Source organism: Pezoporus wallicus, unplaced genomic scaffold, assembly GCF_028554395.1.
Source record: "Pezoporus wallicus isolate ANWC-B61680 ecotype Strahan unplaced genomic scaffold, APGP_CSIRO_Pwel_v1 contig_371, whole genome shotgun sequence".
Lineage (NCBI taxonomy): Eukaryota > Metazoa > Chordata > Aves > Psittaciformes > Psittacidae > Pezoporus > Pezoporus wallicus.
The window spans coordinates 52,886-305,811 of NW_026640468.1; the positions used below are offsets into that span (position 1 = coordinate 52,886).

The following is a 252,926-nucleotide window of genomic DNA, read 5'->3' on the forward strand; positions in this document are numbered from 1 at the left end:
TGAAAAAGTTCTTTGAAGACTTCAGGGCTGTACTTTTATGCAGAAGCAGCCAGTGAGCCCTAAAATCAGCCCTCAAGTAATTGTTCCCTTCCGTCCGATTTCCATGTCAACACACCACGTAATCCTGCATATTGCACTGAACACAGAGAGCTTTTCAAAATTATTCTTCTTCAAGGAGTTGTTTTGAGTAAGAAAACTTGTTTGTTGATGATGCATCTGTTCCAGTCTATGACTGCTAAGTTACAGCTTTTTGACTTCCCCAAACTTTCCAACATGGACCTGGATGGTTTCTGTGTATATTGTTGGGGAAAAAAAGGACACATCTATGGCTTTCACGCAACCAAAATCCTAGCACAGTGCTTATACAAAGCACAGTACATTTTATTTTGTGGAGTACGGTAGGAACAGATCTGTTACCAGGTATTGCAGTTTAGCTGACTAGCACTTAGTCAGTTATTCCTGGGACTTGATCACAAGTTCCATACTCACAGTGTTGTAAGTGCAAAGAGAGGTTAATAGAAAGTCAGACTGAAGATGCAAGTGAGTTAATTTGCTTGATTTTAGTTCTGGGGGGATACAACTAAAAAAAAATGGAAGTATTATACAAGTTTAAGATAAAATGTTGAGCAAAAATTACTTTTAAGTTATTAAATCGAGCACTACTAATACAGGTTTACTCCATTTCTTTGCTGTATTATCCAGTGACAGAATAAAATGCTAATGCTCTGTGTAAGAAGATAATGTCATGGATAAAACGCAGTTTTTCTTGTGATACAAGAAGGGTGAAAGAAGGTGAGATCTGACACTGAAGTGCAGCTTTCTAGTAGTTTGGAAAGTCGCAAGGTGGAATGTTAAGGAGTCCTCCACCAGGGCACCAAGCATGTTTTTGAATCCATTTTAACACTTTCTGGATAGTCTGCAACGGCTTTGTTACACAATCAGGGTGTTTCACAGGGCAACACCAGAAGTTAAATGACTGCAGCAACACCAGAAGTTAAATGACTGCAGCTGAATTAGCTGGTGCTAGAGGCAGTCTTCTAGCACTTAATTAAGAGCAGTATTCATATGTGTGCCTGTTTAAGTCGCCCTACCTCTCTGGCAAGTTTTTCTTACTTGTGGAACAATTTTTCCGTAAGTGCTTGCCTGAATTTAAAAGAAAGGCTCACGGAAGCCATTTCATCTGCTGCCTTAGCGGAGAGTAGCTTATGCTGGGAATTTGCTGTTAGGTGATCTGTTCACTAGTGAATGCCAAAATGGAGTTTCTCTTGCTTGCATTGGCCATCTTCCTTTAACCAGCTGTTTGGTTGCTGGGAAGGAATAAACCGCATGAGCCCCTTCTGTTGGCTTAAGTGTACTCACAGTGACTGGGTCCTCTCAGTGGCCAGGAGCCAGCTAGGGATAGGCACTGGACTGCCATCAGCCACTGAAACTAAGATCTGAAATGTCAGCTAGCTGTAGCATGCTGTAGCAATGTAGTTAGTAGGCATGTATTGTGCCTTAGTTTGTGCTTTATATCCTTACATATATGTGAAGGGAGAGTGAGACAGATGGAAGAAAAAAACACAAGATGTTGGAACTCGGTAGTGGAAATATAGCCGTGATGTTTATATTTGGTTTACTTGTAGAACTGATAGGATTAGGAAATAACAATTCCATGTATAAGACAGTTTATACCAACAAGTAGCAGAAAAACATCCAGCAAGACTATGTCTTTAATAGGTCTGTACACTTTAATAACTTTCCATCTCTTAACATCTCTTGCTACTTTAATAGCGTGTTTCATAACTCTTCTGTAGTATGTCAGATGATAGACTTGTTTCATAAAAAAGCAGACCCTGAGGAACAATGGCCCTCTCTTTTCTACTATTTTGAATAAAAACATCGGTTAGGCCCATGAACTTCTGCAGAGGCATACTGCTATGTTCACACATTTTTACATATTCTTGACCATAACAAACAGTTCCACTTAGCTATCCACATTCTGAATTACACCGTCCTTGAGATTTCCCATATTTATGCACCAAATCAGCCTGTATATGCAGTTTATTCACTTCTTGCTGTTTTTTGTTTCTTAGCTTATGTGTTCATTTTGAGGCTACTGAAATAGGTGTATGCAGTGTGTTGTTTGCATGCTGTTGTTAAGAGTTTCCTTAATATTTTATGTTTGAAAAAGCAGCTTTGTTCCGACTAACGCTGCTGTAACTTCTACTGCATATAAGTTTTCTAAAGATAGGATTTCCATTTTTTTATTCCAAAGAAACTTGGTAGCTGAGGAGATGGCTTTCCCATCTGTGTCATCATTCTCTATAGAGACCACCAGTAAGTGTTTAAGTGCTTTTAATCTCATGATTGTGCTGCACTTCTGTATCAGCTTGAGTTGTCTGTGAACAGAGAGGGAGAAGCAAGCATCAAATTCCACTGAAGAGGAGAGGGACCTTGAAATTTGCTATGGAATTTTTAAGATGGAAATGAATGATGTGTGTGTGAATTCAGGCATTATCTGCAAGTTTCAAGTAGGCAAGATCACTACTGTCTTTTCTGCAGACGCAACAAAAATATAAGTATTGTCTCCATAGACCACTAAATTTCTTATTCAAATTCACTGCAAATGACATTATGTTTCAACTTTCCTTTCTTATGGGTTTGCTTTTTTCTTTATTAAACACAAAAGATCGGTGCCGAGCAATACACAGTACAGCATACTTTTAGGGCCAGACTGAACTGTTAAGAGTTGCTTCCTCTAGCCTGCTTGACATAGGCCATGAAAGGATACTGAGGAAATGTCAAGGCCAAACCTTGCCATTAAGCTATAACATCCATTTTGGAAAGTTAATTCTGTTGATTTAAAGGTTTCAGATCATAGCCGCTGTTTTTCATTGTAGCTTTTCTCGATTTCAGTGGTTCTGGTTCCACTTGCTGTATTGGCAGAGCGAGCTCTTTGACACAGTTACTCTTTAGACAGAAGCATTCCCTTTTCTTTCTCTTCACCCTCTCCCCCTTTCTGCCCAGGATCCAAGATGAATGTGGGTATGATCCCTAATAGGTTTGTAGTAGAAAGTGAAACGAGCAACAGAAACCAATTGTTTTTTGCCTAGCCCGTTAGGTAACAGTGCAAGTCACCCAGTGTACCTGTCAGGGAAAGGGAAGAAATATGTCAGCCCCTGTATGTCCCTATGTATGTAATGCCATCTCTTCACCCAGGCACTACCTGGAATTCTAATCTGTATGTTGATTACTGCTAATTCATACCTATAAATTCAGTTTACTTTCAGTAAGATTCACTTTTTTTGTGACAACCTGTTCTGCCTCTCCAGCTAGAGATGGTATTTCTTCTTTTGCCTATTCTTAATGATGGGCAGGCTGTACAAATGGTAGAGCCAGTCATTTTATTTTTTATTTTAAGATGGAATATCCTAAAGTTTGCAAACATCACAGAATGAAGTTGAAGAATGTGCATATAAAATCACGAGCTGAATATCTGTTCTTTCTACTGAGATCCTTCCCATAGATACTTAGGTCTTAACCATACAGCAGTCTGTAAGTAAGTCAGCTGTTACCTGCCCCAGCTTCTTTAGACTTGGCTAACTTAATTGTCATAGAATATTGAGAGTTTTGTATTATATCCATGCTGTCTCCTCTCTACTTCAAGAATCAGGCATTTGAAAAGCCCAGTAACGGTGTACGCCATTAAACTGTTACTCTGTGACAGTTCTTCAGTACATATTGCAAAGTCTGGCAATCCACATGTATTTAAAGAAAATATGAGAAGGACTGCCACTCCTGTGGTGCCTTTCCCATAATTCTCATGTTTTTCAATATTTTCCATAATTTTTGTATCAATTCAGTTTTGTGAATCTGAAGGACAGTTTAGCTTCAATTATTCAGGTGTTCTGAGAGTAAGCTCCTTCTTCCTGACAGCACTGGGAGCAGTGGGTCCTCACCACCTCTAAAACATACAAGAACCTCCAGTCTTTGCTAGTTGTGTTTCAAGACAGAACAGGGAGTAATTTTGGTGGTTTTGTTTCTCACTTCTTACAAACCTGTGGTTTTGGTGCTGGATGCTCTTGATGGCAAAATGTAATGACAAAAATACACCAACATGTAGCATTGACCTTACCATTCTGTGGTGTAGGGCAAATGCTTTTCTCAGTGTCACATCTCTCCTACAGCTGATGCTAGCATTACTTGACGTTATTAAAAGAGAACTGGCTAGCTTAAGATGTCAGTAAGATGTCAGTAAGACTTAAGCTTAATCTTTTTTGTGTCTGTGAATGCCTTACTGTTTTCATTGTATGAATGTTTCCTAATTCTCACTCTTTGCTCCCAGTTATCAAGTAGAAAAGCTGTGTGTTCCTGTGATTTGACTGACAAAGGGATATGCAGGTGCTAGGGAGTAGTGGAGAAGGTATGTATATAAAATGTCAGCAGATGGGCTTGTTCTTGTGTAACATGGCCAACCTTGTGAATGATTATTCAACTGACCATCCATATAAAAAAACCCAACCAAACAAACAAGGAAATAATTTATGATGTCATGTCATGTAGTTGCATTTTTCTTTATATTCAAGCAAATCCTTGTTGTAGTCAAAAGGAGCAAGACGTGACAATGAGTTTAGGGCATGATGGGCAGTTTCAGCACAAGTGGTGGCAATAACAAAACCTTAGCAGACTTGCAGGGTAATACTGCCATATAACAAAAAAGGAACACGAGTGAGCCCAAAACAGATGATGATGCCATGGCTGTATGGAAGGGGCATGTGAAAGGCAGAATGAGGGAGGAGAGGGGGTTACATTTTGCACTAGAGAACAAGAAATAGTACTTTTCAGGTATAAAGTTCAATAATCTAGAATGACATTTTAAGCGGTTAACTTTGCAGTTAAACAAGTGAGTTTCAGACACACCAAGAGGTAGATGAAGAATGCATCAGCAGATGGCTGCTGGCACAATGCAATTGTTAGTTTTGTTATGTTTGCAGGAGTTGACTGTACGGGGATATAGCTGTAAAGCAGATAGCTGTTACTACTAAATACAAAAACCTGAAGAACAAAGTTAGATGATACTGTGATGTAATAACATGAGGTTAATGTAAGATGAAGTGAAATACATTATGGTGCCAGACACCATCATCTGGAGCTAGTCTGTTTAGATCTGGCAACATTTAGGCACGATGGCCAGGGATGATGCTACTGGCAAAACAGATGTCATTGTCTCAGGAAGGAAATGCTCCAGTTTCAGCAGGGAGTCCCAGTGCTGCCACACTGCTCCCAGCAAGACCAGAGGAAAAGCCTGGAAGTAGTCTCAAAAACGGCATTTTTCAGAGATGAAAACATTAACTACATTAACTGAATGCTACAATGATGTCCAGCTGCTGCTCAGAGGCGTGCAAGAGGACAGCACATTTCTGCAATGGGGCTGACTGATTGATAGGCAAAACCAGGCTTTTCTATGGTAGTACTGTGGACATTACTGCTGGCAACTGTGCCAAATCAAAGCAATGCTCAGCTAGAAAACTAAGATCTGTTTTCTGAGGCATAAAATGACCATGAAAAAGCAAATCTTTACACAACTGCAACTCCTGTATGCCTTTAAATGAGTTATAACAAATGCCTGTTCTTCTGGCAGCTATAAGCAGCAAGAATCCCACCCTTAATTTTGTGCAGGAAATACACACTCAGTTTAACTAGTAGTAAACAAATGAAGTTTATCTCCCAAGCACTGTGCAAGTGTCTCAGTTTCTTTATGAACTGGTACACTTCACTGGCACAAAATACCAGCCTGCCAGCAAGAGAAGCTTTTAAAATGATTTTTCCAACATGTTGTGCTCAAAGAAACAAGGGAATGTATCCATGCTGGTGTATACATTCAGTATTTGTATGTGCCTGAACTCATTATGCTTCTGGTGAAATTCTGGATTAGTCAGGCTCTTCTTTTGGTTGCTTCCTTGTCCTTCCTTGTAATCAATTTTTTGGTGTTGGTGGATTTAACTGCTAGTCGGGGTATCAAAGATTGGGGCAGAGAACAGCAATGTATTTAGATGTCTGTTAAAATCTTTGCCTGTTACAAAAGACATAAAACCAACTCATGAATTCTGGGAATTATAGCACAAAGGTAGGTATTTTATAGTTTTAAAGACCACAAAATACATTGATTTCCTTTTAGATATTAAGAACTAGTGTCCTGGAGTAAGGCTTGCAGTGGATTAAAGTAAGGATCTGTGCTCAGCATGTGGCTTTATGTCAAATGGTAGGCTTACTATGTAAGTACATTATATGAGACTGCTTTGCTCAGAGGAAAATACATGAAGTTACAGATGTAAAATCTGAATGTTCTTAGATAATTCATCTCTAACTACTCCTTACTCTCTTAAATCACGCGTATGGAAGGACAGACATGTGAAGGCATGGAAGCGCCTCCCTGTTCAGGCACAGAAGCTAGGACAGCAGTGCGATGAAGCAGGACAAACATGACTTGCTGCGTTCATGCACCAGACTGCAGCACATGCAGGACCCACCATGTCCATGATACAAAGCCTGGGGGTGACCCAGGGTGACCTGGAAGGTCTGCGTTTTTCAGATACTTCTAGTCCAGTTTCTACATGGAAAAGATCAACACATAACTAGTAAAGCCTTTGGAACACAATGGCACACAGTAACTTAACTGCACGCTCATTCCTACCTATGCAGAGGAGTCTGCACCTGCCAACTAACGAACAGATGAAACTTTCTGTACTAGAAACAGCAGTTTTCAAGACTTTCATCAGCTGTGGAGATAGATAAAATGGGTGGCTGCAGTATTTTACATCAGACATTATTATGGCCTAGCTTTCTAGCACTTTTTTGTTTTCACAATATTCTTTCTCATAGTGATTTCTGTGTTAGAAATCCATATAGGCTCTTTATGCCTTGAGTTCCGTGCGTTTCTTCAAGCAAGCTGCCTGCTTGCTCAGGCTAGATCTTGTTACTGGCTAGATCTGCTGTTTCCAGGCTGTGCCTTTTTACTTCCCTCTGATGTGTGAGGAATGGGCAATAGGGTACAGATAATTCCATTCTAAAGGAGGAAGAAGCACAGAGCCAGCAGCAGCTGCAAGCAGCCCCCAGCAAAGCTGAAGACGGAAAGCAGAGAAACTGCTGCCAGTAAAAGGGTATGTTTTATGTAACTTTCTGTTTGTAGCAGGAAGCACATGACCAGGAATGCAAATCCTCTGAGGCGTCAAGAGACTTGTCCAGCTCATATGCTCAACATGGTCTGCCTTCACTGAGAAGAAGTGACTCCAGTAAGCAGCACAAGGTACTAATGGTGATCCTTGCCTAATCTACAGTTTTAGCTTAAAAATTTACAGCTAAAAGTAAGTCCTGAAGAGAATCAGTGATGTGTGAACCAGCCGCGGGCCTCGTGAAACAATCCGGTGTTCTGCAATGGGCTTTGTAATGCTATCCAAAGTAAAACTGCCACTATGTTTGGAAAGGACTGAATTAGGAATCGGAGAAAAACCAACAAACAAGAAAACAACAACAAAAAAAACCCCACAAAATCCAAAAAGCTTTATTTTATTTAGAGGGGGCTGTCTATGAAACAGAAATAGAATGAAATCCACTTAGGGCAAGGATGCACTTAAATGAGTGCCTATGCTTGTCACAGGCTTGTCATGTCTTTTGAGTCTTCATTTTCAGCTCTGAACAGACATTTAGTGTTACAACATTTCTGCCACTTTTCCCAACTGCCTTACTTACGAACAAACGACGACGAAAGGGCAGTTTCCCTGGATTGTAGCGTGTTGATGGTCAAGTCTGGATCAACGCAACATTCAATAAAACATCTCTTCCAGTAATAATCTGAGTTATAGTAAATTTGGAAACAGATTTTTTTGTTGTTTGCTTTTATTTACCATAATTAGACTCTACTTCCTCCTCTCAGGCAGTTAATATGGAAACCTCCATGTTGGGGGAACCTTGGGTAAAATGAACAGTAACTTTGGTTTGTTTTTTGTTCTGCTAAGCTTTCAATAGGGCCTATTAAAAACTTAAATGGCACTTTGTGTGGATCACTCTGAGTTTTTTACACGATTCAGAAGAATTTTATGATAATGCTTATGTCATATTCAGGAAGCTACAACGTAATACACAAAGGTATCTCCTGTTCTTCTTAGTTCTGATGAATTATGGTGACAGTAACTGAACCCAGCTTTAGCTTCCTTCTGAATGTGGAGCCTCACTCTATTTAGCAGAGCAATGGTCAGATTAGCAACAACAGGCCATACAAGCCCAGATACAGGGCTAGAGCACCCACCTCTTTGCCATGTTTGGGGTTTTATTTTCTGTTCCTTTTATCAGTTGCTACAATGCATGATGGATCACAAAGCTGTGAGGGAAATCAATGTTCAAGTTCATGCTCACATTAATACTGCTGAGACAGACTGGAACAGCTGTACCAAGTGAAATAAACTACTGCTGTGCTCAGTCTTAAAAAAAAAAAAAAAAGAAGAAGAAGAAAAGTGGATAGTTTTTAAAGAACGAAAATTTGGTGCTGTTTGCAAATCTGTGAAAAGTCTTACTTGATATGTAGTTTTTAACAATATTGGCTATAAAGAGACTTACAATGCATTTGATTCCTGAGCATCTTGCGCAAAAGCATTATCCACCTCTGGGTTCTTTCCCTTACACAATGGTAAGGCAAAAAAAAGCAAGCTGGTTTGCTCTGCTGGCCTTTGCAGAAAGACCTGCGAAATGAAGTGTAACTCTTTTATGAATAGGATCCCTTAGTAACTACATCTGTGAATGAAAATACATTAGAAGTCACTGTGGTATCTCAGCGTGTTCTTGGACAACTCCCTAATTCTTGCTGCATTTGAAGAAATTGCCAAGTGACCCATAATTCAGGTATTAACACTGTGCACCTCAAGGCAGAGGTCAGACAGTGTAGCAAGGTAAAGAAGAGCTGTACCATTTGACCAGAGTCGCTGTTGAGGCAGGCTCCAACCACCAGAACTATAAAATGAATTACTGCCTTCCATTTTTCTTGTTACTGTCCATTAACTAATGATTTTCAGCTGCTTCTCTCCTACTGCAAAAGCAGAACTGGGGTCATTCTTTTTCCTAAACTTGTAAATTAATGTTGAACCACTGTGCAACAGAAAGACTCGACATACTTGCAAAAAGTATTTATTTTTACAGGAGTATTTGATGTAAAATGAGAGTGTACGGGTAAGTACATTCAGAAATCTGCAATTTTAAATTCAATTAGGATGTTTTCTAATCAGTGGGGCAGTATGTTCCTAGGAAAGAAGAGCTACACTCGATATAATCACTGTGCAAAAAAGGAGCACCACAGGGGTACAGAAGACATTTCAGAAAGTGGAAGGTCTGGCATTTCTGGTAAAAGTTAACTTAAACAAGACAAGAGAGAGAATGCTGATTTTGTGCTTTCTGTAGTTCAAGGATGATACCTGGTCACTTTTCACAGGTATCTGCCCTTCCAATTAATTTCCTGAGACCCACCCCAAATCCTGCTAATTTTATATTGTTTTTTTTTAATTTGGCATAAAGGTTTTAAACAAAATGTTAAGTACAGAATATAGTTTCATTGAATTTCAGGGATTATTAATGTTAGCCAAATTACTGAAGTGCATGAAATTATTCATATCTAGAGTCCCTGGCATCTACAAATTGGAATGTTTGTTTCACCAAAGAGCAAGGATAAACCCCAATTTTTTTGCACTAAAAAACAACCTAAAGCCACAGTAATGTGTCTGTGTGTAGTTCATTTTGTATGCGTGCTGTCTTGGGTACAGTGAGCCTCTGGAAGGCATAAATACTGAGAAGTAAATGTTTTTGTCAGATGATTGTTTTAGCAGTCACATAATCCCTTCTTTGATGTCTTGGGTCAAAGAAATCCTAGTACCATCAGGGTTTAGTAGGAGGTCTATTAAAAAGAGTTTCTCTGTCATCTTTCCTGCAACAGAAACAGCAGTAAAAGTTATTAGTCTGTCACGATAAAGGACTATCTGTGTATTCTTCATTGCCCCAGCTTTCTAATTGGAGTTACCGGTAGAACGTAACTGTGGTCACAGAGTTATAATGATCTCTTTAGATTTCTAGAGCTGCCACAACAAGGTTTGGAAAAAACAAAGATTCACACTGCAAGCACATTTGCTTGGTTATTAGCAGGTTACTCTGAAAATAATGCTGGTGGTCAGTTACCCGAGCAATACTGTGTGATATGCTACATATCCACATACCTTCTCATCTCAAGCCAACAGTTGTCTATATAGTACTGAGGTAGTTTTTCCACCTTGGGCCATTTAATGTTTAACATCAGGACATCACATAATGTATACTGATTCGTGTTTTGGGAGAAAACAGTAATATTTCTCAAAGGTTCTGACAAAAGGTACATCTTTTTTTTGCTCTAGGGCTCGACTCCTGTTCCTGCTGAACTGAGCCAGTGTGTAAAATCAGAACTGATATCAGCTCAGTAGGCACTGGAGGACGGGTCCATCAACAGCCTGGAACAACAGCAGCAGCTGTATGTTGTTTCCAATTGGAGCTGCCAGAATTTCATGCAAACAACACACGGTGCTAACCTACAACTGCAGAGAGATCAGGACAGCATCCATTAAAGAGAAGACTATGAAACAAAGCTTTATAGACAATTCCAGGTTAAAGTCACATACATTTATTTACTCTGACATTTAGAAAAGCATGGTAACCAAATTATTGTAAGCAGTGCCTTACATCTGCAGTCAGATGGAGAACTGGACGAGTGCTGTTATTCTCTACTGAAGCCAAGAGTCTTTGGTCCTCCCCAGGTCATCTCTGCCTCTTATCCTTGGTATCCTGCATCTCACACACATGCATTCACTGTAAATCTGCCCATTCAGCTCAGCCAGCAAACGCTCTCTGCCCTGCACAAGCTGACATTAAGCGAAGTTTCAACCCTTCTCTTCAGGTGTAGAACTTAGCCACTGTGAACAAAGAGGGAAACAATCACTGTTCACCAATTAGCTAAGCTCTGCACCTCGCCAGAGAGGTTCCTGTCTTGGTGTAGCTAATTATTAGAGCAGGCTCTTCCACAAGGCATCTGCTGCTGTCCTCTGTTGCCTTCCTGTTTTACGGACAGGGCAGATTTCACACTGTGCACAGATCAGGTAGTTATGCTGAGTTTCATACGAGGAGCTGGTTATGGCTGTGTGGTAATCCCTGGCAATGTGATTTTAATCTTAAGTCACAAATCATCATGCCAGGAACCCAAACAACCACAACATTAAAAGAAAGCTGTGCAGTCACACAAAGTGTTGTACTCATAACAGTATCTTTAGATTTTATGTTATAGCTCACCATGGACTTCTAGTCTGTCTGAAAGGCCAAACGGGCAATTCTAAACTACTCCTAACACGTGTATCACCACATAATTTTCCCATGCTAGATACTCACCACCAGAAGCTTGTGCAAATTTTGATTTTTATTTTATTATTGAAGGAAATATCTAAGACAGTTCCTAGTACACAGTGCCAGAACAAACTGCATCTCCATGTTTCTGGCCTTCAGACACTTGAAGGCATCTACTAGACTAAAAACTGTTGAAAATTTTCTTGGCAAGCATAATTCTTGTCTATACAAAAGAACAAAATGGCTGTTCATAAACAAACTTGTTTTCATGGTATATATCATCTGCTATATTTCATATGAATAAAATAAACATCACAAATTCAAGTGTTCACTACAAGTACTGCTACATGTACAGGCTTGAATGGGAGAAAATGAAGATTTCTGCTCAGTACCCATTAGAAATTGATGCTTTTGATAATTCAGATGCCTGAATTTTGATACCATAAATCAACTGTAAAGTTATGTGAACAACCAAGGCAACCAGAGTGTCAGTTGGGTTATATCATTAAGCAAAAATCTGAGGTATGCTGTACTGGAAGAGACCTTCATACCAATCCTAATTGGCTGTGTGTTAAACATGCATGTACAGACACTGTAGGCTTACCTCTAGTTACTCAAATAGACTGAGAAATGGAGAATATGTTTGCAAATTACCAGTTTATAGACTGCAGCAATCTTTACTCCATGAACATTTCTTGCAATTCTGCTTTTTCTCTGGCGATTCCTTCCCCCCCTAATTTCAGATTATGTATGATGGTAAGCAGTTTTTTCATGTTAAGGTTGCTCTTCTTACCTCGTAACCAGTCTTCAAAGGCCTCACTACTCTTAACACAAAGCCATTTGAATTATCAGCTTGTTCTCACATGATTCAGGTTTGCTTCCAAGCGCAAAGCTTCATGTGTCCATTGTAAGACTGCTGCCTATCAAGTCAACACGCAGCTTCATTAAACAGAAATGCTCCTTGCACAACTGCAATTTCTGTGAGAGGAGTTAAAAATACAGAATGGGAAACAACTGCAGGGGAGGCCTGGCCTGCTCTGGCCATTCAGACTTACAGTTGCCTCTTGTACAGTCCATTGCAAAGTTTACAACAAAGCCATGCTCCATGCTCTCCAGCTAGGGTCTACAGGTATCTAACCCGCTGCTACAGCAGATGGAATTAAAAAAATAGGAAGAAGAATTTAAAAAAAAAAAGAAAAAGCAAGACACTTTTAACAAGAGTTACTTCTCGAGCAAAGCAGCCACAAGCTCTATGGTGTGCCAAAATTTATTACATCTGCACCTTATTTCAGCATGAGGCAAAGCCAGGGTGTTTAATCTAAAAAGAAAAATCACCTCTTCAGAACAACATCTCTGCCACCACTTTGGCTGAGGATGCATCCATATGTTCTCGTGCTGCAGCAAAGCATTTATGTGCAAGTTCTTGTTGTTTCACATCTTCATTCACCATTAATTCACCATAGAGATACACACCCATTGCCTGAAAAAGGAACACAATACACAGGCATCCTATCACCAGTAATAACCAGTTTGCTGGTTTTCATTCTAGTGGCCTTCTAGTACTCATTTAATTCAAAACGAAACAAGACAATCCAAAATACATAAAATAGCATTTACTCTAGAGCATTTACCCTTCCCCCCAAACAAGTAGTTTTCTCTGGACCTCTTTAGCCTAAGGATGCTTGTCTGTATGTTGTATTGAGTGTGTAAGAACAGGATACTAATATAAGGGGTATATGTTATGTCGTGACAAGAAAATGCTTTCTCACTCCATTTTTCTTTCTACTTTTCAAGTTGAAATCTGTATTCTTTTATCCACCACCTCAAATATTTCCAAATGCCCCTTAAGAAAACAGCTTTGTCCTTCCATTAAATAGTTTCTGTCCAACTGGGATTTTTACACACACATGAATGAAGAGGACGTCAAGTGAAACAGTCCCCTCTAAAGTTCCCATTTGGCAGTAACTGGATGTGAACTGAACTCAGTCATCTCTGTCTTTCAGACTCTACATCTGAGGTATGGCCTGAACATGCACAAATTCTGGCTTGATAAGGCAGCAGGCTTTTCCTAAGTACTCATTCTGGATATAGCAGCTCTCAAGAAAGACAATGGGGGACCTGGAGGTGAAGTCTGGAGCCCTTCGAAGGCAGGTAGCAAAGCACTGCCTAACTTAACAGGGGATTGCCTTTTGTTCTGATGATACATTTTTTTTTCCTAATTACAGAAATGCAGTAAGTGTTAATCCCCATTTATCAAAATAGGATATACATGTGACAAAATATTAGCAGGTTAGCACGCTGACTTTTACAGTTGTACTTACTGTTTGGACACTTGCCTAAGAGGAAAAAATTGTACAGCACTGAAAAAAACAATTTTTAGTACTATTGCCCACAATTTCTACCTTTGCTGGTAAGCCTTAGAAAACATTAGCTTCAGTAGGAAGGGAAGAAGTTTAGCAAAGACTGACATTAAAGGAAAAAATCCCAGAGTGGTAGAAACCTGCCAGATTCCTTGCCAATCCCCTAAGTGTGTGTTCTGCCTCCCAGAGACCCAAGAGCTCACATTTCCAGCATCCGCAGCTGCACCAGGCACACACACACAGCTTCGGAGCTAGGCTCCAGCTGCTTTCATAGAGAATTTCAAAATGTTAAGAGTTTTGTTACAAACAGGAATTACCTTCTCTACCCAGTGTTAGTAATTTCGCCGCAAGCCTAAACATCAACAAGCAGTAAACACACAGAGTTTCTGCAGACCTGAAAATAGTCATATTTGCATTTTTTCCTAGATTTCCAAAAAAGCTAAATCTTGCACAATCAGCAAGGCCATGCAAGTGCTCTGATTTGAGCTGCAGTCACTCCAGAAGCTGGTTGTGCCATAAACTGCATGCACTGCTGGGGTTAAGTAAATTAAATGAAAGATACTGAAGATTACATTTAAAAAAAAAAGTTGCAAGAATCATGTCCCTGCACTGCAGAAAACATTACTCTTTATTTGGCATAGTATCTGTTCCAAACATAATGCAAGTCAGTATGTTTGGCTTTATGGACTCATGGATTCCCCCTCCGCCACAGCTTCTACTATGGTTATCTCCATCCTTTCATAGGATGGACATACGCACAATCTATACAACTCCTTATTTTCATAAAGGATGTTGGTTTATGCCTTTTTTTTTTAAGAGAGAGAGCTTGCCAGGATGTTTGGCTCTTGTTTATTGGCTAAGATATAAATAGAAGGTATACTACAGAACTGGAAGAAAGACTGCAATAGTTTTATTGTGCTGTTGTGACAAAGCATATTTGCCTGAAATCACAAAAACCTCACTGGCTGTAAACGGCTTGGTTAGTTGTCAACATAAATGGTAAAATCATTAATATCTTGCCTAGACTTTGACCTATCTTGCTATTTTTTACATACATACATTTTAAATATATAACAGTCATTCTAGGCAGTGAATTGTAAGAGTTCATAGTGAATAAAAATAAATAAGGTGAAATAGAAAGAACGAGGCAGACGTGCAATTAGAATTGTAAGTCCATAATGCCATAAATAAAAAGCTGTAGTAAAGATGCCATGTGCAGCCAGCCTTTCAAGACCTTCAAAATCTTCTGGTAACATTTCCCTAACCATGGACAGGCCTGCATTCTCTGGATGTATATCACTGTGCTGTGCTTCTCCTGGACATCATCTTGAAAACCTGAAGTCAGCACAGCACTGACTTCTTTGCACCTAGCTCATATCTGTGCATTAACATTCAGAGCTATACTTGCCTTTGTCATCCTAAAACAGGAACCAATGCTGAGAAGTACCTTCCTAGCATCATTTCTACCCTACATAATATGGAAGGAGAGGAGAAAATATTCCCTATTACACCACTTATTAGAGGATCAGCATGCTTAGGAGGGGTTGAATAAACTTCCTTGAACTACAGTGTTTAAGGGCAAAAGAGGCAAAATCTAAATACATATTTCAGTATTTGACAAATTTAAGCAAGGAAATATGTTTAAATAATCTTCTTAGTTTCACACTAAGAGTGTCAAAAGCGTATTATTTGGAAAGGGCTAATTAAATGTAACTGACCTGATCTTCTCTGAGGAATTTCTCAACATCTTCATACCCAGGCACATACTTGTGTTTAACAATAAGCTCGCACCACCGATGCCGAACCTTTGAGAAGAAAAAAAATATTAGAGAAAATCCCCCAAACTGTATTGTACCTGCGCACATGCTGATAAAGGATACATCTCTAATCAGTTTTGTTTCATCATTGTTGTTGGGTCTGTTTTTTTTTTTTGTGGGTTGTCTCCCCACCCCAGCAGCCAGGCAGGTGCCTCTCAACACCGGTCGGTAAGCCGGTTGGTGCAGCGCTCTGCACATGCAAGCCCAGGCTTTGGAAACCCAGAATGCCTAATGACAAACTCCTGGTTCCAGGCACAGATCTGCAGCATCTTCACCTCCACTGTTTTCAGTCTTGATTTCTTTTCCCTTAAGTTAGGCTAGAGGTGGTTTCTTTTATACTGATGGACGGGGGGGGGAGGGTGAGGAGATTAGCACTGGAAACATCTGGAAGAGACATATGATACAACTGATAACTTCCCCTATGTAAGTGTATAGTCCAAGGGATAAAAAGGCTTAAGTATAATTCTGTACCGATATTAAATCCATGCCAGGGTAAGAGTTAGATATAAAACCATGAAACAGGGAGCTTTCAGTTAAACAAAACACAGTTGCCATCCTATCTTTGACAGTAAGAGATTTTAAGCACCTTGCAAAGCACTTAAAATGCTGGGCTGTTCTACCAAATGCGCATTGACAAAAACAGTTATTAACATACAGTAATGAAAAGCATGGAAATTTACAAGCAAATCACAACTGAAAAACATTTTTAAGTAGGGTGAACATTAATTACACGTGGGTGTTTTTCGTTGTTGTTGTGTTTAGATTTCTGATTTGTTCTTAGCCACTTCTGTGGCGTGTCATCTTACTCTCCAGCAAGGCTTCCTCAGCTGTAAGCAGTGATCAGCCTAGCATTTTATATTCCATTCGTGGCTCAGCACTGATTATAAAGGAAAAGTTACATGCAATAAAACTCCTCCACCCTCGCAATCCTTCTGTTTCAGCCTGTGTTCTTACCATCTTTCAAAAGACAGGGCACCCAGTAACAATAACGTGTCACAGTAAAGTGTTAGCAGTTCTAACAGTTTGCAAAACCAAGTCCAAATTGTGCTCATGTTGAGTAACTGAACATGTACCTTTTTCTGAATGACAGATTTACTGGTAACATTGAGAAGGGAAGCCAGAAAGGGAGGGAAGAATGTCACACTGAAGTATATTGTTCTCGGAGATACAGTACTTAAAAATACTTTCCTTGTCCTAGTCCTTGCCAACTTTTCATCTCAGGAAAAAATTTCAGACTTCATGTAATTAGATGTTAATCCTATTAGCATAATTAACAAGTGATAAATGCTCACAGGTTGTGAAGAGTCCTAGAGTCCTTGTTTGGGTACCTGATGCCTCTTTCCAGCTGACCTCTTCAATGAAAAGTTTGAACACCACTTATGAATGAAATAAAATACTGAGGGGTTTTGTGGCTGTGTGGAGTTTGCACTCACAGCATGTAAGATCCTGAACAGTTACAGTGCAATGGATGGTAGGGAATGAAAGCAGTCTCTTGAAGGTTTCTGCTGACAAAACAAGAGCTGTTAAGACTCCTCCAAATAGGAACCAGCGCTAAATCTACAAAAGTAAATGGCTTTCCAAGATTCATCTCACTTTGCTATAGATGCCCATATCCACAATGTAAACCTTCAAAACCCTGCCCAGTTGCTTCTTCTCCCTGGAGACGTTAAACATTTCACTAGTAAATCTTCCCAGGCAATCCAGCTTTGTTACAGAGCATTTCTCATAATATCGAGCAGCTTCATGCCAGGACCAAACCTTCAAAGCTCAAAAATAAAGCATATGCCTCTCTCATCCACAGAGTGAGTGAACCAAACAGAATACAAGCACATTTAAAAGGCTGTATATCTTCATCTGATACACATTATTCTGCACATATTAAAAAAAAAATCTTTATGTATTCTCATGACATGTATGAAAAACGTAAGGAGAAAGAGACTGGATATTCTCCTGGGATCACTGCTCTTCTACATCTCATGGTCCATCAGTTACAGCACTTATTCAGGAGGTGAACCATCAGGTCCAGTTTCTGTGTCTGAAACTGCACCGTGAGTGAGAATATTCCATCAGCACATTATAAAGCATTCTGGGGTGGCGCTCTCTTCACACCTCCTGATGAAGCTGGTTTTGCCCCTGCAGTTCCTAAAATATTTATTGATACTAAGTTAAGAGGTCACAAGACTTTAGGGCCTAAACTTCTGAGTGCTTTTGACAAGAAGCAGGGACCTGGTGCATAGTGCACAAGCCAGCTCATCCCCATCACTGCAATAGCTGCAGGGAAAGCAGAGGAGAAGTTCTTCCTGCGAAGGCATTTGCGCGGTCCTGCTACCTCACATCTAATGTGGTGTATGTCTGCCTTACATTTGTATCATGGCCTGATGATCTGAATCCTAATGGCTTTGGAGACCACTCAACAATTGAGCTGTGTCTCTTCCCTTAAGTTTCCTGCCTCCACAGGGCTCGTCCTTTCAAATAGTTTAAAGGAAAAGTATTTATTTGCTGAGTGAGGCCTGGGATAGCACACGCTTTTCTTTCGTTCATTTTCCCCCCTTTCTTTCCCAGGGAAAGCACAAATCCTGGCATGTTTACAGACCTGACATGCTGGCGCTTCTCCAGCTGGGGCAGAAGCAGCATTTCTGTTATCCTCAGATTACACGTTTGTCCCGTTTTCCAAAATGCCCAGATGCTGTCGTGGCAAAGCAAGCCACAGGAGAACCAATTGCTGCCGAAGGGCCGCAAAACCAGGAGGAGGGTCGGCCCCACCAGCTCTCCCTTGTCTCATATGGGACCCAGTGGGCAAAGCACAGAAACTGAAGATGGCTCTGAGCGAAACGGGGCAGGGGGTGACCTGCACAGTGCTGGCACTGAAATCTTCACTGCTACTTGGACTGAACATATGTATCGGTTACTTTCCTGTCCCCCACACGCCCCATGCAGTGTGGCACTCAGATGGCCATGTAACACAAACTGCACCTAGACCAAACAAAGTCATTCCTCTGGTACATGCACTATAAATAAGTAATTTTTCTAGTATAATCCATGCCCTAGGCTTACACCACAAACATGGGAATTTTATTCACATAAGGATGGAAAAAGAACCATCAGTTCCCAATGCCTCAGCCAGTGCTTAGATCAAGAAAAGTAAAACAGGCCCCACAGCTTCACAGCCTAATGAATGAGTCATGTGAACAGGCACTTTTAACAAACCAGTCTCAAAAGGAAATTCTGGAAAATAAGTAGCTTGTGGTAGGGCTGAGCTAACCATACCGCATCCTGTATATGCTTCTCTTGGGTTTTCTGTTCCTACCAGGAGCAAACATAGGAATTCATTACTCCTCTCTGGATCTTCTACACATGGCGCTGTGCTCTCCTGCATGGTTCGGAGATGCATACCATATGTAGTTCTGGCTGGGAACGCCACAAACAATACAAACTGAACCTGAAAAGCAATTTACAGCAATCCTTCCTGCTTTCTGCTGGCAGAAAGCACATACAACTTTGTCTGGATGTGAAGCAACACCTGCAACCGTCCTCCTACCCACACACACACTCTTACTGGTTTGGCAGCTGCAGGGACCCACGTGCCAAACTGGGAAATGCAGTTTCTTCTCTCAGCCTCCAGTGCTGACCTTCCAAGACTGTGGCTGACGCCCAGGACTCCCAAGGATGGGGAGAGGTGGACGGGTTGATAGAGGTCTACTGGGAATTCCGGTTTGTTGTGGGTGGGTCCTCATTGCCTAGAAATTGTTCTTCCCTCCTGCCCTGCTTTTACAGCTGGTGTGAACATCTCCACTACCAGCTTTTTAAGCTAAATGAAGACTGTTTTTCAAGACACAGCCCATATTAGTAGTGCACTTCTGAGGCACAGTTCATTGCTAGGAGAACAGTGAGACGCTCATTGTCTTGGGTACAACATTTGAAACCCATCTCTTACATTTTCATAAATATTAACCATATCATAATCTAAGTACTGGCAAGCACTGAGATGAAATGTCTTGAAGGGATGCTGCTGTCAGATAGCAGAGTGTTCCAAATTTAGAAGCAGCAACGTACACAACTCCAATGGTCCTGTATTATCCTTTAGTTTCATTTTAAGAAAAATACACAATATAGAGCAACAGTATTTGCAACTCAAACATTACCTGGATTTTGGCAGTGCATGGAAGATGTTGAGAAACCAAGATTAACTATGCTGACTTAGTCTGTTCTCAGACAACACAAGCTGTTGTGTAAAATTATTTAACTGAAATATAATAGTAACCCACCTCTAAGGCAGACCTTTTGTTTTAGCAACCTGGGTCAAAGCCTTTTGGGAAACAGTGCTTGAAGCTAACTGATTAAATCCATCTAAGGCACCAAATATATGGCTTGACTTTCAAAAGGAAAGTCCTCAGTGACATATCTGAGCAAAAATATTTTAAACTATTTCGAACGCATCTTAAAGTGGTAACTTTTTTCTTGACCCAGGTGATAAATTACTTTGCATACGCCATATTATTCTCCCCTTCCACACATGAACAATCAGACAAGCCTAAAACAAATATCCTCATAGAAAGTTTTATATTTTATACTGTAATGATCCAGCTTACTAATGTTCTCCATCATATATATACCGCAAAAAATTAAATATTTTACTTCTGAGGTCTACAAGTAAGACTTACAAAGCAAGTAATTTAAACCATGCCTTTACTAAAGGGAGAAAAAAGCTAAGCCTTTTTACTATGCCTTTGGTCTGCAGAATGGGAGACTAGCTTCAGGGAACATGAGTACATTTTGCTAATAGCTGGATCCAATTTAAAAGGCGCCACGAGACAACAAATTTAAATCACTGAACAAAAGCAAATACTTCGAGATCTTAGAAAATGGGGTAAATACATTGAAATACAGTAAGAGTTACTGTTCGATAAAATGGAAACTTTATTAAAGGTAGGAGGCATTTTTGATCTTTATAAAACACAGGTTCGGACTCTATTGAAAAAAGATATTTTTTAACACCTTGAATCTTAAATGTTAATTGAAGAATCTGAGAAGCCAGGCTCCAATCTATCTTGTAAAGGAAAAGATACATAGAAACTTTTTTGAATAACGAAGCTATGCTACTACAAATTAGCAAGAAGGAAGCTAGTATCTCCAGAGCACCACAGTGCTGTTCTGTTCCATCTGAAAGCATTTACCTCCAGTCTCTTCCTATCTACACATAAATTTGATTCACATATTACAGCATTTTCCTAGGTAATTAAGAAATAATGCTTGTTGTTAGAGATGAATATTTGGACTAAACCCCAGGTTTTACAATTGCTTAACATGGAAGAACTGCAGTTCAAGAATTGTCAAATTTAAAGTGCATTTAATGGTTTAATTTTTTCCCTCTGTCAAAGCTGAAATGGTTACTCTTCAATACACCTGTCAGTTCCATCACTACTTTCCATTCTATATAGTGTCAATTTCAAATGGGTATTCCTATCTTTTATGCCACAGTATAAGCATGCTTTAGCATGCAAATTTGGCTTCATGAACATCAGGGATGATCAGATGCTAAAGCAGCTAGGAAGGAGCAATGAAACAGCCACGTGTGTTTCAACTGTGCTGACATAGTATCAGTTTGGCACTCACAAAAAATGTATTCAATAGCCAAAAGCCTACTGGATACAAGCAGAATGGATGCATCATTCTGACAAGGATTCCTCAATTGTGATCATTATATATGCCAAGTGTTTGTCAGGAGACTGAGCAAAGAAGCTGTCTAACAGGTTAACTGAGCTTGTACTCTGGACCAAAACTTCACAGAATTTTCATAGCCAAAGTTATCTCCCCGGCCTCACAGCACTCCCTCTGACAACACTGCAAAGAATCACAGAATGGTTAGAGTTGGAAAGGGCCTTAAGATCATCTAGTTCCCCCCCCCCCATCATGCTGCTTTTCATTTTGAGTACCAGAGGAACTGCTGTTCATTGGGTATAGGGGCGGCTGGTCCTGAGGCTGACTGAGTTCATTAAGCCTCATCACGAATAGTACATCATTGATTGTACAGTAAGCCCTGTCCCAGCTTCTGCCACCTTGGACACCCTCCTTTCCTTATGTTCATCCCACAGTGCAAGTATGTCAGCCCACTGACAAGGCAGCAAAATGTAGCACAGTCGTTCAGGAAACTAAGGTAAGAATGATCTGGTCAATTGAAGTAATTTTTCTCAGAACCTGTCATTTTGAGGAGGATTATCTAGAGGTCTAAATACTTTAAAACCTGGAGTATGAACCAGCCCATTAAAAAGCAACTTAAAAGTGTAATTTTAGCAGAATAACAGACTTCAGATTTTGGTAATATTTGTAGCAATACCCTACTTCCTGAATTCATTTTACTCCTTCTGATTCGTATTTCTGCACAGACCAAACAATTGCATACTACAAAAGGTGCTGGCAACAGGGAACTTGCAACAGGGACTTGCAAGCCCTGTCTCTCCTTCTACTCAACATGGAGTGCTGTGTGCTGGTAGAGCTCATGCAGCAACTGCTTCCATTTAGTAACAGAAAACAGTTGTATAGTAAAACTTAAAAAACCAAATCCTGTTGTATGGTCAACGGCAGACTGTGGGACAAAAGGCAGCATCTGAGGCTGTAACTGCACAAGGGTGACAGGAGGTCAGGCAGCATGCTCTCACAGCTGTGCAAGCCTCAAGTAGCAATAGGTGCAGGCTTGAACCTTCTCACCTTCTTAACTGTGATTTATGGGCATGTATTTCTTTCCCATCCTTTACCTCCTCTCCAACTGTATGATCCTTTTTTAGCATTCACCCAGTTCTACACAATGCAGTGTAGTACCACAGCCTTGCTTAATAGCAACCTGATCAGACACCTCTCCTCCAGCTATCGCAGACCATAAACACAACTCTACTTCCACCTCCAAATAAAACACCGGCTTCTCCACAGCTAGCATGGAGGCTCTTTTCTGCATAAGCATACAGAAACACATGCTGCTTAGGAACATCCAAGCAGAGCAGATCCCATCCCTGCTGCTCTCTCTCTGTGTTCAGAAAGGCATAGTGACCAAAGGGCAGCATTTCAGGACAAGATTCATTGCTGGCAGTGAAGCACATGCTGAGGACTTGTTTGGAAAAGACAAATGTTCTTTTTTTCCCATCTCAGGTTCACAAACAGAGAGGTCCCAAATAAAGACCAGACACTTCTGTCCCTGTGTGAGCCCCATCTGTAATCAGGGACATCTGTGTTAGTAGACGGGAATTTTCCGAAAGTCAGAAAAAGCAAGAGACTAAGCAGCCATGTCTAATCCTTCTTCAAAGGCGGCACAGGCAATGCCTCTCTTCTGGTGTCAAAGCTGTCACTGTGAATAAGTGACTCAGTTAGGATGCCCAATTCTGTAATCTCAGTGCTCCTCAGCCTGCCCTTCCTCCTTCTTTCTAACAGGAGACAGGCACACAACAGGATTTGACCTCCCGTTATCATTCTTCTTTTACAGTGTATCAGCAAAGTGACGATAGCACAGTGCCCCACAGCATGTTTAGATGAGAAGGGGGCCACTAGCATCAAGGTACTGTGATAACTTCATAGTGCATGTGAGGTAAGGAAATGTTTAACAAAGCACGTGAACTCACTTAATTTGGAAAACAAAGATTTTTAAAAATAAGCCTTAATTAAAAACATAAATACAGTACTTATACTGGAAAAAAATGCTTCCCCTTCCCTGTTTTTCCAGTATTTCTTTTCAGCAGGCTGGAGCATTACTGTCGTTCACAGCTTGCACCAAGATGGAGATGGTAGAAAAGATGTCATAGGCTATCTTTCAAACCATTTCACTGGATATGTGTGCTGAGCTCTGCTTTCCTGCAGTGCTGCTGGCCCTCAGGAGCAGGGCTGTCTTCTGGCTGCTAGGAGAAAAAAAGGCTTAGGCAGTGCCACAAACCTCCCTGCACTGCTGGCGCTGGGAGAAGCTCTGGTGTCCCAGCTGGACTCTGCGCCAGCGCAGGGTGAGTCCCTGTAGCACTAGCCCTGTGCCTGTACCTTTACCCTGACGTGCCTCGCGCCTTCCTGTCCCTGCTGAGGGCTGCTGGGTGCTCCTAGGGCTTTGTTGCCGCCCGCTCTCCATCCCCACTTGTCCCTTCTCCCTGCTGTGTGCCCTGGTGAGGTAGGCTGCACAGCCCATGTGCGAGCAACGACAGGATACTGTGGGCCTGGAGATCCTGTGCCTCTGAGGCAGGGGAAAGAAGACCAGGTCCTAGCCCCAGGTACAAACAACCTCACACTGCAGCCCATACCAATAAGTACTGCAGGAATAAGCCCCCTAACTTCCACAAGGTAAGGCTGGCTTGAGCAGATGGATACATCCCAGCTGACACCTCATCCAAAAGGCATCACCACAACTGCCTCTCCATCTCAGATATAACCCCATCCACATTCTCTGACACCCTACTGAAATGCCCACCTACATTAATTAGCCAGCTAGAGTATCTGGTATCACCATAGGTTTTTTTTTTCTATCAACATCACAAGTGATTCAAACACTTTCCATCGCCAGTGCTTCTCTTGGCTGTCTCTGGACTAAGTCTGCCTAGCATTTTTATCCATATAGTGTGAGTATATGTATTTCAACACAAGCTATTTATACATGCACATAAAAGTGTGCGGGCTTATAAAACCAAATGTTGTAGTGGGAAAATGCACATAAACACCCATACATCTGAAGCAGAAATCCAACTCTGAAGAGCTTGAGATCAAGCCCACCAACTGTCTGTTACCAATTACTTTTAAATTACAACTTCTGTTCAGCAAAAGGAACGACTGCTGCAAGTATCAAGGCAACAATAAGCTATCCCCTTCACTTATGCCCCACTCTCTATCACTCTATCTTTTCCCTTTCTTAACTAGAGGCAAGAAAAAGCGCCTTCCCTTTATCTTTGGCCTCCCACAGTGCCTGTGGTCCAAACATTTGTGATTTCCAGGCAAGATTACTGTCACAGACAGGATCTGGAGCTCCATATGAAAATGAGACTCAAATTCCAGGCAATGAACAACGTGGCTGCCTGGCTTTTCCACAGTTTAGGTCACAGGCAACCCATCCAGCCTGCGTTCACATCCTTCCAATTTTGCGTAGTTTAACACTTTGCTTCCAGTTTTCAAAACAATTAAACATGAGATTTTGACTCTAAAGGCAAAGCCCTTTCACACCACTTTCACACACCCCCTTTGACTCAACCCCCAGCAAAAATTCTTAAGTGAAATACATATTGATTTTATAAACTCAGAAGAAACCTGCCCATTTCTGAAATTAGAACATCTAGCTTTTAATCCATGTTTCAGATTTTGAGTCATCTTCTCCTCTTTTATCCCCTGCCTTCAAAAACAGTGACCACTGCTGCTTAGGATGATGCATACACCATGTGGAACACAAAGAAATTCCTCTCCAGGACATGGTAACCCCAAAGGTATTTAAATGGCACGGAGTTGAAAGGAGGACAGCAGACTTTTACCCACACAATACTAAGTCAGTGACTGAGTGGTGGGGCTAGATCTGTGTGGCTAAGGTAGTGACGTCAGAACCAGCTACGTTAAGCAGTTTTGAACTGTCCTACTCCTTGCACTATTTACACCTCACAGACTTACGGCATAGCAGATTTTTTCCAACTCTGTGGTCCTGTCCAGGCATAACCTGCATCTACAGTCAGCTTTTATGCAGGACTGAAAAGTACTAAATGAGCTGTTTGGATGTAGCCTCAACATTAATTTATTTTAAATAAAATACACCTTCAATTTTATTTTCGTTTAGAAATAATAATACCACCACCACCACAAACCAACCCCCAAGAAACAAAAAAAAACCCAAAAAGATGCACCACACAAGCACAAAAATGCCTACAGCTTTATAATGAAACAAAAATAACTACAGCTGATAGCTAAGAGCTTTTATTTATATTTTTAAAACTACATTCTCCTGGTCATTCTAGCTCCTATGACAGTGCTTGCATACATATGCAAGCAGAGTAGCCTTTTGAATTTCATGACAAGGCCAGGTGTTTTGTTTTACAGTGCTAGGTTTGTACTGTCCTACACAGAAACACTGTATATAATTTCATATAAAGCTGTTGCATCCAATTCAGACCACCTTTGGGATTGATTTCAGAGGTCTAGAGGACTCCATTCTGCTTTCCAGAGAACAAGACATAGAAGAGCAGGAACCAGCACAAATCCCTTCCTCCATGGATTCTTTGGATAAATAGTGAAAAAAAACCAAACCAACACAATTCCAGATTCAGTTCTCTCTTACCATCAGCTCCCCCACTTTCAAGTTAAGATTTTGGCCTGCCAGATAAGGAGGAAAATAGGCCCAAAACCAGTTAGAAAAATACAGGTTGATAAGTAATGGCACAAGGGGCTTGGAAGCTCATGTTAATGCCACCCAGCAGCGAGCAAGATCACTTGGAACAAACGTACTGCTGTTGGCTCCTGGAGTAGTGTGGGTTCAGGAGTGCTGACTGGTGCAAAGCTATTTCCAGTCCTCCATAAATCTTGTACTCTGATCATGCCCTTCAGAGAGCTAATGCTGATGGAGGGATTTTCTGTTCTGAAGTGGCTGGAAAAGCCCCCATACTTTGCATGTAGCAACAAAACAAACCCAAATTATAGCTACTTGAGATTATCCTTTGATCAGTCTTACAAATTCATCCCAGCACATTCACTCAGTTATGACAGCCACATGAGGCAGAGTCTGTCCCAGTGCACGACTCCCACTGCTTTTACTGGAAATGTTCTTCCCTCATTGTGTTCCACTTTTTTAGCCTCATACTGAAATTTGGGCCTCACCTTTGGGAAGTAAGTACATAGTCCTAAAAGCTATGTTTTTCAAAGCTCCTGCAAATGCAGGATTGTGAAAAACTATCTTTACCAATAGTAATAGCAACACCATCTGTGCCAAGAGCCTGCAAACTGCATTCAGGTGCAACACAGTAAGAGTATTTGAGGGGGAAGACTCAAGATCACAGAGGACCTTCTGTCAAGTGACTGCTGCTCTGGTCAATATATTTCCTTTGTAGGAGATGAGGATAATCTGCTGTATGCTGAAATTAGCCCCTTTACTAGTGACAATGGGAAAGATTTTCTTTGCTAGTATTTCCCAGGAGAAATATCAGGAGAAGGGAAACAAAATCAGTATTTCTGTGAGGAAGAGTGTGAAAAGCATCAGACTGGTAACAGTACAGAGATTTCACTTCACAAACCCTCACATTTCTTCTTTTTTTCTTTCCATATGATGAACATACTGCCTCAGTAATGGTGGGGTATAGAAACCTCAAACCTGATTTATTCCAGAAACAAATCTGGCATGCAGGCTGACTCCTCTACAGAACTTTTTCTAAGTTCCTAATTCCTAAACACTGAATTGCTAATTGCAATTCAATTGTAAGAAAAAATTATTCAGTGAAATATTACCTAACTCTAGTGCTGCAGCAATGCTCTGATTATAACATTAAGAAAGGAAGAAGCAGGTGAAATTTATTTTGCATCCATGACAAATTTTCACAGCAGCTTGCTAAGTTCCGCAAAGCATACTCTCATACAAATTAAAGCATCTCTTGACTTGAGTAGGGATTGGATAATAAGCTGCATGTTTGAATATGGAATAAGTACAGAAACTACTTTTGCAGAAACAAAAAATTGTGTTCACTTATCTTCTGATGGAAGTAATGTCCTGTAGTGTGGTCATCAGCTGTTTAACGTGGTCATCAGCTGTTACGTTTTTCATCTACTGAATTGGTGGTTCATACCAATAATGACATCAGTTAAAGACAAGGATCGTGGATCCTCCTGTTTGGCTGCAATGCCACTATCTGAAACGCACCTATCTGTTGCTCCCTGGTCCAGTAAAGAATGACTGACAAGCCTATGGAGGTATTTACAACACACTACTAATTTCGTTCAAAAGCTGGAGACTGCTCCTGAGCCCCTACCCCAAAGGAGGAATAGCCCAGTGGCCATGTTGAAAGGAAAGCTCACTAAGTGCCTTTTCCTCCTCAAGCGTGGACTGACCTTTCCCTTTTCCCACCCAGTGTTACAGTGCACTTTACAGAGCTCAGTTCCGTAACGGTGCCTTCCAACAATGCCCAGTCACAACCAGCAGGACAGCTGAGTAACACAGTGTGAGAATGCACTCAGCTCAATGCAGTCACCATCAGCTGGGAAGAGGCAAGACAGATACTGCGTTGTAATTCATTTGTACTTCCATGTCTGCCATTTTCACGGGCTACAAAAGATCAGTGAATCAAAGTTATTCTGTCCTAATCACAATTCTCACCACTTTTAGTATGCCAAATACCTTATATGGTTTGTATTAGCATGACTGGATTTCTGTCAGTGAAACAAGATGCCACCACTTTTATAGTCTTGGGCTCATGGGCAGACCTCATACACAATAAAGCAGTTGTGTGAGAATGGCTTTATGCCACCCACATGACTGACGATATTATGATCTTAACTCATTTCACTCAGATATTTCTGCAGAAACAGTTATAGCCTCTCCTCTCTCCCCAAAATACACCACATTGTGATCCAGAATAAGGGAAAGCATTATGTAAGTGAAGAGCACTTAAGCCAACTTGCTGAGACAAGGAAAACGAACAAAGCAACTTTACACATGCTGTTCAGGCAAGATATTTTTAAAAAGTGATGCCTGCAGTTGGAACGAAAGAAAAGCTAACTCTAGGGTGAAAAGTCTGGGGAAATACACCATAAAACTGTCTGCTTCATACACATTATGTACTTTTTATCTTCAGGTCTTAGATAATTCAGCAACAAGTAAAACATACATGCAGAAATGTTTTCAAGTCTTGAATAGGACTGAAAGTGTCACACACATGCACTGCCTTTCTCCTACAGCCTCAGTGATCTTTTTCCCTGTTGCCCTTTTTTATTATTCTGCAGGCTACTCATCTGTCCTGTGGTCTTGTGTACGCACACATTACAGGCCTCTCCATGACCAATTAAGATATTGGAACAGAAATAATGGAAATAATCACAGAGTTCGAGTTAACAGACTACCATAACACTCTAGTTAGCAGTGTTACCCTGAACTCCCAGTGTTGCCTTTTGTCCTGGGTTCAGCAGTAGCAGTCATTTTTCTCCTTCTTGGTAGCTGGTGCACTGCAGTGTTTTGACTTTCAGCTCGGGAACAGAGCTGATAACAATGATGTTTTGGTTTGGCCAAGGACTTTGTGAGCCTCATGCTCTGCCAGGGAGAAAGGGAAGCTGGGACGAAGCAGAGACAGGACACCTGACCCAAACTAGCCAAAGGGGTATTCCATACCACAGCTCATCATGCCCAGGATGTAACTGGGAGTTAGCCGGAAGGGCTGGGAGACTGCAGGGTTGGAGGAGGTATGGGTCGGTGCCTGGTTGGGCTGGGGGGGGGGGGCGAGTTATCGGTTGGCTGGTGGTGAGGTGTTGTATTCTCTTCCCTTGTTATTTCCTTTATCATTATTATCATTGGTGGTAGCAGTAGTGATCTGTGTTATACCTTAGTTACTAAACTGTTCTTATCTCAACCCGTGGGAGTTGCATTCTTTTCGATTCTCCTCTCCGTCCCTCCGAGAGTAGGGGGAGGGAAAGAAGGGGGGGAGTGAGTGAATGAGTTACCTGACTGGGTTTAAACCACGACACCTTTAGATACTTGTAACTAACCCAATTTTTTTACATGAACATCTTCAACAGCCTATCAAACAAGATAATGTTGCACAATCATATCAAAAGAGGTGTGACCAGTTAGGCCAAAAATACCAGCAACTAGAAACTTTCCACACAGACCAACTCTCCATGTTCTGCCAAATCCTAGATACTGAATAAATCAAGTATCTGCACAAAATAGCCACCTGAGAAAGATAGGAAACAAAAACAACCCAGAACACCTTCAATTCTATTATCCTAGTGCACTGTCTGATGGCAACTGTAGCTGCATTATAACATATCCCAGTTCTCCTCAGTCAGCTGGACTTCCAGCTGGACTTTGTCATCTTCAAACTGCAGCCAGCTTGGCTTCTCTTGGACACACGATGCAGTACATCATGGATATGTAGCCTGTCTGTGAGCTATCTTATTATGTAGCAGGAAGCAGCACAGAAAAAAAAAGGGGGGGGGGAACAGGAAGAGAAAACTGAGGACACAATCATTCCTACATGCACTTGTCTGACAAGGTCTCAGCCACAGTGGGTTCAAGGCACCAAGAAGTGATAAAAAAATGGCTTTAAACTTTTGAAACCTGCACTGCTCTCAAAATGTTTTTTAAAGATATTTTGGACATGCTCCTTTCAAATAATTCACATACGTGAATTTCATCTCTGGAAAACAAAGTGGTAACTTTGTACCTTCTCATATGTTCCAAAGAAACAGAAAACGGATAATTAAATCATGATTTTAAGGAGCATGACCAACAGGTTGAAGGAGGTGATCCTGCCCCTCTACTCTGCTCTTGTGAGACCTCACTTGGAGTATTCTGTACAGTTCTGGTGTCCTCAACATAAAAAGGACATGGAACTGTTGGAACAAGTCCAGAGAAGGGCCACGAGGATGATCAGGGGACTGGAGCACCTCCTGTATGAAGACAGGCTGAGAAAGTTGGGGCTGTTCAGCCTGGAGAAGAGAAGGCTGCATGGAGACCTCATAGCAGCCTTCCAGTATCTGAAGGGGGCCTACAGGGATACTGGGGAGGGACTCTTCATTAGGGACTGTAATGATAGGACAAGGGGTAACGGGTTAAAACTTAAACAGGGGAAGTTTAGACTGGATATAAGGAAGAAGTTCTTTACTGTTAGGGTGGTGAGGCACTGGAATGGGTTGCCCAAGGAAGCTGTGAATGCTCCATCCCTGGTGGTGTTCAAGGCAGGGCTGGACAGAGCCTTGGGTGAGATGGTTTAGTGTGAGGTGTTCTTGCCCGTGGCTGGGGTGTTGGAACTAGATGGTCCTTTCCAACCCTAACTGTTCTATGATTCTATGATTTGTTATAGAAGTGGACTGAAAAAAAAAAAAAAGAGGGAGTTACAAATTCTGCAATTAGGCAGTTGTCCTATAAGCCTCTTGTAGCATCCAAGACTGGGGTAGATAAGTTTGAAATGTGATTCAGCTATCTGTATCTCACTTCTGGCTCGCTCGGCTAAAAGGTTGTTGCCAGAGATGTATTATGCATTATGAATCAGAAATATGCTACCTAACCTCTGAGGTTTCTTTTAGCTGAAGCATTCAACATCAGTGTTTGTCTTAGAAGGGAGAGGCTACTATTCCCTTCCTACCTTCCTCAGAAGCTAACTATCTGTGGTGAGACCTCATTGGAGAGGACAGGAACTGACTTGCTGAGGTGATCCCAGAAAGGACACAGCTTGAGCACTCCTTGAAGAGAGACGTCAAGAGTTAAATTCCAGGCAAAGGCTGGCTCACGCCTCTCTCCTCTCCTGGCTGCAACAAAGAAGTCAAAACAAGGCAGTTAACCTGCTGTAAACCTTCACCTCCTTTCTGAAGTACGATGTGCCCTTATGTTTGTAAGACTGGACATGGATGTGATAACCAGTGGTCAGGAGTACCAAACAGTGCTGCTGGCAACCCCTCCTGACTGAAGACAGACCTGCACATTGCCGTGGGCTAGTGCAGGCACTGCCAGGTGCATGACATTTTACAAGTTGAAATAAAGATGCTTCAGAAGTACAGATATAAAAGCTTTATGAAACATGAACCAGGACTACCCATGCTGTACTTGTGTAGGACAAACTTTACAATCAACCAAACTCAAGCAGCCTTGGGCACCTTTTCCCCAGCAGTTTCCATGCTTCAATGTGGTGCTCCAATGGGAGCATGCTACAGAACTCAAGTGCACATACAGAACATTCAGGTCCTTTAAAACTGGCAGAGGCAGGAAGGTGGTTCTGTAGTGCTTTCATCAGTAAAATCCACCAGGCATCTGTCCTTTTTACTCCTCCTAGCACACTGATCTCAGAAGGTGAGACTATCCAATCCTCGTTCCACCACAAAGTGTGGAACATTCTTACTCTTGCAAAAGTGCTCAGCAGCACATACACACACTATTATTCATATTCCCCCTGATACTGTAAGAAGCCTTTTAGCTACCTACAATACATACAGGGAAAGTCTTCCAAACCCTGAGTGAGCAGACAAGATCTAATGTACATTTTTTAAAATCAAATTTTGTTTAAAATACAGAAAAACATACTTCTTCATATACAACTCTCACATACTATTGAGCATATACTACTGGCTAATCCCTAAACCAGAAGATTAACATGAATTTAAATGCTACTAGTCAAAAATAAAAAAAAAAAACAAATCCTAACAATTAAACAATTTCCTAACTTTCCACGCTGGATAGAACACAGCTGACATCCTCACTTAGAAAAATTGCTGAATAAAACCTCTGACATTCACAATTTTCTTTTCTTTCATTGGCACGCCTGCAAATTTTTATGCTTGTATTTTTAACAATCCATTTCTGATGTTTACTGAGAGCATCTGAACTTCAGTAACACAACAGGATCACTGTGATTAATGTCTTCGTAAATTAAACCTAAACAAGAACAGCTCAGCTGTAGGCTTGGACTGTGGTTCTTTGTCCCTGGGTCACAAGAAAAATCCCTTGTCCTTCCCTCAGGTACATGAGGGCTTGTGAACTAATGTTCCCTTTAAAGAACTGTAGGTGTCTGGCATCTGGTGACTGGTCCGGCATCTGGTAAAATGCTAATGGTAATGTTACCTTAGTTGTACTTTTAAATGTCTGCTAAGCCCTTGCTTTCACTTTGTAAAATAAAATGGAGATTATGCTGCTTTCACTGAGGCCGCAATTTTGTGCTTGTTTTTTTTGTTTTTGTTTTTGGTTGGTTGGTTTGGTTTTGTAAAGAAAAAATTCTGACAGATCACGTGTGCACTTTAAAATGACACCACAAGGAAGAAATAAGGCCTGCGAGTGAAGAGAAAGGACATACCTGAGACACCAAAGCTTGTGGACTGGTGCTTACAATTCACAGGCATGAAGCTGTAACACCACAGCTATTGCTTTGATCTATCTCCCTATTAATTTCTCTTCCCATTATAGAACCCCTGACATTTCACTGGTATTCAGATGTGATTAAAATATATTCTAATACCTATAAATAGAAATGTTGGTTCAAGTACCAATTAAGAAGAAATCTGGCATTTGGAAACCTCTATCAACAAAAAAGTAAAAAGGTGCACTAAATGGCAACACCCAAAATATTGTCTATTTTTTTTTCTGAGAAAAAAGCTAGACCTCTGTTCTATTGATCTTTACGTTAATGTCTGGATTCCCAACTTTGTGTAAGTGTCCACCCAGCAACTTCACCATGAGAGTAACGAGAAATTTTCCTCTCTCCTTCGATTTTAGTTATTACCATAAAGTTTCAGTTGTAACAGGGTAAGTCATGCACACTGACTGTCCACAGCCTTCACAGTAGTTTTTAATTAAACTAGAGTTAAATGTCACGTTAACTTTACTATGTTCCCTTGCTGCACATTAGTTTGATCATATGCTACTTCCTAACTAACCCTTGCTTATATATAAATCTACACATCCCTTATTTTCATGACTGATTCCATCTTCTTACCTCCCCTTCTGAATGCTACGTACTCAAAGCAGATTCATTGCAAGCGTGCTTTCAGCCACAACTTCTGCTGTCACAACACCCATCTTGAGAAATTCATGGGACTCTATGAAACAGTCAGCTCTGTGTGCTGTAATATGGCTTTACTGGTTTGCTCCTCAAAGACATTAAGCTCTTTGCAGCAGAGATGCTCATATGTGCCTGTGATAGGGAATTCACATTCACGGTATCATATAAACCACTGTTTTCCTCAGGGACTGTTACCATCCCTTGGCGCTTACTAGGAGCAACTGTAAGGAACTGACTCCCCCTTAAACTCATGTCCAAAACCAGAATATACTGTGATCCCTCTGGAAAGCAAACTTCTAAATCCTGAGACTTTGGAGCAGTCAACAGGAACAATACAGGCTGACCACAGGAAAGAACAATTTTAGACCATAACAGACACAGTTGCATTTGGAGTCAATAAACACAACTAAAATGAAATGTGCTCTAACACACACTCACCATGTCACAAAGAGAAATTTAAGACTTGAGCAAACATGCTGCCCAAGGTACATGTAAATCATTATGGCATCTAGGCTGCACTGTCTCCTTACTACCACAGTATATAAACACACCTGGTCCCATATAAACCACATAGAAACACTGAGTAATTAAGGCATCTGAAGATGCAACAATACTGGAGTTAAGAACATCTGATTTCAGACTCAGACACAGAAAAAAACAGAAACAATCCATCTGAATGAGCCTGGATCCTAATCCTATTGGGACACTATTACTCCTAGTCAACAATGCAATGGTGTATGCTGGGGAGATTTTTTTTTAAGTGATTACCTCAGCATCTTGCTCCCGGAGATGGTACGTTTTCTCTAAGCACTGCAGTATTCTAGGACACAACGTCTTCACCTCCAAGAGAGACTCCAGAAGTAAGACCAGCTGGTCAGGGAGAAGCTAAGAGGAAAATAAATGCCAAAACGTGAATAAAGATCTCTACTGACTGGGTAATTAAATGGAAACAAACCAAGAGGATAAGATTATGATAACCTATGTGCCTGAAATACAGAAGCTTCTAATTGTTTCTGAAAAACCTCAGGGTTTATGTGTCTATGTTCTGAAAGACTCCTGTGCTGGGGCTCAATTAAGATTCATTTTACGTGGTTTTCATTACTACAGTTAGATCAGATCTAAAACATGCTTATCTTATTGAAACATAATCATAGCTTATTAAGTAAGATTTTCATGGAATACATATGCTAAGTAATTCTATGTTGTTTGGGCTTGGAAAGAATAAAATACCAGAATAATTTACAGTGCATAGTTTCAGGAATCAATCAGGCATATGAATGTATATTTTTTAAAGTGTGTCATTTTTATCTGTTATACAAGCACTTACATGATATTCTCACAATGAACAAAGAAACGCAACACAAATAAGTGACACGGAAAATAAGTGTTGTAGCAACACATTTTGAGGCATATTTTAGTGCAGTGAGTCACAAGCCATCCGTCACTGTATGGTAAAGACATGTTAGAATGTTATGTCTGTGGCACACACAGTATATATCTATCTATACATGTATACGTATTTAGTAGTCACCTGACTTCAGAACCTCTAATTCTCAAGTTGAACCTACTGTAACCTAAAAAGCACAAGAAATCTGAAGTGCTTAAGTGCTCTGTTTAATAGGCTTATAGGATGAATAAATAAATAATTCAAACAGAGCTCAGACAGAAACTACACCAGTTGCCAGGAAACATCTATTGGAAATTCAGGGTTCAGGGTGATCAGTCAGAAGTTTCTTATATGCCCCAAAGCTTTCCCCACTATTCACCATTGCAGGGCACCAAAAACAGAAGGGGGAAGGGAGGAAGAATGTGAATGTAAGCTTTTGCATACAAAAAGAAACTAGCACTGCTCACTTCTAATGTTCTCCAGACAGATTAATGGAAAAAGATATCCTGTTACTTCAACACTAATTCTAGCTTTTATCACATTTGGCGATTCTCTGCTCCCGCCTTGCTGTCTACATCCCCCTCTGCTGCGTCAATGCATTAAAATGAATTCAGATACAAAATTAATTCAGCTAAACAAAATGCCTCTTCCAACAAACAGCCCTGGCTGTGAGGTATATACTGAACAAGTCAGGATCCTGATCGCTGACAGCATGTCCACGAAAATATCTAGTATCTTCTGATAAGTCTAAATCTGTAAAATATTGCCATTAACAATTGAGCAACATGACTTTTTTTTTCCCTTTCAGTCTGACATAACTTAGCATTAGTACCTAAACAGAATAAAGAGGGAAAGAAATCTCTAGGATTGTAATGCTTTGGTTTCCTTGCATTTTGATATCCTTCTATTTTTTATCATTAAAGTTGTATTCTTGGAGACTGAGAAAAGTTCACATCTTACTAGGTCTTACTGAAACTTTTTCTAAGTGATACTGAAGCCTGCCAACAAAACTAAGTTGTTAAAAATAGTCATATACTTCAAAATAGTGAGTATTTCAATTTCAGAACAACTGCTAAAATGCAGTCCAACAGCAGTTGCCTGGACATGGTGAGACTCACTAAAACATAAAACAGGGAAGGCTTCTGGGAAGTGGCTCTGTTGAGTAACTGAATTCATTCTGAGCACTAATAAAATCTGAAATGTTGCAGAACAGCATGCACAGAAAGGTAACTTCTCTTTTGGAAAGCTTTCCCTGCCAACAAAGAGAGCAGAGCAATACTTGATTTGTAGAAACTATAGAACAGCTGCTTTAATACATAGGTACAGAACAGCTGAAAGTTATTACTTTATATCTCCAGTATAATTGCTATACATATTCATCCACAGAAAGCTGTTCTTTAAGATAACATTACAGAATCTTACTGAAGCCAACAAAAGCACAGCAGCTGAGCGACAGCTATGTCCTTAATTTACCTCTGCCTCGTGTGCATTATGGGTGAAGAGTTTTCAGAATTACAGGTTAAACTCTCACCAGTTTAGATTTGAGAATACAGATTAAAAAAACATCTGAGACCATGCCTTCTGCTTTTTTCCCACGTTCCAGCTGCCTAAGATGAGATTTTACATACCAGTTTCCAGCTCAGGACTTAATTAAAATGCAAGGTAAGCGCTAGCAAGCGGCGGGGGGGGTGGAAGGAGTACGGGAGATACTAGCAAAAGAAACGCTGACAGACCTGTAACCAAAGTGGCACTAGTGGGCGCAGCTATTACATTTTGTACTCTTGCTACATTCTCTTTCGTATCTTACCCTGTACTAACAAAAGAGACACCGCCTAAGAGAAAAACCTATCCTAAGCAAAGAGACATAAAGCTCGGCTGAAGTTTCATGACAGAGACTGCTACTGAATTCCTGCAGGGGGGTTGCAAGTCTTTTCCCTGAACACAGTCATATGAATAACATTACCAGCAAAGCAGCTTTTTAACTGCTATAAATGAGCTCCACAAAATTGAACTCAAATTCTCTGTCAAAAAACCCACGCTCCATTATTTTTTATTTTCACCACTGCCATTCTTACTTGTCCCATCCACCTGCTACTTCTCATCTTTCACACCATGACGATTGTCTGGGTTGCACGCTGTCAATTTCTCACTTGTTTCCCTTATGCTTAATACAAAGGCACCCTTGCTTTTAAGTGCTACCAATATATAAACGCTATAGAAAACAAAGAGTAAACTTATTTTCAAGTATTGTGAAGCCTGTTTTCTTTACAACAGGTCATATTCTGAATGCATACTGAACATCTAACATACAGTATAAAAAACCCACACAATGCAGCTATAGCAAAATACAGCAGAATAAGTTTCACTGTGTCAATGTGAATCTCTATGTTGAAAATGTTTAGGAAAACAACCATAATACCCCAAACACAAAATTTCAGTGTTCCTGTTTATAAAATAAAATATTTTACAGATACATGTGTGTATATATATATAATCTGAACTGTACTGGAGCATGCTCAAAATGTTCAAATATATGCAATTATTAAAGTAGCTCACTTCAATCAGGAAATGTGGCAAGTATCAAGTAGTTTTCATTACAGCAATGATTGCTGCAACAGCACCTATATATACGGCAAACTAAACAGCTCCTGCCCCAAACTATGCCTGCCCCATGGAAATCATACTCCTTTTCCCAGGGTTCCCCTTCCCCAGTTGCAAGTACTGACAGTACAAATAAATACTGTTGCCATCAAGTACACCAGAGGTTTTCTGTCACCTCCCAAATAATTAAACATCATCCCCACTATAACTATGTACCCCTGCAGTGTATACACATTATCCTGCTCTTAAGAACGTAAAACTTTTGCAACTCTTCAGCCTTTTCTAGGAGTTTGCTTTGTCCTGCCACTAAACAGCCATTTGTCCCCTGCTTCCCCTATGTTACCCGATGTGGTGGTTTAAAAGTTTGAATGATGAAGCTGTTAACACTAAACCAAAGTGCAATTGATTTGCAAGCATCAAAACTAGGTCTGTAATTGAAAAAGCCAAGATGAAAGAATTAAAGAAAATGTAGCAACATCGAAAATATAACTCAGACTACTATCAAAGCAGCTTACTGGTACTGAGATTCAGTGTACACTAATTTGTTACAAGACCTTTTCAAGACATAAGTAGGATTGAAAGGGTTTCTACAAATAATCTTGGAACAAACCCATGAGTTTTCTGACTCCTAACCCTAACCTGTAAAAAGCATAAAGAAAACAAATCTTGCCTCTTCAAAAATCTGGTATGGCAGCTACAGAAGTTATCAACCCCACACCCCAGAAGACCACCCACACGAAGGACCGTATTTATCAATTCCTACATTAACAAATGCAGTAAATGCCAGATTCACCCCTTATACTAGAAAAAAAATGCCACTGAAACATTTGACTACTGACCTTTCACAGCCATGAAATGTGACACAGATATATCTATTTCAGTATCCACAGCACCAGCACTTGCACCGCACCCTTAAGCCAGGACACAAATCACAAAAGTTGTACAGCTGGTATGCTGCATATCCCATTCGCTCCTGCCTGCACTTGAATGAAGTCATTGAAAGCCTCCTCCAAGGGGAAATCTGCCTCAGACTAATGCAGCAACCGATTGACAGTGGCGTGATTTCTATTATTACTCCATTATCACACTGGGATCTCTGCCTAAACGAGCATACTTCCTCCCTGATGCCATTTCCTTTTATCCTGGCTCTAGTCTAAAAGCGGATCAATGGGAGTAACATATATGATGTCACTTCAATTTACAGCTACTGCCTCCCTCTCACGCATGCACAGATAGATCAATTCTTCCCAAAAATGGTTAAGAAATGCTCACGGAGACTCTTCTCCCAGAAAAGGGTTCTCTGCTATATTTGTCTGTGTAACCACAGCAAGGAACTGTTTACACTCAGCAAAAACAGGGGGGAAAGGAAAAAAAATTCACTACTGTGCAACAAAAAATGCTGGCTGAAATACAACACAAACAAGGCCCAAAACAGAATTAAAGCAATTTGACCTTTGAAAATTATACAGAAAAGTTTCAAGTTTCTAAGGAGCAATATATTTCTCCTGTACTACTTTAGAAGGTAGTATCAACCCCCCCATCAAACATGAAACGTTTTTTCATTTACATTTTTACAAGATTTTCCAAAGTCAGATCAAACTTCTCCCCACTCCTGAGGAAAAGAAAGGGAAAAACCCCACCCCAGAGCTCAATAGTGAATGGTTCCCTTCAGACAGAATTTAATCTTAGAATTATAGAGTTGTTTACGTTGGAAAAGACCCTTAAGATCATAAAGTCCAACTGTTAACCAAGCGCTGCCAAGCTCACCACTAAACCATGTCTCTGAAACACCACTTCTACACATCTTTTAAATACCTCCAAGGATGGTGACTCAACCACTTGCCTGGGCAGCCTGTTAAGATTTCCTCATTAACTGCAGATAAGAAAGAACTGCTACTAGTCCATGAGACAGGATTTATAGGGTCAGGCCTATAAACCTGAATACCTACACCAGACCTATACCCTGAACTGATCAAACAAATCCCTGAATGAATCTCATGTTATAAACTCTCCATATAGACAATTTGCCCTTTGAGGGATGTTTTCTGCAGGCCAGAACTAAACAAAGAAAAAAAAAAAAAAGGAACAAACAACAACAACAAAAAAACCTTTGTAAAACAAAACACCTCTTCCTCAAACTGACCAGAAAATTGTTAGCATGAAAATTCAAGAAAACACTATTTATTGAATATTTTTACACAGACGTTGTCATTGTTTACAACAAACAGTCTTATTCATCTGCACAGTGACTTCTTTTAAATGAAAACACCAAGCCTCCCCCTGCCTCCTTCAGGGGCTAAAATGTACTCATATCAAGTAACATATGAATTCAATAAAAATGTCCAGTGCAATACACTGCTGAAGAAAGTCTAACTCTGAAAGAGCCAGTCTGCAGTTTGATTACTACACAGAAAAAGAACCTAATCTGAAGCTGACAAAAAAAAAAAAAAAGCTTTGAACTGGTTCACTAAATAAAACCCATCTATGCCAGAGGCTGCCAGAATTTCAGAAGTCCATAGCGAAGCAGTCTGCTATGTTTAACTTTATTTGGTCAGTTTGTTTATGACTTCCTTCTTGCTGAGAAATCAACTCCCCTTCAAACATTTATGAAGATATCTAGCCTTCACTATATTTAAAAGCAAAATAAACATATTTGTAACATATGCTCATCTACTTATGAACTACACTTCGATGAAATGTCTTCCCACTGTGTGCAGCTCTTCCTCAATCCCTGTTCAGATGGTTCTTTCTGTGCTTGGCAATTCGTTTCTCAACATCTATTTCAAAAAGGAAGAGAGGGAATTGCACTGTGTTTTTATCAAGGAAAAGAAATTCATATGAACTTCGCATCAAAAAAATCTTACTTCAAGAAGTAATGATTGCAACCAGTTCATCAGTATTCGATTTGTGTCACACTTCAAAATGCTGCTCCTGAGACATGTCTGGTATCACTTGTTTCATACTAGAAGACATGAAAATGACACAGAGCAATTTATTTAATAAACAACTGCACTTCCATGTAGTTCCCAGTTACTTTCCTCTTTCTAACATAAAAATTAAGGATTTGGGTTTTTTGGAAGCAAATAATCTATGTCAGAAATCATTCTAAGGTCACTACCCACTCAAATACCGAGGTTTGATTTATTCTAGCCACACATATGAAAACATTGCTGGATAAAGGACACAAATCCCAAAGAACTGCACAAACTTAAGTATGCATGCAAGCCAAATGACCTGACTTCCACTGAGTTTTAACACTCCTTTTTAAACGCAAGGACAGAATAGCAGTAATGAGAGCGCAATTCTCGATATGCAAGCAATAAATGGCATGACCCAGCTACAGTTTCAGGTGGGTTTCTGGAGAGTTCAGAAAGTTTTTCTGAATATTTTTGATTTTAATTATAACTAAACCTGATATGTGCAACACTAATGTGTCCACAAAGCAACAAAACTTGGGAAATGTTTTCTGAGCAATATATTCAGCATTTTTTAAAAAGTTGCTGCCAATGGGCAAGCACTTTAAAAAATGTGGCTGCTTCTTTGAGATGCCCTCCTCAAAACCTGTCCTAAATTAACACTGATTTGTCAAGTAATGTTTGCATGACAAGTGCTTGTATTTCCCTAAATTTCACAGAAACCCAATTCGGGAATGCTCTTGGGACTACCTAACATGTATATTCATACAGGGGTTTTGTCCTGTTACGTTTAAATTCTATCTTGACACTGTTCAAATCATTGTACAAATCACATCATATTACTTGCACCAAACCCTTTGCTACTTATGCATCAAATTTTGCATTTGATTTTCTTATCTGAAAAATATTTGTAGGGTAGCGTGAAAGCAAAAGCAGACAGGGAAACTGTAGGTACATACATCACAACACTGTGAGGTGACTGTAAAAGGAATTAATTTTATCAATATTTTAAGCTGAGTTTCAATGTGGGAATCGACAGCAAAAATGAAATTTTAAAGCTGTTTCACATTCTGTGCCTGATACTCTTATGCGTTACCAGTAACGATTTTAAAAGGCCAGCCATTACTACCAGTCCATAAACTGAAATTCCATTTCTTAAGCTAAAGGAAAAAATATTTTCCCATAATTTACTTAATAGAGAGAAGATACACTTATGAAGAAATTCAACATCTGCAATCTAATATAAATGCACTGAAATGTCACAACCGATTAAACATTTATGCTCTAACATACTGCTGAGCCAGCAAAATTAAAACCAGGTGGCTTCCACTACAAGTCCACTCACGTTATACAGTGCTTTCCCTCAACCTGAGTATTCTCACACAGAACATTTCACCATAATTACCCTTGAGCATAATAATTCCCTTTTAATTATAATAGGCTACACATTGTCTATTCCATGTAGATTATCATCTCTGCCACTTATTATCATGATTCCAGCATGTGCTGCTCTTGTTTTCAGATGAAATGGCCACGGCAGGAGAAAAGTGAACTTAAGAATCGAGATTCCATGCTTGAAACCATAGTCCACAGGACCATTACTTAGACAAACTGGGAAGAGTCAGCATTGCTTTGACAAAAACTGAAGCTGACGCGGGCAACAGCAAGATCTTCGGTTACCCCTTCACTCGATCTCAGAAGCCTCCAGCACTGGAGAGGTAATGAGAACGTCAGCCCATGATCTCCAACCATGTGAAAGCAGCTGACACTAAGACCACCTCCTCACCTAACAGCAGACCCAACACAGGCACTTAAGGTTCAGCAACCTGTTCATCTAACTATAAAAAGCAAAGCCAAGGAGAACTCTGGTTTTATTTTCCAGACTGTTAGACTACTAAAAATTAAAGGAATCATACAGAAGAACAAGTCGTCTTACCAATTGGTGGAAAAAATTCTTACCTACATTGTAGCAGACACTGAAGCAGAAGTATCTGCCTCTTAGTGTCTCTACCCAAACACTATACATCTCAGCTACTCCTAACTACATGCTGATGCTGAGATCAATGGCAGTATAAACCATTTCACCTTGAATGACCATCACCTAGATCCTCTGAAAACAAACAGACCAGTGATGTTCTCTGAGGCATTAAAAGTCGCAGACTACAGCAGACTTTACAAACCACCGTTTCAGTGGCCAGTTTACCAACTGAAATGAAGAGTTGAACCATTATCACTTTATGCTAGCCACAACCATGGCTGAAGGTGAGAGCACCTTCAGACAGATTTCCTTTATTTTCCTAACTGTATATACTAGAAGAAGAAACAACTAAGAGCCAAAAAAAAAAAACCTAAAAAAAAACCCCACAACTATTTTTTCTAAGCTTTGCTGAGTTGCAAGTTACTGACCAAGTAATCACCCGGCACTGAAAGTGTCAAACAGGAGTAACTATCCTGGGCAGTTAAACTACCTCTTCAGTCCAAAGTCCTTGCAACAGGACTGAGCAAGGGCTAGTTTGAAGAAGTGTCTCCTTTTTCCTTGAGAAATTGGCATATTCGTGTAAATTTCTGCAACAGAAATTGTTCTGCCTATGCCTACCAGCATAGGACTCAGTCAATGCCCAGAGTTCATCTAGGATTGTGATTTTCAAGGATCACAGGAAATTCACTGTTTCCCAGCTCTCTCGCAGCGTGGCCAGCTCTTGGGGCATGACTTGTTTACCAGAACACCTTCTTTTCTGGTAAGTCAAGCAAAAAATGTATCTGCTCCAAAGAGCAGATACATTATTCAGAGGAAGAACCTAAAAGACAGACAAGAGCTTTCTCACCCTCTCCTCTCACTTTTTCAGCTGCTGAAGTGAGTTACATCAATTCTATTTAGCTTATGGCTGCAAGATATGACACCACCAAGGAGGACTGGCTGAGGTTCATCAATAAAGCACTAGTGATGTTCACAAGCCTTACTGGAAGAAAGGACTGAAGCACAGATGGGAAATTGCACTCTGTCACTTAACCCTCTACTCCTGGAATCCACAACTCTTTTTTCTACCCTTTTTTACTTCAGAGTAACAGGTGATGGCTGACTTCCAAGTATAATTATGTCAGACGCCTTTTAACATTTGTAGACCAACTGCATTTCCAGACCTCAGCAGCAGTATTTTCTTCTGACCTGAAATCTGTTTCTGATGCATTGTGTGCTCAACACAGCGTATGCATACTCCTAACAATTTTTTCGAACATACCATGTCCATTTTATCCTTTGTTATGGGGGTTTTGTTGTTTGGTTGCTTGTGTCTGGGTTTTTTTGGTTGGTTACCTGGTTTTGGATTTTATTTTTTTCTTGGTTTGGTTTCTTGTTGTTGTTGGGGGGGGTTTATTTGTTACAAATGCAGGCAACCATATTGAGTGGACTCATGTTTCAGAAATAAACACATACCTCCAAGCAAACTTTAATCACAGATGATCTTACAATAGATGTTAATTGTAACAGATGTTACGTAAAAGTAAGACTGCGTAGGTGATGCTGAAAACTTAAAAGAGCAGTAGGCAGTTTTCAGCCTCCATTAACTGAAGATGCAGAGATGCCAATCCACCACCATCAGTTTCTGAATTCTTTTTTTAACTAAGATCTCACAACAGCCATGACTACAAATTTCCACTTGTCTGGGAGAACTCTCCCATTGCAGCTGAAAGTGACGCAGTTCCACAGCGGCTGTCACTTAGCTCAATGACCTCAGTGTCTCAAAATGAAGCCTTTGGCACTAGAGAAGACTAAGCAGTACTGAACACTGCACTGCGACTGTAGCAACACAGCTTACCACACGCCTGTCACATTGGCCTTCTAGTTTTCACACTGATTCCCACCAGAATCCCCTCTAACCCAGCCACTGCAGCCTGTGCAGTAACAGCATGAAGGCGACCTCCGACTGCTGACCAAGGATCACAGGCAACAACCAGCCTCTTCCTCCATTCCAAATTCTCCACTCAACAGCACACAGATTTCTTGAACTTTCTAACACGTTCATCTAAAACTTGTGCTGTGAACTAAGGCCTGGTCAGAAGCACCACTACCTTCCACTCCAGATGCACGGCAAGTTTCCTAATTTTGCCTGCTCTAGTACATATACATAGCAGCATGTATTTAAGGGTGGGAGCAACCCCTTCTCCCTCCCCTTTCTGAAATAAGACAGTCCCCTGCACACAGCTCTCTCCAGGGGAGAGGATGAGACAATAAACAACACATGACAGATGTTAGCTCACTGCTTAATGCACTTGTGGAAGCTACTCAGATCCTATGGCAATGAGTGTGGTATGGAACCGAACAAACATATCCCATTACTTCTCATTCCCAATTTAAAAAATATGGGTAAGATTTTATTTAAAACTGTTGCAGAAAACAATTACCATTGGAAAAAAAACTAAAAAATCTCAAGCCTTTAAAAGATCTGAGGACAAGTGGATGAGTGTTGCATGACACCCTCATTATGCCCAGTGCTATTTAAAAAGATGCTGTAATTACTGGCAAGCATCTAGCTCCCAGATATTTTCTTTCAAAATCCTATATAGGAGCATTAAAACTAACTATAAAAATAAATCCAAGCTGAAACTTGCTGGACATCAACTCTTTCAAACTGCAATTTGACTTACAGATTCTTAGCTTGAAGAAGTGCAAGAAATTGAGGGGCTTGAGACAGGATTTGCACATCACTGGTGTGTGTAAGAGCAGGCCTTCATGAAAAAAAACCCGGAAAGAACTATACAAAAAAACCTCACCTACAAAAAAGACAGCAAACCAAAATCTAAAAGTGATTTAAAATCCCTGTTTGCAGAAGTAATTACCAGATAAGATGTGATTAAAAGTGCTACATTCTGCTCATGTTTCTCAGAACAGATTTTCTGTAACACCAAGGAAGATATGTGAATTATTAAAAGGGAGCAGGAGCGTACTGACCAGTACTTCCACATATAGACATGGCATTAATAATTACTTTTAGATTCAAATAATGGATTTGTTCCTTGACTCACAACTACAACTTCATGTGGGAACAACTCTATTCAGTTTAATAGAATTACATCAAAGTTCTAGCCTCTGAAGAGCTCTCTTGAAAAAACAAAAAATTGTACTTTTTTTGTGACAAGAGAAAGTTGTGCTGGTTTTATGACAATGCAAGTGACAGAACCAGAGAAAAAATATTATAGATATATTAAGCAACTACTAAGTTGATGAAAAGGTATGAACAAAATACATGACATTTAAGGCACAAGCTCCCTTATAATTTCACTGTCACAGTTCAGGTGAAACTAGAGGCTTTAAATATATTAATTTCCTTAAAAAATAGGGATAAATACAATTTCTAATGCCCACTTGCAACACTGGTGTATGCACATAATCATACAACAGATGCTCACATAATAACTCACTGAAAAGATTTTACCTCTCTCCAAACCTCTCTTTTTTAATAAAAAGTCCCATTTAAAAAATTATTTTTAAAATTACATTATCTGTAAGGAAGATTCAATGAGTTGCTTGAAAGACCTTACCTTGATAACCCCCCTCCATTAGGTTTATGCATCTCATTCCAGAGTACCTGGAATCATTTAACATATTTATATAAAATGCAGGTACTTGCACTTCATTTCCAGAAGCATGCACAAAGACAAATCTTCTTGCTGAAATGGGAGAGGGTTCCAATTTCCTCATTTTCACAGATTTTCTATGACATATTCCATCATTTACTACAACCTTCTTTTTCACATATATTTGAAAATTCCCAGTGCTTTACAAATGACTGAGGAAGAAAACACCAAAGCAGTCATTGCAGAAAAATAAAAATAAACCCCAAAACCCACTGTGAAGTTATTTAATGATATTCTGAAAGTGTGCAAATAAACTATTCCATTTACTGCCCTTCACTTCCATACTGTTTTCCCTTTAGCAAAAGGATTTAACACACATAAAGCAGAGAATACCCTGTATCACACAAACTCCTGACACTTCTGGGTTCCACTCCGTACAATTCATGTCCTGATTAACTCATACCTTTTTATGTGAACCTGGAGGAACCGCTACAGGCCACAGCACGCCTTCCTAGTAAGCAGGCATCAAGCAAATACTGCAGTAAATAGCAGGGGACCTTATCCTCTACAAACCAGCATTTACATACTTGTTTATTTCCAAGGCTGCATGCTACTTAACTTCTCCCTCTTCAGGAAAGGATGGAGAAATAAAAATACTGATCTCTGAACAGGGTACATGGAAAATTTGCTGACCTCATTCCATATGTGGTATGGAATGAGGTAAATAGCAGGGGACCTTATCCTCTACAAACCAGCATTTACATACTTGTTTATTTCCAAGGCTGCATGCTACTTAACTTCTCCCTCTTCAGGAAAGGATGGAGAAATAAAAATACTGATCTCTGAACAGGGTACATGGAAAATTTGCTGACCTCATTCCATATTCCTTATGGAAGGAAAGCTTTTACGCACTTCAAGGGAAAATTTACTTGCATAAGGAAAGCAAGGCCAACACTTAATCACTGAATTTAATACAAATGTTAAAACAATCAAGCAAATAATGCCAGGGAGCAGCGGGCTGACTGTGCAGCAGTAGACTGTTATTTACACGTGAATGGCTGGATAACCACTAAGTACAGCGCTTCAGCAGTAATTCATAATCTTATCTTCTAGTGGAAACAGTTGACCAAAAGCAGGTGTTAGCAAGAACCTACAGTGCTGTGCAATGTAACAGAACCAGGTTATTTACATGAAAAGCTTAAACAGTGTAATCCTACAACTAATTTAGGAAATTACTTGGCAACATGATCTCATTTACGGTAAGAAATAAAAGCTTCTGAACACTGAAATGCAACCCATTCCACAGTAGAATCATAGAATAGTTAGGGTTGGAAACCACCTTTAGATCATCCAGTTCCAACCCCCTCACCACCTCACACTAAACCATACCATCCAAGGCTCTACAAGCAAAATACCTGCTCAGTATGGATCTTGCCCGTAAGAAGCAAAAGCAAGTGCTCACTGTCAGCTCATTCCATCGCATGAAATCAATCTCTAGAAGTTTCACTTCAAATCTATGTATGCTGCTGTGGCTAAAACAGACCTGAAGTTTTCATTATAAATGTAATTCTCAGGTGTTTATAACTTAACTATAAAAATCCCCTCCAGCAAGAAATATGGTATTAAAGTTCTCAGCCCGTAAGAGATTTTAAAAAGATTACTTTCACTATTATTTTTCCAGATAAAATGTCCAAGGCAGTTTACTGATATAAGACAAGTGTCTATCTCCAAACTCCTACTTTTTAGAAATAAAAACTTAACTGATTCAGATGAGTCTAATGACATTTGCAATTCTTTGAAATTACGACAGCTAATCTAATGAACAGTGAATAGCTATGGCTACTTTAAGGAGCAAATATTTTGCACTGGCAAAATTAAACCTTCACAGCTTCATCTTAATTAACCTAACAGAAAATGATAGCACTTCTTTCAAACTAACCAGTAGAGATTTAGCTTGCTATGTGTTTTTCCCCATGATTAAAAGCAACCCCTTCAATATGCATCTCAAAATCCTGACCACATCATTGCCTACCCCAGGAGAACGCCAAGACAACCATGGTTTATGGGCACAACACTGCAAACACTTAGATGTAATTAACTTTGTATTCATGAGTACCTCCACTGAAAGGAAAAGCAGCCTACATGTGCTCACAAGTTTACAGCATCAGGCCTTCTTAAATGTCCCCTTTAAAAGGACATTATAGGGTTTAATAAATGAATAGCAGTCACACTGTAGAATTTTGCAGCAACAGTGCAGCTATTGTTTTTTCAAACTAGAGGATTTTATATTATACAGAGTCACAGCAATTTCTATTATTTGCTGCTTATTCTCTTCAGAATTTAATGAACGCATTAATTTGTACAGAACTTTATACAGCCCAGTCTGAAAATACAACGAAATAACATATTCTTAGAAATTTAACACTTCTTACCACCCTGTTATTTTTAAACACAGAGAGCTACAACAGCATGTCAGGTTTTAAAGCAGTTTCTATGCACCACTGACTTCAGCCTGGGAAACTGTTGTAGCACTGACTTTCAGTGTACATACCCACAAGTCCTATAAAGCTAAGAACCAAATGCACGCAACACCTCTGGAAATTGAAGACCTCACAACCATAGTGCATACCTTATAGTGGCCCAAGCAAAGCAGGCCCTATACACTGAGCAATCCTGTTCCTCTTCACAGTTACTTCACCACAGATTGTTAAAAGGGCAAACTCATGCCCATAATTAGGTTAGCTATGCATGAATGTATCTGTCTTAATTTTGCCAATTACCTTTGTCTAAATTCCAAAGCCAAAAGATCAACTTTAAAGAAGAAAAACACCATGTTAAACAGCCTTAGATTTCATCATTAGAAAAATTTAACCTTGAAGAAACATCCAAACAGACATAAGACGCTGATTACATAGGTATTAGATATATTTTTTCTGTGAACTATTTCACAAGAAGCTGCCTGTGTGTCACATACCTCTAAAGTCACAGAAGAGGTATCAGCTGCGCTGTAAATGCCCAGTCTGGCTCTGGCAGGTAAAACACGCTCAGGCAAGTACTGCTGTTTTAACATTATGGTTAAACTCTGCAACAGACAGCAATTTTCTTTCATAAACAGCCCTGAAACAAGTGATTCATGATAAATCTAAGTTCCTAACCACTACTAATTGCAAGTGGGTGAGAAAGCATGAAGGTGATTTGAAAGGAATTTCACCGATATTCAAAACAAGCGTTATAACTCGTAAAAGCTGACTTACTCCAAGAATTGGTAAAACACATACAAAAGAAATGCAGTGTTATTGTGAAACAGCCATAAGACAAGGCTATACTTACTGAAAATGCAATTTCAGTTCCACTTGGTGAGAGCATGAAGTCCCTTAACCTGATCATGCCTTTACTGCTGTGGCTTTACAGTATTCGTCTCCTCTTCAGACTATGTACGCAAGCACTTCTTCTTAATCTAAATCCAACCACAAACCAGTCTTAAACATGCTCCACCCTTGCAGTTACATATTGCTGTCGGTGATCACATTGCACCTCTTTCCTTCCCTCCTCCTTTTCTGCACAGTAGCCCTTTTTGTTCAGTGCCCTTCTAGAAGCATTATCTAATAACAGCATCAATTAAAAATTTTAATTTTGGCATTTAAGAAACATGAAACTAGTTTTGACTAATCTTTCAATTCCAGGGGCAATAATAACAAAAGTAAAGCCCTTTTTCATCTACCCCCAAACATATATTAATTTCTAAAAGACAAAGAAGAAGAAATGTCATCCTTTTGCTTTTTGAACAAGATCAGTGTCCATTTGCCTAAAAGCTCTGCTGATTTCACTGGATTTGCACTGACTTGAAGAAAATACAACCAATAATCATATCCTTTTGCTTTAATAGCTGAAATACCAAATAAGTGCACTGAGGTTTGCCAAGGGCAGTATGTATTTCTTAATCTTAGGAATAATTGCACCTTATTTTATATGCAACTTTAATGTAAATAAATGCAATTAGAGGCAAAAGTTGCAGTCTACTGAAACTGCAGTTTCTGTTAATTATGGATACTGTATGATTAGCCTGCTTACAATAAATCATAAGTGATAGTCTGCATCATTTCACAATGGCAATCTCAGCTCACAGGGAGTCTGGTTGGAATAAACAAATAAAGCAACGGTATTTCAACAGGTCTGTATCATTAACAAACCCAGTGTGAACTAGCAGCTTTTCCACTACATACTGCCCTTCTATGTTAACTATAATAGCAAAAAAAATAGTTTTTCCAAACAGAAACAAAGTGTTTACAATGCTGATTGGTTCTGAATGCATCTGCATGCAGCAAAATAATAAGGATCTGTACCTTTCTGGGAGGTATCTCAAAGGAAAGAACAGGAAAGTGACAACAAAGACATGCTGTGATACAGCAGCAACACATTTTTTTTTTTTTGTTCACGAAGCTGCCCAGGTCTTATACAGTGCTGAAAACTGTTTCTCTCTGGAAAATATGTTTTCCCTTTTTTCAGTCCCCTTGGGATCCTTGATCATACAGTTTGAACTGACCTGAAAAGTGGGGGTTGTGGGTGGGGGAATGAGGGTGGTGTCAGCTACGAAAACCCAAACTGTCACAACTGGCTTTTTCAGCATTGTACATGGCTACATTTACATCACCAAGGCAATTGGAGCTTGTTGGCATGAATACTGAAAATGATTGATTTAAGCTTAGCAACCTTGCAATTAAATGACAACATTTGCTTCACACGATAAGGAAATCAAATTAAAGGCCTCTCAATGTATACAATACATCCTTCCTTTACTTATTTATTAAAGCTCAAGCTTCCAGTTCCACCAGTAAGTGCTCTCTCTGTGCCCAGTGGTATAGCGGCAATATACATACTGCGCGCTGTATATCATAATGTGGTTCTAAACTGCAGGGGTAGAGAGAAAGAAAGATTAGTTTAATCTAGATTTTGGATTTGGAAAATTGTAAGGGACATAACGGAAGCTGGCAACTCAGGCAGCTAAAACCTCAACATCATGGGAAAACATACTGCTGGCTTTTAGCCAGTTATTTCTTGAATGTCTCTCCCTGTTCCACTTATACGTGCTACTGTTTACAGCAGTAAATCAAATGTTATTATCTGTTTTTTAAAAATGGGCTGCACGTCATCCACATGAGAAAAATGTGAGCTTCATTGCACTAACTTTTTTTTACTTTTTTTTTTTTTTGTTCTCTGTGGTTTGATTTTCCTGTATTTTTGGGATGTTTACTTAATGTTTGACATCTTACTGTTTCCTCTGGACAGTCAGTTTCTCTAGTTTTGTTGTTTGAGGGTTTTGTGTTTTTTTTTTTCCTTCAAATTACACAGCAAGAGGGAACAAGGGGAAAAAAAAAAAATTAAAAACCTCTCCAGGAAACAGGATTGTAAAACCACAAAATGTGGCAGAGTGACAAAGGGGGGGGGGGGGGGGGGGGGGGGGGGGGGTGAGGTGGTGGGGGGGGGGGGGGTTTATATATTTTTAACTAGCATTTTGAAGGTAATTAGATTTCAAGTTGAGCATTTGAAAAAAAAAAAAAAGGAAGACTATCATACTTCGCTGGATCAAAGGAGAGAGCTTTGACAGGGAATAGAGGGGAACAAAAAAGCATGCTTGCATTATGAAATCAACAGAAGGCAAGAAAACACTGCAAAAAAATAAATTCCATTGATATGGTGAGATCTTCTTCCCACTTTACACATTCCACCCTTTCACCACTGTCGTGGTTTAAACCCAGTCAGGTAATTCGTTCGCTCACTTCCCCCCCTTTCTTGCCCTCCCCCTGCTCTCGGAGGGATGGAGAGGAGAATTGAAAGAATGCAACTCCCACGGGTTGAGATAAGAACAGTTTAGTAACTAAGGTATAACACAAATCACTACTGCTACCACCAGTGATAATAATGGTAGAGGAAATAACAAGGGAAGAGAATACAACACCTCAGCACCAGCCAACCGATCACTTGCCCCCCCAAGCCCGACCAAGCTCCGACCGATACCTCCTCCAACCCTGCAGTCTCCCAGCCCTTCCGGCTAACTCCCAGTTACATCCTGGGCATGACGTGCTGTGGTATGGAATACCTCTTTGATCAGTTTGGGTCAGGTGTCCTGTCTCTGCTTCCTCCTGGCTTCCCCTCCTCCCTGGCAGAGCATGAGGCTCACAAAGTCCTTGGCCAAACCAAAACATCTCTATCAGTTCTGTTCCCAGGCCGAAAGTCAAAACACAGCACTGCACCAGCTACCAAGGAGGAGAAACATGACTGCTACTGCTGAACCCAGGACAACCACTTTTCAAAACCCCTGGTTTTTTTTTCCAGAATTTCAATGTAACTGAAGTAACTCTCTGACTTCCTTCTCATTTTCCCACATTTTGTTTATTTGACACTTGATTAGGACTGTGCACTCACCCACGAAGAGACTATCACCAGAACACAGTGCATGGAAGCAATGAAGGGCTGCACTTAAAACATTTCTAATGTGAATGGCAACTACAAAGTGGCTACTCATGCACGCGCAAGGCCACCTTCCCCAGGGGCAAGTGGGAAGCACTGTGCGCCTGCCGTACAAGGGACAGGTGGGACATGCTGCCACTGGGCACTTCAGGCACAGAAAATATTTCTACCTTGCTTTCAAAAGCCTCTTCTAAGCTACCTGTGTACAACTCGCATGAGCTGTGTCTAAAGGCTTTCAGAGGTGTGGTTTATGTGAGAGAGGCAGCCAAACATACCTGGAAATCTGCAAACACTACAGTTAAGAATTTTGCTATTTGTGGCCAAAACTACTAAACTCATTAATACACAATTCAAGGCAGAATAACCACGCACTGCATGATGCTACCTAGCACCTACAGAAGGATTTTGTCAAACTGTATTTTGATGTTACTAATTTTCTCCCACATTTGCATTTCTAAGTTTTAATATCAAGCAACTGTAATAGTAATTAAATAGCTAGAAACAGAAGTAAAACCTGTTGTATTCTGTGCAATTATTGTTTAAAATCCACATCTTTCTATTTCACATACAAAATATCTTCAGTAATCCACAATGAGTTTATATTGGAAACAGTGCTCAAAGCTGTCCTCAAAGTACCTTATTATGAAAGACAGGTGAAAGTAGTCTTTACTGAAGTGAAATTAGTATTCAATGTGAAGTAAGAAGATACTGTAAAGGAAGTCAAGCACGGAAACAGAGGCTCAAATTAAGTATTTGTATTTTTCCACATGAAATCTGACGTTAGTTTTCTAGTTATATTAACTTACTACATACAATTTCATAATTACATTTTATGTAACACTTCAGTAAACATATTAGGTAAATATCACAGGCACTTTAGGACAAGAGACCTTGGCCATGTATTTAAGATTAGTTGCACGTTCCTGATACACTGCGCTACTGTGAAAGAAGTCCTACTGTGAATAACTCGACTTTTCCCAATTATATAAATTAGCAAATATATGGAAAAATTAATCTGCAGCACATTTCTTAATACAGATTTTATCACAACTTGAATGGAGCAGTGCGGGAAGTTATGTTCAAATAGATGTTACATACTTTTTTTTGCACATTTGCACCTTTAATATGAATTGCAAATAGAACTGCGTTGCAGAGCAAATTAGTAGGTCCTGATGTAAAGTACAAACGCAGTTTTGCTGTACTTTCCTGACAGGTGTGCATATAATAATACGCCATTATTGAGAATATCATAAGTTCCATACAAACCCCTTAAGAACAGGCAAGACAACATCTAAAACGTAATACAGTGAATGGATAATTACAACAGTTTATGAATGCTGACAGAACTGGCTAAACCAAAGTCTAAAACTTTTTAAGAGGACCTCACAAAATTGTCTTCTGACAACAGTGCTAGAAAAAAAAAAACAACAAAAAAGAGGACATAAATCTGAAAATATTAAAAATCTAACAAGTCTGTACAGGGGACATTAACACTTTTTCGTTATGTTACATGAGCTGTCAACGACTCAAAAAGACACTTGCACATGGTTTTTAGAAACAAGGAAGTCTGAGTTGCAACTGCTTTGCATCAGATTTACGTTAAGCGTTTAAGACATAAGAAATTTGATTTTGCAGCAGTACTTGTCGAGACAAAATTCCCGTATATTTCAGTGAAACTCATCTGCATAAGGACTGTAGGGTGGGGCACCTCCTGAGTAATCATGTTAACATACACGCGTTATGATAATTTAATTTTATTCTGACGTTATATTCTTTTGGTCAGATTTAAACTTCCAGCCCAAAGCCGAAACATGTAAACATTAAATAGCATGACATAAAGAAAAAAGTTCTGCAGGAAACAGCCTTGCTCAAATGCAGCCGAGGTTGAAGTCAGCATGTAATGTACTCCTAACTGCCCTGTTCAGAGCTTTTATTATTGAAGACACTTGCACACTGCATCTGTTCTTATTTAGGGATAGCGTATCTACTGATATAGAACAAGTTAATTTAACCTAAGGAAAAAAAAAAGTTTCAAAATAATACATGTATGCAGAGCAGTATAAAATCATGCTAACCTACATGCTTACAAAATAGTAAAATCCAGTACAGATGTATTTTCAAACTCATAACACAAAGTTTTTAGAAACTAGCATGAAGCTACAATAGAACCTAAACCAAGAAAGCACATAACTAATACACAAGAAGTACGTATTATCAAGGCATTTTCTCATACATGCTTTGGTCACTGGAGATCGGTCCAAAACTTGTTCTAGTAAGTTGACTTCAGATGTCTCTGACTACATTACAGAAACAGTTGTGGCCATGTAGACAAATAGGTAAATGCTAAGCCTTGCTTTTGCACTGGGAACAGCCAGATTTGTATGAACAGTGAAAATGGGAACTCTGAATGGCACTGGATGGAAGGCTTACAATTTACATCTCAGCTATAGAACCAGAATGTAATGTACTGTTACAATAATTCACTGCATGAGAAAATTAGGGGGTTTATTTATACATGTACTGTGAAGCCAACACTGACACCTTTACATATCTATACTTCCAATGTTTAAGCCTGTACAGTAGTGGCAGAATAGAATCTTTTCTTCCAGTTTTGTACTACTCTTTATTGGAATTAGGAGCTAACCAAGATTTACACATTCATAAGCCCCATGTAAACTCTGTGAATCTTGGCTTCTGAGCTAGAGGAACTATGTTTACAGTGTCTGTACACTTCCAACTTTGTAAAAGGATGAGTGTACTTCTGCCTATGGTCCTGCATGCAAGAAAGATCCACCAAATGGAAGAGAAGCTTAAATGTTTACAGTGGAGTTTAAATAGTCTTTTCTAGATAAATTTCCTTTCTAAAGAAATGCAACATTAAAAACAAAACAAAAAAAGGTAGCTAAATGAAGTGAGCTTAGTTGCTTTTTAGTTCAGCTCGTACTAAAAACCCCATCCCTATTATAAAAGCTGCCCTCCCATCTGGCAATGCTGATGGATGAGGCAATTGAATGAGCGTGGAAATTGAATTTCCCTCTTTCCCTGTAGGTGGCCCTTACGGATCAGTGTACAGGAGTGTCAGAACTCTGCACCACTCTTGTCCATGATTCATCTGTTCCACGGACATAATCCTTCAGACTGCAGCTCCCTCAGTATAACACTACCTAGGGGAGATAAATACAATTTAAAAAAATAAATAAAATCTGTATCTCTCTTTGAAACAGTGATTTAAGATAAATGTCTATTCACAACAGACATTTGCAATAGGAACTGTCATTGCAGGCTCCTACTAATCTGATTTAAGCATGATTTTGTTTCCACTCAGGAAGCTTAAATTAATTTAGCTGTTCCTGAACACTGTTACAGAAAGATGAAGTACCCAGTGGATCACTACTACAGTTCCTAGCTCAACAGCCACGTGTGCTACACAGTCAGTTTATGCTGAAAATTTATTTACTTTAGCTACCATTACATGAGGTATTTATACTATTACACTGTTATCCCATTACATTCAGGTTTTAGATGCATAGATTGCCTAGAAAAGCAGAAGAATTCAGATCCTTATGCGTTTCATGCATGCTAAATTACCAGCTCTGAGAAGATCTCTGGCATATTCCCCACACTGATGAGACACTCTCATTAATGTACCCCAACACTGTGAAGTCTGATGTGATTTATTTCCCATGATTGTCTGCTTTTCCATTCTAGAGTAGTAATAGTAGTAGTTGGTGGTGGTGATAACAATAACAACAAAAAATAATAATTCTTCAGTAAACTTTCAGTCCTGAATTTATTTTTACTTTAAAAAGCTTTGGTCAGTAATTCATCCTGTGCATGGAAGACATCATTTTGGTGAGTAACAACAGGCAGAACAAAAAGTAATAAAAAAGTGTCAAAATACTATTTGTTTGAATAGGCAGTTCTTTTGTTCAACTCTTCCGCCATTATGTGGAGGAGTCCATCAAGGCAATTAGAAAATCAACACACCTGAAGTTTCCTAACTCTTGGATTTTTCTTCTACTGTCCCCTTAAAAATGAAAGGTAAACACTGATAACTAAATTAAGACAATGAATTAAGACAGCCAAAATCACTGTTCAAGGGATGTCTAATTACATGAAGAACTTCCTCAGAGCATCGTCTGGTCCTCTGTGAATGACTCTCTTGCTATATACACAAGAGCAGGTATCACGAGACAACCCACAACCAGACAGATTGCTATCATGATACAAGGAGATGCTTTGTCATTATGCAAAAATTTATGGTGTGGCTAACACTGCTGGCACTCAAAGTAAAATAAATAGATGTTTCCAGTCATCCCCTTGACGCAAACAGCGATGGGAAATGTCCAAGTATCATCACCACAATCAACATCTGAAGTTGAATTGTGTGCTATTCCTGGCTGATAGGCCAAGGGTCTCCCTACTGATTTTTCATTTAAATCCACAGACTGCTATCTATGAATGGCAAGCAGCTCACCTCCCCTCCCCCCTTGCCCCCCACCCCCCATCTTCTTTACAGTTTTCTTTTTAAAACAGAAGTTCAACACACAGCTCAGGAAACACTGTAAGATGAAGCTGGCTGCACTCCTAGAAATAAAAAAATCAAAGTTTCAGTAAAACCTGATGTCTCCCTGTAAATTACACCTTAACCCCAACCCCCAAAAACAAACAGGAAAATATACTATTACATAATGTCTGAAAATTCAGAGACTATATTCATTCACGGAAAAAACTTCTGCAAGTGAAATGAACTAAAATTATTTTCTCTGTTTATCACATAGCAAACAAGATATCCAGGTACCTTTTTAACCTGTGCCTTCCTGGAAATACTACACACTTTGTATTTATCAGGGAAAGTAAACATTGGTCTTGGTGTAGCTAATCTTATTAGCACAAAAACATGCTTAAAAAGGCAGAACTGAACACTGTGTTTTTACAGAGGCATGCTACAACAGTTTCCAGTGCGATCCCCAACCCCAACACTTCCTGACCAGCTATCCAAACTCATGCTACTGAGGTAAAGACATAATAGCCTTCCTGCTTTCAAGTGTATTTTCAGAGAATTAACTTTATTTGCAAGTGACACATCCGCAATTCATTCACTGCTAGTCTCAGTCTACAATTTAATCCCATGACAATCACATCATCTTTCAGATCATTCATGTGGCCATCACTGTAAATGAAACATTTGTGGCCAGTCCAAAACACAGACAAGATCAAAGGAGCTATATAAAGGCAGCCCCACTGTGGTGACATTACATGCTGTGCCTATAAAATTATACTACTGCTTCCACTGACACAGCTCTCTCTCAACAGTGAAACTGTACCAGGCTCTGTAACACCTGAAGTAAACAGAAGCTTCCTTCTCAAGAAAGTAAACAACAATAATCCCAACACCTGCTCAAAGGAAAGCACTATCATGTTGCTTTATGTAAAAGTAAAAGCATTTTATTTCAAAGACAACATGGAGGCACAGAAACCTTCTGCAAGATGGAAACATACAGGAAGACTTTTTCTCTGCACTGTATTATTCTGGCAAAAGGAAAGGCTTCTGCTCTCAGAGGCCTGTTTCCTCTGCAGACCTTCACAACCTGCATCTCTGCCCACAGCCCACAAGGAATCTCCCTCCAAGAGGCACAGATCTGGTGCAGAGTGTTGACATTTTGGGCAAAGCATCAAGCGTAAGTATAAGTTTAAAACCAAAACTAAGTGCCACTGGATTGTGCCACAGAAGTTAAGGCCTGTGGCTGCTCCTGCTTGCTCTGGTTTGGCCTAACAGCCACACAAATAAGTAGCAAGGACACTAAGCTTCTGAAAGAGCACATAAGGTTGAAACATACTTAGCACTGTGTAACTCTGATCTCTGTACTATAAACCAAAGATTGAAAGCCTGAAAGTTATGAAACGAACACTCATTGTCTGAATGGGTGAAAGAAGCACGTATCTAAGCGATGAGATTCTTAGAGTGCTCTTAACCCTATTTCTATCAGAATTATATTTAATACATGGCCATTACATAAGCTGGGTTCCAAGGGCTACTGAATCCCCTGGATGGTCCACTGACTACCCCTTTCTAGCTCCCTTTTGTTGCAGTAGGATATTTAGCAGAAATGGAAAGCACAGTCAGCATGGTAAGGCCACATTAACTTGCTGAAAATGGGCTCAATAACAGCTCTTTTTTGCATTAGTTCTATGACTAATGAGGCCAGTCTATGAGTCAACAGCAAGAAAAGTATGTATTAATTTAGCAACCAAATAATTCCAGAATATATGAAACAAAGCCCATTTCTACTACCTCAGGCAGTCACCTTTTTTGTTACTTCTGCACCATGAATGTGAGTTACGACTACATAGCACACAAAATCAGTGCAAGTTCTTTAGAAGTGGTCGCTCCTTTCTTCAGTCCTTTTATGTCACAGTTGTTCATATCTATTATCTCTGTGTAAAGATAACCAAACAAAAGCTACATTTATAAATCACTCAAATCATATGAAATGATACCTCTTGTCAAATGCAAACCAAATGCTATGTCACTCAAGCATGTCTCAAAATACATGGCACATTTAGCAAAAATAATTATTTAAGAAACTGTAGGTTCAGAAATGAGTTGATATATCCAAATATGTTCAACAGTAGTCAACAGCACAGAAATATCACTTTTCACACAGGTGTTAGGCTGAGGAGAAAGCCCAATACTGAAATACCTAACTGTTTTAACTTGAAATCTGTAAAGAAAAATAACTGTTGTGTTCAGTTATTTTGCAATACAGTAAGAATAATCTATGTTGTGTAACTTGCTTTTAATGAAATATACATGATATTGAAACCAATGATATTTGTTTGAATGGCTGAAGTAGGAATTTACTCCTCAGCACAGCGGTCTCACAATGACTGAGAAACATTTTTCAGGAATGTCCACACCTCACAGTTTGGCGCTGCAACCCTAATATTCTGATAGCAACATTGCAGGACTTTAAAAACTGATGTTTAAAAATATAAGCAAATAAAAAACAAAATGAGCTATTTTAAAAATACTCAGGAATGTCTCTGCATAACTTGATCTATTTCAAGATTGCCTCCTGGCCTTACCAGGGCACTTAACAGCTTTAGTGAGAAGCTTGAAAGAAAAGAGGAGAAACAAAGAGACTTTACACAAGAAGGCAATTTTTGCCTCTCATTTACTTTTCCTTAAATAAACCCTGGTTACAAGCTAGAAGCATAATTTTAATACCACTTGAAAGTGGCTAGAAATAGATTGTAGCCTCATGATTACATGGTGGGGAGAGGCAAAAAGAAATACAGTGAGCTACTGAGTCTGCCGATAAAACTTAGAAGCTTGTTATGGAAACCTTATAATTCTTCCTAAATCTGGTTTTCTCATTCAATTGCTAACAGCAACTACTATTTGTTTGAATCAGCAATAAAAAAAGCAGAGTCTGGCTCACTGCAGTTGGCACTTTGACACAATATAATGGAGAGGTAATACATATTTTCATACTGACCATTTTAAATGGTCAGTATGAAATGGTCCAGATGCTGCAGCCTACTCCTGAAGGGATAACTTTCCATATCATGAGGCCAACACAAACACACAAAGTTACACCTTCCATTTATGTTGCCATCTCTCAGTGACAGCCATACTACCAGAGGTTAATCAAGCTCTTGATGTTCTGGCTGGGCACAAGTACCAACTCTATAGCAGCATTTACTATAAATGGTGTCTGCTCTCCTTTTAAAATGGACACAGTACATGGTAGAATTCACGTCCCCTAAAACAGCTGGTTTAACATAAAAATGAGTTTTTGTTAATGCAAATGAAACACACCAGTAATTTTATTTTGATGCATGATTTACTATGTATGTAAAGGGTCAAGAGTTAAGGAAAAACAGATGAACTTTAAAATATTTAGAAGTAAAGAATTCACATCTTCCCAAATTATAAAACTTTCTGGAGTACTTTTGAAAGCTCATAAATACACTCCTTTCCGCTTCTACAACAAAACAAAATTACATATTTGAAGTTCTCGTACTCAACTATCTAGCAAAGCAGAAGGCCCCACCTGACAACTTCTCGGTTTTATGGCAAAACACCACGTGGACATGATGACTGAGATAGGGTCATACTTAGAGCACCAAAATCAGCAAGTTCTAAACTTATACCAACTTCAGACTTTGAAACTAGAATAGGAAGATTCATGAACAAAGTAAACCATGCTCCTCCTCTCATCAGTCTGAACAGTTCACAGCGCAAAACTGACAAGAAACAAGTTCATTTAGGTCAACAATTGTGCATAATCTGGGTACTATATTTCACTTAAAAACCAGCAAGTTTTGATGCAGTCAAGTGACCACAAAGCTCATTTAACAAGGGACATTCAAGAACAAAGAGATGGTAATTTCTAGTGTCAACCTGCAACCAACCAACCACTCCAGATTTAAGAGGCTCTACTGCCAACTGCCTCGGGCCACCTCTCTTTTCATAAGGTAGAATTTCAGACGCAACACCCTACCCCACCAAAATCAAACCCCTGTTTTTAAGCAGAAAGCCATTTTACAGAAGTTCCATTCACCTGCCACTGGAACGGTCAGATGTAAACACTTTACAGTGTCAGCTGAACAGGACAGAGAACCATTTAGGTTTCTATCAAGCTCCAGTGCAACTAGCTTCAGGTGTTCCCTTTATCCCTGCGCCCCCCCCCCCCCCCAATAATAAAGAAAGAGTACAATGGCTCAGGAGAATCCTGGCGGTTTCCATCAGCCCAAATAACAGTTACAGAAGATTTTTTTTTTTTTTTTTTGACAGAGGGGAAAGAGACCAAATTGAAGGGGCTCCTGCGGTTGCAGTTAAGAAGAACTCTAAAGCATGGAATGAACTGAAGTTGTCTCCCAAAATCATTCTCGAGACTAGAGCTGTTGACATAAAACTCCATCATGTGTGAGTAGCACAGAGAGGAACGAAGAAGTAATTCAGGATTACGTCTCCATACTTTGACATGAAAACAGAGTTGGAGCTATGAAACACTGCTTAGCAGTCAAGCTCTGGACAGAAGTGCTCCCCAGTGCTTAATTCTGAATACTCTAGTATTAAAAATGCATTTTCCACACCCTGTTTTACAGACATTCCCTGTGCAAAATGAGGTTTGAAATAATACGCACTAGCCAAACCATAACATATTACATATGGGAAAGAAACAGCTATAGAGTACAGCAGGTAGTATTGCACTGTTCATATTATGGGACAAAGCAACACAAGCCATGAAAATGCAGTATCTATTCTATATGAACAATCAAATATAAAAAAACTTAGCCACTTTTTTAGATTTCTAGGAATCAGTAATAAAATTACACTTTTTTCCTTTCAGCCTTCAGACAACATTATCTCATTAAAAAAAGCTTGCAAATGGTTCACCTGCAATTAAGATACATTTCTGGACAGCATCACTATTCAGTGACTCTCCATTTCATGGAGTATCTCGTACATTTTGTTGTGGTAGATAAGTACATCGGAAATGAATGAATTAAACTGTTGAACAACCTTTGATCAAGAGTGAACTCAATGTTTCAGCACAGATCTGATGTGCTGCAACAACTAAGCACGCTGACGTTAATCTAAAAGTGCTCTATTGAGGTAGTTTAACAGTTAGGGTCTTTTTGCTTGGTTTGAGGGGGTTTGGGTTTTGTGGTTTTTTTTTTTGTCTTTGTTGTTTTTTAATTATCATTTACCATTAAGTATCATTTATTTCATGAGTTTTCCCACCCATTGTCATTCTTCTACCCTACCCGGCAAATTCCGCCTAAAATCACAAGTCCTGAACCAACTTATTTAGCAAAAGTTTTGGTGTTTTTCCCACAGGTTTCTGCTGCAAGGTTTACAACTCAAAATATATTCCTACCATACTTCAGCAGAGTAGCACCATACTGTTTCTCTAAACCCCTCTACAGTATGAATTAAGTAAAGCTTTATTTATGTCCCAACTTAAAGGGTGAACATTGTTGACACACATTTTACGCATGCTGCAGCAATGCTGTTCTGCTGTGCACATGCCAAATCCTACCACAGAGCTGGCTGGCTGCTGATCACAATTGAAGTGATGTCTGTACTAAGCTTTTTTGTCTGAACATCAAAGACACTGAGATCTTGCAACCGGACTGTGAAGTTTTGGTACACAACTAAAGCACTGCTTCAGGGTAAAATAAAGAGTTATTGTTGTCTAAATGCATCAGTTAATCTTCAGACCACAGCACAGTCTCTTTAGTCAGATTCTGGATCTTTAAACAGAGCAAGTAGAGAGTTAGCTTAGATGCCAAAAAAAGCTGCCAGCAAAGCCAAAGAATCATGAAAGGAACAAAAAATTAACAATGACCATTTTTTGTCAGGAGAGATAAAGGGATAATGACAAGACCATAATAAGCACCACATTTTATTTCAAGATACTATGTACCTGAGCTCAAGAGATGCTGTGAATATTAAGTATATCTAAATATTTACCTGTCTTCCTGAAACTATTAATTTTCTGTGTTAAAATGCTCAGGGCTGTGCTTCATTTACACCTAAGCCCTCAATACCTTCCTGCACTGAAATAAAGATTCCCTGGAAAATGGACACAGCAAACACTTTTTAAAGCTCTATTAATAAATCGACAGACATCTGTATTTTCTGCCTTCTCTTCCTTCTTAGGAAACCACTGCTGCACAGTGGAAAATGTTATGCTACACTGAGGTACTCTATAGGCTCTGTTCTACACTGGTTACAGCTCCTCCCAACACATGAATTAAGAACACTGCACAGATGATCAGTGTGTGAAAGACTTTGGATTACCTGAAAACAAACAGGAAGCATCAGTCTCACTGCTACTGGTGTCAGGCTGAGCAATATTACCCAAATATACATTTGTTAATACTGGTTATAAAATTGGCATCAATTCAAAACCAACATGCTTAAGGCATAGTGAAGTGGGCTCAACGCACAAGGCTGTGTTGTGAAAATTCTTAATGGGCACTGTAACATTTCATTTTTTCTGTTGAAATTTTATAGATATTAAGAAAGGACTATATCAACATTTCCATTCTTAAAACTTGCATTTTGAGTGAAATGGTTTCACTGTCAAATCAAAAAGAAATTCACACAAGACAGATACTTTTGTATCAGATGCATTATTTTGAAGAAAAATAAAAATCAGATCTGATTAATACAAACTTTCAGCACTGCTCAGAAGAGCAGAGTGAGGATGGGCATATACACTTCTCAACAGCAAACACACTGTTCATTTTTAAAATCAGAAATTAATGCCTGATCATAGCATTTTACAGACACCAAATAAAGCGTCATTTGTTATACTTTGCATTTATCCAGTGGTTCTCTCGGCGAGATGGGTTAGGCTTGTCTCACAATCCATGTCAAAGATCATACTCTATCCTCTGGATAGTCAATCAGATACTATAGCAACTGAGTAAATATACCTGATTATTTTAAAATGTAGGTTCAAGACTGATTTTCTTCTATGTATCTTACTTCTAGAAACTATTGTACATCATTCTTTTTGAAATGGAAAATTCCATTAAATTTGACAAATTACACAGTCAAAGCTGGAAATATTCTGATGTGTGATATATATACCACTACATACAACAGCTCTCTACAACAGATGCAACTACTCTGTAACACAGCACCAGACATTACTAAGGTTCTCCTGTACTCCTGCAGAGGCACTGTTTTCCTTCATTTGCAAGAAAAGGAATCATCTATAGCCCCCTATTCTTTCTTTTCTCCTCACTGACTTTAGAAAGCTCTGCCTGGTCTTTGAAGGTCTCGTCTTCATCAGCTGGGAGACAGTTGGTGCTGTACACTGGGAGGAAAATAAGAACAACAAAGATCATCACCATTGCACGACCTCTTGGCCTGCAAGGCAATAAAACACACTGCACTCAGAATCTGCCAGCTGACATCACTACAGGGTGCTTCTGTGATGAATGTAAGAATTGATTTAAAGCAGCCGTTCTTCACATCTTATGTGCATGTTACAAAGGAGGATATTAGGATAGGTCTCCTACCCAGCTGGGAGAGAGGCAGAGAGACAAAACATAAAAAATAGAAAAAAAGAAAAAGGCCAATGGAGGGCCAAACAAAGGGCCAGATGGTGACAGCAACCCAAATTTTCATTAAGTTCACTATGCCAGTCAGATCCTCAGAAAATTAAAGGACTGGATAAGAAGAACAGGCGTAACATCTTCTTTCTGATCTTGTTTATACTATGAGAAATGTACCTAAACAAGCCAGATTTTCCACCTGTTTTAAATTAACGTGTAACACAGTCCAAAAGAATACTCCTCTAGTTAAGAATATTATTTACATGCGCTCTGTGGGAGAGGCCAAGTAGTGTGCTTCAAAATTGGCTCAAGAGTCTTAGCCCAGCTTCAGAGATAACGTAAGTTTTTTTATGACCAGACAACCTGGGTGGAGCTCAACACTGATTCAGCCTAAATGAATCCACATTCTGTATAACTTAGAGAAAATGTAAGACAAATCACCCAGACTCAAACACCTGTTTTCACAATGCTGAAAGAACACCTCCCACAGTGCCTGATCTGACTTTTCTTAAAATTTTATTCACAAATAAAACCTAAGAACATACTTAGAACAGATTTTGTATTCCCTTCAATCTTCTTGTAAGATATTTCAACAGTTAGCCCTAGACCCTCTATTAATCTAAGGACCTCATCAGAATGTACTCAGTACCTTCATGTTTGTCCTAACATGTATGGCTTTGTCCGATCACATCATATTACCCTATTTGAGGTAAAGTACGTGGCCAGAAAGTCTTGTTCATGAAACATTCTGCACTGAAACAAGAGCCCCGAGTTGCTAACATTATAACAAATAAAACTGTATTTTTCCCTTACACAGCTTTACATGCAGTAAGTGCATACTACAGAAGGCACTGGTGCAATACGAACAGTAGCAACACCAAGCAGTTTTGACCTCGCGTTCAATACTCATGTTTTTTCAAAGTTCTTTACTTTTGTGCTCATGTCACAATTCCTGACAAAAACATTACAAAGTACAGGAAAGGATGAACAGGCAGTCTTTGAAGCTAGAAGATAAAGCCAGTAATGAATGGAGAACCAGCCTAATTCAGGAGCAGAGGTCTACAAATCACAGACTGTGAATCACCACACTAGGTGTTCTTTGTAATAACCACTGAAATAGGCATTGCAGACATCTGTAGTGAACTCAAGTATTACGTTGAGTCATTTGCAGAAAACCAAAGGTGAATTAGTTTGTCTAAAGGCATTCAGATAATGAGCACAAAAAGGAGAAACAGACTTGCACATCCTGATTCCTAGTTGAAGGTGCACCCTAGAGCCTAGTGTCCCTTTGACACTACTGTTCAAGAAAGATAAGGCTGCACAAGCAAGAGCTTTGCTCCATCACAACATTGTGATGGAGCATTGTGTAGCAAAGCTGTGTTGTTCCAAAAGCTAAAGAATCCATGCAGTCCAGGTTTCCCTGGATATGTGTCCTGTGGTTGACTGTAAACTCTCCTGAAGCTTATTCAGCTACTTCTAGGGTCTTTCTACAGAAGATTCATTTTCTTTTCTAAAGATTTGTTTCTAACAGATCACAACCTCTTCTTCAATGGCATTATTTTCTGATTCTCCTTCCTCTACCTGGCTAGTGTTTACTGTGTTAGCTGTCTTTGACATCTGTCTTTGCCGTACTTGATTTAAATAAGCCAGGTTACTAGAGAAAACATATGGATAAACACAAATACACTGAAATTAGCTTCATGTGAGCATATGTGATAGGAAACAAGACTAAAATAATCTTTGATCCTTTTAGGAGGTGAAAGCATCCATAAAATCTCTGAACAGCAACTATTAATACCACAATATCACAAGCCCAGCCCCTGCAGTTACCAACAGAATTTCCTGAGAGCTGATACGCTTTCTTCACCTCCTCTGAAATCAGATGGGAATATTCTTGAAGCAAATACATCCTTGTAGGAAACAATTAAGGAAAAGGGTAAATAGGAAGAAAAAATGACTTCAGTAATATAGATAAAACACTGTGTAAGTGAACTTGCGGTTGTCATTCAAAGCTATGAAATGGGGGAGGACTCAATTTTCACATCTAATCTCTTCTCTGGTAGCACTACTGGAGAAACTGGAGCACTGGTAGGTCAGTGGCTGGACTTTGGCAGAGAGGAGAGAAAAGCCTATGTGGCGCTAGGGTGACTTCTTAAGTCAGCTGAGACTATTCCCAGTTCTATGGCTTGGAGGATCTTCAGGCTGAAGAATTCAGCCTAGCCTGAACACAGACAGCAACTCCAGGGGCTCTAAGATCATGTCTTGACATCCTATATTGTGTATTCAGTGCCATCCTCCTTGAAAAAAGAGAAATATGGAATGTGGAAAATTATTTGATAGTAGCTCAAAAGATAACTGGAGTAAACCAGGCATAATAACATGAATACTACTTAACCAATGCAAAGATTTCTAAGAGTAAAGGAAAACAAATACCAGAAAAAAACCACAACTGGAAACCCTAAAACCTACCCAGTGGTAATACATAAATGGGATTATACTAGTTCAGAGGGAAAAAAAAAAAAAAATTCTAATGCCAGTATGCATTGCAGTTTTAGGGGAAGTAGGTCCTTTAAAATGAATATGATTTTATTCTGTAAGAGTTGGGTAAGATATCTTGGCTAATGACCCGTGGGGAACTATCAGTGAACAGAGATACCTGCAGAAGGGATCTGTCATAACACAGCTTCTCAACTTAGGGGAAGGGAAGCCTCACAGCACATAACACAGAGCCATCTACTTCACTGCTATCCACAGAAAGAGACAAGAACTCCATTGTTGTCCCTCCACAGCTTACACAAAGCTACACTGTTTAATCTTGAAATAGTGAAGTCCAGGGGACTCTCCAGGAGGCCCATAAAGTTCCTTCACTGTAAGTAAGGACCACCATGCCAAAACAACCATGGTGGCAGAAGAATTCAGAGCCACTGCCTCAGCAACAGTCAGCAGGAGAAAACTTGCTAAAAAACAGGAAAGGCAGATGAGATGGAGGAATTGTTAAGAAGGAAAATGATTCATCTGTTACCTCCATCTCCCATAGAAACCTCTCTAAAGCTGGTTTAAATAAAAAGTAGTATCTTGCGCAGACCACTGAGCAGAAACACTCACCAAAAGCATGCAGATCTGGCACACAGATGTCTGATCTGATACATGCTGTCCCAAATGTTTGCAGTTAACCCATCATTTGGTCTTCACTGTTACACTGTTTTTTCTATGAAAGCAACATACTGACCATATCTGTAGAGAACTATGAAGAGCAACCCAAGTCACTAGGTGTACCTATTCCTTCAGCCATACTGTCCAGTCACTGTAATGTGACTAGACAAACCACTCTATGCTATCATACACTAATCTCTCTAAACTGATCTTTCTAGTATTACTAAATGATGTGGTATATCTGTGGAAGAAGATTCAGAAACTGCTGGGTGCAGTCATTCTATCTATATATGCCATACAGGATCTCAGAACAATATACATTGCTTACATCCAGACACTCTAATTTGAAAGGCACAAATATAAACCAATAATGGATTACTGGAGGACCTCAGTCACTTTCCTATTAATGCAACTGAATTTCTCAATATTTTCAAGAAGGGGAGAATTGAAAAATAAGACATTAGCTAATGTATCTGGACATTTAGATTACTCTTCCGTGACCTTTTAAACCAGAAGATTATTTGTCATGCTACTGCCAAAATACAACAGTATGAACATATATGCAGGTAAACTAGAACAATCACCAAATTATTGAGCTTCTCTGTAAGCTGATGTAGAGCACCAAGTTCTGTATTACTTTACACCCAGCATAATGCAATTGCCCTCATTAGGTTACACCAGTTCAGAGTTTCCTAAGAGAAAAAGCACAGAGGAGTATTTTGTTTAAACAACTGTGTGTCTACCCCAAGACTATACGTGCCCTTTTGTCACATGGAATACTCTATTGTAACTTACACAAAGTAGTGCCATTACATGGATTATAAGGCACAGAATCGCTGAAACTACATGTAACATGGGACTAAACAAAACCACTCCATTCAAAACAGATAGCATATCTCCATCACAGCTGATGGACAGACGAGCTTTACTCAAGTCCTCACATCACATTTAAACTCTGAACTCAAAAGTGAAATTAAACCATCAAAAAATAATTTAAAAGACCAGATCTGCAAATATCAATCCAGTGGCTGCATTCCCAGAACAGTAAATGTGTGCAGACCACTTTTGTAAAACCTTGCATTAATTTCAACTCTTCAATCCTTCTTTCACCCCACTTGCAAAACTGCCAGTCCTTCTACTGGGATATACTAAATGGGGACAACTGTGGACATGGGCATCACATGCCTGCAAAGGCCTTGCTTAAGGACTGAAACCATATGACTAAGTACATCACAAGAGAAGTATGTTGCCTAGATTTGAAACTGGCCCAGTATTAAAATGTCCAAATGACCAACAAAAGACAAAATAAGGTTTGGGCTAAAAAAAGCTGCTTTTACTCTTTTATGCACCCTGCTTCACAGAACAGCATGCAGCAGTCTATGCCATGTTTTCCTATTTATAAGCGGCTGGTACAAACAGAAATGAAAAGTGAAGGTTGAGCTTCAGATGCAAAAACCAGAAACTGCTGAATCTTGAAAGAGATTAGATTTTATGATTTTATCCTTTTTAATTTTTTTCATAAAGGTCATAATTTAAAACCAAAAATAAGTACCTACTGACATTTAAGGAGTTTAAATCACAGTATCACACAGTATGCTAGAGACTGGTAGGGACCTCAAAAGATCATCTAGTCCAATCCCCCTGCCGGAGCAGGAACACCTAGATAATGTTACACAGGAATGTGTCCAGGTGAGTTTTGAATGTCTCCAGGGAAGGAGACTCCACAACCTCCCTGGGCAGCCTGGTCCAGTGTTCCGTCACCCTCACTGAGAAGAAGTTTCTTCTCAAGTTTAAGTGGAACCTCTTGTGTTCCAGTTTGTACCTATTACTCCTTGTCCTGTCATTGTTTGCCACTGAGTAGAGCCTGGCTCCATCCTCGTGACACTACCCCTTTATATATTTATAGACACTTATAAGGTCACCCCTCAGTCTCCTCTTCTCTAAACTATAGAGACCCAGCTCCCTCCGTCTTTCCTCATAAGGGAGATGCTCCACTCCCTTAATCATCTTCGTTGCCCTGCGCTGGACTCTCTCCAGCAGCTCCCTGTCCTTCTTGAACTGAGGGGCCCAGAACTGGACACAATATTCCAGATGCGGTCTCACCAGGGCAGAGTAGAGGGGAAGGAGGACCTCTCTCGACCTACTAACCACCCCCTTCTAATACACCCCAGGATGCCATTGGCCTTCTTGGCCACAAGGGCACAGTGTTGGCTCACGGTCATCCTGTCGTCCACTAGGACCCCCAGGTCCCTCTCCCCTACACTGCTCTCTAACAGGTCATTCCCCAACCTATACTGGAACCTGGGGTTGTTCCTGCCCAGATGCAGGACTCTACACTTTCCCTTGTTATATTTCATCAAGTTACTCCCTGCCCAACTCTCCAGCCTGTCCAGGTCTCGCTGGATGGCAGCACAGCCTCCTGGCATGTCAGCCACTCCTCCCAGCTTAGTGTCATCAGCAAACTTGCTGATAGTACACTCAATTCCCTCATCTAAATCATTGATGAGTATATTAAATAATACTGGTCCCAGTACTGACCCTTGAGGCACTCCACTAGTTATAGGCCTCCAACTAGGCTCCGCCCCATAGACTACAACTCTCTGGCTTCTCTCCTTCAGCCAGTTCGCAGTCCACCTCACTACCTGATCATCCAGACCACACTTCCTCAATTTAGCTGTGAGGATGCTGTGGGAGACTGTGTCAAATGCTTTGCTGAAGTCAAGGTAGACCACATCCACCGCTCTGCCATCATCCATCCACCGTGTTATTTCCTCATAAAAGGCTAAGAGATTGGTCAAACATGATTTCCCCCTGGTGAAGCCATGTTGACTGCCCCTCATAACCCTCTTATCCTTGATATGCCTTAAGATGGCACCAAGGATAAGGTGTTCCATCACTTTCCCAGGGATGGAGGTGAGGCTGACCGGTCTATAGTTACCCGGGTCCTCCTTCTTGCCCTTTTTGAAGACTGGGGTGACATTTGCTTTCCTCCAGTCCTCAGGCACCTCTCCCGTTTCCCAAGACTTGGTAAAGATGATGGAGAGCGGTCTAGCAATGACTTCCGCCAGTTCCCTCAGCACCCGCGGGTGCATCCCATCTGGACCCATGGATTTATGGATGTCCAGATTGCTCAACTGGTCTCTAACCCATTCCTCATCGACTAAGGCAAACCGCTCTGTTGACCTGACTTCATCTAAGGTCTCAGGGGTACAGGGCTCTTCAGGACTGCCCGCAGCAGAGTAGACAGAGACAAAGAAGGCATTCAGTAACTCTGCCATCTCTGTATCTTCTGTCACCAGGGCACTCATCCCGTTCATCAGTGGGCCTACATTGCCTCTGGTGTTAGTTTTATCTGCCACCTATTTGAAAAAGCTCTTTTTGCCGTCCTTGACCCACCTTGCCAGGTTTAATTCTAAGGAGGCCTTAGTCATCCTAGCTGCCTTCCTACATCCTCTAGCAGCAGCCTTGTATTCCTCCCAAGTGGCCAGCCCCTCCTTGCATGACCTGTAAACTCTCCTCTTCCACTTGAGCATACCCAGCAATTCCCTATTTAGCCATACAGGTCTCCTGGCCCTCTTCCTTGACTTCCTATGTGCCGGGATGCTCTGATCTTGAGCTCGGAAAAAGCAATCCTTGAATGCCAACCAACTATCTTGGGCCCCTTTACCTTCAAACAGCCTTGCCCATGGGATTTCCCCTAGCAATTGCTTGAAAAGGCCAAAGTTTGCCCTGCTGAAGTCCAGGGTTGCAATTCTACTTGCTATTCTACTGGTCCTACCACACAAGATCCTGAATTCCACCATCTCGTGGTCGCTGCAACCAAGGCAGCCCTCAACCCTTACTGCTTCGACCAGACCCTCCTTGTTAGTGAGGATGAGATCCAGCAGCGCTCCTCTCCTGGTCGGCTCATCCACCATTTGCAGGAGGAAGTTATCATCCATACACTGGAGGAACCTCCTGGACTGCGGCTGGGTTGCCGAGTGGTCCTTCCAGCAAACATCAGGGAAGTTAAAATCCCCCACGACGACCACGGCCTGTGACTGTGAGGCCGCTCTCAGCTGCCTGTAGAAGGCCTTGTCAACTTCCTCACCCTCATCTGGTGGCCTGTAACAGACACCCACAACAGTATCACCCAAGGCTGATATCAGGCCAAGTGGCCCATTAAAATATAACCCAGTTATTATCAATTCAGGAAACAGGACTGCCTTCTAATAACCTATTGTGTGAAAACCTACCATCAATAACGTGTATTGGTGGTTGACAACACAGTATGTGTAGGTTTTCATTGTCCTGTGGAGATGCACAAAATATAAAAAGCTTCAGTTTTATGACTACCAAGATACAAGGGGTAAGGGGAAAGGAAAAACAGTGATGATTTAGGGCCAGAACAAAGAGCATATTAGGCATTTTTTCTGGTATTTATCTTAAAAGTTTCCTCCCTGAAGTCATGCAGTTTATCAGCCTGATCACTTCAGAGCATACAAATGGGTAACACAGGGACTCAAACAAATATTTAAAAGCTCCAGTTTCTAGCATTAGTCACAGCAAGGAGCTGCAACATCCTCCATGCTTGTGCGGTTCCGGTAGAGCATCCTCTGGAGAACTTCTACGGCTGCTTCACAGCAGAAACGGCCAGGAGAGATTGCAACAGGTTGGCTCTTGCATGCCTTAAGAGTCAAGCAGGGAGAAATGCAGACCTTGCCCACCCCCTCATGCACCTAAAGACCTGCCTTCTACACTTGATGAATAACCTTCACAACATCTGAGCTATGGGATGTCTCCCCACATTCTGGAGGAAAGATTGCTGTACCCCTAGCATACCTTTTGAGAAAAAGAAGTCAGTGAAACGCTGCCCACACCCAGCCATGTGAGTAGGCAGTGCTCAGGGACAGCTGTCGAGGACATGAGGTGGGGAGGGAGGAAGGAAGCCTTCTGTGGGTGTTGAATGCATTCGATGCAGACCAACCAGCCTTTTCAGAATTAAATTTACATCCTCTGCTGTCACAGACCCAAATGTCTGTGTGGTTTACTCAAGGCTAGTTACTGTGCTGAAACATAGATGGCACAGGAAAATACATGGCTCTTGCAAAGGACCAGGCAAGGACTTAAATGGGATTAATCATGCTTTCTCAACAAGGTCCAAAAAAAACATCAAATTTCTTTAAAAGAAACTCACTTCTTTTAAACCACAAAAGTTATAATGAAACCAATTAAATATAATTGGTTATAATTATATTTCTTAAAACACAGCATTTCTTTGTTTTTCTGGGGAAAAGGGGGCCAAGCCAAAGCATATCTCTCTTTATATACAAATAGAGAGAGATATGCTTTGGTTTATACTCTGCCTTCTTTAAGAATACAAATACTATCTTACAGAAAGCTTCACCCAGTCTGAGAGGAAATCAAAACTTAACTAAAGCTCTTTGTCAATCGCATTCCACTAATACGATTACAGTTGTTGAAGAAGGCTATATACTTCTTGTACAGTATGGTCTTCCAGCGTTTTGCTTTCACCTACACATTTTGCTTTCTCAAGCAATAGCTTCAGTCTTGTATTTTTCCACTATAAACTGACATCAACCTAAAACCTGCCCCTTAACTATTCAAGGGCATGTTGGCACAAAAAAAATATTGCCCTCCTAAGCAGGCTGGGTGTGGTATTTGAATGCTGTACATTCCTTTAGTTAATTGAAAATTATTATCTCTCTTTTCAAAGGTTCAGTAAACAAATGGTTCGGCAAAAAGACAATGAGAAATAAGTCAGGAGTACGTATGTCAAATAACTTCAAGTATGCCATTAACACATGTTGATATGCAACAGAATTTCTGATGTTTTAAGCCTTTAAAAGGAAGAGAAAGAAAAATCAGAAAGTAGGGCACTACTAAACCCTAAGACATTGGCAGTGAGTCAGACTGAGTATCTGTATGTACAGGTCTACTCACCTCAGTGAATCATCACAAAATTGAGACCCAGATCAATACAAAGTAACACAAATTCCTTCTCTCCTCGCTTCCCTTCTTATTTTGTCTCCAGAAGACCCACCTGTGGCAACCATATTCATTTTCCAGACATGTCTTGCCTACTACTGACATGGAGCTGTTTCACAGAACAGGTCTGGGTAAATTTCTGAGCCTCTATCAGTACAGTTATTTCATTTATTTACCCAGGTACACTTATCTGGAAGACAGTTTTCTATAACATTCACAGAAATTACATACACATTCACAGTCACTAAATACAGTTTCAGGAATTCTTAAAAAATACCAAATTAATTACTCAAAATAAATCAGCTGAGCACGAAGAAAAGATGTTTATAAACTGAGACATGCCGAGTTTGAACCAGTCCGTTCTATCCAAACACTGAAAAAGGGATAGACTTATTTTTAGGGCTTTTAATATTTATTCTTAAGCCTCCTTTTTATGCAACCAGGCTACCATTATTTTCGACATTATCAACTCTTAAAAACAGTCTCTCAGATACTTTTTCCTTGTCTTTTGTTACATTCATGGATTTGCTCCTTAAAACTTAGAGCAGTCTGCTCTCCACTTGAAAGAGATGGCCATTTTCAGAACAATAGAAAAACACACAGTAGAGAAGGTTAATTTCAGCTAAGTACATTGGCACAGTTGACCACATTTCACAACAACAAATACCAAAAAAAAGTGTTTGTATACATCAGTAAGAATGGCCCTGTGCGCTCCAGCTCCCACAAGCCACCCCAACTCTCTCATCTGCTTCCACACAATAGGCAGGGACTGTGAACACAGATTGTTCCCTGTGTTAAAATGTCAGTGCAGCCTGGCTCAAACTTCAAGCTGCAGGCAAGCCTCTCTGTTGGGTCGAAGAAAGAATCTTCTTAATAGTTCTACTTTAAATGGTCATGGGGAATGCTTCCCATGGTGCACTGAGTGCTTGCTATGTCCTTTCAGCTGGGCAGCACAGCCCACCTCACAAAACAATAGGTTTGTTCATTCATTTTGTTCAACAAGTTCAGGAACTTGGAATAAGTCTCTCTACTCCCAACAAACTATTTCCAAATGTAGTATCAGAAAAATCAAAATAATTTAAATAAACCCCAACAAAACAACACTAGCATCAAAAAGAAAACACACAGTTCCACTGGCCACAATTCCAGGTAAAACTATAGCTTTTCAGAAAGGACATGTCAGCCCCAGAGCAGAAGCAGCATATACTGTTCTCTGGAGTTACTAATTCATTTCTCCACACTACCCTTATATGTCTAACCCACTCCTTCCAGAAGCTGCCATGTTGGTGTGATCAGATTAAATGGGATTTTTATTCACAGTCACGAGGCTCCTCACTGCTCTCTGATCTCAGCACAGAAGGTCAGCTGCATAAATAATCTGCAACTGAAACTGCACACTTATGACCAGACATCCTGTTTGCTGTGAATTCTATTTTTAATACTTTTCATTATGTTAATAATGGGAAGCCCAGGTTTAACCCGTTTGCTTTTGGTTATAATTAGTTATATGCAGTTAGTTAATCCCAAACCACTTTCCTGAGATCTCGGTGTGTACCATTCAGAAGGTGTCCTTTCCCCACCAAGCTCCTTGCTCCTGCATTACAGAAGCTCTTCAGACTGCTCTGAGAAGCAATGACTTCAAAAGAGTTCCCCTGTTACCTAATCTTAAAAGCAGTGTAGTCAAGGAAAATTGTAACATTTGGTTGCTGCATGGAAGCCAAGACATAGAAAGAATATGAAACTCAAAACATTTTATGCAGAAATCTCCTAATAGTGGACTAGCCAGAAGGCTGTAAAGGTTGGGAACTGCTGTGAACACTCAGCACCCACTGGGAGACATATTTAGGACGAAGTGTTTAACAAGGACCATTACTCCTTCCCTGAAAACTGTACAGTGTGGATCCTACCTAAACTCAGCTTCATCTCACATACTGGCTTTTTTATAACTAATTATTTCTTCTCTTTGAGGCAATAACCAGGCACCTCTCTCAGCTGTCTTACAGCTACTTATGATGTGACTGTGAATACTCATCCACTACTTCTTTGTAAATGATCTCTTACGCACACTTCAAGCGCAGCAGCTCCTGCTAAAAGGTAGTCAGCTGTTTCTTGCCCTCCTCCAGGTTACCAACCATCATGTCAACTAGACCTAGCAATGGTTTAAATTTTGAGAGTTTTTTGACTGAACAGTCACACTGACTGGCTTATACACAAAATACTCAGTCCTTAGATCTTGCTCAGTTCAAATTATCTTCCCTCCTTGTATGGATTATAGATTCATAGAATGAATGCTACACATTAAAAAATAAATAAATACCTAAAACAAAACCCCCAGAGGAAATAGAGGAAAACTTGATCTTTTTCCTTTCCAGTGGGAATACCTTTAAAGCCTGCAAAAAATATAAGGCTGAGAGAATTAACATCAATTCAGAGCCTCAGATGCTGGTACACATCTTCAATTCTATCCTACCTTTGGCTTTTGCTGAAACAAGAAAAAAGATTTTAAGTAACACCAATGTTTGTGTTAGCTGTTTTAGGAGCCATTCCTACTAAGAAGAAACACAGAAGGGCTCACCTCACCCAAAACACTCCACAACCTTCAGATACAGCTAATTTTTAGCTAATCTTGTCCATATTTCAATCAAGAAACAAAAGGCTCTATATAGCCACTGTTCTCCCCAGAAACCCAGTCCAGTTATCAAAACCATCAGCATACTGTAAAAATATTTAATCTGGATAAACATTCAAGAGTTGCTCAGTTTTCATTTGGATAACCCCCTCCCTCCCATCCCTATTCTGGAACAGCCTACTTGGTAACAGAAAGGCCTACTTCAAAAGCATTAGTCCTCACAAGATGACTGCACCTTCCTTTAGAATCTAAAATAACTGAGAGAACTACTGGATAGAGCCAGTATGTCCTGGGGTTTTTGGCCACATGTAATCCCCTGTTCCAAATTATAATCCTGTTTTTATTGCCGATTAAGTGGAGATACTTTCATGAAGTGTGATTTGTATTTGAGCTAAAATGAAATCACCACATTCTCAATATAATTTTTAGCATTTTCCTCGCATTTAAAGATGCCTGAAATCTTTAAAAAAAAATCTCACAGGCACATTTCTGGAGAACCAGCTCTCTGCAGTTTATATTATTTGACATTATCTTCCACAAGAACAGATGCACAATGGTACAAGAAAAAAAAGGACAAGTGCAGACATTAACCTTTTATCTTCTCCTTTTTTGTCTTAGGCAAACCACAAAAGAAAAAAGCTAAACAGAGGTTTAAATCAGGTAAAGGATAGGTATTCATAACAGTAGTTTATCTATAAACATTCTCTATTTAGAAATAGATATTCACCCTTTCTTGCAAGGGGACGAAAAAAATCTTCCCTACAAAGCAATGAGGAAAACAAAGGCAGGGAACATGGTAAGAAACCAATGTGAAAATGCAGGCAGATGGGATTTCATGCAGGACAGGAAATGAAAACAAAAGGACTGCATTTGCTATGAGGTACTATGGAAAGACTGACTTAATGACTGTGTGCTCTACCTTTCATTTCCCTGTAGGCACCCAGCACTAACCCTGACGCCAGCAAGGGAATAATTCAGCAGGAACCATGGAAAACACTCAAGTGTGGGCAGGTGACTGACTGCCAGAGTTTTTAACATTGCTCTCTCTAATCGCACATCAATGAACTTGTCAAATAAATGGCTCCTTCCAAAGAACAGCAGAATTCTGTCTTGAAAAGGAAAAACTTTTAGGACAGCTGTGATGGGTCATTTCAAAGTTTAATTTCTACCTGAAGTGGCATGGGACATTTCTTTCATGATCCTCATTCAGAAATAGCTTTAGCATCCTGCTATAAAAAAAAAATCACAGCAGTATAGATACAAAGCAGGCCAAGGAAACAAACAGGAAGTCCACTTGGCCATTGCCACTTCACAGAAGACTTTTTCTAAAGTATTTAAAAAAAGACAACAAACAAAAACAAACATAAAAAACCCCAAACATTGTCTGGCTGAAATACATGGATGGCATGCTTACATGAAGCTTCAGGTGTTAAGGAGAGAGAGAGAGAGAGAGAGAGAGAGAGGCAGAAACACTTTTTGGGGGGGGAGGGAAGAGGGAAATCCTGAAGGAAGGGAAAAAAACTTGGGCAAAGACATCTGAGGGGGTTGAGGGTTTTATTATTTTTAGAATTTAAAATCTCTTAATCTATGTCCCCTCAAGTCCCATAAATAAGAACCTTTTGTATTCTGAATATATTTTTGACCCAACAAAGAAAACATACATAAAAACTATTTGCATCCCAGTTGCCTGTTGTCAGTCACATGCTTCATAAAAACTTCAAATAATTCTTCTCTTGTAACCATGCCTAATTTAATATGAAAGTCAGAATTTCAGCTCTAACCCTCAGGGGAACTCAGCTGGATTTACTGTTAAATCTTTGCCAGTGTTTTGGAAAGAGTCTGCATTGCAAAACACCCACCCAGTCCAATCTTAACTAAGCCAAGATGACAAAAAATTCAACAAACTGGAAAAAAAGCCACTTGTATTATATGCTAGCCTCCATTAATATGAAGGATAACCTTGTAAGGGCATCTTTAATTGACATTCCCTTCATTTATTTTTACATTCCCATCCCCACCTCTAACACTAAAAGCAAACATAATTAAGTAACCAACTTCTCCTTGCTCGTAACTTAAAGCAACTTTATTACTATGTCCAGTTTGGAGTGTTTTGCAGGCCAACGCAGAGCTGTCTGTAATACTGCCACAGGAGAACAGAAGCCTCCCCAGTGGAAAACGCAGGTACTGGCCAAGCATGCGGAGCACACTTTGACTCTCCTTCGACAATTCCTTTCCTATGCCTAACAAGATCTCGTCAGCCAACATGGGAGTAGCAGTGAGTATTACAATATCTCAAGGATATTGTTTGTGTTGATAATACTTCACGGCTTGGTCACTTCCCATTTTGTGACTTACAAATTTACAAAAATTGTAAAACAGAATCACAATAATGAAAGTGATGGTATATTGATCCAATGTCCCAGCTTCTCTCCAGTTTTTTCTTCTATGTAATGAATACTGAACTAGGTGGGGGGTTTTGGTGTGGGGTTATTGGTTATTATTTTTAATCTGTAGGTGAGTAATCCACAGTTCACCTATGGCCATAATCAGGTCTTTAACAGATAATTACAATGTTATAGCAAAGTAAAACTCACTTAATGGTCTTCAAAAGTAACCCTTTTTCAATTCAGATTTGTTAAATCACAATGAGTTTTTACTGTCATGAAAAGACATTTTTACAACTTGTTAATAATTTGTCTTATTCTGAGGTTTGAGGTAATAAAAACATTCAGATGAAGATCACTTGGAAAGACATAAATTGAAAAACACTAGCTTCTTATTGATGGAAGGAATACAGCCAAACACTGGCTAGGGTAGTGGTTACAGAAACGCACTGATGCACACAATTTCCCTTTAGTTTAAAAAGCGGGATACAAACTAAAGCAGTAGCAGAAGTGAACTGTATGTGTAAAGGGACCTACAGTTCACTTGTCAGCTGAGTGCTTAGGTGGGAAATAAGCAGGGTATAAGCAAAGAAGGAAACCAGAATTCCTGAGTCCTAATGGCTCAGCCATCTTTCTGTCACAACAAACGTGATGTCATGAAGACAACATAATTATGGAGCAACAAAGTGATCTTTTAGACACAATCATCTCACTAGACTACAAGAAATGAAACTACTTACTGTCATTTACACCCACAATGAGAAGAATCATGGATACATTAGGGAGCACTTTCCTCTACACCTGAAGAGTTCAAGTCTGACAATCCAATATAAATTGAAGGTTCTTAGTAGTTTTTTAAAAAACTAAAACCCAGGCACCAAAATAAAGCAAAAAATCGCAAGCATATGGCACTATGGAAGAGTAAACAATATTGCTTTCAGGCCTAGCCAAGGGATTACTGTCACATGAGGAAATCAAGGTTGACTTTTAAAAGTCTAAAAATAATTTTAAGAATGCTTCCTGTCTCAATGCTTTGGACAAGAGAAAACAAATGAAAAGACTTAGTGTCTACACGCCATCTAGGTCATTGGTATTACGCAACCTCTCTTTTTAAAAACACTTCAAACAAATTCCTATTGCAGATATTCACAGGCTTTAACTGGTGAAAAACAAGGACAAGATATGAAATATAACCTGGAATTACAAAACTGATTGTTTTCAGAAAAAGTCCCTGTGTCCCCAACGAACTGTTACAGAATCAGACAGCCTGATCAGATTTAATTATTAAATAGAACATGTTAGGTAGTAACTGGCATGCCACTTCATACCAGAAGGCTGGATCACTATAGAGGACACTCACACAAAATACTTCACTCTACCTTTGCATAGCAACAAACATCATTAGGATAAACATACCTCTACAGCAAAGAATTATGTACGCAATTGTTCTTCATCACAGGTTCCAGCTATGCACTACTTCCAAATTAGTAAGACAGGAGCAAACTTGTCCATCATACCTCTTTCTGTGTGGTGAAGACACCACACAAGCACACTTCTGCCTTCTGAACTAAGTACCATACCTCCAGCACCCTATCATACCATGCCTGAAAGTTTTACAATCAAAACTGCTTGCACTGAAAAAAACATGATTTAGTAAGCCTTCACTAATTCCTCTAATCTCTCTTTGTGTTGAAAGTTACAAGACTGCATACACTCGTTTAGATGGTCAAAGACAAACAGGTAAGTATCTGTCTGTTAAATTATTATCCTTTAAAACACACTCAAATCAACACTTACGTTTGATATTTATAACCAAAAGCCACTACCCATAGCCTTAATTACTAGAAAGCATGTTCTACTGCAATACTATCATGGTTTAAGCCCAGTCAGCAAGTCAGCCACACAGCCCGCTCTCTCACTGCTACTTTCCTCCCTCCCACTCCTGCAGGAATGAGGAAGAGAATCAAAAGAATATAACTCCCACAGGTTGAGAGAAGAACAGCCCAATAACTAAGGTATAATACAAATCACTACTGCTACCACCAATAATACCAATAATAATAATGATAAGGGAATTAACAAGGGAAGAGATTACAACCACTCACCACCCGCTGACTGATACCCAGACTGACCCCAGCTGTGATCTAACCCTTCTGGGTAACTGCCCCCAGTTTATATAGTGGACATGACATGCTGTGGTATGTTGGCTAGTTTGGGTCAGGTGTCCTGTCTCTGCTTCCTCCTGGCTTCCTCTCCTCCCTGGCAGAGAATGAGACTCAGAAAGTCCTTGGTCAGACTCAACATTACTGAGCAGCAACTAAAAACACTGGTGTTATCAGTGTTGTTCCCACACTGAAAGTCAAAAATCAGCACTGCACCAGCTACTAAGAAGGAGAAAAATGACAGACACTGCTGAACCCAGGACAAGTATAAATATCGATAAAATGAAATCATCCCATGCTTAACTTCACCTTTCCTGTCACTCTGCTATACGAACTCTCATAGTATTCCTGCGGAGATGAAGTCACAGCACCAGCTTCTGTTCCCATCTCTGCTACGGGTTAAAATATCACCAACCTACTCTTACTTTGGCAAACAGACCACTAATTGCTTCATGGACAATTGTCTGGCTTAATTCTTCAGTGAGAAAGTGCTCAGGTGAAGGTTTGTGTTAGGAGACCAAACCTGAATACCTCAATCCATTTCCTTGCTTTGCCCAACTTTCTTGGGTGTCTTTGGACAAGCTCTCTAGCACCTCCATGCCTTGATTTACAATCTGTAAAATCAAGTTAAACATTCTCATTTCAATTCTGAAGGACAGAATTTAAAAAGAGATGTTACATGCTATTTGGGTAGCTCATGCAATGGTAATGAGGTCCCAACATACAACACCTCTCCCAGTTAAAACACTCCAGGCAACGACAAGTAAAACCTCCTCTTCAATCAGAAAATTGGTCCCTTGGAAAGATCTTGAGGATGAATGACTAAGGCCTGACTCAGCTACACCTTTAAATACATGACTGTCTTCAATGAATTTGTCAGTACAGCCAAAGCACAGGGAAATCTCTCAAATTTAAACAAAAGCAAGACATTCACAGTTATGCAGAACTGACACTGAGCTGGTAATATTTTCTTTCAAATAAACAGAGCCTGGAAACATCTAATATTCTCTAGCTTTATCTCATATCCTTCTGCAATACGGATGAGAGAACTTAAGGTAGTCATCAGTCTTCCAAACTAAGTCCTAAGCCACTTTTTTCAGGTATTTGTATTAGGAGTAAAGAAGGAAACCCACACTATGGCAGACTGTAACTGCAATTGTAAGAACACCCTACATGGGTGTCCACCACATTTGCAGCATGCGACCTGGAGTACATAGGAGACAGTTCACAAAACCAAAACATTAAATTTTGTAAGGAGCAAAAGTAATGAAATCTAGTTTCTTAGAACTTGTGTCTCATAGGCTCGAAGTGTCAACAAAAGTGTTTCCTGTGGTTGGTACAGTCATAACATCTCCCTCATTTGTCTGTTAGGATTCCCAGAAATGATAGAGCACTTCTGCCTTGCCTTTATGTGGGCTTTTGTCACAGGCAATTCTTACAGGAACATGGCAACATTAGAGCACTAATAAGTTTCAATGAAAATGCCCAATACGTCCTCAATTAAAGGCAGAATAGGGATAATTACACATACAGAACAACATTAATTCCCTAAGCTTCTTTTCCATGAGCATTTTTTCTGGATAAAAATAAAAGCTTCTCTTGAAAATGCCTGTTAACAAAAACACAGCTATAGCATAGGAGAATAACAAATTTCTTGTACTTACTGGCAATCATTTATGAAACAAATTATGGCAAATTGAAGTATCATTACCCTGTGCTTCAAGAATGCTGTTCAGATATGGAGATGGCCTGGGTCAACCTCGATATAGGACAACAACCTGGCTTAACAGTACAAAGAGAAAACGAAAACATCTGTTCACTCATACACTGCAGTGCGACTGCAGCTCCAATAGACAGATATTAGACTTGAGATATATGTCTTCTGAGATTAAAAATACTATTTGTATTTATATATCATATGTAAACATATATAGCATAAAGATCCACGCTAATGTTGAGATACTGTAGTCTAATTTCAAATGTTGCTATGGGTTTCACAAAACCTTTAAGCGAATCATCTGGTGAGAGGAACTAGACAGTTGTGAGTAGTCACTCAATCTGTCCACACAAGAAAAGTGACACAAGAAAATAGATATGGCACTGACCAAATGAGTATAGTACAATTTACACACTCTTAAGAATTCAATCACATCTGTTTAATTAAAGCAATAAAACATGTATTTGCTTTTAACAGTGAGCTACCTTCCTGCTCAAAGATTCCTGGGGGGCTAGAAAGAGAGAATGACAATATTGTAAGTTGTACCCATGGTTACTTTTAGTACTACTACCATCAAAAAGTAGATTAATGACTACCAAAACCGTTTTAACTGGTTTTATAAAAGGCCTGGCCTTTGCCTTCTGTGCTTATATATTTCTTCCAATAACTATGTCCACACTTACAGACTGCTATATATGTGCTTTTACTATACACTATGTGAACATAATCTAAACTGAAAAAGACATGAGGACAATAGTTAAGACTCATTATCCTACTGCTGACAATGTGTAATAAATGTAAGACTGAAATAAAACACACATAAAACTGAAATATAGCACACATTTGAGCCAGCAGACCATTAAACCTCCTCTGGAGTCATTACAGTCAATCACATCAGGAAGAACTTGGGGACATTTAAATCAAATGGATCATTCAGCTGCCATGCACAAGAGTATATTCTCAACTAATAAAAGGTCCATAGGAAATTCTGTAGAAGAAAAATTACGGAGTGTTTGAATGCAGTGTACCACTTTTTTCCAAATGTACTAAGTTGCTCCAGTTGGAAAAGCCCTGAAAGAGGCAGCCTTCTTTCTGCTCCCAAAACTCACTATATCACCCCTCAGAATTCACTGTATAAACACTGGTGCTGGCAGACATTTGAGAAGGACTAAAAATGATCGAATAATTCTTGGTTTTCTCATGTTTTGTAAAGAACAAAACTGCTCTAATTTTCCATTTCCTGTTTTATTAAAGCAAAAAGGTATTTGTAAACTAAGGTACAGAAGAGCACATTTCAACTGCCAAAAATCTGGTTTTAAAATTAGAAACAACAGCAGACTGAAAAGTTAGTGGCATTAGTTGATCTTGGTAATGTAATTCATCTTGTTGGTATCATATGATATCATGCACAAAAACTGCCTAATTAAAATGCCTCCAGTGACACAGATTGCCAAACAGTGCCCCATTACAGGCATGTAACTAACTCTTCCTACAAATAACAGGAACAAAACTCTTTACTAAAACTGCCTTTTTCTTTCCTGCACAAACCTTGTATTTTACATTAAAGTTACCTTAATCTTTCACTGCAGAGGATGGCTGCTGTCTTGGACAGCTATACTTAACAGTGATGTAATTATCTGTAAATTTAATTTCAACACATGGCCATGTGGCCTGAGTTCTCCTAATTTAGAAGTGGTCATCTCAGACACTGGAAGGGAATGCATGCAAAGCTGCTTCACTGAAATGTGGCCTAATACATAAATACAATCAGAACTATTATAATTGTTTTGATATATATATATTGTGTATTTTAATATATATATAAAAACATAAAAATGTGGCCTGAATGTGGCCTAATAGGCACATTCACCCTCTGACAACATGAAAATAACACCCATCTGAGACACTCGATGTGAAATATGCCAGCAACAGCACTTTTTTCTTAAGAGAGATGGGTGCTACTAAAAAGTAAACTGAGATCCTGACACAACACTACTGCAAATAGGATAGAGCTTGTACTGCAGTCAGAACTGGACTATTTTTTTTTTTAAACTATTATGGCTCAATCAAAAATTCAACTCAAATTTCTAAGGTGGTTTTTTTTTCACATAGTTTTCTTGTTCTATTAAATGTTTCTTAAGTGAACTCTGAAGCAGCACTATCCTAAAAAATACTACTTTTTTGAAGCTGTACAATTATAGTTTCCAAACAATCCATAATTACAGATATTTTTAAAGGGATGGAAAACGAAATGCTGAGAATGTTTTGTTTTAATGGCCTGAAATTTTATTCATATGTATTCAGGGCAAAAGTTTTTTCAAATGTCAGGCTTTATTTCTCAGATAGCTTAACAACATCTGCTGCAATTCAGCTCTTGTGCATGACATGGGTGTAAAATTTTCCATCCAAATCCCAGTTTGCCACAAGAATTAAATGTTATTCGTAATCGGTGAAGGCCATCTAATACATTTACAGGGTTCCTAGAAGTTCTTTGAGATTAACAGAATTTGGAAAGGCCAGGTACAGCAAACGGCTCCACTGAACACTCTCTGAAGAACACTTGAGGACTTATTGCCATATTTCTTCTAGCTATTAAGCACTTCATAGTGCACAAGCACAAAAGATGTTTTTCAGATTTGATCCTTACTCTGATTCTCTGATTGGTGGACTAAAGTAAAAACATTCATTTCAAGAAACAAAAAATGCATGGTAATTAAAAATCTTAAATTAATTTTAATTTATGTAACATTCCTTTACATAAATTAGCAGAAGCATATAATCCTGAATTACTTAGTTAAATAAAAGCTCTCTTTTACCATGTTACAGTTTCTTCCCCCTACCTATGTTTTGCTAAGACTTCAAAATATTTTCTACTTGAAGTATAACACCACATTTAATTTTAACGAATTATAAGATTTGGCTTTAGAGTTTCAGTTACACTGGCGAATTTGTTGTTAAAGGACAAAGCATTTAGCATTAGTTATACGTATCACAGTTGGTTTTGCTTTGGTTGTCTGGGGTTTTTTATTGGAAACTTGACAGCTATTTCAAAGTAACTTTTTCTTAGGTTATTAACAGAGCTTAAATACTGACAACTGTAAATCTCTTGAGTGAGAAGAATGATCAATAGGAAAAAAAAATCAAAGATAATACATTTTCAGTAAACTAGTGGGCAAATTTTAAACATGTGAAAACAGTATGTCTGAGAAAACAGAAGAAGTTATTCTGGAAAAGCTGAATTACTCCTCAAAGTTTCAGTATAGAAACAAACTAAAACTGAAAGAGACAAATGCAATTTTGATAATCTGCACAAATCATATTCCTTATCTGGTATATAAACATATGTTTCAGTGCTCTCCCTAACCACTGCGTACCGTTGGTATCTCATCCTATGACACTTTCTACCATAGGCATACTTTCAAAGCAGCTTTTATATTCTAATACTGAACTTCATATAGAAGTGAGTTAGTCTCTTAATAAAAAGGTACGTTTCCTCTCAAATCTCACAGTGGATACAGATCATCTGCTACAGTTCCTTTGGACTGATTGAAAGATTATTTTCTTCTGCCTAACACCCAGCATTGGCATAGATAATTGAATTCTTTTTTTCCAAGCAGACAGTGTCCAGTATCGCAACAAAAATAATAGTAATGTTTAGCATTTCTATCACACTCTTCATAAATAATGCAACACTAACTTTAACTAAAACTAGATGTGCTGACCAGCAAAATGATAAGATGAAGAAACAGAGTTAGATTAAGTGAGTGAAGAGAATGCATGAGGAGGGGTGAAAAAAGCAGAAATGCAATAGGTGAGTGTTTTCAGGCTTATGTATGTGTACACACACATCGTAAGAAGAGTATCTACAGAGAGCCATGAACAGAAATCAAGGTGGGCAAAAGGAAACTTAGAAAAAGCCAACTGAAAGAAAGTAATGAACAGTACTGAAGGTGACTGAAGGAGACAAAGGAGAACAGAGAAAGGAACAGGGGTGAAAAAGAAGGATTGTAATAAAGGCTACTACGAAAAAAATAAAATCCTTCAGAAACAGAGCAGTTAAAAGGTTGAAAGGGGAAAAAAAAAACCTCAAAAAAAGTCAGAGAGAAGAGGAGCAAAAGAACAAGGGCCCTTAGACTAGAAAGTCTCTCTCACCCATGGAATTTGTTAACACGGCTGCAATCCACTGTGTGTGGATCCACACAGGAGAGCAGCACCACAACTTTCTACATGAGCTTCCCCGCTAGTTTATACGTTTTTTATGTGTTTACATATGCAGTTAACACTAGCAGTTACACAGTTCTTATCCATCACACACTATCTTCAAATGTTCTTTAAATACACATGTATGTAAAGTCGGCTCCTACACACTTAACTGTTTAGAAGGCAACTTTTTTCAGTAAGTAATTCCCCAGTAATTGTCAGCAACATTTCCTACACGATTCCATTTCACTTATTCCACGGAGTTATCTGTCCTAAATTTTATACTTGGACACAGAAGCACTTGCTTTGATTTGGCGGTGTCTCAGTATAGCAAAGCCATCCATCTTGTATTAGAAAAAGGACTTCCTACGACAAAGGAAGAAAAGTGATAGAGGAAAATTGGACAGCAGAGGCACATGAAAGTTTAGAAGCTACATTTAGTAAGTTAGTGCTTGTTTTGAAAGGATAAGCAGGATCAATGTGAATTTCAGTTTTCTACGTGTAGCAAAATACATCAGAATCCTTATTTTAATCATACTTCTGATGTAAGCTGGTACCAGCACTGACTCCTCTGTTTACTTCTTGCTCTGCTTCTCGCCTCCCTCTTCTCACTCCATGGTTTTATTCCTACCTCTGCTAATTTTTTCAAGGGCACCCTACTTTCCATTACGTGCCTTTTTCTTTCTTGTTGTCTTGTTTACCTCCAAAGCACTTCCACGGCTTTATGATGTCATTTCTGCTACAAGCCAATACAGACACGACTGAAAAATCAAGAATTCTAGTGGAAGAAAGGTTCGCACTATCCACACTGACTGGTGCCATGCTGGAAACCTACTTGTAATCAACTCCAAACAAAACAATACAATAAAGATCTGCCAGCACCAGGGAGTTCCCTTGTCTTTTTTCTCTTCTCTCAACTGTATTGGAGAAGTCACCGTTGCAAAGACCGCACTCTACAGCAGATGAGGAATCCCACCCTTGGTGCCTTGCCAGTGGTTCCACTACAAAACATATCATTACGCCTTTTCGTTTCCATGGGGTTAAGTACCCTGACAATGCAGTGCTGCGAATCTACACTCAATTTCCAAGAATTATTAATACTTATAGATAACAGAAGACTCTGTGTTCTTGCCTTCAATTTTAATTCACATTTCTGCTCACAGACCTTACTCAAGAATTACTGTTTAAAAAAAAAAATGACTATACCTTAGGTCTCACATTTCTAACAGTAAAGTAGAACAACTTCCCACCCCACCCCACCCCCCCCCCCAGCAATGGTATTTTATTGGTACAAAGGGGTTTTGCACTAAGGAAGCCTTCTCCAATAGAAAGGGATGAGAACAGGTATAACAGTATAAGGTACCTTTAAGACTACTTTAAAGAAGACATAGCAGGGAACCTACTTTGCACCTTTAAAAATTACATAAAAACGTGCAGACTGTAGCTTGTAGTAGGGCTGTATGTACTCTGAATGCATTTTGCTCTCAAATTCACACAGTGATACTTTTTTAACTTTAAAATTCTTCATCTTAAAAAGATTGTAAACACAAATGCTACACACACATGCAAACAAACATTCACATACCAAAATATAAAGAGAAATGGAATTACTTAGTGCAATAGTTTATGCTGTCTCTGTTTAGATCATGCCATTAGCACAGCACCACAGAACATCTTCCCTAAACAATGTATTCCAGTTACAAAGTAAAAGTAGTAGTGAATTACAGGATGCTATTTGGTGGTTTTTTAACTCACCATGGAGCTCATAAATGCCCACACAACAATGCACTTCACAGACATTTGTCATATACTGCAATGCCCATACTAAGGCAACACATTCAGGAGTTGGCAGCCATGCTATCAGCAAGAATTTGGCTACAGAAACAGCAATGATTCATCATGCATTCTAGAAGCACTGTCGAAACAGTGAAACAACACACTGCCATTTTAATCCTTTAAAGGTAACAGGTTTAAAAAAAATAATTCTAAATCTGTTTGTAAAAGAAAACAGCTATTCAGAAAAGTGTTGGCTAGTCACTTACCTCTCTCTACACTGATTTAAATGGTCAACTCAACTGTACAGAACAAATGTATCACAACAGCTAATAAAAAAATCTCTGGGTTAAAGATAGTTTAATTTAGGCTGCATTCAGTTTTAAAAAATCTTCTGTAGTAATTATAAAATAACCATCTAGGCACATTTTCATTAATAGAAATCTACATTGCAAATAGATTATTTCCAAACTCACCCTCTGAATTATGTGACAACAGCATAGTTAGAACTATTTGTTTCAATGTACAGATTACATCTATTATTGTACCAATATCCACAATGAAAATTGTCAGCTACTAGTAACTGAACATATGCAAATAGTAGTAGGTCCTGTCAAAAGCTCTCAAGTTCTATTAATTTCTGTGATGAAAGCACTCTTCTCTTTCTCCCTCAGAATGTTACAGTTAAAAACATTAACATCCAGTTAAAAACTGGAACATTCTGAGGAAGTTGTCTTCTAAATTACAGATGCCTGAAAAAATTATTGTTTCCATTGTAATTACTTAGTGACACTCAAACTTTTACTAGTAATGCCTTTTCACTGTCACCTTGCTGAAGACGCTAGAAAACACCTCTATAAAAGTTTAAGAAGGTGTCATGGGAAAGCATTTTGGATCTGCCACCCTTCGTCTCATTATACAAACGTACACTGGGAACCCTTACCTTTTGGAAAACAACTTCATCCAGCCTTCTTCTCTTTTTGCCACTTTTTCTCATCATCTGGTTTGTCCGAATCCATTTTGTGACCTGGATTAAAACCATAGCACTTTTTTAGCATGAAGATGTGACCCAAGCTCAGCTATTCATTAGTAAGAAGCTATAAACAGACTCCAGACAATTTTTTTCCATTGCTTCACTACAAAGACGAACAGCACTTCTGCCCATCTAGAATGACATGGTCTTAGGTGATCTGGTTAGTTACTTGTGCATGGTCAAAGTGTGAGACGGTGCTCACCTCCAAGCTTTCAGTTTAAAAGTTCTGGGCACAAGAACATGCTTGAGGACAGACCGGGCTGCCAAATGGAAGCCCGGACAGGAAGTTACCACTGCGGTGCGCAAAAATCCTGGGGAAAATCTGTGCTTCATCCCATACACCTTCTATTTCAAGTAAGAGGTTTATTTCCAGCCACCCAGTCCAAAGTTTTTCCAGGCTACCAACGCCAAGCTTAGACGATGGGGTTGTTATTATTTAATAAAGAAGTAACTCTTCAGTTTTTTTTCTCCCATACAAATGTTTTTCCCATATGAAAGCAACTATGTTTTAAAGCATGGCGGGGGTGGCGAGGGGCGTCAGGTGAAAAACCTCGGGAGCAGACTGGCAAAGGAACGAAGCGGGGGCAACGTAAGAGTTGCTGAAGATTTTCTCCTCACCTCGCCGCTCACTTGCTGGACGAGCCGACTCTCCTTCCACGTCTCGCCCTCCTCCAGCAAAGGCTACATGGGGGAGAAAGCGCACGCTAAGGCGGGCTTGCAAGCGGAGTATCCCCGCTTACGCTCCGCTCCCCGAGGCCGCGGGGCGGACGGCACAGACCGAGACGGTACGCGCTGCAGCAATCCCGGCCCGCCCGACACCGGCCCCCGGCCCACACCCAGCGTCACAGAGCCGAGAGCCGCGCCCGGCCCGCCCTGTCCCGTGCTGCCGTCGCCGTCCTCAGTGGCGGCACACCGCAGCCCTCGGTCGGAAATGAAACACCTCCGCGGGGTTCCCCGCCCCCGAGCTCCGGCCCCCGTGTCTGTGCGGAGAGGAGGAGCGCTCCGAAGGCGTACGGACCAGCGGCTCCGGGGCGGCCCCGCCGGGGCTTGCCGCGCCTCCCCCGGCCCAGCGAGAAATACCGCCAGTGGTACCTCGCCGGCGGCAGGCGGGGCCCGGCTCTCCGCCCCGCGGCGCTGCGGGTACCGAGGCCCGCCGAGCACGCGGCGGCGGTGCGTACCGCCTGGCCGCCGCGCCGGGTCTTCCTAACATCCGCGTGAGCGGCGTTACGGTCTAGCTTTCAGAGAGACGCTCTCTCGTCAAGTCCCTCATTGTGACAAACGCCTTTCCTGTTAACCTTCCCACAACCGCCCGCTGTCCCAGCTGTTCACAGAGTAACGAGCTAATGGGGCTGGCTCAAGAGAGGAAACACCACCAACATGAAGTGCTTCAGCTCACCCCCAGTACTTGCTTGGCACCTGAAGAATCCAACTGTTAACTTACCTTGGAGGGCCTGAAATGTGCCTTAAAAGCAAGAACCAGACCAGCTCATTAATCATGTGACAGCACAGCAAGCCCCTAATTGCGGGTCCAGTTAAATGCTTTATTCAACGAGAGACTGCAAGCAGATGATTTAATTTAGGCGTGTGATTTCAAGATGTTTCTGTGCTCTTTGAAGAGGATATACAAGCCCTGCTATGATGGAAGACACGGAAGTAATGTCAGCTATGCAAAATTTGAATACTATAAATTCCTAATTTGGGATTTTATTTAGTGATCTGTGTTTAGCATTTAAAATGACAAGACAATAAAGGATAGACTGCATCATACTCAATACAGTTAAAATTATGATAGAAAGGTATTTTTAGTATTTAAAAAATAATATACTGTTTGCTATATTATATATGACAATTTCCGGACAGCATCAAAAGAAAATCTATGCTCTTGTAAAAGAATAAGGCTCATTAAAGCACATATTTGAGAGAACCCTCCTATATATAGAATTAGATGGACTTTGCAAACAGATTTAAGCAAACACAGGTCCAATTAGTGTGTACCGTATCTTGACAGTATCCCTTTATCACTGAAAAAAAACAAACCCACACCAAAAAAACCCTCTCTCCTACCCTTTTTGTTTTACTGCCACAACATGCTTTTTTTCAAGATCAAAAGCTTCAGATCAAAGCCAAGATCAAACTCAATGCTTTAAATAGAAGCAACTTCACTATGAAGCATTACTCAAAAAAAAACTTTTTAATAGAGGTATCACAGTAGAAAATTGTACTATCGATCTTTATTTCACACTCGCCACAGGCCTACTTGAACTTGCATATTTTCATTTTGTAAAACTGCAGCAGATTTCTACTAAATGGTACTTCTGGAAGCTCCTAGAAATTGGCTCTTGAACTCTGCACATTTGAATGGAGAAAGAACAACAGAGCATAGTTCAAAGAGACAAACAAGGATATGAACAAAAAATGATGTTAATAGGAAATACAAACTAATGTAACTACCTAAACAATATTCCCTTGGGTCAGCCAACAGATTAGATTGTGCATTCCCACAGATACAGTTATGCAAAACACTGGGAAATAGAGACAGTGTAAAAGATTTATACTTTAAATCCTTTGAAGGATTACACTTCCTGTCCTCTCAAATGTTGAGAAAACTAGGGGAAGAAAGTTACATGAGATACTGATTTACAGACCTGCAGACCCTGAGGCTGATTTGGGATGAAAATCCCTGTACACACAAACATATGCTGTGTTAAAACTCAGAGGTAGCTCCTCTTTTCCTGTTAGTAACTGCACAGCAGTGAAGGAAACCCAACAGGAATTGTTACTTACTTTTTATTCTGGTAATAGATCTTGTGGAGCCAACACCTCAGGTGAGAGCATACCCAGTTTAAGAGGAGAATGGCTGCATGATCCTCCATCAGCCGTTCTGTTTGCTGTCCACATGACACTGACTGCCGAACCCCCTCACAACAGAAACTAAGAGATTAGTCCTTCCATCTTCTGTGTCTTTCTTTACTTGGAAAGCCTTTCTTTCAGGGACTGCTAATGGAGCTCTCCTAACACTTCGGTTGGGAACAAGCATTTATACATGTCAACGCATGCTAGGATACTTCATTCTTGGAACAGCAGGATTAAATATAACTGAATTTTGAAATAGGGAGAGGAGGTAACACTTCCTACCGGTGAAGGCAGGCCCATAAATAACTTAGGTAAATAATTTAGACGGTGATTTACATCAGCTATTTTTCAAGCCAGATCCCAAGAATACAATGAACTTTGAGGATTGTATATAGCCTAGAAAACAATAGGATATTTGAGCAACAGCCAACTCTTTCATTTTACATTGAAATAGAAACTGGTTTTAAATTGTTCAGGCTGTGATGGCTGCTAATGATAACTCAATGAAAAATCATGATTATGCACTTTTCCTTTGCATAAATTGTCTATAATTTCAGTGGATCTGTGCTATTCTAATGCTAAAACATTCGATATTGGTGAACTTCTTAGTAGCTTGTTGTATCCAAGGTGAATACTGAATAAGTGCTTACCAACATTTTTTGGATACTGGAAGGCAAAAAGAAAAGAATGAAAATGGAGGAATATTTACTGTAAATAAATTTTAAAAGAGCTTTTGCAAAGCAGAGAAAATTGATAATTAATGCAGTCATTTTCCAATCTCTCCTTTCTAGAAATGGTATTTTCCTCTCAATTACTGAATTTTACACCACATACACACCCCCACATTTACGTGTTTAGAACTATGTGGACACCAGCAAGCACACAGGAAAGCCTGCAGATTTTACTATGGCATCATGTTTTCTCCCAGAAGATGTAACTAACTTCACCAATCTACAAATTGCAATTTTGTACCTTTATACAACCTGCCTTGTAACATAAAACAAACAATGGACTTCACCCCCCCCCCGCCCTGATCCGTTTATCATGATATTGCCTATATTTTGAGGCTGATGCCATCACATCTGTGATATCAGTAAAAGATAATTTAATGGAACTATGATAAAATTCAAGATATGTAACTGTTTTCTTACCATTGAGAAGATTTATAGGAAAAAAAAACTACTAGTTTAAGTTGGAAAATTAACTTACTTGGAAAGTGAGAATATGATGTGTCCTCAGCACAGCCTGTGTAACCTAAAAACTGATTCAGCAGAAGAGACCTGGCTTCCAATCTTTTGTAAAAAGGTTCAGAAAATGAAAATACAGCAATGCGTTTTATCCAGTATCTCACCAGATGATTAATAATGGCTTGAAATATTTGACTGTATTCCCCAACGGCAAGAACTGCAAGGATTTTAAAACACGACTGTTATCAGAGAGACTAAGAGGCAGTAGTGGGCTACAAGTGAACATGGCAAGATGGCTGGTGCATCCATATTGCAAGAAGCAGTATATCAGCAGCAGATCAAAGTTACTGGAAATGAAATCCAGCCCAGAATGTGGTCCTCTGAGAACAAGAAGTCCCCCAGCTGACTCTGTGCAGTTTTCATGGGGACAGCTTTATTCACTTTGTTTTGGTTTTTTGGTTTTGGTTTGGGTTTTTTGTGGTTTTTTTTTTGTTGGTTTGGTTTGTTTTTTTGTGATTTGGGTTTTCTTGGGGGTTTTGTTTGTTTGTTTTGGTTTGTGTGGTTTTTTGTTTTGTTTTTTTTTATAGAGAAAACCAAAACCATGTCTTAACATGGCTACAGGCCAGTCCTGCACCACTGATGTGACAAGCAGTGTTTTTCTCACTTTTCCAGTACAAAGACACTCAAAGAAAATTAAGCAGACTTTCTTTCTTCTTGAAGAAATAAAATACAGCTTTCACAGTTGCTGAACTCTGGGTCTTACTGATCCCTTGAAGAAATCAAAAATTCTTCCAACACTTCTTGTAAAGAAACATATTCAAAGCAAAAGTCCATAAGCTTGAACAATGATCTTTACTGCTCACTTTGTATTGACCAATAGCTTTGTCAGCCAGTACATTTTTCTAACCTTTCTCCAGACATCTTAATTCTGGCATTTAAATTTTACTGTGGGCTTAGAGGGGAGTAGACAAGAATAGCTAAAGCAACTTGGAAAAACATTCCTTTCTTATGGAGATTAATGAGTTTTAGGAGAATCACTTATTTCCTCCATGATTAAATAGGAGGTAACCATCACCTACATCTTCAGCCTGACTACGAAGCACTGCTTAATGAAAGGGGATGACTGAAGGTAACATAAACCTGGAAAGATCTTGACATTGCTGGTGTCAGCTTTTGTGAAAGACAACTAACTGATGGCTGTGGAACAAAGACCATTACACAAATTTTGTTACCACCTGCTCTCTGCAAGTTCTTCAGCAGCTCAGTGTTTTTGCAGAATGTGTGAGAAGAGCATTGGGCTGAAAAGCAAGAGCTTCCATTCCCAACTATAGCCAGCTGGGAACGCAACAGCAGGACGTCAACCCTCAGGATCATTTTGAGTTTCTGACTGGACCACTGCAGGAATCAGCAGGTTGCAGTTTTTTGGGTTAGCATTACACAGGGCTACGTGCCTAACTCTATCCTCCTACATTAAAATTATCTCAAATATTATTTCCTGAAGGAGCACTTGATTTCTCCTTATTTCATATTGTGTGTCCCATGCACTAAAACTACTGGAGAGATTTCAACCATTTTGAAGGCTACTCTTTCCTCATTAAAATAGAAAAGCTGTTAGATAGCACAAAAAATATTTTAAAGCTTTATGGATTGTTTCCACTGGATAAAGAAAACAATGGGCAGGCTAAAAATTAACTGGTTGCTAACTTCTGTGCTTTGGATGTTTTTACAAGCAATGGATTAAAATTAATGTTTATTTCTATGCAAGCCCAGCTGTGTCCTGATTGGGTAAGCCTCAGTTCAACATTTTTCTGTAAAGTCCCCCTCTTAGCTATGTTTCCACCCCCTGCACATGTAGGTGTGAGAGTGGGAACTTGGGAATGTGAACTTCATCCAGCATTGATCAGCCAGGCAGCAAACTGTTATTGTTCTTTAGATACCAAACATAACTCCTTTCTAGCAGGGATAAGCTCAAGTCATTCTGCACATAACAGAGCTTTTGTGTTCAGCGATGCAATTAATAGGGAAAGGGAACAAGAATGACTGCTTAAGATTTATTAAACTTAAAAGAGGTTCTAAGTGAACCGAGTCCACAATTATTTCAGAAACTGAACATTTGTTTCAAATGCATTTCAACTTCTTGAACAAGCTATGACTTGTGCAGATTTACTACACTACTACTACTGTACCTCTGAGCTGGACACGTACAATACTGAAAGGCAGCCTGAGGAAAAATAGAAAGACATTTGTGAAAATCTGGTTTTTAACTGGCAAGCCAATGTTCTAGCAGACCATTAAATCCAGTAAAGTATCCTGACATAATACAGACTCACAGTCCCAGCAGAGAATCTCAAAAGCAATTTTTTCTGAATTATTCAATTAATGGTTAAATTAAGACTCCTAAAACTGATTTTTAAACTTTACTTTTAAACAACAGAAGCAATAAAATATTATGGGAAATACTTTCAAATGTAACATTTAAAAATTAATATCTACATTCAACCTAGACAGCAAGTTACTCAGCACTATACGAGTGTCCAGCTTGAGGCAGCCTGTTTTCCAATTTTAGAATGTGCTCACACAGTAATTTGTAACAGTGCCATACTGATCTTGAATGTCTGTGGTTTTCTCCTAAAATGACCAAACCCAATGATTACCCCAAACCATCCAAAACTATAAAAATACTCTATGCCTGAACTTGAAGAGATCTGAAATATATTTGGGCTCTTACTGACATGTAATGATGTATTTTATGTAAGCAACTTCCTTGAACTTTTGCATATTTAACAAACAAGAATTTGTCATGGTTGTATCTTGTTTAGCAGTATCTAAAATCCAATTTATAGGAATGGCTAAATAAATTACAAGGCCATTTTATGCCAAGAACTTTCTTCAGATCAATACAGGCTCTGTTTAAATAATAACAGACCTTAAAACTTAGTTGATAGTTTGCTACAAACAAAATAGCAAATCTCCATATACTACTGCCTGTTTGGAAAGACTTTCAGATGGATAGTATTTATTTAAAACATCTTTCAAAGAGTTAACAAAATTGAAAGAAAGTGTCTCTCTGTGTGATCTGTCTTGATCTGTTTTGCTTTGTGATTCATCTGACATTTATGCACTCTACAGTACTACACACATTACTTGATTACAGTATTATATTTTCAAAAATCCGATCTTCAAAAACTTTTTTCCTACTGTGCTTGCTATCATTAGAGAAGACGTTAATCAATTTAGATTGTTGACCTATGATCATTTAAATTTTGGTCTTGCTAATAACCTTGCTAAGATTAAAAAAAAAAAACCACAGTTTTTCTAGAGGGGAAGTGCTTATCTTCAAATTATGCTTTCCATGTACAAGTACTTCTCTTAAAGTAGCATAACTGCATTCTGTCTCAAATGTCAACTAAATAGAATTCAGCTATGAAGTCAGCTGTATTTTCTTCACTAATGTTAAAATACACACAAAACTCTCTATGTTCAAATAAGAATTCAAAGGATATGTAGCAAACTTCAGTATTTAAGCAGCAGTTGTGACTAACTTGTGACTAACAATGCCAACTTTGAAATTAACAGTCACTGTTAAGCTTCATTAAGTAAGTAAGTAAATTACACCTCTTCATAGGGCCCTTCCCATTTTATTTCCCCTACCCACAAGCTTGAATGAGATTTTCTTACTTGGCAGATAATAATGATAATAAAAAAATTTGCAAGATAAGGCATGGCTAGCAATGACAAGAAATATCAAACAATAACAAACCCATGCCTTAAGTTACACGCTGATCAAGTAAGAGTGATTTTTCTCTTGGAAAATTTTTCTAGCACCCTCTATGAAACGTGGATGAACAGTTTAGTAAGTTTAGTAAGAGCATTATTTTAAAAAAATATACTGATGTGGTTGGTTTGTTAGTAATTGACCATAGCTTCTACCCTGTGATGCATTCTCTTGCAGAGCTATCCCTTCATCTGTATTTTTGTCATAGTAAAAGGAAACAGGAAATCTAGAAACCTTATACCTGGGGCAAAAGAGAGGAACCTTCTTAATAACAAACTGTATTATCAGACATCATATTAAGTACTTGAGCTGCTCCTGTAACATTCTCCTAATATCTACAAAACTACAGAAATAGGTTATTTGCATTGGTTTAAAACCCTTTACAACATATATTTCAGTTTAAATTTTTTAATAGTTTTGCTACGAGTTTCCTTTCCAATTCATTTCTTCTTCAAGCAGGACAATCCAAGAGCCAGTCACACGCAAACAAAACCAGAAATACCATGAACAGATGAATATTCAGCACTGGAAGATTTCTTTTGATTTTGTATTTCCAGAAACTTAGACAATTTACGAGTCACATTAGTAGATAAAGCCTAAACTACTGCCGTACCACAGTAACAAAAAGCACTACAGATTAAAAAAAAAAAAAAAGAGTTCTTTTTAAATGGCAAAATCCTTAGTACTGCAACAGGAAGCTGTGCTCCAATGTTTATTCAGTATTAGAAAGCATGGAGTAATATTCTTGCAATACACACTATGTATGAGCTGTACATACTCTGAAATGCTGCTTTTAGTCAGATATACTTGACCTACCTTAAACATTAAGGTAAAAGAGTGGGTAAGAATTAAGCTTTACCAGGATAATAAAGTAGCAAAAGGGACGAGGAGAAAGATACAGCAGTGCTATCACCTCTTGCAATTTTTTTCATGATTTTGAGGGGATGTTTGTCTCTCTAGTGCCTACGTCTATATCATAAAAGACTTGTAGATTACACTGTAGGATATGTAGAAACTAAACATCATGAAGGAGCAGGGCAGCTACTTCCCCCTCTTATTTTTTCTAACTGAAGAATAAATCTGGACAAAATGATTTTCATAACACAAAGTACCAAATGAAATACCCAAGGAACATTCAAGATAGCAAGTTTACTAGTAAACAGTAGTATGTTATAAGTCAATGCAGTTTCACAGGGAAAAGAAAAGGTGGTAAAACTGAAATGAGCTAAAAATACACATGTAAGAGTATGAGATGCAGATGCTAATGTTTATAATTATACTTCTCAGTTGAACAGTGTACAACAGAGTTCAAAAGAAATTATTTTAAGCATATTCTTTAAAGGTTAATTATCTAGGGTAGAATAAGAAGTTCAGGTAAAAGTAACTGGCCAATATGAAACAAAACCAAGTCTGTACAGAACTGAGAAAAATTTCCTCAAGAAGCATATGGTCTGTTAAACTCTAATCACATAGACTGAAAAACACAATAGAAACTGTACTTTAGAGAACAAATCATTATCAGCAGTGGTCATACAAGATTCCATAGGTGTTTTCGAGCTCTAAATACTGTTTTGTTCTTCTATTTCTTGCCAACTTAACTCACTGACTAAAGTTAAGTGATTACTGCTTGCATGTGATGAAAAGTTGCTATAATCCCTGTAGTGAGTCACCTCTTGAGACAGAAGTACATGCTGTAGGTTGCTTGATTTGATAAAAAGTATTTTCAGCAAAACAGCCTTATTTAACACCACCATGATGTGTTCCCAGAAAAAAAATCCTCATGAATGCTTCTACCTCAGAAATGCTTGGTTACATTTCTTATGTTCCTTATTGTTTTGCATGTGAGAAAACCTTAATGCACAGCAAGCCTAAAGGCAACCACTGTACTGTGGCACCCATCCATGTAAGAAAGAAGTGGCCAGTCATCACCACACACCCTTTTTTACAACATTAACCTTTAATGCTTTGGAAAATTATTTTTTCATGGCAACAGGCCAAATTCTGGTTTAATTTATAAGTCTGACTCCCTTACATTAAATTATTCTTGGTTACTGCTGATATGTGTATATGTATATATATATATATATATATATATATATCTCCCAAAATTTAGAAAAGACAGAATGACTTTTCAAAGAATTAAATGGTATTAGAAATTGTCAAATACCAAAGTTTCAATAGTTGCAAGTATAAAGGGGTACATGTGTATGTGGTTCCCTGGAGAGAGTTGGAGATGATAGGATTTAGAATGGCAAATGTTAACAAAGCACAGGTAAAAGGAGTACAAGATACTCGGATAGATACCATGACATATAACGTATGTAAAGAGTACAAAATTCCTCTATTGGAATTCCCCTATTGGAAGGAAGATGGTAAGTAACATTGCTTCAGCAATCTGGGTAGTAGAAAGTATTTACTCTCAACCATCTTTTGCACAAGTGGCTTTACAGTGTCCTTACGCTAGACACTGTATGAAGACAGTGAACTGAGGGGTGGGCCAAAACACAGAAATAAAAGATGCCACAGAAATAACCACAGGCACCATAGAACATAAAGGTTCTCATATGGCAAAGGTATAAAGAAACCATGTTCTAATTTGATTTTCAGAATGGACAGCATGATGCATATTCCCCAATCCTATTACAGAGGATTGTCTCTCCAGTAAGGAAGTTTCCTCTCCAAATGCAGTGAAGTCTTAGATAGTAAATTTAAAATGTTTACATTCTCAATCAAGATGTTTTTCACAAAAAAACTGAGAACTACTTTTTGTCCCTAAGGTGCTGCAGGATTGAGTGACTAGCTATCATGCTAGAGGACTCTATCATACATTCAGTGAAATAGGGGTGATAAGCAGAAAGTTGCTGAATCTTGTGTACAGCACAGGATGTTGCTCCTGTGCCATTGAGACATCGTTGGAGCAGACATTCACCGGCTGCTTCAGTTGCTTCAGTACTCAGGAAAGGTAATCAACTTCAAGGGACAGTGTGCACCTCATACTGCTTACACTGCCTGACAGGAGAGTGAACAGGATGAGGAGGAGAAAGGAGCTGTCAGAAACCTTCCTCTACACACACCCTAGTCTGCTTACCTGGCAACCTCCGTGAGAAGGTCAGTTCTGTGGCATTCCTGGGCTGGTATTTATTATGCATGTAGTTAACCTGCATGTATGAAGGTGGTCTATGTGCCTTTACATAAGATTCAGCACATTAGCCAAGTGAATAGTTTGGTGAAATAATCTACATACTTTTTAAGAGGGGTTCAGTATAAGCTCCTGTACAGCACATGAGTAGATTTATACTGCTGTAGACACTAAATACAGTCATATTTAGATTATAGATACTAATGTATTGAAAGTTTTGATTTTAAGAATAGAGGATCCCCAAGTTATTTAACACAAAGGAAACAAGGTTTCCTGCTTGCTGAATGACAACTGCAATTCAATAAAGTGGAAACAAGCTCCCATAAGGGCCCGAGAAGTGCTTAAGGCAAAAAGGGTAAACCATCAGAAAGAGTCAGAGGGAAGAGGTCAGTATGCTATGCTCAGAAGAAGCAGAATAGTATGTCAGCAGGTATTGTAAGTAAAATGCCAGAAAACTCTTCCATTTCAGGCAGACATTTCAGCATTTACAACTACAGCTGTGAAATGTCAGTTTATCCCATGTACTTGAAGCAGCTGTTCTACAACATACTGAATTGTTTTATCAGGAACAAAACTTTAATCAAAGCACAGTATTAAATTCAAGGTCCTTTTACAAAAATTATTGAATATCAAATGCATGTCCTGGGTTCAGCTGTAACAGTCATTTTTCTCCTTCCTAGTAGCTGGCGCAGTGCTGTGTTTTGGCTTTAGTCTGACAACAGTGCTGATAACACATGGATGTTTTAGTTGCTGCTCAGTAGCACTTACCCTGGTCAAGGACTTTTCAGTCTGTCATGTTCTGCCAGTGCAGAAGGGCAGAAGAAGCCAGAAAGAAGTAGAGACAGGACACCTGACCCAAACTAGCCAAAGGGGTATTCCATAGCACAGCACATCATGCCCAGTATATAAACTGGGGGGAGTTACCCAGGAGGGATTGATCACTGTTTGGGTCAGGCTGGGTATCGATCAGCAGGTGGTGAACAGCTGTATTCTGTTCCCTTGTTATTTCCCTTATCATTATTGTTAGTAGTAGTTTTATATTATACTTTAGTTATTGGACTGTTCTTATCTCAAAGGGAAAAAATAATTCAAATCCTTCTGAAGGCCAGTTCTGCCATAAACCAGAGTAAGCTTAAGGGATTTGCACAGGAGGCTCAATTTTGGGGAATAAAATGGCAAAAGGGAAGTCGACAGATCCCCACAGATGCAATCAACAAGATATTAGTTGGTGGAAACATTGCTGTTAAGAAAGAAACGCAAGCTTTCTTGGGTGCTGTGGGGTTCTTGAGAATGCACATCCCAAATTACAGTTTAATTGGAAGCCCTCTCTATCATGTGACCCAGAAGAAGAATGATTTTAAGTGGGGCCCTAGGCAACAACAAGCCTTTGAGCAAATTAAACATGAGATAGTTCATGCAGTAGCCCTTGGACCAGTCTGGACCGGGCCAGAAGTTCAACATCTTTGTTCAACATCTTTGTCATTGATCTGAACAGTGGGATTGAGTGCGCCCTCAGCAAGTTTGTCGATGACACGAAGCTGTGTGGTTCGGTTGATACACTGGAGGGAAGGAATGCCATCCAGAGGGACCCTGACACGCTTGTGAGGTGGGCTGATGCCAACCTCATGAAGTTTAACCATACCAAGTGCAAGGTCCTACACCTGGGTAGGAGCAATCCCAGGCACAGCTACAGGTTGGGCAGAGAAGAGATTCAGAGCAGCCCTGCAGAGAAGGACTTGGGGCGTTGGTCAATGAGAAAATGAACATGCACCAGCTTCAGCATGCGCTCGCAGCCCAGAAAGCCAACCATATCCTGGGCTGCATCAAAAGCAGCGTGACCAGCAGGTTGCAGGAGATGATCCTTCCCCTCTACTCTGCTCTTGTGAGACCTCACCTGGAGTATTGTGTGCAGTTCTGGTGTCCTCAACATAGAAAGGACATGGAACTGTTGGAACAAGTCCAGAGAAGGGCCACGAGGATGATCAGGGGACTGGAGCACCTCCTGTATGAAGACAGGCTGAGAAACTTGGGGCTGTTCAGCCTGGAGAAGGGAAGGCTGAGTGGAGACCTCATACCAGCCTTCCAGTATCTGAAGGGGGCCTATAGGGATGCTGGGGAGGGACTCTTCATTAGGGACTGTAGTGATAGGACAAGGGGTAATGGGTTAAAACTTAAACAGGGGAAGTTTAGACTGGATGTAAGGAGGAAATTCTTTCCTGTTAGGGTGGTGAGGCACTGGAATGGGTTGCCCAGGGAGGTTGTGAATGCTCCATCCCTGGCGGTGTTCAAGGCCAGGTTGGACGAAGCCTTGGGTGATATGGTTTAGTGCGAGGTGTCCCTGCCCATGGCAGGGGGGTTGGAACTAGATGATCTTAAGGTCCTTTCCAACCCTAACCATTCTATGATTCTATTCCATGATTCTACGATTCTGAACTGTCAGAAAGTGAAAAGCAGTATGCCTTGTTTACTGATGGCTCTTGCCGTATTGTGGGAAAGCATCGGAGATGGAAGGCAGCTGTATGGAGTCCTGGACGACAAGATGCAGAAACTGCTGACGGAGAGGGTGAATCAAGTCAGTTTGCCGAGGTGAAAGCCATCCAGCTGGCCCTGCACATTGCTGAACGAGAAAAGTGGCCAGTACTTTATCTCTATACTGACTCATGGATGGTGGCAAATGCCCTGTGGGGGTGGTTGAAGCAATGGAAGCAGAGCAACTGGCAACGCAGAGGAAAACCCATCTGGGCTGCTGCACTGTGGAAAGATATCGCTGCTCAGGTGCAGAACCTGGTGGTGAAGGTACGTCATGTAGATGCCCATGTACCCAAGAGTCGGGCCACTGAGGAACACCAGAACAACCAACAAGTGGATAAAGCGGCTAAGATTGAAGTGGCTCAGATGGACTTAGATTGGCAACATAAAGGTGAATTATTTTTGGCCCGGTGGGCCCATGACACTTCAGGCCATCAGGGCAGATATGCAACATACAAATGGGCTCGTGATCGAGGGGTGGACTTAACAATGGACACTATTGCCCAGGTTATTCATGAGTGTGAAACATGTGCTGCAATTAAACAAGCCAAGCGGTTAAAGCCTCTTTGGTATGGAGGACGATGGCTGAAGTACAAATATGGGGAAGCCTGGCAGATTGACTATATCACACTGCCACCAACCCGCCAAGGCAAGCGCCATGTGCTTACCATGGTGGAAGCAACCACCGGGTGGCTGGAAACATACGCTGTGCCCCATGCCAGTGCCCGGAACACTATCCTGGGCCTTGAGAAACAGATTTTGTGGCGACACGGCACCCCAGAGAGAACTGAGTCAGACAATGGGACTCATTTCCAGAACAACCTTATAGATATTTGGGCCAAAGAGCATGGCATTGAGTGGGTATATCACATCCCCTACCATGTATCAACCTCTGGTAAAACTGAATGGTACAATGAGCTGTTAAGCACTACACTGAGAGCAACAGACTTTCAAACTTTGGGATATACATTTACCAAAAGTCACTTGGTTGGTCAACACCAGAGGATCTGCCAAACAAGTCTGGCCCAGCCCAGTCAGAACTTTTACATTCCATAGAAGGGGAATAAAGTTCCTGGGGTGCACATAAAGAATTTGCTGGGGAAAACAGTCTGGGAGCACCATGCACCACTCAGCCACTCGCTCACTTGCCCTTTCCCCACCCCACTTAGGGAGGGATGGAGAGGAAAATCAAAATAATATAACTCCCTTGGGCTGAAATAAGAACAGTCCAGTAACTAGGGTATAACACGTAACTACTACTGCTACCACCAGTAATAATAATGATAAGGGAAATAACAGGGGGAGAGAATATGAAACTAAAAGGGGAAAAGAAAAAAAAAGGAAACTAGCAGTGATGCACAATAAATACAACTGCTCACCACTCACTGACCACTACGCAGCCCAATTTGAGCAGTGATCTGGGCCTTCTGGGTAACTGCCCTCAGTTTATATAGTGGGCATGACACGCTGTGGTATGGAATACCCCTTTGGCTAGTCTGGGTCAGGTGTCCTGTCTCTGCTTCTTCCCGGCTTCTTGTGCCCCTCCTCACTGGCAGAGAATGAGAGACTGAAAAGTCTTTGATCAGAGTAAGCATTACTGAGCAACAACTGAAACATTGGTGTGTTATCAACATTATTCACAGACTAAAGCAGAAAACACAGCACTGTACCAGCTACCAGAAAGGAGAAAAGTAACTGTCAACAGGTGAACCCAGGATACTATGAACCCAGGACAACAATGAAGTATGTTACCCATGCATAAGACTTCATGAGCAAGTCACAACATTCAGAAAATATCAGAGTACAAATTATTGAACATTTAGTTACTGCTGTCAGTATGGCTTTTAGGTAATTCATATACTGTAAACTGTGAACAATGCTCCTTGCATTTAACGGAGTCTACAACTATACTGTAAAGCATACTTTCATATGCCTACAGTATTAAGCAATAAGTTTTGTAAGATTTGCCCTTTGTCAGTCTTGTTGAGGCAATGGCAGAAGCAAAAACCTGTAGCCAATAAAAGCTAAACCCCTATAAAGATGTGGAAAGCAGTTATTATCAAAACTGTGTATTTTAAACCATGCCTGTTTTAAGTTCAGGTAGTGATTTAAATAACATATAATGTAATGAGAAATGCAAGAATCCAGAAAGAGCTGGGAATTGGTATTTTGTATTTACCTTTGGTATTCCGGAAGTGTCAAGCCAATTCTGGAAGATGCTTTCTGCAGTTAATCCAGATCTTAAAAGAAAAAAAAAAAAAAATTTGAAAACATACACAAAAACATCATTTTTCCTCTATGAAAATTAACTCTTTAGAAGCTAAGCAAAACCCTCAAATCCATGTACTAATTGTACTGCATTGGTACTACATTCTTGGGGTTTCTTAAATGAGTAATACCATCAGAGGTGACATGAGCAAATTAAAGACAGATCAGGTATTATGTGCTTAAAACTCAAATGATAAATTCAGTGCTTTTGAGGATTGACAGAGAAAATGTAAGATGGCAAACTACATTTATGAAACATGTAAAGTCTGAACAGGAGCTCTATTTTTTGAGTGGACTTTTTAAAAAAAAAAAAGCTCACAGAGAAGTATATTTAGCCAGAGACATACAAACCCAGTATTTTACTGCAGAAGGAGCCTAAATGCAAACACAAGATACTAAAGAAATTAAATTAAAGGCAAACTTCCTTAAACTTTTGGGTTTTAAAAGGCACTAATATGTATTAGTTAACAAGTATCTATTTTAGTTTCATATTGTCTGCACTTTCTTTGTATCTTGATAACATTCACAGAAAAGTCACAGAACAGTCTGGAGCCCCAGCAAAAGGTAATAGTTTGTCTTGATCAAGCTGTGTGGGACTGAAATAACCACATAGAATCATAGAACAGTTAGGGCTGGAAAGGACCTTAAGATCATCAAGTTCCAACCCCCCTGCCGTGGGCAGGGACACCTCACACTAAACCATGTCACCCAAGGCTCTGTCCAACCTGGCCTTGAACACTGCCAGGGATGGAGCATTCACAGCTTCCTTGGGCAACCCATTCCAGTGCCTCACCACCCTTACAGTAAAGAACTTCCTCCTTATAGGCAATCTAAACTTCCCCTGTGTAAGTTTTAACCCATTATCCCTTGTCCTATCATTACAGCCCCTAATAAATAAATAAATAAATAATGGAATATGTTAGTAGATGACCCTGGCCATAAAGTAAAAGTATCTATGTGGTTACAAATCATAGTTACTACTTTTTTAAAACTTGGATATTTTTACTTGGAATTGCTGAAGATTTAAATTACTGATATTAAAAACAGCATTTTTCCAGACCTGGCTTATATCCTGACTTAGATAGTCTTGTCCCTGTTGAATCCAAGATGGGAAATTTATCCTCTGTCTCCAAGCAGAACTATGTGTTAGCATTCCCTGGAAGTTAGCATTCCCTGGAAGTAGAATTAATAGTTATAGCCTCCACTCTACAACACTGTGGTGGGAGATCTGCCAGCCCTACTCAAAATGAACAGTATTCTGAAGGAGGTCCATTAAAATGAGCAGGTCTACCTAACAGTCTAAAATTTTGCCTATGTGAGTTAGGGGTGGAGAGTCAGCTGGCTCTTCACTGAGTAATTGTTCAATAGTATATGCAAAATATAAGCAATCTGGTTTTAATAAATTTATGCAACATACACTGGAATTTTGTAACAAAGGCAAAAATCAGACACCAGGTGCTTTAAAAATGAGAAGGCCCTGCCTTACAAATGCTGCCTTTTGTCATTCAGCTCCTAAAATATGCTTGCATACATGGCAAAAGCATCATACCAAAAAATGGAAGCTGCAGATTAAGGAAAAAGAACATTCAGATTACAATAACAATAAAACCATTTACACATGCTTTCATTTCCTATTGTTTTTTTGGTTTGGTTTTTTTTTTTATGATACAGGACAAGGATCAAGCCCCAGAAAAGATGACAAACAGATCGTTGTTTCAAAGTGAGTGTCCTCGAGAAAGGACACAGGGCTTTATACTTGTAGGGGCTGCAGTTCAGTAAAGCATCAATATTCAGAAAGGGCACTTACCACCTGCTTATGTTGCAGTTCAGCATCTGTAAGGGCTTAAATCTGGGGTGTGTGTGATTTCCTGAATAGAACAGGCCTTCTGGTTAAAGTACTATTGGACTGTGAGATCTGGGTACAATTGATTCCCACTGTAATAGAGCTCTTACAAGGCTGGGCAGGTTCTTCAACTGTTTTGTGCTACAGTTCCCTACTGTAAAATGAGAATATAATGACATCCAATATGTCATTCCTTGTCTATTTGTTTAGATTACAAGACAATCAGCCTAGGAATGACCTCCTAAAATGCATACATACTGTTCATAGCCAGATTCAATGCTTCAGAACAAGCTCTGTAAAATACTAATATTAATGATAACTTGAAAATTAGGATTATAAAAAATGTCTGTACATCAAGTTTTCATTGCACAAGACCCCAAGGCACTCTACAAACTTTACCATAAGCCCACTTAATTCCGCAGTTGAGGAGAAGAAACCACTTCTAGAATAAGATATTGCAGCAAATCAACAGTGCACACGAAGATGTGCAACATTTATTTTTTTTAAAAAAGGAAGATAAAAAGTCTGCCATATGCAACTGAAAATACTCCAACAAATATATTTGTTTCATCTGCATATATACATTCATACACATCCATCATTTTCAAAGTAAGCCATTCCAGCTAAATATGGAGGCATAGCTAGAAAAGACTAGTGAATGATTAGTGATTCTGTTAACCACTGGGAAAAATCTTTCCCAGTAATTTGCTTTCGGCCTTAGATGCCTACCAGCTGTTTGTCTCAATCAAAATCACTGTATTTACAACAATGTGAGCAACAAAGAAAGCAAATCTGAAAAAAAGAAATATACACCTGTATAGCTGAGTTGTTTGAAATTGCAGCATTATTTTAATTATCAGTTAAATCATTGATATTAATTAGTACTTAACTGACAACTTACTAAGACACCCAAGGAATGTCGTTAGTAAGCCTGAGTTATTAACAGTACAAATAGCAGAGCTGTAACACAAGCCTTCCTTTGTCTATTGTGAAATATTAAAACCATAGCTTTATTAGTACACTTATTTTATGGAATGAAAATAAATAAAAAATACCACCAGAAAACCCCAAAGAACAGAACTGACTTGCTCAAAAAAATCTGCAGGCATAAAGAGCACAAGCAGCTGTGACTCTGATTTATCCAAGGCTGGTAAAATTCACTCTCTGTTACAGGGTCTTAAAAACATTGAGTCTGCACAGCGCACATGTTGGGCAGACATGGAGAGGATCAATTTACAGCAAAGACTGTGGGTGCAAGCCTTGGAGAGAACAGAGCCAATGGGAGTTTTAGATCTAGTGCACTCTGATATACAGACACACAGACACATAAGAGGGTGTTTTGTTGTTGATTGATTTAAGTTTCCTTTTTGGGTGGTTTTTTTTTTTTTTGGTTTTGTATTTTGTTTTCTAATTTTACTTTATTTAGTGACATTTCAAATTATATATGAGGAAATAAGACGCCTGTTACAGGTGGGAAGTATTGTGTGTTTTTTACAGAATGGCCATGATAATGAGACTACAGCCAGTGCAAGTTATATTTTAAAAGGCTTTGAAAACAGAAAAGGATAATGATAGATATTTGTTTGTCTTTCTTGCCATTAGCCCTTCACATAAAGAAATGATCTTCTGTAAGAACAAGTTGGGAAGTTCTAAAGAACCAGAGGTAGTGCTAGGGCTGTCTGATGTCAGTATTCAGCTGCAGTCCAGAAACATTCTTTGCAGAATGGATCCCAACAGCTAAGACGCCATTAAAATTGAGTCAGAGCAGGAAGTGAAGCAGCCCTATAAACCAGGTATATAATCCTCCTCCTCTGAGTACAGAAGGCAGCAAAAATCAATAACTGCCACTTAAGAGGTTATGTCTGTATCTTGGAACTGCTCATTGATGGGAATGTACTAAAAATTCTCATGTAACTGAAAACTAAAGGAATTAAGTACTGAAAGAATGAGAATCTTTTAAATATAGTCTGCTGTGTCCAACAGCAGAAAGCTAATGTTGCATTACCACAACATAATAATTACAGAAATTTCCACACTGTTGTGTGATTGCTTTCTGCCAATGTTAATCCTGTTCTCATTACAAAAGTCTCCCATAAACCAAATTCTGCTTCGGCTAGACTAGTTTGCCTCTGTTGCCGCAAGGATTTGGCTTGATTCCCTACTAATAATTTGTATTTTCTTCTTCTTTTTTTTTTTTTTTTTTGGTAATTATTAAATCCAGACTCCATTACAAACATCAGTATATTAGAACATTTCATATTTTTCAAGTAAGGATCATTTAGTTTAAACATTAAAATTTTACTTGGTAGAAGTGAACAAGTCTAGGAAGTTTTGTGTGCTACAGAGAATTCTGTTGCTCTAATCTTGAAATGCATTTAATTCCTACAACTGAAACTTTGTGCAGCTCATCAGCAGATGATCTCTAAAGATATATCATTTTTATAGTTCCTTCCTTTGCTTTTACCTCAGGCTAGTATTTGTGTACTAGCAACAGAATATGTTCAAGAATGAAAAAAAAATCTTTGTAGCAGATAAGAAATAAAGGACTTTTGTATATCCAGATGTTCTGTTATTTTTGGCATCGTTGTTGATATCTGCACCCATGGTAACTTTGGCAGTAGGTAAGTTCAGATATGCGGTATGCTTGATTGTAAAATTAATTACCATAAATCTGAAATTTTGTTAATACATTCAGGAGCGATGCAATGCAAATAGAGACATACTTCTTTTGCATTAGTCTCACTGAAAGTTTACATATTTTGGCATATTTCTAGGTGGAAAATTGGATGCTTATTCAAATAACATTTGCACTGGGTTTGGACTTCAGAGAAACACAAGTGAAAAAAGGAAGGAAAGCAGAGGTTTCATTAACAAATCAATGTATAATCATGCCATTAAATAATTAACTTTCATATATATTCCATTTAATACTCCTGATTATATTTGAGCTGGAAACCCGTATTCAGTGACATAAACAAAGTATCATCCTATGGTAAGTCACTGGAAAATTTACCACCACCCAGATTAAACTCATGATGCCACAAAACGCATTATCTCAGTGATAACTAGCTTCTCTGTCCCTCACCCCCTAAGAACAGAATAGTTTCACTAAAATATCAATACATTTGAATTCTGTGTATATCTTCTCACCTTCCCCCCCCCCCCCCTCAACTACTCACCCAGAGTTATGAAGACTTTGGAATCTTGATCCCCAAACCTGGATTTTTCAAGTGAATACATTGTTTTTAAAAGCTATAATGTGCAAAGCTTTACCTCAAAGCTCTACCTGTATTTGTATCACAGCCTGTAGTTACACAGAGCAAACCAATGGAGAAGCAGGATGATTTCAAAGCTCTGCTAAAGACTATCATCTTCAGCCAGTAACCATCACACATAGAAGGATTTGGAAGGACATGTCAGGCAATTAATGCTGGATTTCCATTGACATTTTCCATCCTTCCCTGTTTGGAATACTGCATGGCAAGACAAGGATGGTACCACACTACTGCTTGAGATCCATCTTCTCTAGTTTCCTGCATCCACAACAAAACTCTGGCCTCCTTGCTCTAGGGTGCCATGTGCCAAAAGCAGGTGGTAAGAGGATCACAAATCAGTTTGAGCACGCAGCTCTGCCTGGCACTTCAGATCACACAGTGAATATAGGACTTCACTACTGCCCTATGCAAGTTAAATGCACTGCTTGGCGATCACGGCAACCATGGGATAGAACAACGCAGCAAGTCTTGTGTTTTTTGTGTATGTATCTGTGAGGATTTTCAGAGAAAGTTACACATACAAACTTGAAAAAAACAAGCGGAGCAAAACTAAATGAAATCCTACTATTTCTGGCCAGCACAACTGATATTCACATTTACTTTCTACTTTCTTATTTGACTTTTCTAGCCTGGTTCTCACTTACTCTTTTTGTTCAGGTATGTCTTCCAACAGCATGCAAAGAAAATCCTAGAAAATGAACAAAGCACCACAGTTAAAAAAATCGTGAAGATGTAACTGTGCCTGCATTGCTAGTGAGAGATAGGTTTTTAAAGACTGCAGATAGGAAAGAAATTTATATATCCACTATGGTGCTATACTGCTCGGTTATTTATACAACATATGTTATGTTTGTCATTTTTCCAGCCCACTCAAGCAAAAAGTGTCAATATTGAAAGAAAATGGGCTTGAAAAGCCTGCTGCCTATTTAAACATAATCCCACATTTCCATTTTTATTTAATCTATAATACAGACAAACTATATTTAAAACTGTTAAAGGCTGCAGATTCACACACTCAGGAGCTAAGAAACACCAATCAGAATTGAGGGTGTTTATGTTCCCTCCACTGTGCTTATGTTATCACACTGTCTTCAATTAACCACATAAGGCCTTTTTTTCCCCTTAATGCACATACCTGGTGGGAATGTCACACCTACTCCTCATTGTATGACAAAATTCACAATGCTGCTGCCAACCACAGCAACTAAGGAGCAAATTCATCAAAGAAAAGGTAGAATTGGTAGATAGAATTTCTTTCATAGATATGTAAGAAGGTGAAATGCCAGTGAAAGAGAGTTACAGTCATCCTCACTTACAACTCTGTGATAAACCCTCTTTTGAAAGTTACACCTGACATCACTTGAAGGTTCTCTTGCACCTCACACTACATGACCTATTTTTAATGAGAATCACTTTGACACAATACACTCCTCTGAACAAATTCATAAGGATATATTAATACGAATTATTCATTTACATGCTATTTCATAAAACAATACATCCACTTTCTTAATACTAATCTTTGTGAAGACAAGTTTCATAGGCTAATGATGCAGTACCTGAGCACAGGCTGATTTCTGATTTCAAGTACTTGTTCTCAAAGATTTTAAAGAATAATGTTTCCTAAAACAGAGTACCTAACTTACCTAACTTAGGTACTCTGTCACAGCATTCAACAGAAGATGCTGTTACTCTGATTATGGTATTGTTAGGGAATCAAAGAGTGATTGAACAATTGAAACTACTGGTAACATTGTTAAGCCTTCCTCCTTTAGATTACAAGTGAAATTCAGGCTATGTTGCAGTAGCTGAAAAATTTGCTTACAATGAAAGGTTAAATTACACAGTGCTGCGCTCAGTGTTGCTATGCCATGAATGTCATCATAACTTTGCCAGAAGTCATTCTGACCTAACTACAGTGTACTGATGACATGATGATAAAGTATGAAATCCCCTTATTTCATACTACTACTTGCAGTTCTGTACCATTATTCTGTACGTAAGTAGAGAACTACCGTCTCCTTCCACATGTGGAAGTTTTGCTGGAGGTACAGAGTGAGCTTACATAAAGAATATGGAAAGATTATCAATAGAGTTGTTTCAAAACTGCATGAAAAGTAATACTGAAATAATGATTCTTGACACTATTTGCACCATCTCTGTATACATTAATGTAGCTAGATTCTATGATTGGATTGCATCAACTTTTTATAATCAGTCCTATAGGACTCTTGAAGATACATCTGGTATTAGAAGGTTTTTTATATTCTGTATCTTGTACTATGAAATTAAACATTTCCTTTGTGATTAAAGCTGTCTTATTTTCCCAAATATCTATTGAGAATAAGGCAGTAAACACCATGCTACACACTTTCTTAAAATTAGGATTAATGTATCTTATTTTAAACACTCCTATTTTGATGCTCCAAAATAGAGTAGGAAAACACATTACCATTTACCTCATATTTGCATGGCCTATTATCAAGTCTGCATGACACATCCTGTTATAGGTCTGACTTTTCAGTTGCTTATAATTTTGCCAAACTTTAACCATCTGGAGTAAAATTCTACCCTTAGGCTATGTTTTTCTTCCTCCCACATGACATGGTCCAAGAGAAAAGTTTGGGAATAAGCTGGGGCTTTTTAAATTTTGATACCATTTTCTTAAGGGGTTCTAGTGACCTTACACTTTGAAGCAAAGACTTACGGATGACCAGGGTAATCATAAATTAATATTGAGTCAGATCATAAATTATGGTTTAGTTTTGCTTTTGTTTGCAAGAATTCAACGAAGCCAGAAAGAAAATATTAATTAGAAAGCACATGGCACCAGGGTGCTGCATGATTATCAAACTGGCTTATATTCATATGATCAAATAATCTCACTTCTGTATATACTCCTGGTTTTCCCTGGGTGGAAAGCTGGAGGCTACAAAACAACTTTTCCCTGTATAAAGAAACTGTTACTCTGAGGTTTAGTCAATTTTATTTACATTTGGCCAAACTGAAAAAGCCTTTGTAAAATGAGTCTCACAAGTTCACTAAGTTCACTAAGAACTTGCTAGACCCTCACAATTAAATTCCTTAAAGACTCTTGTCTGCTCTCACCATAATCCAGACTGAAGCCAATAATTTTAATCACAACTGCAACTTTGGGCTGCTGCTGAGCAAATCAAATCTGGATACAGACTGTGAATTGAGATCAAGTAGTTTTCTTTGCATTGTTAATGCACAGCGTGTCTGAGTCAAAGGCAAACAGTGAGGACCTAATGACTGAGAAGTACGTTGAAAGAAGTAATTTTGAGCACCCTAGGAATGAAGGCTACTTGAAGTTGTAACTAGACAGATATGGGTTTAGAAGGCCTCTTATTTTGTAACTAAAGATGCTATATTGTTACTCCCATTCTTGTTTTGAGCAATGGCCAGTATATTTCTACTCAAACAATTTTGGGGCACCAGACAGGTCCCTCACTTTGATCATGCGCAGTTGATATTAAATGAAGAACACTGAATATTAGAAGACAAATTATATCCTTATTATGAAATACTGAAATCTACATATTTCAAGTACTCTACAACCAATAGATAGATACTTTCAGTTAAATTCTCTAACGGAAATATAAATGGGGTGCATAAAACAATGGAGATTTCATGACTAGAAGTGATATGTCTAAAAGGACATTCAGCTGGCAACAAATAAACTCCAAATGCACTTACATCCAACTCCTTATGGAAGTTACCCATTCAAAATTAAACTAACCCTATCAATTATGCAGTTTGTAAATTATGTAACTAAACGGTAAATGTTACTTTGTTCCTTTCAGGTAGAAAAATAAATAAGGAATACCCTTTCAAGCATCCTGTTTATTTGGAATTCCCTCCCAATCCACCTTCCTGGCTTTTAATTAACAAAATCAGCAACATGTTGAAATCCTTCTCTTGGGGTTTTGGTAACAAGCCCAGACAACACCTTCCTACCAAGAGTAAGCAAGACTCGCCTACAGTATATTCTATTAACAGGCAGCAATCATTAGCTTAACAGTTTAAGCCCCAGGGGATGAAGTCACTGACTAGCTCCAGTCAAAGGCAGAATTTGTTTCCCATTTACCCTGTGCCAATGAACTATGTTCTGATTACTAACAATTCCCTAAAAAAAAAAAAAAATCACCCAGTATTGTGGCAACAAGAAAACAGCACATAAAAGGATCTGGGCAAGGATTTCTGGTAAATCTTCCTTGTGGGTATTTAAGATGGTATCGGCCCCCTGAATGGCCCTTCCCCAGCATTTCTCTGAGTTGGATTATTATCCCTGTGTAGCACAGCAACAGAAAGCATCTCTGCCTGAGCTGCCCAAATTCAGTCTAGCATTTTTATACAGAGCAATATTAGGTAAATTGTCCATACTAACTGGACTGAATTCGTCCTTTTAGGTGTAGTGTGAATAATTAAGGGAAGCAAGCCTTAAATCATCCCAGCTATACTAGTGACAGGGTTTCTGTCAGAGCCCCAGGTCTTTCACAAAACACATCTTCATACATGTCAAAACACCTCAGAGCGGGTAAGTCCATTCACGGACCAGGTAAGTTGGAAAAAGTACGCTGACTGTCACTTAATTCACTGAACAAAGCCTTATCTTTCCTTCTTACCTTATTGATGGGTAGGTTCAAACTAGACCTCAGGCAAGAAAGTGAAGGCATGCAGCTTGAACATGCATTCTCCTAATACCAGTGCCTATGTTGTCTCAAACTCATTTGAAATGTTTTGATTTTTTCAGAAGTTACACAATTTCTCACTGTCCACTAAATATACCACCACCTAAAAATTTGAATTAAACATAGATTCCTCCTATTCTACACGTATAAACATGTAAGACCACACATATAGCTAAGAAAAAGATGAGAAACTAGATCTGTTACGTATCAATGGTTCTACATAGAGCCCTCAATTGTTCTTCAGACTTCTGTTTAAGACTATCCAGCAGAAAATCAGGTAAGATGCATTTGACTCTATTTAAAATACACCTCACTAAATCAAAAGCTGGAGCTGTGATTCAGCACTAATAACGCCCACATGCTTTGAGTGCTCCCTTGTCAGTTTACTCTAATCAGAATCAAATAATTTCTCTTTTCTTCTATCAAACTGTATTGCATTAGCAAGCTACCGTGTAATTTTAAGCTTGAAAAATACTAAATGGAAGCTAAGCAAATAAAACTTTAGGTCAGCAGAGATGTGAGATACTACTGTAACAGAAATGAAAATGCAAAAAGATACCCCACAGCTAAGAGTTAGGCTCAAGACTTGGTAAGTTCAGCAGCTATGGAAAGGATCTGTGTACTCTACCAGGAAGGTCCAAGACATTTTCAGATATATGGGTCACTTCCCTGATAGAAGACAGTTATACGTGCCAAACTTGCTTCTTCTTTTAAAATCTTTGTACTTGAGATACAGAATACCAAAAGATACTTTGGGCTTTTTATACAATTATACTTTTGGACACTAAAATGTGTGACACATTAACTGAGGTTTTAATCGCTCATCTGTATTATACATAATTATAAAACACCTGGGCTCCTCTTAGCTTCATTACTCTCTGGTTTCTTCTCCAGTTCCATTTCTAGCCCTACTTCGTTCTGATCTCTGTCCTTTAAAATAGACAGTTTATCTTGTATCATTACGCAAAATGTAAAAAAAAGTTTTCTCACAACACAAATCTTGGCTTATACCATGTTAATGACTTTTACTAACCCAGTCTTACTTACTTAAGCACAATATTTCATACTTTCTTTCTTTCAAGACACTTGTACTAAAATACAAATATGGCCTAAAGCTAGTCAGATTATATAATATGAATACAATGGATTGTCAAAATGTGCAATATAGTTAACTGACCCATACATTAATCACTTGTCAAACACATAAGCATTTTAAACACAGTTAATTTAGGGTAAAATGTATGACCTAGTGAAGCAGTCTTTTTTTGTTGCCTTACACTTGTTAAAAGGTTGAACAGAAAGAAAAGCATACTGTACGGTAAATAAAGTGTCTGTGAACAACAGAGAACAAAATACCAAACAGCTGCTTCATATGAGAGCAATACCTATTTTACATAAATGAGGGAAAGATCTTTGGTAAAAAAATAATAAAAGGACTGTGATCATGCATTAATTAAAGGTTATGTTATAACACAAATATATAAGGAAAGTGAATAAAGGCTGTGTGGTGCACAGCTAAATAAAAGTAGGAATATGGACATTTACGCAAGAATTGGAAGAGGAAATGAACTCAATCTTAGCAAAACAGACCCATCTATTTCTGTTTTACAAGCATATGAGAGTGTAGAAAGCAAAGACCCCTGTCCTGGAGGCTGCTCTGTATGGGACAGTGCCACAGTCCAGACCATGCCTCAAGGATGTCAACAGTGTTTTGCTCAAGGTCCCAGGTCAGTAAGCATGGAACACTAAGCATGAAACTGCAGAGACAAACTTTATCTCAACTTTCATCTAAAGAAGAGATTCTAGAGGTTGAAACATCAAAATACATGCACACTGCATTCTTAGACTTCCAATTCTAGTTATAAGAGCTCTACATGCAAATGAATAGTTGAATGGAGATGTGTGTACAAATACCAATCTTATAAAACTATGATAATAGTATGTACCCATGCAAATCAGTATGCTGGACATGTTATATAGGTACATACAGAGTGGGCTTGGATCCACACATCTGCCTTTAAAACTTTCACAAATAGCATAAATTATGATTTTTGTTTTAAGCACTGCCTTCTTGAGTGTAATTTTACTACAGCGAACCATAGCTTGTATCTGATAGATGACTTCTACAGATGTTGGTTTATTATTATAGCAGACAGAAATACATGAAAATTGAAGTCTTCAAACAATTCAATTCCAAAGTGTTCTTATTTCAGTATCAAACTGAACACCAGGTTTAACTGTTTTAGGAATATCAGCAACTAACACTCCCTTCTATTTATTTATAGTCAGTAACACTCCATTATTTTAAAAGTTAAGTCAAAGCAGTTAGTGACTGAATTCTCTCACAGAAAGAAAAATGGAAGATTTTTAAAAATCTTTTTCAAAGATTCCAGACTTGCTTTACTCGTCTGTTGCTAACTCAACTAAAATAAACAAAAACTACTATTAAAAACATACTGAGCACGCAACCAAAATGAAGGAAAAAGGCAAACTGATTAATGTTTCACATCTGAAGTCATTTCCTTGCACCTGCAGCTCCCATCTAGGAAAAATACTGCAAGCACCACTGAAAACAAGACTAGTATTCAGAACATGGGCAATTATTTTCACTGGGTTTACATTCCCTCATAGCTACAATTCCTAAAGCTGGGAACTTTCACAATTATTTTGGACAAGGTGAAAGTACAACATTATGATATTTAAACCTACCATTTGCACCTCTATTTATTTTAAATCTTTTATTCATTTAAACACTGACAGAATGTTTGTTCAAAAAGGAACTTGAATAATAAACTTTGTACTAACTTGACTTCATTACTTCTGCATTTGCAATTCCTGCTGTGATTGCTAATCTGCCAATACTAGACACTAACATAATCTTATGAAGAAAGTAAATGCATTTACAACTGGTTATAGCCCTATCATTTCTGCATCCCCTTTGCAGTTTTTACATAGTGACCAAACAACAGGATGATGTTAAAATCCTATTCTCAGCAGCTTCAGTGGGAGATGGATTTAGGCTGCTGTGAAACAAGGTAAAAGCACAAAAAAGCACACAAGTTACATAGTACACAGCTCTTTTTCCACCAAATTAGGTATCTTCAAATGAAGGAAAGTAGGAAATTGTATTTTTTTGACCTACATTAAGCACATACCTATGGATATATTGCATGTATTTAAACAAAAAGTAACCTAAGAAACCTGAAATAAAAGCATGACTTAATCTTGCTTGCATAATTAAAAACACTGAACAATGCTTTTAACCGATAACCAGAATGGTTTGTTTCTGGGTGCAGAAACAACATACAGTATTTCATTTTATGAGACTGAAGTTAGTACACTACAGATTAACATTTCATAGTAGAGTGTTGGACAGAGGAAGAAATCTCTAGTAGATGCGTAGTTCAATTGCAATGCAATCTAGCTATCATGACTAATAGTATAATGTGCTAAGGCATTTTGCAGCATTTAATCAGTCTACTGACACACCTCACCTCACATCAACCAGGAGGAACAAGCATCGTTCTTACCACCAGATTTAAACACTGGGCTGCTTCTTACAAATTCTGCTTTCAGTCAGTTTCCGCATGTGTAATAGCAAAGCATCATATTTATGATTTTGGACATCGTAATGTAGACAAGGCTCATATAGTCACTGTCATTTTCCACACTATGCCAAACATAACCACCCAAGGTCTCAATAACATGGTACAGGAAACAGCTGCAACAGTGGAAACATTAACTCCCTTATCACCCCAGATGTTCCTCCACAGAGTAAAGCTGCTGCAGTAAAGCTACTACGCCTAACTTCGGGGTGACTTGACATACAAAATACTCTACAGTTCTGGGAGCTATCTGTAAGATACATGGGCATACATCTCACCCCAAGAGAGTGAGACAAAATACCAAGCACACGAGCAAAGAATCCCTGTGGCAGGAAAGTGTTAGACCCCATTCCCTCAAAATCACAGGCCCTTATTCTGCATTGCAAGGAGATGTATATCAGCATCCTGAATCCCCTCAGAGATTTTAACCACAACGCAAGAAAAGACAGACTTCAGCAAAGAAACTGTTTTCAGAAATGTATTCCTCCTCCTCCTCTCTCTTCCCCCACCCCTCATTCTCATCACACTGATCTTCTAGTGATACCAAATATTTGTTATGCTGTTTCTTTTGTTCCAGGCCTGGTTTTAACCATGATGAGTTCAGTGCCCTGCTTCACAGGCACCCCAATCAATGGTTGTTTTCACAGCATTACCGAAGCAACAAGCAACAGTGCCATGGCACAAGCTGGACTCGTCACCAATGAGAGGATTCCCTAGAACTTTGGTTTTGGTGAAATACGTCATTCCGTTCTCAAAATAAAACACTGGAAAACAAGACTCTCTTTTAACACTACAGCCAGTGGTTACAGGACATTTTCAGAAAGACTTAGGGGGAGGTAGATTTCTATTTATAACCCCAGTTGGGCTCTCTACATAACAGACGGTATGAGATACTGTGGTGTGACTTGCTTAATGTTTTCTTTTCAAGCTATTCCACTTTGCATGGAGCAATTATATACCATTTATGACAGGAAGAGAACAACTAAGTCTGTAATTCAAGTGATTAACATATGCAGTTGGACTTTGGAGGATAGATTCATATTCCTAATTCAACATTACATTTACAACCAAGGCTTCACCAGTCTAGGAAGAAATCCTGTCCTATGAGAACAAGTGCTCTTCAGGTAGGGCTGCTACTGCATGGTATCACTGTCAGAGAAGGTCTGCTGAAAGAAAGAAGCAGAACATCTTAAACATCCTAGAAGGATGTTTCCTTCAGTAACATAATGCTAGGAAACATGGGAGTATGGACCATGATGAGGGAACCTATATAGAGGTTTACAAGACTGTGATACGGGTGAGTGTAATGTCAGAGTGATGGGGACACCACTCTCTGACTTAATGAGAAAGAGGCTGTCATGCTGATAAGAAAGACTGTGAAGTTACAAGCACCGAATGAAGCAGCATGTAGAGAATCAGAAATACAATGTGCACACACTGTTACGATGTGTAGAAGTTTTCAGTTGCATTCCTACTCTGTGCTTCTTCTCTGTCAGAAACAGAGAGCTATCAAGGAAAAGGCTGACTGACCACAACCAAAACCCATGAGCTAAAAGACTACAGGAGACAATTCCAGTACAGTAAATGACCCTGTCTTTGAGAACAACAGCACCTACAAGCACTGACCTTTCAAAGCATCAAGTTTAAATCAAAAAAAAACAAATACTAAAATCACCCACTGTTTATATTAACAGATACTAGTAGGGTACCCAGTTTATGTATCACCTTAAAAAAAAATGTTCTGCCCTCTAGCAGGCAGGAATTTTACCAATATTGCCAAATCACAATTGCCTCTTTCTTTTCACCACAGACAGAATCAAAAGTTTAGATAATTTGTTTTGTTGGGCTTTTTTTCCAGAAAGTGAAGAGCAACCCCGAGCACAGTACCTGAGAAAGGACAAGCTGTCCATGGAACTTATGGACAAATTTTCGTAAAGATGAAAGGTATGAAGCCTCTCCTATTGTCCTTGCCAGAGACCGCAAAAGGAAGTAACCCTGCAAATTAAACAAGAAATAAATAGGATTCTATGAATTTGTTCATGTCTAAAAAAAAGAAACTTTTTACCATATTAGTAAAGCAATTTAATTAAAAATCAGCTGACAACACTCACCTTTAAGTAGTGGACCTGCATGAAGACTTTTTCTGCTTTAAGACCATGTTTGACAATGGATGCTCCAGACTCGCTCGTTTCTCCTGTGCTCTCCTTTTTGGGCCTAAAATGGTAACAGAGTAATTAAGTCTTGGGGAAGTAAATAAAGAAATTACTCATACATTGCACATTCTTATAGTTGAAAGCATTGTGAATAGTATAGTAAGTTTAGACACCTGTGACTATTTCTTTTCCTTTACCTTAAGTAAATAACTTGGCTTAGACAGACGAACAAAAAAATTTCATACTTTCAATGAAATTTTGTACATAGGTGATCAGACAGCTGGGTTACAAAAGAAATACATCACTATGTTGGTGTACTCTTTTCACGGCTAGCATGGCATCACACTGCCTGCCATTCTACAGTGCAGACTCATTATGAATAAAGAAAAACAAACAAAAAGAGATAGGAGAATGGGAAAGGAAAGTAGAAGGAGAAAGGGAGAGGGGAGAGGGAAAGGGGAAAGGAAAAGGGAAGATGAAGCAAAAAGGGAAGGGGAGGATACTAAAGACATCTTCAAGTAGAATTTTCTCTTCTCATACCTAAACATTGGTTTAATAGTTTACACGACTATACTTGCAAGAATCACCTCTTTCATCTGCATGCACAAGAAATACCCACAGCAGTAAAGTGTGGACAACTTCTAGGCTTTTATTAACACAGAGTGAAACTAAAGAGAAGCTATGCAAACATTTTTAAATTCATTTGTAAGCAGTGCCTTCACAGTCATGGCACTCAAGACCCCTACAGCTTACTTTCTTCCATCCAGAAAATGTTGCAGCTGACAGTGGTCTGAGAATAGACGTCTATGTTAGGAGCCTAACCCTGTAGCTGAAGCAACCTCCCCAATTCTAAGTGTGGATTCTGAAATGGCCAGTCTTGGAAACCAATCACCTTTCCTCCCACTTCTCCAGTACAGGGGCAACATAGGCTACAGCAGTGCAGGATTCTTCAAAGCACTGATACACTTCTCATGAGCTAATCTCTGTGATCAAATTTATATCTATGTCTGCTTTGAGGAAAACATTCTTCCTTATTTGTATCTGTGTAATGAATTCTCATTAGTTTTGTCCTGAGTGCGAAGCTGGATTTTTTCACTCTTTAGGCACTGTATTTAGGATGTGTGCAGATGAAACCCACTTCACACAGTAAAAGTTTGATCAAATACAACCGTTTGAAATAAAATAGAAAAAAATAAAAGCAATTCAGTTTTACACTGTTCCTAACAAATGCCTTTAACATGTTATAGTTAGTATTTTCTTTCAACATTGAAAGGAGGAGATCAATAACTGATTTCTTATCCTGTGGTAGCAGACAATGTAATCATTGCAGACCCACTGCAGGATAGCAGAGGTCCACCTGTTTCTATTCTGGATCAGCCTCCTGGAAGGAAGGCCTGCTGGCAACTTTTCATTGTTCTCTGCGAGTATAAAAAGCCAAAAATGCTTCATTTCTCCCATAATATATAGGCCAGTCAATAGACTTTGAAAAATGGAGTTTGAGCATGGGCTACAGGATCCACACTAAACTGAAATACCTCCCATAATCATAATTGTTGTAAATTAGGGAACCATACTTCCTTCCTCCTCCAAATTTGTGACTCTGTAGATACTAGCAGGTGAATGGAAAGCAGTATCCCATCTGCATGATTGTACTCAAGAATTTGATTTTGCAAAGGGTGCATATATATACCCCTGATAATGTGTGCAAAAGGATAAATACTCAGAAATTTACGTTGTATGTATTTATGTCAGTACTTCAGTACACTATTTTAAAGCAATGCTTAGTATATTTACAACACATTGAAGGCAGAGACTGGAGGTGCATTACACTGACCTACAAAACCTGGCAACTAACCCAGTAGATGAAGCTAGGCATAATGTTAAAGGCAAGCTGATATAAAGTAATTGAGCTGCTACATGAACATTTTACATACTGGAAAATTTCTGAAGGAAGGAGGAATTTTGTTTGCCAGGCTAAGAAGTATTGTGTAGAAAGTAAAATCACAATTCACCAGGAAGTACTTCGTAATTAAATGCTCTGATGCATTAGGTAGTCCTGAAAACCTACATAGAGACTACGAGAGACCATCTGAAAGGTGAGTTTCCTGTGTGATATCTGTGTCTATCTGTGTGATAGAATAAAACTCTTTAAACCCCTACAGAGTCAGAGAGCATTACTTCAAGAGGGAAATACACTTGACTCAAGTGGAACTCAGAGACAAATTTAGAGTTAGATATCAACACTGGTTTGTCTTAAGGAAGAATCACAAGCTGAAGTTCAGTCTTATGGGCAAGGACATGAAACAATCTCAACACCAGCTTTATTCTACAGAACAAAATAGACTTCTCTATTTGCTGTCATAATGTGAGACATTGGATGAGAGTGATGGATTTGATACTTGCCAGCAGAGTAAGTGCCATCACATACTTCACAGGTGCTTTTATACCTGCAGATTTGCTTCAAACTGAGAAATTACACAGGATTCTGCCTGATGTCTTATCCTGTATAAGCACTACAATGCCACAAACTTCTTCTTCCAAACCAAGAACTGCTGGTGCTGCCTTTCAGAGCTGCTGCCTGCTGAAAAGATACTTATCTATTTCTTCCATACATGACTTCTTTTTCACAGGAAACTCCTGAGATGCTACTATAATGTAATGCCAAATATCCACTATAAGAAGAACCATCATACTGATGATCAGTTTGCTGAGTGGCTTTCACCTAGTCTGAACAAGCAAAGCACAAAAAAATCATATGATTTCCCAGCAGGCAACAAAAAAGTAATTGAAGATTAAGTTTATGCTTGGAAAGAACAGGTTGGCTGATATTTTTTTTTTTAATTCCTGACATAATTGGCAAGAAATAACAAACTCTTATCATTCATTTTTAATATCCTGGCATAAAAACACAAGCTTGAACTAGCACAAGTCCCAGTACAGACTCAAAAACCAGTGTGATGCCAAGACTGGAATTTTCTCTCTCATAGACAACCTCTGGAAAGCACATGCATATACTTTCAAAAGGGGAAGGAAAGAAAAAAAAGAAAAAAACCAAACAAAAAAACAGTAAATATGCAAAGAGAGAACTCTCTCCACAAAAATAGTAAAGAATATTTATATCTGAGTGAACCAGTGGTAAGTCCTTAAATGCAAAAACAAGAAACTAAAGATAGCAAAAAGGAAGAGATTGCTAGGATCCTGAGCTGGCATCATGTTCTACTACTGAAGTGTACATGAGAAGCATATTTTTCAAACAAGAAATGATACATCATTCTTTTGTATTAGCACTGAGAATACCACTATGAAAAAGGTAAGCAGTATGTTTATTTGAGACTTCTGTCTACTAACTGTGGAAGTCAACAGAAAGCTTAAGTTTCAATTTCAGTATAAATCAATCCTTCCCGAGTTTCAAGCTGCAAAAGATATTTTGGCCCTTCGAAAAATGATTTTAAAAATTTACACCGCATAGACATTTTATTAAAAGTAGCAAATGGGGTTTCATAACCTTGAAAATGGAAAATATACCTCAAGATAAGCCTCATATCATAAGAACCAGTGTTCCTAAAAAAACATTTATTTTAAAATAAACAAAAACCCCCAGCATCTGTCAATCAGTAGTTGTACTGGCAGCAGCTCCATGACAGCTTGTGATAAAGCCTGCTTTTGTATTTACACCTATCATCAAATCGCAAAATTACAAATGTATAATTTCACTGACCCTGCTTATACGTAGGATACACAATTAACTAATAGACATGAAGTAAAACCGGTCAATGAAAGACTACAATTACGCAGTTGGTGACGTTTTCAGATTAGATGAGGCCATAGACAGGAGTTTCTATGTTGGTGAACAATTTCTATTGCCCAAAACTAAAAGGCTTTTAGGTCCTATGGGAAAAGCACAAAAAGAAACAAAGATCTCAAGGTGAATGAAATGGCAAAAGTCTTCTAAAACCATGTAAAAGATGATCATACAGAGGATGGGAATCAATTCGTTCTTCACTTCTACTTGGTGAAAGAAATGAAGAAAACTATATTTTTTGAAATGAACAGTATTTCAGCTGTGCATTTTTAATTGTTAACACTAAGAACAGCTTAGCCAGGAACCATGGAAACTTTTTTTTTGAAGGTCTCTCAGAAAATATTAGATAAGACCTACTTGAATTGGTCTGTATATACTGCCTGTGTCTCAGGGTAGGAGAACGGTCTACATAATCTCTTGAAATCTGTCCCTGTAATTCCATTATTTGACCAAAGCTAATCTCAGCTAGGATTAGTAAACTTGCATTTTTCGGTTAAAGACTGTGGGCAGACAAGCAGTGGAGATGTTAGGCAGCCACTCAAGGTGAAAGAATATGGCAAATTCCTATGACACCAATCAGCACAGCCCAGATTACGTATCATTAGCAAAGCAAGAATCTTTTTTGGATCAAATGTCTTTAGCTATGTAAGAAGAAGCTTTGAGCTCAGCATCTGATACCTAAAGACCGAATTCTTGTTTAAATATGATTATTACTCATTTCTAAAAAAAAAAAAAAAATAAATAAAGTAGATTTCTATAGCTCATTGTACTTTTCCCCCTCTTTTTTAAATTTTCATACAGCTTGGCAGTTAGATACCACACTCCAGTATGTGCTTGTCTTCAGCCACAGAAAATGAATCTGTTACAGCTTCAAACAGTGAAGTAAGGAAATGGCCTTTTTTTTTTTTTTCCTGAATAAAGGGTCTTGTAAACTGCTTAGAGATGTTTTATATCAAACTAAATCCCACGGTTTTTGAAAGCATTCTATAACAAAGAGAAAAGCAATTGCAGAATTATAGAGAAGACAAATAAGCTAGTCAATTTAATTTCACTTTTCTTTTTTTCTTCAGAGGAAATAAGGAAATGTAGTAGATTTAACCAGATTATTTGGATGTATAGCCTTTGAAAGGAGAAACTGGTGGAAAACAGTAGAGACAGAACATGCAAAAGCAGAAATTAAACTGTGATACTGTTACCTTAAAACTTGCAGCTCTTCTTCAGAGTTCTGCACCTCATCTCTGAGTCGGCGCCAGCGAAGTAAAGCTTTCAATTCCTGCAGCCCTTTTACTTCATCATGTGACAGCTGCTTAGTATACAAAAAACACCGATCACCAATTGCTGTTTCCGAACAGACAATAATAATTTTCAGAAAGACAAACTTGTTTTGTTTCCCTTTAATGCACAGAAGCTGCAGGAAACAGTACCTATATCCATGTTAAAAAAAACAACGAAACAAAACCCAAACAACAAAACCAAAACATAACAGCTGCTGCTATGAGAGTTAATAGCAGCACTAAGGAAAACAGAAGCCTCACTGTGTGCATCAAATCAATAGTCAGTTAAATAGTTCTGCCTGAGGAGAGAGATGGGCATGTTGTTTTCCCTTTAGTGACTGGCAATAAGTGAACTGAATGTACAGCACAGATACCTGGCAATTTTGGTTGCATCTTTACTTTTCCCAGCTTGAAAGAAAAGAGCTGCTTTGTATCCCAACTTCACTCCTCTTTCCCATTAGTTCTGTTACATTTGTGAAAGCTCTTTCTTGTACTTTCCTCCATATACATAGCATTAACAGAGACACATGCTTAAGAAATAAATGCCAGGTTGTCATCTTACAAATAACTGCTAATTTATATTTCTCTATTATAAGAAAAGATGGAAGATGGGAGAAAGAAAAAGCAGCTAGCATTATCCTGCATTACACCAGTATTTCAGTCACAAGTGAAGTTACTGTCAGACACTATGGAATATACTCACAATCTTACAACTGAACAATTGCATAATTGCACAGCACCAAAACTACCCAATAAGGCTAGAAAAGAAGAACAAAAAGGGATTTTTCTGACCTTCGAAATTAACAAAGGCACTAATCACCCTGTTTTGTTATTTTCTCTTTTCCACTTAGCTACATGGAAGGGCGTCTACTACAATGAAAATGCTTTCAAGTGACTCACAAAAGCATAGAATTAATGGGAACAGCTCACAGCAGAGCAGTGATGCTCAAGTAAGGGCAGAAATTAGTTTTAGGACCAGAAGGGAAAAGCAAAGTGTTTGAACAGCCTTTGTCTCTTTCTTGTTCCAGAAACATGGTAAGTGACCAGAAATTCTGTTCTGGTTGGTGGTATAAATATTCCTGATACTTAACAGAATGGAGGTTAAATATTAGTTCCTTGTCCCCACTGCTCTTCCACAGATAGAGCTCTGCAGTCTTGAGGGGCAGAACAAGAGCCTGACAGAAGCACAGGAACAAATGACTAACATACGAAATGCTTGACTTAGCAGGGCTACAACAAAACCAAGAATTAGATCAGGAAACCACTTTACTAGCTGTCATGCAGTGTACAAGCTTTTCAGTTTGAGGCAGACAATGATTTCTAATCCTCTAACATGGGGGTAAGCTTTCCTGGGCAGTATAAGAGAAAAAAAAAGTGTAAGTACTCTGTTCATTAGCTTCCATTTTGTTTTGAAGATTGCTTCTTGGCTATCCACTGGACAAAACCAGATAATTTTCATTAGGTACCTGGTATATTGCAATATTCAGTAAGACTGGTGATTGTTCCAGTTTCAGGAACACAAAACAAGTGGAAAGAATGCAAATCAACAGGGTAATATAATGCAGTAGTACATTTGTGGGAAGGTAATCATTGACAAACAGATGTTTCCATTCCTATTTGCACTGACCTCTACTTCTGTAGAGATTAGTATTCACTGTGAATAAGGAAGGATTATTTTTTTTAATCAAGTCAGCATGCAAAATCCAGTATTATTTTAAAAGACCTGTATTCCTAACACAGGAGGTTTAATTTATATCTAATTCACAGCAGGGTATGTAATTTTGATTTCCACATAATTGAATTGAGAAGTGGTGTATCATCATCACCTTACCTGTTGTGCCCTAGCCCAAAATACATCTTCTAAAAAAGTGGCAAACCCTTCACTTAACCACTCTTCAGTCCAATCGCGAGCACCAATGGCCAGTCCAAACCAAGCATGAGCAATTTCATGGCACAGACGTGTTCCACAGAGCTGGCTCCCTCCTGATAATACACTCTGTGACAGGAAGATGATGTGTGGGCTGCACAACATAAACGTGACAAAATACATGAGTGACAAAATACATTACTGATCTGTTATAACATGCACTACATGGCCATAATAATATATAGGCTTCATTACTCTTGTCAGCCTCTATTACTGTATGCATGACTAGGTCATGACTGATAGTTTACAGCTCAGGAGTTTTTAGAAATTAGGCTGTACTTTATAGTTGGTCGGCAGAGGATCAAACTAAAATTCTGCCAAGCAGTTGGTTTGTATTCAACTGTCAAACACCTATGACCTGGAAAAAGTAACTTAAAGTTTGGTATATTTTTCAAATTACAAGACTGATTTATTTCAATAGAAACATTTTATATATAAGCCAGGATAATAAAAGATGAGCAGGTGCACATATAGCCAGCGTTTATCAGTTAAATTATCAAAGCTGGAAATAAATAAAGCAGAAACTTTTTATGAAGAAAACACATGACTATCCAAAGGCAACAAGAGTCATGTATAGTAAAACACATGAGTTTATTAGAAATTAAAACAAGCTAAAAAGATACCATTTGATGATGAGAACTGATCATTTCTGCAAATGCAGAGGAAGGAAAACATCCTTTACCACAAGCACAGAAGTCAGCAGACTCTATATTCACTAAATATCTGCTTTTCAAAACAGGGGAGAACAATCTACTCTGCTTTGGACTCAAGTACTAGGAGAAATTGGAGGGGAAAATGATATGAATTATTGCTTTATTATATAGTTTTGATGAGGAACTTAACATGAGCCAGCTTCAGTGTGCGCTCGCAGTCCAGAAAGCCAACCGTATCCTGGGCTGCATCAAAAGGAGTGTGACCAGCAGGTTGAAGGACACCGCTGTCATGAGACCTCACTTGGAGCATTGTGTGCAGTTCTGGTGCCCTCAACATAAAAAGGACATGGAACTGTTGGAACAAGTCCAGAGGAGGGCCACGAGGATGATCAGGGGACTGGAGCACCTCCCGTATGAAGACAGGCTGAGGAAGTTGGGGCTGTTCAGCCTGGAGAAGAGAAGGCTGCATGGAGACCTCATAGCAGCCTTCCACTATCTGAAGAGGCCTATAGGGATGGTGGGGAGGGACGCTTCATTAGGGACTGTAGTGATAGGACAAGGGGTAATGGGCTAAAACTTAAACAGGGGAAGTTTAGATTGGCTATAAGGAGGAAGTTCTTTCCTGTTAGGGTGGTGAGGCACTGGAATGGGCTGCCCAGGGAACCTGCGAATGCTCCATCCCTGGTGGTGTTCAAGGCCAGGTTGGACAGAGCCTTGGCTGACATGGTTTAGTGTGAGGTGTCCCTGCCCATGGCAGGGGGGTTGGGACTAGATGATCTTAAGGTCCTTTCCAACTCAAACTGTTCTATGATTGTATGATTCTATGATTGCTCTGCTATTGAAAACACACTGAATTGCAAGTTACTGCAGTTCCCTACTCATGTTCTGCTGTAAGGCAATTTCTGCTATGCTTATAGATGTTACAGACATCAACATCTCAAAAGTTACTTAATTTTTGAAATTAAGTACATCTAGGAAGGAAAAGTAGTAGAATTAAACCCTGTGATTGACATTCACAGGATTAACAGGGCACCATGCCACAGACAGGAGTAGCAAGGACACAAATGAAGATCACTATCTGCAGAGTACTCCTGCACTAACCATCAGCATTTCAACTGTTTTCTCAACTCCAGCCAGTTAGAAAGAAAATAAAGCACAATGGTAATACCTTCAAGACCACAGGTCTTTAAAACTATGTTTAGCCTTCCAAGCATGGCAGGGGAGCACATGGCCTTAAGACATTTCCAAGAGTCAAATATTATTCATCAGCATTCCAAAGAGCTTCCCCACCCACCCTACCCTTCCGTTGGAAATGTTAAAAACACCCACAGTTTTCTTGTAACCAGTCAAATGTCTCAAACCAAGACCAAAATATGATACACAATTAAATAGGAAAACATATTCAATAACCATCTCCTTATAAAAAAATAATAGTAATTCAGCAAAGCAAGTTATACAATTTCAATCAGTTGGCATTGTAAGAAACAATGTACGAAATTAAAGCACTAATAGAGAAATCAAGTCACAGAGAGCAAAGCAAGAAAAGAAAAGCAGCTCTCCAAGTCTTTGCCAAAAGCAATTCTGATTAAGAGAAGGGAGGGAGGGAGAGATGGGGGAAAACTGTGAGCATGATGAACGTTTTATTATTAAGCCCACAATGAGACAAATAAATGCAGCTTTGGGGGTACTACTTTGTTCAGTGGTAAGTAAATGACTGCTAACTGTGGCATGCGTACAGTGCTATGAAGAAAAACCACAGAAATGGACCAAGTAAATAACATTCCAGACATACTGCTGGCAGCATTTCGGCCACTTGGTTAAGCAAAACAAAAGTAAACTTCATGCCTTATAAACAGGCTTACAGAATGGTTTTCATTTTAAGTTTACTGTAGGTAAACACACAATAAAAGATTGTATTTCCCGCTTTTTCCATTCACTTAAATAACAGAAATGCCACATTTGGACAATCATTTCCTTTACAGAAGGATTATAAATCACTTCGGTGAAAGAAAATGTATATGAGTTAAATTTTGGCAAAAGAATACAACTTCCTACAAGGCCAAAAATAAGATTATGTGCTGCAGCAGAATTTAATTGTAGAGTCTGAGTACAGCCAGCAACTTCCTTTTCTGAGAACACCTTAAATTATTCCTTTTATGTTGTTTGCTCTTAATAGCAGCTGTATCTCCAATTCGGAGTCTCATACAGCAACAGATAACACTACAGAGCAGTGCAAAGCTCCCATCTGTCTTAAGACTGAACATGTTTCTGTAACATGCCCAGCACCTATTAGTCTGGGGAGAAGTTTAATCCTATGTACTAGTTTTAAAATACAGATTCTCTATTTTCAATACATGCTTGAATTCCAGAAACCCTGCTCCACTCCTACTGATACCAACCAAATCTGCATTTTTTTACATCATCTAGGACGTGTAATGTTATTCATTGCACAGTTATTGTAAGTGTTGATCCTAAAACACTCAATATTTCAAAAAATTGTCTATGTGAAAAAATAAAGTATCATAATTATGATTAAACTGCAATAGCCAAAACCTTTTCCTTCCTTTTTTACCAGAAAAGGAATTTGGCCCTCCTACTATCCATGTGATTTACTATGAACAAATTATAAGGCTTAATATCCATTGCTTTCATTGGAATTGAAAAGGAAAGAAATCCATTCATACATTAGGAACAGACAATGGTGATTTACTTCCGTGATTACATCAAGACCTGACAAGGTATGTGCAGTTTATAAATGCCTCTAGCTGTTGTCTTTTCAAGTCTGGCCCAAGTTTGTAAAGCAGGCCAGAACAGGCTAGCTGGATGTGCTAAGGAAGATGGGAAACGTCTCCCAGTTAACAAAAAAAATAAAACTCCCACAAGTCCTTCCCAGGAAGCTGGACATGTTCCCAATGGCTCTTAGAAAGAAAGAAGTTAATGACTTGTTTTCAACAAGTATACAGCGGGTTACATGTTTAAAGCAAAAAAGGTGTTATTCTGACCAGAATCACACCCTCATAACTTAGATCTTTGCATCATTTCACTGAAAGAAAGGGCAAGTTCCCCCTCCCAGTTAAATTGCAGTTAGGGATTCATTTAGTTACATTTCAATGCTGTAACTATGATACAAACACATATGAAGGAAAAACTGAGCCGTAAAGGGAAAGAAATATCTGGTGTGAGAGGCTGGAGGGTCCTGATGTTCCAGACATCCAAATCCACACATGTAGATGTTCTTAATAATGGTCTCTTCCAAAAATAAAAGGTTTTCAACGAGTCCTAGGTTCTGAGCAGTGGTTTGACCAGTTGAGAGGCCATACATCTGAGAGCAGTTTTGCAAAACTCCTTCTTCAGGCTTACGACTTAGAGGCAGGTGCTGCTTTGCACACAGGCTGCAGTAGTGTGCTATCTTTGGCTGCTCACACATGATCAGATGAGACACATAGCACAAACTTTAGCCAAATGTATGTGCAAGAACTTAAGTACAGATTTAAGATTGGAACATGAAGCTCATTTCTAACAGGCTTGTTCCATTCCTTTTGAAGCAGAAGTCTTTCTCTTTGAACACACAGGGATTTCCAGATACATTTTCTTACGTGTTTATTGAAATAACAGAGCCAAGACCACATCAGCTGGAAAATTATGCTTCTGGAGTCAAAAGTAGCACCCAAAATCACTATTACAGATGGAAGTTACATAATGGAAGAAAAAAAAAAAATCATGTTTTGATAGTACTACACATTGCTTATCTATTCCTATATACAAAAAGATAATAAATGGGTTAGACAGTTACTGAACTTCTAGAAAATCCCTTCTTAAACATGTAAAAGGGAGCAGGGGAAATATCTCTTAAAATATTTTCACAGGAACACATGAAGTTGTATATTTCAAGATTACTGGAATTTGAGAAAGTGATACAATTAAACAAGAGCTCCTTGCATACAGTCTGTGCAATCTTTCATCAGTAGCCTTCAACCCTCATTACTCCAGTGATACACAGAAGAGTTGTCGTGTTTAAGCCCAGCAAGCAACTCAGAACCACACAGCCAGCTCTCTCACTTTCCCCCTTCCTCCCCTCCCGCTCCCTGAGGGATAGGGGGGAGAATCGAAAGAATGTAGCTCCCACGGGTTGAGATAAGAACAGTCCAGTAACTGAGGTATAACACAAACCACTGCTGCTGCCACCAATAATGATAAGGGAAATAACAAGGGAGGAGAATACAACTGCTCACCACCCACCGACTGATACCCAGCCCAACCTGAGCAGCGAAGCTAGCCCTTCCAGGTAACTGCCCCCAGTTTATATACCGGGCATGACATGCTGTGGTATGGAATACCCCTTTGGCTAGTTTGGGTCAGGTGTCCTATCTCTGCTTCCTCCCAGCTTCCCTCCTCCCTGGCAGAGCATGAGACTCAGAAAGTCCTTGGTCAGAGTAAACATCAATGAGCAGCAACTAAAACCATTGGTGTTATCAGCGCTGTTCCCAGGCTGAAAGTCAAAAACACAACACTGCAGCAGCTACTAAGGAGAAAAATGACTGCTACTGCTGAACCCAGAGCAAGAGTATTAGCATATTGTCTGCAGTATCTACATCAGACTTTGAGTATTAGCTTACTTTATCTTTGAGGGCACTCATGCCATTGGAATTCAAGCACAAGAACATGCAACATCCACTTACTTTCCCTATAACCTCCAGCATTTTGGAGTATGTTATAGTCCAGTACTGAGAAAACTACAAAGACATCCTTTGAAATCTCCTAGGTTTACAGTGCACCAGAAACTCAAATAAACATGCAGATGCAGTCGTAAAGACAAGGATATGGTAATTAGGAAACTCTGAGAATTGTTCCAGAAATAACTGCAATTTTGTAAAGTTTTCTCTTCCTATTGTCATAGTGGGAAACTTAACAAGTGACTGGAAGTCACAACTGAAGGTCATTCTAGAGCAGATGACTAACTTTTTACTCCACAAATAATGGAATAATACAGTAGCTTAGGCAACAGGGAAAAACAACCAACCCCTGTGTGTTGGGAGGATCCTCCTTGGTACCAGACAAATAAGTACAGCAATTCAACATCCAAACTTCAAATGTCAGTCAAGCACCTAAATTAATGATTTGAACACCTTAAGCAGCAGCTGTTCCATTAACTGGCAGATAATAATTTCAGTCTCGCTTATTTCCCTGTACCAAACCAGATCAGTCAGCTTGTGTATAAACAAGGGTGAAAACATCTCAGGAGAAACTCTTATTACTGTTAAACAGCAAAACCAGTATGTGGCATCAAACTGAAGAAATTATACAGTGAAGGGAAAAAGACAACAGAAGCCTAAGCTCAAACAGCTGCTACACAAACAACTGGGTTTATAACAACTTGGTATTTTTCATTATCACCGATCCCATATTAGGCCAAACGAACAGTCTTGAAGTAAAAACCTCTATAAAAAGATACTATGTACTTATCACATACAACTGTGACATGTATCCGCTTCTGAAGTCTTTGGACATACAAGTCAAATATTTATTTGATCTGTCCAGACATTTTCACAGAGGAAATTTTATTAATTTTCTTCAGATACCAAAACAGCCCTCGAACTCTATGATAAACAAAATAAACTAAATCACTTTGAAAATATTGGCAATAGTTGAAAAATGCACTTTCTATATGCCACAAGATCTTACTTTGCTACTGCAAAAGGATCAGTTGTACTGATCTGAACAAAAAGGATACAGGTTTGATGTGCTTCAAAAATTAACACAGAATTTGATGTACTCCCAGCTAGTACAAGATCAGACTAAAGGAAAGCTGTATCAACCCAACCCATTCCCTATGTTCAATTCTCTTAACTTTATGTTCACAAATGAAAAGATATGCTATTTCCTTCCATACTATATCATGCATGTATTTGCAAAATTTTCCTCAAAATTTCAATCATAATTTGCTCTGAAACTTTTACATAAGTAACAAGTGAAAGTATTAAAAAAGAAAAATTTCTAGTATTTTTAGATTTTTTTAAACTATTAAAAAAATTAGGAAGACTCAAGGAACAAACCAATTTACTGAAGAATTTCTTTTTTCTTTTAAAATTAGACCAGTGGGAACTAACCACATACAGGGTAATACCATCTATTAATTTCTTTGAATAACCATAGGACAGTCAGTTCTACAAGTGAGATGCTTCATATTTCTATCTTAGGGGACTTCAAGTATAAAATGCAGAGCTGTACCTGCTAAAACAGGATATTTATTCATTTTCCCAACAAATTGTACATCTAGCAGATAGGAAACATTTTGGAGGGTTTTAATTTTTGCATGAGTGTTGCCAAAAATGTACCTTTTCTAAGTTTTTCTAAAGCATGCTCAGCTTTCTCCTGGGGCTCAACTCCTCTGTTCTCTATCATGCATATTGTTCTCAATAGGCAATATTGTGCATATTGAATGTTAAAATGGTGGACTGGAAGTATCACTTCTCACAGAAGTGTTACATGACTTTCACTAGATCCAACTCTTGTGAACAGAAAGATAGCACAAGATGAACAATCTGGTAATAATGCAAGTAATTTCTTTAAACAGTGCTGTCACATTCTCTAACACACACAGACAGCACACATTGACAGCGCTGAGAAAAAAATTCTTTAATTGAGATTTTACAAAAATTCATGAACTAACTTACCTGTGGCTGATATCCTGGCGCACTCATATCATGGTAATAAATCCTGCCTGCTTCAAATGTTCTGACTTGCAATGTAAACCAAGAAGCAAAGAAATTAACATATTTTACATGTGAAGTTCAGTCTGATGTCTGGGATGCAAGAATTGCCAATGACCTAACCCAACTTAGTAATAAGCTTACCAGGAACTTGAGGTGACATGACCAACCAGCAGTCAACTCAAGTAAGAACTGCTGAGTTAAGATATTGATCATTTGACCTCTGATGTCCCCAGGACACCCAACAACAGCTCTAGCTCACTTCTTTTCATCTTACACATTCTGTATTACAAGGAGGGACTGGCAGGGCATGAATCTTTCATTCTCTCTCATTTAAAACTGACTTATAAGTTTATGACCACAAAATTAAACACTTGCTGAAATACAAAAGAATGAAGAGAAAACGGCAATGTATGGACACTGATCATTGTCATTAATTTTTTTAATCGAGCCTATTATTTTAAGAAGAAGATGGAAATGGAAACAGATACAGACACAGACACAGCTGTCATAAATATAAAATGATTTTCTGTGCTAATAATTTTTAAGTTTTCTTCTCATATACCAAAGCAAAAATAACTAAAAATAAGCTCTTATTTTACCTTAAAAATGCAAGTGGCATTTGCTTCAGAGGCTTTCCAAGCTATTTTCATATTCTTGCTAAAATGATTAATATGATGAACAGTTGCTAACAACATTCCTCAGCAGTCTAGATGATGACATTTGTCACAGATGGATGAAATTATTTTATCATGGGTGGATCTCATTATTTGTAGCTTTCCATCATTGTTATTGCTGGAAGACCTGGATTTCCTTTTATTACATCATGAAGTTTCTGGCAAATATTAACATAGCTGAGAGCCAAAGTGCAAATAACCAGCTACCATAAATAGTCAGACAGAAAGAGCAAAATGTACCTGCTTCTCCATATTCAGTGAAAATTCACCCAAGTTAAGGGCCTGTACATTAGTGGTCTCAAAAGGTAACATGGACAAGATAAAATACAGAATGGGTCATTTTTTTCTTCATTTAATGTACAGAAGAAAACTTTTATCCACTTAGAACAAAATAACAAGCAACAACAATAAAAAAGCCAAACCTACAAGAAGATAAAAAAAGGAAAAGAGATCACTTATTCTTTGGGGTTTACAGTATTCTTTTCTCAGTGTAAAGCCTTTTGGTATCACTGTTCTAAAAGCAGCAAGGAAACAAAATCTGCTTGAAGGCAGAAGTGGTCATTATGAAATCTCTAGACTACAGTTAGCATCACAAAATCTAAATATTGCTTTTTTTTTAAGAATTCCTATCACAAATACTTCACCTACAGAATAAGACAACTGCAGATATATCCCTGAATCATTCAGAAAACCTCAAATACTACTGGAGGAGAGATCACTACAAATCCTTGATATTTCTAAGAAAAACAAAACTGAACACCCAAAACAAATTAAAAGGAAAAGCTCAGAGGGCTGTTTTTTTTAAAAAAAAAAAAAAACAAAACAAAACTCAGCACTTCACAGATCATGGAAGAAGCACAGATCCAATTCTTTTAGATTTTTCAGGTCATATCTAATATGCTATTGCTTCTTGTGCCAACTACAAATGTGGGAGCAAACAACGACATGAAGGTAGTTATCCATTTTTGCATGTGATTTAATTTTTGCCTATAGGCAGTATCATCTACAATTCTTGCTTTTAAGAATTGGTACCTAGAAATCCATTGTCTGAAGACTTTCATTTTACTCAGAAAAATGGGTGCAAATCCAACACTGCAATTTCCAATATCCCTGTTAAAATGAGTTATTTCCACTATGCCTTTATCCTCTGTATATAGAAATGATACCAACATTCTGCACACTAGCCTTAAAAATAGTTCAGGCAATAGAAATTTAACTAACTAGTCCTGCTATCGTGCATTACCTGTTTTTTCTTCTTTTTATCATCTATATGTAATTCAATATAAAGGCATGCTTTAATTTTACTGAATGAGTATCCAGTGATTCCTGTTAAATTGATTGATGAGATATATGTTGTTAGCAAAAAGAGAGAACAACATATGAGAATACATACTGGCTTCAAAATTATTTTCTTAGTTTATTCTGCACAGCAGCTATACAAGCTTTCTTTTTTTGTATGCGTCAGTCAATAAGATATCTGTTGTGCTTTTGGACAAAGAACAAAGATGCCTTTATCAATTCTCAAAAGTCTGCAGGACAAACCATTCATGCTGTCAAACCCCCTAAAACCCTTTCAGCAAATACTGAAATCCATCAGTGACAAATGTCAACATACTAATTTGTTAAATACAGAACAAAAGCAACATTCAGAAGAGGTCCTTCATTTCATGTTATATCAGCCCTTCAATTTGTAACAACTTTATGGTAGCCCACAGATCATGCAATATTAAAACAGAACAGCATTATAATTATTAAAACTAGAACAATCTACTCTACTTACAATAAATACTTAATAGTTCAACAAACTGTAAACAAAACCTTTTGGGAACATCAAACTCTTTGCAATGCATTCATTTTCCTCATTTTTGGAAGATTATTTCCAAGTAAAATTTTACATACAAACACAGATTCTATTTCACACACAGTCACATTTATTGTGGTGGTGGAAAAAGATTAGAAGATTAAATTACATCATATCCAGTGATAGAGGAGTTTCAGTGTGCCTGAGAATTACTTTATCCATTATACAGGACATCCAGTTATTATTGTTGAATCATCTAGCAAAGGGACAGTTTAGCTGGAAGTAGCTAGCATGCATGTGAATTACTTTATTCATCATGCAAAGACATCCATCTATTATTATTGAATCACACAGCAAAGGACAGTTCAATTGGAAATAACTAGCATAACTGAGAACTGTGTTAATGTCTTACAGTATTAAGTATCACATACTAATGAACTTTCATTCTGTTGCATCTTCTGTAAGTTTACTGTTTCACATCCCCAGATTTGCTTAGGTCCACCACAAAGACTAAAGAAATATTTTTACTGTTGTCCAGGACACTGCCACAGAATATATTTACCTATTCTTTTCAAAGACGCCAAAAAGAAGCAAATGCCATTATATTCTAGAAACACCATTGCATCCAACTTTTATTCTAGAGATCTCCAACAGTGTCCTGATAACTTGCGCTCTGTGAATTCATCCAATAAATAAACCTTGAAAAATAGAAAGGAACTTCTGAAGTTGTTAACTTGAGAATGCCAAATTCTGAATTTAGCAAAATGTAAAGGCCAATACAGTTATATTAGTAAGTATTTTTCCAAGTCCAAAAGGAGACAGTGAGGTGGTTTCCTGCCTTGCAAGACCCCGACAAATAAACTTTTTGACCACAGGTCAAAAGATATCCATTTCGAGGTGGTTTTGTTGTGTTTTAAAGATCACTAAGGATTTTAAGTTTTAAAAACAGTAGAAAATTTTTGATTGCTCCCCATGTACTCCCCTGACAATGGTTATCCCAATACACTGAAACCTCTCTCTTTTTGTCAGACTGTACGTTCATATTCGCATGTGGATACTGCCACTCACAGAAAGCAAAGATTTCTACCGAGTCTGTACATTCTTACTTGACTGCAACTTAAATTTCAGTATAGCAGTTTCAGTCAGAGTAGAAAACAGTTAAAAAGATAAATTTCATACTGTGGTCATATTCTGGATTCAGACGTCTTACTTAGGTCTATCATACTGTCCTCACCACCTGTTAGCAAAGTCTCAGGTAGAAACAAGAAGCTGTTACCCACTCCATGGCTTGACACTAGAAAGGACAGCACAATGTCTGCCAATGTGTTTCTTCTGGGCTCAGTTCCAAGTTCTGGAGAGAAAAGTATACCTCACCCCTGTCAATAGCTATCACTCTATAGCTATACATCCAGCAGCTTTAAAGTTAGTTAACCAAGAATTCACCACAAGTATTACATTTATACTGATATATCCAAATTGGATGTAGCTGTTTCTTTGCAAAAAGCACTGGAAAAACCTCTATGACTGCAGTGCTTTTTTTTTTTTTTTTTTCCCCCGGGAACTTGAAGAATTTGCATTTATACATATGCAGGGTTGTGTCAGCTCAGATCTGCCAAGCAAAAACAGAAATTAAGCTTCAAGAGACAAATAACATATGTAACCTGGCACTACCAGACAGCACAATAACAGCAGGATCGGTTCAAAATCAGAAGCCTGTTTCTCTGGTATTATAAGATAAAAAGTAAGCAGCAGTTAGTAGAGACTGTTGGTTTATACTGGCCATGATGGCAGAATGGTTTGCATTTACAAGGACATGCACATTATGGGTTTTAAGGAAAAGAAGTTGATCAGTCCATTAATAGAGATTGGTGAATACTACCTTCTTTGCCAATAGATCTCTTTTCAGAAAATTATGTGAACTAAGACTTTACATAAACTGTAGCCATACAGTACAGCTTCATTTTAGCCTTTTCTCCTTCCTTACAGTAAATACAGATAGTTTTTTAAATCAGGCATCTTCGTGACACTAAATCACTACAGTATTCCAATTGCTCTGGGAAAGTGCATGAATAAAAGCAGTAGTCTCTGCATTGTTTTAAGACATCTCTAGCCTATCAAACTCTTGCAGAGAAAAATGATAACCCAAACTTAAGTCATGGGATTCAGAAAGAGCAATTAACCTGTAAATCTGTTTGTTCCAAGACACAGCTTGTGCATACTGCTTTCACATATATACCCTGTAATATTAATATGCAGGCTTTAGCAGTACAAATACATCACACAAGATCAAAATCATAAAAGCAGAAAAAATTTTGCTTTATCATGCTACTGAAGTGGGAAAGAGAAAAATTTCCCAAAACAGGTCAAAACCATGTTCTGCAGTTACTTAGAAATAACTGTGTTTTCTCCAAACGAACAATCTTGTATCTCATATGCTTCATTTTTGTTTGGAGCACTGTACTGTAAGTAAAATACAACAGTGTTTCAGCTAGCAGTGAGAAGTGCACAAAATTTTATATGCAGAAAGAAACCTCTGAAATATTAGAAGTTATATATATATATATATATAAAAAAGATATACAACATAGCAGTGAAGCCATTTCAATCACTGACAAGCAAGTCTCCTTCCTTACTTCATGATCCTAACATCTAATTTAGGTCTCTGAAAAACGTGCTCCATGGCCAAGTCATATCTACCTTTCTTTTGGTGGTCTACAAGTTATCTTCAAGATGACTATTAAGACTATTCAGAATTACATCATAGCTTTAACTTAGTATCTACCACTGCTAAGATGGTGATCATACGAACATTGTATTCCTGACAGTGAACTCCCTGATGTTTACTTTACAAAATAGCTCTGTATACAAAAAATAAGAACAGTCCAGCAAACTCACTTTTCCTGGCTTAAATTTCACCTTCAAACAATTTAAGCAGACGATAACAATTTTCCACATAATCTTAAAGATATTTGAAATTCTAAAATTATGCTATAATTAAAGGGAAATAATGAACCTTTATAAATATTACCGCAGCATCATACCATGAATGAGACAGACTATCAAATGAATATGACTTCACTGTTCAAATTCAGCATTTAAAACTAGACTTAGAAGTCAAAAGTACTATCAACTTGTAATACCAAAGCACATAGTAACCTCCTTTGTTAAGCAGAGACATAATTTATGCGATATTGTAGAAAGAGTAGGCAGTCATCACAAAACACATGCCTGCCACCCGGCAAGAAAATGGACTGGCCTTTAAACTGAAAGGAATGAAACCATCTATTTCCTTCATCCTACCACAGATGAAGGAAATACAAAAACCATCCTAGAAAACAGAAGTCGTGTTCTATTCATGAACTCCAAGCAGACTTTTCATATTCTGAAATCTACATATACCAGTTCATTTCCCCCAAAGCTGTCACAGATCCAGTTCCCTCACAGAAAAAGGAAATACACAGCACCCCTCTCTCCCTCCTTAGAAGCCCACTCAGCAGGCTACTTGTCCTTCTGATCTCGCTAAGGACAAAATGTTCCTTGTTAAGGACATGTGTTCCTCCACCAATTTCAATAGTTTAATTCTCAATTTATGTCACAACATCCCTATTAGTCCCAGAGCAACTCTGCAACAACAACAAACCGGTGGGAAGCATGAGCGTGTGCAGAGAAAATTTGTATGACACTCAGATTGCAATGTATAACAATGAAAAAAAATGAAAATGAAAATGAAAAACAATGAACAATGAAAAAATGAAAAATTATGTTTCAAATTTCCCATCAAATATCATGATGCACAACCCAACAGGTGCTAACTTTTATAGGACAAGCTATACTATATTGACAGTACTCTGAAATATTCTGTAGTTCCACTATTCAGGTTTTCTCTAAAGAGCCCCAACTTTTCCTTAGCTACATCAGAAATTCAATCACCAAAATGTAAAATAATGCAGCAAAATTTCTTTCTAATCCCATTAAAGTTTTAGGGCTTGATAGAAGTATTGACACACTTTGGAAAGTGTGAGGGGTTTTAATTCATATATTTCTTCAAAAAAATAAACAATGTTGCAATTATTTGAATGGAACAGATGGTAGAAGACCGTATGAAACTGGTTTGAAAGGGCAACTGATATTTTTTAATATAGATTCAGATCTAAATAGTTCCTTTACTCATAAAAATTTGCTTGTACCTTTCAAAGAATACTCTTTCCTATGATAATTATTTTTTTAAATCTTTAAAATGAACTGTACATGGTAATCCACTTTTGAAGAGAAGAATTATCATATTCACTTTAAATATAGTGATCAGACACAAGGGCTACATGACTGTTCTCAGGATACAGAATTCCGCTTTTCATTTCTTCCCTCACACATCAATGAATAAACACAAGGATGCAGAGCAATCTGGAGATGACCAACACATCCGAGGAATTTGCTCAGTATGCAACATAAAAACTTTAAAAATATGGCAGTGGCACAGAAAGCGCAAAAGCTAGCAAAGAATCTTTTCAAATGTTTGGTATAAAAGAATTACAATAACCATCCCTCATTTTATTAGCTTTATCAGTGTATTCACTGCAAAAGTCTCAGAACAGGGATAAACCAAGGCATTAATATCACTACTGCCCAGGTTCCCCCAGTGCATCCTATAATGTCCCCTCTCCTTTCAACGTGTTTTTCACTGTTACTTAGTGACTGCTCTTAGGCATACCACTGAACATTTCCAAAATGAGCATGCGGATATTCATGTTGAGACAGAACAGTATATCAAAGTTAGTTCTATCCAAACAGTCTTCTTTACTTGTACTTACATGTTAAGGAGGAAAACAACTAAAATTAGAACAGTTCCCTACACCTCATGAAAGAGAAATAGTCTACTACCAAAGAGACCTAACAATATTGGTTAAAGCCTAGGATAAGTAGGTGATAATGATTAGCTGACAACAAAGTTTGTTGGAATACCTGCTTTCATATCTGAGCATTAGTAACAACAATAGACACCAGCCCCACATTTTTAAATTAAGCAACCTTTGCAATAAGTAGAAAGGGATCAAAACATCAAGAAATCCACACTACTGCTTGAGGGATTTGGCAGATTTATTGTCACTGTGAAGATTAAAAGTCGTCATTAAGAGTTGTATAGGCATTCCATTCAAATGTCAAACGTCTGAAAATTATGTGATCAAGAGAGTGGTTTCTAGGCAGACAATAAATAAAGGACAAGTTTAAAATAGAAAGGTTGAAAAACATCTGAAGAATTAGACATAAAGGAACAAATTCTTGCTATCATTCCAATTGAATTCAACAAGCATAGGACTATGCTAGAAGTAGTCACAATAATAGTAAAAATACCTTTTCCCATGGCTTAAGATAACAAAGCTAAAGACAGCAAGGTGAAACACGATCATCTAAAATTACCATATAAACAGAAACCAGCTCACTGACACTTTGTAAGAATTATGGTGTCAGTACAGGTGTCTTTATGTTAATGAGTAAATTCCAAGCCATTTCCCTCAGGGTCAGAGTGAGAGGAAAGGAAATCCTTTTGTACCATAATACTTCAGTGCATCACCAACCCTTTTTTGTTTTTTCTTTTTAAGCAGTAAAATTGCTATATAAAAACAAAAATAAGAAGTTGCCGTGTGTAACAATTGTGTCAAGGGGCAATATAGGACTTTCCAACCACATTGCACATTTATACTCAAGCTAAATCTGCTAGAAAGGTTAGCATCTAGAAGCAGCGTTAAAACCTTTTTCTTTTTAAATCCCAACTTTACGACAAAAGTGCTAAAACATCTAATTATCTGAAGTTCATAATAGATTATATTGTTCCACCCTATTTTCCAGAAGAGACAGGTCTTGAAGCATTTTACAGATCCCATGGAAATCCTCCTTAAGCTATGCTACAAGCATCAGATGGGAGCCAGCAGTAATGAACAGGACTACACAAAAAAACCTCTTTATCCTCACTAAGATCCCTAACTACCAGTTTCTTCCTTCGAGCACTTAGTAACAATGTCACTGCATTTTAATTCTGCTAGATTAGCAAGTAGGAACCAGTCCAAGACCCTGGTAAACTCTGTAGGTGCCTGTGTTCACAATTGCAAACACAAAGCTTTTAGAAGACAGACTAAAATATTAGATTTTCTTACGGAGACTTATACCACACCTCAGAAAGAGGACAAGTTTCCTCTTCAATGAAGTCTCATTTGCCAGTCAAATTTCCTCAGAAAGATCAGGTGGTATTCTACTCCAAAACTAAATATTCTATTTAACTGTATGAACAGACACAGTGTTGGGTCAAGAAATGCTCACCTGTATGTATCTCCTATATATGACACCTGTATTACTAAGTCATATATGTATGACAAATCCGGATTGAGGCATAAAATAACCCAGTAAAGGAAAATAATGCTGCTTTATTCAGCATATGCACAATACACTTTTCTTCAAAGAATTCCATACTGTACTATTTTTTAGCTGAAACTTTCCAAAGGTATGTATCCTTCTCCTTATATAAAGATCAGGTAGTGATGTGCAGGAAAGCTGAATTAAGCCAATACCCAAATAATGCAGCCCACTACTCACAATGTCAAGAATCACTCAGCTTAGCACCCCCAAACTTTATCAGCTTTGGTTATTAGTAAAGAAGGATTTTCCTTCAATTAAAAAAAAATACAAAAATCCGCAGTTAATGTAGACATCTGCAGTCAAGTCTTGAACACATACATTGGACTGGTAAGATGGAAAAATGACAACCACCTTAGAACTGAAAATCAGGAAGAATCTAGATTATAAATACGTTACTCTCCGGCTGTTCATCTTCCTGGCCACTATAGTTCTGTAGCTCTCTTTGATAGTTTGACTTAGAATGAAATTTAAACCGGTCATAGTACCAAAGCAGAAAAAGAAGTACCAATGTGCTGCAAATGCTGGAAACGAAGCTGCTAACAGATGGTCTCTTACCTAGAGGTACAGGGACTGGCTGCATTAGAGGTGTGATGCTTCCTGGTTGTATCACATCCCCTATTATGCACCAGCCTCTTCAAAAATCAAACGGTACAATGGACTGTTTACACTGAGAACAATGGCAGTGGGACCTTGGGATATACTCTTAGCAAAAGTCACCTGGTTAGTCAACACTAGAGGCTCTGCCAAAGAGGCTGGTGCTACCTGATTAAAACTTTTACATACTATAGAAATGGATAAAGTTCCTGTAGGGCACATGAAGGATATGCTAGGGAAAATGGCATATCCTGCATCACACAAAGGCTAACCCACTCATGTGATTGCTTTAGCTCGAGGACCTAGGTGTGCTTGGCGGGTAACGTGGGAGGATGGGGAAGTTCGGTGTGTGCTTCAAAAGGGCTTGACTTCAGGTGAGAATAGCTAAAGAATTAAATTGTATGATCTTAGATGCTATATAATAATGTATATTTACAGCAGCTTTATGCCCATCATCACACTGGGTTCCTTGCAGCACCTCTCTCCACCACTGTGGATTCAGGGATCTGAACCTGACTCTCTTGATTGCCTCATTAATGAAGAATGAACTTCGATGATACTGGACAAGTGCAGAAGTGGTAGCATCAGAACTGGCTTCAGCATGCAACAGTCCAACTCCACACACCATCTTTCCTGCCCTGAGGGACTGTTATGACAGATGGAGCCTAAAGTCATGGACTAAATGATTTTTATAGAGATGGTCCATAGATTAAGGGAATGATACCTGTGTATATATATCAAGACAAGAAAGGTGATGGTGTAGCAGCAAGTGTGGGACATAGTATGGAATACAGGGTCGATACTGTCCTAGTTTCAGGTGGGATAGAGTTAATTTCCTTCTAGTAGCTGCTGCAGTGCTGTGTTTCAGCTTTAGTCTGAGAACAATGCTGGTAACGCACCGATGTTTTAATTGTTGCTCAGTAGCACTTACCCTGATCAAGGACTTTTCAGTCTCTCATGCTCTGCCAGTGAGGAGGGGCACAAGAAGCCAGGAAGAAGCAGACAGGACACTCCCAAACTAGCACATCATGCTTGGTATATGAACCTGGGGGAGTTACCTGGAAGGGTCCAACCGCTGCTCAGGTCAGGCTTGGTTCAGAGGGTGATAAGCAGTTATATACAGCCCAGAGAAGAGAAGGCTGCATTGAGACCTCATAGCTACCTTCCAGTACCTGAAGGGAACCTACAAGGATGCCGGAGAGGGACACATCTTCAGGGACTGTAGCAATAGGAGAATGGGTAACGGGTTCAAACTTAAACAGGGAAAATTCAGGTTAGATATAAGGAAGAAGTTCTTTACAGTGAGGGTGATGAGGCACTGGAATGGGTTGCCAAACAAAGAGGTAAATGTTCCATCCCTGGCAGTGTTGAAGGCCAGGCTGGACAGAGCCTTGGCTGACATGGTTTAGTGTAAGGTGTCTCTGCCCATGGCAGGGGGGCTGGAACTAGATGATCTTAAGGTCTTTTCCAACCCAAACCATTCTGTGATCCTACAATTATATGATTATTATTTTATTTTATTTCAATTATTAAACTGTTCTTATCTCAACCCACAGGTTTTGTCCCTTTCCAATTCTCCTTCCCATCCCACAGGGGAAGGAGGAGGAGTGAGTGAGCAGCTGCATGGTACTTAGTTGCCAGCTGGGGTTAAACCACAACAAAAAGAGAAAAAAGTAAAGCAAGAAATGCAACACTTGCAAGAATCACAGTATTTCTCTGAATTGACTGTACAGAATCCTTCTAAGAATCCCCATACAGACAAATGAAAGCCAGTGATATCCATACTTTACGTCTGAGAAAATGTTTAAAGCCAAGTTTAGTTCTTCAGATATATGCATATGACTCGTTATTTCAATGGAAGAGACACATACATGTGTTTCAGATGAGAATTGTAATATTCACAATTATAAAGCATTTAAACACATAATGCTTTGGGCAAGTTTAAAATTGAAGTTAAAAAAAACAAAATAATTGACTGGCAATGGCTGACAGCAGGACACCAATACCCACACAAGACAGCTATTCACATCTTTAACTAGAACAAGAGGGTCTAAATTGAGCTAAATAAAGAAGATCTGCTTAGTGACCAATAATTCTTTCCACAAATTAGTCAAAATGTGCCTCTTACAAAAAAAGCTGTATTCAACAATGATTCCATAGAATTAGCAGAATCTAATAAATCAGTAGATGAGACTTCTTAAAAGAGGTCAAACACTCTTTCTCAGCAGTGGAATCAGATGAAGCACCACTAGTTTCTTTCCTTTCTTCCTATGAGCATTAGGTCTAGCTGAATTCAGCCAGCTCTTTATGTAAGCCTATGAATCAGGTAGTGGGAAAGCAGAGCCTGTACTAGTTGGGTATGATGACAGGGAGGTGGGTATCTTCAGCATGCTGATGCTGGGGAAGAACAGACCACCTCAAAGACTCCCTCATGGCCCTACATGAATGTTACACAAAGAAATTGCTAGAATAGATTCTTGCAAAATGCATTACAAAACAGACCCCAGGAATAATGAGCACGCAAAAACTTCATTTTCTGGGATCTCATAAAGGAATATGTACAACTACTCCATGAAGCTTCATTAAAGGCTTCTGGAGCAGCACACTGCTCTCGATTAGTACCATAACAAGAAAACCCAAATCATCCTTATTTGCAAGTTCCTTGTCCAATGAATGGTCCAAGTCACACTGAACTTGAACATCATGTGGAAGGAATTAATCAGGTGCTGGTCTTTGCCAGGGCTACCCCACTGTGCCCTTCTGACTTTTGTAGACAGCAGCTATTTTTAACCAAGTTGCGAACACTAGCAATTTAACCTGAAAAAAAACTGCCTATTTGTAAAAGAAAATACTTGGCACTCATGAATTGACTGGAAAGGTCTAATGAGCCTGTCAGTGTCATATCCATATCTCCTATGTTAGTTTTTCCTAGCCCTAAGTGGCAACCGAGTCGTCTCAGCTCACAGGCAAGTGACCTTCAGCAAATCCATAACCAAGAAAAGGAAATCTTGTTATGTCCTTGACTCTCTGTGGCTTAACTGCAGAACTGTAACAGCAGCCTATACTAGCACAATTCTTTCTATCTGAACACTGGATAATTCTTACTATGAATTATGCACTTAGGAGAAGGAAGTTGGGTTTTAAAGTGCTGAATATAACACAACTTTCTGTTTGTCTAATTACTATGGAAAGAGAGAGAGAATCATAAACCAAACAAAAAAATTGTTTCCAGGAGCACAATCATTTCGATTTTAAGTAACACAAATGCTTTTGTATATGATTCCTATTTACAGTTTTTGCAAACTCAGTTTATCTAAAAGTACTGCACAAAATAAGAAGGATTAATTATTCGGAATTTGCAAATATTTACAAACTTGTAATTTTTTTCTTATTTACTTCAAAAACATAGAAGAGACAAACTATGGACTAGAGGCCACAGAATGCTTACATTAGCAAAAGCTAGAACTGAGAGGCACTAAAGAACAGGAGACGTATATTGCCCTCCATGCATTCAATACAGAGCACAAAGAAAAGCTAGGTGTGTACACTGTGCAGACTCTTTTGTCTAGAAAAAACCTGTATCAGCTCAGATGCACCAGAAGGGACTCCACGTAATCTATTTCAAACCTGTATGGCCTCTGATCTGAATCCTAGGGCAGATATAATCATAACAGAAACATGGATGTTACCTCCTCCTTTCCAGTCTCTTATTTAGGAGTCCAAAAACAGGTAACTATTGTTGTGGTAAAGGTATTGAGACTCACAGTTTTCATAGTATACAGGACATCCTAAGGTTATTTACAGATGATAGCAGCATAGATACCGCAGTCAGCCAGAGCAAATACCTTAAGTAACTCCTGTACTGTCAGCTTAGTACTTAATCAACTCAGGTGAAAAGCCTGGTGTGCTAGGAAACAACTACAACAGCAAAATGCTAGTTTAGTCTATGATGTGAAAAAGTGGCTAGCTATGAGTTATAATATATCTCATCTTCTCAGTCAAGAAAAGAAAAAAAAAAGAACAGTGTGACTACAGTTTATAAACAGGAAGGATTATTCTTTTATCAATTTGGTGTGGTAAAAACAAAATCTAATCAGAATGAAAAAGAACAAACTGGCAGACTAAAAGAAACCTTAATGCAATAACAGCCCTTTTTAATGTGATATTTTATCATTACCTTCACAACAAGATTAGAGCACAACAATATTACATTCAGATCTGGATAATTTGTGCTTGACTACATCTGGCTATGCAAAAGATACAGGCTAGTGGGCAAGCTTTCTAGCTTTTCTGAAACTAGTTTAATTCAAGGCTTGACTGCAGGTTATTTTTTATCCAAACCAAAGTTAAATTTATAAGATCATTGGGTATGATCACAGATTAATCTCTCTCATTTTTTTACGTGCCAAGATCAACATCTTAAGAATGCCTTGCATTTTCAGACATACTGTAATAGATTAAAATATCTAAAACTATGTCTACATTTTTAGCCATTCCATCCATGTCTCTCTATTTAGGTATTTCTCTGGCTCCTATAATCTTGGTATCTAAGCACTGATCCATTCGTTATGCAGTTAAAAACAAACAAGTACGTTGCCCAGATATGAAAGCATACCTTCTACTGACATCAATAGGAACCCTGTGAAGAAGATCATATTCCTGAAGACAATCTCAAAATAATTAAAAATAACATCACAAAAGCTATGTAAATCTCAGACAATGGTTAAGATTTATGCAGGTGTTTTGAAAGAGCAGCACATATTCTATCAAATCAGTTTTTAGGCCAGTTATGGTTATAAAATTTCCTAGCTGTCTACAAGTAATGCAGCAACCCAAAGAGGGCTAAGCAGTTTCTGAAAAACAGTGAACACATTTGGCTTTCAGTGGAAGCTGAGGGCATGCAACAAAAGGGTGGTCAGGCCTCAAATGGTCATTCAGTAGTAATACTTTCAAAACCTACCAAATATATTACTTATTATGTGAAGAATGAAAACTTATTATGTGGAGAATGTTGACTTTTTCATGAGACTCAGAAGTTATGGAAATCCTGAGAAAACTTGTGGGAGTAAAGATAATCATAATTGAGTAGAAAAGAGGCAGCATATCATACAAATGTTCTGAAGCATATCATACAAATGTTCTGACCTCTAGATATGCCAGTAATTCTCTTTACTATGATGTAGCTGTGTCGTCTTTAGTGTGTACGAAGTCCATTTCACTTACAATTAATCTATGTTAAAATTCATTCTAAATAGCAGTAAGTCACACAGAAAAAAAAAACCAGAAGTGGAACTCTCCAAATATTTTGGCTTGCACCATTTTAATGGTCTGTCATCACGATAATTTGATTTATGTGTCACATTAATTGTAAGTACAGAAAGAAATGTAATGACGGAATTTTGATATCTTCATCTGGATCACTTCACAGAACTGACAGCTCTAGCTTTTTCCGCTTTCAAGGTGGTTATTATTGGAAAGGTATTTCTGTTTTGACACATTCAGCATTCTGAGCAGTAAGCTACATTCTGAGCAGTTGAGCAGTAAGCTACACTGCTTAGAATATAGCTTTATATAGGAGTTCAAACATCCGTTCATTTTAGGTCAAATTGTTACAACAACCCACAAATAAAAGCTCATAAGCAAATGCAGCTGTCACATAATAATAACAAACTCCCATCTTTGCCTTCACAAAGGACCATATTTAAGAGAAGCCTAAAGTGAAAGAAACAGGTAAAAATATAACTCACTTTGAGATAGGAAAAAAAATAATAATAATTCCTGCTTTACCCTCCTTAAACACTGCATTAATCAGCAATTTAGAACACATGTATAATAAACTCAGATAGCATGTTTCAGTCTTGTTATGCAGATGTTAATTAACAGTTCTTATGCCATGAGATGACATTTTAAAGCATAAAGTATTTATTTGCTGAATCCTGCTAAAAAATAGCACCCAAACTTTGTGCCGATGACAAACAACTGAAAAGTACCTCAGAGAAGGGAAATCTTTCTTTTGCATTAAGTAAAATATTATCATTACTTTAATAACTGAAAAAGTCCACTGCATGTTTCAATTATCCTTTCTACAAACTGTTGCCACCTATCTTCCCAGACATTAATTGAACACACAACTACTTTTCATTTAAAGAATAATTTCAAGGTGTCCAGAATGCCTATTGCACAAGTTTGCAATGCAGTATCACACAAAATATGCAATGTATTCCATAGGTTATTATAAATTACTTATTATGAATTATAATTACTTCTTCCAAATTATTAATTTATTATATACATAATGACTGGTAGGCATGTGTATAAAACAAGAAGTAAAATAGAGTACTGTACCAAGTACAAGACCTTAGGACACTCCTTATTAATTTTGTTTTATTAACTTTTGTTGTGCAACTAAACAATAAAAACAATAATTTACACTTTCACAGTTTCTAGAGTTCTTTTTGCCATACTACTGAATTACCTATGAAACTACTACTACAAACACTTGTGTGCTCTGCTACACAAGGGAAAGATTTGTATCAGTGTATTCTAATAGCTTTAATTAGCTTTTGCAGGGCTTCCCAAGTGAGTATTAAAGAAGCAGTAAAAAGACAGTGCTATCAGAATGAAAATACTATATAATTGGAAAAGAAAAATTAGTAAAATATACATGATTTTCAACTTACTATTACTGGAATAATAACAAAGATATAGTGAAAATACTTGCACTGGTAAAACATACTTTTGTCATAGTTTTGATACCTGAAAAAAATGTTCACGTGTACATGTAGACCGTAGAATATAAAAACACTTTTGGTAAGCTATAAAGCAACACTAATGAAATGTAAATCATGAAATAATAGTATCCAAGTACAGGTTCAGTATTGTCCTAGCTCCTACTCTGACAGAATTCACTTGGCAAAATTAGATAAACCCCAGTGACATTTAGCCCCCTGCATAAACCTCAGTTTTCCACTGTGTTGCAGATCACTGCACATTTCCCTATAGTGAAAGCTTACATGTCTTTTAGGTTTTTGTGCCCTTGTGACAGAGTGCTTTTAAAATACTCAGAGCCTTGAAATTTAATCAAAATTATGTGGAAAGCCAATCTGAAAAGCAAAGGTTTGATACGTTCATAAAACAAAGTCTTGCTCAAGGAAATACGCTAAGCTCTCTGTTTACACAATTCCCCATAACACTGAGTGGTATGCAGGTAGATTGCACTGTCCAGCCAGGACGTCACATTGATGTGAACAGCTGGAACTCAGTTTTTGCCTGTCAGGATAGGATGGCACCTCCAGGCTGGCCAATAAATTGTTCCAGCCTTGATGGGTAATGCTCACAGTAACTTGGCTGAAACAATGGCCCAGATATATCTGAAGTGTCTAAGTCATTCTAACCTGCTGATCTGAACTCAAAGTTTTAGCATATCAGCTGCTTTTAGGAAAACAGACACTACTCCAGAGTTTTACAAATCTAATTCTGCTACTTCCTGCTATCATGGTAAAAGCCTTTCTTACTGTAATCATTCCATGCTTCTTAGACATGCCGATGATACCAACATGTAGGTGTTTGTTAAGCTACCAGTTCAACACCTTTTGCCTATGGTGTTACATATATACACTGACATTTGCAAAAGACCTAGTTAGTTGGATGTAAACATAGTTAATTCATGTGGTCATCAACGCTAACTTGATTCCTGTCAAGGAAGAGGCTTCGCAAGTATTACTGACTCTTCACACCCAGGTTGTTGTGCAAGTATTTAGTCACAGGTTCCATTATGGTTCCTTCTGCACTATCTAGGCCTTGGGCGACACAGGCTCCTAAGTAGTCCTGTTTGATTTACTGGTGTATTTTACAGGCAGCACGTCTGTGGACTATGTTGATCAGCATCTTTGTCTCACTGAGACAAAGGCACAGGATTCAGACCGGCTCTGTACCCCCGTGACTGGGATACATGCCTTATGTAACTGCACCTTACAGGGATGATACTGTCATACGTGTCCTGCTGAAAACTCTCCTGGTCTCCAGCCACAGCCTCGTCCAAATTTAACTCCACAGCTGCAAACTGTCCTAAGAGTTTACTATTTTACAAAACTTCCGTGAACAATACCATTGAGAGAGAGTGAAAATTAAGCCATAGAAGGTAAAACCTCGCTAGTGTCTGATTTTTCAGCAGGAGTAAGGCAGACAACTGCAACAGAATGCATGAATAGAGAAAGAATGGGAGTAACTGGGTATGGGGGCACTCAGAGTAACACAAAGCAAGAACAAGGCTCTCAATGTCCTGTGTTAATGGCACACAGATTAGGAGGTCATCAAGACCCCAGCTCACCTGTTTCCAACACACATCCAGATCTGGAGACAAAGAGCAGTGATCAAAGCCTGACCACTCACAAAGGGAGAAGAAGGGAAACACTAATCACTGTTAGCTACAAAAGGCTATTAAAAGGTCTACCCAAAAAGGCATATCCAAAACCTGTAAATGGCTGCCAAGAGAGGAAGAATCCAGGAGACAATCCAGGACTTGAAACACATCCTTCATAGAATCATAGAATAGTTAGGGTTGGAAAGGACCTTAAGATCATGTCATGGTTATTGATCCAGTGCCTAACATCTGGCCAGAAATACTATGGTGTCAGTCTACAGAACAAGGTTCTTGGAAACTGTGCACATTCTCGTGGTCAAGTGTGACAGTGAGTGAGTGAAACCTACTCCATTTCAGTCTTTATTTTAGGATTCACTTTCCCACCTATAACACCTCGTAAGTATTTGCTGCATTGTTACTATGTACAATAGTACAGTTAAATACCATTCCACACAGTTTGTGTGCAAACTACTTACTGCAGTTTGACAGTTTGTTGCTGCAAGGAGACAATGGTTATACCCACTAATGGTTATACCACTGGTTATACCCAGCTAGTGTTTTGATTTGGACCAACAGCGTATTTTTAAAACAAATACTCCAGTCATTTGCACTTACATTTCCAAGTCGGTTCAGCTCTCAGAGAGATTTTGGTGCAGGCAACTAGGATTATTTCTAAAAAACAAGAGGAATCTCTGTTCCAGCTGTGCACCATTTCACCCTCAAATAAACCTAAGCATGTGAAAAAAATAAGCACTCCTATGAACAGCTTCAGTGCTTAGGAAGGGATATTTAGCTCAGGGAACCAGACTAAATGATGCCTCTCCAACTGTACATACTCTAGATCTGGGGGTCTCCATACTTAGTACTTCAACCTATCCATCCACTGTAACAGCACTATATCGTTAAACACAGTCAGTGCTAGTAACACTGTGAGTTTAAGGCTAATTTCTGCCTGATTTTTACTTTGCCTGATTTTTTCTTTCAAGCAGAGACACAAAGATTTATTCAGAAGCATTTGGAAAATTACTGACTTGTATCTCTTAGCATGCCGACCTCTAAATTAGAAATCAGCTCAGCACTGAGTCATTGAAAACTTGCTTATTACATTTAGCTTTGGAGTCTGATTTCCATGCAAAGCAGGGATATAATGTACATAATAAGTAATATCTGGACTGACTTTAAGAAACCATTTATGTGAAGTCACTCAGCTCAACTAAAATTCTTAGGTTTACAGGCCTCCATGACAAGACATCCATGACTAAAGTCAGCATCCATGGAGTTCATTTAAGTAAAAGGCCCAAGGCACTACTAACTACATATGTTTCTGTCTTATTACAGGCAAAAAATCTAAAGAGAAGACTGGCCAATCCCCTCAACACACACATGCTCCAAAAATAACAGTGAAAGATCATGAGCTCTTTTGACAGTTGCTGGACAAAGTGCTTCCTATAATAGTATCTACCAAAAACGTGCACTTGCGTACTTTGCTGAAAATTTAACGCTGCCTAAGCTGTTCTTAGCAGTTCTGCCATCCCTCTGACCTTGTAAACAACCAGAATTTTTCATCTTAAAATAGAAAGCTTTCCTGTGGAAGGTGTGGTAAACCACCTTAACGCTCACCTCCAAACATTCCTGACCAAACAAAAGAAGCAGAAGGATATTTAATTTTAAAGAAAGAAACATTATACGGTACTACAGTGGTGTGTAAAGTAGCTGGAAGTGATATACAGTGGAAGGAAGCCAGAAAGAAAGAGGAAATTATGTTACTTGGCAGAATAGGTCCAAAGCTGCCAGCATCTGATTGTGGCAGTGTTGAAAAATGAGTCCTGCATTCTTAGCCAAACAGCAGCAGCAGTTTATTGAAGGTCATAATCACAGCTCAGCAGTGGATTCAGCAGCAAATTTAACTAATCAGCATTGAAATGTCACAACAGTAACACTAGCCAAGCAGACTGGATTAACCATTCTAGAAGCACAGAACATGTGACAGATGAAAATGATACCTTTTGACACATGCTGCAGTCTCCTAAAGATTATGGTCCAAGCTCAGAATCAAAAAGGCCCACTACATCAGCTTGCAGTCCACTGCTGGAGAAGTCAGGGAAAACCATCAGACTTCACATGACAAGGCAATGTCAGAGCTTTGTTTAGAAAACTAACACCACATCATAGAATCATAGAATTATAGAATCACAGAATGGTTAGGGTTGGAAAGGACCCTAAGATCATCAAGTTCCAACCCCCCTGCCATGGGCAGGGACACCTCACACTAAACCATGTCAGCCAAGGCTCTGTCCAACCTGGCCTTGAACACCGCCAGGGATGGAGCATTCACAACTTCCTGGGGCAACCCATTCCAGTGCCTCAACACCCTAACAGTAAAGAACTTCTTCCATATATCCAGTCTAAACTTCCCCTGTTTAAGTTTTAACCCATTACCCCTTGTCCTGTCACTACAGTCCCTAATGAATAGTCCCTCCCCAGCATCCCTATAGGCCCCCTTCAGATACTGGAAGGCTGCTACAAGGTCTCCACACAGCCTTCTCTTCTGCAGGCTGAACAGCCCCAACTTTCTCAGCCTGTCTTCATACAGGAGGTGCTCCAGTCCCCTGATCATCCTCATGGCCCTCCTCTGGACTTGTTCCAACAGTTCCATGTCCTTTTTATGTTGAGGACACCAGAACTGCACACAATACTCCAGAGAGTAGAGTAAAGGTCTCACGAGAGCAGAGTAAAGGGGCAGGATCACCTCCTTCTACCTGCTGGTCACGCTCCTTTTGATGCAGGCCAGGATACGGTTGGCTTTCTGGGCTGCGAGCGCATGCTGAAGCTGGTGCATGTTCATTTTGTCATCGACCAACACCCCCAAATCCTTCTCCACAGGGCTGCTCTGAATCTCTTCTCTGTCCAACCTGTAGCTGTGCCTGGGATTGCCCCTACCCAGGTGTAGGACCTTGCACTTGCCATGGTTAAACTTCATGAGGTTGGCATCAGCCCACCTCACAAGCATGTCAAGGTCCCTCTGGATGGCATTCCTTCCCTCCCGTGTACCAACCAAACCACACAGCTTGCTGTCATCGGCAAACTTGCTGAGGGCGCACTCAATCCCACTGTCCATGTCAGCGACAAAGATGTTGAACAAGACCGGTCCCAACACCGATCCCTGAGGGACACCACTCGTTACTGGTCTCCAGCTGGACACTGAGGCACTGACTATGTCGTGAGACACTAAAGAAAGTTTTGGTTACTCCCCCTTATAAAAAGTAGCTGAAATTTGTCCTAGGGTCTTGTGAAGCCCGATGCTAGCAGATGTGGGGACTGAGCAGAGAGAGAAATGGATTAACAAAATGTCAAAGTGAAAAGGATCACTCTAAGGTCAAATAAGCTGTTGATTACAACGAATTTAATAAAACTGTCCTTCAGGAATGAAGTCTCCCAACTAACAGAATGTTGTGACAGTAAAGAAACAGGAAGAATAGCAAATACAGGAAGTATAGGATTCAAGCCATTAAGCAGAGGAGGGCTTAGCTAAATGGTCCATGAGATCAAAGCTAGTACTGAATTACGACATACATGAGGAAAAGAAAATTAACTATACAATAGCAAAGAGTTAGAGGGGGTGAATGCTATGAAAGTGAAAAAACAGATTTGCAGCAGCTGAAAGAAGTTGGGAAAAAATACCAAGTGCCAATGCTATCAAAAAAGACACCTTGAGATAAGTTTTCAAAGAGGACAAGGATGATTACGACCAAAAGCTAAACTGAGGTCTAGGAAGATAAAGTTACCTTGTTCAGAAGCAATAAAAGTATCATAAATTTGAAGAAGGTCTCAAAGTTAAAACCAAACAAACATAAATAAAACCCAACTGTGATGAGAAAGGCATTCCTACCTCCTGTTTCATATAAAGTCAGAGCTTTTACCACCAGGGTTTGTTTATGTAAGAATTTACAGGAGGAATCGTATTTGAGGAACAGAAACTAGCCTGAAAGCACTGTAAAACCATGAGCTCGAAATCCTCACTCCAAAGGAGTGTGGTGGTGAAGGCCTCGTCTAACTCATATGCAACTACTTAGAATCATAGAATCACAGAATAGTTAGGATTGGAAAGGACTTTAAGATCGTGTAGTTCCAACCCTCTGTCACGGGCAGGGACACCTTACACTAAACCATGTCACCCAAGGCTCTGTCCAACCTGGACCTGAACACCTTCAGGGATGGAGCATTCACAGAGACGAGTTCAACTCACAGGGGAGTTTTATTTCTGTTTGTAAACATTTTGTGGTTCTTCCACTTGCTTCACAATCAAATTAGACTTGAATTTCCTCATATCAAAGCTTCTATTCTGAATTTTACTTTAGAGAGGAAAAGGCACAATATGATAAATAGGCTTTTTAACACCAGTTCATAGGAAACCAATTCAAACAAGCCTTTCTAGCAGAGAACAAACATCAAAAGAGTGCAAAAATACACATAAGGACTTTTGAAAACCTTGTTTCACAGTTATAGGCAGGTTTCTGGGTTTCTTTAAATTCTTCACATTGTACATCACTGTGCAATGCAAAATCTACTATTTATATGACTCAGAAATTGAAACAAAACATTGTAATACTAGTGACCGCAATATTAAACAGTAGACAGACTATTTTACTACTGATCTGCAACAAAAAAATCTTTTTTCCATTATTCTACTTCTGTTGGTAGAAGAAAAATATTCAGGGGCAGAGATAAAGTAGGACACAGAGAGGAGAATTAATCCAGAAAATCAGTTTGAAAATCTCAAAACCAGTGTTTTAATTATGACAAATAATGGCCACTTTTACATCTCTGCATTATATCTCTCTATATACAGGCCACTTCTGGGGGAAAAGAATACCATTACGTTGTAAATGCCATGCAACTCTTACAACAAAAAAATTAATTAGTATTACCTACACACATATATATGCACATATATGAAGGGCAAGTGTGGATATGTATGATTAGGCATACATATATATACAATCTATGTAATGTGTAACAAGTATAATATGCATAAACACATTCCAGTCTCTCATGGATCTGTGTACAATACACACAACAGTTTTCCTGAGCCAAAAAATTTATGCCAGTGTTAAGCTGGGAACAAACCTTTACAACCAGTTATAAACCACTGAAATACGAGTTTAAGATTAGAAATGCTTACGCACCTTTATGATGTTTGTAGGCTCTGCAATAATTCCAGTCCTAGAGTTTAGTAATACGCAGTTACTGTTCTACAGTAGCATAAAAAAAGTCCCATTAATTCTCCATTTACCACAAGAAGAAATGACATTTCTTGTAGCTAATGCCAAGAGAGAGAGCAAGAAAGGAGAGGGAATCACTTGCTGCGCCAATTTATGGGCTCAGTTTAAATTAATGGGACATTTTATGAGGTTTATTCTAGTCAATTTAATGTTTATTTTGCTCATTTGAAGTAAGTTTAAGGATGTTTGTTTAATAAATAGAGATACGTATTTTTTGTGTGCTTTTCTAATCTTGGTACAGGTCCTACGTCTTCAGTAAACTCAGATGCAAGTTTCAATGGCCAAGAGCCCATTTAACAATTTATGTCACATACAGCAAAATAAGCAAGTGTTTTTTAAACACCTAAACCAATATTCCTTACGCATTATAAACAGCAAACTATTTCAAGCTCCGTATTTGAGGCACAAATAAAATCCCATGTTTTAAAACACCACTTTTTATTTTAATTTTGGCCATTTAATTGTGACTGAGATGCTATTTTCTTGTAATACTATTCAAGAAGTGAAACATTGTATGACAGGTAAATATTGTACCTTGTCTTCTAAATGCACTAGGAAACCTTTATGGAGAACTATCAGAAATGAACACACATACACACTCCCCCACTGTACAATATGCATCTGGCTTGCTTATTAACATGTTCCTGTAGTAAAGGCTCTCTTTAGGTGGTTACTATATGGAAGGACACGTTTCTGAACTACAAATGAGACTGGGGGTTAGCATCAGGGGTTGGAGCACGAGTTGGTTTTGTTTTGAGACACAGATGTAGTTTGCACATGCAAAGCTGAATGATCAGAAGCATGTCCTCTAAGGTAGCCTGAAGGCACAACAACGGGTTTCACGTTGTCCGTTTTTGAACATCGAAGTGTAAAAGAAGAAGGACATAGTTTTAAATGACTGGGTGCTCACCCAGTAAGGAAAACCAAACCAAACCAAAAAACCCAAACCAAAAACCAAACCAAACCAATCAACCAACCAACCAACCCAACCAAAAAAACCTACCATATTTAAAATACATAGATATCCCACACATTAACGAAAAAGGGCTTCAATCACTTAAAAATGTGTAGTTGCCAGGACATCAACTGCTTTTTATTTTTATGGTGTCATAGTGCAAAACTATGTAGATGTTAGGTGGTGGGAGGAGGTAAACCGTCAATAATAACAACAAAAAAAATATTTACAGCATCTGACTTCTACATCCTACTCTGTCACAGTGAAAGTGCTTACCCTTTTATTCTCTTTATTCAGCGTGCTGCAGCAGTCAAATATAATTGATGTCAGTGAAGATACTGATATAAAACCAGATAGTATCTGGCTCAAGAAGCTACCTTATACAAAACTTGAAATGTTTCTTGAAAAGCAGTCATTTTATTTTCCAATGCCATCCAATGCACATGACATAACATTTGCCAAGTTAAAATTAAAGAACTCTCTACTTTTTAAGTACTTATTTTGAAGAAACTGAAGAGAAAAGGTATTGAAGTTAAGAAATCTTTCTGCTTCGTTAATCTTTTAAATGTCATTCTGAAGGGGAAAAGGGACATGCTCTTAGGAAAATTCAGTGTTATTTCTGATATTTGTTTAAAGTAATAACATTTCCTTGTAGCAATTTTATAAAATATCAAAAACCAATTTTTGCTTTCCGTCAAGAAATGAACTTGTTTTATTCTCTTTGCAGGTTTACATTCAAAAGAACATCTGTTAAGAATTAACAGATCAACAATGCAGATCAGCACATTAGTAAGGAAATGTATTGCACCTTAAATACTCCAAATCCTGTTTCAATATCAAAATGACAACCTGATCAAGGACCACAACTGCAGTGGTGGCAAACTACACTCCAGGCTCCAGCTAAGAGTCAGAAAATATTCTATGTCTATATACTACTAAGTTCATATGCATGTATCCAGCCACATACTCTGAATATGATCACAGCTAAGAGTCCAACGAGGATGAATTTTGAATAGCTTTATTATCTTGAAACAGTAAAGCAGTGTTTTAGCAAAATTAGAAATTACTAAATTTTTATTCCATCAGTAGATTAATGTTAGTTTTGTCAAATTTCTAATTAAATTCTGTAGCACTAAAAACTGACTCCAAATCCGCAGGACAGTGACAAATTTGAGGAAGGAAAGACTAAACTAAAATATAATAAGCTAAACGTTTAGATGTCCGGAAGATAGATCCAAGATCTCTTTGAATTCAAAACTGACTGTACGTTATAGTCTGTATAATCTACAGACTATGTTATCCAGGACTGAGCGCCTTTCTGGTATTAAAACCAAACCAAACATTTTAAATTTTTCTCTCTTTCAAAAAATTTCCCCAACTAGGACATAACCTGTGTAACCTGCTGTAGGTGGCCCTGCCTTGTCAGGGGGCTTGGACTAGATGATCTCCTTTCAACACTAGCAATTCTGTGATTCTTTGATCACATTTTCCCCTCTCTATTCCTCAAGGCAAATTCTGGAGTTCCTCTGCTAAACATAGGTATACTGAGTTATTATTTACAGCAGCACTGAAACAGAGTGTGTCAGGTTAGCAAACATGCCAAATATCTACCAGAACAGCTACTATTCAAAAGGAATTCCATGTAAATCAAAGTAAATATTTATAATGCCCTGTGGTAGTCTTTGTACCACAGACAACACAGAGTTCATAGTTAATTTCCATAAACATATGTATTTGTGCGTGATTTATGAAACACATCATTTTCCAAACGAAAAATGCCAACTGGAAAAACTGCCTCTAGAAAAACACTGCTTAATTGCACCCTTTCTTAAAGAACTCAGCATAGGTGGTCATCTAAAACAGAACAGAAAACCAGCACATAAGGTTAAAAAATTATTTATGTTCAGTCCTGTTTTAGCACTTCTATTTGCATTGATTAACGAATTTCACGGTATTTACAGCAAAATATCCTGCTTGATTTTTCATTTTAGAAGCACAAGAAGGAGAAATACTATTTCCTCCTAGCTGTGTTCCATACAGACTAAAGCTCCAGATTCTACTAAAAAAACAACCCACAAACGTATACCGAAGCATCTCTACTTGCAAGTATTTCCAGGAAGTCTAAGATCAGCAGCTTTTTCTTTAAATTCAAATCACATTAAGTTAAATTCACATACATTTAACCAAGTCATGACCCTGCCAACAAATGCAATAAGCAAAAATGCAAGTATGGCTTTTGAATGAAAAGGATTTTACATGTAAAACCACTAGCAGGATTGGGAATTAAAATTTCATGCAATATGCAGTCTTTCATATAAAAAAAATAAACGTTCAAAAGAAGAAAACACCACACACACAAACAAGCAAGTATGCAAGATTCAAGTTAAGATTTTCCACTACGTAATGCATCAAGCACTACACTTTTTGCTTTAATTTTTGTGCATGGTTATTTCTGTCTGGATGACAAACTAGTGATATGTACAAAATAGATTAAGGAGAGCTGAGTTGTATGTATTTTGCCAAATTAGAAGAACTGAAAATGTGCAAAAAATTTTATATGGAAATACACACTTACAAAAGGCTCTACAGTTGAGGCATACAATCAGTCACAGGTCTGCAAGACTGAGCAGTACTAAAGACTCACATTTAGGTCTGACATTTGGATGTTTTCCAATATTCCTGGCTGATTTTACTACACACTTATCAGTTGTCACCAGAACACTGCAGACACACAGATCAGATAAACGGTGGCCACAGATGCATGGATCAAAAGAAACTGCTTTAAAATAAAGAGGCAAAGAAGCTACTTTCCCCCACCACAATTTTTTTTTCCTTCTTCTTCTCCTTTCTCAACTTAAAAAGTTAACAACCTTAGTTACATGGTCTGGAAACACTCAGGAGTTCTGCTGATACACCATGTTTTGAAGAAAGGGATATTCTTTCCTCTTAAAATACCAAAGACTATTTACATGACAGAAGAGTGACTAAGACCTTTAAAACTAGGAATTGAAAGAAGAGTTGCTAAATCCATATATATAGCCAGCTATATGAGGTGACCTGATTTACAAATATGCCAAGCATCTTCTATGCTTCTGTCATCAAATACCATTTGGGTTTCAAGGGTGTCTAGCCCTTGTTTCATACTTGAAAATAAGGCCACTAATTTTAGAGCCCAATAGGATTCAAATAACCTAACACTTGGATCCTGTTTTGAAAATGTCAGTTTCTTGCTGAAAAGTTCTTTGGTCCCACTTCCTTGCTAGCTTCGCTGAGCAAAATTGCTATACACACAGCCAAAGTAGATAAGACCAGAAGTTCATCTATCCCATTATTCTGTTTTCAGCAGTAATAAGTGTTTAAGGAAACAGTACAAACAAAAGAGACACTTTTCTCATTATACCTGTCCAGCTCTCAGTAACATGTGACATGACTATTCAAGTTATTGACACATTCTGCTTGGCTAAGAATTTTAAATTGTGCTAGCACTTACTATAGAACTAGTACAGTTAAAGCACATAAATTTAAACCAAAAAAAAAAGCAGTAATCTTATGTTATTTAAATTGTGTGTGACAGAAACAAAAGGCTTTGAAGACCACTGTTTCAAAAAAAGTACTTCAACTCAATGCAAACAAACGCTTACAACCCCCGGGGGAGTAAAATAAATATCAGCACATTTGCAGTGAAGAAGTAGAAAGAGGTAAGCTGTTTCTAAAATCATAGAAATACAAGAGATCGGTGTGACTGTGAAAGGCCCTCAATAGTTATCACAGAAAAAAAGTATTTCCATGGGGAAACAAAAAAAAAAAAGAAAAAGAAAAGAAAACAAGGACTTAGGCAATTGAACACTGCAAGGGAAGTCAAGGTCTCAAGCACATGCTCAGGTGGCATAAAAAGAGTTCCCCGTATTTGAAAGAATGTTCTTCCTCAGGGAATGAAAAAGAACAAGGAATTCAGACTCTCTTTAGGTTTTCCAAAAGGAAAGGAAATTAAGTAGAAGTGGGAAGATATTTTGAAACACTGCTGTTTTCAAATGTGATCAATAAAACTAGACTAGAGAATGAACCGCTCTGAAGAGTGCAAAGAACCAGGGAACACACAGACCCTGTTTTTTTATTTGAAGTCTTCCAGCCAGCTTTGTTCATATGGGTAACTAGTGGCTCAAAATGAGAGCACTTGCAACCCTGAAATAACTGCTACTTAAATGCCAGCAGAGTTGACAACTCCTCAGGAAGTAGCATGTCATCATCAAGAGCAGAATATGGTGCTTTTAACCTCCTGCTTTTAACTTCTTAGCTCTCCAAGTACATGAACTACGCGTACCTTTCAGTGTAGCACGAGGTCAGGGATCTCTTCGCTAAACTACCCAGAGTCTTTGCTGTCTGACACACTTCCCTACTCTTTTTTCTCCAATGCACTCCCTTCTGCTAGTGACAGAACTTAAAGTTAGACAATTAAGTGCTGTTAGGGGTTCATGAAACTCTCAAAATTCTACCGAAAACCCTGAATTTCTGGCTTTTAAGCTATTTAAATTTGGTTCACAATGCTTTATTCATTTAATTTAGGTACAGTTTAACATAATATTGCCAACAAAGACATCTAGGCCACATTCTTCTTTTACTAGCATAAATTTGGGAGAAACTACACTGAATCACTTGAACTAAAACATTATAAAGACAAGAGTGAGTGCAAAATTAAATCCTCCACCTTCAAAGATCTGCAGGGGGAAGCAAAAGGGGATGATTGCAATTATTATATACAGTCAAGATCCTGTTCCTATACAGAAGTCCATAACAAATTAAAAAACACATGAAGACATGTACAGAAAATACAAGTTAAATTAATATGCTTTCAACTAGAATTTTTCTTATAAAGGATCTGTCAAGAGAAATGCAACTGACCCACACTAGTGGTTACTGGAATAAACAGCTTAAAAGTCCCAATTAGGTCAATCTATGCAAGAACTCTAGTCATTTCATAGCAGTTTAAAATGTTGGGGAAACATCCCCCTTAAGCAAAAGGAAGTATTTTGGGATACAAAGAAACACAGTAAGTACTGGCAAATGAGGAACAGACAAAGAAAAGTGCCAAATGCTGTAAAGCCCTGATACTTCAGATAATGACTAAAATTTATGACTGCTTCCTTCCCTGGCACACAGGAGTACAATTAGAATTCTTAAAACAGCAGCTCCTTTGTGCTGGCATGCTGTGTTATGTTTATACTGCTACACATAGACTAGAAGATAAAAAAATAAATACTACAGCACCCCTTTCAACCCAAGATAATAGCTAACTTTTTTAATGTGGGTTTGGACATGGGTTTGCACATCACTTATTCTTAACTGAAGTAATTTAGGTAATCATCATTGCATGCACAGGAATTAACCATTTAAGTAGCTTGCTATATACATAGAAGTCTTATTTGACGAATCACACGGAACAAGAACAAACGAGCTATTCTGAGTCACTTAATTTCCTTTGCTGTCCAAATACAGCTTGACATTTAAACAGATTAAATTATTCCTTTATTACAATTTTGAAAAATTTGAATGTGCTTGGCTTGATGAACTGTTGAATGAAAAGCATTAGGAAGTATGCATGTTCTTTCTTTCAACCTTTACCTATATTCAATTATATGGATCACCTGGAACTGACAGTGGTTAGAAGAAGCACAGGGAATTAAAAGGATAGGTTTTTCTCATCTCCTTCACAAAGAAAGCACAATTACAATATTCTGAACATGCAATCTGGACTTGGACAACCACAGATAGTTTTGCAACAGAATACCCTGCAGGCATCTTTTCCCTATAAATTCTGGGACATGTACATCCAGGGGAAGCTCTGACAACTTCCCAAAGAGCAGTAGCTATCAACAACTGAAACCTGAAGATTTCTCCTATTGAGCTGTCATTTGGCCTAGACATCTCTCTCCGCTTTCTTTTTTTTTTTTCTAGTGTCTTGCCCTCTGTGGTTGCACTGATCACTCCTCTTATTACCCAGCTAAGTAAAATGGCCAATTTCTTCCTTAATTACAGTGATCCATAAGGACCTATGTCAACCTTTTAGTGCCATGCCTGCGAGTCAGAGGAAATTGCCAAGCAGTGTTACCAATTTCATATGGCTTTAAGAACATGGTACAGAGTATCACACCTTCAAATCAAACCTCTAGACAAAGTATCAGAGACTACAATCTGCGGTGGGTGCCCAAAGCAACCAGGACTTACGTAAGTTTGTTGATGCTTTTGTTCAGGAGTTCATTGAGCAAAGAGCTGTCATTGAAAACTCAACAACCACTACAAGATGTCTAGAGTTACAAGGCTTGTATGACAGAGGGGGGTCACTGAATGCTTAAGTTTTAAATTTTATAATATTCACAAAAAAAAAAAAAAAAAAAAGAAGTAATTTTATAGTAAAGCTGCATGATATTATTACACTCCAGCATAATTGTATACTTTTATTCCTAAGGAGGATTACAAGAGGAAAGCTGTAGAAAAAAATCTATATAAATAAGAAACAAAACACATAGCATAAAATATTTCCTAATTTGATTAATTATATAGTTTGTTAAAAGAAATAAACCTTCTGGTTGATCACAGCAATTGGACTCACAATTTATGCAATCCGAAGTTGCTTCAGATACCAAATCTACTCAACAACTTCCCTAAAGAGCTTCAAAACACAAACCCAACAGTCTGGGAATACATCTCCCCTTCCAGTCCCCATCTTTCTCACAGAGCTTTGCATTTAATTCTTATCTGGAATGCTGTGTCCATCTGCCTAGATGAATCCACTCTACTGTTGGCACTGGGCAAAGCGTGAGTACGAAGTTTCATTCTCTGCTATTAATAAATGCTATCTTATTACCAACTTAAAAAATATTTACAAAAAAAAAAACAGCAAATGGCAAATTGCAATTGCTACACATTGTCTTACAAATAATAGAGCTAAAATTCTATTGTTGGTGCACAAATGCAAATTATACTGTAAAACCAAAAATATTTCATTAAGCTTTTTATTCTCAATAATTCCATGAAAACTTGATCCTATAATCCTTACAGTTTCCCTTACTCAGCTTTCAAAGCCCACTGCTTGACTAAAAACTTGTAAATCACAAAGGCCTATGAATAAACTCTAAATCTGGATTTTAACATGCTTTTTCTCTGTCAAGACATATGTGACATAAATGCCAAAAGAAAACATGACAGAGTAATAGCAGCATCAAGTATTTAAATCAATAGAACCAATAAAAAATGCTCAGTTTGGCAAATGAGGAAATTGAGACCCACATGTCTAGTAAGATTATATTTTCCTTCCCCAAGTCTTGTTAAAACTAAAATCAAAGATCGTAGCACAAAGGATGCAAACAAACCTAACCGCATGAAGACAGAATTAGAGTCTTAAGTTTCAGTTAAGAAAAACAGCACAGCAACTTTATATTGACAGCAATTTGACACTGTTAACTAGCTGATAAAAAGGAGTCTAATAAAATACAGGAGATCATATACTAAGAAGTTTCTTTACCTAGCCATTCCCAGGCTGGAAAAGTTGGAAGGAACTATCAAAACATCAAGCCTGGAAAAGGGGTGGGTACCCAGTGTGGTGTAAGCAGCTGAGAGGCACTGAGGAATTAGCTGAAGCAAATATTCTTCACAGCATTCCATAAGGCAATGGGGAGTAAAGACTCTGTAAGGAATGACTGCCTCCAACCTGGCAGCAGGATCCTGGAAACGGCAGGGATATTCCACATGGCCACAAATTTCTTCATGCCATCTGCCAATAGCAAAATTAAAAAAAAAAAATAAAATAAAATAAATAAATAAAAAAATTTAATGTGATACCAGAAATGGGCAAAACTGTGTAAACTGAGAAAGATATTCTCTAAACATCAGAATGACAGTTAGTTCACATTAACCCAACTCACTTGTATTCTCACACTGTTCACACATGTGCAGCACTGTGAAAACACTCATTACTACATGTCTGAGTAGAACTGATATAGTTACTCGTATCTAAAAAGACCAATCAAACCTTGGTTTTATAATAGAAATGCATTAAAAGAATAAGTGCTCAAAATGTACTTAAAGAAAACTAATTATACAAAAATATTCAGAGAATTCATATCCAAACTTGACTACAAACATAAAATTTTATATATTATTAAAATAGTAAGTGTAATTAGAATGAAATTCACAGGGGGCTTTTTTCTGTTGTTATTAAAATTCTTCAGGAACTTTTACTGGGTTTTTGTTTCTTTGTTTGCAAGTAAAAACTAAGAGTAGATATCAGTTCAGGTCACTATAGACATTTGAAAATGTTTACATGCTTGTTTTTTTTTTCCTTAGGATCAAGCTTAATTTACATTACTTTTACAGTACATTCAGAGCTGTAGCTGGAAGAAAGGAGGGGTAAATCAAATTCTTCCTAAATACTGAGTCATATACCTTCACAATAATTTATCTGCCCAAACAGACATATCTAAGCAGAAATCAGTTTCATGTTTTCACCTGTTAGCCTGACTTCTCTACAGTGCAGAGCCTCTCCTTGGTTTGAGATTTAACTTAAGGAAGCTGGCTCTATGTCTGAACGGGCAAAGCATTTATTGTTATTGCACCAGCACCACCCAAAGCATTTATATTTGGAAGATCATGCTCCAGGTGAGTGCTGACATACAAAACAAAATAATAACACACAGAAAAGGACTACATTTTGCTTAGGTGCCAACACTTTTCACACCTTATGTAACTCCTCCTGTGAAAGAAGTGAACTCTATGTTATTTCATTGATTATATATGCAAAAAATGTACACCCATCATTATACATTTTTTTTCCAAGTGTGGTCTAGCCCAGTATATTTCTGCTCTAAAATAACGTCACTTTGTATTTCATTATCAGAGTTGACATTATGCAAGAACATGAAAGCTAGTACCCTATCTCTAGTAAAAGTTGCCAAGTTCTTAATGACCTCAAGGAGATAGGAAACTTATTTAACACTCTAGTTCTATTTACCATTTTCTTTGATACAGCCTCCTTATGTCAAACTCACTGGCATCTGGACATAAATTACACTGGACATTTCAACAACTTTCAGAAATCTTTCCTTTTCCCGCTCCTAAGGAGTTTATCTCCATTATCTTTTCAAAAGTTTTACAAAAAAATTTGAAACTTTCATTTATTTTTTCAGTGCTCTGCCAGATAATATTTTGCACCAAATCAATAAAAATTTCTATTACTGAACACGCTATACATTAGAGAGGAATATATAGTGAACATCTACAGCATATTTCTGTAGAGGCAATCATATTAAAAACATACTATAGTAGAGGAAACTCCCCTACCCCCCAAAAAAAAACTAATAGAAGCTTATCAGACCTATAAACTATTTTAGAGCTTGAATACTCATGTCTTACCGGTCTTAGGTAAAATATAAGAATTCTTATTCTCAAGATTTATTACAATTTTCAGTTTACAAAACTAGTCATGCTGCAAGCCATCAGAATACTTCCATTTAAAATTCTAATAAGAAATCCCTATTAGGTCCTCAAGTTCCAAATTCTCTCTAGCTTTATCACATGGTAAAGATGTCTACTGTCTTTACATTAACACAGCATAAGCCCAAACCGTCAATTTAAAAGCGAAGTATTGTCTTGGTTAAATTTCTAAGTGCATAACAGCAAAAAATACTTATGGCCTGACTAAGCTGATCCCTTTTCTACAACAAAATAACATTTTCTGTTGACATGGGAATAGTAGTGGATATTGTTTGCCTGGACTTCAGCAAAACATTCATCACAGTTTCCCACAGCCTTCTGGACAAACTGGTGAAATACAGACTGGATGGATGGTCTGTAAGACATGTGGGAACTTGACTCACAGGCTGCACTCAAGAGGACAATAATCAGTGGTTTACACTCAGGCTGGCAGCCTGTCACAAGTCCCCCACGGATCAATGCTGGTCCCATGCTGTTCAGCGTCTTCACAAATGTCCTGGATGATGGGATTGAAAACACCCTCTCCAGGTTGGCTGATGACACCAGGGTGGTGAGGTGAACATGTCAGAAGGGAGAGCATCTTACAGAGAAACCTGGACAGGCGGGAAGAAGGGGCTAGAAAGAATGGTGTGAAGCTCAACAGAGACATGTTCAAAGTCCTGCACCTGGGATAACACAACCAAAGAGCGCAGCACAGGCTAGGACCTGTGTGTCAGGGGAGCTGCCTTCCTGAAAGGGACCCAGGGTTTCTGATGGACAAGCAGCTGAACAGGATTCTACAGAGCACCACTGCAAAAACAAAGGCAAATCAGATCCTTGGCTGCATCCACAGGGGCATTACTAGCAGAGACATGATCACTGCACTCTGTTCAGTGCTCGTCAGGCTGCATCTGGAATACTGCGTCAAGTTCTGGTCCCTACATTTCGAGAAAGACACAGACAGCAGAGGGTCCAAAGGAGGGCCAACAAAATGAAAGAAAGGCTGAAGAACCTGCCTTGTGAGGAAAGGCAGGAGGAGCTAGGCTTTTTCTGAGGACAGGAGCAGGGGAGGGTAGGCTCAGTTGCAGTATTCCAGTACTTAAAAGGCATCTACAAAGGACACAGTCTCCCTTCACAAGGAGAAGACAAGGGGAAATGAGTGCTAGATAACCTCATCTAAGCTCCCCTTCCCATTACACACTGAACCAGATGATCTTTTAAAGTGCCTTCCAACTTGGGCTGTTGGAATTCTGTGATTCTATGACTCTATGAATTTCAAAAGTTGAGAGTAATATGTGAGTAAATCAAGTGCCATGTCTGAGACTTCTGCTAACTATGAATACACAGGCAAACAAATGTTACTTCTCCAAAGAATTTTTAGCTTTAAATGTCACTTGCAGACCTATATAGTATTGTTCTGTTCATCCATTACTCTGTAATAATTTAAACTTAATGAGCAGTTTTGACTAGATTAGAAGGAGGAATAGATGTATCCAAAAGACAGCCGAGTAACCACTGCATATATCAGACGACAGGGTATTTTTTCATTGAAAAGAAACATTGGCCCAACTTTGTTTTATGGCCCAACTGTCTTTCATGTACTCAGTCACATCACCCCAGGAAAGCCACACTGCACAGGCCAGCTCTAGCTCTGGGATGGGACTGGACAGGAATGAAAAACGTGAATGAGTAGGCAATATTGTGAGGGGTGCTGGGTATCCAAACAGCCTGAGTCTGGTAACATGACAGACCTTACAGCCAGGCACCGTAAGAAACAAAGGAGGATGTGTTATTGCTGCATCAGGGCATTAAGAGATACAGGATGTAGAATACAAATCCAGAGGACACCAGGATTTTTTAACCCTGTTGCTCACTAACCAGCTTGTTTCCACATACAAAGAACCACACCCTTGCCCATGAAATAATGCCTTTGGAATTATTTTCCTGTCAAGATTTTTCTGTTCAGATTAAACAAGTTCTGTTTTGATTCCTGTACTGACTCACTTTCACATTCCAGAGAGTAAATGAAAATGCTACCCATGTACCTCATTTTTCAACAGTATTCTGAACACTAACCTGAAATCAGCTTGTGAAGATGGCAGGGAAAACTTAGTGTTTGTCTGCATAGCAGCTGTGAAGCCCTGCTGTTTAACTTCCTGCCAGCACCCCACAGCAATAGTGAAGGTGGATGCTGGCATTGGCATAGTCACATAGTAGTACCAGCTCATGATACCTGTAAATAAAGAGAACATTTGTACAGACTCATCAGTAACAGCACACACTCAGAACTTACCATTTTTATGTACCTTAGATTTTGGGCCAAACCTCCCACCTTACTTCCTGGTATTTTTGTTGAGGAAAGAAAAATAATTTCATTGACACATAAAAGAGTCATGTGTAACCACCATGGATTCAGTACTTTTCATTTACACATGCAACTTTCTTCAATCTGCTGATGTTTTTATCTATAAAGAAATCATCCATAAGTGGGATGTGATTAATGCAGCTTAACAGGATCGTACTGTCACTGCCTAAGAACTGAATCAGCTATAAAACCTAATAGCAACTTCAGATCCACATATAGAGAAAAAATAAATTTTAAGTCTTTCAACCCTGGATTAACAACCTTATGGTTTTGTCCTGACTGTATTATCTCACGTATAAAACCTTTTCTTTGTGTTCTGGACCATACCAAGCTGATAAGCAAGTTCTAACAAGCAACACCAGTGCTTGTGAATTCAACCTGGAAATCTGAGATACATGATGTGCCAATGAGGCAGTAAGAAATCAAAGCTTAGAAACAGATGGGATATTGCCTAAATCAGTGATTTGGTCATGATAATCCAGGAGGTGCTAAAACATGTTTACAGAGTGTATTAGAAGGTAAAAAGACGGTAAGTCAAGTAGTACAGTACAGTACAGGATGACAGTACCTATGAACACATTTGGATAAGCTGGAGATGTTTCTGCTGGACAGCATACTTTTCATTAATCTAAATGTTGCTTTGGTTTATCCATTTGCCTATTGGAAAGAATATAGCTTCAGAATTACATTCAAGTACTTATTTATGGCCACAAATACAGTTACTACACCATTCTAATAGCTTAATCACTCTCGGAAAAAGCCTAGCATGAAGTTACAACCTGCTGAATCATGTGCAAATAACTGTAGCTGTGGCAACTGTGGACACATACAAACTGGTTATTTTAAGAGAACATGTACTTGTTCTTTTGCAATAGTATTATGACCACAGCTATGGAAGACTAACAAAAGGAAAAAAATGGAAAAAAAAAAACAAACCAACAATAGATTGGAGGCCACAAGGCACAGAGGAAAGGAAATAAACAACTGCAGCAAAGCATCTGTGGGTTTCCTACCTTAATGCCCACAGATCAAGCTGTACAAAGGAAGGACAAGAAAAACAAAGCTTCAACAATTTTTCCACCTACTATTTAGTGCAACAAAACAATAGTGTTTGTGAAGTCTTCTGAGATGAAGACAAAGCCTCTGCCTCTTACATGCACTAGCAACCACTTACACTCTTTCACTCCATTCTACTTTCGGCAACATTCACCACTACCTTCAGAAACCTTTTGTCTGTATTGTTCGTTAGATGAACATACATTACTCCTGTAATTTTCCTAACCTCCTGTCAGCATGTGAGCACAAGGAACTTATTTGCTCAAAACACATTAGGAACAAGGTGGATAATAACTATTTTTCAAATTCCACCTCCTCTTTTTTGGGTTGTGTTTTTTTTTTTTTTCAATGAACTTACCAAGGCTACAAATGAGCTAAGGCAAATAAATGACACCTGGAGAGAAAGAAGTCACCCAGGAGAACAACAATTTATTATTTTGAAATACCAGACTCCTGATGTGGAGAGTTTTATTGACACACTGTCATTAATACCAGCTTTCCCATTGACTTAGATTTGTACACAAGCAGGCCCACAGGTAGGCTACAGTACTGCACTTTACGTGGAATCTGTTACATACAAAGCATTACAGAATGTTTTATGCAGTTATGCTAATTGTAAAACCTTAAGAATTAAGTAACAGCTGAGGAGGAGTAAAAATCTGAGGAATCGTAATGGAAAAACTAATGTGTTTTCAATTGAGTTCTGAAAAAAAGCATGAATGTCAAAAGGCAGTCACAGAAAACTGCTCTAAACGGCAGAAGATGTAAAGGAGAAAGCTGTCACAACAGTGAGGAGATTGGCTACATGGAAAGTGTGTCTGTGGGCCTGTAGTGTGCAAACAGAGGGAACAGAGAGGATTATGGTGAGAAACAAGTTCAGCAAAACAGGCTAGAGCAAGCAAGACCATAGAGGTTTCTTATAAAACATAGGTAGAGTGAATAGAATGTCAAAATGAATGGGGAATCAGTTTAACAGTCCAGAGAAAAGAATGGCTTGTACTGTATTCACAAATTTACAGGTATTAGCAATGAATATATGCTATTTGACGCTGCAGCAAACCCTAGAAAAAGGTGAAGGTACCAAAGTCAGTTAGCTTTTCTTGGTATGTGTTTTCAGATTTCTCTAAATTTGGATTTCCTGAAGAAAAGAAAAGCAACTAACATACAGATCCTCGTCTTGTTTCCATGCCCCTTGTATTTTGCAGACATTATAGAAAGCATGTGAACTCTGGATACTCCCAGAACAAAATCCAAGATTTATACTGTCTTTACACACCTAACTGGGGCTCAATCTATCTTCTGCGTTCATACTCTTGAACTGTGAAGGGTGACTATATAGTTATACCGTTGTTTTGCCTTGAATAGCCGAAATCACATGCTCTGGCATGACAGCTGAGTTCTCTCTATAGTGTGTTCACTGATGGACGACTGAAATAGTCTTTATATTGGCAACAGTTCCCTCCAGCAAGCACCATGCATTACTGTTTCAAGAGTCTAAGCTTCATTTACCGTCTGTCTTTTCCCCTCGCTACTGGTAAGACTGTCTTCCAACCTGCCCTTTTCTCCGTGATTTCCCTTCCTTTAACTTTCTTCAGGCCAGGGGATTTGTTCTGTTTCCCTTTATCTCTAACCTCAGATCTATCCCAGGGTACAGACTGGGATTACAAACTCTACACTACTCCTCCCTTCCCCTGGCTGCCCTCTGGTTTCCAAAGGGCAGCCTTGGAGACAGCACCACCTCCAGGGTAAGAGAAAACAATGCAGCTGAAGGGGAAGATGGCTTGCTTTACCAAAACCAGTATTTTGTACCACAAAAACACTTCCAGACTAAGCAAGGAAATGTTGGGAAGAACAAGAGACTAAGCTGGGGCTTGCCCATAGAATAAACAGAGGAAAAGTGCACTGGTCCTTTTATTTGTAATGCTAATACCCTCTCACTACAACCAGGCAATTTAAAAGCAACTTGATTCCTACACATAAATTATTTTAGGCAATTATAATACTTCAAAATATTTTCTCTACAAGTAATTTTGAAATATTTTTAAGGGTTTTTTTTTCAGTTCTGCATATCAAATCTATCATGTCATAACTGAAAAACTGTGCAACAACAATCACCTACTCCATGAGCTGTGAGTGGAAAACTTTCCATGCAAAAATTAGAACTACTTTTAACAAGGGTAGGAAAAAATAATCTATTTATAATTGTGCAAAAGAACAATTTAAAGGCCATTTATTTCTTCTACTTGAAATAATGATGATGAATGATGTAATTAATCCCTAGAATTTTTAATTCATTTAGCATTGTTCTGAGCCCTGTGGAGTCCTTTATAACTGAAGAAACATGTACCAGTCAGTATCTGATAATGCCAAATGCAAGAACATTAACAGCATTCTTACTTATAGTATATTTTCTTTCAAACAGTTTATACTAACACAAATATAAACAGCACAAAATACATACAATGTCGATGATTTACTAAAAAAAAAACCACAAAACTCAGCTACCTCTAAGGAAAAAGAGAGACAGTCCCACACATCATTTGCTATGCAAAGTAAGGAGCTAGTGCTAATACATAAAACTGTAGCTAAATAAGTATTTATGCCAAAACTACTCTTTGGTTGGAGTACCAGGACTAAGAGCCCTCCAGCTTTCTAAAATTCTCTGTAACTTGTAGAAATCTTTGATCTCATCTGCAAGCCAGAATTTCCCACAGAGCACATTCATGCCAGGGCATCAGTTCAGCACTGGCTCGGAAGGATGAGTAGCACTGGCCTGGAAGGATGAGTAGCATGGGATGAGCTGTCAACTCCTGTGCTGCAGCTCCTGATACATGCTGGAGATCAATCAACACAAGCACTGGACTCATTTTGCCTTGTGAAAAGCAAGAGGAGAGCAAACACACAAAAACAACTACTGTTGCTGCTAGCTACATAGCAATACCGGTGCCTTCTCCACCACAGTATTTCCTCTCAATAATAGAATACACCTTCTCATTGGTATCAGAGATGGCAAAACAAAATAATTGGCTACATAATGTAACCACACAAAGAGCAAGCCAGTCAATTTCACACTTCATGCTTGGATATTTACTCCTTGAACATGAATTAAAACAAATATAAAGGTACTTGTGACCAAATACATTTGCACCTTCTATGTGTTGCAGCAATATGCTGAAGGAAAGTAAAACTGTCAAGTGCTGAAAAATAAATCCGTTGGTTGAATGGTTCACATTACACATCCAGAGTGATCCCTGTAAAGCTTTCTGCCAAAAGGCATTGTCAGTTGCATTTTTCTAACAATTTTTTTATTTTCTCTAAGTACTCCATAAAGAATGCTTGGTATTCTCACGCACTTTTAAGTCATACTTGAATAGTTACAATATGTACTTGAGTAGGTGAAGTATCAGTATTTTCAAACAAATGTGGCCTCACTTTACTTCAAATGACAGGATGAGCCATAGTTTAGTAAGAGGCAGAATGCAGAAATGAAACATACAGAATAAAGTACGCTGTTACCAAAATCTGCAAATACAACTGGCAAAACGAGGAGTTTGTGTGTGTTACTAGTCTACCTAATACTCTGGATTACAGCATCTGTGCCTCTAGAGATGTAGGTCTGTGAAGCAGAATGCAGAGCTCTGTTTAAAAGAATGAAGGTATCATCCTTGCTTGGTGTTCTTTTATTGTCTGTTTGCACACTTGTGATGATGTTTAAAGGAAAAAATATTCAGATAACTTGTAATTCTATTCAGAAGAAATTCATCCACAACTGCTTGCCAAAATAGCAACTGCATTTTAAAAATGTATTTTTGTGTTCTGTCTGTTATCTAGGATTTCATAAATATGCAGTACAACAATAGCATAGTGTATATAAATAATCTGTCAAAGAAAAGTTATTCTAATTGAAGCCACCCTGAAAGACTTTTAGGTATGTTTTACAAATATAAAGACAAAATTTTAAGCTGGACAGATTTCATATTCCCTGCATAACTGCCTAAAAACACAATCTATGTAGGACAGGTTATTTAACATTACAGACCACTTTTAGCTTTTTAACTCTTCAGGTTTTCTTAATTAAATTAATGAATTTGTATTTCTAAATTCATTAAGAATTTACCCAAGCTTCAGATTAGCACTTGAGCGTTGGGTTTGTCTGGTTCTTATAATATTTCTCACAATATTATTCTTTCCCCTTCTTCCTCTATACCTGTTTTGCATATTTTTACAAGGCCTCATCCATGATTAAGTCTTTGAGAGCTATTGGAGCAAAATGCCTACTACCTTTAAAGAAACCCAGCAACTTCGCATCATGACATCAAAAGTAGCCTAAGTAATTGTGTGTGTCCCACATAGTCCATAAGCAGGGACTTCCACACTCTTGGGAATTCCATCATGAGGAAAGGTAGAAGGACAGAAATGCACTAGGTGCTTCTGCTGCTTCTCTTCAGTTAAGTTCAGCACAAAACTTTGACATTGTCACATGGCTCTTAAAAGAGCCAGCTTTAACACTTCATTTGGTTCTTCCCAGTTCACACTTTCCACTCAGCACTTCAACAGCACAGCGAAGCTAAAATGAGTCATTTCCTCCCTACTAGTCTTTCCATTAAAGACTTCTTACAGTATTTCTTGCTTTGACATTTCATAGGAAAGGAAATATACTGGGTCAGACTTTGGAAAATTAAAAAAACCTAAACAAAACAAAAAAACACCAAACACAAAAAATAAACCTAAACCAAACGAAGCTTTATGCTGACACATGAATGACCAACATAAAGTAATCCACTGCAACAACTACAAGGATTTAAATAAAAGCCCCTTCTGTTCTCTATGGGTGACAAGACTGACTTTAGGTAACTAAGCCCCAGTGCTATCATTAATGACAGGGTACTCTGATTTAATTCTCAACACTCCATCAACAGCATTTTTAAGCTGTTTTTTCCCACAACTAGTTATCTTTTTTTCTTTATTCAAGTATAAATTTTTAATAGGTGTTTTAAACTAAATGACAAAACATGTTAATAAGGATATAATTATTTCACAATATTTTCAAATAGCTAGCTGGTCTAAGAAAGTATCAGTTTTAACTGACCTATGACAATTTTTATTGCCTGAAGTTTTTCCAAGGTTTCTATTTCTAGAAATTCACATAAGCATTCTTCTTGCTCTTAAAATTTCATACCACATAGCCACCACTGAGGGACAGACAAGCAACAACTCTTTAGAAAGGTGTTAAGTGTGGATTAAATTAATCAAACAATGATGGCAGAGCTGTTCTGATCTGAAGGCAATAGCACGCTTGCTTTCTTGATGTGAGACAGGAAAGTAGTATTATCCAAGTGAGCTGAGTACTTATCATGGCAGCTTTCCATATTTCAACAGCAGAGACAAGGCTTGAAACAGGCTTCACATATGGCCAAAAATAATCAGATAATTCCATGGAAATGGATTAACTGATGGTTCTCAAATCAAGGAGACTCTTTTTTTTTCCCCCTCAAGAGTAAATTTGAAGGGGAACATAAGAGGTTTTTTTCCCCATAAACATCTATTCTGTTTACTATATGCTACTTTTCATCAGAACTATTTATAGTAGAAAATAACTGACCCAGTTTGACAGATTATCTCAAAACTATGGAAGCAAGACATACTTTGTATTACCCGTAGAACTGCCTTAAAAACTTCCTTCTTTGTGAAGACAGAGGTTTAGAGAATAAACAACACCAAAGAAAAATATCTGCTTGCTTACTGCTGCACAATGTATTATCTACCAATGTCAAAAAACCCCAAAGACCAGATTTGCAGGGGACTGACCTGATATTCTTCATCTATTCCATATATCTCAGGAAACAGACATGACACAATGACCGCTTCTAATCACTGGCATGTTGATCTATACTTCGACTGGAAAACTAAAACTGGAAGTTAATGATTTACCAAGGCCTGAAGTTGTCAAGAGCCTGATAAAGTACCTCATCTATGAAACGTTCAACTGTAGAGTGATTAAATCCAAGTGAAGTTTAGAAAAATAAAGTTTGGGAAAAGTAAAGGAATAAAACCTCAGAAAAAAGTAAGTAGAAATAACACAGTGAAATGTAGATGCCTTGAATTCTTATTCCTAACCTGAGGCCTTGGGCAAGTAACTTTCCATAGAACGATATGGAGATTACAGATATGTAATCAGACAAGTAAGTGCTTTTCAGGTTAGGAATTTCATTATTTCAACTATTACATATCTACTAAGCTACATTTATAATTATAAAATTATTGAAAATAATTTGCTGTAGAAAGTATATCTCACCTTCTTGAAGCTGGACTGGCTCTGCTGAGTTTTCACCACTCATTAACACAACAAAGTCTGCAGCTGTTCGGACGGAGGCCTGCCACGTTGACAAGGCAATAGGTGGCTCTTGGCATGGGAAAAGAGCTCTGTTGTTTATTGGCGATCCCATCGTATAAACACATGGCCTAGATGTAAGGAAAAGACATTGAAACTGGAGTTACAGTAAGAAAGAGTGAATTAATTTTTCTATCTAGAATCCAACCTACTGTTGTACTGAGGTGTTTATTTTTAACCTCAGCTCTGTAGGTTTCAAACCTGTATGACATGAACCAATCAACATACAATTTAAAGTCACTTAGGATGAAGAAAAGCAAGACTGCCACAACAATTTTTACATAAACTAGAAAAGAGTAACTACAGTCTTTCCCCTCGCCTGCTTATGCATGAGCCTTCTAGCCTTATATAATGGCCTTCAGCTGAATCCATAAGGCTAAAGAAGGCTTCTGAGTATCTTCTGACGATATGCCTTTGCAAGGCTTCATTGACACCTTTGACACCTCCCTGTTGTCATTGCAGTAGTGCTTTCATGATCATTAATCCCATCTCTCCATACAATCTGGAAGCTCATGCAAACTGTGAGCAATAGGTCTAGCCTCTTGCCTTTTTTAGCCCAAGCCTAAATAAATCCTGACTATTTTACATTTCTTCTTGCACTAATGTAATGCATGCTAGCTCACCTGCCTTTCAGAACTTCAACCACAGGGCATATAATGAGAAGCAAGTATTTCTTCCCTATCAGCCTCAGTCTCCTTCTTGCTTCTCATGTAGCAATCTTCCTTGTAGTATTATTCTTTTTGCAGTTTCTCTAACCCTCTCCTAGGCATCCTCTCCATCTACTGCCCCTTTCAAATTTCAGCTGCAATATTTCATGCCAGCCAGTTTCTTACTAGCAGCTTAGCTACAGCTGGGAAGGTAACAAGGCCTTTCATTAACTCCTACCTTGCTGTTGTTGGTGTTCAGATATAATAATTCTTTTTCTACTTCTTTTGTTGCATTTTGCAGTTTTATCAAAATTCCTACTACTAAAAAAGTTAGGTTTTCAAATATAAATTACAGAAATAAATTTATAAATTATATAAACTAAGCACAGTCAGTAGGTTTCTCCAGATAAAGAAAATCTTAAAAGCTTAACTTCATTGCCCTGAGTTTTTAAAAACCTATGATATTTAAATAATCTGGGAGCATGACAAGTTATTTTGTAAATGCTTGAGGCTAAAAATATTTTGATCAGTATCTTTCATAACTCAAGTGTAAATATCATCAAAACACTTTGGAAGATAGAAGACAGATTTTTAGGGCAAAACCTATTTTGCAATGGCTAAAATCTGAGTATCTTCTTTACTCGCGTCCAAACAGCTCCTCCATTCAAATTATTCCCAGAGGAAATAACTTGGGAGATACTGATGGCCAAACATGAAAAATATTCTGAAGCTATTTTTGCCCTCTTGTCAAAAGTGCTATCTATTTATGGTATTGAATCCAGAGCTGTCCATGGCACAATCAAGTTACAGTGGCTTAACTAATGAAGGCCAGCTTGATCTTTCAGTGAAAATGCAGTTTAAGTAGGCCTATGCACAACCAGAAAATGAAATTAATTTGACTCCCCCCTGCCATGTGTCAGAGTGAATAGAGTAGGACATAGATATCCAGTAAAGCTCAAAAAATACCTGTAGTTATCTTTTGTCTTTTGAGAAGGTGGTTATCTTTTACCCAGTAAAACACAATGCACAGCTAAATGTAAAAGACCACTAATGTGTATAAATCTTTAATTAGCTTTAATTCTTTGGAATTAATCTACTAAACCTGAATTTGTAACCAACTCTGATAATACATAAAATACCTTTGTTTCCTTCTAGAAAACTGAATGGTGAGTTCACAAGGAAAAGTAAGAGCTTTTAAGTTCTGCTTTCTCCTTGTAATGCTAGCTAAGAGATACTGGACATGCTATTTATCCTAAATCATATGCTTACTGGGAGGCGACAGGGAGGAAAGGATGGCTCCTCATTCATGAAAACTTAATTAAATACACAAGATATAAAAAGAGATCCTAGTAGTGATTCTAGGAATGAGGGGAAAGGTGGGGTTAATGGCTACTGATACATATATTTTACTAATGATTTACCATGCATTTGTGAAAGTCGTTTTGCTGCCTGAAGGTGGTTTTGCTGGCTGCTGTTGATATAACCCAGTCTTAAGAGCATTATAGGGGATTTTCATATCCTAAGGGAAATGTCACAATGAGCGGGGAAAAGGGCTAGCAGAACAGCATGAAGCATAATGTTACAATGCTGTGTCAAATACAATACAAACATAACACGGAACAGAAGCTACCAAGACCATGAATGTTATCTTGTTCTCAGAGAACATTTTTTACCTGCAGACCATAAAGTATTTTACAAATAATGTCAATACCGTTTCGCAGATGGGTGAAATGTAAAACAGTGAAAAGATTTGCTTAGTGCTAGTGTTCAAGCTGTGCTTTCAGGCTTAGTTTCAAGCCTCTCAGTTCAACAGCTTTCATGCTGGACTAAGAAGCATCTCATTATAAGAAATAATTATATAACTATCTTTTTTATCCTAAAATATCTTCATTCTAAAATACTTACACAGGCGGGTCACCAGTTTCTACAATTAAGGCCCAAGTAGAAAGGGAGTTAGAAAAGTGGAGAAAGATTGGTCAAGCACAAAATCTCTTTTTTCAAAACAGCCTCCTTTCCACTGCTCACATGTCTCAATAAAATTTTTGTCCATGTATCCTTACTAACCTCATTATATCAAATCAAAATGTATTCAAAGATGTCAAAGTCTGCAAAGAAGATAGTAATAAAACATGTAAATTCTAAATAGCAAGAGGAAACTATCAGAACAACAATTACATCGGCTTTTAATTAGGTATTTGTATATTCATAGTGAGACCACCTGCAAGCTTGACTGGCAGCAGGCCATCAACTCATTATTTTTTTGTCTTCATCTTTTTGTCCTGGGTTCAGGAGCAGCAGTCATTTTTCTCCTTCTTAGTAGCTGGTGCAGCGCAGTGTTTTTGACTTTCAGTGTGGGAACAACACTGGTAACACCGATGGTTTTAGTTGTTGCCAAGTAATGATTACTCTGACCAAGGACTTTCTGAGTCTCATGCTCTGCCAGGGAGGAGGGGAAGCTGGGAGGAAGCAGAGACAGGACACCAGACCCAAATTAGCCAAAGAGGTATTCCATACCACAGCACATCATGCCCACTATATAAATTGCGGGGAGTTACCTGGAAGGGTGAGATCGCTGCTCAGGTCGGGCTGGGTATCAGTTGGTGGGTGGTGAGCAGTTGTATTATCTCCCCTTGTTATTTCCCTTATCATTATTATTGGTGGCAGCAGCAGTAGTGGTTTGTGTTATACCTTAGTTACTGGACTGTTCTTATCTCAACCCGTGGGAGTTACATCTTTCGATTCTCCTCCCCATCCCTCTGGGAGTTGGGGGAGGAAGTGGGGGAGTGAGTGAGCGGCTGCGTGGTTCTGAGTTACTGGCTGGGCTCAAACCACTACAGTTCTTTGTGGCACCCAATGTGGGGCACAAAGGGTTGAGATAACAACAGATCTGACCAGAGTGTTTCTAATCACATTTGTCATAAGCATTTATTGTTTCTGATTAATAGTCACTTGTCACAATGCTGATTATTGTCTCTCAAAGTTGTTGCTCTTGATCTCACAGTTTCAGCATGTCATACCTCACTTACAGCCAGTATTTTGTGGTTTAGTGTTTATTGGCTGGGGTGCTTGGGCTAAGGTTCTTGTTTTGCTGTACTTTATGGTAATGACTTGTAATACAATAGACTCATTGATCATGAAACTGATCTGGCTTGAATTCCCAGTGCGGTCATCACCTCTATAATTTGGGAGGTATATAATGAAAGTGTTAAGCAATTACACATCTTTTTACCCCTCCTCAGGTGGTCAACCTACGAAGGAAACATTCCTTTATGTTCCCAGCTCCCCCATCAGACTACTTACAGCATCATTTGAAAGTTCTGAAGGTTCTGAATGGCCTTTGGGTACCCTTGAGACCTGCCTGCTGATTGTGATGGGGACCACCATGTTGGCACGCATTCAGAGTGTGTTTTACCCATGACCATTTCATCTGATCTCGAAAGTTAAGAAGAGTCAGGTTTGGGTCTTGTCTAGGGTTAGACAATGATATAGGAGGACTAAGAGATTTTCCCTAAGGCTGGACAGTCATGAGTGGCAGGGTGTGTGGGATAGCATGGGCAAGTATCTAGGCCTGTGGGCCCCTCCAGTGCTTTGGAACTTCACCACTGAAGAAGTGCAAAATCTGGAAAAATTAGTAAAACACTTAAATGAGGTGTGTTGTCATCCTGATCATATCAGAGAGGGACAAATCATGGCAATGTGCTGGGGCTTGGCCTGTGCTTACAGAGCCTTGTTCAACACTATTCAGCACCTTCAAAGTGAACAAAATGTCTCTGGATCTGATGCAAAGCAACAGACAGTGCAGCTACTCCAACTCCAAATACAGCAGATACACCAACCCTAGTGACAAGTACAGCAGTTATGCTTAACTCTGACTACAACAGACAACACAGCTACTCCAGCTCCAAAAACCAGTAACTACACCCACTCCAATGACAAGTACAGCAGCTACTCAAACCCCGACAGCAACAGACAGCGCAGATACTGGTGCTACTCAACACCCAAGCACAGTGGCTGCACCAACCCTGACAACAGATACTGCAGACACTCCAACCATGGTGACAGTCACTGCAGCTAAACCAAAGGACCAATTTGTGCCAGTATCGGTTGCCCCTGTATGCAAGGGGAAAAGCAAACAAGAGGCACAAAAAGTAACCCATACAGTGAAGAAAGATGAAGAAGCAAAGCAGTTACTACAAGGGACAGGATCTGATCAGGAGATATTATTACATGAATCAGGGGAAGAGGAAGAAGAGGTGACTTCTCAACTCCAGTCCTCAACTGAGCTATGGAATATGCAAAAAGATTTTACCCATCAACCACGGAAGCACATCATCACCTAGTTGCTCTGATGCTGGGACAATGAGGCCGAAGGTCACAAAGTAGAAGATAGGGAAGCCAAGCGGTAAAACAGCTGGGATCACTTGCTAGAGAAGAGGGAATTGACAAAGCAATTGCAAGACAGAAAAACTCCCTCAGTCTTTGGAGGCGGCTCTTGGCAGCTGTGAAAGAAAGCTTTCCGTACAAGGACGATGTTATACATTGTTCGGCCAAGTGGACCATGATTGAAAAAGGCATCCAGTTTCTGAGGGAATCAGTCATTGTAGAGATGATCTGTCGCAGGCCAGATGCCGGGAATGCACCCATAGATCCAGATGAAGTCAAATGTACATGACCCATGAGGCAGAAATTTACACGGAGTGCACCATCATCATATGCCCACTCACTGGTAGCAATAACCTGGCATGACGTAGCACCACCAACACTGGATGATTTGTCAGCTTTGAGAGCTCTAAGACAATCTCACCCCTTCCATCATTTCAGCATGGAAAAACTGTTCCAGGAGTTCAAACAATTGAGAGACGATCTATCCGATCTATACAGCTCCTCACATGTACCAACCCACGTCTCAGCTATTAAGAAAAGGCTCGAGAGAGATCATATAGGAAGTACACGCCACAGGCCAACCTACAGTTTTACCTGTGGGTTCACGGAGTAGACATGAGAAAGTGGGATGGAAAACCTACCTCAGCTCTGGAGGAATGGGTGCATGAATTGAAGAATGAAACAAAGGTCAAGGATGATCATCCCATGAGAGCTGTGGCTTCAGTCTCTGGTGAGCAGGTTCCCAAATGGAGTGGAAGAGCTGATTTTACTCCAGCTCCTGTGATAACGAAGAATAATCCCTGTCTACAAGACTAAAGTGTCCAACATTGTGATGACTATTAGAGGGGCCCTGCCTCCAGCCAGGTGGAGGTAAGGGACAGTTGGATTTACTGGTCTGTGTGGATCAGATGGCCTGGCACATCAGTCCCACAGAAGTATAAGGCTCTAGTACATACCGGTGCACAGTGTACCCTGATGCCATCAAGCTGTCAAGGGGTGGAACCTATTTCTATTTCTGGAGTGACAGGAGGATCCCAAGAGTTGACTGTACTGGGGGCTGAAATCAGCCTGACTGGGAGGAACTGGCAAAAGCACCCAGAGGCTCCATGCATCCTTGGCATAGACTACCTCAGGAGAGGGTACTTCAAAGACCCAAAAGGGTACCAATGGGCTTTTGGCATTGCTGCTTTGGAGATTGAGGAAATTAAGCTGCTGCCCACCTTGCCTGGTCTCTCAGAAGATCCTTCTGTTGTGGGGTTGCTGAAGGTCGAAGAATAACAAGTGCCAATTGCGACCACAACAGTGCACCAGAGGCAATATCACACCAGCTGAGACTCCCTGATTCCCATCCATCAGCTGATTCGTAGACTGGAGAGCCAAGGAGTGATCAGCAGGACCCGCTCACCCTTTAATAGCCCCATATGGCCAGTGCGAAAGTCTAATGGAGAATGGAGACTAACAGTAGACTATCGTGGCCTGAATGAAGTCACACCACCACTGAGTGCTGCTGTACCGGACATGCTAGAACTTCAGTATGAACTGGAGACTAAGGCAGCCAAGTGGTATGCCACGATTGATATTGCCAACGCATTTTTCTCAATTCCTTTGGCAGCAGAGTGCAGGCCACAGTTTGCTTTTACTTGGAGGAGCGTCCAGTACACTTGGAACCGACTGCCCCAGGGGTGGAAACACAGCCCTACCATTTGCCATGGACTGATCCAGACTGCACTGGGACAGGAGCACTGGGAAACACCAGAACAACCAACAAGTGGATAAAGTGGCTAAGATTGAAGTGGCTCAGATGGACTTAGATTGGCAACATAAGGGTGAATTATTTTTGGCCTGGTGGGCCCATGATACTTCAGGCCATCAGGGCAGAGATGCAACATATAGATGGGCTTGTGACTGAGGGGTGGACTTAACAATGGATGCTATTCCCAGGTTATTCATGAGTGTGAAACATGTGCTGCAATTAAGCAAGCCAAGTGGTTAAAGCCTCTTTGGTATGGAGGACGATGGCTGAAGTACAAATATGGGGAGGCCTGGCACACTGATTATATCACACTGCCACCAACCCGCCAAGGCAAGCGCCATGTGCTTACCATGGTGGAAGCAACCACCGGGTGGCTTGAAACATACGCTGTGCCCCATGCCACTGCCCGGAACACTATCCTGGGCCATGAGAAAGAAATCTTGGGGTGACATGGCACTCCAGAGAGAATTGAGTCAGACAATGGGACTCATTTCCAGAACAACCTTATAGACACTTGGGCCAAAGAGCATGGCATTGAGTGGGTATATCACATCCCCTACCATGCACCAGCCTCTGGGAAAATCGAACGGTACAATGGGCTGTTAAAAACTCACTGAGAACAATGGGTGGTGGGACTTTCAAACACTGGGGTACACACTTACCAAAGGCCACCTGGTTGGTCAACACCAGAGGATCTGCCAACAGGGCTGGCCCAGCCCAGTCAGAACTTCTACATACTGTAGAAGGGGATAAAGTTCCTGTGGTGCACATAATTTGCTGGGGAAGAGAGTCTAGGTTATTCCTGCTTCAGGTAAAGGCAAACCCACTTGTGGGATTCCTTTTGCTCGGGACCCGGATATACTTGGTGGGTAATGCGGGAAGATGGGGAAGTCTGCTGTGAACCTCAAGGGGATTTGATTTTAGGGGAAAACAGGCAATGAACTCAATTGTATGCTGATGCCTGCTATGTAGCACTTTCATAGCCCACCAACTAGATGTTCAGGTCACCAGCTACTAGCCCTGACTTCCCTCCAACCATCATCCCAACAAAGAATGAACTTTGATAGAACCAGACAGGTTCCGAGGTGTCATCCATAGGCAACAATCCAACACTGCACACAGCCTTTCCTGCCCCTGTTACAAGAGATGGAACCTGACATCATGAACAGGATGAACTCAGCAGCTTCACACGGATTGGTCCACGGACTAAGGAATGACCTCTCTCTCTCTCTTTGTGTGTGGTGTGTGTGTGCGTGTACATGTACATATATATATATATTTGTCTCATATATGTATATATGAGACAAAAGCGATGGTATATTGAAAAATGTGAGATCTGAGCCTGACATGAATGGTATGGAATAAGGGGTAGACACTAGGCAAAGGTGTATTTCAAACCACAGCACGTCACACCCAGTATATAAACTGGGGACAGTTACCCGGAGGGCTAGATCGCTGCTTGGGTCAGGCTGTGTATCAGTCGGTGGATGGTGAGTGGTTATATTCTCTTCCCTTGTTATCTCCCTTATCATTATTATTATTGGTGGTAGCAGTAGTGGTTTGTGTTATACCTTAGTTACCGGACTGTTCTTATCTCAAGCCGTGGGAGTTTTCTTCTGATTCTCCTCCCCATCCCTCCAGGAGCGGGAGAAGGAATAAGTGGGGGGAGTGAGCGAGCAGCTGCGTGGTTCTGAGTTACCAGCTGGGCTTAAACCACGACACTTTTCTGTCACTGGAATTTTTAATCTATTTTCTTCTCACTCTAAAAAATACTTTCACGGATTGTTTTGCTTCCCCTGACAAATCACATTTTACTTTGCTAATTTTTTATACTTTATTTACAGTAGTAATTTCTTTTTACAACATTGGTAATAGTGCAATGTTACTTTTGGACACCCAGTGCAGTTGATGGGTTTTCTTTGTTCTGGGTCAGGCAATTCCAGCATGTTAAGAGGACCAGAAATATAATTCTTACCCTGATACAGATGAGATTTTGCACCTGACTGAGAAAAAGAAAAAGTACTATGTAACCAATCAAAGAATAGCAATGACAAATAATTACTTTTAGACTACCCTTGTTAATGGATACAAAATTTGCCATTTTTCTGATTTATCCCTGCCAGCAAGAAACTTCACAGATCTTTTCCTTTTTCCTATCCTCTCCATGTCTCTTCTTTCAGTTTTAATAGTTTTGTAATCTTCAAATCATCCATTTATGTAATATGTTTTTTATGCCAGCCATAATCTTTGCCACCATAAATTGGAAGAGATAAGGAAATTGAATACAACAAAAGTAAGATAAGCAGAGAGAACTCAGACTATTTGTCTAATTACTTGTTACACTGGAAAAACAGGCAACCACAAATCTGTAGTTCAGTAACATCCAAAGCCAATTATTCTGAGGCAGATTTGATTCATGCAATCCTAACTCATCAGTATTTCATGTATTTTCATAACAAAACTAGCTCAAACCAGCTCTTGGCAGATCTCACTCTCCCATGTAAGCATATAAATTACAATAACAAATTTAGCTACTACCTTAAAGCCAATAAGAAATGTTGGTACTTTGTTCTCTGAACAGGAACCTGCAGGTCTTCTTTGAGATACCTGCCGTGGGAGTTACACGAATCATGTCCTAAGGCTCAGCCATGTCAATCTGTTTTGGCTACTTCATGTTTAAAGCTTTCACAAGGAAAATGCCCAGCTCAGGAACTATCCCTTTCCTGTGTGTGAAAAAATACATTCCCTATTTTTTCAAGGGTTATCTCTGTGTAAGGATGTAAGATAGCAATGTCCTGCAACTACAAGGCCACTCCTTGCAGAACTACTGCTGTTGGCAACTTTTCTTACTCTTAATTACAGTGCCATTTCTTCAAAGCAACAGGATTTCCTGGCATCTGAATCACACAGACATTTTTGTTCTGTCTCCTCAATTTACACATCTGCAAGGTGCCAGTGACTGTCACCAGATTCCAACAGAGCAGGTATTCTTGTTTTCATTTTTCTGTTGAATAAAACAACAGTGAATAACTAACCATTCTCCAATTTAAAAGTACTAAATATGATTGTGAGAGGAGTGATTCCACCTGTAATCTCCTACTCTGATGCTTTTCTTTCAACAGTTGGATGCCTATGTTTCTAAAGTGATGCTTCATGACTTTTGCCCAATAATTTGTGGTACTCATTGACTGTGGTACTCACTGATAGGAGAGGATTCATTTTACTGATTTTTAGCTGAAGCAAATCAACAAGTTGAACTTTAACTGAACAAAACCATACATATGTCAAGAAGGAACAAGACAACTGTTGTGGTTTAAGCCCAGCCTGTAACTCAGAACCACGCAGCTGCTCGCTCACTCCTCTACTTCCTCCCCTCGCTCCCGGAGGGATGGGGAGGAGAATTGAAAGAATGTAACTCCCATGGGCCGAAGTAAGAACAGTCCAGTAACTAAGGTACAACACAAACTACTACTGCTACCACCAATAATAATAAGAGAAATAACAAGGGAAGAGAATACAACTGCTCACCACCCACCGACTGATACCCAGCCTGACCTGAGCAGTGATCTGGCCTTTCCAGGTAACTGCCCCCAGTTTATATACTGGGCATGACGTGCTGTGGTATGGAACACCCCTTTGGCTAGTCTGGGTCAGGTGTCCTGTCTCTGCTTCCTCCCAGCTTCCCCTCCTCCCTGGCAGAACATGAGACTCAGAAAGTCCTTGGTCAGAGTAAACATTACTGAGCAACAACTAAAAACATGGGTGTCATCAGCGCTGTTCCCAGGCTGAAAGTCAAAAACACAGCACTGCACCAGCTTAGTAGAAAAATGACTGCTACTGCTGAATCCAGGACAACAACAAAGAACTTTCTTTGCTTATGTAGCTCATTGACCTGGGAACCATCCCTCACAAAGTCAGAAGAGAAGCCTACCTAAGACCATAAAAGGAAGATAAGAGAAAAGTTCAGCCAAAGGTCAAGAAAAACACAACTACCAGGGGTCCCAGAGACCACTGGGAACCTCACCCAAAATAAACTGTGCATAATGGCGGGAATTACAATGTATATGTTTGAGATAAAATGTTTATAAGCAAGAAACCTGTACAAATCTGCATGCATTTTAGACAGAGCTATCCCCTATGCATCCAGCACCGCAATATATAATGCCTGCTTCTTAATGCTATATTGGTATTAAAGAGTTCTATTCTCCTGACTTTTGGTGACACCAGGTAATACCAATCCTGCTTCTTCTAGATACAGTACCTGTACAAACTCCTGTTTAAAAGTTTTATCTTTTGGTACAGCCATCACCAGAAAGCAAGGATAATGAAGTTAAGACAGGGCATATCTTTTTCATCCAAAGTAATTAAATTTAGTACTAACTGTGCTCCTACTTTGCTTCTAACAATACGGATATTTTCACTTACTTTGACCTGTACTTTTGGCAAATGCAATGTGCTTAACAGCTTCCTCAATGCTGTTATTAGAAAGTTTCCTAAATTTGAAGTCACACATCTGACCAATCCCTTAGGTATTCCATTCCCTGTAAATCTTTTAATACTACTTCTGTAACACTGGAGGAAGTACCACCTGACTGTGCTTAAACAAAATTTAATTAATTAGCCATAAATCCTGTTTCAATGTTAGTAAATATTGGAAATAACTTATTATTGGCAGAGAAATCAGGAGATTTCCTAATTGCTCTATTCCCACAGCAGGACAAAAATAAAAAAATTAAAAAAATAAAACCCCTTGTAAGTCTCTGTCTGTAAAAACAGAAAATAGTTTTTGTATGGATATGAACAGTGATACAGCTGGACTTTCTCAGCTCTGTTCTAAAATCAAAGGTTGCTTGGGTTTCTTCATTGACAAATTCACAAACACAAATGCTGATTTGACTTGTCATTCCCCATCACTGGCTCTTCAATATTCTCTGCTTTCACCTCCTTTTTCGATTTGAAAATTAAAACACTTAGACTTATTGTTCATATGGATAATGGTGTTTTCATAATCCTATTTCATTCTCAGCCTCCTCTGATCAAGTGTGGCACATTTTAGTGAAGTAGCTTGCCTTTTGTATTCCTTCTGAATACAAAGAAGTATCATCAACCTAGCTCCCTGTACTGCAGTATGCAGTGTGTCTGTAACTGCCTAGCACTTCCTTCCTCTGTCCTGTACCACAGGCATGTAATTCACCTACATCCACCTACGTTGTCCTGTCAGGCCATGAAACTTGCTGTAACTCTGAAAAAGTATTAAGTTCCCTAAAAATACCCTCATTTCTCACAGTCTTCCTTTTATGTCAGGACAACCAATTCAGAGGAGCTATTTTTAATTTTTTAGAAGTATTTGTTCATTGCCATCCCCATTTCCAGAAATACCAAATCAGCTCATTTTCTACTCAGAATCTGCCTACTTTTTTTTTTTGTCAATTTTTACTTTACTTCTCCATTCTATTCCTGATACCATTTGTTCTTTGTTAGAAATCACTGTATCAAACATTACTTCAATTCAGACTGCTTCATTAATTACTCAAATATAAATATCTATCATAGGGAGCAAAATCACAGAAAATACCCCCACAGTTGATGGTAGCCATTTAGGATTTAGTCTGTGATTTGTCTGGATTCTGGAGCACCTTATTCTCCCAAACCTTGTCCATGAAGAAGAACAAGCTCTTTATTTCCTTCCTGCATTTCTAGATTCCAAGAGCACATAATGATGCTAACTCATGCCACAGAAAAATAAACAATCATTTTCATCACATATTTTCTGAAAACTGACTCATTTTTCCAATCTCCACCCTGGAGAAATCTGCTTTGAAAACATCAAATATATTATATGAAAAGTGAAAGGATGCCTGAGACTCCATAAGGGCTACAGATAGAGGGTTACATTGGCACAAACTTGTACTATCAGTGAAACAGGTATCTTCCAAATTAACTGCAGTAACATATTCCAAATAACTCCTGTAACTCCAAATAACATTCCCTTCCTCTGCCTGCTTATTTTCAGATATATTAGCTCCTTCATACACCTTATCACCTAGCTGTACACACACCTATGTCATCATAACCAGTGGTGAAGGGAACCAGCATCCAAGTTTGGAGAGGTCAAAAGCATCTCTTTCAGCAAGTGTACTTTGGTAAGCTTCTTCCTCATTCCTTTTAGCTCTGTCTCCTTCCCTCTTTTCATTAGTGCAAAATAGCTCTGTGGTTGACTCTATAATGTTAATAAACTTTGGAGACAGACAATACAAAACCAAAGCATTATGCTGAACTTTGAGGGTAAACAGAAAGGCTCCAGACTAAGTAGGGAGCAACTGTTTGATCTAGCCTGGGAATCAGTATAATTACTCTCTTCTTTTGCAGGTCTACTGCAAACATGTTCTAAGTATGGTCTAAAATTCCCAGGTATGTGAGTATGATTAGGGAATAACTTGTAGCCAGTACTCAGACAATATGCATTGCAAATTGCTAGCTCATTGTAGCCAAATGCTATTCTTCACTCTTAAGTACTAATCAATCACTAAGGACACAAACCTTTTTTTGCAAACCTTTTTGCAGCGTTTAGATAGAATCATAGAATGGTTAGAGTTGGAAGGGACCTTCAAAGATCACCTAATTCCAACCCCTCTGCCACAGGCAGAGACACCTTCCACCAGACCAGGTTGCTAAAAGCCCCTTCCAGTCTGGCCTTGAACAATTCCAGGGATGGAGCATCTCAACTTCTCTGCGCAACCTGTGCCAGTGTCTCACCAGTCTCATAGTAAAGAATTTGTTCCAAATATCTGATCTGAATTCCCCCTCTTTCTATCTAAAGCCATTCCCCCTTGTCCTGTCACTACATGACCCTGTAAAAAGTCCCCCTCCAGATTTCTTGTAGGACTCTTTCAGGTACTAGAAGGCTGTTATAAGGTCTCCTCAGAGCCTTCTTTTGTCCAAGCATTTAATTATAGAATATATGCTAGAATTAGCGCTTCCACCAACTTGTACATTTATGCTTGTTGTAATCACCTTTATAGCTTTCATAAAGGCACTTCTGAATTCTTAAAAAATAACTGATATTTTAATATAACAATAAGATATCATAAAGATTATCAGTTACAGAGGTACAAAATATTTTGTATTGGTAAGACATTTACATTGTTTAAATAAATATCAAGATTTCATAATAATTTTTTAAGGAGGTCATTTCATATTTTCCAATATTTCCCACTTCTGAAAATTAGCACATGGTTAACTCTTTCTAGAGCTCTTTCCCCCAAAACTGCTCAATCATCCTTTAATAGCTTCTAAAAATGTACTTTTCCCATAAATTCTCATGAAAATCATACACTTGGAGTAATTCAACCCATCCCCTTTATGTTCCAGAATTTCTAATTTTCTGTATGCCTGATACATTGGGCTTAACCTGAAAAAATAAATGCATGTGCCTGACCAATTCATGCACCTATTCATGCATGCCAAGATAAATAATGAGCAGGTAGCTTGCAGGATTAGGACACTATACTGAAAGGCTTCAGTGTCATGGAGTGTTTTTCACTGATTTCATTCATATCAAAGATACTCTTTCATTCCTAATCCCACCATGAGAAAATGAGTTCCATCCCAGTTGTGCACTAATGTCAACAAAACTGTTAACTAATTTATGGCAGTGCTAGGAGTGGCAATAAGAAGGGCAAAAAAAAACGTTGGAGGAATTTCCTATTAGAATTTGCAAGGCTGTTTGCGAGGGAAATCACCTCTTTAACTCAAATGTGTTTAATCCTTTTCTTAAACAATAAGATATGGGATCCCTGGATATTTTAGCAAATCAGGATTCTTAACTATGATCGTGAGAAAGCATTTAATTTGAAATACACTAGTAGCCATGCTGACTTAATACTGCTACACAGACTTAGGAAAAACTGATTCAACACCTTGATGGGCTGGGAAGAAGCTTCTCCTTCCAAGTAATGAATGATGCTGTATATATATTATTCCCTCCACAAAGTGGTTATTACAGTGTCTAAAGTAAGTTTTTATTTTAAATAATTCTATAATACTAAGAATATTTCAAGCAAAAGTAATTTTGCTAAAATTACCTTCTTAGTTTGAAATCCCAGGGCTGTATTGTTGTGCTAGTAAACAGCTGAAAAACTCTGAAACAGAACTGCTCTTTGTTCATGATAAACATACTGCAAACATTATAATCAACACTTTTTTTTTTTAATAATTCTGTTATTGAGCACTGTTAGAAGTTACCTCCCAGTTTTAAGAACTGATACAGTCCTTGCAGCTTCTGGAGACACACAAGAAAAAGTGGGTATGCTTACACATATATGCATATTTACATGTGCATAGCCACATATACCCATTTAATCTATTCTTCCATTTTATCCCCTTTCTATTACTTGGGCATAAAGGCCCTAAAAAGCATGTTATTACAAAAAACATGTTCTAGGGCTAAAGAAAACCTTTCTTCTTGATCATCAATATATTTTCTAGTATCAAAAGCCCAAAAAAGGAAATACTGAAATTCCATGTGTTCAGTTCCTCCAGTGAAAGCAGAACTGTGCGTTGCTATGCCAACATCAGGTTTGCACACACATACCTCAACTTGACTAAACTCACCCCACACAGCACTGTTGTAACCTTTCTTCTTTTTTTTGTGTACTATAATACATCATTGTTTAAAACAAATAAATTGTAAGTCTTTATAAAATAGATCATAAGTTAAATTTCAAAACATTGTATTAGTGTTAAATTAGAAGAAACATATTGGAAGTGGCCATACAATGTCTGTACTTCATTAGTCAGTTCACTTTTCTTTGGGCTTAGAATCATACAGACTCCACTGGTAAAGGATCTGACATCTGCCTAAAAAAGCACCATACGCATAAATTGGAAAAATCTAAATAATTCCCCTATAAGAATATAATGTAATAGTACTTCCTCCATACATTATAAATGGACTTTATTTTTAGAAAGGGAAGCAAAAATATGATAGCATTTTGTACAGTGAGCTTCACCACTGTATTTATGGGTTAATCACATACAGAATTTGATTTTTAAAATGTAGCAAGAAAGATTCTAATGACTGTGATATGAAAACTTATTTTCTCACAGGCATTAGTTTCTGGAATACTCTACGAAAGACTAAAAATCATAGAACCATAGAATAATTAGGGTTGGAAAGGACCTGAAGATCATCTAGTTCCAACCCCCCTGCCGTGGGCAGGGACACCTTATGCTAAATCATATCACCCAAGGCCTCGTAAACCAGCTTGAGACTATTCACTAACATCAGACTACCTGACCCACATCAAGCCATCTTTTCCTACTTCATTATTCATTTATGAAATTTCATGTGCTTGTGTACAACTGTACATTCCTGGTTTTAATGATGCTCACGGTTTAGTAGGAGAATTACCCAACTGTCAGTTACACAATTAAAAGGCCTCGTTTCCCTCCCTAACATGGATGTCAGTGAGAAGATCCTTAATTTCTATTAGCGTAATTGAAATTAAAGGTAACCATGTATCTCTAGTTTGGAGATGAAAAGCAAGTACTCAATTAGACCAATTTCTTCCTCATCTCCCAAATCTGTTTCTGGTTTTTAGACATCACAAGGAACTAACAGCCATTCAAAACCAGCTTTGAACATTACAGTAAAAAATTACAGTTGTAGAAGTCAAGAGTGGACTGCTTTATAGGACATCCCCCTGCAAACAGCTTATCTTAAAGATACAGCACTGTACAAATGCTAGATAAACTGTAAATTCTTCCTGCAGTTTCAGTTTGCAGTTAATAAAGACTTTAGAAGTTGATTATGAGAGACTAACAGAAAAAGACCGGATTTCTAAACTTACTACAATATTGATAAGACTATTTGTGAAGCAATTCTATTAAATATTATGTACACTGATCTTAATGTTGTATGATCAGTTGTGTGTGCTAGTACAAAGTATTAAAGCAAAAATACCCCATCATGCATACCTTCTCTTCCCCCAAGTCGTAATTCCTTATTACCTGCACACACTTACTCTAATATATAATTATTTACTCTCGTTCAGAATGAGTAAATGCGAATCACTTAGATAGGCCTGAGGTCTGCAAGTCTGTTAGGATTTCTTGAGCAGAGTTTGTTCTACAGCAACAGGATTCAAAACAAGAAAATGAAAACAGTGGAAGAGGATGCTCATCATCTTCACAGCTGCTCAGCATTACATAATTCTACATTCTTGCACCTATGTTTAAAATCATTGTGTGCAAAGCTTTTAGTTAATAGCTACATACCTGCCACTCTGGTCTGTAGTCCATGTAACAGATCTTCCCTCTGGTTTGGTTTTGTACCATATTCTTATTGCATGAGGAAAGTCTGTTGGAGTCTGAACTCCTGATTTTCTTATCTCCAAGCTCCAAGTGCCAGTAGTAAACAGAAGCTCTCCACAGCCAGGTGCCTGGCTGCAGCGAGTAAAATAGTACAGCTGTTCCTTCCAGCGATCTGCAGGTAAAGTCACAAGTTCATGTACAATCTGATTACTGAGATTTTCCAGCTTCTTTGAAACATCTGTTAGCTGGGCAGACCTTGTGAATTTTTCAATGCCTGACACAGCAGCAACATCTACCTCCTCAACCTTCAGCACAGATAAATCACAGCAGTCCAGTACCAGCAGAAAATCCTTGTTCCCATGATTCTGTATGTCACAGATGTCCTTTGAACTAGAAATCCCAGAAGCCTGTGCCTCGTTGCTATGGTTACCATTTTTATCAGAAGTGTCTTCTTCACCTTTACCACAGACAGCAAAATCATTATATTCCAGTTTAGGTGAACAGGCACTCACAGTTGTCATAGGCATGTAGCAGGGTTCACATGGCTTCACTTTACAGGTTTCATCAAACTGTGACTGACAGCATTCTTTGCCACTACTGCTGGTTTTCAGGTAATGGCTCCCAGTCTCAAAGAATAAAACTATGATGCCTTGTATAACTTTACTTTTAAAATCCACATCCAAGTCCAATACATAATGCCTCACAAGCATGTAATTTGTGTTGGCCATTAAGGGCAAATCATCCTTCATGGGGTCCAGCTGTGACTCCATTTTCTAGTCTATTGGGCAACAGTTTTACAAAGACTTAGACATTGCTTTCATATGATGTCTCCATAAAGAGCAAGGATATTCAGTCTCCCAGTTTTAAAAATAATTCTGATTAATATTACAGTATTGAAATGAACTGCGGTTCCTCCACTTCTCACATTCTAGTAAAAAAATAAAAACAAAAAATCATAGTTGTTTCACAACCATTTCAGAAATGCACTTTTAGATAATAACAAGAAGTTTAACTTTTGTAAATAAACTTAATTATAAACTAATAAATATATAAATAGATTTAAAAAAGAAAAGTAAAAAATAAAACTTATTAATAATCTAAAAGTTATTTAAAGGTTGCTTTTATTTAAAACAGTACAGCCAAAGGATGATTTTGTCTCCAAAGGATGACATCAAGGTAGTTGCTCCAGGATTTGCTGTCAAAACCACTGGCTTTATTTTTCAGAGAAGACCTCAAGTGAAAGTATTTCTGGACAGCTTTTAAAAACAGAAGGAAACAAAGTTTACTACAAGGCTCCTGTTGACTCTCTTCAACCACAATAATCTCTTAGAACAGATACATGGTTATGCAACATTTAGTTTAATTTATTACTGCACTGTTTAACGGTTGCTGTATTTATTTCAAATGCATTACCTCAAAGGAAGGGATCATTTCTCTACTGTGATCCTAAACAACAAGAGTAAGCCTAAATTATCTCAAATGTCTTAAAGTTTTAAAGCAATAATTTAATATATACAATGCACAGTTTAATATACTTTCCACATTACAAATGCTCTCATATCAACCCTTCTAGTAAATTACAAGAAAACGCGCCAATTTACTATGAGTGTGTTCCAAAAATTCCTTTGAGATTGCTCATGAAGATTTTTCAAATTTATAATTAAATACTTAAGGTATATAATGACATTTTCATAGCTGGAAACTCATTAACACTTGAGGTAACAGCATCTTACAGAAAACAGAAGTCTTTCTACTGGAAAATATCTAGATACCTATAAAAGCAAGTAAATAGTTTAACTTTTATTTAACACATTTACTTAACATTAAGCAACAGGGCAGATTAAAAGGTGACAAATAGTGCCATACAAGTGAACTCAATCCAAATAAAAAACCCTTCACAATTAACTGAAGCATCATCAAAAAAAAAAAAATTCTATAAATACAAATCCACTTCAAAATTATTATACCAAACATGAAATGCATGAGATTTTTAGAGACAACTGAAAACAAATGCCAATAAGGTTAAAACCCACACAGAGTGGACATTCATTTTCTATAATTGAAATTTGTTCAGTGGTGATGACACATCTGATTGTGTTTACAGAGCAACAGACAAGAGGAACATACTAATTTTAATTCAGTTGTAACGCTGTGTCTGTTTAATCTCTCAAATCGCCCAAACTTTAGACATCTCAGCTTTCAAAAATCGTAGGTAGCCTCTCTATCTCCAATCACTGGTAAGTGAATTTTAATGGTTGTTTTCAGATGTCTCAGCTTCTGAACCTCTGAAGAACTTCTTAGTGGAATAAATATTTTTAAGGAGTCCACAGAACATCAGAACTGTAAAACAAAGAAGCTGATATGCTACTCTATTCTGACGGTATCGGGGACTCACGCAAGTATCTTTGTATTCTTGTACTTTATTTTGACAATTTCATTATTGATAGCAAAAAGCTGTGTCTTCTGTGCAAAGCACACTTCTGTTACAAATGATTACTTGATTTCTTGACTAAAGCCTTACATTGGAAGTTGCCTCCTGTGAAGTGATGTGGTGTCTGAAATAATTTGAGATAGTCCTCTTTAGAGCTTTTCTAAACTTTCAAATTAAAACAGAGACTAAAGACAGCACGCTGTGTATGAGAACATTTAGCTGTACAAAATAATGCTAGGTATTAGTAGAGCCTTCCTGCTACCTCACTGTCTAGGGTTCCACAATACTGAAAAGGCATGGGGCTCTCAGCTCTTGCCCGCTCCTATTCGTATTTGCCCAAATTAGCTGCGCACACTTACCTAGTTTGCTGAATTTAAAATATTTAGAAGTCCACAGTATGATTCTAAATATTTGCACTACTCAAAATACACCCCCAATCCTCATCAAAAGCAATAATTTTAACACAAATGGAGGGAGCCATTTAAAATGTGTCCTGTGAACTAGAATTTTGGTAGGTTACCCTTCAGTCATATCAAAATGTACTTTCATCAGCCAACTGTGTAGTTCCACCATATTTGGCCTTTATTACCCATGTCATCCAAACTCTAGATTCCTTACAAGTATTCTCAAAGTATACATTTTTTAGTTTGGTTGGTCGATTCTTGTGTCTCCACTATTGCATACATTCCTCATATATCTGACAGATTAATTATATTGTCTGGAAAAGTCCTCAGTGGAAGATCCTAGTTCTTTCTCTTGAGGTAAGCCATCTCAAGGCGTATAAAACATTCTTTTACTGTTTTATAAATACCTGTGCAGAAGGGAATTGTTCAGTTTCACTAGTCAGCATGAACCAGTTTTTAATAATATGCAATTACATATTCCTTCCTATAAACATTTTTCCCCCTCTAAGCTTCTCTAAATTCATGGTTCCTAAAGTTTTGGGTGCAGAGGACCTAGCTATACTGTGAAACCACTGATTTGTTTCCCACCCCTTCCACCTCTTCAGTCACTCCACACAGCAGTTCAGAATAGGCAGATTATTAAAATAAAGTTTAAATTGTGCTCTGAGATGAAACAGTTCATTTTGCCCATAATAAATTAACAGCACTTACACAGCCTGGTCATTCAACAGATCCACAGGGGCAGCAGAGCCCCTGTGAGAAAGACAATGAATACTTGTATTGCTAAAGCTAGAAGTGGTGTTTCTTTGTAACCTCAGCAAATCTTAGTGTTTGTTCTATTAAACCTGAGCCAATATTGTTACAGCTACAAAACAATTATCTGAATGTTTCCCAATTTTTTATTTGCAACCTGGATTTCTCTTTCCATAATACTTTGTACTTAACCGCAACTGAATTTCAACTCAGTGATTTAAACTCATTTTTAAAAATCACTTACATACTGAATTACAAAGTGCTTGCAACCTCTCCAGATTGCGGTCATCCAATCACTCCACTACTGCTAGCAAAACACGCATGAGGATGTGTATTCACAACAAAACTAAGCTAATCTTAGCCTGGGATGTGACACTATGTAATGTGTCTTTTTTTCCTCAGATTTCTGTGCAGTCTTCCTTTGTATGAAGCTACACAACTGCAGAGGACAAACAAAGTAAAGCGGCATGAATAGGCAGATGGGAAGAGAAGATGACTGCCCTTCAGGAGGTAGTTCAGACTGGGATGGACTTAGACCAGGCAGGGGGCCATATCCAAATTTAACAAAAACTGAGCAAAATCTGGGCAGACTCAACTACGTTTAAGTATGTTGAAATAAATTTTAAATTATCTCTGAGTTAAAAATTATATCACTGGTGAATGTTGAAGATGGTTTTGAGAATTTGGTTGGTGGAGTTTTAAATTAAAAACAAATAAAAAATAAATTCAAAGGCAAATTAAAGTTAATGCAGGACACTACAGTCCTTCCAGAGGCAAAGCAAAACGTCTACTATTTCTTCATTATTTAACAGCTCAGTCATTCAGTAAGAAAAAACAATCAGATTATTTTAACAACTTTTAATAAGCCTCTACTGCATGATTTTTTTTTCTGCTAAATAGTCATAAGCTAAATGCCTAACAATTCACTCAGTTTACCTTAATCCTCTGGAAAGAAACTGAGTTGATATTAACTCCATTGAAAAACAGCAATTTCATTGACACAACAGGCCTAGCAGAGAGCCACTAACATGACTGGAAGACTGAAGCACACAAATATAAGAGGAGAGGCTGACAGCACAGGGTCTGGTCAGTCTTGCCATGAGACAGTTAGGAAAGATTATCTGCTACATGCGAGTAACCAAAGGGGTGCGTCTAGAACATGCAGCCAGACTCTTCTTAGAGGGGCACAGAGAAAAGCAAAATGATTTTAAGCTGTCTTGCAGATACAACTGTATTCTATATTATACTGCATCCCACAGAGCTGACTTTTCTAATAATACATTTTCATATTCTGCAGAGCTGTTTTTCTTGTTGTTGTTGAACTTAAACACTACATGAAAAGGAGCAAATGAAGAACAGAAATAGACCAGTTTAAAGATAAGTCTACGAAAATACACTCCCATGAAACATCTTTAATAGAAGTCTAGAATGTAGCTAAAATGATAAGAGAACAAAGTATTACTCTTCTGCTCCAGAGTCAAGTTAAACAGAAATCTGCAAGACAGATTATATGGTTAGTAGCTGTCAGACTACACCACTGCCTCTAAAGTTGCTGGCTCATTTTCCACAGAGAATTTAGTTTTAGCATTGCTCTAGTATTAGGGAGATCTTCCACACAGCATTCACAGTGTGTGGGATACTTAAAAATGTTAATTGTCTGTAATAATGAAGATGCCAAAGCAATACTGGCTGCATTCACTGTTTTCTGAAAGAAAATTCCTTAAGAATCTTTTTACAGGCATCTTAAGCCATCTTCTGTAAACTATATGATATATTTTCAGAAGGTATTATAGATCTACACAGATAGTATCTAGTGCTTTTAATGGAGATCAGGCCACTAAATGTGTTCTTAGGAAGAGAGGGATGAGAAAAGCAGAGAGATGAACAGAAACCCAGATGAATAGTAAAGTCTAATTATTTAGTCCCATCAATAACTCTGAAAAAACTCTGAAGCAAGATTACAAAAACTAAAATAGTATAGAAAAGATAAAGAGGAAATGGTCCTTAAAACTTAAATTAATTGTTACTTCAGTAATAAATTCAGAAAAATCCAAGGACAAAAATTATTCAAGCAACACCAATATATCTTGCAAAAAAAAAAAAAATTCCATACATAATTTTAGCGACGGAAGAGAAGAAGCATTGTGCTTGTTTCAGAGAGGGAATACAAAATAAAATCTCTAATGTGAACAGGAAAGAACTTTACCAAAACTTAACAATAAGTTTTAAAAGTTTTTCAGATCAATAAATGTCTTTATTTGAATCCTGGAACCTCACTTCACCATGGGAACTCTTTATTTGTAATCTTTTGACTATAACAGACTACAGTATGAAAAGAAAATATGGCATGTTAGATTACTTTATTTTTCTTTTGTTTAAACCAGCTTAAACAACAACGATAATCTTCAGCCACAGAGCTTCACGTAACTAAACCAAAACAACTTTAAGGTAAGATCAGTTAGGTTTTCCGGCACATCCACAAATTCATACAAAACATTAAAAATTATACATAGCACCACATTCATGGGGTGTTTTTATTATTTTCTTTGCAGATATTATTTACCCTAACTGAAAAGGTTTTCATAATTATATTCCAGAGGACTTAGTGTGTCCTCTTGTGTGTGGGTAATGTTACACCACTACATATTATAACTTGGATACATACACAATAAAATCCTCTCTTTAAAATTATACTGGAAGTGATTATAAAACACAAAAAACACACACATCCTTCAAACTATTATTCTTACAACCTCAGACTCACATCAGACCAAAATTTATAGAAGTACAATCAGTGCTATCATGTTGTATTTTTCCAGATTCTTTTTAGAGTAAATGTTAATGGAGCTACAAAATAGTGGCTTTACTGAAAAGAAACCTAATGGTAAAATGATGTTTCTTTCTTTTTTGAAAGCACACAGCATTGACAATACAGAAAAACAGTATAAGGCTACTCAGAATTTAGAACAATCTAGTAGAAATAATCTAAGGCATGTATGCATTAGTTACGTAATTAAGAGCTAGAAAGATGATTGAAATGTTTCATTTGGGCCCAAAACCACGTTACATAGAAATTAACTTGAGATGAGATGAACAGATTCATTGCATTCAACAGCACTGCTGATTTTACGACATTAAAATACATGGATAAATGGCTGTGTTTCAGACAAGACAGGTATCTACTTTTCCTTCAGGCTGTGCTTGGTTTATGAAATACTGAGAATACTCACAATCACCCTGAGAGAATGTCTCAGTTTTATCCAAGAAGAAAAGACAGGAATGAACTGTTTATTTGGTCACTTACATAGACAGCCTTTTAGTATCATGAGAAAAAGATCAAGACTGTTAATCACTATATACCCAACCTCTGTACCAATGAAACAGATGAAATAGGAATCACATTAAAGCAAACTAAAAATCAAGTGAAAAAAACATAAAAAGACAAGCTAAACTTTATAAAAGAATGATGCACTTCAACTAAAGAGGATAGAAATTACTGCATAACATAATACCAGAGATTAAAGGTCTGGGGGTTTGTTTTGAGGGTTTTGTTTTGTTGGGGTTTTTTTTGGTTGGTTGGTTTTGGTTTGGTTTGTATTTTTTTTTTTTTTTTTTGGGGGGGGTGTTGTTGGTTTGGATTTTTGTTTGCATTTCTTTGGGTTTGTAATTTCTTGAGAGGATCATTGGGAAAACCCATAACAGGACAAAAAGATAGACATGCATATATATTGTTGTATTTATTTAAATGCTAGGCACCTATATCTTTGCTTTCAATCAGTGCTGTTACTTCAACAATGTTGTAAAAAACAGGCTGATATTTTCTATGAAGTTTAGCACCTACACATGAACTGTCATTGGTCCAACATGACTAAATCAGTGGGAAACAGACAGAAAGTGCGTGTGCACTCACAGAAGCAAAATGTATTAATGACAGCTACAGGAGACACATTAGAAAACAAAAAAAAGAAAAAAGTGTAGCTGTGAAACAATCAAACATGCTTATAAACCCCATGCTGTCTTCTTTTTTGAACTGTGATGTCTTTTCATAAATACGTGGTAATTTGTGGAGTTTAACTCAACAGGCTGTAAATAATGAGTCTATTTACCACTGCATTTGACTAAATGCAATTTGTGCCTTTTCTTCAATCAAGTCTTCCCCTAATTATGTACAAAAATAATTATATTATCCCAACAATGTGTTTTCTATTGCAAGTACTGAGGTAAAGCTTTCCTAACTGAAATCAAGAGCAGCTGCAATGTTATGCAAACTTGCAACTCAAGCCTAGGTATACAAAGGCAGGATTCTTCCTTACTTTTTTTTCTAATTGAATACAGACTCAGATGAAGTGCAACAAACTTGACTCCCAGTGTATGATTATGGAACTAATAATTCAGGCTAGCACTTGTCATTCAACATTTTCCTCACTTTCACTGGGAGAGGAGCTGGCATATGAAAGATATAAAGAGAAATGGGTCTTTTGTTTCAAACAAAAGGAACTGCCAATGCTAACTACATAGAAATTGAAAGTTTTGTCTATGTATTTGTACCTCAAGTATTTTTTTAACACTGAGGTAAAGTATGTTGTGTTGTTACTAAAGTGGTTTAAATACCTCTGAAGTGTTTTCCAGACAATCAAAAGCCACTGTTTTGTATTCTGCCACGCAAATCTCAAAACATGCAGATATCATTTAATTTATTTTGTGGACCACCTACCTAATACATTCTTATACCTGAACTTCTATTCATTCTGCATTTCCTTTAATTTAAGTTAAGAGAATAAACTGTAATTATGGTGTTCATATAATACAAGAAACATACTAGCTCAACTGCTGTAGCTGTATCGTTGCTGTACACCTTGGAAGCTCTTTCCACGTATCTAAGCTTTGTATATGTAAATACTACATCTTTTACTACTGCTTCCTGAATATGCTGTTCTGAGACAGCATTCCTTGGATGACAAATTTCTCATTAATCACATCAAGGTATTATCGTCACAGAGAAGATACTAGAGCCATTATTTCTAACACCTTTTTTGAGATACTCCTCTTACAAAACACAGAATCAAAGAATGGTTTTGGCTGGAAGGGACTTTATGATCATCCAGTTCCAACCCCCTGCCATGGGGCAGGGACACCTCCCACCAGACCAGGTTGCTCAAGGCCCTGTCCAACCTGGCCTTGAACATTGCCAGGGATGGGGCATCCCAGCTTCTCTGGGTGAAGAATTTCTTCCTTGTCTTTGCAGTATTTTCTTCCAATTTCTTTCCATTGTCTTCTGCAATATTTTTTTCTACATTTTGTCCACAATATGAGTATCTGGTGGGTTGGGGTTTTGGGGGGTTTGTTTTGTTGTTTTGGTTTTTTGGGGTTGTTTTTTTTTTTGAAAGTAATGTATTTCGCCTTTAGAAAAGGAGGTTTGTATCTGGATTCTAAGCATGAAAACAAATTAGTAACTATAATATTACCACATATTCTCAATGGTCATTTTACAAACAGTTTTGTGTCATACTTCTTCTACACAAAAAGATGTAACAAATTACTAGTGCATTTTAAAAATACAACCTCTCATTCAGTGCACCTTCCTTACCGAATGTACTTCGGCAGCCATAAAAATACAAGGCAAGCCAATTGTTTGGTTGTATGTTTGAATATTTTAAAAGATAGATGTTTGCAAAAGAATAAGCAATAATAGCAGATGGTGGCCAAAATGAATAGAGTCACTCTTGATCATCTATGCATAACAGAGTTGAAGAAAAGCCACACAGAATGGGAAACAGAGGAGAAGTGACCCTTAAGGGAATGATATTTGTATAACATTGCTTTTCCACTTAATACAGAAAGCATTGGCCTGAATTAGAATCATATGCCTCTGAAAGCAAACCTAAGAAAAGAGCTTCCAGGAAAAATAAAACACAGTTGTGAAATAGACAAGATTAGAGAATAAACTTCCTAAAAATATCTAGAGGGGAAAAAAGTGGTTTTTTGTGGTAAGAAATACATGGTAATGCACAGTTTTGGCTGTTACCATTAAAAGGAAAATTAGACAGGCGAAAGAAAGAATTTGGAAACATAAACCCATCCTACATGGGAAAGTGGAGAAGAAAAAAAACACACAGGGGTCTGAATTGCCCTGGGAATATACTCATTACAAACAGTAAATTAAGAAAGTGATGATAACTATCACACAAACTAGTCTAGTTAAACCTGTAAATAGCTTATTAAAAACAGTATGATCAATTAAGATGCTTGATAAAGAGGTACCATTATTCCAGGAAGCTGTTATTTTCAGTTCCTAACAACTATCTATGCCAGCCTAATTCCACTCTAACACCAGTAATCCACATGAGAAAATCAGAAAACCATCTGAATTTGTTGGGAGGTCCAGCACAGGCACTACTAGGTGGAAGCAAATGAAAGGCTTCCAAACTTCAAAAAAAAAAAACCAAATCCTTGAAAAACATAGAAGATATATGGTCATAAGAGGTCACTCCATAGCACAGTGGCACAAGCTAGAAATGAACTATCCAGAACGCACTGAATCATCTACTCCCTTTCAAGCACACACTTTATTTTATTGCACTTCTGCTAGATCAGTCAGCGGCAGATTGTCTTACATTGTTAATGCACGACAGTGAGAGGTACACACAAAATGTAGTCGCCCAAGACATGTCTTCCTGGCAAAATGCAGAATTATGCCAAACATGCTCTTTCATAAGCACCCACAAAATACCTCTTATTTCAGAGCACAACTGTAGGTGTTTCCCTTCATGAATTTCCAGACTGTCAGGAAACAAAACTGAATGAGAGGGCTGTATGAGGGAAGATCAAGAGAAATGATCTCCAACCAAACCAGGCAGTCACAACTACATATTTGATGTCTGCCAAGCCCTGGAAAATTCCCAACTTAAAGCTGCTCCAAAAAGTTTAATATATTAACTGGCTAATGCCTTAAAAAACATACCAGTAGTTTTTACTGTGCAAAATCAGAGTTGCATAAACTTATTCACGCACACTGACACAAGTAGCAGGCATTAACCCCAAGACAGAGGCCATTTCTGTCACGGCTCTTCTGTTTTTCAGACAGTACACAAACACATTCACTGAAATAAAAGCCAATTAAAGTAATTAAATTGAAATTTACACAAATTGAGTTTCCTAGAAAACTGAGGACTGTCAGACAAACCCTAACAACCCATGCTAGGTCTTTTTGAAAACATTTCTCCAGGCTGCCAGTTCTGCCAGAATCATCCCCTTTGAACAACGATCAAGAGAGATGGATACCCCAATGCACAGTCACTCCAGTGCACAGCCTGGCATACTGGTAATTTGCGCAGCCAAACTGGTAATTTAAGCTAATATTCTGGGCTGCAAAGAAAGATCTCTGAAGAACAGACACCAACATGTTTGTATTATGTACTCACTATATTCTTTAAAAGTGTGGAAGTGTTTCATCAAGACAGACGTTCCCTCTGTGCCACTGGTCAAGATCCTGATGCTGCACATTTAAACAACACCAGCTTTTTATCCCCATGCACAAGGCAGGGCAAAATAAAGCCATGTCTGATTTCTCTCCAGCTAAGCATTTTGCTTTGTCTGTACATAAAAGCTAACTCGATTGCTTTCAACATGCATGTGTCAGAATTATAACCTACAATGCTCTCCACTAAGCATTTAAAGAAATTAGAAAATTAAAGGAAAAAGAAAAAAAAAGAAGTAATTTGGACAAACACTCTTTTATTAAGAGGCTTATAACTAATTCCCTTTAAACTGCTTTCAAAGGCAGCTTCTTCCAAATCCACTTCTATAAATTTTTAACACATTGCAGGACGCTAATATCTTACAAAAGAAGTCAGTTTTGAACATCAGCTCCAGCAGTAATTTTATGCTTTAAATATCAAATAATATGTATACATAATCGTCAGTAATTACAAATTTAATTTTATTCCACACACTTAACACAAATAGCTAAGCCATCTTAAGCCTTTTCAAGGAAGGAATGAGTTCTTCTATAAACGAAAGTAAGCCTTAAAAATATTATCAGGAACATCTGCTGCTGTTAAACTACTGTAAACCAACACATACAAAAGAGGTAACAAACCTCACTCCCCATCACAAGAAAACCAGCCTACATCATAATGAGGTTCTGATGGGAAAGTTAATTCAATTAGTAATATCTCTTGACAAAGCAATTGGTGCCTCTCCAGAAGCCTCCTTTTAAGTCTGGAACTATAGAAACAATGAGCATAATGGACAACCTTCTTTACCAACTACAAATTAACAGCAGTGGAATTTGCTTCCCATGAGCTGAAATTACAAATGAAGTATTAAAGCCCTTCTTTCTTTCAGCTGAAATAAGGAAAATAGCGAGTCCCTTGCTGTCCACAAAATACCCATGCCCAAAGAAAAACACACAATTAACTAAAGACTGAGATAGACGGATAACTTACTATTACTACAGGAAGAGCATGATCATCATATTCCCCATAAACTCTCTTTATTCCATTGGTGGTTCTTTGTATTACTGTAGTGACCAAATACCTCAAATTGTGAGCCCAAATATATGCAGCTAAATGTTTTACAAGTCCCTGCTCACAAATCTACAATTACCATGCTCATAGAAAACCTGTTTGTGTAAGGATGGAATTTTCAATTTCTTTTTATTTTACAAAATCATTTCAAGGTGTACATGGTCCTGGGCAGCCTGCTATATCAAACTCTGCCAGAGCTGGGGCATTGTACTAGATGATCTTCATTGGTCCCCCTTCAACCTCAGTGATTCTGTGGAGATGCTGAACAGCATTGAAGAGGTGCACAAATACTTTGGATTTTATTTCCACTCAAAATACTCAAGGAAGGGGTATATGTGTCTGATTTTCAGGAGATGAAGCATGCAAGTGATTAGGTATTCATACACAGTAAATGTCCACATCAAATCTGCGCTGAAATAGAATGACTATTTTTAACTCAGTGCAGCTGTCATTTAAAAATACCACCTACAATGTGAAAGAACTATTTCCTTGAGGCTGGAATCAGAAAAAGAGTCTTCTCTTTCCAATGTTGACATCGGCAAGCCACTTCAGTCATTCAACTCAACCTCTGCAAAACTAAGCATTATTCTAAGTAAAGAACCTAACACACAACTAAGCTGAAACCCTCCAATGAATTGCAAAATGTCAGTTATTAAGGTAGGAGTTTCACTTGTGTGTTTCCAAGTGTTAAAGACGCCAATGAGTGGAAAAGCTTGTTAATCAGCTTTGACATGCTTGAATGGAATTACGTTTAAAGTTATTTCAGAAAATTACACTTAGAACTAGAATCCTACACGAAAGGCACCGACTCAAGCTCCTTAAGTAGTGTGAAAAAATACGACAGGTAATGCTGGCTGCACACCCAGCATCCTGATCACTGCATTGCGAACAGCTCCCCAGCTGCAACAATTCAGTTCATACTTCCAGCAGCGAGAGGCCTGGAGAGGTTTGGCAGAACATCCCATCGCTGGGGAGGGGAGGGGGGGCTGGTAAGGAAAGGAAAGGGGAGGGTGTGTGTGAAACGCTGCTGGACGAAGGATGCCGGCGCGCCCGGTAGAGCACGGGCTGACCCTTCAGGGGGCAGCGGGCTCCCCCCCACGCCTCCCTTGACCGGCGCCGGGCACCGTGCGCCGGCCACGATAGAGGCACAGGCCGGAGGGGGTGACAGGGAAGAAATGATATAGCGGCAGCCTCCACCGTGCCGGACCCGGGCCACAGGGTAGGTGCGGAAGGAGTGAGAGAGGAGAGAAGGGCTCAGCAAGACGAACGGTGGCTACTGACCCCCTCCCGTTCCAGCCTCTCCGTGCATGACCAGCCGCCAGCTCCCAACCACCACAACCGCGGTTCTACCTACCGAGCACCCCCGCTGCAATCCAGCCGGCCACGGCGCGGTTTGATGACCTCATCCGTCCGGCCCCGCCCCTGCTCCCCCCTTTCTTGCGTGCTGCGTGCTGTCGGCGTTCCCGGCGTCGGTGTCGGTGCCTAGTTCAGCGGGCAGCCGGGCAAGCCTGCCCTCAGGGCACCGCGTACTCTGCGTGGCACGGCTGGATAACCGCTGTCACCGGCAGACCTGGCCTCCTAGTGCAAGCTGAAGGTTGAATGTCCTGCTCCCAGCTGATACCGGATTAATGTAGTCTTTCAGTGTATACGGAGACATAGTCATGGGATTGTCGAGGTAAGGAAGGCTTGCAACAAAAGGACCAGATGCCATCTCAGATCAATATATGCCTTTCTCCTGTTGCTAAGGCCTGAAAAATAAGTATACGGCGGCGAAACAAATCAGATAGAGGAGCCACTCAGGATCGTAAATAAGCCCAAACAAGAATATGTAGTTAGTTGGAAAGACTAAACATGTATTCCAGTGTCTTTACCTAACAGATTTCCATAAAATGATAAAATGAGTGGGGCTGTTTTTCCCCAAACGACCACCATGACCCTCAGATACCACACCTCAAATTCACAGAGCCTGTGCCACAGCTTTAGTTTGGCTTTGCAGTATTTAGTTTCGTAAATCTTACCACTTACCTACATTCTGAGTCCACAGGTGCTCAGGCTCTGTGACAAGGCTAGCATAAGGAGTGGGGGAGGAGGGAATGGAAATGCCTCTGCAGCTTGTCTGGTATCAGAAGGGTACTTAAATATTCATTAGAATAGGGATTCCACCCTGGCTTTCCAGTGTGAGCACCTTAACCACAGCTTGGCAAAGGCACATTCTCCTTCTCCTTAGCCCCATGTGCATTTCATTATTTATGCAAAGTGGAAAAATACTGAGAGGAGAAATTGGGAGGGTCTCTCCTAGAACTCCCAATTGCATTTTCTAGGGCATTTTCAAGGGAGGGGAAAAGTTGGATTCACATCCTTGCTAACCAGGGAAATATGCAAACAAAGCTCCCTCACCCCAAGCAGATGCTATTATCCTTGGATTATAGGGTAATAAATAGATCATCTATAGTGCAGACCTCCTGGACAGGGTATGCTAGGCAAGGAATTTGGGAATGTTATGTGAGAATCCTTCGGAGTGGAAGGATTTGGTTTAGTTTTGTTAATGCCTGCTAACAGAAAATGTGGGCATATATTCACAAAACAGTGCAGCAATGAATTTTGGGCCCAGAAAGCAATATATCTGCTTTATATTGCTTCAATGCCAGATGAATTAGCTTAGTCTTCCCCTCACAGTCAGCTGTAAAGCACGGGTTCCAGACCTAGCCTGTGTGTTTCATGGTAAGGACTGCTGCCTCGTATGCTAGGTAAACCTACTTGAAGATGTCTTAAAGATTGCCTTGCAGAAATTTAGGTACCTGGGACTTCAAATCACAATTGCACAGAAATGTTAAGGTTTTGGAAACTCACAAACATTGGACTCGGTAGTCTAAATGACATTTGCATACCTACTTGCCTTTGTGAAATGCAGAATTATTATGGACAGGTCTGACTGAAATGTTTTTTTTAAGCATTGGAAACTGCTCGAAATCTTAGTCTTTCCAAAATAATTGGAGCATACTAATACTGGGAGGATGATAATAGAAAGTATTTCTGACACAGGCAGATCCAGTGTGTAGTCCTCTCTTTGAGGATTACAGCCACACTACCCATACTTATGAAGGACTTTTTTGCTTAGGTATGTCTGCAGTAATTAGGAAAGGTTGAGTCCAAAATCACTGGACCACTTTGAACAGACTTAAGTGTGTGTTCTGAATCCAGATTAAACTTGTAAGAGTTATGTTTGAGAAAATCCATATATATAAACAAAAGTGAATTACCATGGAGGTACTCATTACTTTGCAAATACTAGAAAAGCAATGCATTTCTTCTGATCAGGAATACTGTAGCTTAAGCAAAATCTACACTGCAGCAGTCTTAATGGGTTGAGGTTTGTTGTTTTTTTTTTTTGGTTTTCAGCACACAATATGGGTTAAGTTTCCTACTGATGAAATAGTGATGTACAGAGACCTTGAAATCAACTGCACGTTGTTAAAGGTCAGTAGATCCATGCACTGTCAACACTGTTGACTGTTCTTGCTTTTACTTGTGTATGTGGCAGCCTTTTCCAGTGACTGAAAGAATACATTGTTCTAGCCTAAAAAAACTAAATGAGGACCTCATCATGAGCATAAATCAACCTCTCTCTTGCTCCATATTTACCTCAAATCTATTTATTTCTTGAAAGAAGACTTATTTTCTGACAAATAGCATGTCCTGTTGCTGTCACATGCATACAGTGTGACACGTCATCATCCTTCCCATTTACAATAAAGCACTCTGGATTGCTCTTGTCAAGTGAACAGCCTGATGCATAGGAATATTGGAAGTTTGTTTTATTTGGCCTTACACAAGAGCAAAGTAATTATCTACTTGTGATTCCAGTAGTGAAGTTCATTTACCATTGACAAGAAAAGCTCAGTGTAAAAATTTGCTGTAATTGTTACCAAAAAAAAAATCTAAAAATTACATAAAGGGATATTTTGGGGCAATATTTCAGTCATATTAGTATTTTACGCCTTTAGCAGACAGGCATAAGACAGTTTCTGAAATGAAAAAGTACTCAAAGTAACACTACACATGAGTATGGTACTGTTGGAACAGCAAATTAAGCTGTTAAATAGTTGAAGATTGTATTTGATGATTCATTTGACTGAGCATGTACAAAATTTGAGGCATAATTTGAAGCTGGATGTTGGCTTCTTTCAAATTCTTTTGAACTTATGGCTTGCCTTTTATGATTATGTTTGTGACAATAGTGCCTAAAAACCAGTTGAACCAAAAGTTGTATCGACACATAGGAAGAGGCCTCCTGTATTCCGAAGAGTTATCACCTAAAGAAACGAGAGACACACAGGATAGGGGAAAAGGGTATAACAGGCAGCATGAATGGTGTGATGACAGCAAGGATCTCACACACCTCCACTATAGTGGTGCTGGTGTGTAAGTAATAAATGTCATAAATGTTTATAAATGCTATAAAAGGAAACAAAAGAGAGGGTGAGTAAGGAAGTATAGTGGAGGAGGTGGCATAAAAGCAGGTTTCATGAAACTGAATTTAAAAGCCTGGGAAGCTGGCATAGCTCAGACTTTTTAATTTATTTTTATGATTTTCATAGATGCTCTCACCAGCAAGTTCTTGGCTTGCTGGATTTTTTTTGCCAGTGCCACACATTCATTAGGAAAAAGTTAACAGAAGTACCACCTTGTATGCTGCTTGACACTAAATTGGAGTTTTTCCTCACACAGTACAGAGTGATGGGGCGGCCCTGCTGTGGCTAAGCTTCAGCCATTGCAAGGGAGTCCTTTCTACTTTAGTTGCTTCTGCAGCTAATGGCTGGAGCCACTATCCTAAGGTGCTGTGTTTTATTTTAGCTAGACACATACAGCATTTCCACTTTTGGGTTTCCAAAGATAACTCTTACATGAAGTTACCTTTTGGAAGCAAATACAAAGATAAATAGGGAGACCTGATACTAGGATCAAATTTCATGTGTATTCAGTGGCTTTTGCTACCAGCTCATCACTTGTAAGAATTAATTATCAATATAATTGCTAGATATGAATGTTCTTATATAGCTTTACTCTCACACCAGGAGTGTTGTCATCTAACTTAATCTGTGTTTTACTAAAAGGATCATTTATCCAGTCTGTTATTTAAGTTGCAGTGATTCTTTTCATCCAGTGCAGAAAAATAACCACTCCAAAAGAACAACAATGGTTCTCTCAGTTTAGCCTCATGCTTTGATACCAGTTTGACCTGACAAAGTCCTGATACAGTAATTCAAATATGGGATAAAGGTTCTGAAAAGTATTGCTTTCAGGAAAGCTTTCTCAACCAAGACAAGAAAATTACTTGTTGTCCCTAAGAGTGTGGGTTCCATTATGCTCATTATGCTTAGCTCATTGTGAACCCTTTCAGCTAGTACTCCAAAAGGAAGTTGAATGGGGTGAGTCATCGTAAAAAAACTCCTATTCATTCTGATTGCCAAATGTAATGTAAACAAAGGATTTTAGTAAACATATGCATAATTTAATATTTTTCTGCAGGCCTGTGACTGTGAATAACATGAAGTGGCTTGCCACTAGCAAAATGAAAGAAAAGGCTCATGAGCACAAGAAGTGCTGAAAGACAGGATAAGCAAATGAGTACTTTATAATCTGACGGGCTGAAAAGCATCTGATGCATAACTGGAGGAGAATGGCTGCAGGGAATGGCCTGTGATGCTGTAACACCTTCAGCTCCATGTGTGTCAGAAAGAAATGCAGTTTGCAGTCCTGAAATATATGGCTTACTCAGTGCTGAAATGAGCTTCATTCATTACCTAGAGACCTCTTGAGCATGCAGCATGTATCCTCCGTTTTTCCGTTTTATAAGCAAGAAGGCGAAGAATGCTGGCAAAGTCCACCTGCATGTCATCACCTGTATCTGTCACATCCCCAAGAATCCACAGGAATACACTGAAATCTTTTGCTACAGTGTCATGGTTTAAACCATGTCAGCCACACAGTTTCTACTCTCCCTCCTCTTTCTTTCCTGCCCCCCCCCCCCCCCCGCAGGAATGGTGAGGAGAATCGAAAGAATGTTACCACCAGTAATAATAATGATAAGGGAAATAACAAGGGAAGAGAAAACAACCGCTCACCACCTGCCAACCGATACCCAGCCTGACCGAGCAGTGATCTAACCCTTCCAGGTAACTCCCCGCAGTTTATATACTGGGCATGATGTGCTGTGGTATGGAATACCTCTTTGGCTAGTTTGGGTCAAGTGTCCTGTCTCTGCTTCCTCCCAGCTTCCCCTCCTCCCTGGCAGAGCATGAGACTCACAAAGTCCTATGGCCAGTCTAAACATTTGAGCAGTAACTAAAAACATCAGTGTTATCAGCTCTGTTCCCAGGCCGAAAGTCAAAAACACAGCGCAGCACCAGCTACTAAGAAGGAGAAAAAATGACTGCTACTGCTGAACCCAGGACATGCAGCCTGTGCAATTTTTTCAGACATCACCAAAAAGAAATATGATGAAGGTATCACATCTGCAGTTGTATGAATTTCAGCTCCCTGCATCATTTGATTAAAAATCCACAAAAAACCTTACACAGAGATGGTGAAGACGTAAGTGGAAGAGCTTGCCAGAAAGATTATGTAAAACTCTTGTCTTTCTTAGGCCAGTAAGCACAATCTCAGTATTTAGGTGACATATACACCTATCTGAAAGGGCACTGGTGGAAATTGAATGTAAGGTAACTTGGCATGTGACAGTAGTTTCCTCCGTTTTGAACTGGCCTCCAGTTACTGAATCTGGGAACCAAGAATTCAGAACTGGACAAAGAATATCATAAAAGGTGATTTTATTTCAAAATAAAGGTGATTGCATTTAGAATTAATTTAAAATCCAAGTGTAATTTTTTTATTCAGCTTTCTTCAGCAGGTTCACATTTCCCACACTTACAAACTGAGTATGAACTAGTCAAACTGTTTATTCTCACTAGTCAAGCTACTTCATGTTTTGTAAGGGGAGACAGTAGATGTAGTAGAGATAAAATTTCTATTCCAAAACATTTTAGAGATGTTGAGGTATCAGGGTGATGGGTGACATATAAAAACCACTGTGCCAGCCTTAGTGAGGGGAATATATACATATTTTTCATCAAAATAAGGCTGTTGCCTTTTTGAACTCAAAGCGGCATTTTGGATCAACTGTTTGTGAAAATCCTTTCATTACACTTGGAAGAGTGTGTTTGGTGGGGTTGACAGAGTGTTTGCTGGATCTCTATCACACCCTGTGCCTATTCTGGGCAATCAGTCCATTGTGTCAGCGTCAGTGTTCGTGTGTGAAACCTGAAAGCACCTAGATTAAAGAGCAAAATCCAGTATTGCTGTCATAGGACTCAAGAGTAAGTTTGTTCTAATTTAATATGCCTCTAATAAATTATGCACTTGAGTGCAGGGAGGTTTAACTAATATTTAACCTGAGTCTTCTGCATGACACAAGCCAAAGTATTTCAAAACAAAAATTGCACTGCGTGGATATATATAACATGTACATGATATGTAACAATTTCTTGAAAAGGTGTTCAGATTGTGTACTAATCATTGTATTCACTAGAGCAATAAAATTATACTTTTTCCAAAAACTATACATTGCAGCTTCCAGAAGATGACATATTGCTCAACACAAAATTCCATAATAATACACATTACGTGCCTTCAGTGACCTACATGATTCTGACTCCTACTGCTAGTGGCTGTAAATATTGAAAGATAATTTTCCTCAACTGATCAATGAATTAAAGGTTTTAGTCTCATGATTTAGACACTTATGATGTATTCATAATATACAAAAAAAGTAATATACCAAAAACAAATGCATTTGTTTGTGATGTTAGACCATACATGTAATAGATATAAGAGAAATAGCATTTATTTTTTATGTGTTGCAAGTTTGGAGAGATGTTCTTTGATACTGAGTTTCTGTGGGTAAGTTTTATGGGGCAGACAAAAGACATGGATCTCTGACCCCAAAATAACATGCAATTCACAGCCTCTCTTGTGTTCACAGTTGAGAAGAGACTGCCCATTACATGTAAGTATAGGCTGGCAGTAACTTGGATACTGAAAATTTTGGTAGGTAAAAAGTGATGTACAGTAACAATGAGAGAATTCTGTCTTCTCGTTTACTCTGCAGGTTAAATGTATGTTTGCCACCAATACTGTGTGATAGTGGTTGCAAAGATACTTAGAAGTATCACCAGAGAAGCCAGTTCGTTTCTGAGGATCAGAAGAAAAAAATTCTTCGGTTGTGGGACTCCTGGTAGTGTTCCTGATAGTGTTCCTGAGGCTGTTTTGGTGTATGCATGGGAGAAAAGCATGGCTAGGGCATATGTATGATTATGGTGATACTGCAGGAGTTCAAGCTTTCAACAATCATATCAAAAAGAAGACTGGAAAGTGAGTGTCATTTGGTAACTCTGTTTGACACATAGGCTTTTTTTAGTCTGTGATATTCTTTCAACAAAATTTGACAATTTGCCTTTTTGATAGAGGACCTGGTTAACTCACTTCTCAAGGACAGTAGATATTTCCCATTGGACTTCACTGCTTGTGTAGGGTGGGGACCAGCTTTATAGGTGGCACACAAGACCCAGTGCCCCCAGGTTTGTGAATAGGTGAGGAGACCCAGCAATATAAGGTTAGCTTGGGGGAAATTTTCTGTTATTCCTATAAGCTACATTTTAAGGATTCAGTCAGTGACGCAGACTACACAAGTATATTTTATAGGGAATCTGGGATGGTTTGAGAAATTCCTGGAACACCTCTGCTCGCCTTAAGTAAATTGGTGCAGTCATATTTGACTGTAATGCAGTAGATGCAGCTGTGTGTAAGAGGGTGTTTTTTTATCTTTCTTACCATCTGAATACATGTGAAAATGGTCCATGTGAATTTCATATTTTTCATAGGCACTTTACTAATGAGAAATGTTGTTTCACTTGTTAGAGCTCATAAGAGAACTTGCTGCTTTTGGGGATGATGTGAGTGAGGAGAGGTGTTGGGAAGACAGACTCATCTTCTCTGCGTAAGTGATTTGTTGCTGCCAGTTTGTGCCATCGAATCATGCTGGAATCAGGAAGAGATGACTTAGCTCACTATGTGGCAATGATGAGTCGATTCTAAAGCTTGGTGTTAGGAAATGACATCACAGAAATATTTCTCAATTACAGCTAAATACACAGTTTTGCAGCCATGATCGATAACATCTTGTGAAAAACCTTCAGTGGGAAAGAAGTGGGCTATCTTTGCATCTCTGGGGATGTTAAATCCTGAGAAAATGAATCATGATAAGTTGTTGAGGTTTTGCCATTAAGGAAATGCAAGCAAAATTCAGTAAAGATTTTTTTTTTTTTAAGCCATGTGTTTACAGCACAATACACTGTACAGGGTTAGAGATGCTGACCTTGCTATATACTTGAGATTGTATAGAAAGACAGAGGCATTAAGTCATGTGTTAGTAGCCTGAGGATCTTTGCACAGTATCCTGTGGAGTGAGCACACCGTAAAGGGAATTCAGGCAGAGATCCTGACTCTAAGCAAATTCAAAACAGTAAACCTGAAGACTCATGCTGAGGTGATGCTTACAGTCTTACTTGAAAGCTCCCAAGCTGTAGGCCTGCTTACAGGCAGGATACTTGCTTTGTAGAAGGGAGTCCTCAGTTCCCTCTCTTCCTGCATTCAAGACTGTTTCCATGCTTTACATTAAGCAGTCACTGGATAAAACACAGGACTAAAGGTGAAAGTGCACAACCTACCAAGTAAAAGCTTACACTGGTATCATGGTTTATGCAGCTGCATGATCTCAAAGTTTATGGCACTTTTTGCTTCTGCAGTTAACCATAACAAATGTTAACACAATGCAAATCTACCCTGGTATTAAAGTAAGGACTAGTATTTTGACTTGAAACTGGCAGAGTAATCAGGTACTTTTTATTTTATTCAATGGAGATTCCCCAGAATCTAGGAAAAAAAAATCTAATAAAAAGACAAAAGGCAAGATTTCATTTGATATGAAGGTAAGATTTCATTTGATATTAAAATACACAATGAAGCCCATCCGTGCTGATAATTTAATTTACTGGAGACCACTGTGTAGGTCAGTCATGGTTTAATTTTCATATACTAATCATAAATTCACTGGCGTAGCCTCTGTCTTATAATACCTGCTAAATTAATTTCCCATCCTTCTTTAATTTAAAGTTAATCCCCTACTTATCCTACGTATTCTAAGAGTCTATGATGCTTATAGAAACCATGTTTATATTACACACACAACAGTGCTTTTAAATTTATAGCATGTGTATTTATGTTATATATAATCAAGTAAAACTTAAGGTGTACAAATCCTAAAATAACTCAAGCTGTTTTACATTGCCTTAAAGTATTAGAACCATACAATAAAGGTCATGATATCTAATCATGAGATAACGATCATACTCTAAAAGACTATCATTGAGAGAGGAAATTACCTTAATCTGTAATGCTTTAGTTGACCACTAGCTTGAATAACAATCCGCACAAGGCTATAGACAATACTGTATCCTGGGTACACATCAGAGGTTACAGATACCATGATAGCTGCTGGAAATAAGCAATAGCAATCATGGCAACTCTGTAACTTCTAATTTATTATTAAATGTGTATATCTCAGTGGTATTCAGAGATTCAGACAGTGGAATGACCATGCTTTCCAGATGTCTCTAGATGTTTACCTTTCAAGGGGACAAAATGTGACAAATGATATAGGAGTAAAGATACAAACCAGTTAAAGTATATTTTGCACTAAAGCAATAGTATTGTACTGAAAGTATTGTAAAAAGATAAAAGAACAAAGCTTCAAATCAGGCTTAGTTTATGCAAATTTTCTACGTATTTATTCCATCAAGAATTATAATCACTTGGTTGTATCAAAATTAAGTCCTGATATAGTAAAGCACAGCTGTGGAAAACTGAGATTTACAGCTCTGAATGTCTGCTTACATCTGTGGTGAATTTGTTCTGTTGCCCTTATGTTATCTTAGTTATGTTATCTTAATAATGACTGCCACATCCTGAGAACTCATTATTGTACCATTAGTTTGGCATGGGATCACCCACATCTGCCACAACACAGAAATATCCACAAAATAAATGCTTGCCATAGTAATTCAAAACTAAAGTATTTGCTGATGCTTTGTTGCCATATTATATATTCACTTTTTCATGTTCTCTTTCCATAAACAATTGACACTGATAATCTCTTCATTTCCTCCTTCCCTTTATTTTTTTTCTGTACACTGGTGTTTTTTTTTTAATAAAATAAGCAACCACAGATGTGTGTGGGACAACTCTTTCATTAACAGGTATGATTTAAAAAAAAAAAAAAAAAATTAAAAAACTTGCTGCCTGCAGACAAAACTCAAAACTGAGTTTTATGAAGTCCCCCATAACATTTCACGGATTTCCTTCTGTGTTTGAGTTCAAATCTCTCTGATGAGCACCCCTGTGTTTCTCTACCACGAAAAGGATGTCTCTTTTAGAACTGAGCAACACTTTGAATTCGTAAGTGGATTTTTGAAGGCCTGGTATTCCTCCCCTATAGAAAGAAGAAAAAGTCACTGAAAAGCTGTAAAGAGCTTTCCTGATGTGTTTGCTTTCATAGCTTTCTTTTGGTTTTAATGGGATGGGAATTTGAAGGAAGGTACAAACAGCACAGGAACAGAGAGGGTGACAGGGAAGCTACCCAAGGGGTGGAAGAAGGTATTAGCAAGGTTAGCCAAATTTTCTGCTCTAATTGCACAAAAAAGCTGGTGAGGCTGCAAATTTTAGACTTGGACTGAGAATAAGGATACTCTGTACTCCTTGTCTCCTGAGGACTAGCTGAGGGCTAACTGGCCATCCAACAGAAGGAGCTAAAGCTGAACAAAATAATTATTTGGAGTTACTGACCTATCACATTGATATTCTTGAGTCAGTAAAATTCCTTTTGTGATTCATGAGCTGAACCTATTTTTTCACCAAGCCTAGGGAATTGAGTGCCTGCTTCAGAATGGGGTGAAATTATGATGTTTACTGAGGTAGTAAACAGTTTGCTTACTAAATACTCTTGCAACACCTCTGTCACATCCCCACACCTATTTTGCACACTGCTTTCTCCTTTCCAGAGCGAAGAATTGCTGTGAAAGGGAGATGGGACACCTTCCACTACACCAGGCTACTCAAAGCCCCATCCGACCTGTTCTTGAGCACTTCCAGATGTGAATAACCATCTGTGCCGATGCCAACATCATCTTTCTGTTGAACACTCAAAGCTAGAAATGAACGCGTGGTGTAGGTTGGTGTCAGAACAGCTCTTTGTAGATGGTTCTGCAATTGATAACTGTTATTTGTGGTGTGTAGCTATGAGGAAACTGAATTTGATCATGCAGATAGAATTTTTTCAGTATTAAATTCTAGCCAGGGAACTACTTTACCTTGGGTTTTTATTTACACCCACGCCCATAATCTGATACAGAAGTGGTTGAGATTTTTAGGTCAGTGCATAGCCATGCTGACAGAATTTCTATTACACTTCTGTATAAAAATCAGTTCTTGTGGATATGACTGCAGAACAAGTGGCACACACTGTAAATGCCAAGGAAGGGGTAGCCGCCTTGTCTCAGTTCTGTCATGTACCTATGTAAATAAATTTTACTAATGATGGGGAGGGAGCTGGAACTCTCAAATAATTTGAGAATTCAAGCGAAGACCGAGAAGAAACCTTCTTGATATGCATTTCTGTTTTTCTCATTGGAAAGAAGAAGTAAAAGCAAGCAACATTTTTTTTGGAATTACATTCATATTTATTCTTGAAAATTTAACCAAAAAGCAGATGAAGCTAAAAGCACTTTTTCGGTGGACAAACATGACTTAATCCTTTGCTTATTCTCGTAACTGGAATTGTCAGTTTGCATGCGAGATCTCTGTTAGTTATAATTCAGGGAGAAAATAATGATTTTTTTTTTTTCTCTTAGTTTTCATTTCTCCATTTTATGCCATATAGGAACTACTCCTCTTGCTTAACACTTAAGTATTGATCAACTTCAGAATAGACAGAACTGAGTTTTAGCAAAAAGCCTCTGAACAATGTCAAGCTGTCATGTTAAGCAGCTGTGCCAGAAAACAGCAGTTAAGTGTTTCAACAAGAAAATAATTAAATTACTCCTTCAGTGGACAAAGCTGATGTGAACAAAACATAGTTAATGGTTGACAATATAAATTTTTAACCCTTCTGATTTTTTCTTTCAGAAATACCACTGGGAAGGCAAAAGGCATTGAAAGAAAGGGATTAAAATAATGTGAGCTATTATGGCCTAAATGGGTTCCTCACTGGATATCACTGACCTCTTTCTATTTCACTGAACTGCTTTACTGTAAAGAAGAAGGTAGTATTTGCAGAGAGATTTCCTGTAGCTCTTTAAAAATTTTATGACTGCCCATGCAGTCCTTGTTATGCATTCCTATGACTAATGAATCAGCTGTAGGGACGTTCTTGGTGTTTCATATCCTGACCTTTCGACTGTTAGAATTGTGTAAGAATAAAGAAAAATTGTAGTAACATAGCCGATAAGCATGTTTCGCCTGAGTGTTGCTTCCATTATTCTTCATTTTTAATTCCACTGAAAGAATAAATGTGAAATTGGGTGGTCAGGGGGTATTTCTAGCAGCCAATCATGAAGTGGTCTTTGGCTTCTCAGTTACTGTAGAGTGTGGGGCTTTATGCTGATAATTTACTGTTTATCACTGCATACAGTAAAACAACATAATATTTGTGGATACTTGGCCACTAATTCCTTCCAATATCCTGGTACTTAAACCACTAGTATTCATCATAACTATGAGTCCTTGATTTATTAAGCATTATAATACTTCATTTCAAAGCCCATGGCCTTACATAAAAGCTTATTATTTTCTATTTCATATTCATCCTGAAATTTGTATAGGGTAGTATAACTTAACATATGCCACTATTTACCTTAGTTCATGTGTTGATTGTAGCCACCAGATAACCCATACTCTGCTTGTTCACTAAAAAACGTTTATCCTGACTGTAACTCTATGCTGTTTCTTCAAAGCAACCAGTATTTCCAATAGTCTTCTGCTTTTATTTTGTTTCACAGACTGAAATTAACAGACTGAAAACAGAATTACAAGTCCCAAAAAAACAAAAATGTGAATGCTGTAACCATTCATTTGGCCAAGGTTTTACCTTCCTTTTTCCTGTAAGAGTCCACCTGCTTACTTGTGTAGGTAAATTGACTTTTCCCAGCTTCTTACTCTTAAACCTACAGAGCAGGTTAAGACCTGAGGGAAAGACCAAGCATTCCATCTTGTTTCCCCAATTTACAGAGGTGTAGGCAAAGTGATCTGTGGAGTCTTCCTCATTAGCAGTGAAGCAATCCCAGTAAGAACCCATCTTAGGCAGCAGACTGATCTTGCAGGGCTGGCAGTATAAGCAAAAACAGAAACATCATTTGAAATAGAACCCAAAGTAAAAACTGAACAGTGGTGACAGTTTCTAGGATAGTTGTCATCTGAGCCAAATTTAACAGCAACTCTTCACTGACCATACGAAATGACAGCATATCAAAGGCAAAGACAGCAGTCTACCAGATTGTCTTGGCAGAGAAGGAGGAGGGAGTATGTATCACACAAGTGCTATTTCACCAGCCGCACACTGAAGCTCATTTAGAAAATTAGTGAGAATCATCCCAAAGGTTACAGTGTATGTTTTCCTTCAGTCAAAACTCAGATCTAGAAAAGAGTTTCATTTCCAAAGCAAACATCCAAAATCAGATTTTCAAATTAACTCTAGTGCAGAGGTGGCTTGACATGCAGTGAGAGTGATATTCCCAGCTGAATTATGTTCTTTTTTCAAACACTGTTCATCTTTTAGAGAAACAAGCTTTGTCTTCAGAAGTCTTTTTTCTTCAGATCATCAGGCAACAAACTGTTTGCCTTTTCCCTGTTGTGATGCTGTGCCAGCTTGTCAGTAATGTGTTTTTCAAATTCTACCTGCCTCTGTGAACCATTCCAAGCACAGTTTCAAGAAGGAAAGAGCAGTTGTGACTGGAGTCTGAAGATCAGTAGCTCAGGGAACACAGGATAAAGAAATGTGCATGATGTTGTGTAGAAACCCTGTATTCCCCTGCCACAGTTTTGTCCATTTACCACTCACTCACCTTTGTGAGACTGTTCTTATTTTGTCTCCATGAGAACAGCAGCAAAACTGGCATTAGAATTTGAAACACCAGAGTTTCAGTTTTCCCTTTAGATTCCCCTATGTATCTTTTCATTAAAGAAGAGCTCTCTAACGCTACACATTCCCCAAGCCATTTTAGATAGCAAAGCTTTTCTAAAAAGCATTCAAACAAAAGGAGTTCAGTGGGAAGCAAGAATACACTTGCTAAATATTTGTGTAATTAATGTAAAATCAGGGCACGCAAATTTGCTGACAAGCTGATTTAACTTCCAGCAGAGGATATAATCTCTATCAGCAGGGTATACCTACAGCAAAATTCATTTATATGAAACAAAATAACCATAGCTGATACTCAGTCAGAAATTTTGTACTTACTCAGACAAGCCTTTGTGTACTGAACTTACATTCTCTGGCACTAATGTTAATATTTAAAAGTGAATTAAATGCATGTTATTAGCTGAAAACGAAGAGATTATTGTGAAAAACAATGTGAAACAGCACAGTCCTTTTTCAGGTCCAAAACTACTTGCTTTGGATTGTAGACAAGAAAAAGCTAAATGAGAGAAAAATAGGGCTAGATGTGAAAACGGGGATTTTACTTCAAATATATTATTAAGCATTCATAGAAAGGAATGTTGCCAAAAAAGCACTCCGTGGAGTTCTCCGTTGCTACTGCGGTCTATAGCTTGTTTTCATCTTTTGTCTTTAAGGAGAATGCAGGAGGCCAAGAAGTTTATCTGTCAATTAATGCTGTTTGGCCTTTTAGCTTCAAGTGTGATTCATGCAATCCTATACCAGAAAAGTTACACTTAGTCCATATGATCTTAAGTGATTAGGGTGAACTCCTACTAACCCACTATATAAATGTATTTAAGAGTTGCCTATGAACTTTCTGTAGAGGATAGTTCTTTGCTCAGGTTTATATCTTGCCATCCTTCATAAAACCTAGGGTTTAATATGATCTGCTGTCCTGCAAGGGAGCTGAATTCAGACCTTTGAGGGCTGACAAAGTGAGCTGGAGTTGTACAGAGGTGCAGCCACATGACAGCTTCAGCTGGGGCTGCTTGGGGGACTTTAACCTCAGGCAGAAGGGGAAGGGAAACAGCAAGGGCCAGTGACCCTATAAACTGCTATAGCAAGGTTTGCCAAAGTCAATCTATCACATCCTCTAATGGCATTTACATTCCTTCAGCTAACACATGCTGATTAGTGCGAGATTTAAAAACACTGTTTAAGCCTATTCCAAGCCTCAAACTATCACTATTTTAAGCTTTGTGCAGACCTCAGGGAAGTGACTCCTTATGCCCAGACACATTTTTAAACTTTTTTGCAACTCTTATAACCATTTTTTACATTCTTTTGGAAGTCTGAATTTATACAGTAACACATGGCTTCTGCAAATTTAAAAGATATCTAGAAAATAAGGCGGCTACATGCTTTAAAATACACATGGGACATGCAAAAGGGTAAGACTTAAGGAGAGGGATAAGCTGCTAAAAAGGTACTGCGCACCCATGCAATGTATGTGCAGCACTCCGTGGTAGCATCAACAGACCTAAGGGCTTGTGCTGCAAACAGTGTGACGACAGCCCAAATCCACATCTCAGTGTATGAACACTGAAGCTGCCTGCTGCTGAAGGAGAGGCTGTGAAACAGGTACATTCAACCTCAGAAGTTAGCACTGTGGTTGGAGTTAGGGTATGCATGGTCAGCCAATGAGCTACAGTTACTTCTGACAGCAGCAGGGACTGCTGGGCTAGATTGCAGTCTGGCATGCAGCCAGCACTGTCCAAGTTTCAGGATAGTGCTAAAAAGTGGATTGTGTTTAGGATCAGTCAGGAATGATCTGGTTAGCTAAGAACAGCTCTGAACTTTGCAGATGATGCAGTGCTTAGAATAGTTTAGATGATAGTAGCAATCACAAGGCAAAGTCTGGGATTTGGAATAGGGTTAATACATGACCCACGCAGCTCAGTTATAGCTTAGTAAATAAAGGGCCACTTGATCCTGGTTTAGGGGTGACTTCATTTGGATTTCCATTTGGCAGTGGTCATTGAATGCCTGAGACTATGATTAATATTTGGTTGAAGTTTTGGCCTTGTAAGAAGCTGGGTCTAAGGCTGAGAGCAGATGGGCACATTATGCCATGATAAGACCTACCATGTGGTTAGTGGGTCTAGGCTTCAAGTCCTTAATGGGCTATGACTAAAATTGAGATTAGGTTCGAGATTAGGTTCAACATCAAGGTTTGTCATAAAGAAGGCCGACAAACTATGCAAAGGCAAATAAGGAGCTGGCTAAATTTAACTTTTAATCTAAATTTGGGGCCCAACGGGAGTGATTAACTATAGATAGTCCAGTGTCTGGCAGGGGGTCCCAAGGGTAATGTAAGATTGGTGATAACAGGGCCCAGATGGCAATCCTTTATGCTTCTGTCTACAGGGATCACTTAACACTGCATAAATGTTAGATTTGGGTTACAAGCTGAACAGCTACGATATGATCTAGGCAATACCTTGGCTGGGTGGAGATTTGGCTTAAGATTTGATGCTTGCTCCAGCCTTCAAGCTGCTTTCAGGACTGGAGTCCAAAAAGCTTCAGACGAATGCTGATAAACTGGGGCTGCTCCTGGAAAGAGAAGGGCTGCTTGAGTAGCCTTGGTTTGTACTGCAAAGCCTTAGACTGTTAAAACCTGAAATGGGAGTACTGTTATGTCTTATACCAGTTCTACCTGTTGAGCCTGGAGAAGAGAAGGCTGCGTGGAGACCTCATAGCAGTCTTCCAGTATCTGAAGGGGGCCTACAAGGGTGCTGGGGAGGGACTCTTCACTAGGAACTGTAGTGACAGGACAAGATGTAATGAGTTTAAACTTAAATAGGAAAAGTTTAGGTTAGATATAAGGAAGAAGTTCTTTAATGTGAGCGTGGTGAGGCACTGGAACAGGTTGCCCAAAGAAGCTGTGAATGCTCCATCCCTGGAAGTGTTCACAAGGTCAGGTTGGATGGGGCTTGGGTGACACAGTTTAGTGTGAGGTGTCCCTGCCTATGGCAGAGGGCTGGAACTAGGTGATCTTAAGTTCCTTTGCAACCCAAATCATGTGATTATATGATTCTATGACTCTATGAAAAACAGTTTGGAGGCTGCTGCTCTAGAGCACTAGTTCACTTTGAGCATTATGTAGCTATTATCTCTGTACCGAATAAAGTACACGTAAAATCCTCTACTTTGGCCTGCATCTGTAGCATGAAAGAGAAATCCTATCAGGCAATATAAAAAACAGTATCTTTTTCCCTCTATAAAAATAAGCTAAATCTACTTCCAGCTGTGCCTGGTTGGGCAGTGCTTGCTCATCCTCCGTAATTAAGACACAGTGGAAGCTGAGGGCTGGATGTTTTGATGTGTGCTGTCTCATAAGGAGTTCATGTCACAAAACACACATGGGGCCTATTTAATTGGATTTGGTATTCAGCCTATAAATGGCTGAATGTGATCTGGGCATACAAACAGAAGGAAATACTGAATGTGCAAGGACACTTTGACTTTTTTATGTAAGCTGGAAGAGTTAAGGATGTGGAACTTGGCAGCCTCACCCAATTAGAGCATTGAAAATTATCTTTTCCAATTCAAAATATGTTATTCTTACAGGTTACTTTTTTTTTTTACCTTTTTTTTTTTTTTTCCTTTGAAGGTGATCTATTTAGCAGACGCTAGCAAAATGCCATTCGCAGAATGACATGTAGTTTGCAGAAAGCAAGAGGAAAAGGAGAATAACTGACAGTAAGGTTTTGACTGGCAGTGGATCTTTTGTTCATACAAGCGTTGCAGCATCTCCTCTGCAAAATCAGGCACATCCTCATATGCCTGGTTTTGTCTGTTTTCTCTTATTCTCAAACTGGACTGTGTAAGGCAAGGGCTATGCTTTTCTTCTCAGTCTGTAGAATGCTAATAATCCCTTCCATTGCTACAAAATTATGCTCTTCATAACAAACAACAACTACACTACAAAAAAAATACAGCCATCACAACAACAGTACTTAGGGATGTCGGATGTGGAAGGTCTAATCCTGAACTGCTAATACAGCTTCATTCACCAGTGGAAATTGCCTGGAAGGAGCCAGACCGTGAGGACTGACACAGCTGTGGGAGCATGAGGAAAATTCAATGAGCAGGAGCAGAAACCTCATGGTAGTGAATACACTGTTTTCAGTGGTACTTAAATTGTAATTCTGTATTAGGAGTAGGTTTGAATTACAGCATCAATTTCTTCTCTACAGATACAGAATAGAGACAGCCCCTCTGTTCACTTGTTCAATGCTAAGAGCTTCATAACCTCTTCTGAAGGAAGAGACACAAGTGGCTCCCCAGACCTGCCCCTGCCTCCGGAGAGCTGCCAGACTCTAGTTTTGCAGTAGTTTGGCATAAATAAGCATTGCCATCTGATGGCGGAGCTTTGGTACTGTAGTGAGAAGTTGACATTAAAGCAAACGGCTTTTTCTCAAACAAAGTGTCTATGACTAAACACCAGATATTTCCCGACATCACTTAACGATGATTTTGTCGTGATGAAAATACTGTTTTCCTGAACTAAGCAGGGTTTAAACAGCAGGAAAGAGATCACCTTAATGTCTGCAACATTAAAAACCCTTTTTATCCCTGATCACTGTATTTATAGTTTTTCCTTAGAGACAGGATGCTGGAAACTTTTGCTCAGCTTTTGCTTTTTCCCTCTCTGGGCTTCCTGTGGTGTTGCTCACAGCCATTCAGACAAGCATAAAGTTTTAGGCAGTGAAACCTCTCTGAGTACATATACTGTGATTTTGGATGGTTGGCTTTTCCCAAGTGCCATTCTATTGTTCTAGGTGGCAGTGTGTCTTGCGCTTGGACAGACATCCCTTATAAAGACCTTAGTTGTCTATTTGAGTTGTCAAGAGTGGTGTTTTCATTCTCCACTATTGTAGTTTTGACAGGGATTTGTATAACTATGTGTCAGCATCACCACTGTAAAATCAATTTTTCCAATGGTGCCGGGCTTACTGCTTGGCACAGGAAGCCTGCCCTTCCATTCAGAATTCTGCTCCAGATTAATTGTTATCAAAAGAGACATACTGATGATCTCAGTGCTACGGCTAAACCAGGCCGGATCAAACTAGCATTGGCTGTGGGGCCTGGAAAAAGAAAAAGATTGATTACTACTAATTTATTTTAGGAGGAGAAAAGTAAGTAGCTTGAAATTCTACTTCATAGTCTGTGCTAGGATATCAAGGTCTTTACTAACTGATTATCTTCACAGCCTATCCTGTGAATGAGGCAACTCTGATATATTGCTTTTCTCTGAAAGGCCAGGCAAAGAATTCAACATTCTTAGCACATAGCTTTTCTCTTCCTCAATTTGGAAGATGGTGCTCACAACTTTGTATCTTAACAATTTCCTCCTGGAAAGAAATGAGGTATTGAGATTATTTCTCCAGTAGCCTGGAAATCACTGTTAATTAGCTCATGCAGAGCTCCATGCTGCTAACAAGACTAAACCTAGCAAGTCTAAACCCAATATATATATATTTCTGCATGGTAATGCAAACTCTCATATGCAAAACCCACAGTCCTTTGAAAAGTGGAACATACCTCAGCCACTTGACCTGTGGGTTTACTATCCTTTGTCATGCATGGGCTTACTGTTATAAGAGCTCTCACAGTTCTAATTTGTCACCTGCAAAGTACCATCTCATCTTTGTGAAAAGATATAACATTTAGAGAGGATCAATGCTATCTGTAAGTGCTGGATATCTGCTCATGCTCTACTCAGCATGCTCTACTCTATTCTGTACTAATGGCTTTCCACAGGGTGAAAACAGAGGTGTAGGACTTCTGTTCTCGTTCACATACACAAACATGCAACTTAAGTGGAGGTACAATCCAAATCTGTTCGACAAACCTTTAGCCTCAATTTGCTCCAGCCTGCTCATAAGTGTCAAACCTGAGTACTTCTTCTAAAGTGACAGCTTTACTAGACCCTGGTTGTTCTCTTGCTTGGTTTTGTAAGTTGTTACCCGCTATTTGTCTCACTTCATTAGTGGAATGTGTGATTCTCCCTCAGGTTTTCTGTGGTGCTTCTGAGAAAACAGATTGAGCACTTCCTGGCAAGAGAGAGCTTTGACTGCTGCATTTCAATGCATCCACTCCGTGTACAAAAAAAGTACACATTTCATTATGGCCTCTACTTAAAATGCTGAAGATTTCCTCCACGATTACTCTGTAACATGCCTGCTGCAGCATGCTGCAAACTGGACTTTCTTCTTACCAGAAGTCATACACAGCATATCAGTGAAGATGGATGCAAAACAGAGAATGAACCAGATGAATTTATAAGATATTTCACAAATAAATTCTTAGCCTTAATTAATTACAAAGAACTCTGCCAATAAAATAAATTACATTTCAGAGCCATTTATTGATTTGAACTTCCACATGCTTCTTTGTCTGCAATCACGAGAAACTTGAGCTTCAAGTTTTTAGCCCTACTGGTCTGTAATTATGCTCTCCTAACAACACTGTCAAAAAGACTCCTTATTGAGAATACGGTGAATTTTCATTTATTACTTTGTACCCATTCAAGAGAGGTTTTAGGCAAGGAAACTACACCTCATAGTTCATAGTCTTTGAGAAATATTACAGAAGAAAGCGAAAAAAAATAGAGAATACATCTTTTCCACCGTACTGAATGATTCAACTGTTGTTACTCTTTCTGTCACTAGTAAAATGTATGTGAATGAAGCATAGTCTCAAATAATACAGATGTGTATGAATTAGCTGGTATCATCATCTATTCCAGCATCATCCCATTTGTTGGAAGCTGTGAGTGTGAAATTTTCTCTCCCTGCTCTGATTTTTTATCTTGGTTTTGGCCTGTGTGAAAGTAGAAAACAGTGTAATCTGTAACATGCCCAGGAAATGGTCACCTAGCTGCAGTTTGCAGTGAGTTTTCTCAGCTACTTCTGTTCTAAAAAGGAATAGACAATGGTCTATGAATTGGGGCATGTTGATGTGTCCTAGACCTTAGGCCAGCCTTAGCTACAGGCCTTTTGTATGTGTAAGCAGTTGCTGAAGAGCGTGAAATAAAGATATGAGATAGCACTTTCTTTAGGGAAAGAGTTAACTTCTGGTCTGCAAGGGTGGCTTAAGCAGCAATATGCTCTGCATAGTAAAGAACAGCAGATGGGTTTAACATGAAAGGTTATTCCTAAAGTCATCTTGCCATGGTGAAAGCAGTTCCAAATATCTGTGCTGTTTGTATCTGCTGGTATGGTGGTGTACGATACCCTTATCCTGATTGTCCTCAGCATGAACAGTGTTCTGTCTTAATAGAACTGTCAGAACTTAACAGAACTGTCTTAATCAGTGTAGTCTTAATTCTTGGCACATATTAAAAGGATATTCTTATCATAATCATAGAGTCATAGAATAGTTTGGGTAATAAAGGACTTTCAGAGTTCATGTGCTCCAACCCTCCTGCAATGAGCAGAAACATCTTCAAGACATCTTCTTGGCAGGTGCATGAAGGCAGCAGTCATCTGCTATTCATGACGATAATCTGTATGTTACTGTTATCTGTATGTTACTGAGTTGTGGTGTCTGCAGGGACTTCTTTTTCTCCTTCAGTGTTGTTCATGAGGTTAGTTCATCATGCTAACTGTTTTCATTTACACTCCTTTCCAGATTTCCCACTGAACCCAGCTGACAGCTGCCCTCATCTGGCAGTGCTTTCACAGACTTTGGCCTTCTGAGTCACACTCTGCTCCATCACCTTATGTCTCTCATCTGAGATCAGAGATCAGGCTTCCTTCACCTTTCTTGCAATACAATGCTCTTTTCATGAGCTTCCAGATGCCCTGTGGCCAGGCAGGCATCGCAGAGGTCTAGTTCTCATCAACTCAGAAAAATGACTTGGCTGCCAGTTGCAGAAGCCCCGCTAAAAGTGTTTGTGTCTCTGTGTGTGTATGCATGTGCATGCTTCTCCCATGCGCCAGTGTCAGCTCTGCAGTTGCACTGCCCTGGCCCCACTCACACAGTGGCAGCAAGTGGCCAACGGAAGACATACTTCAGTGCCACAACACTTCTGATCTTTCCTAGTCTAATAATGCATGTTTGCTCGTTTAAAAAAAGGGTTGGAGAAGCCCTTGGAAACATGTCAACAAAAGTGATATATTTTGCTGAGGTGGGTGATGTAACAGCCAAATATCCCCTGTGGAGTCAGTGTGCACTGGAAAAATGACAATATGTCTATATTTTGAGGTAGTGGGCTGGCACCCCTTTTTGCTCTTTCCAGTCAACGCTGGATCCCCCATGAGCATTCTTTAATACTTCTTCAACCACAAAATTTCTCTTCAGTGTTGTGTACTCCACAAGCCTCACCCCATCATTACTTCAGATGCTAGCTTCAACAGTTGGCTAAGTTTTGTAAGATGTTTCTAGGGCCAGAAGAACTGTGGGAGTCAAGTTGCTTCTGGACTCACTGAAGCAGGTCCAGGTCCCCCTTGTGTTGGGGGTCCCCAGAGCTGAACGTAGAACTGTAGATGAGGTCTCACAAGAGCAGAGTAAAGGGGGAGAATCATCTCCCTTGACCTGCTGACACATGCCTTTTGATGCAGCCCAGGGCACAGTTGGCTTTCTGGGCTGTGAGCGCACACTCAAGCTGGATCATGTTCATTTTCTCATCAACCAACACCCCCAAGTCCTTCTCTGCAGGGCTGCTCTGAATCTCTTCTCTGCCCAACCTGCAGCTGTGCCTAGGATTTCCCTGACCCAGGTGCAGGACTTTGCACTTGGCCTTGTTGAACCTCATGAGATTTGCAGAGGGCAGCCTCTTTAGTATGTCAGGGTCCTTCTGAATGGCATCCCTTGCCTCCAGCATGCTGATGGCACCACACAGCTTGGTGTCATTTGCAGACTTGCTGAGGGTGTACTTGATTCCATTGTCCATATCACCAGCAAAGATAATGAGCAGTGCTTGTCCTCATACCAACTCCTGAGGAGCAGCATTTGTCACCAGTCTCCACTTGGACATTTTGCTGTTGACTGTATCTCTTTGCTTGCAGACATCAAGCTAATTCCTTATCCACCAAGTGGTCCATCTGTCAAATATATGTCTCTCCAGTTTACAGACAAGGATGTTGTGTGGGACACTGTCAAATACTTTGCACAAGTCCAGGTAAATAACATCAGTTGCTCTTCCCTTATCCACTGATTCTGTCACCCTGTCATAGAAGGCCACCGACGCTTATCAGTAATTTTAAATGTTTTGTTGGGCTTTTTTTGCCTGTACTTTTGGCATGGAACATAATATTTATGGTAAAGAAGAGGGGAAAACCGTATAAACAGTCACTCAGGCTCATTTGTTGGCCATGTTTTCTGGATGTTACACAAAAGGATTCTTTCGTGGGTATTGTTCTGCATTTCTTCATAATGCTCTATAGTACCTCTCACTACATGAATTTCAGGTCAGACCTTCTTCACACTGCCAATAAAACTGGAAAAACCAACCACTCTTTCTTCTGTGCCTTTATGCAAGGAAATACTTTCAGTTGTGCTGATAAACATTTGAGATTACCTAGAAATTCTGAACTGAATCATGTAAAGTTAAAATTACCAGAGCTGAAAAAATGCCTGAGTTAGACCTTCACAGCTGAAACTCTGTTAACACTGTCCATGTAATTAATCCTGAACAACAGGATCTGAAAAACCTGAACAGATTGTACTTTGAAATACAGCAATATAACTAGATATTGAGCCAACAATTCAATCGCTAATGGGAGATCTGTCCCAGCAATCTAACCACGGATCAGGGTCTAAGAACAGAGTTTGACCTTTTATACGATGTGTTCTTCCTCTGTCAGTCTTCAGTTCTCCAGGATCCCAGATTAAATGTATAAAAGTAATTTTTTTTTTCCATTTGGTTGTTAAATTGATAAATTGCATCATGTAATAATGACATTATGTCACTCAGTGCTGACAAAAATTATTTATTTCTGCAAAGTGAACTGTTATAGATTATACCTTCCTAGCTTAATACTGAGTGCATCAAAACCTTTACATGGTTTTAACAGTTTTGTTTTAGCTTTGTCGATGTAGGCTTGGCGTAATTACTTCAAAGTCTTTTAGTTTATACATTTTACAAGATGAGAAGTAACAACAAATGTAATATTCAGGTAGCAAATTCTTTGCTCTGCTTTCTTGGTAGGATCTTGTAAGTAAGTAACAAATACAGAGATTTAAACATTACTGTTCAATATTCGTATTTCAGAGGCACACAGGCTTCCTTTCCGGGATCTACTGTCTGCACATTAAGTGTTTTGTCACCCTGCAGAAAACTGCAAAGGGACTCCGACAGAGTGCCTCTCACAATAAAATGCTGACATTATTCATACTACCACAAGAGGGCAGTAAGCAAGCACGGCACAGGAAAATCCTTTTGCGCTGGATTTTAATTAATATCAACGTCATAGTTCAATTCTGCTTATTAATCATAGGAAATAGTACAAATTGTGAGAGTAATTTAATGCATAATATCTAATGACTCTTATTTTACAGCTACTGTACTAAGGAATTTTTTTTAGCATATAATATATATAATTACATATGTTTAAATATAAATTTATGACTTTTGGTATCTTTCACCTGTGTCCTGAAATGCGAAGTACTTTGCTATCAATCACAGTCATAAATAAATATTCTGGGATGCTGTCTCAGCATAGGAAATTAATGCTGGTGAAACAAAGTGCTTTCTGAAGCAAGGAAGACAAAAAATTGATTGTCTGGCTAGAAATCCACTTGGTAATTTCCCATGTGGTATTCTTCCCTTCCTGGAGCTCTGCATATACTACTGCAGTTCCTCCTGATTGATCTCCTGCAACATCCAGGACCAGCCTCAGTCATCATCTTCATTCTGCTCCAGCCCTAAACATCACAGTATTGCAAGGTAGAGAGCATCTGCACATGAACACTCTTACTTCACAAAAAAAAGGGCCTTTGTGAACGAGTTTGTTTTTTTAGCAGTGATTTGAACCTACAAGAGGCAACCTTCATGATAAAATGCCTGGGGATTTCTCATCAGCATGTGTCTTATTTTCAAAAATAATTAGATTTGAGATTTTACATGCTGAGAGAAAAGTTTGTTTCAAAGAAGTTAAGTGGTTTTGGATGCTTATGGTTCTAAACCAGCTGTGAACCATGTCTGGTTGAACACTATCTGTTCGCAAACAAGACTGTTTTCTTCTATATAGAAGTGAGCTGTTTCAGCAATGTTTAATCAACCAGCATTGACCTTTCTTCTCAAGTGCCACAAATTCGTTTTCAATAAATGTTTAACTACTGATTTCTAAAGGGATAGGTTCACGACACAAAGAACCTACTTTTAATCTTACACTGATTTTATAGTTACCACATAGCATGGTTGGTGCAGGGCTGCATATGCATTTTAGCAGGTTAAAATCTTTTATCTGTATTCCAAATGCCTTTTTACATTGTGTTATCTCCTTCCTCACTTTGCTCCTGACATTTTTCTGTCCTGTCCAAAGACATGTGAAAATACTGAAAATGAGGAAAAAAAATGAAGCTCATAGTCCAACACTGGTTAAGCTGCTGTTATACTATGAGCTATATATATTTGTTAAGACTTTTTCTCTTAACAAATGCATGTTTGAGAATGGATCAGAATAATCTCATGAGACCTATACTGCTGACTGTGGTTGGTACAAACTTACCTAGAGAGCTTAGCTAGATAACCAGTTATAACAGAAGGGAACTCACTCCAGATTGCAAAGTCTGCCTGAAAAGCTGGGTAAGTATCAGGCAACGTATGGCATTAAGCTTTATGTCTACCCTCAACCATTAATTATTCAATCTAATTTTTCTATACTATAGCGGAATCCTAGAAATGACCAAAGTTTGCACATATTGCCAGGGGTGTGAAAATGAGTTAAGCTATAGTATGTTGAGTTGTCTTGACTGCAGAAGATTATGAACATGCTATATATGCTAAAAATAACTACATCACTTCCCCACAGTGGAAAATGTGCATCTGAGTATACCAATGTGGAACTATCATCCCTTCAAAGGATTGCTATTTCAGTTCACAGTTTGCTTGTTTCTACCTGGCTTCTGTGGTAAGAACAAAGTGAAAGTCTTTTCCCACTTACCTCACCAACTCCCACAGGGCAAGGAATTCAGCTTAGAACTTGAGGAGGGTAGGCACAGCCCTGTGAGTAAGGTGCAAGAGGTAAGCTCTTTTCATGCATGGATGCCAAAACCTTAGGCTGTCGCTACTTGTGGCTATTTTACACTGAACTACAGCTGTTCTGGAGATTACTGATGTATTTATTGGGGTTTTCACAATTAAGGTAAATTGTCCCAGATAGGCAACTCTGGAATTTGTTGCCATAACTCATATATTCCCAGGCTGTTCAGGTCTACTTGCTTCTACCAAGTTTAAACGCACTGATCGGAAATGTTCTCAGGTCTTTCCTGTTAATTGTTCTCAACTATTAAAACTGAAGTAGCTGCTATATGTGTTTGTAAAGTGTTGTTTATCCTTAAGGTACAGATAATCAGTGTGTTTTGCATAAAGAAAAGAACATATATATACAAAGAGGTGCACATTTTAAATCATTTTCATCCTGCATTTGACATCACCTGAAATGATTTCAGTATGCAGTATGAATTTTCAATTTGAGCCTGCTTATCCAACTCATGGAGGTATTCTGCTGGAAAGTAATCAAAATTTCTTGGATTTATCTCCTTAGATAATGTAAACATAAAATGAGGGGTAGTATAACAAATGTACCGAGTCAATCACTGGTATCCATATTTGTGTTTGTCAAATTATTATGTGAAAAAGTGTAATTAGGGCTGGTGTTGGGTGAATTTGCTTCACTTACTACTGCCTGGACTTTTCTGATCAAACATTAACCGCAAAACATATAGCTTGGTTTTGCTGCACAATCATCAGAAGGCTGAAGTCGAAAGCAGTGAGATTCATGAGGGTCCATGTACCTTGGTGTGTTTTGCAGCAGTATTTGTATGAGGTGCATTAATTTCTAGCTTTTGGAGTGCAAGTTGACCTGTATCTTTTTATTCAACAAGTTTAGAGAATTTGTTACAAAACTCATTGGGTTCAGCTGCCAGTAGCTGTTTCTTTGCAGCTTTTTTGTGGTGTTGGATGTATTGGTGCGTGTGCGGTTAGCATGATCTCTTTAAACAGAAGAAGTTAATACTTGACGTAATCGATTACTAAATGTGTGTTTTTTCTGTACTGCTGGGTCAGGATAAGAGCATTCCTGTGAGGCAGAAGACATTAACCTTGCTCTGTAGGTTGTGTGCAGTTCACCATAACCCAAAAGTCACACTCAGGGTTTTGCAATGAAGCAGTGAAATGAATAGGACTCCTACGGTTTTGGGCACACTTTCAGGAATATGAGCATTTAAGCGCAGGCAATGCAAACGCTGCCAGGACCTACGTCTCGATTTGCTTTCTGTGCCATTCACATACTTGTGCCTCCAGCACTCCATGCACCACAGTGCATGGGAATTAGACGTGCTTTGGTAAAAAAAAAAAAACAAAACAAAACAACATACCAAACCAAACCAAACCAAAACGATGCTTGCGAGGTTTCTCTGCCACGGTTATTCTTGGAGAAAGGTGGAGTAGGGCCCCTCTCATCCTCACCCCCATCCTCATGCCTACCCCCGGCCACCTCCAGCCCGGAGGAGTCCCCTCCATCTCGGACTCTCTCCGCCCGGCCCCGCCTCAGCCCCGCCCAGGGCCCGGCCCCGCCCCAGGGGGGCTAGTGGTAGTGGCGGCAGCTGCTGCGGCTGCACTGCCCCCGCGTCGCCACCATGACGGACCGCTCCGCCTTCGACACCAATGTCATCACCATGACCCGCTTCGTGATGGAGGAAGGCAGGCGGGCGAAAGGCACCGGGGAGTTCACGCAGCTCCTCAACTCCCTGTGCACGGCCATCAAAGCCATCTCCACCGCCGTCCGCAAAGCGGGCATCGCCAACCTGTGAGTCCCGGGATGCGGGGGGTTGGAGCGCCGGCAGCATCATCCTGCACCTTCCCGCACCCCCGCGGATCCAAGGGATCCTGATGCCTCCCTGGTGGTGGGGATGGCGGCTGTCCCCCGAAAGGCGTGTCAATGGGGTGACGACCACCCACCCCTTATACGGAGCTGTAAGCAGCTCCTTTAGTATCTTGGAATCTTGATTTTCTCAAGTGAAATGGATCCTATGCCTTTTAATAAGATGAGGCTTGCATTCTTTGACACGTCTGATTGGGTGCTTTTGGATGTCAAAATACGTCTGACTTATTGCTCACTGTAGTTACTAGCTTAATATGAAAGCACTGTTTTATGCTGTGAGGCATTTAATCAAATTCAGTGTGCTTTTTTCGTATTGCATCATAGTAACTTGAGTTTCTCTATGAAGCTTTGGATGTCTAAGGCCTTTAGAAAGAGCACTGTTCAGGAACAGTAGTCATCCAGTCAAAGAGGAGTTGCCACAGCCCCCTCCCAGTTACAGGCTCTCTGCAGGGGCCCCTGCCATGCCTTCCCACGAGTCCCCAACAGATGAAGTGCTGTAGCTGCTGACCATGTGTAGGTTTTGCTCTGAGATTAGAACTTGTGCCTCCGCTCACAAGTGTGGTGTTCAAAGTACATTGTTTCCTAACAGCACTTTAATGCTTGCAGAAAAATGTTCAAGCTATTGTAGGAAACAGAGAAAAAAAAAAGAGAATTATGCCAGGTCTTTTACTTTTTCTTGTGCATTAAACTGAAGGAATGAAGTACATTCCTGAAGTAGAGTGTTCAGGGTTATTACAAAAAGACCTACAATACCGGTATTCAGGCTAATCAATTAATTGCAGCAGAAGTATGTAAGAGTCATCTGAATGTGAGCAGAGCTGGCAATTGTTTTTCTGTTATGAGTTAAACTTCCCATCTCTCTCTGTTTTGTGCACTTTCAAAATCTGTTGCAAAGTCTCCTGATACTTCCTGATGCCAAATGGTTTGATGAAGATTAGCTCGCAGGGTTTGATTTGTGTTCCATATTTTCATTTCTCGGTTTTATTCCCAAGGAAATTTTTACTGCTTGAAGTCAAAACTGAAAATATCGAACCATAAAAATGTTGATTTATCTGTGAGCATCTGTGTTTCATCATATTGCTAAGTAGGAGCAAATAACAGAGAAGTTACACCATAACTGTGTTGTCAGATTCATTGCTCCTTTTTAAGCGTAAGTTTTCTAAAGAAGTCTTAGCTTTTAGGGTATGCAGCTATAATATTGGAATTTAGGATTCAGGGGCAGTATTTAGGTATTAAAGGTAATTAATTCCCCATTAAATAACAGTTACAATAAGTCAGCCTTCACAGCCAGCTGTGGCTATGTTTGCCTCTAGTTTATGGAGTATGAAAGGTGATTCCTTGTTTTGTGTTCCTCACGTTCAGTGTCTTCTGGATTTGCTTCCACAGCTAATGTTACCAGGTCTTGGCAAGAATCCATGGGACAGTAAATAAAAAACAGGCTTAGAGAACTGAGAGATCATCCAAAAGTGTTGTTTGTTTTACAAGCATAAGATTGCCATGAACAGGGTGCTTTGGAAAATGTAGTGCCCTGTTCTCATGAAATGCCCTTTCTTGTCATTGCTCCAGCTATGGGATTGCTGGGTCTACCAATGTGACAGGAGATCAAGTGAAGAAGTTGGACATCCTTTCTAATGACCTGGTGATTAACATGCTCAAGTCATCCTTCAGTACATGTGTAATCGTGTCGGAAGAAAACAAGGATGCTGTGATAGTGGAAACTGAGAAACAGGTTAGTAGCTTTAAAGGTTCTTGCTGCTTGACTTCAAATCAGCCTTTACAGGTGTATTGCTTCAGGTCTGAGAAATTGAAACTGACCTAAAAATTTCAGTAAACCTGTACTTCTTTATACTGGCAAATGAAAGGGGTGGGCTGGGCAGAGACAGTGTCATTCAGCATTTGTTCTTTCTGCTAATTCTGCTCTGGAGACTGATTCTTACTTTTATTTTATCCTGTTGTTCCTCCCCACCTTCTTTTTTCTCACCTTTTCCTAATTGTGGAGGGAAGTTATTTCTTGCTTATCCCATCTGATCTCTGGGATAAGCAAGGGATATGTTCTGACTCAATCAAGCCCTTTTCTAAAGTGTCTTTGTCACTAGGACACTGAATACCTGTTCTATGCAGACCAAATCTTGAGTTTTTTAATTCATGAGAATTCTCCTTGAAGCCCATAAACGACCCAGCAACAATAAAGCAGAAATATTTTTAATTTATTTAGATTCACATGTACTTGTTGAGTCATAGCTCCTTTTTTCCTAGCTAATATTTTGGTGTAAAAAAGTAGAAATCTGTGTAAAAAAGTAGCAAAACAACCCTGACTAAAACATGTTTTATAAAGTATAATAATGTTTGCTTTGCTGAAGCAGTTCTCTCTTTTTCTCCCTGCTGAGGAATCTTGAAAAATTATTTTATAGGCATTGGATGAACAAAGATTGCTTTAGATCTGAACAAACATGATTTCAGATCCTCCCTGAGGGAGGCTCACTGTTCATGCTTTTCTAAATTACATGTGAGTAACTTCAGAGTAGAGAATTGGTGGACTTAAGTAAGTTCCTGGCATCCTGGCATGCAGAGTGAAATCAAATGAAAAGGAAATATATATATATATATATATATATATAAAAGCAAATATATAAATAACTGTTGTTACACATGATTATCAAAATGACTGTGGATAAAATAAAGGGAAAACAAGCTATTTAAAAGCTACAGTTGATTGAGCTGTTTTCTCTGTACTGGTAATTTCCCATAGCTGTAGGAATCCTTGATACAGCAGTAGGCAGAGATTCCTTTTTTGGTGGGGAACTCCAAAAGCTGTGTTTCTTACCAAAGATTGGCTAAGGTAATTTCTGACCATCTGTGCATGCAGAGCACAGATAAAGTTTAATGTTAATATAAAATGAAATGTGTAGTTTATGAATGTAAGCTGTTAAAGCTGTTTTTAATGTCTCTTATTTTTAGCTCTACATGAAAAAGACTGATCTTCTTGTCTTTTCTTCCTTATGATTCAGAAAGCCTTTTCGAAGGAGACAAGAAACCGTAACCTGAGTAGATATTAGATAGATATTACAGAATACTTATCAAAATGCAAAAACATTAAGTAGATGAAGCTAAGCTAATAAGTAAAAATATTATCATATATATATAAATATAATGTATATATGATAATATATAATAGATATAATTCTGTGGGAAAATCTTTCCCATGTCATCTCCTATTGCTTACTTCAAAGATTTCCCATCTTCTGCAGTGGCACAAATCTTGCAGTTGTAATCAAGGATGGAACCTGGGCCAAAGAATTTCTAACATTTGAATTCAGTTCCTTCATAATGTATAAATCCTTTTAGTTTATATTGTTTTGAAAGTCTCTGATACAATTTACCTTCCACAGTATTTTTATTTAGGGGAAGTGGGTAAATAATATCGGTAGTCTATTTGATCCCTCTTTTGTGTTTTCTAGGGTAAATACATAGTCTGCATAGACCCTCTAGATGGCTCATCAAATATCGACTGCCTTGTTTCCATTGGGACCATCTTTGCCATCTATAAAAAGGTAAAATGATTTCATGTAGGACAGGAAAAACTACTACTGTGCATCTTTTGATGAAACATAATTTCTTGTGAAGACTTAATAAAATCTAACCAAACTTGTTTGTGAAAGACTTTCTGGATCAGCTTTAAGTTAAATCTGCTATTTTGCAGACATTTGTATAAAACGTTTGTGAGGGATTTGCATTAGTGTCTTGGAAGATGAGTTACCTATATGTAATGGAAGACTGACTGATATTTAATTATCCAGCTAAAGAAATTATCCCTCACAACAAATCAGGTCTTAGGTTTCATGAATATTTGTGTTGAGACAAAATACCATGTGTTTGTCATCTACCTGGGGAATGTGCTTTCAGGTTTTCTTGTTCTCTGTGCTAATAGTCCTGCTAGCCTGAGGACAGGCTTCAAACACAAACCAGAGCTGAAACATGGCATGTACATTTGAAGTGTCTAATTCACTTTGAAAGGCAGAAACCTTGTCTGAAGAAGCTTGAAATACCGGACCTACATGCCAGAAGATGGGAGAAAAAGTAAGACAAACCACACCTGGCTGTCCATTTTAATCATCGTTTATACGTTGTCATGTATTCCAAAATAACTATTCTCAACCTCATTTTTGTATGAAGCAAAAGAAAAAAAAAACCACACAAGTATTTTTGATCAGCTGTGAACTCCATGAGTCATTTTCATTGCTTGCTCTTTGTGCCTTGGTGTTTTCCTTTGAGTTGTCATCACCTGCAAGGAGGTACACAGCTCTATATTGTCACCTTAATTCTTTCCGGCTTCCTGCATTCCAACTAGGCTTATACAAGTGCGTTTCTAGATCACCGTGTTTGTCTCCTCCTTATAATTTGTAGTAGTGCATCCAGTAGGAATCTTAGCTGTTGGTCATGGTCATTTGTGCCACCTCATGCATTGTTATGGAGTAAACTCCCAGGGAGTCCAGTTATGTACGAATTATAGAAATTAAGTAAATTTGCCTGTGCTACTTCCTATTCTAGGTGTCCCCTGAAGCACCTTCTGGGAAAGATGCTTTACAACCTGGGCGTAATCTTGTGGCAGCTGGTTATGCTCTGTATGGGAGTGCCACAATGCTGGTACTGGCCACTTCAGCTGGAGGTGTCAACTGTTTCATGCTGGATCCGGTGAGAATGTCTTCTGTTTCTTTGGTTTTTTTGTTAGGTATAAAAAGGTTACTGTCTGTAAGAACTGTTTGCTCCCCTCCCCCTGAATCAAACAAAGCAGCAATTTTCAAGCTAATGTGGAGAAGTATGCTTAATAACACATCAGCAGTAATGTAATGAGATTTCTGTGTTCTGCCTGTCTGCTGCAGTGGTGCTATATGTGATTCAACAGTGGGAAGATAGCCAAGTCAGTGAAGCAAATATACAGCATGTGTCAGCCCATGTGACATTTAAAATGAGCTGTTTTCTGCAAGGCAGAATGCCCTTTAAGACTTTATTTATCTTTTCCTTAGTGTTAGGACCTTAGTGAAGCAGAAAAGGAGAAATATTTAACATTCTTCTGTGTTTTCAGATCCCACCATGATGTATAAAAGAGTAAGTGAAGTGTGTGGGTGTGTTTGATGTTCTAGCACACATTGACCTCATAAGTTAAAATAAAAGTTGTGTTTATCGTAACAGAAAGTTGTTTGCTTGTAGTGAGCTGGTTTTTTTTGTAACCAGTTAGTAATGCTGCGCCACCTGCCAGTGTTAAATGTTTAGAATGTGCAGTGGTCAAGCTGCAGGAAATACTACTTGGTGCCCCTGGTTAAGTAACAGTTTAAGTAGCTGCATGTATTTTTGTCTATATTTAGATAACAAATTCAACTTTGAGCATGCATGCATGTTATTGTGTTTATTTTTATCACTAACTTAGGAATCTACTTTAATGAAAACCAAACAGACCAGACCTTGGTTGCAGAGATTGGCTCTCTTGACTCCAGGGATCCACTTAGCTCAACCTAAATGAACTAGAATTTATTAATATCTACAGCTACTTGAAGATGCTTATACATTTCTTCAGCTGATGCTCAGTTTCTAAACTCCCCAGAGCTGCACTAGCAAGATGGTGGAGAGTTCAATAAACAAGCAATGGTACTTTTTGCCACAGAAAAGTGATAGAGAGCTGGGAGTGGTAGTGTGAAGAAGCTTGCTTGAGCCCAAGAATTTGTGCTCTGTGTTTCATGTATAAAAAACTACTTCTGATCTAGAACACTTTTTTGTAGGTACTGATTTACTAATGATAATGGCAGCAGTAGTAAATTTTTTCCTGAATTGTGTATGCACTTGTTTTTTTGCTTTTGTTTGTAACTAATGAGCAATTAATGTGAACAAATTGGTTTTCTTTCTTATTGCTAGGCAATTGGAGAATTCATTTTGGTGGATAGGGATGTGAAAATCAAAAAGAAGGGAAATATCTACAGTCTCAATGAAGGCTATGCTAAATACTTTGATCCTGCAGTCACAGAATATCTCAAAAAGAAGAAATACCCTGAGGTAAAGGATCCTGTTTCAGAGAAAGTTTCTGACTACAGTCAACACTCATAATTTCCAACTATATGACCAATCACTGGTCAGAGCTTGGTCTTGTTTCCTACCTATTTAAAATGTATCATGTAGGACTGATAATTAGATAATTAGAGCAGTGGTTGATGTGACCAGATATTTCACCATCCTCCTGTGCTGCTCTTCACCCTTCATCTCTTTTGTATGTATTTTTTTTTCCTTCTTTCTTGTTTCTTTTCTCTCTTTTTTTTTCTTTTTTTTTTTAATCTTTCCTTTTGGCTGGGGGCCTGAGTAATGGTGCTAGGGACAATACTGGGCATCTGGTAGCCAAGTAGAGAGGAAGTATTATCTGGTCATGAAGAAATTTGGTTGACATGTGTGTTAGATTGCTGCTTCTTCACTGCAGCATCTGAGTATGTGGAGAGCTGCATGGGGACAGCAGTGGGTCACTGCTGAGTGGTAACACAAGCTGGGTCCTGCAGGGGCCTCTCACTTCAAAATCTAGTGTAGTTTCAGGGTCCTCTTCCTCGTTTGGCAACTTCCTGGTGTCAGGAGGCCTGAAGGTCTAAGGAGTGCCCATAGAAATCATGTCTGTTTTCATGCCTCATGCCTGTCATCACTGGAATTATTATGTGGACATTGAAATGTAAACATTTACTGTTAACTGTTTGTGTACCTTCTTGACTTCCTGATCTTGCTTGGAACAAGCACTGGTGTTTTCATCTGGCATCTTGCCACACTTATGGTCTAGTTTATTTAGATAATAAAATAATTAATATACTGGCTGGAGTATAGTAAGGAAATTGTACCAGTAGCCAACTACTGACTTTTTCTTTCCAAAACCAAAAAAAGTAGAACATGACAAAAACATGTAGAAGAAACAGGAAAGGTCACTTCTTTTGCTCCTTGGTATTTTTTCTCCTACAAAGAAAAAATCCCAGCATCAATTCCTAGCACTTGATCTTTTATCTACTAGAAATGCAGTGTTTTTAAAGGGTTAGAGCACTGATGGAGAGCTGGGATGCATTTTCTGTTGTTGGCACTACCACTCATCTATCCTGAAATATTCTGTCAGTCCTTTTTCTTGGATTTTCTCAGTTAGAAAATGAGGAGGAAGCTTAATTTTTCTCCAAAAGTACTTTGAATATTATCAGTGAAGAACAATATGGAGGAGTTGGGTGTTAAGATGAGTAAAGAGGGTGGGTGGATGAACAGGGAGATGAAATTAACCTGATGTGCTTGAAAGTTACACTTATTTAAATTTCTTTCTGTAGGATGGCAGTTCACCATATGGTGGGAGGTACATAGGATCTATGGTGGCTGATGTGCATCGCACGCTGGTGTATGGAGGAATCTTTCTGTATCCTGCTAACTCCAAAAGTCCCAAAGGAAAGGTAAACCTGAATAAGCCCAATTATAGAAAATGTTACATTAGATACCTCAGTATCACAGAACAGTATTTTGACTGCAGAGCATGTGTTTTACAGCTTGTTAGTTTGCACGTCTGGTGTGTGAGTATGGCTACCCCTTGCACACTGTCATAAGTGACAGCAGCCTGTTGTCAGAGACCTACTTCAGGGCTACTGCTAGCCTGTTTCCACTGCACTGACTTCCCTTTATCCCCAAACATTTTCAGATTACAAACTGTACCTGGGGATATGCTGCTCAAACAGGCTTCTCTGTACCATCTACAACCAAATTGGGCTGGCCACAACCAAGTGAAACATTACAAACCCACATTATCCTGAGATTCCCATTACAAGCTAGTATATAAGGAGCCTAAGGGTAGCGCGCCCCTTATGAGTAGCTCTGCCCAAAAGAAAATCATCTTGTGTCTTGTACTTGGTAGCACCGCCTTATCTGGAGGAGCTATGCCTGGCTGCCTCTGCCAGGACAACAGTCCATCAGGGAGGATCACACACTTGCAGGCTGACAAGGGGACTGTTTATTCAGCAAAGACCTTTCATGTGTTTTGCAATTGTCTGTAAATTATTGCTTCAGGTTGTAGATAAGATGCAGTTATTCATTAGAGAAATTTAATGGCACACTCGAGTCCACTGTTTTTCTTTTCACACAGGCCTATGTGGTCTGCTGCCTTGTTAAAGGTTGCATTGTACATATGAGCTTTATCTCTGTGTAAAGAGCACAATGCAAACATGACCTGTGGAGAAAGAACTCAAATTGGGCAAATTCACTGCGTTCACCATGTTTTGTTTAAAGTACAAATCCATACAATTTCCTTCCTGAGCTAAAGTTTATATGAAATCTGAAGTACTTGGAGTGTTGACTGGTTTTAAATCAAATGCCAAATGTATTTACATTTCACTGTTCTCAGCATTACCTGGGCTGACTGTTGCTATTTTTACTTTTCTCTTTTAGCTGAGGCTGCTCTACGAATGCAATCCAATGGCTTTTGTTATTGAGAAGGCTGGGGGAATAGCAACAACTGGGCATCAAGCAATACTAGATATAGTGCCTGAGGATATCCACCAAAGAGTGCCTGTTGTCTTGGGATCTCCTGATGATGTGAAGGAGTACCTTGAGATAGTCAGGAAGCATTCAGCTAAGTAGAGGAAGCTTGCTGGAGTCACTGTGGAGATGGGGAGAAATGTCGGACAGCTGAACCGAGCAGCACATTGCAATACTGCAAGGTTGAGCTGTCTGACCGCTGTAGCAAGAGAGCAGATAAGCCATATTTTCTTAAGATTTTGTTGGGGTTTTTTTAAGTGAAATCTTGTGCAATTGCACTGTGCAATAAAAGGCATCTAAAGATTGTATTAAAGGAAGCATTAAAAGTAAAAGCAAAGGAAAAATGTTTACTTGATAGTTTATCATTTGTCATTACACAAAAGCCACTGTGCTACAGGGCAATACTGCATTGCATTAATTAACTAGTGGACCATGAAACTTTCTTAGACAAGCTGCAGCATATCCTGAGAATATCTGATTATGTCCTCTTCTGAAAACGCTGTGGTAAAGACTCTGCAGCCTCTTACAATGAGTGACATTTCCTAGACCAGTTTGTAGTTGTTTGGCAATAAGTATCCGTGCTGATGTGGGCACCTCCACATGTTGTTTCTAGGCCCCAGAAGTTACTCACAGGACTTTGGTCTGGGCTTAATCTGACTGAGATTTAACATTTGTGAAACAGGTACATTAGTGTATGCTAATTCTGGCACATACTGTTAATATTGCAAGTTGGCATTCTATCAGATCCGATTACACAAGGACGGAAAATGGCATTTTGAAGGTGGATTTTGAATTGGGTAAGGAGCATGTGTAGACAGCTTTGGTGTCATTCTGCTTTGACAAACTGGCTATCTTTGCCAGAAATTAACCTGCTTGCCTGATGAAAAAATGAACATCTGTATTGCTAGCAACCCCCACCAGATGTTCTTTGTGTTATTTTTGGAGTGTGCATTACCATGGAAAGGGATTCTGCTGCTCAAGCAGAATTAAGTTGCAAAGATCCCCACAAAGCATACTGACATTTAATATGCTGAATCAGAGCATGCTGCTGGGAACACGGCATTAGTGCTTGAGAGCTAGATAGGCTGACCACCTGTTTGGGTATGGTTCATGTTCATGACTCACAAGCTTTTTTGAATTGGTCCAAATCTACAAATCTTTGACATTTCTAACTGCCCCCTTACCTTTTCCAAACTCATACTAAGGGATGTTGCTGCTGGGTAGACTGCTACTGAACTTTCACTCAAGCCATGGTCCGGGAGCCCATGGCTTATGTATTTTGCCTGATAAGCGCCTGCAAAATCAGGCACCTCAAAAAGAGAAACCATGTGGCATGATAGTCTGATTTCTGACTAGTTCCTTCTGGGAGAAGGCTCAAACCCCCACCTCCCAGTGAGGTGCCCTTGTCGCCAGTCTGGGGGCCAGCCTGGAAGGAGAGGGTGTACTACCCCAACCTGTGAGTGCTGTGCCATGATGTGGGAGAGGACTTCATGCAACCAGACAGAAAGTGGGGCAGCTGTGTACTGGGGGAATCCTGGGGCCTGCGCTTTTCTTCACAAGATGCTCTTTCTTGTGCTAGGACCAATGCTGCTTCCTCTGCCTCTTCATGTGAGCAGCAAACCACTGGGATATGGCGATGCTCTCAGTTTTGTGAAAGAAAGAAAAAAAAATGCACTCCTTGCATCTGTGTGATTTCAAAAGAAACAGCAAGTCTGAGTTTTGACAGGGTATGAAGGTACTAGGAGTGGCTGGAGATTCCCACCTCATGCAGTGAAACACTTCCAAAGGAATTGCATGTTCCTGTCCCTAGCATGTTCTTGCTGGCTCTGGCACATGCTTTATCGCACTTTAAAGGGCTCCATGCTCACTGAATCAGCCATAGCCAGCAGCATACTGAGAAGGACTAGATCTCTCAGGTTCTGGATGCTGCTTCTCAGGGAAAGTGCATGAATATTGTTGTCATACACAACTTTTTTACATCCTTATGTTTTTAATTCAACCTGCACCCAGAGCCATGGCACAATTTTTTGTTTAATATACTAAGCAGAGGATAGTTGGAAGCCCTTACAGATCTTTTCTGGTTTTCCATATATGAGTTTGGACTGCAGTGCCTCAGTAGTCTGTTGGCACAAGACAGAGTGTGTCCACATTGGCCATTTTTGTCTAGTTGTAGTAATTCGTCAGCTGTATTCTGTACTCAAGCTCTTCTGGGGTCCCTAGGCTGCATGTATCTATTTTTAAGACACCATACTGGCAGCAGGCAAAGGTTATAGAAGGAAAGCCAATACTCCCTGTGTTTGTAGGTCAGTTCCCAGTGTTTTGGTTGTGTCTGTAGGCTGACATTTTATAGTTATCATTTTCCACATTGTGACCTGGGTTTTTCTTTCTGTCTGTAACATGTAAGCCCACATTTGAATGGCATCCCCATGTAGGCACCAACAGGGAGGACTATTCAGTGATCGCCTTCCACAGCCTTCTTTCCAGTGCTTGCCTTGCACTCTCCTGTGGGTTGGGAGTTCTGATTTGTCACAGCATCTGCTGTCAGCCCCCACTGCAGTAGTGCCCACTGCCCTCCCTGCTCAGAGGCTGAACCGTGGCATTTGGTGAAAGGTCACTGGCTCCAGTTTCATTTGGCACCGTCCAAGAGACTAACATTTAAAATCAGCTAGAAAAGGTGTCACCTTCAAGGCACAGGACTAGTTTAATATGCCAGTGGAAGTCTGAATCACCTCTGAGAGCTCTTGTGTAAACTTAGAGCACAAATCTCCCATCAATCTGTCAAATGGAGGTGTTTATATTTTTACTTTTCTATACTGTTCCCACCCATCCTACTGAGTGGTCCTCAGGCTTAAAAACAATCATCACACACTTTTTAAACAATCTGATTTTTCCCCTTATCACCCTTAAATGCTAATTATGTGTATAGCTTAATCATCAGTTTAAACATCAAGGTTTTTATCATTCTGTGGGATCGCAGTATTTATCTAAACAGGGTAAGGTTTGCATGCAACACAATCTTGTGCCTTTATCCAAGTTTTATCCTTTTAGTTCTCTTCTTGCTTTGCTGCTGGCTACAATGTTTCTAGAAAGCTTGAATGTAGAGTCTGTGTTCTTCACATATTAGTCTAAGTAAGTTAAATTCATATTGAAAGAATGTTATACCAGTCTCTTCATCTCCTATTATTAGTTAGTGCTTGTGTGTACCCTTTTGCCATTTGTCTGTCAAATCTTTTTACAGTATAAAAGCCTACCTATCACTTAAAAGATCTATAAATCTAAGTAGAATAAATAAATATATATTCAGCATATTGTTTTTGCTTTTTATTTCATTATTTTGCCTTTAATCTTTTGAGCAATGCCACACCGACATAAGCTGCATGTATAAAGTAACTTTCTTTTTCTCATAAAATTTTTCACAGGATCCACACATTTTTCATTTGTTCTGAAAACAGTTTCATCAGTATATCTATGCCCTATCTATTACTAAAACAAAAGCTGAAATGAGTTTTGGATTAGTGCTTAAAGGCTGGAGAAGGTCTGGAGAATGCCACAAAGATTATCCAAGGACTGGGAAGCCTGCTATGTGAGGAAAAAAGGCTCAGAGAATACCTTATCAGTATTTAAAGGGTGGCTACAAAGAAGATGGATACTCCCTTTATACATGTAATCACTGGGACATCTAGTGTAGGTCATGCTTGGCCTAGAAAGATTGGACCAGATAATCCCTGAGGTACCATCCAACCTGGTACTCTATGACAGATTCTATGACTGATTCTCCTTGAGCAGCAGCTCAAAGCACTGTGATTTATATATACTAAAAGGTATTCAGGACCTGTAAAAAGCATCTGAGGATTTTTGAGTGAAAAAAAAAAAAAAAAAAAAGGAAAATAGTAGGAAAAAACAAAAAGAGGCAAATAATGGACTTGCTCTGATAGCACCCTTTGAACCACTAAGTCCAAAACAAACTTTCTGTTAGAAGATTATCTGAACTTTGTCTTCTTGACCAATGTAAAAGATCATTTGGAATCAACAGAAGAGCTGCATGTGATGTTTTGACAGATGTTAGAAGCAACAGGCCAAACACCACCCCATTTCTTATTTGATAATTTGATTTAATATACCAGTGATGTTCTAGCTATGCAGCAGAGGGATTTTGCATTAGAAGCATTTTAGTACCGGTCAGGCTGACAACTGCCATGATGGCAAAATAATGTGTAGAATGTAATGGCTGTACCAAAAGCAGATCTCTTTGCATTATAATGTCAAACCTGTCCCCTTCTTTTATCAATAGCACCATATGCTATGCCAGAGCTCACTAGGTATGTTATTTTCTTGTTTTGTACAAAGTCTGTTTGAAGAAAGAAAGCCTCAACCTGGTAAAAAGTACTCGAATCTTGTGACATGAGTGGGATTACATAGTTTTAACTACAGCACATTTGTAGGAAAGAGAAAAACTAATCTTCAAGATCACTTTCTTCTACCATTGCTTTAGAGGCAAGGTCTGCCTGCTGCTTCACCTGAGGAGCTCTGCTCATCTGTTCCTCCTCCTCCTCAAAATGAGACTTGAATAACATCCTCACAAAATAAGCACATGAGATGCAAGCAGCACTGAACTTGTTGCTAGTGCTCAGTGCTGTCACAGAACCATAAAATCATAGAACGGTTTGAGTTGGAGGAGACCTTAAAGATCACTTAGTTCCAACCACCCCTGACATGGGCAGGGGCACCTCCCACTAGACCAGGTTGCTCCAAGCCACGTCCAACCTGGCCTTGAACACTGCCAGGGATGGAGCAGACACAGCTTCTCTGGGCACCCTGTGCCAGTGCCTCAGCACCCTCACTGTAAAGAATTTTTTTCCTAATATCTACTCTAAATTTCCCCTCTTTCAGTTTAAAACCATCACTACCTGCACTTGTAAAAAGTCCCTCTCCAGCTTTCTTGTAGGCCCTCTTTATGTGCTGGAAAGCTGCTTTAAGCTCTTCCTGAAGCCTTCTCTTCTCCAAGCTGAAAAAGCCAAACTCAAAGCTTGTCTTCATGCAAGAGGCACTCCAGCCCTCTGAGCAAATTCGTGGCCTCCTCTGGACTCACTCAAGCAGGTCCACGTCCTACTTGTGTTAGGGTCACCAGAGTAGAAGAGGTGTGTGGTACCGTGGGCTATTTCCCAAAGTATGACATTTATTGATGACAAGCACACTTTTGTCTTCCAAAGCTTGCTCTGCTGCTGTGGGTTTTGGCCAGTGGTGCATGAAAAGTGTTTGTGTGCCTGTCCTGCACTCATCCATTGCATGGAGGGAGAGCTGGAAAGCAGCAGCTGCTGATGGGGCAGCAAGGCTGGAGCCCTCCCAAGCACAGGCTTGCTGTGAACAACCAAGAACCCCCAGGGAAATGCAGCTAAGGGAAGAGCAGAGTTCAATCCTGCTATGAGTCTGCACTGGGCATGAGTGGCCCTGGAGTGCAAGAGCAGCGGGCAAGAACCAAGTCCAAGGGGCCCAGGGGATCCCTGACATGGAGCTGTGCTCAGTGCTGCAGAGGACAAGCAGCAACCCCCAGGGGCAACCCTGGAGTCTAGAAAGCTTCCTCCCCCCTGGATGCAGGGCACGAGGGCCACCTGCATGGAGCATGAGCAGGCACCTAGTGAAAATGGCCCAGAGAAGCTCTGGCAAGGTGCCATGCTCAGTGCTGCAGAGGAAGGCAAAAAACTCCCAGGAACACTTACGAGCCCACTGTGGGGGAAAGGAAGCCTTCCTCCTCCCAGCTGCAGGACGCGAGGGGCCACCTTCGTGGTGCATGAGCAGCAGGCAGTAACCTAGCCTGAATGCGTCACAGGAGCCCTGACAAGTGGTCATGCTCAGTGCTGCAGAGGAAGGCAGAAAACCCCCGGGGACCAGTGCCAATTTGCCCCGGGGGAAAATTCTTCCTGACCCCAGCATCGGTGATCGGCTATCCCTGAGCATGGGAGCAAGACCTGCTCCTGGTCCACAGGCTGGTCATGCCTCCTCAGAGATGCTCAAGCCCTATTCTCCCTCAACCTGGAACCACCTCAGAGTGGCCAAATGCCCCCGACCTGATTGACCTTGAGGGCAAGAATTCTTCCATGCCTGGTAGGGCACCAGTGGGTGCTCCCTTTCAATGTATCTGCGTCCCATTTCTCACAGCTACTGCCCCTGGCTCCATGGGGAATGAGAATGGTGAGCTCAGCAGTGCTCCTCAAGAAGGCATTCCCATTACTGGGCCATGGCTATCCAGCTGAAAAGGATTTCTGTCCTTCAGATGAGCTTTGAAGGTGGCCCCAACAGGAACTGACCTTGCAGTGTAGAACATCCAGCAGCCTCTTCCAGGCTCTGGTCTTCTTCCCTCTGCCCCCTCTAAGTAATTCCAACAGCTCATGGACTTCTCAAATGTCTCTGGGCTTTCCCCAGGCCATTGGTGGCAGAGGAACATGGGAGGATGATCCCTTTTATGCTTCATTGTGACTGCTGTGTTGCTGGGTGGTGGCACTGTGATATGGGGGTAAGAAGGTCCTCTGTGTGCAACCCTGCATGCTGCCTCTCTGCCCAGCATCCTCTGGAGGAAGGCCTTTGGGGTTTGATGAACTGTAGTTATGTCCATTAAATGGGTGATGGGATTGTAAACTGTCACTTCCTGACTTTCCCTCTGAGCTCCACCACACCTTAGGAAAAATGCTGTCAAAAAGCAAGAGCTGATAAAATTTGAACCCTGTAGGGAAGACTAAACTGCTCTAAAGCACTTTTACAGGACTTTGAAGTGACTCAGTTAATGTTTTTATGCTCCTTACTGTCAGTCTCAAGGAAGACCTTTGCTTGAGGCTAGTTTCAATGTAGAAAACCTTAGCAATCAAATCCCTTTAAAACTCTCCACATGATGCACTGTTCATAGGTGAACAGATGCTTTTAGGAAAATCCAAAGAAATGCTAAGGATTAAAAGAGGAATGCAAAGGGAAATCAAAACTCTGTGCCTACAGCTACAGTTCCTATTAATGAAGGCAAAGCTAGGTATATTTTGTTACTGAACTTCGTTTCAGTCTTCCTGGCATGATTTTAGTGCAGTAATTTGGGTTAAATGAATGATAACAATGAAACTCAATGAAACTTTTCTTGTGTAACTCTCAATTTTCTTGTTTTGCTTGTGGGCTTTCCAGATCTTCTGCTTAAAAACAAGAGAGTGCTGCTAATAAGTAAAATGAAGGCTATAACACGTAATTGTTCGTACTTCCTTATCTGGGTGGGAAGACAGTGCTGTAATTAAAGTGCAGAATTCCATTGATCCAGACAGCATGTAGCTAGTTCACTGACAATTCTGTCTCCCTTCACATTAGCAGCATGTGATGCAGGTATATTGCTTGTAAGGAGTTACAGGCAGTACAATTGCAAATTTGGACATACCTATATTTACACGGCATACTACAATACC

The 252,926-nt window shown here is 38.9% G+C and overlaps 2 protein-coding genes and 1 long non-coding RNA gene across 6 annotated transcripts; 2 read left to right on the plus strand and 1 right to left on the minus strand.

Annotated features, from left to right (window-relative positions):
* Positions 1 to 9,473: 9,473 nt before the first annotated feature.
* Positions 9,474 to 197,503, minus strand: AOPEP (aminopeptidase O (putative)). 4 transcript variants are annotated; one of them, XM_057418960.1, is made up of 17 exons: positions 197,074 to 197,499; positions 195,437 to 196,400; positions 178,280 to 178,446; positions 170,640 to 170,796; positions 166,618 to 166,866; positions 127,561 to 127,750; positions 125,652 to 125,761; positions 120,612 to 120,714; positions 120,388 to 120,495; positions 110,828 to 110,871; positions 104,977 to 105,037; positions 89,933 to 89,995; positions 89,225 to 89,308; positions 34,012 to 34,128; positions 15,464 to 15,550; positions 12,721 to 12,865; positions 9,474 to 9,949 (listed from the first exon to the last, which is right to left on the minus strand). In XM_057418960.1, the coding sequence occupies exons 2-16, from the start codon at positions 196,240 to 196,242 to the stop codon at positions 12,725 to 12,727; spliced, it is 2,487 nt and encodes an 828-aa protein (XP_057274943.1). In that variant the 5' UTR covers positions 196,243 to 196,400; positions 197,074 to 197,499; the 3' UTR covers positions 9,474 to 9,949; positions 12,721 to 12,724. The 4 variants fall into 4 exon arrangements, with proteins under 4 accessions (XP_057274943.1, XP_057274944.1, XP_057274946.1 ...); XM_057418961.1 differs by lacking the exon at positions 9,474 to 9,949 and having other exon boundaries at positions 12,579 to 12,865; positions 125,652 to 125,758; positions 197,074 to 197,498; XM_057418963.1 differs by lacking the exons at positions 9,474 to 9,949; positions 34,012 to 34,128 and having other exon boundaries at positions 12,579 to 12,865; positions 197,074 to 197,503.
* Positions 197,504 to 215,133: 17,630 nt separating this feature from the next.
* On the plus strand, positions 215,134 to 221,268 carry LOC130604452 (uncharacterized). Its single transcript, XR_008973458.1, has 3 exons — positions 215,134 to 215,884; positions 216,567 to 216,643; positions 220,885 to 221,268. It is a non-coding gene; the product is annotated as an uncharacterized LOC130604452 (long non-coding RNA).
* Positions 221,269 to 236,674: 15,406 nt separating this feature from the next.
* Positions 236,675 to 245,839, plus strand: LOC130604449 (fructose-1,6-bisphosphatase 1-like). Its single transcript, XM_057418966.1, has 7 exons — positions 236,675 to 236,895; positions 238,537 to 238,699; positions 240,429 to 240,521; positions 241,519 to 241,662; positions 242,878 to 243,015; positions 244,299 to 244,418; positions 245,404 to 245,839. The coding sequence occupies exons 1-7, from the start codon at positions 236,726 to 236,728 to the stop codon at positions 245,593 to 245,595; spliced, it is 1,020 nt and encodes a 339-aa protein (XP_057274949.1). The 5' UTR covers positions 236,675 to 236,725; the 3' UTR covers positions 245,596 to 245,839.
* The last annotated feature ends 7,087 nt before the right edge of the window (positions 245,840 to 252,926 follow it).

Coding starts and splice junctions, on each gene's coding strand:
- AOPEP (XM_057418960.1), bottom strand. CDS start 196,242: ATGGAGTCACAGCTGGACCCCATGAAGGATGATTTGCCCTTAATGGCC. Junction 125,762..127,560: donor TTTGGGCTAGGGCACAACAG/GTAAGGTGATGA, acceptor TTGTATACTAAG/CAGCTGTCACATGATGAAGT. Junction 110,872..120,387: donor GACAGCTTGTCCTTTCTCAG/GTACTGTGCTCG, acceptor TTCATTTTCTAG/GATTTTCTTTGCATGCTGTT.
- LOC130604449 (XM_057418966.1), top strand. CDS start 236,726: ATGACGGACCGCTCCGCCTTCGACACCAATGTCATCACCATGACCCGC. Junction 243,016..244,298: donor AAAAGAAGAAATACCCTGAG/GTAAAGGATCCT, acceptor TTCTTTCTGTAG/GATGGCAGTTCACCATATGG. Junction 244,419..245,403: donor CCAAAAGTCCCAAAGGAAAG/GTAAACCTGAAT, acceptor TTTCTCTTTTAG/CTGAGGCTGCTCTACGAATG.